Here is a 288,358-nt window from a genome sequence, read left to right on the forward strand (position 1 = left end):
ATCCAGTAAAAATGGAAGGAAAGAAAGAGAAAGGAAAAGAAAGAAAGGAAAGAATGGAAGGGAAGGGAAGGGAAGGGAAGGGAAGGGATGGGAAGGGAAGGGAAGGGAAGGGAGGGAAGGAAAGGAAAGGAAAGGAAAGGAAAGGAAAGGAAAGGAAAGGAAAGGAAGGAAAGGAAAGGAAAGGAATGGAAAGGAGAAGGAAAGGAAAGGAAAGGAAAGGAAAGGAAAGGAAAGGAAAAGGAAAGGAAAGGAAAGGAAAGGAAAGGAAAGGAAAGGAAAGGAAAGGAAAGGAAAAACAAACATAAGAGGAGCCATGTTGGATCAGGCCAGTGGACTATCTAGTCCAAAATTCCCTCATACCAGAATGGTCCACCAGTGGGGCCAGGGCACTAGAAGCCCTCCCACTGTTGCTTCCCCCCCCCCTCCCAGCACCAAGAATACAGACAGAGTATCCTTTGCAGGGAAAGAAAGAAAGAAAGAGAGAGAGAGAGAGAGAGAGAGAGAGTGAGAGAGAGGGAGGGAGGGAGGGAGAAAGCCTCCCTAATCATTCGATGACCCAGCCAGCAGAAATTCTGCCCAGGGTTCGTTTGATTAAAAAAAATAGCTACTTGGAATGCCCACTCCCTGCACCTCCTGGCTGAAAAAAAGACGCACACCCTTCTTTGCCATCCAGGCCTCCCAGGAAAATCTTCCCAAAAGAACATACTGCAAGGCACATGAAAGCTCATACCTTGAAGAACACTTCATAGGTCTAAAGTGCCAGTGGATGCTAGCTTTTCTCTCAAACACTGGGAGCGGGGGAGAAGGAAGGAGAGGCAGCCCAGCTCCTCTCTGCACAACACAGAGATGGGGCGGGGCTAGCTTTGCTGGGGGCGGGGGCTGGCTTTGGCCTTTCTTGTGACCCGGTAGTGAGGCTTCCGTGACTCTGAAGAATAATGGGGAAACACTGTCCTAGGGAATAATGGGGAATTGATCTAACAAGTCCCCAAGAGTCTTATATGTGTGCCTGACTGCCTCTGCTCCTTCAGGTCAGCCACCTACACAAAAGACACACAAAAAACAATCAGAAACCCTCTCCAGCAGGCACCCAGCACTCACACAGTTCCCTCCAGAGCAACCCTAGGTAATGCTCCCAGCAGTTTTAGAAAAGCAAATCAACACTCACCTTACCAGCAATTCTGTCCCAGCGCCAAGCACCTTCCTCTAATGCAGCTGAGCCACTTCTGCCACTTATCAATTGTCTTCTCTTAGACACTCATGGAGTCAGTTGTACCTTACTGATCCTATCTCTCATGGCTGTAAAAGATTTTGATAGATGTTAGCATCTCTGGCTCTTCCAGGGGTATGGCAGCATTACCTCAATGCAGCATGAATGGGATGTTAGAATTCTCATTCAAATACAAGGAAAATACATTTCTTTGGAAACAGGTATATTAGGTGGATGGATGTGAGGAGATATTCTCTCGGTTTTACTCAGCAGGTGAGTACGTTTTCTGCGGAAGCCAAACTAGAAGTCATTTCCAAAATATGATATGGTGTAGGTGCTGAAAAGTGTGTGCTGCAGCCCATAAAATCTTGCTTTAGTCACAAGCTAAGTGGGTGGCTCTAAGGAAGTCACTGTGCCTCACCAGACTAATACTGCTACCCTAACTTACAAGAGTGGTACTTGTATAAAAACAATCACAAATGTATGAAACAATTTAAAATCTGAAGAGCAATGTAAATTCTCAAAGGATTACTACAGATAGCAAATGCCACTCCAAGAACTCCATGGATTAGTGGGTAGCTAGTGCTAAGTCTACCTATGCTGGCACTGCTCATACATCTGTATTTTAATTATTTGTTAAAATATTTATACTGCACCTTTCCCAAGACAGCTTACAAAAAAACAACTGTAAGCTAAACACTATATAAACAATATCAGGGCAAGGTAGAAAAAGCCTTATATACAATTTTCCCATAGCCATCCAGATGCAAAACATCAGTTGCTGTCAAAGTCCCTTTTAAAGAGAGCGGCCTTGCAATGCTTCTGAAACCATGTCTAGATGGCACATCCTCCTGACCTCTTCTGGGAGTCTTTGCCAGAGAACTCTTGTTAACACATTGCTGGGGAGGAGGGGTGGTAGTACAACAGCAGTTACATGAACTTAGCTTTTGGGCTTGCATGTCGTCTCTTACATCCCAATGTCACCACTGCACAGTCATAAATTCTCTACTACTATGTTTAAATCTATTCTCAAAAATAGATTTGTTGTCCTCCTTAATGAAGTCTAACTATAGCCAACCAGCATGGTTTTATTGCTTACAAAGCTGTTTTTGCAAAGAAGCTCAGCAGAGCAGTTACCATAAAACCAGGAATGGATTTAGAAGAACAAGGAAACAGGCATAATATATATGGTCTTTGCAATGATGCTGGGTCTTTCATCTGAATAAACTTGCTTAAAGATTGACTTGGAGGCCAAAACACCCCTGGAAGGAAGAACCTCCAACCCACAACAGCTGGCCATGATAAATCTATCACAGGACTTCAGAGACATACTCAACACATTCAGCTCCACTGCTACTTATGGGGGGATCAGCAATAAGATACCTCACACAGGCAACTGGGGGGTTTGGGGACCACCCACAAGCAGAAGGAGTGCTTCGAAGCAAGACTCCTACATCTCCTATTAACTGAGTGCTAGCTGAACAAGCTTCCTTCCATTCAATATTAGTGGTAGGATTTCTCACACAAGATACATTTTGTGGCAAGAAGAACCTTGTTCGACTTGAGCCCTCAAAATACACTGGTGATAGGTCCAGGGAGCTTGAGATATTGTATTAGAAGTATTAGAAGTGCTAGCTAAGTATGATTCCTTTTCCCTTCAGGATCACAGTCAAGGTAAAGAGGAAGCTACACAGTAATCAGAAACAAAAACTGCATAGTATGGATGAGTAGTAGTATCAGAATGACTATATTATCTAATACCAACATGAGAATGAAAGCCACTAAATTTGACATTGGGGACACCACCAATGGATTGAAATAACTATAGGTGGGCACTAGGATCTCAGAAAGTGAATGTTTTAATGCAGGGGTCCCCAACCCCTGGGCCGTGGACTGGTACTGGTCCGTGGCCTGTTAGTAACCACGCCGTGAAGCTGAGACCCTGCACTGCACCTTTCGCCCACACGGGACCTGGGCAGATGAAAAAGGCAGCAAAGTCTCGGAATGAGGCAGAACAGCCCTGCTACCCCTTCCACCTGCCTGGGTTCCAGGCAGATGAAAAGAGGCAAAGCGGCCCCCTCACTCCGAAGCACCACCTCTTTTATCCGCCTGGGTCCCCAGGCAGATGGAAGGGGCAGTGTGGCAGTGACCTTCACCTACCCCTCATTTAAAGACCTCCACAGGGTGCAGGGACGGGGCATGGGCAGCCTGAGGCAACAAACCCCCACCCCCCCCCATACACACACTAGTCTGTGGAAAAACTGTCCTCCATGAAACTGGTCCCTGGTGCCAAAAAGGCTGGGAGCCACTGTTTTATTGGGTTTCCACACGTACATTTCTATTGGGGTTTTATCATTGAACTGCCTAAGTTTGTGGTTGTATTTTGCTGTTTACTGAAGTTATTTTACTTTTTTTTTTTTTTGCTATTCTGTATCTTGGTTAGGACAACAAAGTTGCCCTCTGTTTGAACATCTGTCTCTCCTTTATTCATTCTCCCCTGGAGTCATATTAAACCTTGCCTACAGCTGTGCATACATAGACTTAAAATGTCATCTGGGAACTAATGTTTAGGTCTGGAAACAAGTGTCTAGTGCATACACTGACACAGGGGGGTCATTTGGGTTGCACAATTCCTTACTATTTTTCCTGCTATCAAAAGGAAACTAAGCACTGTCTCGATAACTGCAGAGGCAAAGGCTCCTACTCAGAATACAACGCAAGTGACTACATCAGGAGCTGCTTCCCTGTCAGGTTTCTACCCATTCATAATATTGAAGATGTTTTGGGACCATCTGTTGGTATGTTATTTTAGCTCTTGGATTTTTTGAAATTATTTTAGTTTCTCATTTGCTGCATAGTACATAGAATCATGATTACCTTCATAGATGTGCATTTTTCTGACTGAAACAGAACTGAATGTTGGGCAATACTATCGTGGTTTTCTAGCAGCCCCCAAAATAGGTTTATAGAAAGATCTGTCTTGTCTGCTCATGGTTCCAGTCTTCAGATTTTTGTATCCATGGATTTGGTCATGTTCAGAATTAGTTACATTGATTAGCTTAGTTTGTATTAGTGAGAACGTAATTGCCTTGGTTTTAGTTAGGAGGCCTACCCCTTGCTTGGCTCTGGTGAGGGAGTGACAATGATTCTGGAGCCCCCATCCTGCACTTTCCCGTAGGGCCTCAGAATCACCTGGTAAATTGTGAACTGAGTGTTTGTTTTAAGCATTTTTCCCACCACTTGAATGGTAATATTTCTGTCAAAGTTGTTAGTATGTTCAGAAGAAAAAACATCTACAAATACATTCTGAGTAGCGAGAAACCATAGCACTGACACATTTCTGAAGTTCTGTAACATCTTTATGCAGCATGCTAAATTTTGACTATTATTTTTAGAATTTTTAAATACTTTTTTTATTTTGAAACAAGTGTTACAATTTTTTTTACATGTATAAATACAAAAATATAAATGAAATACATAACAAGCAAAGCTAAATTACAGTAGAACAACACATTCTGTATTGTATAACATACATGTTTACTTGTTAAGTTCAGCTAAGTTCAACAGAATGCAAAATTTACCGTATTTTTCGCAGCATAAGACACACTTAGAGTGTGTGCGTTTTATGGAGCGAAGGTACATACCTTCCTCCGGGGGGGGGGGATCCGCTGCCTCCGCCTCTGATCCCGGCGTTTCCCCCGCGCCTGCCTGCTTGGCTCCAGCTCTGACGCTTACAGCAAGCGTCAGGATCGCTCCCTCCAGCCTCCGATCCCAGTGCTTGCTTTAAGTATCAGAGCTGAAGCCAGGCAGACAGGCACGGAGAAAGCATGCCGCCCCCTCCACAGCCGGCGCTCGCAAAGCGCTGGGTTTGCGGAGGGGGCGGGTGCTTCCTCTGTTCCTGTCTGCCTGGCTTCAGCTGATGCTTAAAGCAAGCACTGGGATTGGAGGGCGGAGGGAGCAATCCTGGCGCTTGCTGTAAGCATCAGCCAAAGCCAGGCAGACAGGCACGAAGGAAGCACCCGCCCCCCCTCCGCAAACCCAGCGCTTCGCGAGCGCCGGCTGTAGAGGGGGTGGCGTGCTTTCTCTGTGCCTGTCTGCTGCCTGCTTCAGCTGATGCTTACAGCAAGATGCCAGGATGGCTTCCCTCCACCCTCCGATCCCAGCGCTTGCTTTAAGCATCAGGTGAAGCCAGGCAGACAGGCACGGAGGAAGCTTTGCAAGCGCCGGCTGTGAGCAGGTGGCGTGCTTCCCCCGCACCTGCGTGCCTGGCTGGGAGACAAGCGGCGAGATCGCTCCCTGCGAAGTGCTGGGTTTGCAGTGGGGGCGGAGGAGCGATCTCGCCGCTTGTCTCCCAGCCAGGCACCTGTGTCTAATGGTCCGGAGTGTCTAATGGACCAAAAAATACGTACATCTTTTTCAGCAAGGTATAAATTTCACTAGGGTTAGGGGGATATAAATTCAAAAAAGGTAAACCATTTATCAATAAAGTCATTGTTCTTAGGTTGTTTCAGCAATGATCAGTTGTGTAGCTAATTTGTCCATCACTGCCATGTCCTATATTTTTGAAAACCACTGTGAATTTTATTGGATTTCCATTTGTTGTGCTATCAAGAATTTTGCAGCAGTCAAGAATACTGAAGCAAGTTCAGATATGTATTTGGTAGGGCTGGTATTGGTGAGCAGTTTAACAATATGGATTCAGGAGTGTTGGCTATTTTCAACCAAGGTCTGTTCTATGGTTGTGATTATAGTTTCCCAAAAGTTGTAAATACTAGGCACTTCCACAAGCAGCGCAGATATGTACCAATATTTCCACAACCCTCCCAATAATTAGCATTGTTCTTATATTTACAATAAAAAACTTTCAGAGGAGTCATGTATCATCTAGTGTATATTTCATAGTTCAAGAGTCTTATATTAGAAGATCTGGTTGAGAAAGAATAAGATGGCCACCTATCAGACCATTGACTGTCTGCAAATATGATTTTGCAGTGATTATGCCATGAATGTTGTTGGGAGGACAATGGTTCCAGGTTTTCTGCTTTATAATTTGATACAACCTGATTATTTTGCCCTTAGAATTTAGTTTTCCATTTTTAAAATTGGCATTTCAAACAGGATAAGGGATATATTTAGTTTTGATGGAGTCGTTTAACATGTGGTGAATTTGAAAATTTTGGTATCGTGAAGGTTTAAAGTTGTTGAACAGACCACAGTTTACCTTTACTACAGATGTCATTCAGTCTATATAGCCCTATTCCCCTCCAGTTTTTGTAAATAGTTTGTCTTCCAGGTGGGAACCAACAGTAGCCCAGAAATGCTGGTAAGGGTGAAATACTGGGTGCTAAAAATGGCTATGTTCATCTCAGTGGTCAAGAGTAAGTTTTAAAAACTAAAAATATTTGTGGAATAAATTCCATAAATAATCTGGTAGTAGATAAGATCTTTCTGTTTGAACTGACACTGTTGTGACATTAGGCGATGCATAAAGTAAGATATACTTTAATTGTGCAGCTTGGTAATATTATTCCGAATTGGGTAATACCAACTGGCCAATTTTTTATTTAAATACTTTTATTTAAGAGTGAATGTTTTATTTGAGGTTTTGAATTATTCCAAATATATTTAGACAATAGTGAGTGCCAGTCTTGAAAGTCCTAAGTTGATATGTGTATAGGAAAGTTTTGGAAATGAAAAAGAAATTCAGGGAGGATAAATGTTTTAATCAAATAATTTTTTTCCAATAATGATAAATTGAATTCCATCCAGTCTGCTAAAGCAGATTTTTTAAGTTTTAAAGGTCAGCTAAGTTTAGTGGAATGTGTATGCTTAAATGCCTTCAGGATTTAGTTATCCACCTAAATGGAAATCATTTGATTATTGAGTCTTTGTCTATTGGTAAGATGTATATGAGACATAATTCTGATTTAGAGTAATTTATAGTGAATCCAGAGATTAGGCTCAATTGGCTTATTATGGGCCAGTAGCAGCACAATCCTGAGGGGGGGGGAGTGCTCTGGGAGACAACTTACTTCCACATTGGCATAAGTTCCGGTTACATTAGTGTAAGTCCAATTACGTTGGTGTAAATGGCACTTATGATGGTGCAGGGCTGCTACAGTGCCCTGTTGCTTGAGGGCACTGGAGATGAGGTGCAGCAACCAGCCATCAGCATGACAGAGGCATAGGCCTCTACACTGGCGGTGTTGGGGGCAGTGTTGGAGGCATGGCGTGAGTTAGCTCCCTGAAGCCTTTCAGCCTGGGAATGCCCCCTGTAAGAGGCAGAAAATTATGCAATGAAAAACATGGCATAACGCATAGGCTCCCATGGATGGTGAAAATCATGATGCTGAATCTCTCCCCAGGGCAACCAAGCCCCCTCCCCAGTGCCCAGTTTTGGCCCTCTCCATCCTACAAAAACATCTGCAAGGACTTTGTACAGATCAGTGTTTAGGGCGTGTGGGATGGGACTCTGTCTGAACTCCCTGCTGTGCAGACTTAGAGCGAGGGGTGAGGCATTTTGGTGGTGGGAGACGCACAGAGAGGGCACTCAGCACTATAGGGTGAGCACTTTGACATCCAAGGAGGACAGCAGAGGTCTGTACTATGTGCTAACCTCTCCCATTTCAGAACCCTAACAGGTACCCCCCCCTTCAGAGGCTCAGCTCACAGGGGCACCCTTACACTGACAGGTAAGCACGAGCAGGCATACCAAACGTGCTCCCCCTCCCTCTGCTTGAGGTGAGGTGCCATGACGGTGTCTCCTGCACTCAAGCCCAGCATTGGCATGGGAAAGTGCAAGCCAGTGCCGCATAGTATCATGGCCCCAGTCATGCCAAGGGAATACTCCCTTGGACAGTTTGCCATGATATTCAGCAGGGTATAGGGTGAGCCTTTGGTTGGGGGGAAGGGCCTGGCAGCTGCCCTGCTGCTTGGGATGCATATGCTTGGTGATTGTCCCTTTAAATCATTTTCTTGCTAATTCACAGCTTTCAGCTGATACCCCTATGGGGGAAGGATTGCAAGCTATCCAGGAGCACCTCAACACAGGACAGGTGACTGTGTGTTGGCAGGTTCCATAATGCAGGGGGGTTTGTGGTGAGCTCCCCCCCCCCCTCAAGCATGCAAGTCAAGACATCCATGGCTAAGGCTGCCATGGAACTCACACCCAGTTGCCATGGCTCTGTTTCATTATCTTACAGGTGGAGATTCAACAGAGAGGCTTGTGAGTGTGTCAAGTCCCCCCCCCCCCCCATGCACTCAGCTCAGTCAGCTGTTTCAGCCCTCCTCATGCAGTGAAGCTTCACACCCAGCATGTCTTTCCAAGTTCTACCTGGGATGTCATCCCATTTTGGCTCATGCCAAACTTGCACACCCTCAGTCCCAGCATGGAAGTGGACGAAGTCATCACCCATTGTCATGGATCACAGTGCAATATAGTCTTTGTTGCAGCCCAACTCTGTTTTCTGCTGCTTGGTTTCTGCTACATAACCAGCGCTCCCTTCCCCACACCCTTCCCACCCTGCTCCCTTCCTTCCTGAGGGAATGTCTAAGAGGGTGGGCTCGCTCACCTTGCAGGCTTCCAAGTGCTGAGGGGAGGTGCCAGAGGGTGGTATGGGTGAATGAGCTGTCTCATCACACTGGCTGGAGCATGAGGCTGGACTGGGGAGTCCCAGAGTCCATTCCCCATTTGTAACATGGAAGCAAGGTGGGTGGCCTTGGGCCAGATGCACAGTCTCAGCCTGACAAACCTAATGAGGTTGCTGTGAGCATGGAGCAGAGAAGAGGGTAATGATACAACTTATGAGGGGGAAGTCACCAATGGAATGAGTGAATGGATGAGGCTGTACTCTGGCACCCAGGGGAGAAGGCATCTGTGCATATAGCACCGGGGGGAGGGCACTGGGTCACAGTGTTTTCCTGCATCAGTGGTAGAAGGAGCACCTTTAGTGGGTGGACACAAAATACTCATGAGGACGTGCCTATGGAACATGCTGAGGAGAGGAGGACGAGGCTCCCCCAAGCTGCATGAGTCTCTGTCAGGGGCGGGGTGAGAGGAGGATTGGGCTCTCCTGAGCTGCCTTTCCCTGCCCCCAACTACCACATTAAAAATGGCATCTGCCCTGGGACTGGCCACTCCTGTTGACCCTACGTGCCCTCCCCTCTGCCACCCCCACCTCAACGGTACATTCTGAGAGGCGTGCTGCAGCAGAATCACCATGGAAATGACCTTGCAAGCAGCGTATCTTGGCCCTTTGGGAACCAACTAGTGGTGCCTGACTTACACAGCGGCTGGCTGCTCAGGCGTGGTGTAACTCAGGATTCTTCTGTAGATGAGATAACAAATTATAAGGATCAGAGAGATAAAAAACTCCAGTATCATTGGCAAATAAACTTAATTTAATTGCTTGTGAATTAATGTGTATCCCTTTAATATTGTAGTCTTGCCTAATAGCATAGACTAAGGATTCTAAAGAAATAGCAAATAGCATTGGTGACAAGGGGCAACCCTGTCATGTTCCTCTATTTAGTTTTAAATTGTCTGATCTATAATTGCTTATACTAACCTGGGCAATGGGGTCTTTAAAAAAAGCTTCTATTGATCTCAAAAATTGATGGCCGAAACCCATATGCAGGAAAGGGATTTCCACCTTATAAAATACTTTCTCAACATCAAGTGACAATAGGACTGAAGTAGTAGAGTTGGTTTTACAAAAATTAATAAGATTCAATGTCTTCCTTATATTATCTGTAATTGATCTGCCTCTTATAAAACCAGCTTCATCCTGATGTATATATGTAGCTATTATTTTGTTTAAACATGTTGCCAAAATCATAGAAAAAAGTTTAAAGTCATGATTAAGGATATAGGTAGTTTGTCCTTTCCACTTTTAGGGACGACAATAACCTTGACCCTCTCCATGATTTTGGAACTGTCCCATTATTAATGACATAATTGCAAATTTGTATTAGTTGGTTTACTAAATGTGATTTAATTTTTTTTTAACTCCATAGGAATTCCATCCCTACCAGGGGTTTTGTTATTTTTAGCTTTCATCAATTCATCTGTTATTTCTGATGGAGTGATGGGCTGATCCGTCAATGCTAGATGTTCCTCTGATAGCTTGACACTATAGTTTATAGACATGGGTGTCAAATGTCTAGCCTGTGGACCAGAACTGGCCTTCCCAGGGCTTTAATCTGGCCCACAGAGCTCTTCCCCCCCCTACTTCCCCTCCTGTCTTCATTCTTTGAAGCGCTGAGGCTGCTGAAGTTCCCAGTAGGGGTGTGCAAAAAAAGAAAAATTCAGATTTACACAGATTAGGAAATACACGGGGCCAAAAAATTCTGAATACCGTGTATTTCCGAATACCGGTACTCGGAATAGCCGCACATACAGTAGATGCGCGGCTATTTTCGAATATACGGCCCCATTATACCCTATGGCCATTGAAATCAATTGCAAAATAGGGTATATTGGAATCCCCCTGGAGGGGAGGGGGTTTGAGGGAGAGCTCCCAAATTTGCAGGGGACCTGCAGGGGACTCTCCCCTACAAACCCCCAAGTCCCAAAAAGATTGGGTCAGGGGGTCCCATTCCAGGGGCACCCAAAGAGGGTGCCCCTATCCCACCATTATACCTTATGGGCCATTGAAATCAATGGCAACATAGGGCATAATTAAAGGCTACTGGAGGGGAGGGGGTTTGAGGGAGAGCCTCCAAAACTGCAGGGAAACCTGCAGGGGACTCTCCCCTACAAAACACCCAAGTCCCAAAAAGATTGGGCCGGGGGTCCAATTTCTGAGGCACCCAAAGCAAAACCTAACTTCACACCAGAGAATCTCTGTAGGCTCCAAATGCACTACATCCATCTATCTACTCTATGAACCCTGCAGACCTGGAACCAATATAAACCCAGTTGCCAATGCCAACATCATTGCCACACAAAACACAATCTGCTCAAGGTCTGCTCTGTAGATCTGGCTGCAGCAAACCCAGATGCCAGCTCTCCAGCCCTGCCCCAAACAACGCGGGGAGAGCTGGCCAAGCACAACAAGCCTGCTGGTTCTGGGTCTCTCACCCAGGTGCCAGCTTCCCTGCCACAGAACACACAATCTACAGATGCCAGCTCTCCAGCCCTGCCCCAAACAACACAACTCTCAAACAAGAGAAGTGGTGGACCACACCTAGCTCCACATCATTCTGTATCTGACACAAAGTAAGAAGCATTTAGACTTACCTTGAGTGATGGAAGGTTGGCTGGTCCAGGCTCTTTTGCGTTACCCAGGGTGCACCACAAGGAGGTGAGGCAGAATTGCACCCCAAATGAGGAAGATCACTGGGAGGGCCTCAGATTGTGTGAGAGGAAGGCAACCATTCCTTCACTCTCAACTCAGCAGCAACACACCAGCTATCACTGTCCCATTAGAGGGACTTCAGCATTGGTATGGCTGCTGGCTGCCTGTCATCATCACTGGCACCTCCCTCTTTCTTCCTCCTGCCCCTGAAAAAAAAAACTGGGTTATCCGGGCTGGGCCTGTGGGTGCTGTTGGTTACAGTTGGGGGCTGCAATGAAAGAATGTCTGTACGGCCTTGAGCTGGCACTAGAAATGAGGCCAGTTCCTCACAGGCCATGTGGACGACCAGTGTGATGCTCGCCATGTCAGACAAGAGCATTTCTGTGTGGGTCTTGAAGGGCCCAAAAACCTCCACAGTCTGAAAAATGACCACCCAATCCTCTTGGGTGAGACGGGTCTCATCCCGAAAGACCCTCGTCTCAAAGACAAAGGCATTCAGGGTTGCTCTCTGCTCTAACATGGCACAGGTGGAGTTCCAGCATGTGCTGACGTCACCGATCAGGCGGTGCCCTGGCACGCCTGTCAGTGTCTGTTTCTCACGCAGCCAATATGAGTCCATATTGCTGCATGAGAAGTGACCCGTGATGTACCGACATTTCTGGAGCAGAAGTTGGTACTCATGGGTTGCAGCTAGATACTGACGATCCTGGCTTTTGGTCTGGCCCAATGAATCCTTAACCACGAGGTGGAGAAGGTGGGCCATGCAAGGAAGGCGTTTTAGGCCCTGACGCTGGACAGCCGCCTTGATGTTGGAGCCACCGTCAGTCACCACGAAGCCCATGGCGACGTCCCTGCCTACCCAGCCCTCTAACTGCCATGAGAGGATGGCTCTGAGAGTGTCCGCCATGTGTGGCGCGTCGACTACTTCAGCGTGCAGCAAGGCCCAGTGATAGCCGGCCCTGACCCTGCCTGTTGCTACCACCACCCCCACCCTGCAGCTCTCTGGGTTGCCGCCAATGCGCAGTCAGGGAGAGACACCCCTCAAACGCATGTTGGGAGCTCCAGATGTCTGAGGTGAAATGAACAGTCCCCCTGGCAGCACAGGACAAATGCTCCTTCACCACAGATCCGGTCGCCCTGAAAACAGCTGGCACAATGGTCCTGCTAATGGTGGTTCTTGCAGGAACTTTGTACCAGGGCGTCAGGTACTCGAGCAACCCTAGCACCCCAGGATTCTCAATCACCTCGTGTGTCTCCATCTCTTCCCCCCACCCCATGCGGCCTCCACTCCTGGTCATCCCCTGAAGGACTGCTGGTGCCTGAAGAAACCGAAGAAGGGGACTGGTCCTCCTCAACCAGCTTCTCCTCCAGCTCCTGCATGACACTCTGCACTCTCCTTGTGGTGATCGTTTTGGACAGAAAACGGTCCCCAAAGCTCATCTCCAAGGAAGGCTGCTCTTGCTGCCCCTCCTCCGGCTGCTGAGGCTGAGCGACATCAGCTGGAGGAGAGACTGCCCGAGCAGCAGACCCCTGCTCAGTGCCAACACTTACTGGCACCTCTGCTGAGGGCGCCCCAGCAGCAGCCTCGATGAAGGGCCCAAGGCAGGCCTTCTTCTTCATCACACTCCGGCCAGAGGTCGGAGTGCTGGAAGGCGGCTGTGGAGTGGCCCCACACACAGGTGGGGGGAGACCTGGGTCCTCCCCCTCCCCTCCACCCCTCTAGTCTTCTCCTTGGCCTTGCCCCCAGGGCCCCTCTTCTGCTGCCTGTCACTCATGTCACCCTTGGCCAGTCTCACACAACCTGAACCGAGAGTGGGTTTTTTTTACAAATCTAACTCACTGCACTGTACCCTGAACCAACAGGTGCCCTGACTTCTTTTGATGGAACCCTCCCACCAAATTTTTTTTTTTGGTCCCTAATCTATCCCTCTTTGTGTTGGGGTAGTAGTAGTCTGGTAAAGTTTAGGAGACTAGGTGATTCTGCCTCTACCTGGCTACAGCTTTTAAAAGGCTACCTTGAGATGAAGGCAATCCTTGTTATATCCTCCTAGTTAAATTTCTCCTAACTAGATCCTGGGACAAACCGGATTTCCTTGAAAACTAGAAATCAGGTGTCCCCTATAACTTGAGAGAAGCTGTGGTTTACCCTACGGAAATCTAAGGATGCACCAGCTTTCAGTGGCTGAAAGCAAGATGCACTGCAACCCTAGTCTCTTTAAAGGGAGCCTGATGTGGTCTAGTAGTCACGCTGCCTTTTATGAGAAACCTAAAATCTTTTTATATCACCCCTATCTGGCCTACTTGAATTTTGAAAGGAGATAAAGCCCTAAACTGGATTATTTTTTTTTTAATTTCAAAAAACCACAATCCCTAAAAACACCCTTATTAGTGGGGTAGCCTATTTAGTGGTCCTAGCCAAACCGAAAGCACACTCAGACTCCAAAAATAACTCTACAAAAACATGAAAGTGACCCAGCCCACACACACCCTCACCAACCCCCACACCAACCAGAGGTAATTAAAAAAACCCAAACGTGACAGAAAGAAACTTAGCTTTTAACCCCCCCACCCCTCCCAAAAAAACCCCAGCACTATCAGAAAAGGCCAAGCAACTCAACTGTTTAAAAAGTGGCCTTTTCACCAATAGGAAACCTCAGGCGAAATCAGTCAACAACACCCCCCCCCCTCTAAAACCAGAACCAGGAAAAGAGGGACAACAGGACAGGAGGATGCAAAACCTGCAGCAATAGAGAATAGATCCAAACAGAAGGCCAACACAAACTCAACTGATAAAAAAGTGGCCTTTTAAACAATGAAAATTAGGCCAAACAGCACCCCCTCCCCCAAGAACCAGAACCAGAAGAGAAAAGGAACAACAGCAGCACAACACATCAGCAACAAATCAAACACAGAATCCTTTTAAAACAGTAAAAAACTTAACTTTTAACAATACAGGAACTTTACCAAGTTCTGAGCCTGCTTCGGCGGGGAGGGCGGGATATCAATAAAATGTGAATGAGTGAATGAACCAACCCCTCCCCCCAAAAAAAACTTTCACTCTAACCCCAAGAAATCCAAGCCACCCAAATCAGGAAAAGTGAAAGGACACTGCACTTTTAAAAGTCCTCTCACTAAAGTAAGATATGGGCAAATTGGAAAAAAAACCCACCCCAGGCCCCTTCCCCCAGCAGAACCCCCTAACCCTAACCCCAAATAAGCTAGTACCCTCCACTCAAATCTGGATAAGTAAAGGGACTCTGAGTCTTAAAAAGTTCTTTTATCAACTAAAATATAAACAAGAACCCCAAGACTGTCTTACCTTAGACGTCTTCTCTACTTCAGGCAAGTCTGGTAAGGCTGAGAGAGCAGCAGCAGCTGAGGCCAAGGGCCAGCACAGCACAATCTCTCTCTCACACCAACACACACCAACACAGCAGCAATGGAGGAGTCCAGCCAGGCAGACTCCTTAAAAAGGTTCTCTGGCCCTACAGAGAGCAGTTTCAAAAAATAGCACTGCTCTGTGATTGGCCAGACAACAGTGCTTACTTGGATACCCAAGTAAGCAAAAGATCAAAAGAACAACAATGTTGCTGATGGCTGGGGGATCAGCTACACAACAACCCTGCAAAGCATGCATTTGCAATTCATTTCGCAAATGCATGCTTTGGATTGGCTGCTGGGGCTCCTCTTCCCCCTCCCTGATCCCAGGGAGGCTATGGGAGAGGCGGGAAAAGGCTACCAAAGGCAGGAAAGGAGGCAAGCAGCTCCCCTGATGAAAAAGGCAAAAAAAATTGTTTGATGGCAATGAAAACTAGGGGAGGGATGGTGGCTCAGTGGCAGAGCATCTGCTTGAGAAGCAGAAGGTCCCAGGTTCAATCCCCGGCATCTCCAAAAAAGGGTCCAGGCAAATAGGTGTGAAAAACCTCAGCTTGAGACCCTGGAGAAGACAATACTGACTTTGATGGACCAAGGGTCTGATTCAGTATAAGGCAGCTTCATATGTTCATATGTTCATGTTCAAAAGGTACATTTTTATATCAATACTGCCACCCCTCTGGCTGAAAGTCTGTGACTGGTCCAAAATCACGCAGTCCAAAATCACGCAGTCAGCTTCCACAGCAAGAACCTGGGTCTGACAGACCCCACTCTGAAGCCCTAACTCCTATGCCATACTGGCTGTCATAGGGGAGCTGCTGCTGAACAGTAGCAAGCAGCCAGGCGTAGGGTAGTCAAGCCCAGGTGGAGCCTGAAGATCTCCTGGGATCACAACTGAGCACCACACAATAGATTTCTCTCTCCATCCTGAAGAAAATAACTGCTTTGGAGGGTGGGCCGTATGCCATTTATTCACCTGATGCCTCTCCCTTTACTGACAAAAGTAGCCTGGGTTGCCTAGCAACAGCCTCTGGCTAGTACTTCCCAGGCAGCAGTCATGGCTTCTAAAAACACTTCCAGCGGGCCCTGGCCTCCCTAACTATTTCTGTGGCCTTTGGAGAATACATGTGCTGGGAGGCTTTTTGTGAGGCCACAGTAGCTCTGAAGTCCTTTCTGAGGTTGGTTAATAGAGAGGACACAAAGAAGAGTTGGAGATGTGGTTGTCTCTGAGGTAATGCTGCTTTTGGCAGTTTGTTCAGCATGCCTGGGCCTACAGTGAGAGAGAAGAGTCAGCCAATGTGAGGCCAGAGGGGGTGACAGACGTGAGATGACCCAATAGCTGATGCCCCACCCAGTCCCAACCAATCAGGCTGCTTGATTTTGCCACCACAACATGGATTTTATTGCTAAAGTATTTAATAATTTTCTGTTAAATGAAATGTAGGAATTGATAATGATTGGTGTTATAATCTAGATTATAGAATTAATAAAGTAGGATTAAAGATTAAACTTTAATATTAAAAGTGCTACATATGGTCTTATATGAGAAAACAGCATAACCATCTTTGTCCTAAAACCACTATTTAAATTAATAATAGATTGAAAATAGTTAAAATTAATTAAAATTAAGCAGCTCACTAATAATCCAGTTTTTATGTTTTTAATAACTTAATAACCAAAATAAATTGAATAGTTAAAAATGCAAATTGAAAATACAAGAAGGAAAAAATTAAAAAAGTATATATAGACCTTAACTATCAGGCTCCTGTCTCAAAGCAAAAAGTATATTATAAATTGTTATTTAAAATTATGCAGTTTTCTAATAATCTAGTTTTTAATCTTATAATAAAATTTTAACCAAACTGATTTTAAAGAGTTAAAAATACAAATAAAAAAAGAAAATAATTTTTAAAAGTAAACAGGTCTTTATTATCAGGCTCTTATCACAAGGCAAACAAAATACTATATTAAAAATATCTGTCCATCTATATTTAACCAAGAAACATTGCTAACACCTATTATGTTTTAGCTATAATAAATCTGGTGGTGGTGGTGGTGGTAGTAGTAGTAGTAGTAGATTTATTGTATGTTGCTATTGGCTGTCACAATACAAAGTTAAATACAGTATATTGGACTTCCTAATAATTTTGTAAACATATAACAATGCATATCTTTAAGTATAATATATAATGCAACAAATAGTAATATTTTCTGTAGTAAACAGGTTGATACTCATTCCCACTCATGATTAAAAAATAAAAAACCTCTACAGTTAACAGAAGTTTTGGAGATCAGCAACTGGAATTACTCTCCTCCAGTGCAGTCATGGTTGGTAGGCCTTATAATAGTGATTCTTTGTCCTCCAGCAACAGTTTCAATTGGAGAGAGGTAAGTATGGATCTCCCTGTGTCTGTATCAGAAGCCTGGAGTAGGAAGGGCTGGTCATAGGGCACATGGCGCCCCAAGCAGACTCGCTGCCCCTCTGCCACCCCCTCCCTCCCCTTCTACGGCACGCAGCTAGAATTGGCCCTACCTGCTTAGACTCGGCCTTGGCCTCTCAGCGCTCTCACTTCTAGCAGAAGTGAGGGAGGAGTGAAGACTCATGCAGTGCTCTCTTAAGAGAGAGTACTGAGAGATCCAGGCTGAGTCTAAGTGGGTATGGCCAATTCTAGCCGCGCTCCTCTGAGCGCACCGGGGGGGGGGGGGTGGCGGTGGAGAGAGATGCCGCAGATGGAAAGGGACGGGGTGGCAGCAGCATTTTACCTGCCAATCAGCTAATTGGTGGAGGGCTTTAAAGAGGTTGGGAAGCGTGGTGCTCCACCGCCCCTTCCTGGGTGGTGCAGAAGGGAAGGGGGGAGTGAGGAGGAGGTGAGGTGATGGTCGGGGGGAGGTGAACTAGGCATTTGCCTTGGGTACAGGGAGGTGGAGAGCCCAATTCGCCCCCCTCCCGGTGCCCTGACCAAATGCCAAGTTTTGGGAGCAGGGTGCCATTTTTATAGACCAAAGTATTAGATATAGAGCGCCACTGGAATTTTATGTTGGCCTCATATAACTTTTGAGGAAAGAGGTTCAGATGATGTAATTTTCTACAGTATCTGGAAAAAGATTCAGCAAGACCAGAATCTTTTTTTTGTTAATGTATAAGAAGCCTCTTTGGTGAGCTCTTTTAGGATCCTGTCTCTTGATCTTGTCTCTTGCCCCATGGCCCAGAGTGATAAAGCAGCAGTACTGCAATACTGTGGTATGAACTCTCTGCTCACAACCTGAGTTCGATTCCGGCGGAAGCTGGATTCAGGTAGCTGGCCCAAGGTTGACTCAGCCTTCCATCCTTCCGAGGTCAGTAAAATGAGTACTCAGCTTGCTGTGGGGGAAAGTGTAAAAGACTGAGGAAGGCAATGGCAAACTACCCCGTAAAAAAGTCTGCCGTGAAAACGTTGTGAAAGCAACGTCACCCCAGAGTTGGAAACGACTGGTGCTTGCACAAGGGACCTTTCCTTTCTTTTCTTTCCTCTTGATCTTGGGTAAACAAATTGTGCTAAGATGTCCTTTGGGCAGCCTTGGTGCACTAGTGCAAGGAGTTCCAATCTGACTGCTCAAGCAATTGTGGGAGCTACTCTCTTGCCTACATTTCGGGATTTTTGTGAGCCATGAAGAAATAAAGGTTGCGAGGTTTGAGTTTCCTTCTGTGCCCTCTTCTATTCCACAGAACTTCAGGTTGTGGATTTGCCAGTGGTTCTCCAGGGCAAATATTCTCTCACTTTTCAGCTTGTTTGATTCTTCTTGTGCTCTGACTTCTTCCTGGAGGGTTGTGCCCATTTCAGTTGAATTTTCTGCTCGTTTAAAGGTTGCTTTCAATTCTTTAGCCATGTTGTTAAGTTTAAAATTAACTGAATGTAGTAAACCATCCATAGAAGCTTTGCTAAAGTGATGTAGGTCTTCCTTGAGGTCGATTAGGCCTTTCGTAAAAAGAGGAATATTGTCATTCATTTTGTTGAGTTTTGGTGTTTTGGGGTTAGGGTTATGTTTTTGGGTTGGGCGCCATTTTGGGCTGAAGGGTTTAGATGCCTTGTTTGGAGAGGGAAAAGCTCTGACTGAGGTCAGCTCTGTTGAATTCATGTTGGGTTTTAATCTGTAGGATTTATCCATACTTTAATATTGATTTGTGAGGTCTGTGTCGTTGTGGAGTAGTAGGAAAGAGGATGTCGGTTGTCTGCCATCTTGTAGCAATGCTCTACCCCCTTGGAATTTTTTTTTAGCCATACATGTTCACCTGGATTAAAATTTAATTCTGCTGGTGTAATTGGCTGTATGCTCTTCTGCTGTTCTTATTTTTTTTTGTTTGCATGGCTTGTTGTATCACGGCTCTTTTTCTAGCAGGAGTTCCTCTGCATGTTAGGCCATGCCCCCCTGATGTAGCCAATCCTCCTGGAGCTTACAGTAGGTCCTGTACTAAGAGCCCACTAAGCTCTTCAAGGATTGACTACATCAGGAGGCGTGGCCTAATATGAAGAGGAGCTCCTGCTAGAAAAAGAACCCTGATTAAGACAATAAAAACAACAAGCCATGCAAACAAAAGATATTTTATTTTATTTATTTTATTTCATTCGATTTATATCCCGCCCTACCCCACCGAAGCTCAGTTTATTCAGTTTACAGCGGTGAAAATTGGGTTAATTTTATCCTGTCAAAAGTCCTTTGAAGTAGTTAGGCTGAGAAATGGTGGCTTCTATGAGCCACTATTTGAAAAGCTCATGGTGTAATTTACACCAAGCTTTGGCTGCCCCTTCCCAATGTTTCTCATAAGACCTCCCAGTAAGATTTTGCCTTCACACAACTATATGAAAAAGTGAGCTGTGAGGCATGGTAGCTTACATTGAAATAAATGGTGTTAGTCTACAACTGGGTTGTCAAATGTGTGGCCCGTGGGCCAAACCGGCCCCTGGAGAGCTTCAATCAGGCCCGCGGGGTTCTCTTCTCCCCCCTCCCCCTCCTGTCTCCCCCTGCAAAGCTTGGAGGCTTCTGACAATCCCAGCTCCTTCTGTCTTCTCTTTGCAAAGGCTAAAGCAGAAGCGAAGCTGCAACGAAAATGTGGAATGGGTTTTCCACTCAGGCCTATAGGCCCATAGGCAGAGCAGACTGGAATGGAAAATCCACTCCACCTTCTGCTTGTAACTTTGTTTCAATTGAGAGGTTTAACTTCCCAGTGTTCCTATGATCAGCTGAAGCTTCCTGGAGTTGCGTTGTTGCAAATCAAGTGTGAAAGCTTTGAGGTCAAATGGAGTAAGAACTAGTGCCTAGTGAGAATTCTAGCTTGGGAACCCACAGCCAAAGGGGGATATTACACCGGAGAACCATTGCTAATCTGAGTAGACCCTGAGGGAGGGGGTAAGCTTGCAATGCCTGAGAGCATTTTAATTTTTTAGTTTTCTGCTATGTGATCCTTTTCCTTGATGTTTCATTTTTAAAATTGCATTGCAAAATCCCACTATTCCCCTACCTTTCCATTTTAAACAAAATTTTGTAAGAGTTTTAAGCATGTTTGTATATTAAATATATATATATATATATCTTTAATTGTTTTTGCCTGTATTTATTTATTTATTTACCGTAAATTTGTATGCCCCCTACTCCACACACGGACTCTGTATAGTGTACATCTCCTCTCTCTGGCATTACATTTTAGGACATGCATGGCTCACCCCACAAAGTCCCATTTATGTCAGATCCAACCCTCCTAACAAATGAGTTTGACACCCTTGGTCTATAAGGTGCCACTGGGTGTTTGCTTTATTTGGCTTACATAATGGTGCTTGGTGTATTTTGTGTTAGAATGGGGATCTGAACCAGGTCCCAGCATGCTAACCCATCCACTACCTCACATAGGCTCAAGGAAAGAAAGTGCAAAAAAGACAGAAAGTTCACAGAGTTCACAGAATACATCAGATGAGTATTCATTCTACACAATATGGGGTTTACAGTAGAATTAAAGATGAAAGGGTGGGATTATTAAAACATCATGCGTGAACATGAACTTAGAAGCTCTAAGTAATGTCTCTCTGATAGCCAACATCTTCAAGTTGTCATTTCAGACATATTAGTGTGTTCCTTTCCCATTTCCTCAATGTTCATCCCACTTTGACATGTAACTGGACTAAATTATAGGTAGGGCATTATAGGGCACATAGTGTGCAATCCTAAATCTATTGAAGTCAATGTGATTAGAGCCATGACCTTCAGTTTGCAAGACCAGATCAAGGTTGTCAATGATAGCATATTGGTTAATTGATAGAGTCACCATAAGTCCGAAGTGACTCGATAGGCCATACACATAACTCTGTTTAGGACTGCACTGCAAACACAGCAAAGAACTTAAAAATCCCCCAGCATTTCCTTTTCTGTAAATGTTGTTTTAAAATCTTTCATAATTCCAGTTTCTCTTGAGGTGGTTTAGGAAATGATTAATATTCTGTTTAGTCTCTATTTGTTTTGCAACATATTTCGACAATAAATATGAATTTTATGTTCACAGTAGTTCTAAAGGTTATCTGTATGTTGTTATTTATATGTGTAGGTATCAATACATGTTCTCAGGAATGTGTGAACACGTAATGTAATTATGTTCAAAATTGTTTATACTTATGACAACACCCATTAACACATTTGTTAATGTGTTATTAATACATTATACATTTATTTAACTTTTACCCCACTTTTCTTTGCTTTGGGAACCCAAAGTGGCTTACAATATTCTCCCTTTCTCTCCTGGCAACTACCCTGTAAAATAGGTTAGGCTGAGCATGTGCAACTGGCTCAAACCAGTTACCCATCAAGATTCCATTTATTTAAAACATTTATTAGCTGCCTTTCTACTTTGTGAAACTCAAGATGGCTTACAATATATATATATACTGCTAATAAATAAAGACCAAATTGATCAAATGCAGCAGGGATGGATTAACAATTAGGCCAAGTAGGCACTGGTCTATGGACCCCCACACCTTTAGGGGCCCCAGGCTGGCTCCCCACCTGGTTTCCCCTCTGCTTGCAGTCCTCCCAGCCTGCATGCGCAGCCAGCAACTGAGCCGCTCTTTGCCCAACTTGTCTGGTGTGGCTGCTGCTGGCATCATTGCCAAGTTTGCCTCTCTCTGTCTCTCCCCGGCAGTTTTGTCAAGAGGGCTTTTGGGAAAGCACCTGCAGGCTGCAGCGGGAGCCACAGGCAGCAGGGCAGGTGGTCCAACTCTGAGGTTATTCGCAAGGGGGCCCCCAAGATCTTGACTTCTTGGGGGCCTCCATAGAGTTTAATACGGCACTGATTAATGCCGTTCTAAATAACACTATTTTCAACTGCCCCCTGAAGACTGAAAGGGAGGGGCCAGGCACACCTCTCTGGGGTGGTTGTTCCATAATCATGGCATTGCCATCAAAAAGGCCCTCTTGTGTGCCCACCGAATGAGCTTCTTTGAAGGCCTCTTCTTGTGATCTCACTCTTCATCCAGAAATGTATGGGAGAAGTATGGTCCTTTAGATACCCTGGCCCCAAGCCATGTGGGGCTTTGAAGAACAAAACCAACAACTTGAATTGGGTTTTGGAGCAGATCAGTAGCCAGTGTAATTGCTGTAAATATTGGGAACACATATTCCTGGTGACTGGCCCCAACCAGCAGTCTAGCCTCAGCATTCTGCACTAAGGTGCAGCTTCTAAACACTCTTCAAGGGGTAGCCCAAAGCAGAGCACATTGTGGTAGTCCAGTCATGATGTAACTGAGGCATGGATCACTATGTCTAGATCTGACTGAACCAGTAATGGGTGCTGCTGATATACCAGCTTAAACTGGGCAAAAGCACTCAGAGTCACCACAACTACCTGTTTTTTAAGGTTACTTGCACTGTCAAGCAATACTCCCAAACTGTGAACTGTGAAACTTTTCAAGAGGAGTATAACCCCATTCAAGCCAGAAGAGATCTTGAGTCCCTGGTCTGCCTTACTAATCCTGATAACCTCTGTCAGAATTAAATTGTTCTCCCTCATCCAGCCCATGGGAGAGCTGGAATTTGAACTTGGATTGATCAGGTCTAGTGTAACTACCACATATACTAAGAAATTTCATTATTCCAAAGAAGATACAAACATGAGCTCTTTGGGATTTATTGTATTCAATACAGCTACAATATTATGGAAAAATTACATTTACAAAAAATGTCATCTCTTTGTTGGAAGTCTAGAAAAACAACAACATGGAGATGGCGACTGCTGGACAGAAATGAACTTGCCCCTCCACATGGACCCGGCAGGGTTGTGCCCCGTCCTATAAGGGTCGCAATCTTTCCCCTCCCCTGAAGCCATGGCAACCGGGAAACTATTAAACGTGTGACTGCAGTAGTGAGTAAAGGGGCAAAGTGACACGTGTTTTCAAAAAACCCTTTATAATAGAAGCTTGGAATAAATGAGGGCGGCGTCATGAATAACAGAGCTGTTTATAAAAGTTACAACCATTTCATATTTAAACGGGACCGTACAGGACGAGCTTTATGCGTTCATGGAAATCGCGGAATACCCAAACGCCGGAAAGTGAACGGAACCGCCACTTCCTCCAGTGAAAGTCCCTTACCAGTTTCATTAACAATGAAGAAAAGGAGGCAAGATGGGGATTCTCACTTCTAGGAGTAAATACGTACCTTGAGGGAGAAGAATACTGGATTAACCCAGAAAGTTTGCATATCCTTTAAAACTCCCGTCCCTCCCTCCCTTTTTTCGAACTCCTTCCTCTTGCGGAATTGCATGAAAATACAGCTGGATATATGTATCTTTCCTAATTTTTTTTCTCCCAGTACCCCAATTTAGGTAAATAGCAAGAGATTAAATCAAAATTAACCCCCCCCCCCCCAAGTTTACTGTTTAATCACCTGGCAGAGTTTGTCCAAGTCTGGATCTCTGTTGGTTCTTTAATGTTGTTTAATGATACCGATTGCGTCCTTACCTCCTCCTTTACCATTTTTACGATCGCCTTTTAATCCTCCCTAGTACGGGAGATCGTGGTGGTCGGCGAGAGATTTCAGATAACAATTTTGGAAGCTACTGTAATTTAAAAAAAAAAAAAAAATACTCTCGCTAACCTCCGCCTCCATGCCAGTTCGGCGGCTGTCTTTCAGTTCTACACCATATCCCTCGCTGATCGTTTGTAGTTTTTAAAAATCTCCCTCCTTCAGTCGTCTCAACTTTGCACGCCTCCCTGTTTATTTTCGAGCCCTGAGACTGGTTGTCTTCTCTCCCCCCCACCCCTTAAAATATTTTGCACGCTGCCAAGGTTGGGAGTTTTCACAGATTCGCCTCCCCTTTTCTGCAGCCTCCCTCCCCAGCCCCATCAGAGGAAATATTACAATGTTGCAAGCTGACGTAAGGACATTACAAGGAAAGGGCTACATTTCGGAGTGTTTATGAAAAGCCTCGGTACTGTACTGTCACCAGGGGGCATGCAATAGAATGCATTTCGCCCAACATTTGGAATAATGATCATTTAGCAACCACCACCACCACCACCAAAAAAAAAAAAAAAGCTTCCAGTGCGCTTTGGAACCCGCGCGAGCCAGAGGAGCCATGCAGCCAAACTTTCGGGAACCATTGGTTATTTTTTTGACATTGCAAGCTCGCCCTTGAGGATCGCTTATTGAATTCTCCGGTTTTTGTTTTGTGTGTGCGTGTGCGGTTTCCACCTCTGCCTCCGGGCCTTGCAGATTTTTTTTTTTTTTTTTGCTTTTCTTTTTCAAAAGGGGGAGAGAATCAGACAAGCCGACCTAGCGGCAAGGAAGCCGCAGTCAAGAAGCCCTGCCTGCTTGCTTTGCCTCCGCTCTCTCTCTCTCTCTGCTCGCTTGCCTTGGGAGTCCAGTGTTGTTTTGAAGGGAGCTAACATGGCGACGGTGCCCGTCTATTGCATCTGTAGGCTGCCCTACGACGTAACCCGCTTCATGATCGAGTGCGACGCCTGCAAGGACTGGTTTCACGGCAGGTAACACAAAGCGATCGGGCCTTTCCCCCTGCTCTGGGGCAGAGATCCCCCTCCTCTCGCTCGGGGCCTTTCGCCTCTTTTGCTCGCTAGGGCACAGAGCGAGCGAGCGAGCGAGATGGTGGGCTTGGAGCGGCGGCTGCTGCTGCTGCTCTGTGCAGTTTTCCAACAGGCCTTTTTGGAGAAGAGGAGGAGGAGGAGCCACTCGCCCTGTCTCCCTCTCTTGTATTTTTTGTTTTGTTTTGTAAATTGTCGAGCCGGACACACAATGGACTCCCCCCCACAACTGGGGGTCTAGTGTCATGGGGCTGCGGGGGGTGGGGGGGAAAGCTATTGTCCTTTCCTCAGGGAGGGGAGGGTTGACTGGGCGGCTGGTTGGCTGGGTTGTGCCGAGGGGGCTTTAATATATTTTTAAAGCTTCTGCTTTTGTATCCCCCCCTCCGCTAAGTTGCTGCTCTGTGTGTGTGTGGGAGGAGGGTTCTGACTGCGTGGTTGTGGGGGACAAGATAAGGATGGAAGGTTAGGCGCCCCCCCCCTTCACTTTCTTCAAGAGAAAGCATGGTGAAGGCTTGAGAAGGCGGAGGGGGGAGCGGTTCCACAATGTCTGGAAGCTGGGCAAGGGTCCCCGCGGGGCTGGGGACAGCCACTGCCACATTCCGGCTCCAGAGCGGGGAGCCCGGCTGGTGAAGAGCCCTCTCCCGCGCTCTGCGGGCAGCAGCCACTCTCCTGGCGTCTCCCTAGGGGAGGGGGCGACTGGGGGGGTGTTTCCTCGTCTGATAGGCACACGCTGGGCGGGCAAATGGAAGGGTCCCGAATGAGGCTAAAAAGGACAAGGCTGGGGCAGCGTTTGAGCAGAGAGACCCTGGGCTGGGCAGGGTTTTCTCCCCGACAGAGAAGACTGCGGCGGCTGCAGGGGAATCCCCCCCTGTATTGGTCACGATAGCCCGGACCTGGCGCCACTTCGGCTTGGGCGGTGTGGAGGAGAAGCCTCCGAGCCAGGCAAGCGACCGACTCAAGGGCTTGGGAGGAGAGGAGTCTCCTGCAGCTGCTCCTCGGCGCCGTTGAGGTAGCAGCCCTGTGCTGTTGTTGTAGGCACGGACAGAGCGCGCCACGTCCTCCTCCAGTACTTTTGAGATCGCCTCTGTAAAACACACACACAAAAAGGGACCATTTACTCCCCTGAGGAAAGCCATTAGCTCCTGGAGAGACTCTCAGTTCGTTCATTCCGGTGAGGGTGATAGTGGTCGCGGTGGTAGGTGTCTCCATGTCTTCTAAGCAGCAGCTGTAGCTGCAAGACTGTTTAACTCGCTCTGTCCTCAGTCGCCTACGAATCCGAGACAATGTGAGGCTCAGGGGCTGGAAATTCCCCTGGCCGCACGCTCAACCTCGCTTTTGATTTGTATGGCAGGACAGCTCTCGCCCCACCGCCCCGCCCGTCGTGCTTCTTGGCTATAATTGTCACTCCACCCCAGCTTGTCTTCTTGCAGAGTCCCGAGAGATGATTCTGATCTTTGTCTCTCTTCGTTGAGGGGTTGGTTGTGTTGCATGCGGAAGGCAGGCATGTCGTTCATAAAATATTGGAACTGCAAGGAAGAGGAGGAGCGGGAGACAGACTTCAGCTAGATTTCCTAGTAGGTCAATCTTGGGCAGATTGCTGTTGTGGGAGCCTAAGGACCTCAGACGGAAGCAAATGCCAGTGGAATAGAGACTGACTTCCAGGCCTTTCCTATGAGCTGCCAAGTTAAGCATTTTATGACCCATTGATTTGTTCCTGTGTGCTGTGTGTGTTTCTCTTTCTCTCCCACATACAAATTAATAGGCCTTCAAAGTGTTTAATTTTGTCTGGATGATTGTACCCAGTGTGTTTAAGGCTCTGGGTATTCTCTCTCTCTCTCTCTCTCTGTGTGTGTGTGTGTGTAGAGGCTTTTCTTCTGAATTATTTCCCTCTGACTCATTGCTTCAGCAAATGTGTAAGGTTGAACTTGTTTGCAACCTGGTTTCTGACTACATCTGAGAAAGGTATCAAAGATTGGCTGGTCCTTCTATAACTCAGACCAAAAGCTGCAAAGATGATTGGTAGCTTCAGTTTAAACTAACTTTAACTACAGTTTTATGTTTACTTTCTTGCTTTTAATTATTTTTTAAAAAAAATCTCAGTAGTAATTTGTGTTATCCACCTCTTTGTGCTATGGAACTGTGAAAATACCTGTGTGTTTTAAAAGAAAATGAAGTAGCACCAGAATATTGCTAATAACACTGAAGGTTCAATTTGAAACTGTTGGAATTAATATTAAATTTATTTGGAGTCTAAGGAAGTTACTGGGATGTAAGATAAGAGGAAATAGTAAATAGTGAGGAATAAGAAGAAATTTAGGGCATAAGAGCCCAGTGGATCAGACAGTGGGATGTGGGATGTTTTCAGCAAAGGCCAATAAGGTGTCTCTGGGAAGACACCTTACTCAGAAGAGTGTGTGAATAGCTCTCCTTTGCTGAATACCAGCAGCTGCCGTCTGGTATACAAAGATATATTACTTTGTAACATGGAAGTTTTATCTAACCATCAGGGTGGATAACTGTTAATAGATGTCCTTCCATTAATGTATCGCATTCTCTTTTAAAGATCTGAGGCAGGGTCCATTTTCATGTTCTATGGCCGTGAATCGCATACATGATTTATGCATTGTGGTACACAAGAAGCACTTTCTTTTGTTTCTTTGAGTCTACTGTCTGTCAGTTTATTTAAATCTGTTAGGAAATGGTGTCATTTTAAAAGGTTAAAGATTTAATCCATATGCTGCAGTTTGTGGTAGAATGTGCTCAGCCTGACAGGATCAAACTGTAGTTAGTCAAAGAACAGGAATCAGACATGGCAGGTGATGTTTTCCCTCCTACCCTTCACATGAAAATGGTATTACTTTTAAAGATGGGACTGTATGGTAACTGACCATTGCTACCGGCAAATTTAGTATGGGAAATAATATTTTGTGGTATCAGTGATTCCCCCACCCTATCAGTTTATTTATTTGAGATTCACAGTTCCCCTTTGTATCCTCAAGGAAATCGAGGAGGCAACAATAAGGAGACAGCAACTGTACAATAAAGTACAATTAAAAACAAATCTAGATTTCTGAAGAAATCTGTATAGGATACTAACAATGCAATCCTAAGCAAAATTATATGTTTCTAAGCCCACTGACTTTAATGGATGAAGGAAGTCATAGTTCTGCTTAGGATGGCAATATCAAGGATATTTCCTGGAAGCCACTACATATTAAGATTTTTAGCAGGTGTGAAAGCCTCCAGTTACTGAGGCATACACCTGCTGAAAATTTTAATAAACAGTGGTCTCCAAGATCTACGGTTCTCCCCTATAAACTGTGTGCACAATTAATGTGTGATGCATAGCATCATCTGTATGTATACACACTCAGTTCTCATGATCTTTCTGCCTTTATTTGAGCAGTATGGGTCAGAAGGTTGCAAAAAGGAACACCTCTTCCAGTCCCTTGCGGCAACGTTGTTCTTCAGACCTGTGTCTGCTTGCTCCCTCACCACAGCTACTTGCTGGATATTTTTACTGATGGTTGCCCACAGGACTTCTTTTGTAGAAAAAGTCCAGCAGGAACTCATTTGCATATTAGTCCACACCTTCTGGTGTCATCATTGTTTTGCAAGGCAGGAACTCATTTGCATATTAGGCCACACCCCTGACACCAAGCCAGCCGGAACTGTGTTCCTGTGCACTCCTGCTAAAAAAAAAAAGGCCTTGGTTGCCCACCTGGTGAAATAGCCTTCCTGAGTATGTCACTTGTTTTGTTGAAATCTACAAATAATATAACACAGAACTGTTCAAGAGAGCAAATAATATATAACAGAACTGTTCAAGAGAGCATCTGCGATGCACAGCTAACCTTTCTTGGGTTTGTTACAGTTTGGCATGATTGTGTTTTTATGATTTTATGTGCATATATCAAAGAAAGGCCACTAGGTAAATAAACAGATATGCAAATATAGTTGGAAAATTGCTTGGTAAAACAAGACAGAGTAAGGTATGCACATATATTACATATATTGCACATATGTGTGTATGTATATAAAACATTTGCAATTTTATCATTTTCTGCATAAAATTATAAAATTGTGAATGTAATTTATTTTCTTTGAAAACAATGTGGAAATGATAACAGTGATGAGATAGTGTTGAAATGTTCCACAGGTCTTTTAAATGATTGCAAGAACCTGTCAGGTAATCATGCCTCCCCATTCACAAAGTTGTGAAATAATTAAGAGAGAAAAGAGGTCAGCCTGAGAAAATAACGTTCTGCTGTTCAATGGCTGTTCATTAATTAACAAGGAAGTTATTTGAAAGTATCATTGGTTACAGGTTTTGAAAACTACACTTCTTCAGCCAATAGTGCCTGCCCAAATCTGGAAATCAACCCAATATTCACATTTAGTTCTGAAAAGTAAACAGGATAGTATTTTTTTAAGCTTCTGATGGCAGTTGATATGTATGCATATCAGATTTGATGGTTTAAAACTAATACACTGAATATAAGTTCAGTCACTAATACTGTGTTCACAAAACAGGAACAAATTAGGACTATGACAGTACACTGATAGTGGTCTAGATGGGTAGCCGTATTAGTCTGCTTGTGGCAGTAGAAAAGAGCAAGAGTCCAGTAGAAACTTCAAGACTAACAAAATCTGAGGCAGAGTATGAGCTTTTGTGAGTCACTGAAAAGGCAAGAACCACAGTTTAAGTTTCTGGTTTTAAAAAGTTTAAAAAGAGAAAAGCATTGGCCATTATAATTTGTGAGTATGGAGTGATATTGCTTTAGCGTTTGGCATTTATACATTGTACTGAAAGTTAGAGATTCAAGTGGATTACAGTAGATAGCCAGTTCAGTTTTAGCCTAAAAGAGTCAATACAAAATGTAACACCATAAATGTAGTCCTTTTTTCATCCTCACCACTGCGATTATTCTCAAGAGACTATATTGTGCATGAGTTTGATTGTCCTTAATAATTTCACTTTTTTGGTTATTAAGGGCCATGTTCCACTGAATGAAAAAATATGAGAAGAATTGGACATCTGCAGTGAAAAAAGAAGTTAAGCATGACTCATGTGACTCATATTTTTTTCACAAACCAACCCTTGAAAGGTTTATCCAGTAAAATCAATACAAAATACAAAGCTTGATTTATTTGGAAAAAGCAATTATTATATTCTTCCTATTTAAAACTGTCAGTATTGTCCTGATCAGAGGAAAACTAAATATCGAACACTGTCTATTTTGCATTTTGTTCTTTCAGAAATTACCTGTGTTTATATAACAATATGTATTTATTTTGTAATTTATGTCATTGCCACGGCAGACATCCAGAACAATGCTATTAAGAAAATGGCAGTTTTGGGTCTACACAGTTTTGTAATAACCTGAAATGATACGGTAGACTATCCAGAGGCAGTGATCCTGCCCCTACCCTTACCTGTGTAGGGGAAGACAGGGTAGCCTCTGAGTGCAGAGAAGGGAGACAGAATCCAAGAAGAAGTGAGGGGCTGGCAATGCCTCAAGACAAGATGCTGCCCCCATCGATGACAGGTTGCCTATCTTGGGGTCCCCTCAGTCCATGGTGGAAAGGCTGATGTCTACAATAGAGAGGAGGTGGCAGGCCAGCACAGCAGCACAGGAACAAGGCCAGGAGAAGGCCAGCAGCCCCACTTCCCATGAGCCCCACCAACACTGTAAGGGTAAGGGGGAGATGGAGCGGTGGTGTCTCACAAGATGCAGAAGATGCCCATCACATGGGTCTCATCTAGGAAGACAGGGGATTGGCAGGTGTGGTGGTGTCCCACCCCAGGGCAGGGGATCTAAGCAGTGGGCATATGGCAGCCCAAGAAGGGACAGTGCAGGTGAGGTCCCCCAGGAACAGGGAGGGAGGGCAGATCTGTAGTTGTAGTATAATTAACAAAAAACGTTTTCTCTTCTACAACAGAAATCCTCCACTGGATCTAGTCCTACATCTAGAGTACATGATTGCTTAATTCTTAGCTGATACAGATTTCTAACCATAGTGTACTTTGAAAATTAAGGGATCCCATGAGTAAACTACCTGTTGCCTTTGGAATGGTCTTTCTTTTTACTAAATAGCATTAATTTGGCCCTGCTGCTGTAATAACTGTATTTTAGAGTTCAATTTGTTGCATTTTATGAATTATAAACAGATAGAAAAAAGCCCTAACAACTGCACAGAAAAGTCATATGTTCATGCAGACCATGCAGTTCAGAGGCCATGATGAGATAATAGATACCCAAGCTCTTAGTACTTGGTGCAAATTGATTTACTTGTTGAAGAGGTTGTCTTTTTCATCAGAAGGGGGAAGAAACAGAGACCCAAAGGAAGCAGAGATTAAAACACATGGGTAAGATGGGTAACTTGCTGATTTATTGAAACCAAAACAACCAACTCATGGCACCTTAAAATTCTAATTAATTTATTTTGGCAAAAGCTTTAATAATCTCACTTCATCAGATGTATTAATATACTGTACATACTTTATTATTTTGGAATTCTGATTATCAGTAATTAATGTATTATGAGCGGTTATAACGGATGGTATCTAAGAATGTTATAGAAAAACAATCCAGGTAAATTACCATCATTACAAATCTAACCTGGATCACCAAGGAGAAATAATACTTTCCATATAAAGTAACAATCTCAAATCATTCCAGTAAGAGTTATATAGCATATTACCAGTGCATTTGTTAAAAAGGAAAATTGCATTATCATATCTTCCTGAAGTAGCATCAGCATTTAGAGTCCCAATATTTAGTGAATGTTCTAGTTCCCCAGAATGTTTTCTAGAACATCTTATAAGATAATCACTGGTATCAGTACGATGAAATGAAATGCATTATGTGATTAACTTCTGTAAACCGTGATCAGGTATGGGCTCTTCAGAAGAATAAACATTTCACAAGCTTTGTGGAGTTATAGACGTATTATTAAGATTTGGAATTTTTATTGTTTTAAAACTAACTGTTGTTTTAACCTGCATATTGTTTTTATCTGATGTACATCACTCAGACCCTGGCCTCAGCTGGGATGGGATGATCAATCAAATCTAATAAATAATAATAATTTTTATTATTATGTAATAGGATACATAATAAGATAAAGTAGGATTTCTAGCAATTGTGAAGGAAGTAAATCACTTAAGGTGTTATGAAGACAAATAGAAAATATTTTGGAAGGATGATAGCCAGGGCTTTTTTGGCAGAAAAATCCCAGCAGGAACTCATTTACATATTAGGCCACACCCCTGATGTCACCATTGTTTTATGCAGTGCTGTTTGAAGAAAAAGCCCAGGAGAAACTCATTTGCATATTAGGCCACACACCCTGACACCAAGCCAGCTGGAACTGCGTTCCTGTGCGTTCCTGCTCAAAAAAAAGCCCTGATGATAGCTAAAGTTGTTGGTATGACCAGGGCTTTTTTTGTAGCAAGAACTCCTTTGCATATTAGGCCACACACCCCAGATATAGCCAATCCTCCAAGAGCTCTTAGTACAGGGCCTACTTAAATCTCTAGGAGGATTGGCTACATCAGTGGTGTGTGGCCTAATATGGAAAGGAGTTCCTGCTACAAAAAAAGCCCTGAGTATGACACAGTTATGACCTAGATTGTGGAGGCCTGTAATAAGCTGGTTCTGTCTTATGGTAGAGTACATTGCCTCATCATCTGTACCAGTTTCATGATTTCATTGGTTAAGGAGGTGTCTGGGCCTGGCTGAGCTATAAGGAAGAAAATACGGAGTTGTAAACCTTTCAGTTCTTTTGGTGGACTCTGAAATAATTGTTTGCTGTTACTGTAACAAAATCACAGTCCATTCTAACAATCATTACACATGACTGAAGTAAAAATAAATGTGTGGTTATACCTAGTAATGTCATAGGAAACAGGGGGGAAAACCCCACCTTAAAATCTGTTTCTTAGGGAGGTACATGAGAGTGAAAATTACGTTGAGTGACTGGATAGCCATATCCAGGGCTTTTTTTTTTGCAGAAAAAGCCCAGCAGGAACTCATTTGCATATTAGACCATACCCATTGACATCACCACTGTTTCACAAGGGGCTTTTTTGTAGAAAATCCCAGCAGGAAATAATTTGCATATCAAGTCACACCCTCTGACACCAAGCCAGCTGGAACTGCGTTCCTGTGCATTCCTGCTCAAAAAAAAGCCCTGTCCATATCACTGATGCAATATCATTGATCCATATCAATGATCCAGTCAAAGATAAGTTAAACATTGTTGAAAGTCTAAATACTTTTGTTTGGAAGCTCTTCCTTGTTTGTCACTTCTTTATTGCTGTGTGTTCCAGTTCTAAATAGTGACTCTATATGGCTCAAACTGCAATTAACTCATCCAGGCCATATTAAAAACCATGATCTCGCTTTTCCTGGGAGGCTCTGGTTAGAGGAGGCTGGAAATGGGTTGTCTGGTGTGTCAAAATGTATCATGTAGATTCCCTGCCCCTTACTCTTTGCTGTCTGGTGGCTGCTACATCTAGGCTGCCGTGGGCTTAGCTATTTTCCCCAACACCTTCAACATGTCTCCACAGAAATGTCTAGGACATGTCTGATGGCTGGGGCCAATGGGAGTTGTAGGCAAAAAACATCTGGAGAGCTACCGTTGGCCACCTCTGATCTAGGATATAAAATATAACTGTAATATAATGTAACAAGCAGCAGTGTGGACAGCTTTTGTACATTGTTCTGTGTATATAGAAATCTGAATTGTTTCTTAAAGTATCACTTACTAATTTTGTGGCAAAGTCTAGGGACATATTCCAGTACAATATGGGTGTATCATCAGAACTGATTTCCCATAAGGTTGTCTCATCCCCACTCCTCTCCAGAGCATATTGTCTGAACATATGTATAAACCAGAGAGGGAGTACTCTATATATCTATGACTATGGAGGCACTGTTACGCCCTTAGTATACAGTTGATTGCTATTGAGCGTGCAGTTTATGTTGCCATTTAGATAAACAGAGAATGCCCTATATATTGTAATGTTTTGCAGGTTATCCACTGGTTATTCAGTGTCAGCATAAAAGGTGTGGTTTGGGATTCAACAGTGAATTCTGTTCTGGGTTCTGGTGGACTTCTGAACAAATAGTTAATAAGAGTTTTCTCTCATTTCATCTATTGTTGATCCAGATCAATTGTATAAAACCATACCTTGTCTTAACCAAATATCAAGCAGACCCAGTGTTTAGAAAGTAACAGCTTTAAACATTATTATCTTGCAAATGTGGTTGCTCCAATACCCACTTGACTCTCCCAAGCCTTCAAGGCTTTCTGCTTTGCTTCAAAGAGGCTCTTGGCAACAATTTCACTTTCTTGAACAGCCTCCTCTACTACACTGAAGAGACTTGTTGCACAAGAGCTTCAGGAACCACATGTATGCATGTGGTAAGGCTGGACTGGGCAATAAATATGCATGTACCAGTGGGTAACGTTAAATACTGTCCTTTGCAGAGTTCCTTAGCTCTTGTTAGAATATTGAGAAATGCAGTCCATACTCCCCTTTCCCCTTTAAAAGCATTTTTCTAAGAACAGTGGAACTGAGGCTGAAACTGTAACAATAATAAAATATCACAATAAGTAAAACAAAGCTCATTTTAGTTCAACTTTTCTTGATTTAAGATTTTTTTAAAAAAACCTGAATTCAGAGTTTACAACTTAGTGTTAGCTACTGAAAATGCTGTCACAGAGTAAATGCAATGTACCTAACAAGTCTATTTTGTCACCGTTGTGTCTTTGACACACACACAACATATACACATTACTGTAGTCCTGTGTCAGTGGATTGATTTTCAGCATTTATTTTCTATTCACAAGAGCAAGGAACAAACTGCTTAAAAAATAAAGGTGAAGGAATTCAATTTTTGGTACTATAACAAGAGTATGTGTTCCAGGTAAAGGAATATTCAGTAACTAGGAACAAGGCCTAATGGGTTAATAAATACAATGGGTTCCAGAAAGAGGCTCTGAATATTTCAGCCTTGGGGACTCAGGGTCAGTTAGCTGTGGTGTCATAGCATGACGACAATCACACAGACACTGAAGCTCAGCATTCCTTTCATCTGCAGTGCGTTGCTGCCTTTTTCTGACATATTCATCCTTGCAGCATTTAGTGTCAGCATGTGCTTGTGGCATGATCTGTATGTTTTGGCTTGGCTTGGTTGTGTTATGGTATACCATACAGTATGCACCTCAACGTGGATGTTTTCTGTAGGGCAATTGATCTGATTTCCACTTTCCATCTCCTCCCCCCTTCCTGCAGCCTCTACCTAGAAAAAGTACAGTCTTTCTCCACAGTGTGGACCAAAGCAGGAGGGAAGAGACCTTAACAGGGTCTACCCTGGAAAGCAGCCATTTTTTCCAGGGGAAGTGATCTCAGCCATATGGAGAGCAGCTGTAATTCTGAGTGATCTCCAGCCCTCACCTGAACATTGGCAACAATCCTTCCCCAGGAGGAAATGGCTGGTTTGGAGAAGAAGAAGAGATTGGATTTATACCCTGCCCTTCACTATCCAAAGGAGTCTAAGAATGGCTTATAATCTCCTTTCCCTTCCCCTCTCCAGAATAGATACCCTATGACAGTGGCTCCCATTCTTTTTGGCACGAGAGACCGGTTTTGTGGAAAACAATTTTCCCTCGAACCAGTGGTGGTGGTGCTGCTGGAGTTTTTGCTACCTCAGGCTGCCCCAGTACCCCATCCCTGCCTCACATGGGAGTCTTTAAATGGGAAGAGTGAGACTGGGGTTGTTTCTGCCACCTCCCCGCTAGGTGGCCAGGCAGCAGAGGCCAATCCCCCTCCCATTTAAAGACCTCAGTTGATCAGCTGATTGGGTTCTGGGCAGGCAGAAGGGGCAGTTGGGTTGCTCTATCTCACTTTGAGGCTGCCTCCCTGTCTCAGAGCAAGGCCACGTTGCCTCTTTCATTTGCCTGGGTCCTGGGCAGGTAAAAGCAGTGCGATGCCTCTGCCTCCTCTGCGGCATGGTGGTTGGGGACCCCTGCCCTATGAGGTAGGAGGAGCTGAGAGAGTTCTGAGAGAAACTTCTTTTGAGAAGAACAGCTCTGCGAGAACTTGTGAGTGACTCAAGGTCATATCAGCAGGTGCATGTGGAGGAGTGGGGAATCAAACCCAGTTCTCCCAGATAAGAGTCCATGCACATAACCACTACACCAACCTGGAGATTGGAATCTATGGCATTGTACTTGTCTGAGGTCACATGCCTCCTCAAACCCCACCCTCTCCAGGCTCCACTTCTCAAATTTCCAGGAATTTCCCAATCTGGAATTGGCAACCATGTCTCCTGTCCAGCCAATCATCAGTCTACCTTTATGAGCCCATCTGACTTCAGCTTTCCATTTCTTCCCTGCTCCCTGCAGCCTCTACCTAGGAAAAGTACAGTCTTTCTCCATAGTAGGGACCAAATCAGCTTACATCAGTTTCCTCTCTCCCTTTTGATCTGTATAACAACCCTGTGAGGTAGGTTAGACTGAAAGTCTGTGACTGGTCCAAAATTACCTAGTCAGTTTTCACAGCAAGAACCTGGATTTTTCAGACCTTGCTCTGAAGCACTAACTGCTATGCCATACTAGCTGTTATAGGGGGACTGCTGCTGAACAGTAGCAAGCAGGCAGGCCTTGTTAAGTCATGCCAGTCAGGTGGCATCAAGTCACCAGAGAGTGCTGCCAGGTCTAGGACAGCCAATCTCCAGGTGGAGCCTGAAGAGCACCTGATATTACAACTCAACTCCAGACAAAAGATGTCTCTCCCCCAGGAGAAAATAACTGCTTTGGAGTATGGACTCTATGGCATTATATGCAACTGAGGCCTCTTCCCTTCCCAAACTCTGACTTTCTCAATTCACCACAAAATCTCCAGGAATATTCCAACCTGGAGCTGGTGACCTTAGTCAGGACTGTCCCCAATTAGTTCTCCTTCAAAGGCCAAAACAGGCCTGGAAAGGGCCTCCCCCCCAGCTTTTACTGACAGAACCAAGCTTTTGGAATACTATGGTTGCCTAGCAACAGTCACTGAGGGAAAAATTGGTGAAGGCAGCTTCCTCAGTGGCCCAATCCTCATCTGTCCTGGGGCTGGAGGGTGGGGTTACTCTCCGTCAAGTGAGCAACACATGGCTGAGCCAACAGACTGCGAGGTGAGATGCTGGCAACACAGCTTGCCTTTTATATATGGAAAGATGCCTCTCTATAGACATTTTGGAAGGCTCCCATTGTGAGTATGTCTCTTCATATCTTTTTGCTAACAGATTGCTTAACTATTCTGTTGTCAGAATTTTGGTTTCCATACGAATGGCGCACTTCTGAGTTTTAAAATTAAATAATTTCTGTCAGAACATTTACAATTAACAATAGCATTTAAATTCTTTGTGAGTTTTATGTAAAATCCCAACATTTATAAATAAATTGCACAATATTTTTATCATATATTCCCAACAAATGCAGTAAGCTAAAGTCTACAACTTTAGTTGATATGTTTTTCTGTCCTTTTAATAATCTGAAAGGCTTTTAAATGTTTAAATTTATACTCCACTTTTCTATCATCAGGCCCACCAAGAGGGCTAACAGATTAAAAATGTATGTAACAACAACACATCTCATAATCCATTAAAACCAAACAAAAACATGTAACACAATTAAAACCAAGTTAAAATACACATCAAGTACAATAAAATACACATACATTAAGTACAATTTTTAAAATGGCAGGTTGAAGGGATCACTGAGGGAACAGCAAGCAAAACAAGTCTTCACTGACTGGTAGACAATTGCAAGAGGACAGGCAAGTGCCCAGATGTTTTTGAGATTTAAAGTTTTATTAGTTTCCAAAGGTAAAGGGAAAAGGGGACATGGGAACAGAAAATTAAAGTTTAGCAATACAGTTATAGTTCATTCTGCATGATAGTAATCTTTCCAAATAACATAACATTAGAATATTATTGTCCATTTTACATTATTTCATAGTCTATATAAAATATTATACAGATTGTAAGCCTACACTAAAACTATCTGTTTAATTATATTGCATTACTCTTTTAGTATGAATCTTAAGAGCTAAAATGATAATGTAAGTTTACACCATGGTATCTTAAGTATCTAACCACACATATAACTTCTCCAAGTGTTTCTTTGCATCTTCCTTAGATTTCCCAGCCATCAGCTGGGAGCACAGATGTTTTCTGAAAACAAAAGGCTGCAACTGTGTAACTAGTTGAAGCAAGTAAAAGGCACTTCTGGCTACAGCTGCCACTTGCTATTCTAATTGCAGGCCTGGGTCCAAGAGCACCCCCAAACTATGGACCTGTTTTTCAAGATGAGCGCAACCCCATTCAGAATGGATGACACCTTCAATCCCTGGTCATACTGCCTGCTCATCAATAGCACTTGTGTTGTGCCAGTTTATTAACCTGTATCCACTCCAAAACTTCCTCTAGGCATTGGTTAAGATTTTTATATCTTTCCTGAGTAGGGTTGTCAGGTCTGTGTTGGAAAATACCCGGAGACTTTGGGAGTGGATCTGGAAAAGGCCAGAGTTTGGGGAGGGGAAGGGTACAATGCCATGGAGTCCACCCTTCAAAGCAGCCATTTCTCCAGGGTGGAAACTCTGTCAGGCTTCAGTGTAAATGATAATGGAAACAGAAACACCGAAAAGCAATACAAAATGTGTAATATATCAAGTGACATATCGTCTAACCTTTAATAAAAACAAACAATTAGTAAATACATGAATCACAATAGCCAGATTCCCAGGGTTCTGTATAGACAATGTCTCTTTTAAGTCCTCCTCCTGCGAAGCTCCTTTAGAGTCAGTTTCAATGTGCTTCACCTGAAGCTCATAACAGTCAATAGATATCCAGAGTCATCAGTTTAGGAAAATATATCAGAAGCCCGAATAAAGGGAGAAAGAGAACTCATCCTTTCCAGAGTTTCAAGACCAAGGCCAGAGGTGACAACCTGGAACAGGTCTGATGGTCTACACTGTATTGATGCAATGGTGCTGGAAAAATATTTTTTTTGCCACTTGTTGTATTCAATTTGAGTCTTCCTTCACTTTAGTTGTCTCCCTTGTCTTTTCATTACCCATAGCACCTCAATAAATCAAGGTGCTACTTAGGCTGTAACACTGGAGAGAGGTAGAAGAAGTTGGTTTTTATACCGTTTTTCTCTACCCTGAGGAGTCTCAAAGTGGCTTACAGTTGCCTTCCCTTCTTCTCACCACAACAGTCACCCTGTGAGGTAGATGAGGCTGAGGGAGCTCTGAGAGAACTGCTCTTGAGAGAACAGCTCTGGTCACCCGGCAGACTTCATGTTGAGGAATGGGGAATCAAACCTGGTTGTCCAGATTAGAGCTGCTGCTCTTAACCACTACACCAAGCTGACTCTCAGGATGTTTTGTATGTTCTTAAGAAGGGCTTTTTTTGTAGAAAAAGCCCAGCAGGACTCATTTGTATATTAAGTGATACTCCCTGATATCACCATTGTTTCACACAGGGTTTTTTTTATAGAAAAAGCCCAGCAGGAACTCATACTAGGCGACCCCTGGGAACTAACCCCTATAGGAGGCCTGGAGGATATACAGCGCGGCGGCAGAATAAAAACCTGCCACCACCTTCCCGACCCTGGTGTTCAAAGGAGGTGCCCGAGACCATCGACTCACCTTCTAAAATCCAACAGACTAAGCCCTCCCGGGCCATCCAGGCAGGGCAGACCCTCAGCCTGGATACTAGGCCACACCCACTGATGCTAAGCCAGCCAGAACTGTGTTCTTGTGTGTTCCTACTCAGAAAAGCTGTTTTTAATATTACCTGATGAAAATATGTGCTTAGTATTTCAAACGCTTATGTAAAAATGTGAAATGGATACAGAAAACTTGGTATTGTGCAGTTAGACTGGATTATTGTTTGTGTTCAACAGAGACTATTATTGCATAGCAGAAGGGAATGTTTCAGGAACATTTGCTGCCTCTGCTGCTAGCGAACTACTAAATCCTCCCCCCTCTCCTGTTTCTATTCATAACAAAAAAAAATTAAAATGTTTTTGAAAGTTCTGTATGTGTGAGAGAGATTCCATTTTTATATTACATATCTGTTTGGGTTGGATTGAATTATACAGCAAAACTAACTTCCAGGGTTGTCTGGAGAACAGAATAGCCCTCCTAGAATTTGGCCTTCCCAGCAGATCATACCTCTTGCTTACTAAATGAGATAGGATTGGATCCTACAGCTCTGTTCTGCTAGCAGTTGAACATTCCACTGTCGCATAAGGGGCCTGTTCAGATGCACAGTTTAATCAGTTGTCGCTGCTGTTTCCTACCGGATTAAAAGCGACTGATCAGACAGCAACATCTGCCTCCCAGTAGTCAATCGTTATCGCCCCCCCCCCAGTCCTTTTCCAAACCGGGTTATTTTGTTACCTGCTCCTTTGCAGTGTTTTTTGAGTTGTCAGGTTTCACTTCATAGTTTTCTCCATCTGGATAGTTCTGCTGCGATATTACCCAACTTCCAAATGTCTGAAGGCTGTCCCAGAGCAAAAGGAGCCTCAGACATCCAATTTACAGTTGCCTTAAAAAAAAAAATTACTTCGAGATATGCGCACAACAGCATAACCACATAATTTTTTCTGACCAATGCTTATGCGCATTATGTGCTTATGTGCATTATGTGCTTATGCACATAATAGTGAGGGAAACAAACAAAAAAAAAGGACTGCATGGTGCTGTTGTGTGGACAGCAAAAGATGGTTTCACTGCAGAGTGATTCGAATTGCAGTATGGCAGTCTGATCAATAATATCCGGAACAAAGATATTCGGAACAGAATCGGGTTAGTTTAACACAGACTCAACATGCTGTGTGAACAGAGCCAAGGAGTCTTGTGCTTGGTGGAGCACAGCTTTTGAGGTGGTGCAAGATTCTTTGCATCGCACCAGTGGAAGGTTCTACCATGAGCAAAATAAGTATTGGTATTCAGCCTGGAGTATTTTACTTTCACAGTCTAACGGGCCTCTATCACATGCAATAAAACTATTGCTAAAGCCTTAATGGCACCTAATTTATACCAAGTGGTGGTCAGAGCTCTTTACATTGGAGACTTCATGTGGCCTTAAAATAGGACTATAATTGAAAAAGTACAGTTGTGTATCTCCTGTCACATGGCTGAAGTGACTAATAGTAGCATTCACATTATAAAGGTAAAGGTAGTCCCCTGTGCAAGTACCAGTCGTTTCTGACTCTGGGGTGATGTTGCTTTCACAATTTTTTCACAGCAGACTTTTTTACGGGGTGGTTTGCCATTGCCTTCCCCAGTTATCTACACTTTTCCCCCAGCAAGCTGGATATTCATTTTACCGACCTCAGAAGGATGGAAGGCTGAGCCAACCTGGAGCCGGCTACCTGAACCAGCTTTCGCTGGGATCAAACTCTGGTCATGAGCAGAGGGCTTTGACTGCAGTACTGCAGCTTTACCACTCTGCAGTCCAGCCATTATGATAGAGATGAGATAAATAAATAGTATAAATGAAAACTATAGGCAACTTCTAGCTATTAGCCTGGGATGGTGCATCAATCCAATATATCACAATGACATCTGCCTATTTGGACTTGGGGGAAAGTGAATCTTAAAACTCACTACTAAACAGCTGGCAATCCAGGCATGCTTTGGATTCTAGTGTGATATCTATGGCCAAATATGTGCATCAGGGCTGGCCTTTCTTCTCATATATATACCTACAAATGAAGTTCATTTGTCATTTTGACAGCAGGTTCCGTCATAATAGCATAGTGAATAGGATACCATAAAGTGGGAAAGGCAATTACTTACACCTGAAGTGTAAACAACCCAGACAGGGACAAGCTGTATTTTGTGAGGAATTCTCAGAAGTACAAGTACAGCAAATGACTTAAAGGCCAGTTTTAATGCTACATTTTTGCACTTTTTCTGGTTTCTATTTCAGATGGTTGGCTAGATCCTTGGATCATACTTATCTCTGAAAGTGAAAAATATATCTATTTCCATGTTTTAGGCTTTTAAAAAGACATTGTTGTCATATATGATTTGTGTAGATTCATATTTTAAAATGCAAATTTAGTGTTTTGATTATATTTGGTTCTATTATATAATTTAGTTGACCCCCCTCATTGCAGAAAACTGAATGTATATTTAGTACTTCCAAAACATGGTATTTTTGTAGGAGACTTTCAGTACAGTCCTAATACAAATTACATCATTCTAAATATTTTGGAATAAAGTGGCTTAGAAGGGTGTAACTCTGTGTTGAATTGCACTGCTGAACACTGAAAGTACTGTACTTCTGTGCAGCTTGGCAGGCACAGATTTAGAAGAGTTGTTAAGTAAGAAGCTGGTGTGATCTTATAAGCATGCGTCAGAAATGCATGCCTTGTTATTGGGGCTGTGCAAACTTTATTTTCATTTATGCTTGTTCATCATTGCACATATGTTAGTTTTTGTTATTGCAGGCATTTCAGTGGGAAACACATTTCTGTTTCTGACTTTTGCATTTCCCATCCAATTCGGATGAAATTATCATGAATTGTACACTTGCCAGATTTCAGGTAGACAAATCCATTCTAGATTAACAGGAAGTTAAATGCAAAACACATTTGCACATGCAACATGTCATTTATTTATTTATACACCCTTTTATTCCCATGGGGACTAGGGTTGCCAGGTCTCCTCAGAACACTGGTTGGAAATGGGGGTGGTGGTGTTTGAGTTTCCAGAGCTATGTTGAGAAACTCCTGGAGATTTGGGAATGGAGGCTGGGGATGACAGGGACTTCAGTGGAATACAATGCCATAGAGTCCACCCTCCAAAGCATTGATTTTCTCCAGGGAAACTGATCACTGTAGTCTTGAAGATGGGCTGTAATTCTGGGGGATCCTCAGGTCCCACCTGGAGGCCAGCATCCCTAATGGTGGCCCATGCAGCTTTTCCCAGTTGTTCTCATTTTATCTTCATGGCAACAACTGTCTTCTAATTTGTTCAGGGATTGTACTACATGGTCGAGGGATAATCTCTGCCAAACTATAGGTAGATAGGAGAAGGGGTTCTAGTTGGCATGGAGGCAGGCTTTTAGCAACTCATGAAACCAAGGATAGGTTTAATAAAAGTATCACATGATACCTAAAGAAGGCAGATATGAAGGTAGAACTGCCTAAGAGGTGGGCATTTTGATGAATTAATCTCTAGATGTGCAAAAAAAGTGGTAGAAGAACCTTTGAACTAGCAGTCTCTAAAAGAAGAAGTACTTGCACATATGAAAAGAAATGGTGGCCTTACTGCTACATATAAAATCTAGAAAGCCCTACCCAGCCCTTTGACAGAAATTTGTCAGTGCAATACTTTTTGATGTCAAGATTAATAATTCTACTGGTTGAAAAACTTTATTGTTATCCCCTTCTACCCATCCCATTGACCTATTAAAATCAACTGAAATAGTGAGGCACCAACATGTCAAATATTAAAGATCTCTCTCCCCCCACCCCGCATTAGTATTATGTATAATATATTTGTAGGTATTAAAGAATGGAGTGTTTTCTGTTCATTTTTTGTTTAATGTGCATATTTATATTGTTACTTGACATTTAGAAGATAATTGGATTTATATCCCGCCCTCCATGCCAAATCTCAGAGTCTAAGAGCGGCTCACAATCTCCAATCTCCTTTGTCTTCCTCCCCCACAACAGACACTCTGTGAGGTGGGTGGAGCTGAGAGAGCTCTCACAGCAGCTGCCCTTTCAAGGACAATTCTTGTGAGCGCTGTGGCTGACCCAAGGCCATTCCAGCAGATGTAAGTGGAGGAGTAGGGAATCAAACTTGGTCCTCCCAGATAAGAGTCTGCACACTTAACCACTACACCAAACTGGCTGTCATTTATTCTATCAGAATCACAAAATTCAGTTAAAATATGCTTTGTTTTGGATATCATTATTTATTATATTTTTCCAGTTAATTTCTTAGGGTTTTAAAAAATGCTGTGTTCTTGTTAACAATTCACTCATTTAAAAAGACATTTTTTTCCACCTCATTTCTCTTCCAATGATGGTCTTGAAATGCAGATAAAGCAAGTAAGCTTAATTTAGTTGACCATTTTATAGATCTGCTGATTTAAAGAATCAAAGGATCTTGAATTTCTGTCCTGCATATTTATTTCAAATATTTTTTTGGGAGGGTGAAAGTTGTTTATCTTTGATATAAATGCCAATTGATGTGTGTGAATTATAAAAAGAGCAGAAAATAAGTTTGAAAATTCTGGCTCTAAAAAACAAAAAGATGGCAAGTTTCTGGTATAATTTGCTATGTAATTCTTGAGCCCATTGAGGGAATGGCAGGTTATAAATTGAAATAAATACATAAATAAATAAATCTTTCAAAAATGTATTGTGGTATTTAATGTATCAGGCAGAGCATTATGTTGCTTACTTGTTCTGCAAACAGTTTCTGCCTTAAACATAGGCTTGTATATGGGATTTTACAGGAGATTGTGCAAGAAATAATCTTGGGGACTGGATGGAATTCTTCCACATATTCATTTTTAAGATGTCATCAAAGTACTTTTGTAGTTAACTTCTCCTCCCTGCTCATTATCCTCTGTTCCCCATTCATTCATTGTCTACCTTTTTCTTCAAGGGATAATAAATAAATTTTTCTCCAAGGGAGAAAAAGAGTTCTGTTACAAATACGTCTGGTAATCTGGAAGAGTTGGGTAAATCGAGTCCAGTAGCATCCCAGTAATGCTAGGTGTTAGCCTTAAACATGTAGGAGAAAGGGTTTCAATGCCATGTCTATTCTTCTTCTGGCCCAGAAAAGTGAACTTTGGTACTATCATGTGACTGATCCTGGTGACTTTTCTGGATTTAAAGTGCCAGGGAATGTGTGAAGGTGTGAGAAAATTCTACTGTTTCGTTCCCACTACTCAGGTGAGTGGAAATGTTAATGTAATGACCAAGAGGAAATGAAATTGCTTGCCTCTTTGTCTTGACATTTAATTTATTCATTCCAGTGAGTTAGCACCAAATTATTTCATTAAAAACATTTCTGTACTATGTTTCTACTCAAATAGGGCTCCCAAGGCAACACACATAAAACATTTAAAAAATTTAACATTAAAGCATCAAGACATTAAAATAGCATTTAAAATGCACATAAAACAATTAAACAATTCAATAAGACATAAACACACATAACAACAGCAATCAGGGAGGAGGGCCCAATAACAGCTAGTGAGGGAATACAAAAAAAAAAAGTGTTCACCTATTGGTGGAAGACAGTGTTAGAGGGATAAAAACAAATCTCCCTGGGGAGGAAGCTCCAGAGTTTTGGTGTTAAAACCAAGAAGGCCCTTTCTGGCTTGCCACCTCTCTAGGTTCAGATATCAGGGGCAACTGAAGCATGGCCTCCAAAGATGCCTGGAGTGGATGGGTAGGTTCATATGGGAATAGGCATTCTTGTCCCATGCTATATAGGGCTTTAAGGGTCAATACCATCACCTTTAATTGTGAGCCAGTGTGGATGGATTGGAGTGATATGGTTTCTGTGACCCCTTCCAGTCAACATTCTGATCTCAGCATTCTGTGTCAACTGTAGCTTCCCCATGTAGATCACATGACAGTAAGTCTAATCTATGAACTTTTTCACACAGCCTATGTATTCCGGTATGGAAGCTGGTCAGTTACTGAACAGTAACGGGTTTCTGCTGGCATTTCAGACAGACCCGACTCAGTAACTGGCTGCTACCGGAATACTGTCACCTTTTCACACAGTCCCGCAGCTGTCCTGGTAGTGAGGCATGCCTGAGTCGTTACTAACAAAGAGCAGCTTCTTCCAGTTTTCAACCCCTCCTTCTGGGTTAAAATCGGTATGGGGCGCTGTGTGAAATGTCCAGTATCTAACCAGTAGCAGTTTTCGCGCCCTTTTTCGCCCACCTGTACGCGATCTCCGGCTTTTTTTTTTTAATGTCGGGCTAAGATCGCTATAGTGATGTATCACAACAGCATCACCATAGGGATGCCTGGGTTCCATTAAGATGCCAGAGATTGCTGCTGCTGAAACTTGGTAACTTATCTCAATGGAGCCTAGCCATCTCTATGGTGGTGCTGTTGTGATACGTCGCTATAGTGCTATAGCGATCTTTGCCCGAGGTTCCAAAAAAAAAAAAAAAGCCGGAGATCACGCACTGGCAGACGAAAACGGCTGGTGCTGGTGGAAGCGAGATAAAAGCAGAACAGTGTGAAATGGCTTGCTTCAATCATGGAACCCTTCCGGGAAAAAAAACATGTGTCTGAAAACTCCCATCCCTGTCTCGGATTACTGCAAGGCGGCACAATACCGACTCCCTTCCAGTTTCCACCGGTAAGTGTGAAAAGGCCCTAGATGTTACCAGGGCAAGCACCACAATGGTAATATCTTTCCTGTTCAGGAAGGGTCCAAGCTAGTGAAAGGCACTTCTGGTCACTGCTGCCACCTGTTTATATACCAGGAGGCTCAGGTCCAGTAGTGCCCCCAAACTATGAAGCTGATTCTTTAGAACCAGTAGCATGTTTCAGTTTGCTAGCCCTCATCCATCCCAAAATCACCTCCAGGCCACTGATAATGGTTTCCACACATTCCCTGGGAACTGTTGAAAGTGGGAACTAGAGCTGAGTGCTGTCTGGATATTGGCAGCAACTCAGCCCAAATCTCCAGATGACCTTTCCCCAGGTCCGGCGTGTGCGGTTCTGTCACCCGAGGCAGAACCCCAATGCACACCCTCCAGTAGATTTCTCTCTCTCACGCGGCATGATGATGTCACCAAGATGTAATGTCATCGTACCAGGCACTCAGCATGTCCCCTCTGCAGTGCTCAGCAGGCGCTAGAGAGAAAGCATCTGTTTTGGCCTGCTTTTGGCTCAGCAGGCGCTACAGAGAGGATGCCCCTTTTTTGGCTTTAAGGGGTTGGTGGAGCTCCTTTGACCCCTTAAAACCAAGAAAAAAACCCAGTCAATTTCCCTCTGCAGTGCTTGCCAAGTTCAGTGGGCACTGTAGAGGAAAAGCCCCATTTTTTCTTGGCTTTAAGGGGTCGGTGGAGCTCCTCTGTTGGGAGCTGGCGCCCTAGGCATTTGCCAGCCCTGTCTTTCCTGACAGCTTCATGTAGATATTGAAAAGCATGAGAGATAAGATGGAGCACTGCAGGACCCCAGAGGCCAGAGCAACAGTACCCCAACACCACACTCATAAGACCTGTAGAGCAGTGCCTGCCAGTCTCAAAAGGAGATCCAGAAGGATACCCTGGTTGATGGTATTGAAAGCTGCCAAGAGGTCCAGGAGAATTAACAGTCTTGTACTCTCTCTGTCCATCTTCCGGCACGTCATTCACTTTTGTTGTTCAGTCGCACAGTTGAGTCTGACTCTTTGCAACCCCATTGACCACATCACACCAGGCCCTTCTATCTTGCACCGCCCTCCTAAGTTCACTCAAATTCATGTTTGTTGCATTGGTAACACTGTCTAACCATCTCATCCTTTGCCATCCCCTTCTTCTTTTACCTTCAATCTTTCCCAGCATCAGGGTCTTATCCAGTGAATGCTCCCTTCTCATTTGGTGGCCAAAGTATTTGAGCTTCAGTTTCAGTATCTGACCTTCCAGGGAACTGCCAGGGAAGACCAAAGCTGTTTCAGTCCCATAAAGAAGCCTGAAACCAAACTGGAATGGATCTAAACAATCTGCTTCTTTCAGGAATTCCTGAAGCTGGCTATCCACCACTCACTCAGTCACACTTTGCTCAAGAATGGTACATTTGTGATTGGATGGTAGTTATTCAACTTTCCTGGATCCAGAGTAGATAATCTCCAGAGGTAATAATATGAGAACTGCATTTGGAAGCATATGTATTTGAGAATTCACATGTGTGTGTTTTCATAATTTTCGAAGTGAAAGTTTTACATCAGAGCTAAGTTAAAGTGTGGGTGGTTAGTGTTGAGCTTGCCTTTTCATTTTTCTGAATGGTAGAGACATTTTACACTCCACTTCTACAGAAAAAGCAGAATGATGAATGATCCTCTTTAAATGCCAGTAATCGAATACAGAACTAAGAGGGAATGTATTGCTTCCCATGTTATAACTCAATAGCTTTGCAGATATAAAGACCTGTCTGCCTGCAGTTTTTCATCCTTCTCTAGTCTGGGGGGAAAAAATCTACCATTTTCACTCAGTGTTTCTTAAAATATTGCTGTAATGTAGGCACTTCTTAAAAAATCTACCTAAGAACAAAGCAGCAAAATATTTCACTGGAGGATTGGTGGAAAACCCACCCCCACATAGTGGGACAATTTTTTAAACACCTCTCCTGGCTGGTAAGGTGTTGCTTGCTGTGCTTTCAGGGACTGGACCATAAGCTAGAGCTGAGCTTTTCTGGGGGCACCTGCTTTGGGGGGCTATACTTGGGCATGCCACAGTTCAGTTTATGGTATGAAGCATTATAAATTGGTTTATTCCAGATGTAGAAATAAACAAACCTTCTGTGATGTTTTTCTGAGACATTAGCATGTATGGCTCAGTAAAGTTTGGAGTGCTTTCATATGTTGCTCAGCTGAATTGGTAGCCCATGTGTCATTTGAGCTATGTCTAGAACATGTAACATGATTATGTTTTTGTAGAGATTGTTGCAGTAAATATTGTGAGGTTATAGGCTTCTGAAACAGTTGGTGCAAAGAGCAATTTACTTCAGGATGGGCCAACATCTCAAAGGCATCATTCACTCATTAAAGACAATGCAAGTTACTAGACAGCTTGAATCCCATTTCCTTCAGCGTGCTTATTGCAGTTTAGAGTAATGTCTCATTAAGAAATATTTACAGAGTTGCATGTCAGTTTGAAGCAAATGAATACTGCAGACATGAGTAGCAATCTATAAAGATAAGTAGATTTAAAAGTATGCAAAGAAAGAAAGCTCAGACTACATTATATAATCAGGTTATATACCTTTACTATTAATACATTTTAGAGAAAGTAAAAAATAAGATTAAAATTTTATACTTAAGTAATGGATAGGGTTCTGTTCTAATGCATTCATGGATCCATGTGTGTTCCACTATACATTTGAAGCTCCTTTATGGGTAGGATTCCCCATTCTCTTCAATAGAGGAAACACCTCCATGAAGTCAAAAGGACATATTACTTTTGGATATATATTACTCTCCATTAAACTGAACAGGGAATCCTATGTTGAGCATGCAAGGTGATTTGTCGATGCCAAGGTGATAGGAAACAAAATGTTCTCTTTTGCATTAGGAACATTGTGATAGTTTTGCTAAACAGGATATAAAGAGAGGGATCCACAGAGAGTCTCGGGGAGAGAAAACATGTTCTCCTTCAAGCCACTGCTTCTGTTGCTCCAATTTTGCTTTCCCTGCCTCTATTCCTCCACTGTGGCTCCTCTTTCACTACTCATTTGCCTTCCTAATCTGCTTGCCTGCCTGCTCCACAGGCTGCCCACTCTCCCAGTCTTCCTATCTACCCAGTGATGTTTTCTACTGGTTGCTTGCCCTCTCATCTGGTCTGCCTGCTTGCCTGTTCTCTGTCTTCATTACCTTCTCTGGTTGTTTGTTCAATGATGCAGTGAAGCTTGAGTAGGAACAATCATGCCAGGGAAGCTAACTGTAGCTGACTGTAGCTTCTTTGCACTTACTTGTAGTGGGTGTCACCATTGCATTTTAATGAGGCATCTAGGGTTGCTACACCAGTCCAACATACTGCCTGAACTTTCTGTTTTCATTTTTGCCTGTTGGGGATTTTTTAAACCACCCAAATATCTTTATTATCAAACTATTTTTCTGCAAACCTTAGGTTTCTACTGGGTTTTTAGAAAACTAAATTCTAACCCTATATGGTTTCATGTGTAGATTTTTTTGATCTCCATCAAGGAACCACACTTAACTTTTACATAGGTAGATAAATAGCAGGTGGATGCCTGGAATTTTATAGTCACTTTTTGGATTTGGCTCATTTCAGGTTTCATTGGATGTCTCTTGCTTGAATGATTTAACCCTTCAGGTTACAAGTTGTGAGACAAAAATGAAAACAATTTGGTAAATGGTACATAATTTTGTGTATATTTACCAGGGATGGGCATGAACTGAGAAATGAACTGTGGTTTGAGCACAAACCAGGCTGGTTGGTGGTTTGTTTCAAACCAGTTCATATAGTTGTGTAATTTCCAAACAAAAAAATGAACCGTATTTTTCCATGGTGGTTCATTTTTGTGGTTTGTTGTTCAGACAGCCTGGTACCAATTATATCAATTCCTAGGTAACGGTGGGGGTGGACTTGTGAAGAGTCCTAGAAACAACCAGAGTAGTTGTCCATAGCTTGATTGGCAACACTGGGAGACAATCATGGGGCTCCCATTCTGCTCTATGGGAGCAGATTATATTCCAGTATAATACCATACCCTGACTCAGCTGTTTTCGCTTTGCAGCACGAACAGCGAAGCGTTAGTTCAGTTGCTGTTTGCTGCATGGCTGATTTAGGGGAGGTTTTGAGGAACTCCTTTCTCCCCCACATAGTGGGACAATTTTTTAAACACCTCTCCTGGCTGGTAAGGTGTTGCTTGCTGTGCTTTCAGGGACTGGACCAGAAGCTAGAGCTGAGCTTTCCTGGGGCACCTGCTTTGGGGGGGCTATACTTGGACATCTCAAATCCAATCTTTGCCAAACTGAAGGGCTGGTAGAGGAGACCCTGCTAAAGACTTCTTGTGGGTTTGGCATCTCTAACTCACGGGGGCTGTTCTACCACCTCCTGAAGCAAACAAGCCAAACAAACCACGAACTGGTTTGGGAAATCAAATGAACATGAAGCAACACAAACACTGGTTTAAATAATCAAATGAACCACGAACCAACATGAACCACAATTTTCCCAGTTCATTCCCATTCCTAATATTTACTTCATTTATAGTCTTACTTGTACAAATGCCAAATGAATTTGGTTGATACCATGCATTTGGATAAAAATTTGAAATGATATATTAAATTTTCAGAACTAGAATTCTGCAGGGTAGTCCACATGTACTTTAAGGATTCATATTGTTTCCCATACAGATATGTTAAAGGATATTAATACAACACAATACAAATTTACACTGGTTCCGGATCTAATGATGATAAAGAAGTGTTAGAAACTGAAGATCTTTACATTGATAATTAAGTGATTTGTGGACTAATCTTGGAAATTTTCTTTGAGGCAAGTCTGCTGTTCAAAACAGATATGCCAGGTAAACAAGAAGCCTGAGGGGCTGAGCCTGGGCGGGGGGGGGGGGCGCATATAGTTATATGCCACCTGTTATATATTTTTAAGAGTTATTAGGAATCTTGCATATGCTAAGTCAACTATTGTCAGGTGGTCAATTTGGTATTACCACTAGGCCTATAAGCAAAGACACTTAAATCCATCTCAGCTTTGCCCTCCCAGATGGAAGGAAGAGACGGACACAAGGGTTTGGGTAACTAAAGGGCCACTTTCTTTCTTTATTACATTAACATAAGAGCTATAAACATAACCAGCAGCACGGCAGGGCCAGGGGACGAAATACCCCTCCCCTGCCGCATAATGGGTGAGCCACCCTGCCCCTAGGTATAGCCAAAAATGCATGGCTTGTACCTGGCCGGCCTAGCAAAGGTTATGCCCTGGAGTTCCAACCCCCAGCTGCACGGCTAATGGGCGAATCAATCCATGCAAACCCAAGGCAGTCTGCTTCCTCACTCAACCGGCCCGCATGGTCCAGGAATGATTTAGCGAGACCCCGTGCCCCAAAACTGGGGTGCTACATGTGCTCACCAAGATGCATAATGAAAGTTTAGGCCAAAACCCAGCCACCGCGATGCCAAGCCCCTGCTTAGGCAGCTGTGCCCACTAAACGCCCAACACTTCCTTAAGCCCCAGTTTCAAGTCCTCTAAAAAGGTGTCATTACCCTTGTCCGAAAGATGTACGCCATCGTTCCTGTATAAATCCACGCAATCAGCCCGGATCCCAGGGTGAGGAAGAAAGTGGCCCAAACCCCCCTCGAGGGCTTTTTAAAGTTCTAAATTGGCTTTGCGGCAAGCTCTCTCAATCGCCCATGGGTTCCATGCCACATACCATATCTGGTGTGGGATCATGGTTGACCACACGATCAAAGCCTGTGGCCAATGCCTCTTGATGACTCTATATCATCTTTGGCCTGCAACACAAAGGCTTTTTCCTTGAGCAGACCTAAATCTTTACCACCCAGATGTATCACCACAACATGTGGCGGCAAAACGTGAACATCTTCAAACAATAGGGGCAACAGGCATGACCAATGGAGACCCCACCCTCCACACCATTCAATGGTGGCCCACTTGCTGAGCCCCAGCTGTGACCTGGCCGAAGTCCTCCTGGCCCGATGGGCAGCCCAAAACATGAAGCTGTGTCCACATATGAGGATGTGTCGTCTCTCTCCACGGACCACAGCACCTGAGAAAAGAAGAAACAATGAATAACATAGCCCCCTAATAACGTGATGCCAGTTACTGCAGTGCAAGACACGCACACCTGGCCCCAAACCGATCGTAAACCCCTAAGAACTGCAGGGGAAATCTGTTGCCTAGGATCCCGACTGATCCTAACTTCTCTAGACCAACCTTCCAACATTTTCCTAATGCGGAAGTCAGTGGTATTCTCCCGGAAACCCAAAACCTTACTGGCAAAGGCCAGCGCAGACAACTGGCCCCAAATAGATCGGACTACTAATCCCCTTAAAGATACAGTATAGTGGAGTAATTGCTCCACTGGAAGAGGCCATCCCCTTTGGTAACCAAATATGCTCCTAAAACTTTCGAACTGGCATACTGCCCTGTTGTACGATTTTCTGGTACTAGGAGCAATGGCGAGACATTGCTCTGCCGGCCTTGACCCGCCAATCATCCATATCCCGGGGGGCATCCTTGTTGGGAGAAGATCTGCATCTGGGGCCAGTTGGCGAAACCTCTGCATCTGTTTGCGGGAGAGAGCATCAGCCACCCCACATGCCTGGCGAAAAATAAAATATTGAGCCTCAGGCAACGGAGAGCGAAGGCCCACACCAGCCTCATAACCCTGGGGGATTTGGAAGTGAAGGAATTGATAGCATGCACCACGGCTAAGTTGTCGCACCAAAAGTGGACTGTGTGGTCTGCCAACTCATTCCCCCACAACCAAATGGCTACCAAGATCGAGAAAAACTCCAAGAAAGTCAAATCTCTGTTCCACCCTGTATCTACCCATTCCTGGGGCCATTCCTCTGCGCACCAATGTCCGCGAAAGTAGATGCCAAACCCAAGGGACCCCGCTGCGTCTGATGTAATTTGCAGCTCAGCTTCCAGCTATAACTCAGCCTTCCAAAAGGAGACACCATTAAAGGAGGTTAAAAACTCCTTCCATAGTTAAAGGTCCTCCTGCATGCGGCATGAAATCCTGATTTAGTGATGTGGCTGGCATAATCCAGCCATTGCATCACACAACCTCCTCAAAAAGGGGCGACCAGGAGCTACCACCTTACACGCAAAATTTAGGTGACCCACCAACTGCTGCAGCTCCCTCAAGGTCGCCTTTCGCTGCAGCAATAACTGAGCAACCATTTCCTGCAGACCTAGAATTTTGTCCCTTGGGAGGTGTTAAATTTGTTGGAATGAATCAAGTTCAACCCCCAGGAACATCAGTCGCTGTGTAGGGCCTTCTATGTTCTCATGGGCTAGAGGAACACCCAGCTCCGCTGACTGCGCTGCAAAGGCCGCCATCAAATGGGCACACTGGCCGGAGCCTAAATGGGTTGCAAACAGAAAGTCATCCAGATAATGTACCACATTGCTCAAACGAGACCAGTGGCACACCACCCATTCTAAAAAGAAGCTAAAGCGCTCGAAGGTCACACAAGAAACGGAGCACCCCATGGGCAGGGCCCTGTCCATATAAAACTGCCCTTCAAAATGAAAACCTAGCAATTCAAAATCCAAAGGGTGAACCGGTAGGAGGCGAAAGGCAGACTTTATGTTGCACTTTGCCAACTCAGCCCCTACCCTACAACGCCTTACCATCTGCACCGCTTGGTCAAAAGATGTGTACAGCACAGAACACAAAATTTCTGGTATGGCATCATTCACCGATTCCCCATGGGGGTAAGATAAATGATGAAAAACTGAATTCTCCTGGGGCCTTTTTAGGCACCAGGCCCAACGGGGAGACCCTCAAGGTACTCACAGGGGGATGTGGAAAATGGGCCAATCACCCTACCCTTGGCTAATTCCTTCACAATCTTCTGACGAACTATGTGCTCCATCCCTATAACTGACTTCAAATTATTGGCCATAAACGGCTTTCTGGGGCCCTAAAAAGGAATTCTAAACCTGAACTTAAAACGATTTAAGAAATAAAGCTGATCTTCATCCCTTGGATAATCACGGAGCCATGCCTCAAGCACTGTCACCCTTATTGAGCTGGGACCCTTTACCAAATGGCTTATCTGCACCGCCTGGGCCCTGCTTGCGCTATTTCCGCCTGAATCTACCCCTGGAACAATTCATGAAGGAATGAGACCCCCCCGCAAAGAGGGCACTCATGTTTGATTGGGCAGTTCTTTTTACCACACACCCCCTGGGACCCAAACTCCCAACAAAGCAGGCGGGGTTGAACCACCTGCCCCGCAGTGCTGCGGGCACCAAAAGCAGTGGCTGTGCGCTGCACAACATGTACACTATCTGACCTATCACCCAGGTTAGGTCGTGCTGGAGACATAACCTGCAGCCACAGCTGTGGTTGAATCGGATCCCATTGAAGGGCCGGGTTCAAAGCTGCCCTCATTCTGAACTCCTCATCATATTGAAGCCGGGCCGGTAAAGCTAGTGTACCTTTTGTAAATGATGTCGAAATACTGAAAATACTGAAAAAGGGAAGTGACCCTCCATGGCTGTGACCTGGCAATAATTCCGGCGTAAATAATGAACCCGGGCACCCAGTTCGCTCATGTCCTGTCAACTTTCTGCTTCTTTTCTCCTTTTCCCTATCATCCAAATCCTCTTTATCCTTTTTTTTCCAGTTCCCTATAGAGCATAAGAACATAAGAGAAGCCATGTTGGATCAGGCCAATGGCCCATCCAGTCCAACACTCTGTATCACACAGTGGCCAAAAATTTACACACACACACACACACACACACACACACACACACTGTGGCTAATAGCCACTGATGGATCTCTGCTCCATATTTTTATCTAACCCCCGCTTGAAGCTGGCTATGCTTGTGGCCGCCACCACCTCCTGTGGCAGTGAATTCCACGTGTTAATCACCCTTTGGGTGAAAAAGTACCTCCTTTTATCCATTCTAACCTGACTGCTCAGCAATGTCATTGAATGCCCATGAGTTCTTGTATTGTGAGAAAGGGAGAAAAGTACTTCTTTCTCTACCTTCTCCATCCCATGCATAATCTTGTAAACCTCTATCATGTCACCCCACAGTCGACGTTTCTCCAAGCTAAAGGTCCACGAATTCCCCTTTCAGTATCTTATCCTTGATGGCTGGCAGCAAGTGATCCCCAAGAGGTAAAGCCAGATCACCAAAAGGTAAAGCCTTAGCTGGCACAGCAGAGTATGATGGATCCCAAGGATAAGCAACACCCCAGCCACCATAGGGTGCCATGGACGCTCCCGGAAACTGGCTGGGCAGGCCTCCCCAAGGACCCCAAGGGTTAGCCAGGTTAAAGCTCCAAGCCCAAGGCTGGGAATTATTAAAAGCTATAGGCCACTCTTTTCCACGGCAACAGGGAGGAAGAATCCCAATAAAAGGGCTGTCCTTGAAATGGCCACCCCAAGCTATCCACAAAATGGCCGCTCTTCTCCCCGGCAACAGCAAGGAAGAATCCCAATAAAAAGGCTGTCTTTGAAATGGCTGCCCCGAGCTATCCACAAAATGGCCATTCTTTCCCCCCGCAACAGGGAGGAAGAATCCAACAGCTCCAATAAAATGGCCACCCAATTAAACCCCACGATTAGCAAAGGCCTCCTTCCAAACTGCAGTGTCTGGAAGAACAGCCCCGCACACTGTGAAGTAAACCATTCACTCCCCCAGAAGTTTATATAAATGGAAGGTGGGGGGGGGGTTGGTTCCTCAGCCGACTTAACAAAGACAAGCAAGGGGGTGGAAAGGGGGGGGCCGAACAGCTCCCATAAAAAACTGCGGCCGAAAAACCAATGCCAATTCGACTCAAAGGGGAGAGGCACCGCAAGATACCCTAAAACAAAAAGGAAGGGGAAGCACAAAAACACCGGGCACACAAAAACGCCGCAGCCAGCGACAAACGGCTTCGTCAAAGACGCTCCTGAAGATGCTCCTGGACTCCTGATGAGACTCCTCTTTAATACCACCGTGGCTCGCTACAAGCAGCCACGGTAAAGCTGACGCGCCAACCACCGCGGCCCGAAAAGTCACAGTGACTGGCAACAGGTCTCGTGCAGGGAAAGAGCACACAGGCTGAACTCTGCCTTCCCCGAGCACTAGGTGAAGAATGAGAGGAGGGAGTGGAGCCCGCTGTTAGCGTGTGCCTGCTTCGCCCCCACCCCTGATGATGCTATGCCCGCTCCTCCTCCTTGCGAGGAGGCAAAATGGCCCCCAGACGCAAGGCTGTGCAGCCTGCCTCTGGATGGGAGCCGCATAATCTTAGTCATGTTCACCATCTGGTTTAAAAGCAAGCAAACAAACAAAGCCCTGACAATTCACAATAGTTTAATGCACTCTGAACAGAAGTCATTGTTTTACTTCAGATTATTAAATTCACTTCAGATTATTCACTTCAGATTATTAAATTCACTTTCTGTAGTGTTTCTTAGGTTCTTCATTTCATTTTCATCAAACTGCTGTTAGACAAATTTCTTTCTCCCTGTACACGTGTACATTTCTGTGTTTCTTTTGGGACTTTCATGCCTGTGTATACATGGGTCAAACTTGGTAGCATATTTCTAAAAATAGAAGGAAGCAAAGAACATTTAAACAATACACTTTTATTTGGAATACAGCATGGCAGCATAAAGACAAGTGGGATGATAGAGCCAATTCAAAACTAAGCAATTGGTCCAGCAGAATATCATATATATCCTGCGTAACCTGGTACACAATCCAATCCTATGTAAAGATAATCTTGAGGTGGTGATATTGCTGCCTGAATGGGGAATAAAAGTGCATATGTAAAAGATACTTTACCTGTTTGATAAGGGGGGTAATCTGGTCTAGGATTCCTTGAAGATCATGGGGATGAGCCAGAGTCTTTGTCTGGTTCTAAGTTAATGTCTGAGTCCCAAAGTTAGTCAAATCCAAATTGGGATCTGTTAAACCATTGGGGTTTGAATTTGAGTGCAGAAAAATCCAATTTTTGGTAGCACTACAAGGGACGTCTGAGTGGGTGGTAGGGTGTAGGGGAACTTGACAATTCAAATGAAAAGCCAAATGACTAGCTTGAGTGCTGGTAAAAACTGACCTAATGTCCTGCTGCTCTGGGCAAGGCAGGATACCTGCTTTCATTCTGGGTGTGATTGATTAGATTACTGCTCTAGGAGGGATTGCAGCATTCACAGGTATCAGCTTTATTGGTAAATAATTACCAGGCATCCAAGGGGTCAGGGAGCAATCCTGGGGTTGGTTGGCATTTTATTTTCCCTATATGTATGGCTAGTTTTAAAGTTGTCTTTAATGGCAAAAAATGCATTCCAAAATGGGGAAGGGATCTTAGTGGCCATTTTCCTTTTTCTAATACATCCAAAGGTGGGGGCCTCTAAGTAGTTTATCTCCAGGGGCAGTGCCTCTTGGGCATACTACTTATTATATTTATTCTCCTCATTGTACAGATATATTGTATCAGACAAAAACTAATAGCATCAGTTAATCAAGAGGAAGAACAATAATAGATCCAGATGTTATTGATTTCAAAAATGTATGTTGCTTTTCTTATTTAGTATTGCTCAGGAGTCAGGACAATGTATATAATTTCATTAATATAACTCATATCTACATTTCAGATGTACATTTTCAGAAATAATGCCTTGGATCCACTTGCTGGCATAAGGTTTTTGCTCTGCTATAATAATAAGATGTTCATCACTGTACTCCAAATAATATTTTTTTTCAGATCATATTTATTCCTTTGCAAAATGCAACAATATTAATTTACTGCCCTTCCATTCTGAACTTTCCAGCGATCTGATCTCAGCAGGCAAGTAGGGGATAACTATATGATGGCCGACAAAGGAAGGAAGGAAGTCACTCAGTGCACTGTTGAACAGCTATGCGATCACCCAGCAACACAACACTAATAATTAGTTTCTCATAATTGCAACAGCCTTGCTTTCTAAAACTAGGTTTTATTTGGCTGTGTGCTAAAATAAATAAATTAAAAATAAATAACCTTCTCTAACAACTGAACATCAGAATATATTTTCAGGCAGAATGTTAAACATGGTATTTGTACTCAAAGTTGCATAGACAGACTTCAAAATGAATAAAAGCCAAATATGTAGTACCACATTCTTGAACATTAGCATCAATTCCATCCTTCTGCAGTGCTGACACTGTACCCTGATAGCCGCTGTGTAATAGCGTAGCTTCTTGTCACTGTGCAGTGCTGCAATTGCCATTGACATCCAAAGTGCTGATCTGCTGATGTAGAATATTTTGAGACTAGTTTGTCAGTCCGGTTGACCTCTGTTCAAGCTGGTTTTAATCCAATTTTAGAACTGTATATTTGGCTTTAGTGTTGTAAACACTTCTTATGTGAAGAAGGGTTGGTAGGAGATATCTGTTGTCTGATTTTGGTGGGAGATATCTGCTTTCTGATTTTTAGCAACCTTTCTCGGGACTTGTATATCAAGATACCTGTCTTGATGATTTAGTGGTCCAAGCATAAAGTCCCTCAACATGATTTTTCTGTAATGGGGGAAGTGTGCATGTGGCCATTGACATGGCTCCTCTGAGCCCAGGATGAGGACTAGTCACATCATGTTTTGCACAAGTGATTACTTGGGTAACCATACAACAGTGGTGCTATACTAAGCTAGCAGAACAGTTGTTTACACTTCCTTGCCCACTTCCATTGGGAATCATCTGTCTGGGCAGTTAGGGAGGACTCCTCTTTGCTTATCTTTCTCTACAGTTATGGTAGAAAGCATGTTCCAAAGATCCCTTGCAGTTTATTTCTTCCTTTTTTTTGCTCTAGAAGATAACTAAAGGTAAAGCAAAGAGCCTCATAAATAGCCATATTTCCCAAGTGATAGATATGTCCCCATAGTTTGAAGCCTTCAACATTATGCTGACAAAGTTCCTTTTCCCTGTATAATTGTTGGTGAAAAATCATGGAGCCCTGCAAAGAAATTTGCATAAATAAATATTTTGCAATGAATTTGGTGACTTCATCCCAGAAGCTTCAATGTTATATGCAAATTAGATACATTTGCTCTGCTTCTGGCTGTAGCTCACTCAGAATGAAGAACTCAGCCAGTGGCATTACCAGGAGCTTGTGGGATGGAAAATGGAGGGGAAAGAGGAAGCTGGGTAAGGAAAGAATTTTATTGACTCTCTCCACATATTTCAGTTTACTGAGAAAGCATCAGAGTCAACATTTTAAAATGAAATTGCCATTACTTACTAATTGGTTAAGTTGCCTTTAAAATATGTTCTGTAAGTGATTGGGAGTTAGCAAATGAGGGTGTAGCAAAGAAAAAAAAAGGAGCCCCCCCCCTTTTCTTCTGGAGAGAAGGGCTCTTGGGTCTCAGTTTCTGCTCAGAGGTAGCCTGCTTTTGGTTTATTAAGTATGTGGAGAAAAAAGGGAGTCCAATTATTGAGAGGTTAGGGAAGGGCAGTATTTACTTATTCAGAAATACCTGTATTTCAGTATTCAGACCTGGTTTTTAAAAACTCCTAGACTAAGCCCGAGTGAAGTCTTTGTACAAATTAATTTCCTAGGGGGTAGCAACACAAAATGTGTGCCATTTTAAAAATTATCAGATTTATCTTTTTCTGTGTTCTAGGGCATCTTGAGGTACTAGGTGACTATAGCAGATCTGGATGAAACAGTATGGTGGGTTCTGGATGTAGAACTGTGGCTGTAACTATGGTTTGTCAATCAAACATCATCACAATTAGTACAACAGAGTTTTGGAAACACACTCCAGGTTCCGAGTTTCAGCTCCTCGAGCTCGGTGGTGGTCCACGGAGCTTGTTTCCAATGACCCCCCCCCCCGAATCAGGCGGGAAGAGGGGTGCCGCATCCGTAGCATCTCGAGGGGGACCCTGGAGGGGTCTTCTGACAACAAGGAGTTTTACAGGAGCTAGGAAAACAACGGCGGTTGTTCTCTGTTCTTTCTGTCTGCTCCGGTGCTTTGCTGCCATGGTCGCCATTATGGCAGCAAGAGGTGAATGCCCGACTGCTTTCCTCTCTTAACAAGCTTTGATGCATCATTCTTCTACCTTAATCACTGAAATTCTACCATGCAGGTAAGTCTGCTTTCTACCACTACTGACTAATGGATCTTTTAACAACACCAATTGGGACTGTTCAAAAAGAAAGGAGAAGAGGAGGATAATCCCCCCTCCTTTCTCCGCGAGGGGGTCTTCAAAAAGACAAAAAACAAACTTGAGAATTTTCAATAGCTTAAATTGGACTGGACATAGATATTCAAACTGATAGATTAATTCAAACTGAATTAAACAAGTTATAATAGGATCATCACTTGATTACAATATGGTCTGAATAAAAACGGGATATACCTTTAAGAGAAATGTATGTGATGCTTGATCGGGACTGAAATGATTACAATTGAAATGCAGGAGAAAAGCACATGGCTGGAGGAGATTTAGAAAGATAGACTAACTGGGACTTTGAGCTACTTTTAAACTTTGATTATCAGTTATTCTCCGGAGAAAATGGCGTTGCAAATTGAAGCGTTTGATAAAAAAGATGTTATGACTACCATAATCTCCTTAAAGAAGGAAATAGATCTGTTAACAGAGTTGATACAAAAGCAGATGGAAACCTTTTTTCTGAAATAGAGTGAAACTGAAAATTTATATGAGCAAAGTGGTAAAGAGACCCCAGTGATGTCTGCTAAGTGGAGAAAAATGGATAAAGATTCGTTCGGAAAGGTGCCGAAGGAAATCAAAATGGAGACAACTTGCGCAGTTACAAAGAAGAGGCGGAAATCAAGACCGATCAAAGTTTTCACAGGAGAAAGTGACAGCGTGGGGCCCTTATCACTTTCAGCAAAATGGATGAATGTGCCAAGGTGAGAAGAGGCAGATTTCAGCAAGAAGATCAAGACTTGGAAAACTTACAAGAAGAGATCATAAACTGTTTTTTTCTGCATGTTATCGGTTAACATTGAATCAATAAAAGGGAACTGGCATGTGATTTTGAAATGGCAAGCGAGGCTTTCAGAATCTGGATGTTTCTCTTCTGTATGTTATTTTCATTTATGAAAGCTAAATAGAGCAATGTAATAGAGAGTGGGCTATGGAGATTGTGTGATTTTTTCTCTAGGTAAAAATAAACAAGTGTGGGAGATGAGGCAGTTACTGCATATCAGACTTGTGCTTCTTAGAGTGAAAATAGGAGTTATAGTCTCCAGAAGTTTTTAAAAGAGTTTTAAACATTCAAAGTAGACAAACAATTAAATTGGGTCAATTTGTAATAAGGCAGACAACACAAATATTTTGTCATTTTAAAGATTTGCTCTTGATATTTCTGACTGGAGAAACCATTTATATTGAAATAGACAAAGTGTTGTGTTTTTTGTTATTCTTTTCTTTCCTCTGCTAGAAACAAGTAAGTTAGTATTAAGGATAAAAAAACTATATATTTTTTATGCTTATGTTAATTGTTAATACTATTAAATTAATTAGTTAGCTCTTATTTTTAATATTGCTAAATTAAACCAGTTAGCTCTGTTTTGTGGCTGCCTTTCTGCTTTTCTCACTTGTTTGTATTGAAGACGAATAGTTTAGATCAGGGGTGGCCAACGATAGCTCTCCAGATGTTTTTTGCCTATAACTCCCATCAGCCCCAGCCAGCATGGCCAATGGCTGGGGTTGATGGGAGTTGTAGGCAAAAAACATCTGGAGAGCTACCATTGGCCACACCTTGTTTAGATTTATATCATAAGCAATAGAATAGTTAAAAGTATATAATGAAATAATAAGACTGTAGAATTCAATGGTTACAATGGGTAAAAATTTAAAGACTTGCAGGTAGAAGGAATTTGGTATTATGCTTTGAGGTAGAAATGTAACAGATATATTTGCTGCTTTTCTCTGTTCTTTTTTTTGTTTCTCTATCTTGTATCTCCCCCCTTTATTGTTGTTTCTGTAACCCTGCATTCTTCTTCTTTTTTATATCCAAACTTAATAAAAATTTGAAATGTTGGAAACATACTCCAAACCATTGTTTTGGATCCTACAATAGCAGATCTTTCTTACATTCTGCCCCACCCCCATGATCAGAAAGGACCAATGGGGAAAGAGAGCATAGTTATGGATCTTTCCCATCAGCACCTTTTGCTGTCTGATCAAGAGATCCAAACCATTGTTTCTGATTCATGGTTAAGCTCAGGGCTTTTTTTGGAGAAAAAGGCTGAACAGGAACTCATTTGCATATTAGGCCACACCCACTAACATCACCATTATTTCAGAGAGCTTTTTTGCAGAGAAAGCTTAGCACAAACTTCTTTGCATATTAGGCCAGATCCCTTGATGCCAAGCCAGCTGGAACTGCGTTCCTGCTCAGAAAAAGCCCTGGTTAAGCTTCTTTAATCATAATTTGAAGTGAGACATAATTGCTGTTGATCTTGCCTGCCTTGGCTTGCGGAATTTATCCATGCAAATTTGTGTTAATACACAAGGGAAAACTAGAACTTGTGAAGCTATATCTTGCATCCTCATTTGTCTTGATGTTGCAAAGTATAAAGAAGCAAGCTGCCAAAGCTTTGCTAGAATTAATGACATCAAGAAACATGGAAAAACTAACTTTAGAGTCAGAGAAGTAATTGACAGCAGGAGCCAGGGTATATAAACTGCTAGTATTATAATTGAGATCAGAAATCAATAAAAGGATTGAGCATCACGCTTTACCATCACATGCAACCCATAGATCAGGTTACCTGTTTAATTTTACATTTTTACAAAAGATTTTTGTTGATGCTGTAGGCTCTGTTCTCATCATCATTCATGTCAAATCAACCAGCCAGCTCTGTTCTTAAGCAAGCAGTTTCATTCCCACCCACCCCCCACCTCCCATTTGTACTGAAGTCTGTGGGAGCTTTTTATAAAGAATTGTCACTCGATTAAAAAAGAAAAAAAGGTGGCTGCCTAATCCAAATGGCGAAAAGCATCGCTTCTGCAAGGGGAGATTTGTGTTTGGATCCAAAGTATTATGGAAGTAACATACTGATCTCAGTGGGGTGACAGTACTTGCCCAGGCTCTTGAGCAATTTCTTCTGCTTGGTGAACAGAATGGAACTGACAGGCTGCAGTGAAGAGTCACTGCAATGGGGAACATTTGCCGAAGATGGCGTATGCTACCATACACCTGCAGTAGGTCTGTATGTGAGTGTCGCACTCTTCCTGAGAAGAGTAATGTGGCTAGGGATTGAAACAGGAGGAATTTCCTACGCACAAAACACACAGAACTCATGGCACTGAACTTTATTTTAATTTTCCTTTCCCTTAACTGCATTCCCTTCAGTTTTTCTTATGCAAAGTTGGATATTTTGCATTTTAAACTTGGGGAAAAATCATTTAAAGAAACAAAAAAGGCAAACAATGTATTTAGGAATCCAATAATAGTCTCTTTAAGGTTGCTCTTTTATCCTGGCTCCTGGGAGCAATTATGCAAAATTTTAAATAAACACTCTTCCCCCTTGTGCTGTTTTTTTTTTTTGGTAAGTGTGATTTTGAATGTTCATTTCAATATTTGTATAATGTTATTGTATGAATAAGATTAGCATTTCCATCTTATATATTTTAAGAGAGCTGAGGTCTTTACATGCACAAATATTAAGAAATGTGTTGTGCAATCTAGTAATTGCACAATTAGGTATGCTGATGCCAGACTGAGTAAAAAATTATACTTTTGGTTAAAAAGTCTGTAATTCTGAGAGATCCAGGTTGAGTATTTCCTCACTGCTTAGGGAGGAAACACTTTCATAAATACTTTTGCATACACATACAACAGCCTTTTGCTATAAAAAATGCCTCTAATCTCAAGTGTTTATGAGAGGAATATTTGATTTTTTGTTGACTCTAGCTCACATAATGGGTTCATATGGATCTGTTACTGTGAACTGGCCCTCATGTGTTGGTGTGTGCTGCTGATAGGATTGCCAGTCCTCCTGGTGGAATTAGGGGTCCCCTGCCACCAGACCCTGCCCCTGCTGCCAATCAGCTGGCTGGCGGGGAGGTCTTACCAGGAGAAAGAGGAAAGTCTAAGCAATGTCATTGATGATGCAGCGATGTCACTTTTGGTGCACATAGGAAATGGTATCATCACGTCAGTGATGTCCGGACAACCCTCTGATATTTGGACAAAAATTCTATGGTAGAAGCCATTTTTGCAATAGAGTAATGACATGATGGTCCAGCATATTGACATCACTTCTGGTGCATGCCAGGAATAACATAGCTATGTTGCCTAGGCATCCCTCCCATCTTCTGGTTGCCGAGAGGGACATGTCAACCCTAACTGCTGATAGTTCTGAAAGATCTGCAGGTGATTTCAATGTAATGTACACAGATGTAAATTGGGAATGAGAGACAGAGGGAACAAACCATGCTGACCACCAAATAGACATAAAAAAGGTTTGCTGCTTAAGAGCCAAACAGTCTAGATAATTTTAATGTCTCAAGTACTCTACATACATAGAAAGACTCAACCCAAGCTATTGAATATTCTTGGAGAATGTTTATTGTTCAGGAATTTATCAGATAAGCATGTGTTGAATCACTATGTATCCCACATCAGGTATTCTTTCAGTTACTGGGTATAGGGTACTAGAAGAACAATAGTACCGTTTGTAAAAGGGCAGAGACAAAACACAGCTATGTGTACTTGCTGTTTTATTTATTTATACACAGGAGCTGAAAAATGTCATCAGTCCTCTGTGCCCATGGATATGGTGTTCCCCAAAACTCATGGCTCTTGATGACCAGTTGCTGAGGGTAGTGGGAAGTGGGAATCCTGGTGCAAACAAGCAACTTCATGTGGACATGGAAAGTTGTATTATGTAAAATAATATAGTTTGGATCAATTTTTAAAGTATCATTTGTATCAAGATGGGTCAGAACAGCTTTGGAGAGCTTTGTGGGTATGTTTTATTATTTATTATTTATTTTTGTTTAGAACATTGTTATGCTGTCTTTCCACACGATTAGGGTCCTCAAGGCAGCAAACATAACAAATATTTAAACAATTGAAATACAGTTTAAAAATTTAAAATTCAGTTAAGAACACTTAAACAAGACTAGAACAAGGGCCAATATAACTGTTATTGGGGGCATGTGAGACAAAAAAAAAAGCCTTCACCTAATGGTGAAACACCAATAGAGGGAGAGGTACTGATGCTGCTTTAAGGTTAATACTCCCTTTTTCTACTCCTGTTTGCTTTCCAGCAGCTCAGCTTGTAAATTTGCACCATGCTGTAAATAAACAGCATGCTATGAACTTTTATAACTTATTTTTCAGCATAAAACAGGCTCGGAGTGATTTGCAAGATGTTAAGCAATAAAATCTACAGTGTAATTAAACTGAGGGTAAACAATCATTAGCTGTCAATCATAATCAAGGTGTATATTAACTACCATAAAGTGAAAATAATCATCAGGGTATATATTAACTACCATAGTCTTGGATGAACAAATGGGACTTGAAGGCCCTTTTGAACACAGTGGTATCTGAAATCCCACATCAGTATCCCATGAGAACCGTGGTTTATGGAGCATATTGCAGTTTTTTGGGCAGACATTGACCGTTTATAGATCTGATGCAGGTTCATCCTTCAGCTTTCATGCCTTAGTTGGGATGTGAAGTAAAGTGCAGGCAACTGTTTCAGTGAGTGTCATATGGTTAATGGACTAGGCCAGTGATGGTGAACCTTTTAGAGCCGCCCTGAGCCCGCCTCGGTGGGGTAGGGGGGGATATAAATCAAATCAAATAAATAAAAATAAAATAAATACAGACCAAGTGCCCAAATTGCAACCCAAAACCCACTTATTTATCGCAAAGTGCCAACACGGCAATTTAACCTGAATACTGAAGTTTTAGTTTAGAAAAAACAACTCATAATGAAATTAACAAACTGAAAGAACATTTGGTCCGAATAGCATCTGCTTAGGAAACCAACAAAATAGTAATATGTCAGAATGGGCGAATGATGGTGAGAGTGTCATAAGGCAATAAATGGAGGCTGTTCATTGCTCTGCTGCTTGCAGGTCTGGGTTAAACTGAAAACATGCTTTTCCCAGAGGTGTTCCTGTCCACCTAATTTACTTTTGAACATGTAACATACATTATAAACATCATTCTAGTTTACCATTAGGAAAAAAGAATACATTAAAATATAGTGTGTTTAGCAGGAGCTGGTGGTTAAGGTGTCCAAATCAGATCTGGGAGGTCCTGATTCATATGCCTACTCTGCCCTGGCAGCTTGCTCGGAAACCTTGGACCAGTAATATACTCCGAATTAACCCACCTCATAGGTTCATTGTGAGGATAAAAGAGAAGGGAAGAGTGTGTCAAACCACTTCAGTGTCCTTTTGGGGGAGGAAGGCAGGAGATACATGATGTTAGTTAATAAATTAAGTTGATGAAAGGAGTCCACTGATTTATATGGCTAAATCTGAGTCCAGCGCACCTTATAGAACAAGATTTTTGAGAGTCAAAGCTCCTTTTATCTAATTGAAGGAGCTCTAATGCTGGGAAGTTGTGCCCCCTCCCCCAAATCTTGTTGGTCTCTAAGGTGCTCCTGGGCTCAAATCTAGTTGTTCTACTACGGACCAGCACGGCTACCCTTGGAAACTTCAGGGATAGTCTGAATTGTATTAACTAGAAAGTCTGATGTGAGAAAGGAGGGCCAGTTTGGTGTAAAGGTTAAGTGCATGGAATCTTATCTGGGAGAACTGGGTTTGATTCCCCACTCCTCCACTTTCAGCTGCTGGAATGGCCTTGGGTCAGCCATAGTTATCACAGAGCTGTCCTTGAAAGGGCAGCTTCTGGAAGAGCTTCTTTCAGCCCCACCTACCTCACAGGGTGTCTGTTGTGGGGGAGGAAGATAAAGGAGATTGTGAGCTGCTCTGAGACCCTGAGATTCAGAGTGAAGGGCGGGATATAAATCCAATACCTTCTTTCTTTAAACTAAAACTGCAATCCTGTGCATGTGTAGAGAGTAGGTGCCACAGTGCTCACTGTAGATTACTTCCGAGTAACCATGGAGAGCAATCCCAATGAGGAAAGGCTAAGGGACTTGGGGGTATTCAGTCTGGAGAAGAGGAGGTTGAGGGGGGAGACATGATTGCTGTTTTGAAGTATTAGAAGGGCTGCCACTTACAGGAGGTCAGGGAGCTGTTCCTGCTGGCAGCAGAGGAGAGGACTGGCATAGGAAAAACTTTTTAACAGTAAGTGTTGTTCAGTAGTGCAGTTGACCCCCTCACTGGCAGTCTTTAAGCAGTGGCTGGAGAAACACTTGTCAGGGATGCTCTGGAAAACCAGAACATCAATGCAACAGTTCAGAAACAGCTTATCAACAATTTGCCTTATGGTCCCTGTAGCTTGAAAGAGCTCTGCTTAGATACTGCTATCAGAAGCATCATATTTGAAAGCAAGGAAGCCTGCAGTTCCTCCCTTTCCACTCCTAAACCAGAGGCAATCCCGGCCGCTGTTTCTTCTAGATTAGTGGGATCCAACATTTCCTGTAATAAACCCACATCTCTTCAAAAAAACGTGCTTGATTCAAGGTCTTGATCTCTCCTCCCCCCCATCCCCACACACCCATGCTCTCTTCTTCCCTTTGGCTTGGACCGTGCCACAACAGTTTTGAAATATGAAATGCAACCACGTCTTGGCCACATGAAAATGTGAAGCTGCCTTATACCCATCTCTCTAGTGCAGGGGTGGTCAAACTGTGGCTTGGGAGCCACATGTGGCTCTTTCACACACATCTTGTAGCTCTTGAAGCCCCCACCAGAGAAGGCATTTGTCTCTTTAAACCACTTCTTCAAGCCAAGCCAACCAGTGGCTTGGAGAATGCATTTAAAGTTCAAGTTGCTTTCTTTCTACTTCTCTCTCTCCTTCCCCACCTATTTTCCTTCCTTCCTTCCTTCCTTCCTTCCTTCCTTCCTTCCTTCCTTCCTTCCTTCCTTCCTTCCTTCCTTCCTTCCTTCCTTCCTTCCTTCCTTCCTTCCTTCCTTCCTTCCTTCCTTCCTTCCTTCCTTCCTTCCTTCCTTCCTTCCTTCCTTCCTTCTCTCAGACATCTGACGTTGGTTTCTGGTGGCTCTCACACATCTGACATTTATTCTATGTGGTTCTTATGTTAAGCAAGTTTGGCCACCCCTGCCCTAGTGGGTCCCATCTAACCCCCTCCCTAAAACTGCAGGAACACCTGCAAAGAATTTTCCTCTGTGTGTTGTGCTTGGGGGCTGCATTGTGGTTGCACCCCCCCCAGTGTCAGAATTCCAAAGGTACCCATGAGCTCAAAAAGTTGGAGTGCCCTGTTGTCTCTCTGAAGGAGGCCCAGTTAGGGTTGCCAGGTTTGGGTTGGGAAATACCTGAAGATTTGGGGGAAAGAGCCTGAGTTTGGGGAGAGGAGGAGATTCAATGAGATATGTCTCCAGAGCTTTGTGCGTGGGGGGGGGGAGTGCGCGCGCCCACAGAGAGGGCTCCGAGTGCCGCCTCTGGCACCCGTGTCATAGCTTCGCCACCACTGGACTAGGCTGTGTGCTTCTCTGTGTCCATGCTAGACTCACCAAGTCCACTCCCAACATACAGCTGGTTGCCACCAAAGCCCTCAAAAAAAATTACCACTGGGTACTGTGTCACACCCAAGCATCATGTAAAAAGCAAAATATATGACTTTTCTGGCTTCATGGGCCCCCAGGATTTTGTATGCATAGTTCTTCTCTCTTCAAAGTGAGTTTCTTGCCCATCCCATTTGTATCATTTAAGACCACTCACTGCATCATGTGTCATCTCTTAGTAACTTGTCCTTTCTTTGTTGGTATCTGTCAGTCCTGTGAAACTATATCACATGGTCAATCACATTTTTGCAAATGTGAAATTCTTCAAGTGGAGCCAGTCTTTATGATGAATGCAATATGTCTGTTGAGCCTTTTGTCTTTTAAATACCTTGATTTTCCTATATATGCATATAATAACTATTATAAAGATATCATTGAATTAACAAGAAATTATATTGAAATACACAGAAAAGAAAGGAAAAATGCACACTTCTTTTCTTTGGACCTCTTCCTCCAGGATAACTATGAGTAGTGTTCACCAAGCTATTCATTTGGAGAAATAAATTTTCCTATGAAGAAGAGCATCTTGCTGAAGCACAGTTGTGAAGTATTTCTGAGTGAAATTACTGGGTATTTAATTTTTTTCTCTCCCATAGATAAAACACCCAGCATATTTGAAGAATTTTGTTAATGATTACCTGCTTTGCCCTTTGTAAATGACCGTAAATCATTTTCTAGAAGTGGATTTCATATCAGTGTTTAAATAGTTAATAATGAGATAGCTTGAGTCTGTTAAGTTAGTATGTTGGCAAGTGTGGCCTTTGCCAGTAGGTACACTTTCAGTTATGCATTTGCTCCTGTTGTTCTTAGTTAATATCTGGTCTTGGATGGCAAGAATGAGCCATCTGTTTAGGCAGAAAGTTTTTCTTCCCAGCTTGAAAAACCATTTGGATAACTTTTGAAGTAAACATCCCATCCAGTGGCACAGTTTTGCAGAAAATGGCTGCTAACCCTCAGGAGGTATTTGGAGTTTTCCCGGAATTACAACTGATCTCCAGACTACCAAGATAATGGAGAAAATTACAGTTTCAGATGGTGGACTATATGGCATAACACTGCTGCTGAGGTCCCTCTGTCCCCCTCCCCCAAACCTCCTGGAATTTCCCAACTTGGAGTTGGCTACCCTATTTCTTGCTGCTTGCAGGGACTAGGGGGACAGGGATAATCAAATCATAGCTGAGCTTTCACCCCCATGTGTCATGCATAACAAATCTCTGCCCCATCATAGTTTTAGTTACTGAACTGTATGGTAAATGAATGAAAATTCATTCTTCTTTCACACTTTGTTGTGAGTATGTGTGATTGAATAACAGGACTTATTTCTGAGTAGACTTCTTTAGAATTGCTTCTAGTGACTAACAGTGCAATCCTAAAGAGTGTTACACTAGTCTAAGCCTATTCATTACACCAGTCTAAGCTAGGCTTCCCAACCCTCCCGCCCTGGCGGGGGACCCCAGAATTTCCAGCCTCTTCCCCCGCTCCCCAAAAAAATAGAAGCAGGGGGAGGGGGCGAAACGGAACCAAGGAGCATGGCGAGCCACCCCATCTCGGAGTGGGCGACGCCGCTGCATTGCTGCCGCCCCTTCTCCACTTCACCGTGGCTGCTCCTCCGAGATGGGCTCAGGCTGGGCCCATCTTGGAGGAGCAGATGGGATGGGGCAGGGAGGGGGCGGCGGCAGCGTGGTGGCTTCTCCCGCTCCGCCTCTGAGGTGGAGTCAGGGGTGGGGGCAGCCCAGGAGCGTGGCGGGCCGCGAGTCTGGGTCCTTCTAGGACCCGGACTTGTGGCTCGCCGTGCTCCTGGCCTGCCTCCACCCTCCCCTCCCCTTCTCTGGTTTCGCCTCGGCTGCTCCGTGGCTGCTCCTCCGAGATAGGCTCAGGCTGGGCCCATCTCGGAGGAGCAGCTGGGATGGGGCGGGAAGGGGGCGGCGCGGCGGCATCGCCCGCTCCACCTCTGAGGTGGAGTCAGGGGGGGGGCGGGCCAGGAGCATGGTGGGCCGCGAGTCTGGGTTCTTCTAGGACCCAGACTTGCGGCTCGCCATGCTCCTGGCCTGCCTCCACCCCCCCTCCCCTTCTCTGGTTTCACCTCGGCTGCTTCGTGGCTGCTCCTCCGAGATGGGCTCAGACTGGGTCCATCTCGGAGGAGCGGCTGCGGTGGGGTGGGGAAGAGGCGGCAGCAGCGCGGTGTCGTCGCCCGCTCTGCTCCACCTCTGGGGTGGAATCGGAGAAGGGGAGGGTGGAGGGAAGGAGTTCAATTGTGCTTGTCACACCCTTGCTCCTAGCTCCACCCCAGTGTCTCCTGGCTCCACCCCCAAAGTCCCCAGATATTTCTGGAATTGGACTTGGCAACCCTAGTCTAAGCCTATTCTGAGGGAATAGTTTATGCTTTCTTCGTCACACTGCACCCTTTGGGATTGATAATCCAGTCTACAAACATGTTTCACCATTCTGAAGAAAGAAGGCTCTTTATCCTAACAGAGGAAATAGCCTTACATCTTTTTTTCTTTGTAGTAAGTGAATTTTGATTGGTTTCAGAGGCAGAGCTGTATGCCTTTTTCTGTAAACTGTGCTCCTAACATTCAGTGTCTTTTCCCCTACTAAGGAACTTGCAATATAACTTTGTTTCGTAGAAGGTAATGTAGTACTGGTGGTGTTATAAACTTTTTCCAAGTGTTTTCTTGTTCGGAACTGGATCACAGAAATCAATCAGAATCAGATTTTTTTTATCAGATTATTTAAAACAAGCATTGCACTGTTGTCTCAGGCAACTTGAAAGAATGAAAGACAGCCCAAAAGCCCAGCACGGGATTTATTTTTCCAGAGTATGCTACATAGTGGATGTGTGTGTGTGTAATGTTTCAAAAACTGTTTTTATTTATACTGTACTTTCAGTTTGCAGATTACTTTTGTCCTGTACTGTATGATCACAAAACCCTGGTTTTTGGTTAGCATACAGATTCTGATTTTTTCTAAACTTTATCTGTTTACTAATTTTATATATGCCCTTATCCCTGATGGGTCCCCAGGCGGATTGCATAATTTTTCACTCCACCATTTTATCCTTACAACAATTCTGTGTGGTAGAATAGTCTAAAAGTAATGGGGGTTTGTGGAAAAAGTACGGACTGATAATTAAATTCTGCAAATTAATTCAGATGCACATTTGGGAAAGCAACTGATACTCCTGAACGATCCTTATTTGATTGTTGTTGTTTTTAGTTATTCAAATCCTTTGACCAACAACTTAGAAAATGGTTTTGGCTCAACTTGGATTTCGTATGTTTTCTCAGGATGTGATGAATACTGATTTTGTCACATTTATATAACATGTCAAAGCATTCAAATAGACCAGTCCTTTATCCCATTACCATGGCAGATTGTTCATCTGAACTCTTCCTTTAACATAGGTAGAAAAAAATTACTTAAAACTAGTACAAGTGAAAGACTTCAGTGAAAGTTTTGATCAAAACTTCTTCTGTAGGGCGATTTCTTAAGATGCCTACAAACAAACGTCTTATTTTTCAAAATAAGGCAGCTCCTGGGCAATTTTGTACTGTGACCTGTATGCTTGCAACAGCCAACGCTGTAAATATGTAGTCAATCAGATAAATGCAGCTCTTGCATCCCTGTTTCAAAGAGCAGAAAAGAACATCGAAGTTTAACCAAGACTATATTCACAGTTCTGGCTACTGGATTAGGAAGCATGTGGAATTCACCACACAGCTGTTGTCTCATCCAAGTGGCATCTATTGCAGGGATGTTAAATATGCAGCCCAAGGGCCAAATCAGACCCACAGAGGGCTCCTATCAGCCCCCCAAGCAACTGGCTGTCATCTGCTTCCTTCTCCCTCTCTCTTGCTTCCTTCTGCATCACAGCTTGCTTTGCTAGGCTTGCTCAATTGCACAGGAGCTACAGAGCAAAACCTCTGTTTTCTCCAATGGCTGAGGCTCCTCCATTGGGGAAGAAGGGGGAAGGACTAGCTTGCTTTGCCAGGCTCTCTCAATTGCACAGAAGAGCTACTGAGCCATGCTTCTCTTCCTTCTGTTGGCTGAGGCTCCTCCCCCTCCTGGTCCCCTGGGAAAGGAAGAAAAGAGCCAGAGCTTCCTTTGCTTAGTTCCCTGGCTTGCACAGGAGAGATACAAAGAAAGCACCTTTAAGACCAACGAGTGCTAATGTTTTAAGAGGTTTTTTTTAAAAAAAATCTTTGTGGGCATTTTTGCACTGACTTTACTCCGGAGCGACGTCCCTCTTCACCGCGCAGCGCCTGTGCGGATTTCACACCAATTGCTCTGCAGAACCCGGAAGAGCCGCAAAGTCCCGCAGCTTTTGCGTCGCAAATGTAAACTGGTTTTTGGTGGTTTACATTTGCGACGCAAAAGCTGCGGGACTTTGCGGCTCTTCCGGTTTCTGCGGAGCAATTGGTGCGAAATCCGCGCAGACGCTGTGCGGTGAAGAGGGATGTCGCTCCGTAGTAAGGTCAGTGCGAAAACGCCCATGTGTTTGTCTGTGTTCTTTATAAAGTTTATATCTCTGCTTCTTGGCATTACATTTTATGACACACACGGCCTAGCCTGCCAAAGTCTCATTTGTGTCAGATTTGGCCCTCATAACAAATGAATTCGACACCCCTGATCTATTGGGATTGGAGTGCTGTGATTAGATAACAGTGCAACTGGTGAGTGGCTTTAAACAATTGCAACCCAGTTTCTTCCAACAACTCCAGCTGAAGGAAGAAATTATGGGACCTGGGATTGTTAATGAAGAGGGAGTGTCAAGAAGAAACAGGAGGAATGGCCAGTGGGCAAATAAAGAAGAAAAAATTCAAACACAATTTCCAGACCTTTCAATCACCTATAACCAAACAAAAGTAGAACTTAAAATAGTAGGGTTTAATTCCATAAAGAAGTGTTGGCAATGAAACTTGGGTACGCATATACAAACTCAGACAATGCAACTGCAAGTTGAATCTAAAACAGCTTAGATTCTTTTACTATCTCTGTATGTCAAAGTTTCTCATACTTTGCTGTGGCTTGGCTGCTGGTGCTGGCTTTTTGTGTTGCTGATCTTTGGTGGCTGCAGCTCTCTTGAAGCTCCTTCTCAGGTCACTTTGTTCTCTGCCTCTGTGACTCTAAGGGCTTCTGTCTCTTCTTTTCTCTTCAGAGATCACATTTTCCCCCAGGACTCCCTTTTCCCTCAGGATTGTCCTCTTCCTCAGCCCTATTCTACAGCTCCCCCAAAGGGACAAAATATCTTTTAACCTCTAGAGTTACACAATTATTGTGCAAAATTCTGTAGAGGCATTTATGAACCTTAACTGGCCCATTGAAATCAATGAGCTTAGAAGGGTGTAATTCTCCTTGGACTTGCACTGCTTAATAGTTCCTTTGTGATATACTTGGAGTGGAATCTACCCTTGAATGGCCCTGCACTGGGGATGATCTGGAGTTGACTTTGGTTAGCAATCTGTAGGTGCCCAATAAATAAACTATGCCCCTTCCCAAAAGAGCATCAGGTGTGTGTCATTAAGCAGCTTTTAAAAAAATGTGGCCAGGTTTATGTCTGAGGAAAGCAGCTGTTTATTTTACAGAAGAGCACATCTTAATGTCTAGCCAAGAGGCAGCATTTTTGTTAGTTGCAGCTGCAGCTGTTTGTCTGCTTTCCCTGAGTCAATGAAATGAGGTGGTTTTCCTGTTGCTGAGATCTGAGGTGAGGAATGGGGGAAAAAAGGAAAATGATAATACACCAGAGGGAGTGTGCATTTATTTACATTTATGTATGGATGGTCCTTAGGCTCAATACATGAGGTGTACACATTTCCGTATAATACATGTCTATGTGGGCCCCTGAAAGTGATGCAGATTGCATCCACCCATCTTTTTATCTGGCATTTCTCATTCAACCTGTTTAATGCCAGTTATGCTGGTTGCTTAATCCCATCTCATTCTGAGTTCAGTTCAAGGTGCTGGTTCTGACCTCTCCGACCCTTGACATCCTGAGATCTACCTACCTGCAGGAGTGCCGCTCCCCAGCTGAACTCATATGCCCAACTGGTTCTGCTGCCATTCTGAAAGATAAGAACAGGGGCACAAGAACTGAGGATCCACACAATTGTCTTGAAAGAGCTTTCAGTGCTATCTTAAACAGAATTTCACCCTTCTAAATACATTGAAACCCAGAAGAGTGGAACTCTGCTTATAACTGCTCTGGTCTGCTATATTTCCCATCAGGCATTTGATACAGTGGCCAGCATGGCTGCGGCTGATGGGAGTTGTAGGCAAAAACATCTGGAGAGCTACCATTGGCCACCCCTGTATGTTTTAAGAAAATACCAGTATGAAGTGTTCTGTATCCTGTGGGGTTTTTTAAATTGATTCACTGGTTGTTTCTATGGATTTTGAATATTACTTTAAGACTTAGTAAATTCCAAAGCTAGGGTACAATCCCTGCACATTTCTCCTTTGCATCTTTATCTTCCTATGAATGGCCAGAGTTTCTTCTTCCTTACAACCATAATTTGTCCTTTCTCATAAACACTGGCATTATGAAAACACTGTATATTTACATAAAAGTTTAAAATATTTATGTGCTACTTTTTGATCAGATCTATAAAGAATACATTATCTAAGAAGGTATCAACGTTTTGTTGTTGTTCAGTTGTACAAGTCGCCTTCTGAATAAAGATCAGAAGGTTAAGACTGTTGACAGTTGTTGACATGTGAATCAGGAGAATCTTAACAATTATTTTTGCACAATAGGCTACACTGAGCAAATTAATCTAAAAAGGAAGTTGAACATGAATAGAAGATCATAATAACATTGAATAATCTATTTTATGTTCATTAATCTCTTCTGACATCCTCATGGCCACCATTATTTTTTAATAACCATGGTCCACAATTTGGGCATCTCAGCTACACACTAAGAGTGTAGTTCTATCTTGAAAGTCTATTCATATCTGTGGACTAAGAAGTAACTCTACATGCATGAAAACTCATGAAACTGCCTTATACTGAATCACAGCATAGGCCTATCAGGGTCAAGTTTTGTCTTGGCAGCAGCTCTCCAGGGTCTCAGGCAGAGGTCTTTCACATCATATACTTTTACATCCTTTTAACTGAAGATGCTGGAGACTGAACCTGGAACTTTTGCATACAAATCAGATGCTCTACCACTGAGCCACAACCACTTCCTAGCTTACGGCTGCACTGAAAGAAGATTAATGGCAAAACTGCCAATCTTGAAAGGGGTGTGTGTGGTTTTTCTTGCAGATAATGATAATACTGACCGCTTACAGCTAATTAAAGAAATTTGAATTGATCAGCTGCCTTGTATTTAAATATATTTGCATTTGATTTTCCCCAAACCTCAGTATATTTGTGTTTTTGAGATACTGAGGGGAATGTAAGATGATGTACAATTGAACAAAAGTTATCATTCAGGACCAAACAAGACTTGAACAGGGAAACCACAATGAAGCTCTACTGTGTGTGTCAGTTTAATGTGATATGTACTAAGTTCACAATACAACAGCAAAACAGGATTAATACTTTCTCTGCTATTTTCTTAATCTCAAAAGCTTTCTATTCTTCTCCAAAGCAGTAATTTCCCTCATAGGGTGAGCCGTAGATTAACCACACAAGTTTCCCCCCTGCAAAGCAACTCCAGAGGATGGGGAAATTTGCTGTGGAAAAATTGAATAGGGGATATAGTTAATTATCCTTCTCCAGTGCCATAGCCACAATCTGGATCCCTTCACCTGCTTTTATAGCATTTTAAAAATGTAGGAGATCATGATCACAGATCTCTTGGATCCTGTCTTGTTTGGCCATCACTCTTCCTTCAACTTTTTCCCAACTTTTTTCCTTCAGCATTTTCTTCATTGACATTTTTTCTTTTGTATTTGCTATTATAGTAAAACTCCAGAAACAAAATAGTCTTTAACTCATAGCTCCACCTGTTAAAATTTGCTCTTATCAATAAAAATAGCTTTAAAAATTTTTTTCTAAAGCTTTCAGGCTTTATTTCCTTGCTGCTTTTTGCTCAGCTACATGGCATTCCCTTTAGAAAATTTGCCAGCCTTGCAGAATTACTGGAAAGTTGGTCTGTGGCATGTTTGCCTATCCTTGAACAAAGTACCATAACAAGTCATTTAGGGATGTAGCCAAAGAGTCTTTTAAAAAGATGTATGAAGACATTAGAGGCTGTGATTTCCATATTTTGCCTGGGGAAGAATGTGTGTGTGTCCTGAAGAGCTAGCACTGAGGAAAGAAACAAAATGTTAACTTGATCACTGGTGAAACTGGTATTCCTGGAAGTGATTCACTATTATTATGCAGCTGTACCATGTAGTTGTTTTGCATGATTTAGGGTGGATGGTGCCACTGTTATAGGAAGCAGCATTACACTGTCTCATTCTGCCATTAATGGGTAGATTATAAAATGCAGAATCACTAACCAACCTATCAAAATTGCAGTAGTAGTTTTATAATATTCCTATGTTATGGACAGCTATAGTATTCTAGGAGCTTCATGTGACTGTTTTAATATGTCTCTTTTACTGTGTGTAAAGTACTGGGGTCGACGCAGTAAGAGACCAGAGTCGGAAAGTGATTTCAGCAAGCTTTACTTCAGGAACACAAACACAGACTGAGCTCTATTCAAACCTCCCGCTCCTTTATACAATTCTTGCCCCCTTCTGATTGGTCCTTAACTATGTACATGGATTGGCTATTTACAGGGGCCTAAGGGCCTATCAGGGTACAGTATGAGCCTAGATGTTGATTGGCTACTTATGTTTCAATCCTTCCGCTGATTGGGCACGCTTAGGCCTTCTCTGGAACCCTGGTGTGGAGTGCAAGCTTTGGCTTGTTCAGCTTCCCTCCAAAAGTAACAGTTCCCTCCAAAAGTAACAGTTCTCCCATTTGAGCCTAGGACTCAACACTGTGGGAATGAAAGCCTAATGGAATGGGTGCACTAGCGATAAATTTACAATGACTGTGGTTTCTGCTACAGTTTGTTCTGCTACTAAGACCTTCTTGCGGACTTAGTAGTAGGTGGCTTAAGATTCAAGATGGCTGCTGTGGCATGGTTACCACTTTCACACAGTCAGGTTTCCATACTGCAGAGTTAATGCCAACGATTGGAAATATCAATATAGTGGATTTAGACTAAATATTCCAGTGGCAGTATGGAACTTTCCTGCCTGCTCTCCTCGCACTGATGTCCACAGAATGCTACCCCAGAGGGATAGGGGACCCTGAGGAATCCCCCAAATCTCCAAGATTTCCCAGCCTGTATCTAGCAACACTTCCAGGAACTTTGGCTGCTTTCACATGGTTAAAAGACCACAGCATCTTCTGTCTGTTGAGGTTCAAGAGCTAGCACAAACCTCCACCTCCCATTCAAGTGTCCATTTTTAGTATGTGACATGGAAAACTGAAACACCAAGATCTTGATCTGCTTATGGCTGTTTGTAGCTCAGGCCTAGTCCTGGCTCAATCTGTGTCTCATTTATTTGCAAGACACAGATCCCTTTGAAGTTACAACATTATGTGTGATTTCATGTTTGTGAGGTGAAACTGATAAATGGGGTCAATAGCTGGACTTACTGTAAGTTGCAAGGAAGGAAGAAAAAAATTTTCCCAGTTAGGTCAGAAATACAGCACTGCATATCCCAGAGTAGGGACTGGATGATTTGTTCCATTATAAATAAAATATTTGTCAGTTTCTGTCTGGTTGACAAGATAATTCCTGTGCTTCTGCATAATTTAAAAATAAATACCTCACAAGATACTAACCCAGTCCTTCAAAACTGTGACCTTCTGCAGCAGGGAGTAAAGTACTTTTGCTATTACTGATTTGGGGATTCTGATGTTTGGCTCTTGGAAAACCCTTATTTTTCTTCTTAAATCTCTGGAGTACATTCGTTTTAAACAGAGCACTTAGCAATGGCAACAGACAAACAAAAATGATAGTATAGCAACTTTAAATTGCTCTGATTTAGCAGCTGTATGTATTTTGTGTCTTTTCGTACCCATACCATGTAATATTTCATTTAGAAAACAACCTCATCTTTGTTTCTGTAAAAGGAAGAAACGATATCAGCAGCACAGCAAGAAACATTTTTCTTCAGTAATTCTGACAAGCAGTGATGTAAAAAGCCCCAACAACAATCTTGCTTAATGCACATGTGCTTAATGCACATCTTACTGAGCATCATTGCAGAAAGGAAAAATGATTTCATTTTAGCACATAGTTGATATGGCTCTTTCTCCAATGCAATCTTTGAAATATGTTATAAGGTTGGGGTTTTTTTGTCTTTTAAAAAGAAAAATAATTAGATTTTAAAATAGCTCAAATATTGGGACTAAAGCTAGGTTTCATGGCCTGATCCACTAATAGGGATTTTATGCCATTGATTGAGATTTAATGTAGTTTTGGAGGCTAAATTCACTCTTTAATGTCAACATGCTATTTTGATATTTTTCATTGAAATCATTTTCTGCTTTGCTTTCCACAGATGCTTGTGGTTTTGACAATGCAACTGCAGTGGTATGCAGAGCACAGAGAAATTAACATAACCTCAGAACTCAAACTGGGATTATGATGAATTATTTTTGGAGCTTGATGTTTATATGCATCTGTATAGTCTACTGAAGTAGTATCTGCTGTGGGAGTCAGCAGAAAGTTGTTCAAGTGAGCCACAGAGCAGTGATTCCCAACAAGTCTCAGGGAACCACAGAAATTTACAAATGCATTTTCAAGCTGCTGATACTGAGAACTAGAGACAGCATAGAAGAGGTGACAAAAACAAAACTGGTCAATCAACATAATTCAGAAGCTGATGTGCTTCAGTTACAAACCATAACTGTGCATCATGAGCAACTGCTAAGCCACACTATGTCCACAACATGTCTATCTGTGTCTCTCAAAGCTCTCAAATGATTGTTTCTGGTGCAGGGATTCCACCAAGTGAATGAGTTGAAGGTGCTCATTTGGATGTACTATTTATAACCATCAGCACATACAGTTTGAGGCTATACAGTCACTGGTGTTTTGCATTATTATGTCAGTCCTTTTCCAAAGCAGTGCTCATATGTTACACCTGTTCCTGCACCTCCAATCTGCTCCCCCTGCCCCCTGCAATGGAGCATCAGTTCATACAAATCAGCAGAAACAGAATCAGTTCATACAAATCAGCAGAAACATTTCCTGGCAGTCAGTCCAATAGCATCTCTGCATGCTCTCAGGGCTCCACCAGGTATGGTATACATCTGGTGTTTTAGCTGCGATGATCAAGCCTTACCAGGTTAATATTCTAATTAATAATCATAAACTTGCATCTGAAAAAATAACCTTCACAACCATACAAGAACATGCACAGATTCCTTTCCTCTGTATTGACTATTACTGAGTGATTCTTTTCCCAGTTATAACCTGATATATATTTTCAAGGATCAAAAAAGATTTGGTCTAAGAGGAGAAGGAGATTGGATTTATACCCCATCCTTCACTACCTGAATCTCCTTCCCCTCCTCACAACAGACACTGGCTGTAAGGTAGGTGGGACTCAGAAAGGGGAGGGATGGTGGCTCAGTGGTAGAAGGTAAGCAGAAGGTCCCAGGTTCAATCCCTGGCCACTCCAACTAAAAAGGGTCCAGGCAAATAGGTGTGAAAAACCTCAGCTTGAGACCCTGGAGAGCCGCTGCCAGTCTGAGTAGACAATACTGACTTTGATGGTTCGAGGGTCTGATTCAGTATAAGGCAGCTTCATATGTTCATAATTGGACAGAAGCTGTTCTTGATAGGAACAGCTCTGCAAGAACTTGTGACTGACTCAAGGTCATATCAGCAGCTGCATGTGGAGAATGGAGAATCAAACCTGGTTCTCCCAGATAAGAGTCTGCACTCTTAACCACTGCACCAAACTGGCTCTCAAGAAGAGAACTAAGATAAGATTCATATACATGCTTTATAAAGCATGAAGTTATTAAGCATGCATTAATTTGTGTGTTATATAAGTCACACAGAGAGTTTATAGTTCCATCAGTTACATCCTTAAGTACAGGTCTAACACATCAGAAGCTGAATACAAACTGAGACATAATTTTAAAGTATATTTATTTATATTATGTTCCCATAAATTTTAGATTTAAGTACTCACACTTTTGACTTTGGCTTCCATCTTAATCTTAGAGGCAACACTTCCCCTATCGGTATCGTATTATATATCTCACCATTTTCTGAGAAATTTGGGTGGCATAAATATTTTTCCCTCCTCTATTTTTGCTTTATAACAATTGTATAAAGTAGATTAAACAGAGAGAATGGCTGGACCAAGGTCACCAAATGAGTTTCATGGCAAAAAGGTTTTGTGCCTGTTGGAGAGGCAACAGCATGTTAATGTATATATTGATACTGGGCCTGTTTTAGTTCATTTGAATGTAGAGGAAGCTATAGTGTATACTCTCTCTTTTTTCCAGGGTGCTGCTGTTGTAGTTTATTTTGCCTCTGATGTTTTATTCTGCTTGTAAGGGCCAGTGCTTGTATTCTGATGCCACTTTCAGGTGGCATTGGGCCCCACTCCTAGTGCATCTGCGTCATCCATAAGTGATATAAGTGTGTTGCTGATGTGCTTGTGTCACTTGCGCAGGGGACATGGTTTGATGCAGTAACGTATGTTGGGGTGACGTATGTTGGGGGCCATGGATGACGTGGGCATGCTGGAAGCAGGGCCTGATGCCACCCACACCAGTTCAGTTGGAGTGTGTTTTTTTGTTTGAGGATTCAGGGTTTGGTCCAGGGTTGCCCGGTTTGTCAGCCCTGGACGAAACCAGGCTTCCCTGGTCTGTGTCCACCCTTATGATGGATTACAAAACTTTTCGGAGGTATTTTATCAGTGTTGTAGTAATAATATAAAATGTGTCATTGCCAGTGTTAAAATATGGTATTTTCAGTCCTTTGAAGGCCAAGTTTACATACAACATCTACTTCTGGATAGTAAACAAGAACCAGCATGATATAATGACTGTAAGACTCGGACCTGGAAGACTGGGGTTGTCTAGTCTGAGTTGATAATACCTGGAGATTTTGGGGTGGAGCTAGAGAGGGTAAGGTTTGGGGAAGGGAGGGACATCATCATGCTACAGTGTCATGGAGTCCACCCTCTAACACATTTTCTCCAGGGGAACTGTAGTCTGAATATCAGTTGTAAAAGTGGGAGATCTCAAGGACCTACCTGGAGGCTGGCAACTCTGTGGAGACCCATGTTTAAATCCCACAGTGCCCTTGAAGTTTGCTGGGTGACTTATATCACATGGTTTTATGAGGCAGGGTTGCCAACCTCCAGGTGAACTCCAACCCCCCCCCCCCCATCCTGGATGTTGGCAACTCTATATGTTTTTTTCCAAATAATATGTGATATACGCATCCATTTTGTGCTGCCTTTACAAAACTTGAAGATCTTACACTGAGCTGCAGAATATAAATCTTATAAAGAATGTTATATAGAAATGGTTTTGGAGGGCAGTTTTACAGATACTGTGGATCACCAAAAAGATAAGTGGGTCCAAATCAAGGCTGAATTCTCCCTAGAAGCTAAAATGACCAAACTAAGGCTATTGTACTTTGGTCACATTTTGAGAAAACAATATTCACTGGCAGGGTTTTTTTTTTTTTTTTTTTTTTTTTTGGGAGCAGGAACGCACAGGAACGCAGTTCCGGCTGGCTTGGTTTCAGGGGGTGTGGCCTAATATGTAAATGAATTCCTGCTGGGTTTTTTTCTACAAAAAAGCCCTATGTGAAACAATGATGATATCAGGGTGTGTGCCAATGAGTTCCTGCTGGGCTTTTTCTTCCAAAAAAGCCGTACTCACTGGAAAATACAGCAATGGTAGGAAAAGTTGAAGGCAACAGGAAAAGAAGAATACCCAACATGAGATGGACCAACTCAATAAAGAAAGCCACAGTCCTCAGTTTGCAAGGCCTGAGCAAGGCTATTAACGATGGGTTGTTCTGGAGGACATTAATTCATAGTCATAAATTAGAAGTGATAACACTTAACCCACACACACTTTACAGGCAATGACCTTGGTTTACTGAATGCTGTCACTTTAGCACAACTAAGAAGAAATCACTATTTGTTAAAATTATATTTATTTACCAAGGAGATGAATGAAGATGAAGATTATTATTAGCTTCAGATAAAAACCTTTTTTAAACTTTTTTTTTGCAAGGGTTAATCAAATTAAATGATCTCAAAGAAATGCATAGAAATAAATCAATGGTGTGCAAATAAATAATGCAGAATGATCCGGGGTTTGTAAATCTGTTACATGTTACCTGTTCTAAAATATTTTTAAGTGTTCATTACTGTAATAAAGTAAAATATTAAATATTTTGAAGTTTAAGGGAAGAATATTTAAATAGGATAAATACTATAATTTTGGGTTAATGGAAACCAGTACTACCTTAGTGTAGAAAATTTCAGTGTGAATTGAACCAATTAGATAAGTATGGAAATGTTCATTTTATAAGGCATTATGAAAATAAACTTGTTCCATTAGTAAAACAATTAAGCATATGGTTCAATAAGGAGCAAGTGTTCTGGTTGCTAGGTGGTGATTTATCAGCTATGATATATGTTCCATTTTGTTTTCATGCTCATCAAGCAAAAGAAAAGTCTATAATTATATAGATATATCTGGCTTTTATTTTTGACTAATTATTGTGCACGTCATTCTGTGCAGGAATTTTGTAAGATTTGCTAAAATGTATTTAAATGTGTATGTATTTTTTATTTAGTTAAAGTTGGGAGTAAAATAAAGGAAATAGTAGTGGCTACGGGTAGTTTTTATATAGTACATCTCATTGTGCCCTTTATACAGAGTAGTGATCTATTCCCCAGTGTCACCATTAATTTATAAACTCATGAAACTATTAGGGCAGTGTACACCTCTAAAAGCAGTTCAGAAGTTGCTGTCCATCTGAAATGTGATGGTTCATCTCCAAATACATGTAAATAACAGAGTGCACATAACATTGATACTTTGCCAGCTCAAATGATTGCTGGTTAGTTTCTGAGCTCAGTTCAAAGTGTTTTGTTATCACCTGTAAAGACCTACATGGTCGTAGCCTTTCAAGGGTCTTTTTCTGTAACAGTTTCCATTCACATTATGTAAATTAATCTGGATAAATTGAAGTTTGAGAATTCCAAAGACTCATCTCTGTTACAGCCTCACAATTTTTCAGTTCTTTTAATTTTTAGGAGGAAGATAAGGACCACCTTCTTCTTATGTGGTTTTGAATGACTTTCTTATGATTCTATTTTTAGACTGATTCTGTAGAGTGATGTATGTATAATAAACAATTCCCTATATATGTATTATACATATTTTGATTCTTCATTTGGAAGGGAAAGTAGTATAAAATTCTACGAATAAAATAATTAAAATATTTGGAAATTCTAACTTATATGTTTAGATATGTTACTACTTTCTCTGCATACAATCTGACCCAAATATGAGTACAGAAATGTAGGTATTCCTATCCTTGTAGCATGGCTATTGGCTATTGTGCCTTTCAACAAGTTGTGCAATCGGTTTTAAATTATTCTGTTAACTTGTTTTAACTATTCTATTAATGTATTTTTACGTTGTGCTGCAAATGGCCTAACATTTATTGTGATTTGTCTTGATCATGTCTGTTGGGAGGCCAGAATACAAATTTGATAAACAAACAGACTTAGGGGTAACTGGACTGGCCAGAACAGGATTAAATGTAGTAGGAGCGTACACAGATCTTCAAGCTCCAAACTGTAACACTTACTTAAAGCTATACTACTATCATTACTGTTACTGAAGATGTGGGGGCCCTTGCCCCTCTCTTGCCTATCAGTGGACTGGTGGGAAGACTTACCAGGAGCAGGAGGAGACCCAGGTTATGTTGCTGGCAATGTAGTGAAGCCATTTCTGGTATGTATCAGAAGTGAAGTCATCATGTTGGTGAACGCTCTGGTATTTGGGCAAAAACATGGTAGAAGACATTTCTACCATAAAGTTTTTTCCCCAAGTGCCAGAGCATTGATGGGACATCCTAGCATGATGATGTCACTTCCAGTATGTGCTGGAGGTGACATTACCACATCACCAGCGACATAGCCTGGGACTTCCTCCCTCTCTTGGTAAGTCCCCCCCATCCCTCACCTGTTGCCAGGAGAGACCAGGGAACTGGGCAAAGGAAGCTCTGCTCTGTCCTTCCTTCCCCAAACAACCGGGGGGGGGAGCCTCAGCCAATAGAAGGAAGAGAGGCTTGGCTCAGTAGCTCTGCTGTGCAATTGAGAGAGTCTAGCAAAGCAAGCTAGTCCTTACCCCTTCCTCCCCAACAGAGGAGCCTCAGCCATTGGAGAAAACAGAGGTTTTACTCTAGCTCCTGTGCGATTGAGCAAGCTTTGCAACACAAGCTGTGATGTAGAACAGGGATAGCCAACGGTAGCTCTCCAGATGTTTTTTGCCTACAACTCCCAATAGCCCCAGCCATGGCCATGCTGGAGAGCTACCATTGGCCACCCCGATGCAGAAGGAAGCAAGAGAGAGGGAGAAGGAAGCAGATGACAGCCAGTTGCTTGGGGGCCTGATAGAAGCCCTCTGGGGGCCTGATTTGGCCCCCAGGCTTCATGTTTGACAACCCTTTTTTAAATCCTACATATTTTTACATAAATTCTACATATTTTCTAAATTCTTAGAATTTATATCCATTAACACAAAGTAAGCACTATTTTTCACTAATCATCGCCACCATCTGTTTACTATTAGTGACATGTGGTCCCCATCCGTGGAGATTTAAATCTGTGGATTGGTGCCACATGGACACTAAATAGATTTTTCAGTAAACTTGGGGGACTCCTCAAGTTCACAAAAAAAAATCTTAAAACAAAACTAGTATATATAGGGACTTTAAATTCCCTCAAATACATTTGCATTGTCTGTGCATTCACCTGATCAAAATGGAGCCCAGCCTAGTGGTAGATGCTGACAGCCTCTTCAGGTCTGGCCTCAGAGTCAAAGGACAGCAGTGGCAGAGGGGGAGACCAGCAGCTGTGGCAGGCCCAGCAGTAATGGATGCTGGCAGCCATGCTGGTCTCTAGCATCTGTGCTGAGACATGTTGGAGGAGGATTCTGTCAGCTGCACTGGGCCAACTGTAGCAGAGGATGCCAGCAGCCATGTGGCTATAACAAAAGAAATGAATAATTGCAGAAAATAACTAAAACACACTTATTCAACACTTATATTCTTCCCATATATGTCCTTTCAGATAATATGCCCACAATCAATTTAATATGGTCACAAAAGTCCTTCAAAAAGTCTAGTCTCCACACCACTCAAGGGGGAATAAAGTGCTTGTATCCAGTCTCTGCCTCATTCAAGAGGAAATGAAGTGCTTACATTGGTTCTTTCAAGAAAGTGCTCATGCTATATAGAATGTCTCTTGTTCATAATTTTAAAAATGCAACAGATGTTTTCATACAATTCTCAATGCAATATGGATGCTTCTGTTCTTCCTCTGACAGCAAGTGTTAACCTCTGGAAAGCCATTTCTTCATTGAAGGATATTTGTTCAAGCACTGTATTTGAAACTAACATGAAGGACATTGAGGCAGGTGTAAAGGAGTTTAAGAGCAAGGTTAAAGAGCTAAAAATGAAGAAACTCAACCGTGACCTGAGAGATTATTCCCAAGGAAGAATATATAGTTGGTGGTCATCAAGTAAGAAAAGGGTTACTTGGGCAGACCAGTTCTATAATGCTTCAGATCTTGACACAATAGATGGAGAGGAGTCAGGCACAACATTGGGGGAAGAGTCAGGTAACTATCATAATAGACATGAGAGGAGATTAAAAATCATTCTAAAAGGTCTAAGGATCCTTTTTTTATGGAAGGGACCATGACAACAAAAGGTTGCAAGACCTAGTGGATTATTTATCGTTCATACCCTTGTCTCCAGTAGAAGAACATGTGTTGAGTTAGGACTAGGATTTGTATCCATGCCCAATTACAATCCCTTTAAGACTCAGATATCGACTTCCGGTATCCGGCGGAGCGACGCGGCAGGGTTTTCAGCTGCTAGCGAAGACCTGCCGATTTTCTGCCTTGCTGGGGGATCGTGACGGGTCCGCACGACTCTGTTGTGGAGTTTAGGTGCATAGGAGGGGCGAGGGGAAGGGGTGAGAGTGCCCAGCCCCCCCAAGAAGCTGCCCTCAGCCCTCAAATCCCGGAGGCAGAAGGCGTCTTTGGGCGTTACAGCTCCAGCCACCGGACCACAGAGGGTGGTGAGTTGAAGACGGTGAGAGACAGCAACCTTAATCCAGCTTTTTTTTCTGGGCACGGGACGTTGGCACACGCTTTTGTTTTTCTCGTTTTCCTTGGTTTTTCTTGGTTTGCTACGGATAGTTTGGACTTTCGGAGATAGAGCCTCCCCCCCCCCCTAGCGTATAGGGTGGGAGGAGGTGAAGAGAAGGAGAAGAGGAGCCGTAAACGGCACAGGCATTGTTAATGAGAGGCAGCTGCAGCGACGGGACAAGTTTCTTTCTATGTTCTCTGTTTACCTGCTCGTATATGGATTGTGGTCTGCCGATGAAGACTGAAGGCCGTCAAACACAAAATTGAGAGAAACACAAGCCTCTATTGGTGTGTATTAAGGACGGACTACAGTGAAAGGGTGCGGTTTGGACGGTGGCCGGGAAGCCTTTCTGACCAGCCAGAGGCATTGCAGAAGGAGAAGGTGGATAGAGGGAAGTTTTGAAAGCAGATAAGTGCTCAGCTTCAAGTAAGACTCTGTAGGGTACTGTATGCTGTATAATGCTTAGAATTTAGACTGCGGAATTTGACTCAGCTTTTGGGAGTGACTTCAAACAGCATCATAAACAAAGAAATAGACGCGAGGACATTGGACTACTAGTTCTGTGGGAAGCGAAGATATTATATGGAAAGTCAAAAGAGAGAGGCAAAGAGACAAAGAGCTCTTTCGGAGTGTTGAATAGGTTAAAAAAAAAAAAAAGTTTAAAGTTAAAGTTAAAGGCTGTTTATGTTATGTCTGCTCCTTAAACTAGGAATATAATCTATTGTGGTGGGAAATATTTACCTTAAGATTTGGTCTTTGATTTAGTGCTCGACTTTATTATGTCTCAACAAGCGAAATTTAGGGCGTCACCTGGACAACCTAAAACTGTAGCAGCTTCTATATCTCAAGAGGGCGTTAAAGAATTACAGTCAAGTTTTATGGAAGCGTTAAATCAAATGAAGAGTGAACTTTCTAGCCAGATGGATGGTCTAGCAGTCAAATTAGAAAATGTAGATAGTAAACTTAAAGATACTAGGAAGGACTTGACTGAAGTGGTGAAAATTAGTAAGTCAATAGAGACCAAATTAAAACTGACTGAAAGAAGGGTTGATGAGATAGAACAAAAACAGGTGCAACAAAATGATAAAATAGCACAAATGGAAATGGAGCAGGCCGATTATGTCCTCAGGTTTCTCAACATACCGGAGGAAAAGAATGAACCCTTATTGAAAACAATGGTGGTTGCTTTAAAAGATATATTAGGACTGGAAACTGAAGAAATAGAAAAAGAAATAGATGGTATTTACAGGGTTAATACCCTGTACGCAAAGAAAAATGACCTCCCTAGGGAGGTACATGTAAAATTTGTACGGAGAGTAATGAAACAAAGGTTATGGATGGAAACTAGAGATAAACAACTAACAATTGGAGGTAATAGAATTAAGATAGTGAAAGAAGTTCCATGGTCAATAAGGAGTAGAAGAAGAGAATATTCGAAATTGGCGGAGAAATTGCGGGAGAAGGGTATTTTATATAAATGGCTAATCCCTGAAGGAATGTTATTCACATATGCGAATACTAGATATAGAATTGATTCAATGGTTAAATTAGATGACTTTATGAAGGCTCATGGGGAGAATTGGCAAAGAAAAGAGAGACTAAAGAAATCAGATCAGAGAGGAGATAAATCACCACAAACAGAGTTTAAGGGTTTAGTGGACCCTTCAAGATTAAGTGAACAGGAGGAGGAGGAAGCATTACAAGCGGAGGAGAACTTATATAGAGAAACAAGACTTCAGAAAAGAAAGAAAGCTCAGTTGGTAGAGTGATAGATAGATTGAGAAGCAAAGATGATAAATAAATTGAAGATTATTTCTTTAAACATTAACGGATTGAACTCGCCACAAAAAAGAAAACGGGCATTCCTTCAACTCAAAAAATTAAGGGCAGACATTATCTGTATACAAGAAACCCACATGAGAAAGAGAGATGAACATCTTTTAGTTAATAAAGGTTTAGGAAGGGCCATAATAACGTCGGAAGAGAAAAAGAAAAAAAGGGGATTAGTAACATATATTAGAGAAGGGATTCAGGCAAAACTAATTTTTGAAGCCAAGGATGCACGATACCAGGGAATAGAAATTGTTAAAGAACAACAGAAAATTCTATTTGTGAATGTCTATGCTCCTAATGCTAACCAGGGAGTTTTCTACAAGGATTTATGTAGCAAGGTGACCAGTTATAAATATGAAAGTTTTTGCATAATCGGTGATTTCAATGCAGTGAATTTTAAAGATTTAGATAGAAGTACTAAAATGAATAATAAAAAAAATGAAAAAAAAAGTACGGGAAGTAATGTGTTGCCGAAGATTTTTGGAGAAATGGTGGAAGAATTAGCTTTAGTGGATATATGGCGAATATTAAACCCAGGTAGCAGAGATTATACTTTTTTTTCTAGTCGGCACAAATCATGGTCAAGAATAGACATGATGTGGATATCGACTACTTTGATGAAAATAGTTCAGGAAGCAGATATTTTACCATCAATCATAGCAGATCATTGCCCTATTTCTCTGGTGTTGAAGGGTAGTAAGAAGAAATCAAGCTGGAGAATGTATCCGGGCTTGACTAAAAATAAGAAGTTTGTAGACTATATAAATAAGGAGATGACTTTCTTTTTTCAATCTAACCTGCAAAAAGATACATCAATGACGACAGTATGGGAAACAAGTAAGGCCTATTTTAGAGGTTTAGTTATTAACTTTATGGCACATAAGAGGCGAGAAGACAATAAAATGATGACAGAATTAACGGATTTAATAAGACAAAAAGAAGCTCAATTAAAAAGAAACCCCCTACAAAAGGAAACTAAAGATGAACTTAGGAACTTACAGCATAAGCTGCATTTAGTAGCATTGGAGGAAATGGAGAGGAAAATAGCATACTCCAGACAGCATTATTTTGACCACGCTAATAAAGCAGGAAAATGGTTAGCCTATAAAATAAGAAAGGAAAAGGAAAAAAAAATAATAAAGGCACTAAGAGATAATGAAGGGAATTATAAGTCACGAATTGAAGATTTAAAGAAAATTGTTAAAGAATTTTATACAAATTTGTATAGAAAAGGGGAGATAAATAAGGAGAAACAGAATGAATATCTGGCTAATAGACTTTTGGTAAAATTAACAGAAGACAAGAAAAAGATACTAAATGAACCGATTACGGCATTTGAAATAGAAGAAGCCTGGTCCAAATTAAAGAAAAATAAAGCAGCAGGTCCGGATGGCATACCGGCAGAATATTATATCACATTTAAGGACAACCTGATAGATTATTTTAAAAATTTAGTAGAAGAAGTTTGGAATACTGCTAGGTTGCCGGACTCATGGAGATACAGTAATATCAGTCTTATCCCCAAAGTAGGCGCGGAAACGGAAGATGTTAGATCTTACCGCCCAATATCTCTACTAAATGTTGACTATAAAATATATTCTTTAATTTTGTCTAATAGATTAAAAAAAATATTGTCTACCTTAATACATACAGACCAAGCCGGCTTCTTACCTAGGAGATTTATGAGAACCAATATACGTATGCTCTTAAATGCCATGGAATACTATGAAAGTAATCGAGATAAGCAAGTGGCCTTTGTATTTATAGATGCAGAGAAGGCATTTGACAACGTAGACTGGAATTTTATGTTTCAAATTTTGGAGCGAATGGATTTTGGGCAAGATTTTATTAATAACATTCAGGCAATTTATGACAGACAAGTTGCTAAGATAATAGTAAACGGAGAACAAACAGATGATATAATATTAGCTAAAGGGACTAGACAGGGCTGTCCACTCTCCCCTCTACTATTTATCTTATATTTAGAAGTCCTGAATAACGTTATACGTGATAACAAGAAAATAACTGGTCTTAAAACAAGAGGAGAAGAATATAAGATATTGTCCTATGCGGACGATATGGTGCTAATTTTACAAGACCCAATGCTAGCAATAGAAGAGGTTTTAAAAGAATTAAGTGATTTTGGTGAGTTGTCAGGCCTAAAAGTTAATAAACAAAAAACAAAAATTCTAACGAAAAATATGACTCAACAAGAAACTTTAGATATAGGCAGAAGAACGGGTTTCAAAGTTGAAAAAAAAGTTAAGTACCTAGGCATAATAATGACTAATAGATGCAGCTCCATTTATGAAAATAATTATAGTCCTTTACTTAAAGAGGTAGAGTTGTTGGTTAAAAAATGGGGTAATTTAGGACTGTCCTTCATGGGGAGGGCAGAATTGATTAAAATGGGGCTGCTGCCAAAGGCTTTATTTCTTTTACAAATGATTGGTTTTGCGATGAAGAAACCCTTTTCTATCAAACTTAATCAACAATTTAGAGTCTTTCTTTGGCGGGGGAAAAAACCCAGAATTAAGTGGAAAATATTAACTGATGGAAAACAGAATGGTGGCCTAGCCCTGCCTGATATAGAAGTATATCATTTGGCATGTTTGACTGTATGGATAAAGGATTGGGTAACCTTAGAAGACAGACGTATTTTAGCACTAGAAGGATTTGACCTGCAAACGGGTTGGCATTCCAATCTATGGTATGTTAAAAAGCCACAGACATACTTTAAAAATCATCTGATTAGAAAGGCCTTGTATGAAGGCTGGAATAAAATTAAGAATAAGATATATGGGGACAAGACACCAAGATGGATTGCACCTGAAGAGGCTGCAATCTTACCACAACTTTGGCAATCAGCAAAAGTGATGAGATACAATGATTTATTGGACGACAAGGACAAATTGAGGGAAAAAGAGGAATTAGAGACCCGAGGGGTCAAGATAGATTGGTGGAGCATGCTTCAGATCACATCTAAATATAACAAAGATAAAATACTAGGCTTTACGAAACAGAATTTTGATTTTGATAAGATTTTAATGGGTGGAAAACATAAAATAATTAGGAAGGTATATAATTATTTTTTGCAAATTAAATTAGAAGATGAAATAATTAAAGAAACAATGCTAAAATGGGCTAAGAATTTGAAGAGATCTGTTACGTTAGAGCAATGGGGTCTATTTTGGAGAAACAGCTATAAAATCATCAAACCGATAAATTTCAGAGAAAATGCTTTTAAACTTTTTCATAGATGGTATGTCACACCGATACAATTGAACAAAATAAACCCCTCCATCCCTCCAGAATGTTGGAAATGTAATTCAGGGACAGGTTCCTTCTTCCATCTGTGGTGGAGTTGTGAGCAGGCCAGAAGATATTGGATTGAGGTACATAAACTGTTAATAGAAGTTTTAAAGAAGAATATTAGATTTAAACCAGAGATAATGTTACTGTCGATGGTTCGAAATGAAGTACCACATGAGGATGAATATATTGTAATATACATGGTAACGGCGGCGAGAATTTTGTATGCCTCAGTTTGGAGACAAAAAATAATTCCACGGCGTGATGAGTTAATACAAAAGATTCTGAATGTAGCAGAAATGGATATCCTCTCAAATATGGTAAGAGGGAGATCAAAATGTGAGGCCATTAAGATTTGGGAAAAATTTTATTTAAGGACAGGAAATATGATTGCTTTTGAAGATAAATAGTTGAATATATAGAATTATTGATTAAATATAATAGAGTTTAATGAATGGTTGAATCATGTAACTCAATTCACTCTCTAACTAGATATATGCTTAGTTCTGTATTATTCATGTGTCTTCTTTATATAACAAGTTCTAAAATTTACAATAAATAAACTCTGGAAAAAAAAAAAAGACTCAGATATCATAAAGATCTCTTAACCTCCTCCTTTTCTGTCTGTGGTCCTGATAGTGGGGGAGGGTGCCTCAGTGGGTCTGCTGGGAGCTGTGGAAGGCTCACTGCTGAGAATGGTGATGGTGGGACAGATAGAAGCTTTAGCAAGCCCACCAGGAGCCTTTAAAGGAGGACTCACTGGGGCCAAGCCTAGTAACAACCACTGGGTGTCTCGATGCAACCCCATTTATGTGATTTCCTTAGGCCTGGATACTTACTATTGCTCTACACTATGAAAGCAAGCCACTCTATGAAAGCAAGGGTAATTAACAATTATACTCTAATTGCTATAATTATTAGAGCTTCAGAGTAGAATCTGGGAGACTTAGTTTTGATTGCTTCAGCTGTGGAAGCTCGCTGGGTGCTGTTGGGTCAGTCACATACTTTCAGCCTGAATTACCTCACAAGAGCGCTGTGAGGATAAAAAGGAGGAGAGGAGAATGATATAAGCTGCTTTGGTCCCCACTGTGGAGGAAGGTGGTATATATATGAATGAATAAATAAAAATATAGCTCAAGATGGAATACAGATAAAAGGTGAGAAGTTTAGAACGAGGAAGATTAAGGAGAGAGTATCTGGGGGCTGCCAGGAGCAGGGATGGTGGAATAGTGTGGGAAAGGGAATACAGGGTAAAGTGATATACCCCTCCACAAGTCTTTGAGGTTTACCTACTGTGCAGTTGGGCCTCGCCCAGTACTAGGTTTGCCAGGTCTAACTCAGATAATATCTGGGAACTTTGGGAGTGGGGCTGGGAGACTTTGGGGGTGGAACCAGGAGACTTTAGCTATAATAAATAAAAACTCAGCAGTGCAGTTCCCCTGAATACAGTCTTCATTTCCTCACCCAGGCAGCTGCAAATCATCTCTCTCTCTCTCTCTCTCTCTCTCACACACACACACACACACACAAGCAAAAATAAAACAGTTTGCAATCCCACACTAGTGTAGTCTCACTGGGGCAATTTACTCACAAGTTGCTGAACTTCCAATAACATCGGGAAACCAAAGGTTTAAGTTTACCCTTTACTTTGCAAATGACCTCTGAAAAGCTTGTACAACAAATACAGGGTCTGGACTGCTTTCACAACTACTGGGAGCAGCCATGTTGTTCTGACTGCTCACCCTGCCCCCATTCAGCCTTAAAGACACAGACTCACCATCCAAAAAGGAAGCCTTTGCAAACTTTCTCCTAATGTTCTGAAGGGGAAAGGCACATGGTAGCTGTGGGGGCGGAGCTTCCCCTGCTGGCCAGCTGACTGGGGGCGGGAAGGAGCCTGGGAAAGTGGGTACCCAGTACCCAGCAACCCTCACTTGGGACATAGTTTTCCTAGGAAGAGGTTGCTGTGGGGAGTCACTGTCATTATTATCAGAACTGCATATTGTCAGACATTCCTGTTTTGAAAGCTGTGATCAGACCTTGGCGATTCTTTATAATTGGGTATACACAGTGAGATTGGGTATGATGCCCATTAAGTAACACTACATTTCAAAATCAATTCATTATTTTTCTACATCCATAAATGAATAGCTTGCATTGAAATTGATAAAAATGTATTGATTGCATCTATTTGCATTTTTTATAATTCAGATATAGTGCCAAAAATACATTACATGTTGGTGTTATCATTTTTGAATGCAACTAGATATTTGGCATAAAGGAACCAATCTCAGATTGAATCAGATCATTGGTCCATCCAGGGGTAGAATTCTAGCAGGAGCTCCTTTGCATATTAGTCACACACCCCTGATGTAGCCAGTCTTCCAAGAGCTTACAAGGCTGTTTTTTATAAGCTCTTGGAGGACTGGCTACATCAGGGGTGTATGGCTAATATGCAAAGGAACTCCTGCTAGAATTCTACCCCTGGGTCCATCTAGCCCAGTGTTATTTTTTCTACTGACAACAGTTCTCCAAAATTTCCTTTCTTTGTTACTTGAAAACTTTTAACTACAGGTGTCATGAATAAAATCTGTGAATTTATACATCTGAAATATCCTGTGTTCTGCTTCTAGGTGATAATTCTTTCAACTTATTCTTATGACCAGTTACAACACAGTTTTCATAGCAGATATTCCTGCCCTATTTAATTACATGTTAGTCCAAAACAATTTAAAAAAATACACTGCATTATTAAATGTGCTAAAATTCATCGAAATATAATTTAATTGCTTCTAACCAATTACTTATTTGCAATTTAAGAATATTTTCTATTTATTCTGTGCCTTCTTATTCAGCATATTTATTTGCTTGACTTTGAAAGGCAGAAAAATTAGGAAATTAATGCTAAACAGAGAAGACAGGCTTGTCTGCCAAGTATAGCCAGAGTGTCCAGGCGAGTTCATAGCAATGAATCTTTGGAATGTTGTCCATATCTGGTAACACCCAGCTGAAACTAGGTGTCATCATGGATGCTTGGCTTTGAGAACAACCTGTTGACCCATCTAACTCAGTGTTATTTTTTCTGACTGGTAACAGATCTCCAAAATATCATTTATTTGTTAACTTGAAAATTTTTAACCAGAAGTGTCATTGAATACATGGACCAAAATGTTGCTTGTGTTTATTTGAGTATTTATGTGTACCAGGTTAAAGCTTGAAAGTAGCTGATACTAGTGATATTAGTGCCAGTATTGATACTAATATTGTTATCAATACTAGTGTTGGTGTTTCGATTGATCTATAAATAATTTACCAATAATTGATTGATTAAAATGATTGATTTTACTGGTCTACAAATAATTGATCAGTCAGTGAAACAGTCAAGTATTGGACAGATAGCATCAAATAACTGCCAAGCATTTAAAACATCAGATTGATAGAATTGTAATAGTGGACTGCAGTCAATGGACAGAGAATTTCAGTTTCAGAGTGCTGTAATCAGACATTTATAGCTAAGAAACACAAGTATATGACGTAGAAGAAAGCATTTCTTAACTTTTATTGTGGAATCCAGTAGCTGCCCACTCATTCTCTTTTATGAAATTAAATACAAACAGCAACTAGGTATCTCATTGTGGTTAGAATTACAATATGCAACTTCATAAATGAAGAGTCAAGTGTTTATATACATCTCAACGCTTTTAAGACTGGAGGCAGGAGATTTTAAAGCTATTAGATGACACCGTGGTTCACTTTTAAAAAGGTGTTTTTTGTGCAGATAATTGCAGAAAGTCTACGGAATGGGACCCAATCACCAAAAGCACACAGAGGTTTCTTTTTGACACTGCCTTTGTCAGTTGACTGATTGTTAGATCAGCAACCTGAACGCTGCTTTTGTATTTAAAGGGTGCACGGTAGCCAGCAAGGAACACAAAGGGTGATAGTAAAAGGCTGCCACCGCCAACATCATATCTGAGGGGGAAAAACAGCTCTGCCTCTGTACTAAGTGAGAAACAAGGTAGGAACTGAGGCACGCAAGAGCTCTGTCAGTACCATGTAGGCCCATATGGTATGATTAATTTAATTATAAGTTATTATTATTCTTAGGCTTATCTTGTGCTGCAACATTTCAGTTTACTTTCTTGAATCAACTGTTCAGGAATTCAGTTTATAATGCATTCACTACTTAGTATGCGTTTGTTTCCCTTGCTTTTTTCAAAAGAACTCCCACTGGCTTCTGAACAGTACACACTGAAGGACCTGAGCACTGTCTCCTACTTGTAATTATAGTAACTGAGAAGAAAACTACTGCACAATGAATCTGGGGGGAAAAATCAGCAGGAGTTAGTCATCCTGTAATGCATATGATTCTGGCTCACTCATTATATCAGTGAACTCATATTTCAGAGAATAATTATATACATTTTAAACTAAGCTGTAAGTCTTCATTCAAATTGCATCTTAATAGGAATAGGAACATCTTGGATAGCACAGTCTTTGAATCAGATGTACTGTCTTTGAAATAAGTGTCCTAATTATAGCAGTCATCACTTAACATTAATTTAATGAACATCCTCATTTGTAAGGAAAATGTTGCCAAAGAGAATTTAACGCTGTTAAAGCCACAAATCTCCTAAAACTGGGGGGGGGGGGGGGTGTTTGAGCAGAAGGATCAAAACGATCTGTGAAGGAAAGCTACCTAGCAAGTGGAAATACTAATTTGCTTATGTTTCTATACATGGTACAGAACACATGCTAAAAGGGAGAATAAATGAACAGAGTGTGAGATGGTAGATTCATGCTGGGTTAAGTGATCTGCAGATCTCAATTCACTTTATATGAGGTTTCCACACCCCAGAATAAAAGTCAAGTATGACTCTAATTGCTGATTTTATTAACAATTTGAATGTTAGCTTAGAAGGCCAAGCAGAAGTAGCTGAATTTTGCAAATGGTAGATTTTCTGTAAAACTGAGCAAATTAGCTACTTCTGTGTCTTTTACTTTACTTGTCGTATTGTCACAAGGCTTCAGGCCTGAGGGCCACTAATTTAGCTTCTTTGTGAGTATAAAATATATAACATATGCCTAAAAGTACAGAATTTTATTATATTACTGGACATTATGTTATATCTCCCCCCACCTCCCTGGATATGCTACTTTGAGCAGTAAGGGATTATTTGTCAGTGTTTCCTTGACTCAGTTCCCTAATTCAAAGTTGATCCTGGTAAGAGAGCTGGAAATTGGTGGATGGGTGGGCGGGGGAAGCTGAGTTAAAATGTAACTGATTGGCCTATTCTCAGCCGACTCCAGAGGCTGGTGGGCCCAGTTAGTGGACTGGTGTTCATTACAGTTCTCACTTTGCATGGAGAATGCTAGAAGGTCAGTGACAGTGTGAGATTCATTATTGCATATCCTTAATCTTACAGGTTAAAGGAGCCCACTGCTTCTAACTCTGGGTTGGGAAATTCCTGCAGATTTGAAGATAGAACCTGGGGAGGGACCTCAGTGGGGTATTGTACAATAGAACTGACTCTCCAAAACAGCCATTTTCTCCCAGGGAACTGATTTATGTAGTCTGGAGATTAGTTGTAATTCCTTGTGATCTTCAGGCCCCACCTGAGGGCTGCAATCTTAGTTTTTACACACACACACCGACACTGGTCCTATTTGTGGTTTCTCAAATGAAGTCAGGTTCTCTTCCAAACCCAACCTTAAAAAAATGTGATGTCTAGAACTCCCTTTCTGCTGGCTCCACCCCCAATATCCCCAGATATTTCTTGAGTTGGACGTGTCAACCCTATGCACAAAGGAAATGAGAACTATTCTTGTTCATTAGGGTTGCCAAGTCCAATTCAAGAAATATCTGGGGACTTTGGGGGTGGAGCCAGGAGACTTTGGGGGTGGAGCCAGGAGACATTGGGGCGGAGCCAGGAACAAGGGTGTGACAAGCATAACTGAACTCCAAGGGAGTTCTGGCCATCACATTTAAAGAGACAGCACACTTTTAAAAATGTCTTCCTTCCATAGGAAATAATGAAGGATAGGGGCACCTTCTTTTGGGGCTCATAGAATTGGACCCCCTGGTCCAATCGTTTTGAAACTTGGGGGGGTACTTTGGGGAGAGGCACTAGATACTATATTGAAAATATGGTGCCTCTACCTCAAAAAATAGCTCCCCCAGAGCCCCCCAAACATCCAAATCAATTCCCCATTATACCCTATGAGAAACGATTTCCATAGGGAATAATGAAGACATTTCCCTCTCCACACACACACACACACACACACACACACACACACCCCTTCTCGCAAATCTGATGTAGGGAATTGCCCTCTCTACTCACCAGCCAGCTCATTTCAGCAACAGACACAGATACAGAAAGTTGAAGCCTTTCACTACCTCCGGAGGTGCAAAGGCACATAGTCCTTTGGGGCGGGGCAGGAAGCAGCCTGGGAAACCTCCGGCTGCTGCGATAGAGCTGGGTGGGAAGGGGAGGGGTAAAGAGAAGCTGCTGCAATCGAGGTGAGAAGGGAAGGGAAGGGAGGAGGAGGAGAAGCATTGGGGATCGGTGAGAACGGGAGAGGAGAAGCTGCTGGGATCGGGGCTGGGTGGGAAGGGCTGCCATTCCCCCCGCTTTCTGAATTTTTGGTCAGTGGGGGGAGGAGGCTCCAAATCGGGGGTCCCCCGCCCAGGCGGGGGATTTGGGAAGCCTATTGTTCATCCTGAAGTTGCTTATTATAATTTGATGATTATTATTTCGGCAAAAGCTGTCAAAAAGCTTTTTGTCATCCCAAACTGGTTTTTTACATATCAGAAATTTGTTTTAGCACAGCATAGATATAGTGAAATTGTGTGCAATATTTTGAATTCCTTTAAAATTTTGCGTTTCTCAGGATTCTGTATTTCAGGTTAGCTCAACAGTAGATTCCATTCTCTGCAAGTCCTGTGCTGACATTATGAACATATGAAGCTGCCTTATACTGAATCAGACCTTTGGTCCATCAAAGTCAGTATTGTCTTCTCAGACTGGCAGTGGCTCTCCAGGGTCTCAAGCTGAGGCTTTTCACACCTATTTGCCTGGACCCTTTTTTGGAGATGCCAGGGATTGAACCTGGGACCTTCTGCTTCCCAAGCAGATGCTCTACCACTGAGCCACCGTCCCAACATCATTATCACATGATGACCTGCCAGAAGAGAATCTGTGGCTGATAACAGACAGGCATTTTGGGGCAGTTGGGAGGCATCCCAAATTGGGATTTATTGATTGATTTATTTATTTGTTTGATTTATATCCCACCTACTCCACCAAGGCGGGCTCAGGGCGGCTTACAATACAGAATGCTAACAATAAATCAGTTTAAAATACATTAATGATTATACAATAAAATACATAAAAATACATAAAACTCACATCAATATACTATGCTACCTCTTCCTTAAATCAATTCTTCAAGTATTCCAGTGTTCAATATTCTGATGTTCATAAGTTTAAATATTCAGGCATCCCGGTATCAATCAGTTGTATGCCAACCGGAAGAGGGCTGTTTTACAGGCCCTGCAGAACTGTTCAAGGTTCCGCAGGGCCCTCACTTCCTCCAGGAGCTGGTTCCACCAACAGGGGGCTGCAATCGAAAAGGCCCTGTCTCTGGTTGCTTTCACACGGGCCTCCTTTGGCCCAGGGATTATAAGGAGGTTCTGAGACCCCGATCTCAGCACTCTCTGGGGAACATGTGGGGAGAGAAGGTCCCTAAGGTTGGTAGGTCCCAGGCCATAAAGGGCTTTAAAGGTCATAACCAGCACCTTGTACCGAACTCGGTATGTTATCGGCAGCCAATGCAGTCCCCGGAGCCCCGGCTAAATGTGCTCCCGTCTAGGGAGCCCTAACAACAGCCGGGCAGCGGCATTCTGCACTAGCTGCAACTTCCGGGTTCGGCACAGGGGCAGCCCCATGTAGAGGGCACTGCAGTAGTCCAGCCTCAAGGTGACCATTGCATGGATCACTGTTGCCAGATCGCCGTTCTCCAGGAAAGGGGCCAACTGCCTTGCCCGCCTAAGATGAAAAAATGCGGACTTGGCAGTGGCTGCTATCTGGGCCTCCATGGTTAGAGTAGGCTCCAATAGCACCCCCAGGCTCCTAACCCTGTGTGCCGCTGTCAGAGGCACACCATCGATACCTACGCTCCCTCTGGCAGGATTTAATAAGCCAGGAGGGGCAAGGGTCCGAATTGCAAGTTGTAGGGCGTGCAGACAAGAGGATCCTGTCAACTTCCTCCAGGCTGAGAGCACTGAAACCATCCAGGACACAATCTGAAGACAGGCAAGGAGCCTCGGGTTCGCATACTGTCTCCAATATGGCAGGGGCGTCGCGGCGGAGCGACGCGACTTTATCTGCAAAAAATTTCGCAAAAGCCTCACAGCTGATTTCCAATTGACTAGCGTTTGGGCTGTCCTGTGGCAGCGTTATAAGAGTCCGAATTGTGTTAAACAGTTGTGCCAGGCGCGAAGTTGCAGATGCAATCCTAGCCGCAAAGTATGTTTTCTTTGCGGCTTTGACTGCCATCTCATAGGACTTCATACACTCTCTATAAGATGCTCTAGTCGCTTCGTCTCGAGTACACCGCCATTGCCTCTCTAGTTGTCTGAGTCCTCGCTTTAATTGCCGCAACTCCTGGTTATACCAGGGTGCTAGCTTTCGGCGAGGGCGCAGAGGACGTCTAGGTGCAATCTCGTCGATGGCCCTCTAAAAGAGCCATCCTGAAGCCTCCACACACTGCCCTGCAAGCCATCCCCATCCCATCCATGGGGTGACATGGGCATGTTCAGACGGCCATTGTGCACCATTCCTGTTCCCATACATTTTCAGTAGTTACCATACATATTCAGTAGTCACCTATCCCCATACATTTTCAGTAGTCACGTGCATGCATACATAAGCACGCATTCGCATATGTTTCACACTGCCAAGGTGCCTTGCTTGTGCCCTTCCATTCCAGATGCCAAGGAGATGACTGGCATGTGGCTCAACATTTTGCTACCTCTTTAGAAGTGGTAGCTTTTTCAGTAGCGGAGGCTGAAGGACGGGGTGAGTACGGGATGAGGATGGGCAGCAGATGTTTGCGTATGGAGGGATTTTTTGGGTCGATTTCAGAGGCGTCTCTGAGTCGGCCCAAAGTGCTGGTCTGTTAGCTGCCTGTATGTGTCTTTTTAGGATCTAAACTTAAGACAAAGAACTAAACATACATGCTAAGGCTGAACTGTGGTGATGGTGGTTTTAACATACATCCTCAGTTCTGCAAACAAATGCTTCAGAATACTGCGCAGTCAATCCACTTGAATCAGACTTTAGAACGCATGTGTATCTTCACCTAGTTAAACAATTTCTATATGCTCTGTAGGCTTTTGATTATCAAGTTGTGGAATCCCCCAAGGCTTTTTGTAGCAGGAACTCCTTTGCATATTAGTCTAGGCAACACCCTTCTGTTGCAGTCAGTCCTCCAAGAGCTTACAGTAGGCCCTGTAAGAACAGCCCTGTAAGCTCTTGGAGGATTGGCTACATCAGGGGTGTGTGGCCTAATATGCTACAAAAGCAGAGCTACAAATATGTGATGGTGGCCTCTCTGAGAAACTTCTTACAGAGAGAGAACAATTTTGAAGTATACATTTTATTTTACACACAGTTTTCACACAAGTATTGACATACTTCAGGATAGATCTCCATTACAGACCTGTTGATTGTTTTTGGCTAAATATTTTAGAGCAAATTCTCATATGACAGAACTGGGATGCCATGCCACAACTGTTGTTGTGTTCTTTATGTAACATTGGTGACAGAGTGTTGATTCTGCTCTGATATTGTGTTGAAATGTATAATATAGAATGACAGTTCAGTTTACAGAGGCAACAACAGCAACAAAAACCTTATCAAAATCTTAGTAGGTTGTTATTGACTGAAGGTGAATAAAAATGGCTCCAGAAGAGATCTCACATTTTGGCTTGTATGTGTGCAAGCTGAACAGGACTTTGGGATTTAGGGTTGTCAGCTTTGGATTGGGACATTGCTGGAGATTTTGAAGGTGGAGCCAGGGGAGAGTAAGCTTTGGTGTGGGGACGGATCTCAGTGGATTATAATTAGATACAATTGCAACCCCCCCCAAACCTGTGGTATTTTTTGGGTTTGGGTATGTTGAACCCCCCGCCAACAGGCATTTCCCAATAGTCCTGAATCACAATTCCAGTATTCAGGATTGCCATTTTTTCCCAGCTCCATTATATTCATTGGGGACCATTATAGTCAATGGTCCCCATAGAGTATAATGGAGAAGCTATCTGGGGCTTGGTGGAGGCTATATTTTGAGGCAGAGGCACCAGATTTGCAGCATAGCTGCCAGTGACTCATCTCAGCCCCGCCCCTCCAGTTACAAAAAGATTGGACCAGGGGGTCTGATTCTGTGGGACTTAGAAGAATGTGCCCCATTCTCCATTGTTTCCAATGAAGGGGGGAAGGCATTTAAAGATAATGCAGTCTCTTTAAATGTCATTTTTTCAAGCCACGGCTGAACTTCTGCTCGGATAAATTGAATTCACACCCCTAGTTATAGTGCCATAGAATCCACCCTCCAAAGCAGCCATTTTCTCCAGGGAAGAAGAAAAAGATATTGGATTTATATCCTGCCCTATACTCTGAAAGAACCCCGTGGCGCAGAGTGTTAAAGCTGCGGTGGAAGCTGGGATCTTCTTCGTGGTCTCTGTGCATCACATCCTTGGGATTCCAGGCACCTGCGCTGGCTCCAACCGGTACTGAAAAGCTCTAGAATAGATCTTTATGTCCCAACCACTGGGCATGCCCACGGTAACAACCACGCATGCCCAGTAGGCCGGGCAGCAAGATCCCGCCAGTTTTTTTCTGACCACCGCACTGTTTGGACCTACCTTCGGCTCTCCGGTTGCTGTTAGAGTTATTAGCTCCTTCATCGTTCCTCATCGTGTTCCAGTTCCTCTTTTCCATCTTCTCTTCATTGTGTTCTAAAAAATAAGAAGTCTTCCTCCTGTCTTCATGAGTCCGGGCTTCAGCCCCCCCCTTCTTTCCTGCTGGCAGGCATTCAGCCTCCGGTCAATAGGACTTACGTCTATGTTGGGGTTTTTCAAGAGGTGTCTCAAGTGTGGTAGAAAGCTTGCCCCAACCAATGGTCACTACCTTTGCCTGCTTTGTTTGGGAGAGGGGCACCAAACTGATTCCTGTGGTCACTGCTTAAAATTTAGTAAGCAAACCAGGAAAAACCGAGTTGCGAGGCTCCGGGTGGCATTGCTTCAATCGCCTCTAGCTCCTCAGCCGAAGGAGCCCGTCTCGGCACCGGGGTCTTCGGACCAATCGACATTGATTTCCACCCTGATGATGGCCGAGATGCTGCCTACACAGAAAGCCAATCTGACATCGACTCCGAAGAAAAAATTGCACTCGAAAACTTCGACCGCTTTGCCTAAACGCAAGTGTGAAAAGAAGCACAAGTCTTTGAAGAAGCAGAAGTCATCTGCGGTGAGAGAGCACACCTCCCCGACTCCTTCGGAGGCCTCCCTCGAAAGTGTTTGACTGATGTTGTCAGCAACGCTTCCTGATCTTTTGCCACCGAGATTGGCCCTGCCCAAGATCATCGCTTCTCCACGCCGAAGGGATCCCACGCCCCGTAGATCCCCTTCGCCATTGGCTCACGTCTCCAACTCCGATGTGGAGCAGATCAATCTTACACAGCGCTCATCGGGATCGACACGCAGGAACAAGGATGTTTCCCCGTCTCAACCCCGAAGGTTCCTCTTGTCCATTTGTCGAGAGAAACCAAGCTCTCCAGATTGAAGAGATCGTCCCAGGTGTGATGACAAGAGGTACCAATGGTGTTTGGGATTGGTGTTCGGCTTACTATTCTGCTGAGCGACGCTGGGAGGACCCTAAACCATCTAAACCAATATTGGCATCGATATCGAAACGCCCGGCCACACTGATTCTTCCTCAGCCCAACCTGTCTGAGCCAGAATCCTCTGACGCCGAGAAGTCGGCTGGCTTGATCAACATCATTCCAAGCCCATGCCATCGACGCCAGTGACGGACAATGCTCCGATCATCGGAAGACCTGAAATCTTATGGAGACTTAGTTAAATGCATGGCAACCTCCTTAGGTCTGTCAGTTCAATAACCCCAGCCAGAGGTTGATGACCTGGTTTTCGACATCATGCAGCGTGATGTGTCTACCATCGTTGCCCTTCCCCTTACCAACGTCTTGTTGCAAACTGTCAAAGGACCCTGGGAAAAACCAGCCTCCCTTGCAGCTTCCACTAAATGTCTAGACCACATGCATAAAATTCAAGAAAAGGGAGCAGAATTCTTATTTAATCATCCTCCCTGGTGGTCACATCGTTGTCCAAGGGCAAGCATTGTGCATCCTTTCCTCCTGACAAAGAGGGAAAGAAGATAGACGCATTTGGTAGGCAATTCTACGCCACTGCATCCTTAAGAATCAAATCTACCAATTATCTCGCTTGCTTGGGTCATTATTAGTTTGCTTTATGGGATCAGATATCTACTATTCTCCAGCATCTTCCGGAAGACATCGCCGTTCCCTGTAGAAGATACAGAAGGAAGGCATGTTGTTAGCAAAGCAGCAGCTCAACTCCTCGAAGCATGCAGCTGACACCTTTGGCAAAACATTGTCATCTGCTGTCGCCCTCCATAGACATGCATGGCTTAGGTCTACCACTTTCAATCATGACACGAGGTCTGCCATTGAAGACCTTCCGTTCGACAGTTTGAGCCTGTTCCATTCCTCAACCGATACCACCTTACAGGACCTTGATAAGAGCATAAAGGCTTCTCGTACCTTGAGTGCTTCTTCCTCCACATTTTCCTTTCGGCAGAAGCCATACTCCCGTCCATGGTCCCACAGATCTCAGAGCCATTCCTCCTCTGATCAACCCTGGTGGAATAGATCCCATTCTCAACAGGGAAAGTCGTTCCCAGCGAAACAGAAATTTCAAGGTCAATTTCAACAATCCTGTGCAAAACAACCTATTGTATTGTCTTTGACTCCCCTGTTGTTGCCCTACCGGACTTTCCTGCACTCACTGCCGCCCCTGGAGGCACTCAGTTATCCCCCTTTCTCCACGCATGGGAGAATATCACAACGGACTCCTGGGTTCTTACAATTATTGCTTGAGGGTACGCAATCAAGTTCCAAGAGTCACCCCCAGGACCAGATGGATTTACATCAAAATTTTACAAAACTCTTAAAGATGAGATAACACCCAAACTGTTGAAATTGTTAAATACGATAAGAGAAGAAGGGATAATTCCAAATACTTGGAGGGAAGCTGTAATTTCTTTGATTCCTAAAGAAGATAAAGATATCACAAATGTAAAGAACTATAGACCAATTTCATTGTTGAATAATGACTATAAGATCTATACAAGAATTTTAGCGGAGCGATTGAAGCAATATTTGATCAACTTTATAAACAAAGACCAAGCCGGATTTCTTCCTAAAAGACAAATAAGAGACAATGTAAGAGCTGTTATTAATGTTGTGGAATACTATGAGAAGCATCCAGAAAAGGAAGCGGCCTTATTTTTTGTGGATGCAGAAAAAGCCTTTGACAACTTGAATTGGGACTTTATGTTTGCGGTAATGGAAAAAATAAACTTGGGGGAACAATTTATAAAAATGATAAGAGCAATATATATGGATCAACAAGCAAAATTGTGCATAAATGCAGATCTTACCAAAGAACTGAAAGTAAGTAAAGGAACAAGACAAGGATGTCCGTTATCACCATTGTTGTTCATAATGACCCTTGAGATTTTGTTACAACAAATACAAAAAGATAAAGAAATAGAAGGACTAAAAATTAGAAGATTCTCTTATAAATATAAAGCTTTTGCAGATGATATAGTGTTCATATTGGAGAATCCGATTCAAGTCTCACCATTGTTGCTAGCTAAGATAAAAGAGTATGGTGAGTTAGCAGGACTATATATAAACAAAGAGAAATCGAAATTCTTATGTAAAAACATGCAACCAAAGTTCCAAGAGTCACCACTCATCCCACATGTCATCGTCACACCGCTCTTGGAGGCTCTAAAGACCGAAGTCCAATCTCTTCTGGAGAAGGGGGCTATTGAACCTGTCCCTCAAGCTCTTTAAGGACATGGGTTCTACTCCTGTTATTTCATTGTTCCAAAGAAGGATGGGGGCCTTCGGCCTATTATGGACCTCCGGGGCTTGAACACTTGTATCGCCTACAAAAAATTCAGGATGACTACCTTGTTCCAAATCCTTCCGCTGTTGGAGGAGAGCCAGTTTGGTGTAATGGTTAAGTGTGCGGTTAAGTGTGGTTAAGTGTAGTGGTTAAGTGTGCGGACTCTTATCTGGAAGAACCAGGTTTGATTCCCCACTCCTCCACTTGCACCTGCTGGCCTGGCCTTGGGTCAGCCATAGCTCTGGCAGAGGTTGTCCTTGAAAGGGCAGCTGCTGTGAGAGTCTTCTCAGCCCCACCCACCTCACAGGGTGTCTGTTGTGGGGGAGGGAGATAAAGGAGATTGTGAGCTGCTCTGAGACTCTTGAGCAGAGGACGGAATATAAATCCAATCTCGTCTTCTTCTTCTTGGATGGCTACCATCGACCTCAAGGACACATATTTCCATCTGTCCATACGTCAGGGGCACCATCAATACCTCCGTTTTGCAGTGGGTGCAGACCACTACCAATATACCACCCTTCCGTTTGGCCTGTCCACAGCCCCCAGAGTTTTTACCAAGGTCATGGTAGTAGTTGCGGCTCATCTTCGCCTGCTAGGGGTTACTGTTTTCCCCTATATAGATTGGCTGTTGGTGGCCAATTCCAGCTCCCTGCTGTCACATCACATCGAAATAATGCTACAGAGATTAGCATCGCTGGGCCTCTGTGTAAACCTCCCGAAATCCAATCTGGTTCCATGCCAAGGAGTCCCTTTCATCGGGGCCCTTATCGACTCCACTGTCTGCAGAGCATTCCTCCCGGGTGCGAGGGCATGGACTTTATCAACTATGGCATGCAGCATTAGGGCCTTGAGAAGAGTCTCCGCCTATTCCATTCATAGGCTATTGTGGCTGATGGCAACTACGACTGTGGTTATATCGCTGGCAAAGCTGCGTATGAGACCACTCCAGTTATGGTTTCTCGGAGTGTTCAAACTGTCTCGTCACCCGCCCACATGCGTGCTCACTCTGCCACAGTCAGTCAGAAACTCCCTCATCTGGTGGGAGAATCTTTCCAGTCTTCTAGAAGGCGCTCCTTTTCACCTCCCTCATCCTATGGAGACGTTGATGACCGATGCCTCCCTCCTGGGCTGGGGAGCCCACCTCAGAGGCCTAACCGCAAATGTCATCGCTTTTGTGCTCCGGGGGAGGGGGTCTGGACCCTTTATCGGAGGGCGACGGCCTCCTTCTCGATTGGTCTCATGACTTCCTGTACATGTTCCCACCCATCCCTCTGTTATCCAGGGTGCTGGTCAAGATGAAGAGGGAACAGCCCAGTTGCATTTTGATAGCTCCATGGTGGTCCTGGCAGTTGTGGTTTCCAGTTCTCCTTCATTTATCCCGAAGACGGGGTTATCATCTCCCAAAGGAGCTGGATCTCCTCTTCATCAACAGGGGACGGACGTACCATCACAATATCCCTCACTTGAAACTGATGGCTTGGCTCATCACCTAGCTTCTGTTTCTGATAGATTTGTTTCTGATTGACTTTGTTTTGTTAAATAGCAGAAAGCCTTCCACCAGGAAGTCCTACAGCCTGAAATGGAAACGTTTCGTTTCATTCCTTGTTTCTTCTCAAACCCATTTCTCCCAGATTAGAATCCATGCTTTGACCACTCACAAACATGTCATAACCAAAACTACTTTTTCACTGCTACTGAGGGTGTGATGGATGAGGGAAAAATTAGGGAACATCCTGACATCACTATATAGTATATAATGTACAGCGTATGGTATATAGTATTCACTTTAAAATATAGCTTAAAAAAACTGCACCCCTTTCCTGGGCTGGGGGAAAATATAACCCATGTTATACATTACATGAACTTTTGAAGCATTGCAGGATGAACATCTGAATTTAATTTTTAAAAATAAAAAAAATGGATTTCCAATTTATTGGAAAATTTTAAATATAAAGTTCTGAAATGCTTCAGCCCTTCACTATGAATGCCAATTTTTTCTGAAGTACAGTACTCCAAGGAATTGTGGATTCCAGTGGCTTTCTGCTGGCTTCTGAAGTTTTTATGCTCACAAGTTTGCAGCTGGCAGTGTGGGTGACTCCAACGAAAGTGGTATGATAGCTTACACTGTAATTTCCCTGCACCCAGGGTTTCTCTCCCACCCCCCTCTTATGAATTGCTAGCATGTGACTTAAATTAGAAGGTTTTATTGTTTAGTTATGAATTGTTGTCACCTGTTCTGAGATGTTTCTGGGACAGCGGATTAGAAATTAAATGAAATAAATAAATAAATTAGCTTCCAAGGTTTTTTTTTTTTTTAATGTAATTGGTGAACCACTACAGCCAGTTATTGACTGGCTTGATCAAGAAAGTAAAAAAATTGTCCCTACAGAAAAATGATGTAACCAATTACTGCCAAGTCTTTGATTTGTCCTTTCTGGGCAAAGTGACTGAGAGCAGTCTTCTTGGAGAACTCATCTGCTCTAGACCCTTTTCAGTCTGTCTTTAAGCCAAGCCTTGGCACAGAGACAGCCGTCTCAGCTTTAGTTCATGACCTCTGTCTGAATATAGAGAAAGGCCATGCCTCTTTGAAAGATACTTGGGACTGTGTTCTGTACTGCTGTGTATTGTTCGTATTGTCTATTGCTGTAAGTACAATCCTACTATGTAATTTTTGCATTGTTTAATGTGTCATCTTGATACTTATGTTTTGCTTAAGTTCTGTTTCAGATTTCTGGTTGGTTCTAGATTTCTACAATCCAAATCTTATTGCATTGTTTATCGGATATCCCATCCTGCAGATTGTATTAATTTTACTTTGTGTTGAATTCCCAGTGAGAAAGGTGGGCTTTAGATAATATAAACAAATAAATAAAATTCTGTGCTTTAAGAGTTAATAAAAATTTTCCCATCACCAAGGTACATTAACAGTTGGACCATATGAGGGATATCTGGCTGTCCTCAATAAGAGCTGGGGCATTTTTTCTCTTGGCCCCAATCTCTCTGCCAGATAATGTCCAGGCCCTGCAGGATGTGAAGTAGTTCTGCAGGGCCTGTAAGGCAGAGATGTTCTACCAGGCATTTGTTTGAGGACAGCGATGGCTGTATACTTTGGCACTCCCATCCCCTCTCCCCATACAATTGGACTTTTAATCACCATCTTGGACTTTCTTGGACTTTTAATCACCATCTTTTAGCAGTTACTGACTTTATGGTTTTAAATCATATTATAATTATATTGTATCAATTTTATGTTGTACTTTGCTCTGAGACCTGTCTTAGTGGGGGAGGGTGGTCTAAAATTTAATGATTGATTGAATGAATACTGTTAAGAAACTGGTTTTGTCTAGTTTTTTCTTGGCCTCCTTTCAAACGTTAGTCCAGGTTTTTGGGCCTAGTCAAGTTTCTAAAGACTCTTCTCTCTGGGAAATTAATGTTGCACTGACCTTCAGTTTCTAGAGAGGGAGAGAAAGGATGAGATGGAATCTGACACCTGTGCAGGTGAGACCATGGGCCTGAGAGCTTCAAGGCCAGAGACCAAAAGGGAGTTTTATACTCACATTCCATCTTCATTAGCAGATGGAAACCTGGGCATGTGAAAGTTGCTTGATTGTGAGTATGTGTCAGTTGCGGAAGTACATGATTACATGTCTTAGAAATACACCTGATTGGCCAAACAGGTTCAGGCCAACTGTGGGCAGACTGGCATAAAGCAAGACCATTCATTCTAGTTCAGTGCTTCTAGCCATCCTTCTGACTGTAAAGTGGACCTTGTACAACTGGAACACCTGATTCTAGGAATTTGGACTTTGGAGTTCTGTCTGGGCTTTGTATCTTCATTGTGGTCAGGTAACAACAGAGCCAGAGCTCAAATAAGTATTCTAGGTTAGCTATTTAGTTTTATTATTTTCTTTGCTGTTTTGCACTGCTTCTATATTTGTATAGTTTTGCACATTTTATGGGGTTATGTAGATTTTGGGGCTTCAATCTAAACCCAGTACCTTGGCCTATTCTGGATACAGCTACCAAAGTAATTGTTTTTGGAATGCAACTTGGAAGTGTCCTGCCTTGCTGGACTAATTTCTTGATCAACACATAGTTGGGATGGAGACTGCTTAAGCTGCAGTAGTTAAGTTTGAACGAGTCTGATGTTGTTAATTGCAGCAGTAGCTAAGAATTGGCCAGAGGCTGGCAGAAGACTTCCTTCTTTCCCCAAAATTTGGTTACTGGAACTTGCCCCAACAATAAACTGTGATGGGAGCATTTTCATTAAGATTGTTAGGCTTTTGATCAGGCTTCAATGCATAAAAAGGAGGGTAGATAATTAGATTAGGAACATACTTCCATAATGAATCATCAGTTAAACTATGTAATTATGGGAGAGGATATTGTTATATTTTACATAATGGAGAAGATATTGTCCTACAAGAGGAGGTGGTCTATCACTGCAGCACTGGAATGGGAGAAGAATCGCAAGGGGTGGAATTTTCCCTTAGTACAACTCTAACTTATAAAAAGACCCTCTCAGGTTGAGGAGTGGGCTTCCCTGTTACAGCAGTAAGCATGCCACTTTTTGTACTCTTTATATTCAGGAGTAAATTTTCTGATTTCCCCCTTAAAAAAAAATAATGGGGAGACATTATCATCATTCTCTTTCACTCAGCTGCATAGGCTGTAAGAGCTAGTACAGGATGGTGACAAAGAGTTTGCACTCAGCTACAAACTCTCTAGGTGACCTTGGGATTCAAAACGATATTCTCTAACCCTCATTCCCACATCTATAATATGAGGATGGTAATAATGCTTGCCTGCTTTGAAGGGTTTTGTGCAACTAACATATGAGATGTATCAAAGAATTCAGGTTTTCACAGCTGGTAACATCATTAGGGTTTGTAGAATCTTTCGGGATCAAGTGCCGTGTTCTACTGGAGAAAGTTTTCCTTCCAGACGTACTTATGAGATGTACTTTGAACATTCAGGGAAAGCACTGAATGGTTTGGGAATTGCCAAAGCTAAGTAGGAATGAAACTGACTAGTAACTAGGATGGGAAGCTGCATGTCAGAATAGAATGCAGACAGAATAAATATAATTGTTCATCTCTCTTCAATGTACAGAGGGCCCCTGGTTGAACACAATCATGTTCTGCTACAATTCTTGAGTTAAAGTAGGTGTCTCATCAATTCCCTTTTCAATAATTGCACTTTCATGCTGTATTCAAATGTCATACATTTTAGTAGTTAAGGAAAAATGCACACGAACCTGACTTTTTGCTAAGCTCATGTTCATATCTTCTTTCTCTCCCCTCCCTTTTCACACTATTTCTATTCCTGTCCTATCTGAGGTTGCCAAAGCAGGCAACCTCCTACCCTAGGTGTGTGTGTGTGGGGGGGAGAATGGCATCCCATGACATCACTTCAGGTTGCACAACCAAAACTGACACTGCTATGTCATAGGGTGCTCCAGGATTCCCCCAGAACTCTTTGGTATTTACAATACAGTTTTGTCAGATTCTTAGAGTCAACTTATATATGACAGAGAACTTGTGGCCACCACAAGTTTGCCATCACCTTTTAAAAGTGAATTTTAAGTGCCACAACATGGGCCCATGGCATGAAGCTCCCCACCCCATAGCCATGGGGGTATATAGGAGAAAATATAAAGGAGTATAAAGGACACAGGGATATAAAGAAGAAGAGTCATGACTGTGGTTTTTTTCTGGCCTGGAGGAAGAGTGCTGGCTGGGGTTCTGTTAGAGTCTGAAGGCCTCAAGAGAAGCCGCTCAGTAGTGTTCCAGGGTTGGGAATAAGAGTGCTGCCATAATATTATGGTTTCCTGAAGGATTCCTCTTTGTCTTAAGGACTACAGAGGTCAGGCATGGAAGAGTGACAGTACTAGAAGGAGCCATGAGAGTAACTAATTGCACCTCTGCAATTTTGCTGAAGGTGATACAGCAGAATACCAATCAGTGAAATTCTTCTTCCAAGATTATCCTTAGTCAGACATGACTCCCTAAATTGTTGGAGAAGGCACACGAAATCACAGATATTAACATGAAATCCAGTTGAGCTCCTAATTATTATTAGCTCTCTGTACACCTTCAATGTATAAAAGGTTCACAAATGTTCAGTCTGTCCTATCAACAGCTTCTTGTTTGACTAAGGGGGAAAAAAATAAAAGAACTCAGCTCTTGCAATTTTTTAATTTAACTTAAACCAAATGAAGTGTAGTTGTGATGTACATGTTTGCAGGGCTTTTTAGTAGAAAAAGTCCAGCAGGGACTCATTTGCATATTAGGCCACACCCCCTGATGTCACCATTGTTTCACATAGGGCTTTTTGTAGAAAAAGGCCAGCAGGAATTCATTTACATCTTAGGCCACACCCCCTGGCACCAAGCCAGCCGGAACTGCATTCCTGTGCATCATGCTCAAAAAAAGCCCTGCATGTTTGTATAGCATTGAGTGACCCCTCAAGAATGTTCTGTTTTCCCCTCAAGTCTTGTATAGGAGGGTGGTCTCACTTTGGTTGTGGTTTGTGTTGAGATTAGGGTAACTCAATATACATTAGAAATCTCCAGTAGCAAGTGATCTTTCCTAGCTGGAAACAAATGCCATATAGAGCAAGGGTAAAAGGTAAACTGCAGTAGCGGATAAGCTTACCCTGCTCCCCATGCCTCAAAGGATACAACAGTAGTCAATGACTTTCATATCTTTACTGCATTTGGGAGTCTTCTGTGTGCATTAAAAATTGCTTACATGCATAGAGAGAAGTAAGACCATACCCACCAACCCTGACCTCAATATCTGCAAGCAAATTGCATGCAGGATAGGTTCTTTTTTTGTACATGACTCTAAGTTGAATTAATGGGGGAAAGGGCCATTGATTTAGATTTGCTGAGGACATTTTGTTAGCCGAAATGCCCTCAAAACGAGGTTGGGGAATTAGTTAGGTGGACACCCGGCTTAATAGGAATCTTTTTACCAAATGTATACCAGGCTCAACCATCCAGATAGTAAATGCTCAATAAAAGGACTCTAATTTAGTAAAATCAATTGTAATTTATTTAGAATAATAGTTCTTTCACACAAGGATAAAAATACAAAACACTCACACATTCACACAGGTCTAGGAAACACAGATAGATTGATAGGGGAACATATATGGATAAACAGACAGGGCGATATTTACCATCGTAGTCTTCCAGGAAGGTTTCCAATGGTGACTTAAGAGGACAGGGGAAATGGACCCAAAACTGTGGCCAGAATTGGGGATGGATCTAGACAGCGGAACTGGGATACTGTTAGATGCACACATGAGTGGAGTTGGGTCAGAGGTTGAATAGACTCTCTTAGACCCCTTAGGTGCTGGGAGGTCTTGGGGAGGAGCAGGGGGAGGCTCTGTGATGACCAAGGAGGCTGGACATTAGCAGAGCCAATGGTGAGTTCTTTGGTGACATCCAATTGGATGCCAGTTTTGACCAATGAACTTCACCTTAGTCCTGTGAACCTGGAAATTTCCAAGCTGCAATGCTGCCTGGGGCGGCTCCAAGGTATTAGACTGGAGTAAGAATGGGAATGGCTGGGTACTTAAGTTTAAATGGGATTATCTGGGAAGGTGACAATAGGGAATCAAATACTGGCCTAGGTATCACCCGGGTAAGACAAAAAGACTTGATGAAGACAGGAGATGTTCTTCCTCTTATCTCATCTTCTGCTGGGCAAGAGTTATTGTTCTGGTATTGCTGAGCAATTAGGATCAACAGTGGAGCTGTTAATCCATTCATGAGGCAAATGGGTTGCTTGCAGGCTCAGGGTGTGTACGTGTGACTTTCCCACTAAGAAGGAATGAGTCCAGCCTGGCAGGGTATGCTTGGATCAGGAAAGCAAGATGGATTCTAGTGGTGTTAAGCCTTTGGTTCATGGAGACAGGCTGGAAACATGGTGGCCTGGCTTCTTCCACTGCAGCGGCCAAGACTGGGCACACAAGGAGCAGCTGGAGCATGTCTGTAGTTCTGGCTAACACCCTTCAGAGATGTAGACTGCAAAGCTGCCACATAAGCCTTAGAAACTGTAAGCAAAGTCCACTTCTTAGAGCAGATGTGTGAGAGTGAAATCTCCAGGCACCCTGGCAACCATACTGGTGATCACGATGTCCATATGTATGAAAAGTAGGGGGCTTTTTCCTCACAATTTGAAGAGCTTCTTTACAGTAACTGTGTTTGTCTATATTTTATGGGACACATTTTAGATACTACTTTTCATCAGGACACCTGGAATTCCTGTTGGACTAGTCTGCATGGTGTTAACAAAAAGCTTACTGTAAACTCTCAAAGCATGTATGTAAATTTGTCAATGTGTTTGGAAGCAATTTCAGGTGCAAAATGAGTGAATTTCACACTTCTTAAGAACAGGAATAAATCCTTACATGTTTCTGTATTAGAAATCCATTATTTGTTTTATCAGACTGCAAAGTTGTTATTGCAGAATTACTTTTGTATAAGGCAATGCATAGTTAGCTGTGATATGAATTTCTCGTGCGTCACAGTGTGTTGTGCCAGTTATGAAACACTTTTAGGACAGGGGTGTCAAATGTGTGGGCCAAGGGCTGGATCAGGCCCCTGGAGGACTCTCATCAGGCCCTTGAGCCACTCACTGTCATCTTCTTCCTTCTCTCTCTCTCTTGTTTCTTTCTGCATCCCAGCTTGCTTTGCCAGGCTTTTCTCCATTGGCTGACCAGCACATGAAGCAACATACACAAAAGCTTGTAATGTCCAGCTATTTCATGTTTTCCTCTGGGTTTTAGGCTCAGAGCATTGACCATGAGATTTCTGTAATTAATATCAATAAATCAAAAGTAGGTTTGCAACTTACAGATACACACCTGAACAGCACCTGAACAGCTACTCAAGATTGCTGCAGCACAGACATTGTCTCCAGCTTTTGATGCAATAATTCAGAGCAAGAGGTGTCAGTTATCAGAAACTGTTAAATAAACAAAATATTGCAAGAGTGCTAATCTTTTAAAAATAATTTAAGTTTTTAAAACAATCTTTAATTTTGTTTGTCTGTGTCCTTTATAAAGTTTACATATCCACTACCTGGCATTAAATTTTATGACACACATGGCCCGGCCCAACAAGGTCTCAGTTCTTTCAGGTCTGGCCCTCATAACAAATTAGTTCAACATTCCTGCTTTGGGATATGGTGTAAGGTTAATCTGGGAAATAACACTGTAGTTTTCCAGTGGGAATGTATGATCATCCCATGAATGTGCCTGTCCTCAAGCCTAGTTGTTACCAGAAATGCTGGGGGGGGGGTCTCCTCTTTTTATGGGGGAATTAACAGAGGCAGACTTAGGTAGAACTCATTAGTAACAGGATTCCCACGAAGTGTATACCAGTAATAACCACACACACACATGCACAGAGAAATGACCAAACCAATTGTAATTAAAAAGAGAAGTAAATAATAAAAATACACACATGCAATTAAACTAACACACACAAGAATCACCAGAAAACAATTTTTCAGCGAAGTGGATGGGGATAAGAATTGTGGGGTGAAAAAAGTTTTATAGCTACATGTCCAATGAGTAGAAGTCCACAGAGAAGGACAGCAGAACGACCAGCACACCACTGCAGAGGTACCCAAACTGAGTTTGGCAGTGCAAGTTTGAAGGCACCAAGACTGAACACATTGAGCCTTTCCAGAGTGCCTCCTTAGATAGGCAAAAACATATCATGAGGCAGAGGAGGTCAAGATGTTCCTTAGAACTATGTAAGATTGGATTGTGAAGTTGTGCGACAATGTGCGCAGGAGCACATTGATGGGTTTTTCTGAGATCAAAGTTCTCAAGAAACCATGATGATGGGTGCAGCTAATAGGTGTTGATAGCCCATTGCTAAAAAGGTGGGGTAAGAAGAATTGAAACTAGGTAGGGTGATTAGATTATTTGAAGGGGGCAGAAGAGCAATTAATATCTGAGGTGGTGCAGAAGAATCGGGAGTCGAAGACAGGGTGTTGGCAGAAAATATTGATATAGATACACCTGGAGGTGTTATTAACAGAAGACAAAAGTTTGATAAGAGGACAGAGGTTCAAGTGAAAATACTTTGTCTATGCCAGGGATGGCCAAACTGCAGCTTGGGAGCCACATATGGCTCTTTCACACATATTATGTGGCTCTTGAAGCCCCCACCGCCCTGTCAACCGGCTTAGAGAAAACATTTTTCTCTTTAAATCATTTTTTCAAGCCAAGCCAGCTGGCAGCTTGGAGAATGCATTTAAAATTAAAGTTGCTTTCTTTCTACCTCCCCTTCCTCCCCCAGATATTTGACTTCCTTCCTGCCTACCTGTTTTTCTGCCTACCTGTTTACCTGCCTACCTACATCTGACATTTATTTTATGGGTAGAATCAAAAAAGAAATTTGGTACGGCAGTATCCCAGTTTTGAAAAAGCTTGTGTTCTTTGATGCATGCTGCGGCATTCACACAGTGCCTGCACTGCTGCTGGGAGAGGCACTGGCCACGCACATGCAAGAGGAGCATTCAGACTACTTATGCACATGTGGGGCATGTACCTTGCATGCCCCAGCCATTCAGACAGCTGGGAAACATGTCCTACATATGCTTTAGAGATTAATCCAGTCCCAGCCCGTCCTAAAATGAGGTAAGGATGGGCTGGACTTGGAGGGCAAATGTGCATATGTGATTGTGCACATTAAATCTGGATGGGAGGCATAGCTAGGTCCAGCCAAATCTTGCATGTAATTGCACCCTGAGTGGTTCTTAACATTAAGCAAGTTTGGCCACTCAAATCTATGCACTTCCTGGAGGCTGAGAGGATGATTAGTTTAGCTAGATGTTTGCTTTTTCCTGAGCCCAGGGACCACACCTTATCCAGAGATAAAGATATGGAGGCATACTTATCTGCATTGCTAAAGGCTTGTATGTGCTGAGCCCAGTGGTCACTGTGTGTTTGGAGTGGGGGCAAGTTGACCATAATGTTGGCAGACTCCATTTTGTGTGCCTAGTCTGGCACAAGGTTTCCAGAATGCACCAATGTCACAAGTGCCCAGTGTTATTGAGGGTTGCTCAAGCTGCGCTACAGCCTGATTATGCCCTCCACAAAGGATGTGTGTGAACACGGCATATGCGGGGGGGGGGGGCGGTAATATAGTCACTGCTTAGTGAGAATGCTGAAACTGATCTTTGTCTTTCTGACTCTTGCTTGTTATGTTTCAATTAATCCACTAGATTAAGTGTGTGCTTAATGCCAAGCCTTTAAGCGTGCTTGCTGAAACAATGGAATTTTTCATTTACCTAAAACTCTACAATTGTTTAAGAACCATTATTTCCTTTCCTTTCCTTTCCTTTCCTTTCCTTTTCTTTTCTTTTCTTTTCTTTTCTTTTCTTTTCTTTTCTTTTCTTTTTAGCTCTTCACATGATTTGCCTCCATTATCTTATCTAACATATGGTTATTGCATTTCCAGATGTCATAATTTGATCATAGGAGGCACCAACTCATACATATAATTTTAGAGACCCATCTGCTATTACAGTTTTTCACCATGCATTTGCTTCTAGATAATACTGTCACAATATTTTCATTATGCTCTGCTCTCCAAATGGCAGAACCTTAGTAAAATGGTTTGTAGTCCTTCCTTGTTCAATCATGATTATGATTGGCAGGACTTTTTTTGTAGCAGGAACTCCCTTGCATATTAGGCCACATCCCTCTTATGTAGCCAATCTTCCAAGAGCTTACAGGGCTCTTAGTACAGGACCTATTATAAGCTCTTGGAGGATTGGCTACATTAGGAGTGTGTGTGCTTAATATGCAAAGGCAGGCTCCAAAGAGTGCAGGTGCACCCTGTCCCACCGCTTTCACCTTTAATAAGGTGAAAGCAGTGGCACAGGTCCTGCACTATTTGGTGCTTGCCTTCCCTTGCAAGGAAAGTTAGGTTCTGAAGAGCGCAGGCATGCCCCACTCTGCCACTTTTGCCTTCCTGAAGCCTCTGCTCTTTGGAGCCTGCCTTCCGAAAAGCATAAGCATGCTCCATCACACTGTGGCAGGGCAGCAAGTGTGCTTGAAGCAAGCAAACACTCTGGGGAGGGAGCACTCAGTAGGCCATGTGGTACCCTAGGTGGCTGCCTACCTGGCCTACTCCTATATGCCGGCCATGTGTGGGACCTTGGACTAGTTTTTTTTTAACATTTTAATAAAGTTTATTGATAGAAAATATGATACAAAAACACCATAAATACAATGAAAAATAAACAAAGACAATAGTATTAATTTCAGTATCAACCATACATGGCATAGTTTATCATAAAAAACAGTATAGCTTAATTTCCAAAGTATTACTCATTATAATATAAACTGGATTATTCTCAATACAAGTACCATTTATTAACTAAATTTGAGATTTCACCCTGAGAAATTAAATGTTCCAGTATCGAAAACCAAATAGCTTCAGAATTTGTAAGATTCACATTATTAGTTAAAAAATTTACATTTGCTGTTATCTTGCTCATTGTATGTAAGTTCCATAATCGTTCCCCCCCCATAATTTTTTTGTACCAGAGGTCTATTGTAGGTTTTCTTTTATTTTTCCAAAGTAGCACAAACGTAGCTTTTGTCGCATAGAATAACGTTGCTATAGTTTTCCCCCCCACTAAGTTGGGAATCGAGGATTGTTAAGACCTCTTGCATTTAACGAATAGATTTTAGATTATTGGACCATTTTGATTAATGATAAAATCTATTGTACAATTGACAGAATGAATTGGTATTACTATTAGAACAAATATAAAACAAGATTTAACTTATTGCACTTTAAATTACACCTATATATGTTAGCAATTCTTTTGGTACACCAAAAACATTTATACAAATCTCTAAGTAACTAAGAATAGAAATAAAATGTTTTCCTTATCACACAGTTAAATTATAGTTACTCTTTGTTAAAACTATCTAATCTATTATATCTAGGCTATGCCTATTGACTATCCTTATGAATTATAGTACTATCCTATCACTAAATTTATCCTATAAATAACAATCTAATCTATCCCTAATTCTAATCTAATATCTATCAATCTTAACTAATCTAATGCTTATATTCTATTTTAAACTTTAGTTCTAACCTATTTTAAACTTTAGTTCTAACCAAGTCTGTTCTAACTCAAACTAGTTCTAAACCTATGGCTCCTGTTAACTCACAGGAGTGTAAAAGCTAAGCTCTTACTACCAACTCTGGGTTTAGTTAAAAATAAGTGGAGGGCTTTCAATTATACAAAAATAGAATGAAATCCTTACTTCCGACTTAAAAAGATATATAAAATCTCTCTGAAAGTACAGTTTACGATATGCAGTACATTTACTTATTAGTGTCCTTTTTCAAGTCACAGTTACTCATTTAGTGTCCTTTTCAAGTTGCAACTTCTTTTGGAGATGTAAGTACTGCAATTCTGCTGGTCTTGAGTTTTGGTGGTGTAGTAAATTGCAGCCTTTTCCTTTTAGGATTCTTCTTAGAGATGTCCATAGGTTCAGATGCTTAATTTCTTTAACAACATTAGTCCAGAATCAACATCTGATGCTTGGAGTCTGGTATTATTGTGGATTACTTGCAATGTGGCCGGTCCAGTCAATTTGTACCTTTGCTGCACTTTTTGAAGCTGTTGGATAATAGATTTTAATTCTCTCCTTTTGGTGATGGCATCCAGGGGAAGATCTGGAAATGCTTCAATTTTAAGATGATGATATTGGAATGTCTTTCTTCGTCTTGCCTCTTGTAGGACACGTTTTTTTACTCTATAATCAAGGAATGAAACTATTATGTCCCGTGGTCCTTTTCTTTTAGGATTGACTGGAGGTCCTAGCCAGTATGCCTTAGTTATAGTAGATATAGTGTCCTCTTCTAAATGGAATTCTTTCACAATCCAGTGCACCATGAAAGATTGTAAGTCTGCCATTTCTGGCAAGTTTTCAGTAAAGCCTCTAAATTTTAAGTTATTCTGACGAACTTCAGTTTCTAGCACTAATATTTCAGAGGCCATTTGTTCATGATCCTTTTTAATCATTTGATTCTCCTCTTGAATAGTTTCAGCGAGGGTCATTGCATTTTTTGCTGTTTTGCTGACTTCTAAGAGGCCAGTTTTGATTTTTGCCAATTGGATCTGCATTGGCTCAAATAACACTTTTATTTTTGCAAAAAGATTATTTTCCAGTTGATTTAAGTCTGTTTTATTTAGTGGGGAAGGCTCATCTTGCACATCCATCATCCCATCTGCCATTTTGTTTTCTCTACTTTTCCAGACCACCGCTTTTTTTTCAAGAGTATTTTTACAAAAATGATCGCTTACCAGCCACGATTTTCAACTTGCACCCGCTCTGGACTGCAGTCTTTCAAGTCCGATAGTCTTTTTTTCCATTCGTGTGCTCGGAGAATGCTTTTTGGTGGATTGTTATTGGGTTCAGGAGTGCACAATTTCTTTAGGCATCCATCTTGTTGGCCTCGACGCCACGCCCCCCTATTCACACCACTTTTCTTGGTCATTTAGTTTCTTTACAGTTTAGTTTCTTGCTATTTTAGGATGGGGTGTTCTGCCTTCAAACTTTGACACAGGCTACCTACAGCCTACATTTTATTGCTACACATTGTATATGCATCCTAAGCTTCTGTGTGATACCTTTTCTTAAGGCAATCAAAAAGTGCTGTGAGATGTATGTCCTCTTCCTTCTTCTCTGTGTGCAGCAGTAGTTCTCAATTTTGGCATCAAAATACCTTGAACAGACCAGTTAGCACAAAGGTCTATGATGAGAATAAATCCACATTTTGTGCGTAGAAAGGATCACGCTGGGTCACTGAGTTATGTTCAGACTGATGCTTAAAATCTATCTGCTACAATCCTTTAAGATTCCAGATTTTAAATCTGCAAGGATATTATATAAATTAGTCTTATTTGCATACATATGCATTGTATTGCTTGTTCTAATTGCTTGGTTTTTAATGTACTTTTATTGCTGTTTTGGGATGGCTAACAGTTGAGGCATATGGGAAGACAGCAGATACTTAAAGGATAAGCATTCTACAAAGCCTTCAGAATTCTGTGTTAATTCTTAGCCATGCTGTAGATTACCAGTGCCACCACCTCCAAGCCTTAATGATCATTTATATTGAATAGAGAACTAAGTAACATGGTATTTATGAAGAGAGAACCAAAAATAGTGGTGAAGGTGAGCTGAGTAACTGACCATTCGTCTTTGTCAAATGGCATTCATTTTGGCAGTTTAAAAAAAAAATCAAATTAAGTCAGCAGCATGAATTGCAGGGCCTTTAATGAATTGCAGAAAACTTTGCCTAAATGAAAATGGTGTGTAACCTTGGTGTTATTTTTATTTTTAATGATTAACCCGTCTGTTCTGTAGCAGCAGAGTAATGGTAAAAGACACCAGCAGTACCTTCACATTATGTGCTCATGACCCAGCTCCAGATGACCTAAGCTGTAATTGGACACAATAGCTTGAGGGAGATATATAAAAATGGTGTTCTCCCATTAGGTCAGACAATGAATCAAAATGGCTCCAGCTGACTTAGGCCATACAGCAGTGTAACAGAGCAGCCAAAGACTCAGGTCATGGACTAGCAGTGTCATCCTAAGCAAACTTGCAGCCGAGTCCTTTAATTTTGATGTATTTAGAAGAGTTTTATTCTGCTTAGGGTGGCAGTATAAGGATGTTCTTTAGTACAAAAGCATCTCTGAAATCCTTGATCACATATTTATGTCTTTCTGAAATATTCCTGATTTCTTTTTCTCTTGTTTCTTTCAGTTGTGTTGGTGTAGAAGAAGATGAGGCACCAGATATTGACATCTACCATTGTCCAAATTGTGAAAAAACTCATGGAAAATCTACTTGTAAGTATAACTCTTTGATTTATTCTTAGTCATGCTGTGATTTCTTCCAGTTTACCTACCATTAGGTACTATTAAAAAGGAAGATTCAGGTGGGTAGCCAGGTTGGTTTGAAGCAGCAGAACAAAGCAGCAGAACAAGTCCAGTGGCACCTTTAAGGCCAACAAAGTTTTATTCAGTGTATAAGCTTTTGTGTGCATGCACATTTCTTTAGATACAGTGAAACAAGACATCTTCAACCATAACATATAGGTAAATAAAGGGTGTGGGGGTTAGTTGCCAGGAAGGGCTAGTTAGAGTCAAGATGCATAAGGAACTAGGCATTTATAATTGGATTAAAGTGGTTGGTAAGGTCTGTGAATAGTACTAAATTATCATGCAAATGCAAGAATTAACAAACAAATATGAGAACTGTGTTTGACTCCAGTGGCATCTCCAAGATAAATAAAGTTCAATTCTGCGTATAAGCAAGAACTGAGAGACTTAACAATCAAATGTGAAAACTGAGTTTGAGTCCAGTGGCACCTCCAAGACATATAAATTTCAATTCTGGGTATAAGCAAGAACTGAGAGACTTCACATTCTTAGATACATTGAAACAGATTTCCTCAAATGTTACATATAGTAGGGGGTAGTTGCCAGGAAGGGCTACTTAGAGTCAAGATAATTAAGTAATAAATACAGTCAAGATTGGAATAATGCATTTGGTAAGACCTATGTATAGCATCAAATTGGCATACAGATAAAGAGTTAACAACAGATGTGAGAACTAAGTTTGAGTTCAGTGGCACCTTTAAGACCAATATCATTTAATTCTGGGTATAAGCAAGAACTGAGTGACTTAGTATGTGTATAGATTCAGGTGGGTAGCTGTGTTGGTCTGACGCAAAAGAAGGAAGTTTGAGTCTAATGGTACGTTTAAAACCAACTAAGTTTTATTCAAGTTATTTGAAGAAGTATGCATGCACATGGAAGGTTATACCTTGAATAAAACTTAGCATGTGTAGAGAGATAAGAAACCAATATTTCTATTAAGCCCTGAGTGTTCCATTGTCCTGAGTGTTGTAATAATTTGTAATTCAGCAATCTCCTGTTCCAGTCTGCTTCTGAAATTCCTTTGCTATAAAACAGCTACCACCTAATGAAGTCAAGAAACAGATCAACAAAGCCAGAATGGTACCCAAAGAAGAACTGTTGCAATACAGGCCAGAAATAGACAATAACAGAACACCACTAGTGATCACATACAGCTCTCAACTCAAAACAGTTCAACACATCATCAGCAACAAACAACTTTTTCCTTATATGACAGTTCCCTTCCACAAGTACTGGGGGGGGGGGGACCTTTTCTTGCATACAGACAGTCCCCCAATTGAAAACAACTCCTCACCCACACTAATGGAACACCTAATTTGAACATGGACACTGGTACCAGAGGTTGCAATAAACCCAGATGCCAACTTTGTTGCCACATACACCCAACCAACACAATCACTGGACCTAGCAACATCAACTACACCATCTCAGGCTCATTTACTTGCTCATTTTTAAACACTGTATATGCCATTAAGTGCCAACAGTGCCTGTTGGTTCTGTACATACATCAAACATCATAAACACTATGCCAAAGAATAAATGGACATAAATCTGACATCAGGGATCACAAAACTGAGAAACATGTAGGAGAACATTTATGTGCATGCACACAAAAGCTTATACCTTGAATAAAACTTTGTTGGTCTTAAAGATACCACTGGACTTAAACTTTGTTCTATTAAAAAGGAGATTTAACTGAAATAAATGGGATTCTGGAGAGGTGGAATATCATTTTTAAGAAATGTATAAAACAGTACTTGATTAAAACCCATTTCATTACAAATTTTCAACTTAAGAACTGATTCAAACATACATGTCCGTTGTTTGATGACTGTAATATCAAGTGATGAAACAATAGGTCACAACAGGTGTAACATTGCACAAAAGAACTGAATTCAGTTGTCAGTGTTTTTCAATGGAATCAGTTTATACATTCAACAACTAGTAATCTGGTGTGCAGCAGTAGAGTGATTTGCATTCATGTTTGAAACTCTGTATGCAGTGGCTTGGGACTGAGCACCACTGGACTCAGTAAATATACCTAGGATTAAACTAAAATCCAAAGCACATTAACTCAGAATCAGTGGGATGTGTTTTTAAGTAAACATAGTTTGGATCATGGTTGGAAATGTAGCAGAGAAAAGCTTACATTGCCATAAGGCAAGAGGCTATGCTAAGACAAACAATACAAATATGATGAAAGGTCTACATATTCACCTTCCTGGAGGTGCATTTAGAGCCAAAAACATTAGTCTCTTAGAGAAAAATGCACATTGGGAATGGGTCACATAAGTCATATATAAACGGAACAATTTTCCAATTGAATAACTTATCTGAAAGAGGAGCAACGTAGCAGAAAATAATCTTTGTCAGTAATGACCTCCCTGTAGGAGATAAAATGTTAATTTCTTTGTGGTCCTTGGCTGAGATTCTTCTATAAAAACTCAGCAAATGTATTATGATATTTAATTTCTCATAGTTCAGAAATTAAAGCTCATTGGAATTAATGACTTAAAATACGAATGGACAGTTATAGCAGAAATTCATTAGCAGGATGCAAACTTAAAATCTAAGGTGTCACCACATCAGATTTTTTTTTCTGGGGAGTGGGAGTCTATTATTTTAGTGTAAGAGTTGAGGTGCTACTTGTCCACAAAATATTGATGAGGTGTGGCAGGAGAAAATTTGCAGCATGTTTTAGAACTTTGGAATCAGTCACATTCAGAAGAATGCTATTTTGGTAACTCAGTAAAGACCCCCTTCCCCCTTAAAAATGGAGGGAACATTTTGGTGCTCAGAAACAGAAAGGATAAACTTTATTAAGACGATGACAAGTATAACATACCAATTATTATGGCAAATATGTTTTGGGGGGAAATCCAATATTGAATGCCTTAAGCACATTTTGGCTTCCCATTCCTCAACAAAATCTGGCTGCAACAATATGTTGCACAAAGTCAGTTATCTTCCAGGATTGTAGATCAAGAAAAAAAGGGAAAGGGATTTTTATGCTGAAAAATCCACAATAATAGTCATATAAATAATGTCATAAATATTAGTGAGATCTTGCCTTAATCATATAGCATACTTGCAGTCTCATTGGCTTTTTCATGCAACATCCTATCAGAAATACAAATCTATAGACAATTTTTAAAAAGTATGAGCCTATTCAAGATTGCCCATATCCATGAACTTGATATATCATGTGTTACTAAGAGGCTTTAAAATGTAACAAGGGGAAAACTTGCATCCCTGTTGCACTGTAGTTGACCCAGTGCTAAGCTAGATGTACAAATTTTTAAAGAGCTGGGTTCTCAGCCCCAGCTCATGTTCCCTGCAGGCACACAGCAAATGTGGGGAATGGCTTTTACAAAATAAAGGAGAGCCCGTTCAGAACACTACTGCAGAGGACAAAAAAGTCCCCTGCTTTCCCTTCCAAGCCATATTTTTGCCGCTTCATGTGCTCCATGTGGAACAGCAGAAATGGAGAAATAATCCCCCTCAGTGATATTTTGGCATTGGAAAATGGCTTGGCATGTGTGGGGGAGGTAGGATCCCTTCGTCACCTTGTGGTGGTGTTCTGAGCCCAAACAGGCCCTTCCCCACAGCTGCTGAGATTGTTGATGCTGTTGTGATTGCTCAGAATAGTTATAACTAGGGATGGGCACAAATTGAGGAAATGTTGGTTTGTGTTAGTTCATGATTCGTATGATTGCCTGAACTGGTTTGTGGCAATAAGAAGAGATACATCTTTGCCAAATATTAGTTGTTATTACATGTATCACTCTTCCTTCATTTGGCATGTTAGTTGTAAAACTCAATGGGAGCCTTCATCAGGCTCTCCTGCACCCACCCTCCAAGTTTGCCGAATATTGGATTTGGAATGTCCAAGTTATACTGCCCAAAGCAGGTGCCCCCAGGAAAGCTCAGCTTCAGCTCTCACAGCAACTAACTGTTCATGCAGCAAACTGAAAGCAGCAGAGTTTATTCCCACAGAGCAGAATGAGAGCTCTGTGATTGGCACCCAGAGCTGCCAATCAAGCTATGGACAACTGCTATGAGTATTTCTAGGCTCCCAGAAGCCCATCCCCACATTGCCTAGAAATTGGTTGAAACAGTGTCAGGCTGTCGGGAAAAATGAGCTACAAAAATGAACCAAACCAATCACCAAGGGCCAAAACGGTTCAAAATGAACCACAAATTGGCTTGATTCGTGCATGAATCATGATTTGTGGACCAGTTTGTGCCCATCCCTAGTTGTAATTTCTTGCCAGGAACAGAGTGTGATGGGTTTGCACAGGGTGTGATAAGATTGTACATTCTGGAGGCTCTCTGACTGCTCTAACCAGTTACAGTTGCTGTGGAGGTTGTTGTATGGGCTGTATCAGAGATATCTACAGCTCCGAATCATGGGTTTTATACCGTCATCACCTGCGACTCCTTGAGCGCTTTCATCAGCGCTGCCTTCGCACCATCCTCAACATCCAGTGGAGTGACTTTGTGACCAACACTGAAGTCCTCAAGCGGGCGGAGGTTACAAGCATCGAGGCACTGCTGTTGAAGACGCAGCTGCGCTGGGCAGGGCATATTTCCAGGATGGAAAACCACCGCCTTCCCAAGATTGCTCTGTATGGCGAACTTTCCACCGGCCATCGAAATAGAGGGGCACCAAAGAAAAGGTACAAGGACTCCTTGAAGAAATCCCTTGGCACCTGTCGCATCAACCATCACCAGTGGTCTGACCTAGCCTCAGATCGCAAAGCATGGAGGCACACCATCCACCAGGCTGTCTCTTCCTTTGAGAACGCATGCATAGCTGGTCTTGAGGACAAAAGGAGATTGAGGAAGAATCGCACTGCTACAGCACCAACCCCAAATCAGACTTTTCCCTGCAGCCACTGTGGCCGGATCTGCCTGTCCCGCATTGGTCTTGTCAGCCACCAGCGAGCCTGCAGCAGACGTGGACTACTGCACCCTTCTTAAATCTTCGTTCACGAAGTCAAGCCGAGAGAGAGAGAGATCAGAGATATGTATTAACAACTAATAAAATCTGGCAAACATGTTTCTCTCCTTATTGCCATTATGATATAGAAAACCAAATTCTGTGGGAACTCAGAAGCATCAGCTTGTATCACATGACTCCACTCATTGTTGCTGGCTTGAGAAGGGCTTTCTGGATTTTATATGCACAGCATCCATCTCCAGCATCTTCCTGCATCTCATTGCTGAAGCAAATTCTGTTATCTTTGAGTCTTCACATTCTCATTGCCACCAGCATTGCTATTATACTACTGTAACTGACTTGCATGTGAACAAGTGCAATGAATCTGCAAGCTTGCTCATTTTTAGCTAGTGTGTGTGTTTTTCCCTGTTCCCCTCTCTTTTAGTAGTAGTTCTAATTTTGTATTGCCTGTTAGTGTCACTGTCTTGTGTTACAATGGTTATTTGGGGATATACACAAGTACTCAAGAAATGTGACTATTCGGTGCCAGTGTGAGTGTGGTGGCAAGTGTGTCAGAGGAAATTTGGGTTTAAATCCCCACACTGCCTTGGAAGCTTGCTGGGTGACCTTGAGTCAGTCACACACACTCTGCCAAGGTTGTTGTGAGGATAAAATGAGGAATGATGTGAGCCACTTTGGGTTCCCAAAGGGGAGAAAGCTAAGTATAAAATAAATAATAAATAAATACTCATATTTAATGTATATACATTAATAGTTTGCTTCTCTGTAAATCTAAGCAAAGAACTTAAATTTGTTTCCACCAATGTCCCAGCGTTTGTATATACTTATTTGTCTGGGGGTATGTATCTAAGACAAAGGCAGGGGTGCTGTTCCCTTCATCTGTTCTTCAGCATTGTGGTAGGAAGCAGTCTTGCTGGTGTATGTGTTTAAAGCACATGTGTAACTTTCTGTCAATTCACAGCCAACTTATGATGACCCTAGGCAAAAATCATTCAGAGGTGGTTTCCCATTGCCTGTCTTTGTATGGCAGCCCTTGACTTCCTTGGTGGTCTCCCCACAAGTACTGACTAGCTTCTGAGATCTAACAAGATCAGGCTAACCTGAGCTATCCAGGTCAGGGCATTGATGCTGGTACCCTAGTTAAAAGCCTACTCTCCCAAGATCAAGTTCAGTAGCAGGGAAGGTCCCTATAAAATGTAGAAGGAGCCCTGCTCTGAGTTATTCCAGCCAGGGCTGACTGCTCTGTAATGCTGTCTGCCTTCTGTGTTTGAAGTGAGAGGTAAAGTCTCTGAAATTTTTAATCCTAGTTTATTATTTATTTTTATTTTTCAAAATTTATATCCCACATTTCTGCTCTTACAAGGGTCACCAAGGCAGCTAGCAAACAAACATACATCATAAAATCAAATTTAAAAACCATTAAAACCCACCTTCCAAAAGCACACATCATTAAAACAATTTAGACAGCTAAAATACACACAAAGACCTAAAAGTAGCAATTAAAACATTGGTCAGGGCGAGGATCCCAGTGGAATTCCAAAAACAAAATAAAACAAAAAAGTCTTCACTTGCTGACAGGAGAGGGCACCAGAATGGGATAGAAAAATGGAAAACAAAGATATTAAAGGCACAAATGATTTCTTTCTTTTGAGTTATGTGTATGGAATTAGATAGACAGGATCCCTGACTGAAAATTCAGTCTTAATAAAATAGAATACAAGGAAGCTACAGCATTTCTGCATTTTCCATTGAAATGTGTTTCCCATTTAAACCAATGAAAAGCAGATGGCATGGGTCCTATAGAACATTTCCACCAATTGAAGTAATTTCTGTTAGGGGAACTGACTTTCTTTCCCTCACCTCCTCCTGCAGCCCAAATTGGCCCCCTGCAGTGCTTCCTCTGGAGTAGGGTTACCAGTCCCCCTGGCAGGATTGGGGGGGGGGGCAGGGTTGTCACATCCAGGTTGGGAAACTCCTGGAGATTTGGGGATGGACACTGGGGACGAGAGGGACCTCAGTAGGGTACAGTGCTATTGAGTCAGTCCTTTAAAGTAACCATTTTCTCCAGGAGAACCAATCTCTGTAGTCTGGTGAACTGTAATTACAGGGGATACACATGCCCCACCAGGAGGCTGACATCCCTATCCTGGAGGATGTGAGACCTCTTTTCATGAGATCTAGTCCTGTAACCCTAATAATGACTGAAATAAAAATGCATTTAACAAAAAATGAAATGAAATCCAAATCTCAGTTAGACATCCCTGATATTTGTATGGGCCTTGTTGGAGTCATGAAAATGTTCACCACCTTAGGGATCCTGCAGTGAGTGGAAAAGTGGCATAGAAATATTTTAATTAAATAAAAAAAATGAACTCAGCATATTAGACCATGTGTGGTCTAATATGTAGTTGATCCCCCAGCCATCAGCAACATTGTTGTTCTTTTGATCTTTTGCTTACTTGGGGTATCCAAGTAAGCACTGTTGTCTGGCCAATCACAGAGCAGTGCTATTTTTTGAAACTGCTCTCTGTAGGGCCAGAGATCCTTTTTAAGGAGTCTGCCTGGCTGGACTCCTCCATTGCTGCTGTGTTGGTGTGTGTTGGTGTGAGAGAGAGATTGTGCTGTGCTGGCCCTTGGCCTCAGCTGCTGCTGCTCTGTCTCAGCCTTACCAGACTTGCCTGGAGTAGAGAAAACGTCTAAGGTAAGACAGTCTTGGGGTTCTTGTTTTTATTTTAGTTGGTTAAAGGACTTTTTAAGACTCAGAGTCCCTTTACTTATCCAGATTTGGGTGGTGGGTAGCTTATTTGGGGTTAGGGGGTTCTGCTGGGGGAGGGGGCCTGGGGTGGGTTTTTTTTCCAATTTGCCCATATCTTACTTTAGTGAGGACTTTTAAAAAGTGCAGTGTCCTTTTACTTTTCATGATTTGGGTGGCTTGGATTTCTTGGGGTTAGGATGAAGGGTTTTTTTGGGGGGGGAGGGGTTCCTGTATTGTTCCTGTATTGTTAAAAGTTAAGTTTTTTACTGTTTTACAAGGATTCTGTGTTTGATTTGTTGCTGCTGTGTTGTGCTGCTGTTGTTCCTTTTCTCTTCTGGTTCTTGTGGGGGGGGGGGGCTGATTGGCCTAATTTTCATTGCTTAAAAGGCCACCTTTTTAACAGTTGAGTTTCTTGGCCTTTTCCTGTTGTCCCTTTTCCTGGCTCTGGTTTTGGGAGGGGGGAGCTGGCACCTGGGTGAGAGACCCAGAACCAGCAGGCTTGTTGTGCTTGGCCAGCTCTCCCCATGTTGTTTGGGGCAGGGCTAGAGAGCTGGCATCTGTAGATTGTGTGTTCTGTGGCAGGGAAACTGGCACCTGGGTGAGAGACCCAGAACCAACAGTCTTGTTGTGCTTGGCCAGCTCTCCCCGTGTTGTTTGGGGCAGGGCTGGAGAGCTGGCATCTGTGGATTGTGTGTTCTGTGGCAGGGAAGCTGGCACCTGGGTGAGGGCCGTATATTCGGAAATAGCCACGCATCTACCGTATTTGTGGCTATTCTGACTACGGAATTCAGAAGTATACGGGATTCTGTATTTTTCCCCCCGTATATTTCCGAATCCGTGTACAACCGAATTTTTTTTTTCACATCCATAGTCCCAGCCTCCCAGTCCAAGCAGGAGATTTGCCGACTTAGGGAGGGCTTCTTCGCTGCCGGCCAGCTGGCCAGTGGGGAAAAATCCCACTGCAAAATAGGTTTTTCAGGCCACTTTCAATAAAACCAGAAATGGCCCCAAAACCCAGAAATGCCTTCTTGGAGCAGCCATTTTAGTGGGGAAGCAAAAAGTGACCACTCACTTTCCCTAGGGGAAACGAAAGGGATCCCTCAAGTGGCTGCAAGCCTTCTCTGACCCTTAGGCTAACAGGCTAACAGCCTAACCTGGCTGCAAGCCGTTTCAGTGATCAGTTTTGCCTTCTCCTGCCAATTAGAAGCAGGGATGGGGGGAAGCAAAACTGGCCACGAAATGTCTGGTAGCCATTTGAGTGGCCCTTTCTGCTTCTCCCTAGGAACCACTCAAATGGCTGCAGATCCTGTTTTGGACCACTTCCGGTTTATTGATCCAAAACATCATTTGGGGTGGGACATCCCGACCCACTCCCCAGAACACCGCCTAAAGACCCCTGTCGGTAAGGTAAGGGGGCCTAGCAAATGTAGTATTTTACCTCTGTAATATATTTTTTTTTAATTATGGTATGTTATACATTAAACAGTCCCCCCCCTATAATCCTAGCCCTACTGCATTGTTTATTGGATTTTTTAATGCTGTTTGGTTGAATTGTTCTTTTATATATTGTAATCTGCCTTGAGTCTCTGAATGAAAGGTGGACTATAAATGAAGAAATCAATCAATCAGTATATTAATTTTCTAAGTTATAAATAATATTGCAAAAGTGGGACAGCCAGGAAACAATTCATATTGACATCGCATCAGACTGAAATTGACACAAACTGTGGTTTACAAAACTATTATAAACCATGGTTAGTGATACAGATTTGCTATTTGATAATAAAGCATGTGTTTTACTCCCAATTAAAATATCAGTCATAGGCTTGAATCTGACCCAAAATTACCACTGATGAGGGGTTTCTGGCAAGAGAGCATGACATTCTTACTTCCTTCTTCCTGCTGCAGCCCCAAATGTCCTACAAAATGCTGCTCCCGTGGGATGGCGATCACCCAAGAATAGCATGAAGGAAAGTTGGAAGTCTTCAGTGGGTTGTGGAACTGGTAAAAATCATCCCCCATTTTGTCTACAGAAATGTTAGGTGGGATCCATTCCATTGTGCTTCTTTATAAATAGAATTTTGTATGATGTTTGAACAAAGCTATTGGATTATTTTTTCAAGTGCTGAGCACAGTGTTTTACTAACACTGAACATCTGCTTGATAGGGATAGATATAGGAATGTATTAACTCTTCATAAATAAGATTGTCCAGCTGCATTCAGATGTCACATCAAGCCAACATTAAAATTTAATGCACAAAACCCCAGCTTGTTCAAGCATATGATTTGCTTCTTCCCTTTCCTTCTTTCCATGGACTGTGATTAAGAAATCTTGGTTTAATGCTGAGTCCAACTTTGTATGACATAGGCAGGCAGGGTTAACTGGAATTTGTTTCCTGATACAGAGGGACTTAAACTTGGATAGCAGCTTAGTTTGTGGAGGAGAAACTAACTTGGATTACCCCTAAAGATGTGAAGACTCAATGGAAGGGTTTTTTTTCCCAGAGTACTTTTTTTAAAAAAGTTCTCTGTGGAAAAATTGAAAATTTTGGGAAACACTCAAAAATTCCTCTAAAATATTTTATTTTTTGGAATCAGTAAAGTTATATTTAATGTAAAGTTTTACTCAGAATATGCAAAACAAAGATGTGCTTGAAATGTAAGATGATCTACATTATAATATAATGATAATTCTTGGGTTTACTGTAGACATGGGTGGGATTTTAGCAGAAGCTCCTTTGCATATTAGGCCACACATCCCTGATGTAGCCAATCCTCTAAGAGCTTACGAGGAGGATTGGCTACATCACGGGTGTGTGGCCTAATATGCAAAGGAGCTCCTGCTTGAATTCCACCCCTGACTGTCGATATATGTAGTAGTTTTAAGGACATATGCACTATTTACCTTTGACTAATTTTACTTTGTATTCTGATAATATACTGTTGAAGTAAAACGATTAAGTGTTACAAAATTTAACTCAATATCCAAATAAGCAGCTGGTCATATTAGGACTGTATGAGACTGTTTCTGTCAAAATAATGTTTGTTCTGTTTACTCCAACATTTTGTGTTGTTTTTAAAATTTACTTTTTTTTTCCTGCCTCAGAGATTATAAAAATCCTAAAATACATGTGCTAATAAGATATATGGTGCAGCTAGGCTTGCCAGGTCCTGGTGGGGGAAAAGAGTAAATGAAAACTGTATTCTGGGAAACTACACTGCTGTATTTTTATTTATTTATTTGGAATGGGGAAGCCTCCTAGCCCCACCCCCAAAGTCTCCAGATATTCCCCTGAGTTGGACCTGGCAACCCCAGGTACAGCAATTCGCTATTCTCTTTCTTTAGTACTGAGTAGGTATATGTATTTTTTTTTCTTGTAGAAAACTCCCCAATGGAAAGTAGAGTTATTGCATCTATTGCATCTATTGACGCCACTGGTCTTAAAAGAGTATAACTCTGCTTAAGATTGCAGTATAAGGCATTAATACTTTTAAATTTCATAAATATGTGAAATAGAAAAAATAAGAAACTGATCAATTTGTATATTTAAATTTGCCCCAAATTTCCATTTTACTTTGAAACTACAAACAAAAACCTTTAAAAAATGACTTCAGAATTTCCAGAAATGTTATATTTTTTAGCTAACCTTCATGCCTGAATTCATATATCACTGATAACAGGAGTTAGTTTTAAAAAGGTGAATCCATGTGAAAAGGGTACGGGAGGTATGAAGCTCATGCATGAGCATGGTAAAACGCTGCCCTCCTCCTGCACATGGCAGGCTTAATGTTGCTTGAATGTGATGTAGAATGCAGCCTTAATTAGAAAGTGTAATTTTCTTGTACTAAATTAGGTGTCCTCCATTATCTGGCAACTTGTTTACATACTGCATGATTTTCCAGACAAATAAATGTGCAGTTCTTATTATACAACATGTAGGAGGAGTTTCTTTTTTTTGTAGAAAAAAGGATACTGGTACACACATTCCATGATGGATGCTTTCCAGATGTCAAATATAAAAGCAATTCTCTTTTTTACCTTTATGCATTTCCAATTTTATCCTGTTGACTATATTTTAGAACAATTGCTTCCTCTTTTATGACATTCAGAATACTTTTGATGTAATGAAATTTGGGGAAACTACTTATGAAGAAGGAATACTCATTGGTTAAGAATGTATTTCTTGGATCGTTTGGGGAGAGGAAGGTTGTCCCTTGGAGACATTATTAAGTCTGTAGATTTGTGAATCGTTTGCTGATAACAGTCTTCAAGGAGCTGTCAGCAGATAAAGTCTGTAAATCCTTACATTGAATGATATTGTATTATGGCTTGCATCCTGTAACATTGTACTCTTGGAAGAAGCTCTTTTGTGGTTTCCTTTCATCCAGCAACACCATCCCCATTAATAACCAGGTGCTGGTGTGTGTGCCATGGAAAAAACTGGAAAAATCCCAAGCAACACATGGGAGCTGTAATGAAGAGGGGGACTGCATGCCAGAATTTATTCCAGCATAAGCTTTTGTGAGGCAGAGCTCACTTTCAGTTGCTATGAATGTATCCTCCATGCTTCTCAAAAACTGAGCTCTGACTTGTGAAAATTTATGCTGGAATACAAGTCTTAAAGGTGCCCCTGGACCTTTGTTTCGTTCAACAGACTAACATGGCTGCCCCTCTGGAATTAGGTTGTAAGTACTTTACTAGTGGTATGGACATAGTGTACACTCCCCAACTGCAGATTGAACTATTGTAATTCACTCTATGCAGACCTACCCTTGCACTTGACTCGGAAGTTACAGCTGGTGCAGAACAAAGCAGCATGCCTGCTGATGATGGCACCTTTATGGGCTCATATCCGGCTAGTTCTCTGTGGATTGCATTGGGTGCCAGTAGAGTTCTGATTCAGGTTCAAGGTCTTGGTTTTGCCCTTTAAGGCCCTGAATGGCCAGGGACCAACATACCTGTGGGACCTCCCCTCCCCATATGTCCCTTGCAGAGCCTTAAGATCGGCCAATCAGTGACTGAATTTCACAGAAAAGCCTGAAGGAAGAGTTCCATCTTACAGGCCCTGTGGAAACTGCAATAGATCCCACAGGGCCCTGAGCTCATTCCATCAGATAGGTGCCACAGCCAAAAAGGCCCTGGCCCTAGTAGAAACTAGACAGGCATCTTTTAAACCAGGGGCTGCCATTTGCCCATCTGCTGTATATTGACCTGGCTTTGCTGCTTATTGTTTCGAACATCTGTGATATCAACCGTTATCAGAAAAATTGAGCAGAGTTATGGAATATTGTCATCTTGTGTTAATGTTAAATTGTAATTTATTATTTGATGGTTTAGGATTTTAATGGATTAATATATATGTTTTTTAATGTTGTTACCCACCCTGAGCTTTCCTTGGTGGGATGGGCAAGATAGAAGTCCCATCAATAAAATAAATAAATATACCGTCGTGGAAGCTCACTATGTGACCTTGGAGAAGTTTCTATCTCTCCCAACCTAACCTACCTCATAAAATTGTTGTGAAGATAGCACGGAGGAAGGGAGAACAATCTAAACAGCTCGGGGTCCCTGCTGGGGAGAGAAGTGGGTAAACATTTTCCAATAAGTAACCAAAAAATCCTTCGGATTGGTAGTCCTGGAAATCTGAGACCAAGCAATTTGCTCATTTTATAGGTGAATCAATTTTGTAAACTGATTGGTTTATACCCTAAAAATAAATTGCCTGATACAATTTTTGAAAGAGCTCATTTTAATGAATGCATTATTCCCTCTACCCTCAAATTTTCTTCCATTTGATAAGTGTCAGAAAGTGTTTATCCAAACTAAAGTCACTCATTGTGTTGTTAGGCCTGATTTAAACAAGGTCCTGGTGGGACAGAATAATTTACAATGGAAAGTTTGTTCAGGTCCACCATCTCGTATAAACCGTGCTGCTACCCTAGCAAAGGAGTTATGTATGCTTTGCCTTCCATCTCAACATTCAAGTACTAAGCATGCGTAGTATTAACAGTGTACTAACTAAGCACCTTGTAGCTGGTTTGCATTGATTGAAGCCCAGTTCAAATGAGATCCTGGACCCATGCAAAGTCTGTGCTGCGGGTAAATTCTTCTGCCCCTCTAACAGCACATTTAAATCAGGCCACATACAAATACAATAAAGAGGCAATTCCATTACAAAATAAAAGTCAAAATTTTGGCACTTTCCATGCTACATAACTGTGATGGCATAAACTGTACGCGTGGGTTCTAATTTTAGTCTTGTTATTCCACTTCTTGAAAGGGATTGTACTGTGTCCTTTTGTTATAGCTATATTTTCCTTTGACACATCTGAAAATTGATGTTAGAAGCTAAATGAGGACACAGTCTCTAGTCTGTTGCACACACGAATACCATCACATATTGTCCCCTATGAATTCTGTAAGACACATGAATAGTGATTAATGGTAGTTGATCAATGAACAAACTTTACCACCTCTTCACCACCAGCTTGCTGAATACACAGAATAAGTGGCAAGCATCCTTATTATCAGCATTTTAAGAAATCATGTATGTATATTTCATGCAGCCCTATCATTCCACGTTTACTATGCAATAAGACTTACTGAGAAAAGACTACTTGAGATACTGGTAGATCTGGGATCACACCCTGCCAGCATTTTAAAAAATGCCAGTAGAAACTATGTGGAGACCCAGTTCAAATCAGAGCTGCATGGAAGGGATAAAACTTCATGCAATATCCCACTACCATCTGATGCAGTTAAGGTTGCCAACTCTAGGTTGGGGAATCTCTTCCTTTTATTATTAAGCTTTTATGACCAAAGGTCTTGAACATAAAACCAATACATATGGACATGTTAAAAAAACAAAACCAATGTTACAAAGCATGATGGAACAGGCAACAGGCAAAATATGGAACAGTAAAATACATGCATCTCACAAAATTCTAAAATATGTTGGATAAAACGTGGACCTATACAACAGTGGAATTAAAAGACGTTTGCTCCTTGGGAGGACGCTATGGCGAACCTGGGCAGTATAATAAAGTAGAGACATCACCCTGCCAACAAAAGTCCGTATAGTCAAAGCAATTGTATTCCTAGTAGTTATGTATGTCTGTGAGAGTTGGACCATAAGGAAGGCCAAGCGCAGAAGGATAGATGCTTTTGAGCTGTGGTGCTGGAGAAGAATCTTGAGAGTCCCTTGGACTGCAAGAAGATCAAATCAGTCAGTCCTAAGGGAAATCAACCCAGACTGTGCCCTGGAAGGTCAGATGCTGAAGCTGAAGCTCAAATACTTTGGCCACCAAATGAGAAGGGAGCACTCACTGGAGAAGATCCTGATGCTAGGAAAGACAGAAGGCAAAAGAAGAAGGGGATGGCAAAAGATGAGATGGCTGGACAGCGTTCCTGATGAATTGCTCCTTGGGAGGACGGCTATGGCGAACCTGGGCAGTATAATAAAAAGTAGAGGCATCACCCTGCCAACAAAAGTCCATGTAGTCAAACATGAATTTGAGCTGACTTTGGAGGATGGTGGAAGACAGGAGGGCCTGGAGTGACTTTGTCCTTGGGGTCGCAAAGAGTCGGACTTGACTGTGCAACTGAACAACAACAAATGAAACAGTGGACCTATACAACTTCTCACAAGGTCGTCAGGATAATACTAGTTTTAGTAGCATTTTAAGAAGTTCATTATTGTAAAATATTTTGCAACATATCAAGTTATTTTTGGATCAAAGTATGCTAACAATAGGGATAGCACCCAGGACTCAACAGGAAGCTGATATCTGGACAGAATAGAAGTAATCAAAATTGCCCTGGAGAGAGTCTGTTGATCACAAAAGAACAGACTCTGATGCACTGGATACATGGCCACAGAAATGATCTGAAAATGGGATTTTAGCAAATTGTCAATTCAGTTCTCCAGTCAGCAAAACATTCAATCTGGCAAGCATAAAAGCATGCCTGTGGTTTGGGATTGTAAGAAGTTTCAAATATGAAAGGAGGGTCATAGAGGGAGGCAGGAACACACAGGAATGCAGTTCCAGCTGACTTGGAGTTGGGGGTGTGGCCTAATATGCAAATGAGCTCATGCTGGGCTTCTTCCATAAAAAGCCCTGTGTGAGACAATGGTGATGTCACTAGCCGCCCTGAGCCACTTGGATATAAATCATAAAATAAATAAAAAAAATAAATGTCAGGGGTGTGTGGCCTAATATGCAAATGAGTTTTTCCTGGGCTTTTTCTGCAAAAAAAAAAAGCCCCGGAAGGAGGGATCCCTAGTGCAGAAGTGGAGCATATACACTTTGCATGAATTAGTGTACTGGAATGGACAATGTCAGTCACCTTGTTCTGATCAGCTTTGATGCTTCCTAATAATCCATATTCCTGAGCATTATGAAGGAAAGGCCAAGCCATTCAAGCTTATTATCTACACACCTTTCCCAGGAACTTCTGAAATTGTCTTCCTTGGGCCCTCCTTGCGCATGGGGTATTGAAAAAAGGATCTTCAGCTTAAAGGCAGCAATCCAAGCCCTGGACTCAAATTAGCACTGTGCAAACTCTGTTCTAAGGTAGTTCCTTTGACAGAGCTAGGCAGTCTTGTCAATTGGTGCAGAAAGTGAAAAAGTATAATCCAGAGACTCAGAAACTTCATTTATCCAAATGCCTGTCCCAAACAAAATGTGAGAAATTATTTTAGCCTTAAAAGCCTTAATGGCTTCAGAGACATATCAATCTCCTTTTAATTACCATCCCCCCCCCCCGAGTTTGTATTGGTCCTAGCAATTTCAGTTTCTTAGTGGGCATGGGCTTTCCAGGTTCTGGCTGGCTTGGCATCAGGGGTTGTGGCCTAATACGTAAGTGAATTCCTGCTGGGCTTTTTTGCAGAAAAACAATGTGTGAAACAATGTGTGAAACAATGTGTGAAACAATGGTGACATCAGGGGTTGTGGCCTAATATCAATGCAGCTCCCACCGGAGGCAGGCTGAACAGCCATGCCGATGGGGGCCGTTTTGCCTCCTCGTGAGGAGGAAAAGCGGACAGGGCATGATGGGAGTCAGGGGCGGAGCTATACGCCCTAACGGCTAGCTCTGCTCCTGCTCCTTCAGTCTTCGCCTTGTGCTCTGATGGAGAGGATTCAATGCTGCCTCTTCCTTCCAGCCAGGACCTTTGGTGCTCATTGAGGGGGCGGGGCTTATTGCCGCGGTTGCAGAGGCTTATTGCCGCGGTTGCAGAGGCTTATTGCCTTCAGTGCAGCTTGGCGTCGTCCGAGGCCTCATGTATTGGCTGGTGTCGTCCGGGAGCAGCGATTTTGTCACCTCAGGAGTGTGGCTGCTGCAGCGGTGGCTGGTAACGCCACTGCTGGTGGAAGCTTCGCAAGGTTCCTGGTGGTGGTGGACTTCGACTGCAGCCGCCGCAGCGTTAGGGGAGCGGCGAGGAGCAGCTGAGTGCCTGGTGGTTTGCAGCTGGCCGCCTTGCTAGCATGGCCGGCATGGGTGCCCTTCCCTCCCCAATTTTTGGCTAACTTTTGTTATGCAGCTCGGTGAGCACCATTAGCACTCCAGTTTTGGGGCATGGGGTTTAGCTAAATCATTCCTGGGCCATGCGGACTGGTTGAGTGATGAAGCAGACTGCCTTGGGTTTGCCTGGATTGATCCGCCCTCCAGCCGTGAAGCTGGGGTTGGAACTCCAGGGCATGACCTTTGCTGTGCTGGCTGGGTACGAGCCATTCATTTGGCTATACCTAGGGGTGGGGTGGCTCGCCCGTCATGCAGCAGGGGAGGGATGTTTTGTCCCCTGGCCCTACCATGCTGCTTGTTATGTTTATAACTCTTGCTGTTATATTAATAAATAAATGAAGTGGCCCTTTAGTTACCCAAACCCTTGTGTCCATCTCTTTCTTCCGTCTATGGAGGCAATGCGGCTCCCACTGGAGGCAGGCTGAACAGCCATGCCGACGGGGCCATTTTGCCTCCTCGTGAGGAGGAAGAGCGGGCAGGGCATGATGGGAGTTGGGGAAGGAGCTATACGCCCAAACAGCTAGCTCCGCTCCTGCTCCTTCAATCTTCGCCTTGTGTTCGGTCCACCCTCCCGCCCTTGGTGCAGTGGGGGCGACAGCTGGTTGCTCTTATTATGTGGGACGGGGTAGGAATTTTTTCATATCTTCCTGTTTGGCTATGGTAAGATGTGTTTTTTGCCTACCTCACACTACTGACAGAAGGGATTGTGGAATTGGCTGGGGTGCAGCTGGTTAAGTAGGTTGGTCACTTTTAGGTTGGCTGGGTTTTTGCCTAACTTCCGTTATGCAGCTTGGTGAGCTCCATTAGCACCCCAGTTTTTGTGGCATGGGGTCCAGTTAAATCATTCCTGGGCCGTGCGGACTGGTTGAGTGATGAAGCGGACTGCCTTGGGTTTGCCTGGATTGATCCACCCTCCAACCGTGCAGCTGGGGTTGGAACTCCAGAGCATGACCTTTGCTATGCCAGCTGGGTACGAACCATTCATTTGGCTATACCTAGGGGCAGGGTGGCTCGCCCGTCATGCAGCAGGGGAGCAGTATTTTGTCCCCTGGCCCTGCCGTGCTGCCTATTATGTTTATAGCCCTTGCTGTTATATTAATAAAGAAAGAAAGTGGCCCTTTAGTTACCCAAACCCTTGTGTCTCTTTCTTCCGTCTGTGGGGGCAAATGAGTCTCTTCTGGGCTTTTTCTCCTAAAAAAGCCCTGGATTCTTATATAATTTAAAAATCATCCAGGTAAGCCTCTATTGATGTTTTAGCCAGTTTAGCCCAAAGATGACATTTTGGGACTGAATTGAATGAAGCTCTAAGATCCATAAATGCTGCATAGAAACAGCCTCCTGGGAGAGAAGAATATTTGTCAGCTAAATGATACAGTATGAGACAATGATCAAAGGTTGAAGCACCCCTTCTAAATTGTGCTTGTTCAGGGTGCAATATAGATTTTGACTCTACACAAATCAGAAGCTTAAAATAAAGAAAGGCTGCATATACCTTGCATATTGTTCACAGCAAGCTAATAGGTCAGTAAGTTGTAGGTTCATTCTTTGCCCCATATGGAACTATTACTGCATGTTTCCAAGCTACAGGAATAATTCCTAGGACATTTGGGTAAAAAGGGGGGACAGGAGGTTGTTCCACTATAGCAAATTGGCTTTCAGAAGATCAACTGTATTAAGTCAGGCCCAAAGGACTTGCCTGATCACATTTGCTTAATTGGAGAGAATATGGTCTCTGGGAGAACTGGTGCCATAAGTTGGTCTCAGAGGGCTCAACCAGAGTCAGATCCAGGGACCTTTGCAAATATAGAGGTAAAATGATGTTTCCCGGCCCCAGGAGCAATACATAGTGTAATACCTGTTTACTTGAGGGACTATCTGTCCCCACACATTCCCCAGAGAGTACTAGGATCTGGATCTCAACATCTCCTAGTGATCCCTGGGCTGAAAGAGGCGAGACTGTCGACCACCAGGGATTGGGTCTTTTCAGTGGCATCCCCCTCCTGGCATCCCCCTTGCCAGAAGAGGTAGGGCCTTGTGGGGCCTTGCTCAGTTCTGCAAGACCTGTAAGACTGCTCTCTTCTGGCAAGCCTTCAGTTGACTGTCGGAGAATTCTGGAACAACTGTCGCCCTGAGAATATGAGTAACATCTGATTTGTTAGCACCAACTGTAGATTGCTTTAACTTGTACTGTTTAATGGTTTTATTGATTTTATGACTGCAATCATAGTTTACTATGATTTGATGTAAGCCGCCCTGAGCCCATCTCGGCGGGGAGGGCGGGATATAAATCGAATTAAACATAAACATACTGGACACTATAGAAAGGCTATTATTAGCCATGTTCCAGAAAGTCCATGTCTCATTATTATCAATAGGAGAGATAAGAATCTTCCATTCTTTACATAAAGCAAGTGACTTTTAATGCTTTATCAAAGTTCTAAAAGCATGTGTTGGTTACACAATATCTGATAAATAAGCATGTAAGTTAGTGCATTTAAAAAGATGAAATTTTGCTCTAATTCTTCTTTTGTGTTTAAACAATTTTATTGATAACATATGGTAACAATTTCCGTTAATAACTTCTTTTCATCCATCCCATATGCTTCTTTCTAATCACCCGTCCCTCCGTTACTTGACCCCCACCAGTGTTATTTACTCAAAATACTAACATTAAAAGGTACCCTTAATTACTAAGAACTAAAATTAATATTCTTTTTTCTTCTAAAGTTTAATCATTATCAAAAATTGTCCAAAGTCCTTTTACTTTCCACTCGTCTTCTACATAACTTCTAAATTTTTTCCACTCCGTTTTAAAATCTTCTAAATCATAGTCTCTTAAAGTTCTTGTTAATTTGTCCATCTCACTCCATGTCATAACATTTACAATCCAATCCCATTTTTCTGGTATTTTTTCTTGCTTCCATAACTGCGCATATAATGTCCTAGCAGCTGAAAGCAAGTACCAAATTATAGTTCTATCTTCTTTTGGAAATTTTTCCATTTGTAATCCCAACAGAAAAGTCTCTGCAGCTTTCTTGAATTCATATCCCAAGATCCTAGAAATTTCTTGTTGGATCATCTGCCAATACTTTTTCGCTCTTTCACAAGTCCACCACATTTGGTAGAAAGAACCTTTGTGTTTTTTGCATTTCCAACATCTGTCTGGCATCTTGTTATTCATCTTTGCTATTTTTTTAGGAGTTATATACCATCTATACATCATTTTAAACAGTTCTCTTTAATACTCTGACATGTTGAAAGTTTCATAGAGTTCTTCCATAAATATTCCCATGTATCCATCTGTATTTCTTTATTTACATTTATTGCCTATTTAATCATTTGAGATTTCACTACTTCATCTTCTGTAGACCATTTTAAAGTAACTTATAAGTTTTTGAAATTAATTTTTCATTATCTCCAAGCAGAACCTTTTCCATTTCTGTTTGCTCTCGTCTTATTCCTTCAGTTTTAATATCATTTTCCACCAAACTCTTTATTTGTTGCATTTGAAACCAATCATATTTGTTATTCAACTCCAAAGCAGTTTTCAATTCTATTTTGCCACTTTGTATTTTTAATAGTTGGTTGTATGACAGCCATTTTCCTCACCTGTCTCAGCTGTTATTTTTATCACTTCTGCTGGCACTATCCATAATGGTTTTCTTTCATCACCATATTTCTTATATTTCATCCAGGTATTCAACAAATTATTTCTTATATAATGGTGAGAGAAAAAACTATCCATCTTTTTCTTCCCATAATACATATAAGCGTGCCAGCCGAATTTATTTCCATGACCTTCCAACACTAAAAGTTTTTTATTCAACAGCGTCACCCATTCTTTATCCACACTAGACAAACTGCTTCATGATATAATCTTAAATCTGGTAATTGGAATCCTCTTCTTTCTTTAACATCTATTAAAACTTTCATTTTAATCCTTGGTTTCTTCCCAACCCATACAAATTCCAAGATCTTCCTTTGAATTTCCTCCTGCCCCCTTCCCCCCCATTGCAGCCTGAAATCCCCTGTTGAAATGCTGCTGCTAGAAGCAGAAGGAACCACAGCAGCAGTGAAGTAGGAGCTAAAAGGCTGCTACAGCATGGGGGAAATCAACAAGAAGTCACCCTCTCCCCCACTCCCCACACATATGGAATTTTTGATATGAGCCATGATCTCAGCAAAAAATCACACACACATACCCTTGCAGAGACATAACTTTTGGTATGACCAGAGATCTCAGTAATTTACCATAACAATTATCCTCTGTGCTGTTTGTATTTTATGTCTGTTTCTGGTGTGGTGCTTTAAATCCCACCCCCCCCCCCCCCACAAACATGGAGCAACTTTAGAAATCTGAATAATTTTAATATTACAGATTGGAACAGTTTGCCTTGATCACAGAGTCTAAGAGATATTTTCCATATTCTGCAGAATATGTGATATAGCCCTCTTGGGAATGTACCGCTTCAGAAGTGAAGGCTCAAATACCTGAATGTGCTCTCTCTCTCTCATACCCTTTCTGTATATAATTCTGACATCTGGAAGAAAACTAGGCTAACATGTTCCATATATTCTATCTTTCCATGGATAAGGAGTTTTTGAGTGTGGTGGGTGTGTTTAAACTACCAGCGCTTCCCCCTTCTCTCATATGCTAAATATTTCATTCCTGTGAACAATTATATCATGCAGGTTTTTTTAAAAAATATAGCTGAGAAATGAGCTGACATGGTTGATCTTGATCTATTTTTCATTTCCCCCCAAATGTTCCAAACACTGTTTGTGTTAATGTGTGCGTTTGGGCTGGGATTGGGCATTGTTCTCTGATTCATCAATTAATCTGGTATATACTTGAACATGTGGGCATATGAAGCTGGTTTATGCAGAATCAGACCATTGGTCCATCAAAGTCACTATTGTCCATTCAGACTGCCAGCAGCTCTCCAGGCAGAGATCTTTCACATCACCTACTACATGATCCTAAAGTGAAGATGCCAGAAATTGAACCTGGAGTCCTCTGCATGCTAAGCAAATGCTCCACCACTGAGGCACAGCATCTCCCCAATTTAAACCAGCAGAAATAAGACAATCTTCAAAAATAAGTCAACATGATGGTATAATTCCATTAACTGGTGGCTGATTTTCTTTGTTTGTATATGGTTCACAGTATCAAACTGCTTTTGTTTTATGTGTTAGACTAATTTGTGAGATGAACCATGTTCATAATTGTTTCACATGACAAACTGAATTGCTGCTTTAAAGTGGAGATTAAGCATGTAGTTTGTAACCCTGAATTCTAGTCAGCAGTTAACTGTATTTAGAACCTTAACACTTATCCTTTTCCAATTTTTTTGCAGTGAAAAAGAAAAGGAATTGGCACAAGCATGATACTGGTCAAACCACAGAAGTTAAACCTGTACAAAATGGAAGTCAGGTCTTCATAAAGGAGCTTCGAAGTCGAACATTCCCCAGGTAGGTTGCGCAATAATATCTGTGTTTGTATAATAACATTTAGTCTGTGGGCTGAACTGAGAAAATGCATCTGTAAAGTGATGTTGGCTCTACCAGTGAGTTTTTCTCCATACATATATGTTGCCAATAATTCCACAGACCTGTTTGCACAATTTCCTGTAAGAGTTTATATTTTCCAAATTGAAGAGTTTGGGGCTACAACTTTCAAACTGGAAACAAGCAGTACTTTCGGTGAGGTTTTTAGAATGATTAAGTACCGTTAAGACAAGCAGTAGAAAGATACATAAGGTGCTACACTTTGCAACCTGGCCTGCTTATTTGATTCATACATTTTTTAAAAAATCTCTGTTGTTTTATCACCAGACAGCCTTAAAAAGGTAAAGCTAATCCCCTGTGCAAGCACCAGTCGTTTCCGACTCTGGAGTGACATTGCTTTCACAACGTTTTCATGGCAGACTTTTTACGGGGTGGTTTACCGGCCTTCCCCAGTCATTTACACTTTACCCCTAGCAAGCTGGGTACTCATTTTACCGACCTCGGAAGAATGGAAGGCTCAGTCAACCATGAGCTGGTTACCAGACAGCCTGGGATATCCTCAAAATGAGATGTAATTACAAAGAAGCACGGGAGAGGGCAGTCATGTATTAGCTATTAGACAGATGCCTTTATTTGGAGGTCTATGTTGTTTGACAACAAATATCCTTTATTGCAGATAGATCCAAGTGTGCAGCCGTGTTGGTCTGTTTTATCCTTTATTGCAGACTCTGTTCCTTTAAAGTCCTCACAGTTCCATTCTGCACACACTAGCTCATGGCATTTAGGATAGCTGCTTGTTGTTCAGAATCACACATGACAAACCTAGGTTGTCAATCAAATTGCCACAGCGTTTCAAGTCAATAAAAGCATGCATGTTATGAACAGAGTATTAGCATACCTATCTAAACAGGTGCTATTGTCACTATGTACTTGGGCACAGTCTGTAAACTGTAAACATTCAAATGTAAATTCTTGTCTCTTTAAAATACTTAGAAACATTATCTCTAGTTTAAAATGTTATATAATATGAACCAGCAGCCTTCGTACTTTTTAAAAATAAGTCTTTATCATGGTCATTTTCTAAGGACTTCATTTCATGCAATTTCTCACTTCTCAGTGGGTGACTATTAAATAGCACTTTTAGTTTTGGCAATTTTATACCTTTAGCACCTGTCATTTTAAAATTTGAAGCTTTTCAGGAGTTTTGTAGTCTACAAGTGTTTTGTGCTCATTTGGCACAATTACTAAGAACAAATATATATGATAATTTTGTACTCAGGAACCAATTCCCAAGAACAAAATATGTGTGCATAATGTCAGTTGGATGTCTTTTGCCTACAAATATGCCAGGAGTGTGTTTTTGGAATGGCGGAGGAATTATTCCAGTTACGCATCAATATTTTGCAAGCAAAAGTCACAGCTCACAAACTGTGCATATATTTTATATGTGGAAACAGCTCCTAAGTAAAACAATGGAGAAAATTTAATACAGTTATCTCAAATTGTAGTAATAATTAGTGTAAAGTGATTATAAAGTTAATCTGCTCAAATTAATGGATTCATCTTTAGTAAAGCAGAAATATAATTTGGTTTAATAAAACATTTTGAGATAAAAATGAAAAACAGAGGCCGTTTTCCCACTCACGTTTTACTGGCGCCACGACCATCCTGACGCCGGCGAATCTGCCTGGATTTCGCATCAGAAGCTCCGGCGCTCCCAGAAGCGCCGGCTACTTCCGTCGCTAAGCCAGCGCAAACGGAAATCGCAAAGATGCAGGAAAGCGCCGGCGCCTTCTGGGAGCGCCGGCGCTTCTGTTGCGAAATCCAGGCAGATTCGCCGGCGTCAGGATGGTCGTGGCGCCAGTAAAACGTGAGTGGGAAAACGGCCAGAATCAACAAATAAATAGCAAAAGTATCAGTAATATGGTGAATTTTAAACAATTGTTTTGAACATGGTTTACTGTAAATCGTATTCATAACTCATCATGCCAAAAAGCTATTGTTTTTATTACATAATTTAATTTCTAACCTATATATCTTCATTGTAGGGTTCCATCCTAGAGAAAGTGAGTTGCATGAATGTCCTGCTAAAAACAGCAACCTTTTTAGTTCATTGGTGGTGGAAAGTGTCATTGGGTTATAACAGATGGGCATTTAAGGGCAGATGGGAGGCATTCCAATTTGGGCCAGCTCAAAAAGAACCGTCCCAAACCCTCCATTTGCTCCCCCGCAAGCCATCCCCATCCCATCCAAGGGGCAACACGGGCACGATCAAATGGCTGTTCACACCATTCCTGTTGCTCAGGTTGGTTTTTCCCCATACCTTTTTAGTGGTCATGCGCATGCACGTGCACATGCACTAATGCACACACACTAATGTGTACCTGCGCTAATACACACATGTGCTGTGACTATTTTTTTTGTAAAAAAAGTCAGATGCGACTTGGGGCGGCTTGGTGGTTTCATACTGCTTGTGCCCTTCTGCTTCTAGACGGCAAGGAGGCAACTGGCATGCGGCTCAAAAATTTGCTACCACTTTGAAAGTGGTAGCTTTTTGAGCCACTCTCAGGATGCCAGAAGATGGGGTGAGTACAGGATAGGGACGGGCAGCAGATGTTTGTGTTTGGAAGGATTGTTCTAGTTGATTTCTGAGCATCTCTGAGTCGGCCAAAAGTGCCCATCTGCAATAATCCATCAGGTCACAGCCAATTTATGGCAACACTGTACAGCTTTCAAGGCAAGAGACAAACAGAGGTGGTTTGCCATTGGCTGCCTCTGAGTAGCAGTCTTGGACTTCCCTGGTGGTCTCTCATCCAAGGACTAACTTGGGCTGACCCTGCATAGCTTCTGAGATCTGATGAGATCAAGCCAGCCTGGGCCATCCAGGTCAGGGCATTAGTTCATTAGGTTATTCTGTTGCTTTCAGTTGATCCTTATATGCACAAGACTTTTATAAACCAGGGGAAATCAGAACATAGACTACAATGGTATATGCAGAAATGATTCCAGTGGTGTTCCACTGCAGTGGAGTATTTGGTGGTGGAGCAGGTTTGCAGGCCATACTATATGTATAGGACTTCTTGCACTTGTGGTCTATGGAATATCCTCAAGTCATCCTTAGCCAGTTAGCCTAGAAAATTGTACACCACAAAACTGCTTACTGGTCATTGTGTGCTCAGAAGTTTTGTTAATATTCCAAGCTGGAGAAAGAAGGACACATATCCTCAAACTAGCCCATACACCACTGAAATCAAACGTCTTATCTGGCTGCCTGATTAAAGAAACAAAGGATTGCGTCTTAATGTAGAGAATGGTATATTGTTCTGCATGTTGTCTCATCAGTAATAAAGCAAGAGAAAATACTGACTTTGGGTGTGAAAGTATTTTTTTAAATTAGACCTCAAAATGTCTTTGTATTTCTAGTGCTGAAGATGTGGTAGTAAAAGTTAGTGGAAGCCAACTAACAGTTGAATACTTGGAAGAAAATGGATTCACAGAACCAATCCTCATTCCAAAGAAGGATGGCTTGGGATTATCAGTACCTGCACCAACATTTTATGTTAGTGATGTTGAAAACTATGTTGGTATGTATTTTTGAGGGCCTGATTAAGCTATACATAGAAGAATATGTAGAAGGGATTTATGCCAAATCAATCATATTTCCTTAATGGCAGTACGGCTTTACAGAACCAGTGACTTGGATGGCAAAATGACTAGGGCTCTCTTCCCTTCAGCCCTTTCAAAACTACTTGCATCCCATCTTCCCAATCCAAACCTTTAGATTTGCAATAGTAGCCACATTCTTTGCTTCATTTACTTACATAGCCCTCTCTCTTAATTCAAGCTACACATGATAGTAACAAGCCCATTTAAGTCTGGCTTACCCCAAGTCATGTTTAAAGAGGAGCTTGTGGAATTTTTTTAAATAGAAAAAGAGTTGTGCAGGTATGGATGCTAAATGTTTCCTCTGACTGTGGTTCATCTCCAGAAGTACCATCTGAGTTGCTTTCCTTTCTACTGGATCCCTTCTACTTGATGTGTGAATGGCTAGGACATAGGGGTCTGGAGAGAATGGCTACAGAATGAAAACTGGGAAGATTCAGCTCTTCTTTTCCCTTGAAAAAGGACCCCCCCCCCATGTTTTATATATGATTGGGAGGGACAGACCTGGGGCCTGGGTTTTAAGACACAAGTTTCCATTGTATCAGTTTGTTTCTGTTCCTTTGCCTCTTTCACATTACACCTCATTTTCATGCTTATCCTTTTTCTTGCTAGACATGATCTCAAGGCATTTCCTATGTCTTTAAGGGTTGGAGGACAGGACGGTGTCCTGCAGGTGCCTCTCTTCCTCTTACAGTGTTGCAACAGGGAGAGAAGCTGCAGCTGCTACGTGTGCCCTTGAGATGCAGCTATTTAAAGAACTGGATGGTTTGTTCCCTTGGGGTTGGCTGCCCTTCTTCTCATGGCAGCCAGTGTTTTGCTCCCATGGCTTCATCTGGCAGCACAGCTTCTTTCATGTGCTGTATTGATTCCTGATCTCTATGAGTGAGAATTATTCCAGCTTTCTCCACTGCCATTCATTGATTAATCCCCTGAAATACATGCTTCAGATTCTTCATTGTGTGTTAGTTTGTGTTCCCTATCTAGATACTTGCATAGTTGCCCACTATTACTCTTCTGAACTTCTATCCTGCATCACCAAATTTGCATGTTAGGAGTTATGTAAATACTGATGTAGTGAAATAACATTTTGCAGCAGTTCCCAACCTCTAAAATAACCTGACAGCCCTTTTCAACTGATCTTCTAATGAGAATGTATTTTTGCTTCTAATGAGAATGTCCATCTGCTGTCCCTTAGCGGATTTCATTGCATGACCTGAGTGCTCCTTGACATCTGCTGGCTCCATCTCTGCCTTGCAGCTGAAATAATCCCCTACTTCCCAGGAGTGCTCTAATCAAGAGTGAAACAGAAAAGCAAACTGATTATCTGATATACTAAACAACACACAGTCCCAAGCCCTGCTAATTGCCTCTAACCAGGGAGGCATAGAGTTTAGGGAGGGATGTGACATAACTTCTGGATCAGACTTTGATGTACAGTGAAGTTGAAGACATTTCCAGCAAATAAGTTATACTGTACTGGAATACAGTCTATTGTTTTTAAAGGCCCTCCTTAAAAGCTAAGAAGATACGGTCAAAAAATAGCAAAGAAAACCATGACTGGTAAAAATTAAAATGACCAGGAAGTTACTAGGTTTGTATCCAGTACTAGAAATCTGATTTTCCCACAACGATTTTAGTTATCACATGTAAAGGTTATCTTGCCCTGTATGCTCTGCTTTTACATAATGGCTAGACTGCCTCATGCAGTTGTGTGTTGAGCTGAAAGGAAGATGAATTATACATTCTAGACTGTGGAGTTTAGAATTATTTGAGAAAGTTAATAAGAATTTGGTGATAACACTGTGTGGCTTTTTCTGTATTTGTACATTTCATAGAGTCTTTTGAAAGAAAAATATATTATTTTGTAATTATCACATTTTGCCCATTTTTTTTCTATGCAGAAATGTGTGTAACATACTTGATTCTCACCCTCCTGCATTTTATCCATTTGACTACCCCTTAATGTAAGCTAAGCTAAGAGGAAAAAAATGGTTCAAGATCACTGAGTAAGATTAATAGCTGAGTGAGGATTTGAACCCCAGTCTTCTCAGGTGTAGTCCAACACTCTATGACTATACTACATGAGTTCTCTTATAATTTTATCCTACCCTTCCTTCCACAAGCTCAGAGCAACATACACAATTCTCCTTTCCCCTATTTATGAATAGAATATAAATCAAACAAAATATTTAGAATAGGGGACAGTGTAAACACATAACCCAATTGTATAACTAAACACATAACCCAATTGTATAACTAAAGTAATGAGATGAAGGAAAGACTGTGCTTAAACAGTAAGAATATGCTTTCTTAATGCTAGCTGGTTCTTAATGCTAGCATCAAATTAATACTGAAGAACTAAATCATTTTGGAATGTAGGAATTATTTCTGAGCTGCTGAGGCCAAGGCATTCAGGGTGCTTCACCTGGCAGTGGACCTTGAGAAAAAGGTCACCAGTATAGACTGGTTTCCAGGGATGCTTCCCACTGCAGTGCCAAATTACCGCTGTCTAATCTATACTGTAAAACCTTTATGTAGCTTCAGGGATGTGCTAGGTTTATTAATAAATAGGCCAGATGAAGAGCATTGGTTTCTGTGCTTGGATCTAAAAAAAGCTGCATTTCTTTAGATTCATGTTGTACCATTTTCAGCTCAGTTCCAACAATGGCTTGACATGTAGCAAAGAGGAGGGTTAGTGTTGGAGAAATGCTACTCCTATGCCCCTTGTGTTATTCTTTGGATGTTATGATACTCATGATTAGCTGCTCCTATAAAGCAACCCTTAGTCATCCCCTTTGGCCTGTGCAAGCATAGTGCCTGGACAGTTTTAAATATGTCCTGAATACACTCTTTCCTTAGTGCAAGACTACTGCTTTGTATGTCATTGTTTCATAGTGCATGAATAAAGTGAATCACTCTTCCTAAGACAATGCCTAGTGATGGCAAGTTACAACGCAAACAGTATCACATACTCTATGGTGGCCTGTAACTCATTTTAGATCCAATTTCACATTCCCTTTTTCCTTTATTTTTTAGGACCAGAAAGGAGCGTTGATGTCACTGATGTCACAAAACAAAAAGATTGCAAGATGAAGCTAAAGGAGTTTGTTGATTACTATTACAGCACTAACAGAAAAAGAGTACTCAATGTAACTAACCTGGAATTTTCAGATACCAGGTAAAAAGAAATAATGAGTTTGGCTGACCCCCATAGAGTTTGAAATATCTGATAGCCTAAAGTAGCAACAAATTTCAAGAAGTGCTTTTGGGGGAGAGGGATAAAGAATTTGCCTCTTTAACCATTTTATTTGCCCTCCCTTAGCTATAATGTTAACATTTTTTTAAAAATGCGCCTGTTTCATATTTCTCCACCAGTTTTTAATATTGACCAAAAGTGCTTCCAACTTATCTAAACTGAGATTCAGTTTATTGGTCCACATAGAGACTGTTACTGCCTTTAACCTTTGACCCAGAACAGCTCTTGCCTAACCTGGCACATTTGAAAAAGAATAATAAATCTGAGTGACGATGTAGTCCATAGCCATGGACAGTCTTTGGACAGTGGTTTCATGGACATTTTTAAGTGCACAGGGGACAAAATGGAACCCTGTGAAATAACTTTGTACAGATTTCATGACATTGAACAGTTGTCCCCCTAGCACCATTTCCTGAGATACAGAATTAGAACTATTAGTATGCAGTCATCCCACTTCTCATGTCAGACAGATGAACCAAAAGGATACCATAGTTGATGGCATCAAAGGCCACTGAGAGGTCCAGGACAATCAACAGGGTCACATGCCTTCTGTCTCTCTCTGGTAAAGATTGAAAATCAGGGTAACTAAGGCAGTTAAATAAATTTAATAAAAAGGTAAAGGTAGTCCCCTGTGCAAGCACCAGTCATTTCCGACTCTGTGGTAACGTTGCTTTCACAACATTTTCACGGCAGACTTTTTGTGGGGTGGTTTGCCATTGCCTTTCCCAGTCATCTACACTTTCCCCCCAGCAAGCTGGGTACTCATTTTACCGACCTCAGAAGGATGGAAGGCTGAGTCAACCTGAGCCAGCTACCTAAAACCAGCTTCCGCTGGGATCGAACTCAGGTCATGATAGTATAGTTCAAAGGCTTAGATCCAGTGATGCACAAATATAAACATAAATAAGCGTATCGCAATAAATAAACTTATCACAATTCCACTTGGGCTAGATTTTGTGCAACACCTGTCATTTTCCTCCCTCTGTATTGGTTGTACATCATCTTGCACAAGCATAAATGCAAGAGGGGATACAATAAGTAGGACTTAGCACAAGAGCGAGCCCACCATGGTTCCCTCCCCCTTGTATTTCCATTTGTGGAAGATCTTTTGTGCAAGTGAAAATATTGTGCTAAATCCAACCCAAAGAGATGGGGAATTTTCCCATTCCCCATCAGATTTAGCATTAGTTTGTAGAGTAATAGCAGTAAGAGCTCCCCAGTTCAACAGAATGAATTGTCTGACATTGCTCTACCATATGTGAAACAATTTGCCCCCACAGACTGAAGGAAGAGACAGACACAAGGGTTTGGGTAACTAAGGGCCAATTTATTTATTATTAAATTAACAACAAGGGCTATAAACATAACAGGCAGCACGGCAGGGCCTGGGGATGAAATACCCCTCCCCTGCCGCATGACGGGCGAGCCACCCTGCCCCTAGGTATAGCCAAAATGCATGGCTGGTACCTGGCCGGCTTAGCAAAGGTTATGCCCTGGAGTTCCAGCCCCCATCCACATGGCTGAAGGGTGGATCAATCCATGCAAACCTGAGGCAGTCCACTTCATCAGTCAACTAGTCCGCACGGGCCAGGAATGATTTAGCTAGACCCTGTGCCCCAAAACTAAGGTGCTATTGGTGCTCACCGAGCTGCATAACAGAAGTTAGGCAAAAAACCCAGCCACCGCGAGGCCAAGCCTCTGCTTAGGCAGCTGCATCCACTAAACGCCTAGCACTTCCCGAAGCCCAAGTTTTAAGTCATCCAAAAAAAGTCGTTTCTCTTATTGGAAAGATGGATGCCATCAATCCTGTATAAATCGGTGCAATCAGCATGGATCCCAGGATGAGGGAGAAAGTGGCCCAACCCCCCCTCAAGGGCTTTTTAAATTTGTAAATTGGCTTTGTGGCGAGCTCTCTCAATTGTTCATGAATCCCATGCCCCACACCATACCTGGCACAGGATCATGGCTGACCACACAATCAAAACCTGAGACCAACGACTCCTAATGACTCGAAAGTCATCCTTGGCCTGCAGTACAAGGGCTTTACCCTTGAGCAAGCCTAGATCATTTCTTCCCAAATGTATCACCACAACTTGTGGCGGCAAAACATGAATGTTTTCAAAAAGCAAGGGCAACAGGCCTGACCAATGTAGACCCTGCCGTCCACGCCACTCTATGGTAGTCCATTTGCTGAGCCCCAGCTGTGACCTGGCCAAAGTCCTCCTGGAAGGCGAGAAGTTGCTGCAAGGAATCTAGTTCAACACCTAAGAATGTCAATTGCTGGGTGGGACCCTCTGTCTTCTCATGGGCTAGGGGGATGCTCAACTCCTCAGACTGCGCTGTAAAGGCCGCCAGCAAGAGGGCACACTGGCCGGAGCCCAAGGGGCCGGCAAACAAAAGTCATCACATTGCTTAAACCAGCCCTACAGCACACATCCCATTCTAAAAAAGAGCTAAAGTGCTTGAACGCAGCACAAGAAACAGAGCACCCCATGGGCAAGGCCCTATCCATGTAAAACTGCCCATCAAATTGGAAACCCAGCAATTCAGAATCCAAAGGATGAACAGGGAGAAGGCGAAAGGCAGACTTTATATCACATTATGCCAACTCAGCACCTCACCATGTGAACCGCTGCATCAAAAGATGTGTACCGCACGGTACACAATATCTCAGGTATGGCATTGTTCACCGACTCCCCACGAAGGTAAGATAAATGGTGGATCCATCTAAACTCCCCTGGGGTCTTTTTAGGCACAATACCCAAAGGAGAGACCTGCAGAGAACTCACAGGAGGTGCAGGAAATGGACCAATTACCCTGCCCTCAGCCAATTCTTTCCCTATTTTTTGTCGAACTATATGCTCCATACCTGTAACTGACTTCAGGTTATTGGCCATAAATGACCTTCCGGGTCCCTGACAAGGAATTGTGAAACCGAATTTAAAACCATTGAACAAGTAAAGTCTATCCTCAACCTTAGGATAATTACGGAGCCAGGCCTCAAGTACTGTAACCCTTATTGGGCTGGGGCGCTTTTTCAAAAAACTTACTTGTCCCACCAGAGCCCTGCCTGTGCAACCCCCTCCTGGGTTTACCCCGGGAACAATTTATAAAGGAGTGAGATCCTCTGCACAGAGGGCACTCTTGCTAAAATGGGCAGTTTTTCCTTCCACACACCCCCTGCAACCCAGACTCCCAGCAGAGCAAGTGGGGTTTAACCACCTGTCCCGCATTACCGCAGGAACCAGAAGCAGCGGCTGTGTGCTGCATAACATGTCCGCTGTCTGACCTATCTCCGAGATTAGGTCTCACTGGAGACATAACCTGCAGCCACAACTGTGGCTGAATTTGATCTCATTGAAGGGATGGGTTCAAGGCAGCCCTGATCCTGAATTCCTTGTGTTGCTGGAGCCAGGCAGAGCCACTAAAGCTGGTGTAGCTCTTGTATATGATATCAAAATACTGGAAAAGGGAAGTGGCCCTCCATGGATGAGACCTGGAAATTATTCCGGCGTAAATAATGAAACCGGGCACCCAGGTCCTATCAACTTTACGCCGTTTGATCTTCTCCTTTTCCCTATCATCAAGGTCCTCCTTATCCTTTTTCTCAAGCTCCCTGTAGAGCAGAGAAAAAAGGTCCACCAATTCTTCCTTTAATATTTTATCCTTGGTGTCTGGCAACAAGTGATTCCCTAAGGGAAGAGCCAGAACACCAAAAGATAAGGCCTTAGAAGGCACTGAAGAGTAAGATGGGCCCCAGGGATAAGGGAAACCCCAGCCACCGCAAAGGGCCGAGGATAGTCCAGGAAACTGGCCAGGCAGGCCACCCCAAGACGCTAGAGGGTTAGCTGAATTAAAACCCTAAGCCCAAGGTTGAGGATTAGTAAACACTGCAGATTGGCTTTTGGCCAGAGTCCCAAATGTATCTGAATGCCCCCATGGCCCCCAGGGCCAAGCTACATTAGTGTGTTGTACAGACTCGCCCCTACCAAACTGCACATCTTGCCAGGCATCCAAGTAATAAGCAGCGAAAATGGCAGCCCCCTCGCCCAGCAACAGGGGAGTAATAAGCAGGGAAAATGGCCACTGCCCTGCCTAGCAACAGTGCAGACCACCCCAATAATAGGACGGGGGGGATGAAGAGGGCCCCAAAACTAGACCCGATATTCCCAGCTACAGAGGGGGAACAACCCACGGGAAAAGGCAGAGAAAAAACGCTGGCTGAGCTAAAGAACCCAGCCAGCAGCAAATTACTGTGCCCAAAAGTGCTCCCGCTACCTCCATGCAGCCTCCATGCAGTCAAAAATTGGGTGCTATCTGTCCCTTGACACCCAAAAGTGGCTGCAGCCACCAGGTAACTGCCACCACTGAGCTACAGGCCCCTCCTCTGAAGCTCAGCCGAGGGATCGCTGCCGCAGCTTGCCACAGCATGTAAACCAACGTGCCAAAAGGCCCTGTGTCGGGCAGGACAGGAGGAGCTCGTCCAAGCTCTTCGCTCCCCGAGCACGAGGTGAAGACTGCAAGGCAAAAGCAGAGACAACCGTTAAGGTGTGCCCACTCCGCCCTCACCTCCCATAATGCCCTGCCCACTCCTCCTCTTTCGAAGGGGCAAAACGGCCCCTGGAGACAAGGCTGTGCAGCCTGCCTCCGGTTGGGAGCCACATTCTAGACAAACTATTCATTTCTGCTCTTCATTCTGAGGAAGTTTTGTTCTGTGTACATCATTGGTGAGGAAGGGATGAATTTATGATTTGCTGAACCATGTAATTTAAACTTTTTCTTCCTTTTAGGACTTTGGGATAATCTATATAGCCATAAAAAGATTATTATAGGGCAAGATAATGGTTCTTTATAAAATGATGAGCTTTGGCAAAAATAAAATAAACCATGGTTGTTTGAGAATTCCATCTCATTGAAGAGGAGAAAGAAGTGATAATTAATGCAGATTACAGAAAGGCTGAACGATAATTGCAAGATCATTTCTTTTGTAGTATCCATAGCTCTCTAGGCTGTATTTATTGTTTTAATAATGTAACCCCCTTCCTTGAGCACAAAGGATCAAAAGCAGTTTCAAAGCTCTGTGATTATAGGTATTTTTCAATAGTTGTTTTACAGCTTTTTCTCTATCTGCAGACAATAATGATGGGATGCGTTTTATTCTTGGGGGTTATAGGAATGATTACTCATGCTCCTGATTTAATCATTGGCTAGCAGATATTGTATTTCTCAACAAGAACATGACACTTTAAGAGGATCTAAAGCTCCATTGTGACATGCAGCATGAAAACACAGTGTATTTAGAAAGAATATTTTTGGAGTGAATCTCTCATGGAAGAGGTGTTTAAAAATGAAAACAAATTGTATACAGCCATATCTACTGAAATAACTCATCAAGCAGTTAAACATATATTTATACAAACGTTCAGAAAATTGGAAAGGTTCTTTGCTGTTATATTGAATGCATTTAATATACATGGAAGGCTGTCTATGCATTCATTTGGCTAGAGTTAGTGAAGAGTCAATTTTTGATTCTTTTTGTTATTATTGTTTATTGCGATTGTGCTCCTATACAGTTGCTCTGCAAGAAAATCCCTTAGGTTTGATTGATTAGCAGCACAATCCGGGGTGGGGGGGAGGGGAGTCTTTTGGGAACAGACGAGCTGCTACGTGGGCGCAGGAAGGGTTTGAACCAACGTATGACCGGCGCCACCACAGCTGGGGGGAGTTATGTGGGCGGGGGGCCACCCGAGGGCAGTGGTGCCTGAGGGCTGCGCATGAGCGTGGGCGGAAGTGAGGCGGAGCGCAGCATTCAGGCGGAGGAGGGGGTGGAGTTGGGGGCACGGCCAGGCTTAGGCAGCTTCCTGAGCAGTTTGGCCCATGGCAGCCCCCCCCCCTCGAGAGGCGCAACTTTACTCTGGCAAAAATAGCGACATGTCCCATAGGCACTCATTGAAACCAAAACCAAAGGTTGCCTCCATCGCTGCGGAAGCTCTCAAACCCCTTAGGGAGCGGCGTGATTGCCTCGCCAATCCCCTTGCACCTCGGGCTAATGAGCCCCCTTCCCAGCACCCAATCACGGTCTCCCCCCCCCCCGAAATACTTCTGCTCTGGCCTCGCACAGCTCAGTTGTTAGCGAGAGGAGCGTGTGTCGGGAAGCTCTGTCGGCGTGCTCCCAGCCGTACAGACTTAGAGTGAGGGACAGGTAGGCACGTTGGTGACGGGTTTTGCACCACGCGGTTGCTTTGACAGTATCTTTGACTTGTGAGGGGGAGAGAGAGGTCTCTCCCCTGGGGCTAACTGCTCTTGTTTCCAGGTCTCCACAGGTTCTGGGCTCCCGGAGGTTCTGCATGCGAGGAATGTTGCCCATGGCTGGTAAGTTCCACTGTCCCTCTTCTCAGCCTCCCCCTCCCTTCGCTCTCGGCCGCTTGCTGTGTGAGCGTCTCTGGCACTTGAAGCAGGTAGTGGGCTCCAGCAGGGGTCATTTGCTGACCCCACTCCCCTGTGCAGCCGCCTGCTCCCTTCCCTTGGTCTGCCCTCTGTTCTGTTCCCAACCCCTGGCAGGGCATGCGGTGTGTGTGTGTGGCAGCTGCCCCATTGCGGGGAGGTGGGTCAGAGACTGTCCCTTTAAGAGAGTGCCTGGCTGAAACACAGCCTGCTCTTCCAGTTGCCGCCCCTGCAGGTGCTCTTGATCTCTATCTCCATTTTGCAGGTGAGACTCCAACACAGAGACTTCTGATTGTGTCACTCCACCGCCCCTCACTCCCTCAGCTGTTTCTGCCTGCCACTCGGAATGGAGCCCCAGCCATGGCGAGACTGCCCAGCGCGCGCCAGGGACACTGTTGCACTCTGTTCCGGAAAAATAAAGTCTGATTTATGCCCTCTGTTGTCTCTCCTGCTTGGCATCTGCTGCACATTCCCTGGGCAACCCCCCCCCTCCTCTGTCAGTGGCCTCTCCGAGGGAATGCCTGGGAGGGTGGGCAGACTTGGTTTGGGGGGGGGGGAATGGTCTATGAGCCGCTATGCTGCCCCTGCGTGGGTGGATGGGAGGGGAGTGCTGCCCCTCAGCCTGCCTGGGCTGACAGCCTACCTGACCCCACAGGGCTGTTGTGCGCAGGACACTAGGGAGGAGCTGATGAAGTGAACTCAGAGTTCTGCAGTTGATGCACTCGCACTCTGAGTTCTGCAGCCCCCGGGGGAGGTGTTCCGTGCACATGGCAGGGGGCGTCAGGGTAACACAGGGTGGGGGGTGTCTCTGGGTGGGGGGTGTCTGCTGCTGGGCTGCTCACTCCCAGACACACATTCTAGCCACTGTCTATGACAGCGAACTCCTGCACTTGGTACTTCCTGCTTGTCTGCCTGCCATTGGCAGAGTCTCTGACAGTAGGAGGCTGTGAGGGGATTGACAGCTTCTCCGTGGTTCCATGCGGCCCTGTCTCACCCCCACCCTCGCCTCGCCACCAAGCCAGGCTTCTTGTGCGTGCATGCCCAGCCTCATTTGTGTTCCCTCCCCGTGTTGGTGGGACATCTCTCCTTTGCCTGTGATGGTCTGCTCATCATTGGCTCCATTCTCTGATTGGGGGCAGGTTGGGGATGGCTATCAGCCTCTCTGGGGCCACCTCTCCCTATCCCTGACTGTCATGAGCTGTGGCGCATGCGCCAGGACTGGGCAATGGGGGGTGGGTGGGCTGGCCCTCCCCTCCGGCTGCCTCCGCCTCTCTTGTGCCTACTCCAGCGGCATTGCCATGGTGACCGTCTCCCTCACAGCAAGCTTTGCCTCTCCCCTCCCCACGCTCAGGAAGTCTACTAGTGGCACGGCAGCTACACAGCGACCGGCCACCACTTATTTCTGGATTGGACTGCCCGGCTCTGCAGACATTTTATCCAGTACGTGCTTTCTCCAGCGCACTTAAAGACTAATTGAGAATTTGCCCAGAAATAGCATCTTCACTGATGTTAGATCCAATGTTGTATTTCATACTAACTCAAATTTTATTTCTTTTTATGATTAAAACAGAATGTCCAATTTTGTAGAGTCTCCTGATATAGTGAAAAAACTTTCTTGGGTAGAAAATCATTGGCCTGATGATGCTTTGCTTGCAAAACCTAAAGTGACCAAATATTGCCTGATATGCGTGAAGGATAGCTACACAGATTTTCACATAGAGTCTGGTGGAGCCTCTGCCTGGTACCATGTCCTGAAAGTAAGACTCTTATTATTTTGCCATATTTAATACCAAACCATGTCCTAGAATTATTACGGGGATCATCTTAAAAGCTAAGATAAAGAATTGAATTACAGACAGCCATTTTGCTTTTCTGAACATCTCATATAAAGCAGTAATATCATTCCTTGAGGAAAAGTAGGCAGGCTGCCTCTCATGGGGGTGGGGAGGGAAAAAAGACAGTGGCTTTCTGGCTGCTCTCTTCAAATGGAATATCATTCCTTTCCACTTAAAAATAAAAGCTTTGCCTCTTTCCCCAAATATATTAGGTCTTTGGGGGAAAGCCCTATTCTTTCCCTAACTTGTCTTCTGTCATACTGTCCAAGGCTGAAAGCAAGGCATTTGCTTCTTCCTACTGTTTGGTTCATACTTATTACCATTATGAATCAGAGAGGCATCATCCAGTTATATAGAATGAGAGCCCTTCCCAAGTCAGTGATTCAGCAGTGTGATTGGAGGAAATGCTGTGCAGAAAAATTCAAATTAGAACAATTCTGTTTGGCAGGAACATAGACTGATTGACAGATGTGTCAGGTATATATGTGAGTGTTGAATATATTTTGTTCTCATGTCCTGTGAGACAGTTTAATGACAGAAATGAGCAATGAGAACTGAAAGCAGTCAGCAACACTTACCGCAACACTACCAGAAAAATGGCCGGAACTGAAACTATTTGTGTGTAAAATTTCATTTGTATTAGTTATGAGATTAACCAATATGAGGCATGCTCAGATTGGGTTTTGATTACTTACCTTCTAAATGCACACCACTGTCTGGTATAACCAAAACAGACTGTTTAAAATATATGTGATTCTACAGACTTGTTATGTGGTTTTAATTCCTTTGAATAATCAAAGCACTTGTTCTTTTTTAGGGTGAAAAAATATTTTATCTCATCAAGCCGACCTCTGCAAACATTTCTTTATATGAGCGCTGGCAGTCCGCAGCAAATAACAGTGAGATGTTTTTTGCTGACCAAGTGGATAAATGTTACAAATGCACAGTTAAACAAGGACAAACACTTTTTATCCCCTCAGGTGAGCTACTGATGAAATGCAAGACATTTACATTCAACACACCTGTTGCTCTGAATCTGCAAAGCGTGTGTTAGAGTTGAAGTGAGATAATATTAAACTGTACAATTTAAATCTCTGTCCTATAGAATTATAAGCTGATAACCTTAAAATTATTACTTGATTGGCAGCATACTAACCTGTGGTCTGTTTACAGTTTGAATACAGGAAACTTCTATCAGGGCAAGCAAAAGCAGCATAACTGTATAGTAGAAAGTTCTTAGCAGGACAGGTTTCCCAACCCATCGTTTCCCTTTGTAAGCCAGAACAGGAACAGGTTGGACTGCCATTTTGTTCCATTTAATTTACTTAAAATTTGTACTCCCCAAGTGCTCCATCATGAGGAGACAGCTGACATGAGGAAGTTGATGTGTAAGCAAGGTCAGATCTAAGAATATTCCTGAGCTCTTTACTGAATCTGTGCAATATCATTCCATGTGTCATAGGCAATGGGATTTCCCTCCAAGACACTCATTTTACCACCCAGCATCACTTTCATCTTATCTAACTTCAACTTCAGATTGTTCATTCCCAGACAGTTGACCACAGTCTCAAGAGTGTGATCAGCAACCAAGATGGCAGCATCTGAAAGGAACAGCTAAATAAATAGCTGGTTGTCATAAACATATTGATGAAACCCAAAACAATGAATGATCTCTTCCAACAGTGTTACATAAACAGTTATCAACAGAGGGGAAACAGCAGATTCCTGGGGTGCTCCACATATTGCCTTCCAGGGAGAAGTCTCTGCATCTCCTATTTCTACTCCATATCCCATCATACACTTTTTAAAATCTCTTGTTCCAACCTAGTATTCAAGTAACACAGTAGAATAGAATGGCCTAATTATTAAACACTAACAATACATTTTATTTTATTTTCATTTATATTCCTCCTTTCTCATGTGGAATTAAGGTGGATTTACCAGTACAATACAATGATTCAGTGAATCAGTAAACCAGTTGAAAAAATGTGATGTTTCAGTGATAATGTTTGTATTGAATTGCAAAGATTTCTAGTAAAACAATCAGTAATAGAAGCCTGGGGACCTTAATAGCCTCAGAGAGGCTGATCCATAATGGGGATCATGAACGGGCAATTGCCGATTTTATCTGTTTTCCAGGGTACAACTTCAGAAGGCTTTGCTTTGATGAGTGATCACAGCAGAATATATCCAGGAGAGGTGGTTTTGCAAGCACATGGGTTCTGTAGCTGATCAGTCTATTGCAGACCCAGAGCTCAGCCTGAAGCCAGGCTGAAATTTGATTTGTAGAGGGGGAAGTGGTAGGGGAAGGGCTACACTAGCCAGTTTTTCACTGCAACTGTCATCCGTTTTCTGCCATTTGGCCTGATGATGCTTCTGGCTCCTGCAGTGAAAATCTAGCTATGAAGCTAACTGTGTGTCTCTGGGCAAGTAACTCAAATTATCTGGCAGCCTTGTTTGGTGTGAAACCAAAATGTTGCTTCAACCTCCTTAAAAGAAGGGCAGGAATCACATATAATAACTGTAATGTAAAAACTAAACTTGCACTTCTAAAGGACAAGTCAGTTTTGCTTTTGCTAATTCTCCTGGGGCATATAATATATAAAGAGGAAATACTGAACAAGCAGCAGACCATACACAGTTAAGAGGTTCAGTGTTTTAAAGACATCACTGTTTTTTTGGTGTTATACAGGGTGGATTTATGCAACATTAACTCCTGTCGACTGTCTAGCCTTTGCAGGACACTTTCTACATAGTCTAAGTGTTGAAATGCAGATGAGGTAAGCTGTTTGTTCCAATCTTTGTTGGAGGATATTTAACCAGATTCTATTCTATATGTTTTAGGACAACTACATATTTTGGGACAATTGTACATTGTGTTGGGGCCCAAATATAGAGGCTGAGATAATGGTTTAGTTAGAAAACATTTTTTTTTAACCTGTGAAGAATAGAAAATTTCAGCAATTGTAATGTTAAGCTATATGCCTGACATTGCTGCCAGGTTCTTCCCTTACAATGAGTAAAAATATGCTCTATTGTCCATGAAGAAAGGAGTTTGTCCATTTACATTGTACTAATCTCCCAATTTCTTAATTTATCATTCCTAGTCCCCAGTGTTATTTGATTTATGTTGAAATTGTGCATTTTGATACATCTTAAAATGAGTATACATGTTTGAGCAATCTGGTAGCTTGCTAATTTATGTTATAATGAACAGTGTGGTGTGTTTTGATACATTTTCTTAAGTTCTGTTTTCATGAACACTTGTCATTTTCATAGAAGTTTAGGATTTATCACAGTTTAGTTGATTAAAAACACCTGGAAAGCAAAGCCACACAGCTGTTATGTTACTGAGTGATAATGGGAAATACACTCCTTGGGGTTTTTAGAGCTGCATGTGATCTCCGTGACTGAAATTTTTTTTAAACTGTATTACAGAGCATATGAAGTTGAAAGACGATTAAAAATTGTCAGCTTAACCCAGTTTCCAAACTTTGAAACGGCTTGTTGGTATACAGGAAAACACCTGCTAGAATCATTTAAAGGTAAACAAACTCTTTAGTAGGTATCGTGTTTTTACGCTTTGATAGTGCTGTACCACATTATTTTCTCCTAACGTTTAAGGTAGTTGCACCACTCTCTCCACTACCTGCTATGTTTGGATAAAGCAATTTTTAAATTAGGTACTAGAATCAAACCTTAATTAATTATATTATTAAATGAGTTGCTGCAGTAATGGTCACACGACTCAGAGATGAGGTTCACGCACCAGTCTGTCCATGCTGCTTGCGTTGCTATGACAGTGGTTGCGTTGCTTTATTTTATACATTCTTTCTTACACAATCATTGAGTAGCAACATGCAGAATAAAACAACCAATGTTTACATAAGCTTGTAACCCCAAATGTGGATTCCAGGAAGGAGGTGAAAGGGCAGCACATTCCGAGACCCTCAGCATTCTTGCATAGGTCAAGGTACATGAAGGCTTTAATGCTGCCTTCTGAGTCTTAAGATGGAGGCAGAACAAGGTTGGCCAGGCCATTGTCCTTCCTTCATCTCACTCTTTTTTGGTTTTTGTTAAAAGGTGTCTGTCCCCTTACCGTCACTCTCTGGAATCGATTGTATTAAAGGGGTGTATCGTTCCAATTGCTTTGCTAATACATATGCATGATTGGCTTGCAAGGTATATTCTTCTCTTGACGGTTTACATATTTTTGTACACAAGACACATAAGGAAGGCAAGCATTGTACAAAGCAACGCTGTAAACAAGACACATAATCAGTCTGAGATAATAATGCGATATCAGAACAATCACAGGTAGAGTCTAAGAGTCTAAGCATTTTTCTGCTAATGCGTGAGGTAGAGGATTCCATAAGCCAGGATATTTGAGGCAACACCACAGCAAGGTGACTTAAACAACATACAGAAAGAGATATATTAGCAGGAATACAACTAAAAGTTCAATGGAAGCAAGAGGAAAACCAATCAGGTGATAAAGGAGTATAGCCATAATTACTGGTTACATTAATTGTTATATTACATTTCCACAAAGGGGCATCTGTTTGCAGGCAACCATGCAATGGCTTATGGTGGGAATGCCAGTTGGGTAAAGTTGCATAAGAGATTTGGGATGCATTTAAACATTTACCAAGAGCTGTATCAGTTCCTGGAGCCTTGCAAACGGGAATGACATATGTAAATCAGTGTGTTGTGTTAATAAAAAATGTGAAACATTGTTAGTGTTAGCTAAATGTTCCCAAATATTAAACTGAAGACTATCTCCAAAACTAATAGCCTTGAGAGGAGACAAAATATATAAACATAAACAACAAAGTTTGTTAGCTGTGCAAATACATCAGCCACCAAGTCCTCTGGAGATGGCTTTTGCCCAGCCTCTTCCAACGTTTGTTGAGCTGGATTAGTTAGACGCTTCACATCCCCCTCATGTGGTATCACGAACTGTCTGGGTCTGCAGGCGTTACACAATCTTTCGTTTGAGGCTGAGATTGAAATTGGGAAGTGGATTTAGGAGATCCTGATGCCATGCCATCTTTAGCCAGGTGAACACAATGTGCCAGAACCCACAAAGGACCTGTAAGAGAAAACACAGCAGCATGCCGGCACCCCCAGTTAATTAGGGGCACTGAACCATGCCAAGTTAATAAGGCCAAATACAATTGTTCAATTGCATTTGGGTAGGAACCTCCATTTTTACTCCTTTTAATTGTTTTTGAAGAGTGGTTTTCAATGTCTGATTAGCATGTTCCACAATAGCTTGACCTGTGGAATTATACAGAATACCATGACTGAGACAGATGTCCCATTGTATATAAAATTCATGGAAACCAGCAGAACAGTAGGCAGGGCTATTGTCTTTCTTGAGTTTTTTAGGTTTGCCCAGGACAGTGATGGCAGCAATTAAATGAGCAATAACATGCGTGGCAGACTCCCCTCTTTGAGGAGTGGCCCATAAGACACCTGAATAGGTGTCTACAGACACATGAACAAATTTCCAAGGAGCCAATGAAGGAACATGTGTGACATCCATTTGCCACAGTTTGTTAGAGAACACTTTCCCTGTGCAGAAAGGTTAAAACACTTGGGGCTCTTTGGCTTGGAGAAACATTGACTGCAGGGTGACATGATAAGAGGTTAACAAGATTGTGCATGGGATGGAGAAAGTAGAGAAAGAAGTACTTTTCTCCCTTTCTCACAATACAAAAACTTGTGGGCATTCAATGAAATTGCCGAGCAGTCAGGTTAAAACAGATAAAAGGAAGTACTTCTTCACTCAAAGGCTGATTACCATGTGGAATTCACTGCTACAGGAGGTGGTGGCAGCTACAAGCATAGCAAGCCCCAAGAGGGGACTGGATAAAAATATAGAGCAGAGGTCCCAGTTACTATTAACCACAGTATATATATATACACACACACATATGTGTGTGTGTGTGTGTAGAAGACATTGGATTTACATTCTGCCCTCCATTCAAGAGCTGCAGAGCGGCCCACAATTTCCTCCATCTCCCTCCCCCACAACAGACACCCTGTGAGGTATGTGGGACTGAGAGGATTCTCACAGCAGCTGCCCTTTCAAGGACAACCTCTGCCAGAGTTATGACTGACCCAAAGCCATTCAAGCAGTTACAAGTGGAGGAGTGGAGAATCAAACCTGGCTCTCCCAGATAAGAGTTTGCACACTTAACCACTACACTAAACTGATACATATATTGGTCACTGTATGACACAGAGTGCTGGACTGGGTGGACCATTGTCCTGATCAAAATTTAATGAAAACTGTTTGACAAATGCTTTGGTATTCTGGTGAAAATAGCTGTGACTGAGACAGGAAAAGTAAATAGCGATGTAACACCTTTTAAACCTTATCAGCAAAGGCACTGTCTTGAGCAATCAAGCCAGGAAGATTAGAATGACTTGGAATTGTGGCAATGAAAAAAGTTAACTTACAGCCAGAAATTAAAAACTGCAAGATTAAAAATATAGCCAATCAAATTTAATGCATACAAGTGTCAACTATTAAGTTGAAAGACCCTTGTAAATAGAGTTTTTCTAGCAACAACTTCAGCCTGTTGCACTGAGCGCTGTTGCAAAATAAAGTTTGTCTTTCACACTTCCCCCCCCCCCCAGCAAACTGGGTACTCATTTGACCAATCCTAGGAAGGATAGAAGGCTGAATAACCTTGAGGCAGCTTCCTGAACCCAGCTTCCGCCAGGATCAAACTCAGGCCGTAAGCAGAGCTCAAGACTGCAATACCACAGCTTTAACACCCTGCACCACGGGGCTCTTTCTGAATCCAAATTAGCATTTCCCTTAGCCAATTTCAGCATCAATTCTCCTGCTGTGTCAGGGTTATCAACCTGTCTTTTGATTGCTGCCTGAAGACAATTGGTAAGGTCTAAACAGAGCTCTTGTGGCAAGTTGCAAAACTATGGGCTAGTCTCCCTTCTATAGGGACTTTGGCAAAGGCCTGTAAAGCACATTCAGATATTATAGCAAGGGTTGCAACAGGGAGCACTTGTGCTTCAATAGTACGGAACTGTCCAGATCCATATATTTGTTCAACAGTATAAGTCCCATTGGAGCCACTCCCTTGAACATCAGCCAAATTATGATATTCACTGTCCCATACCACATACTGTCCAGGAGTTAACATCATACCCACCATATTTTTCCAATCTTGAGAAATCAATGTATCCATTAGAGAGTCCTTTTAAAAGACTCTGCACATCGGTTCCCCTTATTCCCGTGTCTCTGATAGCCTTTTGAATTCCACTCAAAACAGAGTGCGGCAACACAGTACAGTTAACAATCTGTTGCTCGTTCTCATTCTGCGCATAGGTTACTGGGCATACCGATAAACGGTCAGGCAACTCTTCCCCTGTCAACTGTTCAGGGCAAATAGGCAACATTTCTGCCAACTCTGGGACATTTTCCAATTTATCCTGATCAAGTTCCTTCTCCAAAACTTCACAGACCATGTGTCCTGGGGCATTAGATAGTGAGCCCATGGGTGGATCTGTTGGTGGAGGAGGAGGAGAAGGAGGAGGAAGAAGAGGAGGGAGAAAAGGGGCAGGGGGGACAAGTTGGACACCAGTGCATTTTAGGGGACAATCTTTGGAGAGCTGGCTTGTGCTAGAAACAGGCATAAATTTCTCTACTGCATGCCTACATTGATGCCAGGCTTGAAGCAGTTCAACAGAGGCTCGAGGCTCTGTGTGAAAGGTCTTCCCTATCTTCTCCCAGTCCCGAAGTTTAAGAGAACCTCCCTCCGGATACCAGGGGCACTGCTTACTGACCTCTTGTAAGAGAGTCTGAAGTTGCCCAGAAGTCACGGACCTGCCATACTTCTGAAGGAGGAACCGCAGCTCCTCCAAATGTTTCTGCTGGATTTGCGAGACCTGCCCTCCCATACTCACAAATGAAGGGGTCGTTTAGAACGATGAAGTGCACTTCCGAGGGGTTTGTTCCAGAAGTTTGTGAAAGGGGTCCCTGTTCACTGCACCACATGTAGTAATGGTCACATGACTCAGAGATGGGGTTCACGCACCAGTCTGTCCATGCTGCTTGCGTTGCTGTGATAGTGGTTGCGTTGCTTTATTTTATACATTCTTTCTTACACAATCATTGACTATCAACGTGCAGAATGAAACAACCAAATGTTTACATAAGCTTGTAACCCAAAATGTGGATTCCAGGAAGGAGGTGAAAGGGCAGCATTCTTGCATAGGTCAAGGTACATGAAGGCTTTAATGCTGCCTTCTGAGTCTTAAGATGGAGGCAGAACAAGGTTGGCCAGGCCATTGTCCTTCCTTCAAGTTGCATTTGACACTGAAACTAGAACAGTTTTTAAAAAGTTGGTATTTCTAGTACAAGGTTAAAACTACATTTAGAAGATATCTGTTATCAGCAATGTCCTCATCTTAGCGGTATCAGTAAATTGTCACACTGTATTCAAAACATCCTTAGGATCAAAATGGTTCCATGTTTGAAAAATATAGAAAAGATATATAGCTTTGTAACATTACACTAAGATATTAAAATTGTATATTAAAATTATATAAAAATTATATAAAATTATATAAAGAAGACACATCATATAAAAGATAAACTCAAAAGATTAATGATGTCAAGTCAAAGATACATCCATAGATCGTACTAACGATAAAGCCTTTAGATATTACTATCCTGGAGATGACTGTTCTTTTGATGCCATTCTTGTAGAGGTAATACCTTTCTCTTTCTTATGGAGGTATCAAATTTCTGGAATGTCCATCTACCTTTTTACCACATTTTGTTGGAACTGACCTTCTGCTCCTCATTTTGATAATCTGAGAGGTGATATTTCTAAGGTCAGAAGTGACCTTGGACCCCTGTTTTGATCATGCTCTCTTGGAAGTGACCATCCTTATTTGTCTTAAGTCACATGTTGCAATTCAAAGTAGTCATATTCTGATGTCTCTTCCCAAGCACTGGAAAAAAAAATTCAGAATGGAATTTACATTGGCCTTGAAAAAAAAGCAGAGCAAAATCAAAGATGGCTCGTGGGTTATGATACTATTTACTACATAATTCAAACAAATAGGTAATACGCAACCACTAGTGCTGAGTATTGGGAGCATGATGATGTAATGACATCAAGTGTATGTGTTAGGAGGGAAGGAGGAGATTCAACAGGAGAGACCTGAAGGAACTGTAATAAAATTTTGCACAACACTTTAAATTGGACAAATGCCACAAATGTGGAATTAGCACATTTAAATACCATGACTTAGAGCTATGTGCTCATGGAAGCAGACCTTTTCCACTTTCCGTTTTCCCCAAATGCCATCTTTATTCATGGAATGCCAATTCTGAGGGTTAAGAAATCCTCATGAACAAAATATTGTGTATCACAGGGGGGTGCATTGAGGAAGGATGAAGATTTTATAATGAATAAGCAAAATTCAATTTGAAAATATCTATTGAACATTGAAACTTAGTATTTTGAAGTGAGACTTTAGATTCCTGACTTTGTTCCTGACTCAAAATACAGCTCCATTGGTAGATCCCTTTAGTAACTAATATGGAACTGCTTATTAACACTTCAGAAATTTTAGTCTTATAATGCCATCCATTGAGCTCAAAGGGGGCTTATTTAGAATTACACTATTACTCTGTTTTCAGACTACCCATGTACTGTCAGCATGCTCTATCATAAAAAAGTTTGTTTCTTTCATTTTGAAAATCTACATATATTTGTAAACAGTCACTGAATGGCATACATTCTTTTCTTTGCTTATAGGATTACATAAAGCTGGAAAGCAGCCTCCATCTCATTTCGTCCAGGGAGCAAAAATTCTAAATGGCGCTTTCAGATCTTGGACTAAAAAGCAGGTTGGTCTTTCCACTTTACTGGTTTGGCTGACTGCAGGGTGTAAGGGGGGCAGAAAATGTCTGGAGAGCAGAACTGATAGTCCTAAAAATTCTAATTATAGAAGAGCTACAAGGAATTGTTTCAGAGCTCAAGTTCTCAGTGGAACTTGTTTACACATCCTGAGTTATAAAGGAAAAGGCATTAAGTTTTAGTTAAAGAAATTCTTGAGCAACTACATACCAGCTTGATATGTACATGTGGCTGGCCAAGAGACAGGTGATTGCTAATAACTTTTTAAAATAAATGGCAATTGTTTATCAGTACTGTAGGAAAACAGAATGCAGTCTTTGTGCTCCAGTGAGAACCCTGAATCGTTTGGTATTCTATATTTTAACTTAATTAGTAATCTGTAGTGCATTGTACTTTGTGCTATGATAGCTTTATATAGTATTGTGTTTTCTATTTATTTGTAGTTTATCCTCCTCCTTATTGTATTTGAATTGCTTTGTATTTAATCCCTGTTGTTCTTTAAACAATAAAAAAGCTCAATGAAAAGTAAAGCAAAACAAAGTAACCCCCCCCCCCCCGCAGATATCTGTATTAGGAACTGGAGAGTGCAAATCATTTTCAAGTTTTACATGCTCTTATTTTTAAGTCACCATTTTATTGGCTATAAACCAAAGAACATAGATACAAATGTTTCCTTTTCCAAAATAAGCCAAGCCCTGTTTATTATTTTTATTAATGTTTATTCTTTACACTGGAAAACTAAATTCCTCCTATCCAAATCTAGATTGTTGTTTCCATCATCAGTTACATGAATTTTTATACAGATTGTTGCTTTGTTTACACTTTGTCATCTAGCTGCTGTTCTTTTATAGATATCATAGCATCTGAATTTAGTAAAAAAGTGTAGATGACTGTGGAAGGCAATGGCAAACCACCCTGTAAAAAGTCTGCCATGAAATGTGAAAGCAAGGTCACCCCAGAGTCGGAAACGACTGGTGCTTGCACAGGGGACTACCTTTACCTTTTTTTAAATACTGTCCTAGTTATGAGCTAATCTAAAATAGGATAAAAATGTATTTGTCTTCCCTTTGAATTGCTTACTTTTATATGATTTTAATAGAAATAACTGATAATACCACTTGTTACACATAAGCTTTTGTGTTTGGCTTTGTTCTGTTATAGGCTTTAGTGGACCATGAAGATGAACTCCCAGAACACTTTAAACCAGCACAACTTATTAAGGACCTTGCCAAAGAAATAAGATTAAGTGAGGTTGGTATCTTTCCTCTGATATGAACGTCTTACAATTTCCTAAATACTGTCAAAAAGTCTTCTCTTTCCCTCCCTCTCTCCTCTCCTTCTTCCTTCTTTCTAAAGGATGGATTTGTTAACAGAAATTTCAAGCCAATAGATCTCTGCCTGGTCTGCAACATTTCTCTAGCTAGAAAATACATCCTCCACAGATAAATGGTACATTTTTTAAGTCTTTCAAAAGAAAGAAATGGCTTTATGCATTTTAGTTCAAAGGTATCGTTCCAACATAAGACTGATCTTTATCCAGTACTTCATATCTACAATACATATTGTCCAGCCTTTGCAGGAACTGCTAAATGTGCAAGCCCAGGTGTCATGGCTACTATCAGATACAAATGATTGTGTAACCCTTTTAGTGGCAAGATTCACGGGTGCAGTAATCAAATATAAGAGAAACAATACTGAGTAAGATATTTTAAAATAATTTTTGTTCTAACTTCTTAAGCTGCCAGCCATCTGGACGGACAGACAGACAGACAGACAGACAGACAGACAGACAGACAGACAGACAGACAGACAGACAGACAGACAGATAGATAGATAGATAGATAGATAGATAGATAGATAGATAGATAGATAGATAGATAGATAGATAGATAGATATTGTCAGGTAATTTCACATGCCCAGAGTCCTATAGATGAGACACAAGTAAGTCAAATCTCCCCAACCAGATGGGGCTCTCATTCAGATAAAGGCTACATAAACAGAGAGAAGGGGGTTTAACTGTTCCACACAACAGTTCTAGCGTATGCTGACGACGTGCTTATACTATCCAGGACGCAGATTGGTATGTGAAGGGCCTTTCGCCATCTAACCCAGACCAGTCTGCAGGAAAAGCTGGAAATTAATCTAGATAAAACCAAGGTTTTAGTTTTCACCAAACGTTTCAAGGCTCATTGTTGGTTTCTAAATGGCAAACCCATTGAGCAAGTAAAAATTATTAAATACCTGGGGGTGATTTTTCATTATCAGGGAAAGCGTTTGGCACATAAGAACTATGTTGCACAATCTGCGCAAAGAACAGCTGATGCCATCTACCGTTTTTACATCTCCAAAGGGGCCAAATTCTTGTCTGCAGCACTAAGGCTGCATACTGCAAAGACCAGGGTCCAGTTGCTCTATGGCGCTGAAATTGCCCCTTATTCAACCACCAAGCCGTTGGAGATAGTACAAACTAAACTCTTGCGCAAGCTTCTGTCTGTTCCCAGTTGTGTGCCAAACACTGCCATCAGGTTGGAATCTGGCGTCCCAAGCATCGAGACGTCTATGTGGTTAAACACCCTTTGTTACTTTTTGAGGGTTCTCTCAAAGCCAGGTGGCCTTCCCCATCTGATTTTTTTCGACTCTTTTGTGGGAACTTGGGAGAAAAGGTGTCTAGATCATTTTAGACTCTGTGATCTCTCCCCTGAGTCCCTAGCAATGATGAAACTGAGGGATGCGAAAGAACTTTTGCACCTGAGGTTGGTTGAGCTTGAACTGAGATCTGCTAGAGCTAGTCTTTCTGCGCACATTTTCTTAGGGAAGCAAGCCAAAGTACTGTCCCCAGCCAGGTATCTTTTCAACATCACTATCCCAAAATATCGGATAGCTTTCTCAAAAGCACGACTTAACGCACTTTTCTCTTCGGTGCTTTTGGGACGTTACGCTGGGTACCCATATCTGGGAAGATTGTGCCCCTGTAATTGCAATGAGGTCGAAACAACTCTCCACATTGTTTTGCGGTGCCCTAATTACAATGACTTGAGGGCAAGATTAATCTCTCCAATTCTCGGGTCCTTGGCGGGCAGGCCGGAGGATGAGCAGATTGCCTTCCTCCTGTCTGACGCTCATTCTGATGTTTCATCTAAGATTGCCCGTTTCTGTTATGTTGCTCAGTTGGAAAGGAGGGAAATTGAGAGTGTAAATCTTGGTTATGAGTTTTAACAATATGTGCAATAGTTGGCGTCAGGAATTTTGTGTAAGAGGTGATGGGTTTGTTTTTATGATTTTGTTTTTGTTTGTATTAAGCTGGTCGGATGACCATGAATAAAGTACTACTACTACACACACAACACATGGTTTTGCTAATCAACACGAACTCACCTGCTGTTATTAGCCATTTAATTAGCAAAATCTAGTGGGGTGTAAACCTTTCCTCCTGTGATGCTCTGATCCAAATGTGGATCCCTCAGTCCTTCTGTTTCATTTTAAAAAAACATGGGGGGAAATTCAATCACAGATCCCTCGGCATCTTATCTGGTTTAGACCTGAATCTCACACATATGAGATGAATAAGCTCAACTGGACAGCCCCTCTTTACTCAACAGTTGTTTTCACATTGGGCTATTGAGATAAGCACTTTTCCAATTAACACTAAATTACAGTATTTGGGACAGATTTGGCAGACTATGTAAGCAATAAAGAACACTGCAACTGATTTTCCAGGGAAAACATAAATATATGGATTTCAGAGCAAGAGGAAGCTAGGGATATTTCATTCTCTTAGAAATCAGTGGAATTAAAATGTGTTTGACATGAAAGGGAGCCATGCGATCAGGTAATAAAAGATCAGACCTCTTTATTTTAGCTGTCCTCCCCCCCCCCATTGAGTTGAATGGAATCATGAGTGGCGTTGAACGTTCTCTTTGTTTTTTACAACTTGCTTATCAAATTTGCATTTCAGTGAATATTAAAATGACAATATAATTGTTACATTTTTTTCTGCTCCTTTTACCTTGGGGGTGTATTAATGCTTTTTTGTTCAATGCAGATTAATTTGAAATTTGTAGTCTTACAATTTATTAGCATTTAAAACATTTATTCCCTCATTGTTTTATTAATGTATTTTTTTTAAAAAAGAGTAAAAAAGAAAAAGACTAAGAGAACTTTTTAGCATTTGAAAAATGTAAAACAAGTGAACAAACCAAGCAAATAGTAATTCATTATATTATACATTTATGATTAGGTAGTGAAAAGAGTTTCTAAATTATGGATGTATGTGACTAACAGGCTTTGACAGAGCACGTGCTTGGTGCTCCCCCTTATGCTTTGCAACACAGATCTATGAAAATCATACTATACATTTGTGAGTCCCACCCCTCTTGACCCTGACCCGCAGGGAGTCCATGGCTGGGCAAGGGGAGGCAAAAGGGGCACTTGTGGCCTCAGAAAATAGAGGGGGGGGCATTTCTTCATGCCACCGGCACCTCTGTGGAGTCAGGCACTCTCACTCTCTCTCTCTGCGTCTGCCTGTAACTTCCCCGCATTCTCTCCTCCTCGGCCGTCAGCGCTACTCCCCTTTTTATCCCCCTCACACCTCCATGCCCCAACTCTCCACCCCTTCCAGCCCTGTGTTTCTCCATTGGCCAGTGCCTCCCTCCAGCTGGGCTCCCCCCGCCCCTTCCTGAGTGGCCCTGGGTGGAGCCCACCCTTTGGGGAAGTCGTGGGGTGGAGCACACCTGCCCTAGTGGGCGCATTCATCTCAACAGCCTTCCTAAGCTTGCCCACTGCCCCCTGAATCACCAGCAGCTCTGGGGCTTCCAGTCCAGTCCGGCCCTGCTGTGGCCGTGCCGTTTGGGCAGGACGATTGACTGGGGGCAGCTCCATGGTGGGGACTCAGGCCCCCGATGAGCGGTGTTTGCAACTGACTCTCAAGTCGCCTAGCAGTAGCAGCTAAGGTAGGCGGGCTTGGGGGCCCCAGGGGTCAAGCCACCGCCTGTCCAGCCACGCCATGGCCACTCCCTATCGCTGGTGCTGGAGCAGGGTGAGGCCGAGCCGCTGTGGGCCCCGGCGAGGGCGGGATGTGGCGACCTAGACAATATTCAAGAAAGTAAATATGCAAAGTGCAGCACAGTTATATTTTACAATTGATACAGCAGGATTAGGAATAGTGGTTATTCTTGCCTACAAATCTATTATCTGACAGAGCTTTACGCCAGCACTACAGTAAAAATATCATGTGGCATGAATGGCAAGTATGTCCCAATGGTGGAAGTTATTTATATAGATTGGTCTTTTGTGAGATTTCCCTCTGAGTTTTTAGCAGAAACTGGTCAGATCCAAGAAAGTTAGTTACCCTGTGTTTAGGAATGGGAGAAAAGCTTTCACATATTACTAAATCTCTACACCTGTCCAGGGAAGAGATCTTTTGGGTGGACTGTGTGATCTTTAAACATAGCTTTTGCCACTTATTTATATGTTACAAGAATAATATAATTCTGTTCCCCTTTTACACAAAGCAGCAATTTAGAAACTCATCTGAAGGGGAAGATCTGTGGAAAAACCATATACAGAGTTACTCCAGTTTAAATCCATCAATTTCATAGGATTGCACTGAAAAATTAGATCATAATTTCATCTGATCTTACCCATCTCACTACATTTAATTATTTCCAGAGCAGCAACTGTAGTGTTTCAGTCATGCTAATCAAGCCCCAGACCAACACTAGGTCTATCTTTATTTTTGTTTTCATACTCACAGCTGTAGCTTTTACTTCTTCGGGAACATTTTTTTTTAACAAATCCCTATGTAAATCAGCTACTGAAAGATGGTTCTGTTCACCTTCAGAATGCTTTGAAAGTCAGCAAGCCTGAAGTGAGTGCCAACGTGAATGTTGAGGAGGTCAGTCCTATTGAGAAAGAGGAAATACCATCGCCTGCACCACGGACACCACCTCCACCATCTGCACCACCTTCGCCACCTCCTCCTCCACCACCAGTTGAAAAAGTTTCTAAGAAAAAGACCCCAAAAGCAATGAAAGCACCCAAACCTTCCAAAGTACCCAAGCCTCCCAAGCCACCCAAACCCCCCAAGCCACCTAAACCTCCCAAGACACCAAAAGTCAAGGGGGAAGGGAAGAAAAAAAACAAAAATGCAAAGGAAGCTCCTCCACCTGCCATTCCTAACTTAGATCTTCTTGAAGCTCATACAAAAGAGGCCCTAACAAAGATTGAAACACCAAAGAAGGGAAAGGTGAGCATAGTTCTTCTTGCCATTGTTTAGCCTGTATGTGTGATAAGATTTTGTGAAGAAGTATTCCAAGAGTTTAGCATCTTAGCTAAAGTATATTACCTAAATATTTCTGAATGTTGGATCAGAAGTGATATTTGGAGTATCCTCCTCCCACGTCAGGGGGCGGGCAGAGACACATTGCTCTCTTGGAGGGTTTTTTGTTTGTTTTGTCAATTAGTCATGGGCAACCTTCCTATACCTCGCCTTGGAGAGCCTTTGGATTTTCAAAAAATTCTAAGAGTTTCTAAGATAAAATTGCAAAACCAAATATGAGAACAAAATCCACAGTCCACTACACTAGTTCTTCCAGGTCTCTGTAAACTTTGATTAGGATACATAAGAATCTACAAATCTGATAAATCTTAATAGGAAATAACTCTTTCAAACATGTTCTTGAGTCAGGCTCCACCAGGAGTGAGCCCCCACTCCAGGCCTTCCCCTAACCTTTTGCTTAGGATGAGAACTAGCTGGCTGGTTAGTAGCGCTAGTTCCATCAGGAGCATGAATTCAGAAGTGTCCAGTTGGTAATGTAGTGAACATTTTAGTTAAAATTACCTCCATTACTTGTGTTAGTTGATATCCTTGCAAATAGCTTGAAATAAGAGTAATAGTTTGGTACTACAATAAAATAACATGCTAATAGCATGTTTGCAGTCCTGGATTGTACCTTGGAAAATTGCTGTCATCCATTATATCATGCCTCAGGAATGCTATAAGTGAAATTTGTAATGTACTTTGTAGATGCAAAGTGCAAGAGATATTAGCGCAAATAATATTTTTCTTTCCCTGTAAAATAGCATCTTTAAAATTACCAAAATTGTAAGATTTTCATAAACCAGTTTTAAAAGATTCTGGAAACAGTAAGAGGTTAATTTTGTGATTTCCAAGTGAGTCTTGTGCCATTACTAGTGCATGTGCTAGAGAATAAATATCATCTGATAAACCTGTGACATAAATATGGCATGTGGAACATTGTTTTAAATATATTGATCTTGGCAATATATTCTGGGGTGGGGAAGAGAATGATACTTTGACAGCCTGTTCAGCATGAATGCTACGTATAATTTAGATGCTGTTCACACCTGAGCATGCTTTCATATAGTAATTAACGTAAGCCAAACATGTCTCATAGTCATTGTACATTAGATAATAAGCTCATTTGGTTGCTCGAATCAGGCTGCCAAGAATGCTTTGAGTGCCCCTAATAAAGAGCCCACTGAGAAGCAAAATGAAGTAGAAAAGTTTGAAATTCGGGAGCAGAATAAGACCAAAACAGAGGCAAAATGGAAATATAAGGTATGGTTTCTCTTATCTAGTGATTCTACTGTAGACTTGATGGAATGCTGGGCCGTAAGAAGGAGGGATGTACTGGATATTCACAAATAAACATTTCCAGTGAGCTATGGTTGATCTTGGGGTGGGGTGGGAGAGGAAACACTGATTTTCATAGAATTTACTTGACTGTTTATTGCACATGCAAATTTTAACATGAAAAGTAAAAATTCATTTCAGCTTTAATCTAACTATTTGTTTGCATCTCAATTTCTGATATGCAAAATAGCAATTTACAAATTTATCTATAGCATGTAACCCAATAGAATAACTAACTACATGACTAGATTCAGCAGTTCAAATTGGTGAACACAAGTTAATACAAATGTTTGTTAAGTGGAAATCAGACCACTTGAAATCCAAACTTAAAAGGGTAATATTTCTATTAAGTAACTCCCTACTCAATAGGGATACATAGCTGCTTGATATACACATGCCTTCTAGAGCAATAAAATAAAATAAAGATCTAACCATCCTATGCCATCACCTGATATCCAAACAAACAAGAAAACAAGAACAGAAGTTTATACTCCAGGAGAAAGCTTAATGGATCCAAATCAAAGTAAACCAACAGGAAGAATCTTCAAGATTTCTAAATGACTATCACTCTCTTGTGGCATGGGTAATTTATGTTCTTCAAGACCATGGGGCCATTGAGGATTTGGTTACACAAGAATTGTGGATCCAGCCCACATATTGGACTATCAGACTGGATAATAAGATCTGGTGTATGTGCTATGCTGTTTCTGTTGTACAAATGTATTCTCTGTGTTAGAAGCATTTATTAAGTAAGAGTTTGCCATTAGTTCAGACATTTGTTGTTTTGTTGTTACATTGGAAAATATTTCATTTTCAGAACAGTAAACCTGATTCATTACTGAAAATGGAAGAGGAGCACAAATTGGAAAAGACCCCATTGTCAGGAAATAAGGACAACAAATTTATGTTTTCCTTCTCCAACAAGAAGCTATTGGGGTAGGTAGTGTTTTTTCTTCGCAGTATCACCAATGACTATTTTAAAACTTTGTCATATTGAATTTTCAATATGCACTGTTATACAAACTGTAGGCTCACTACTTTACATTGTAGCCAAGTGTCATTTCTTCAGTGTTGTCACATGAAAAGATATACTGACAGACCGCCTCACCGATGTGGGGATACAGGGATCTGCCTTGCAGTGGCTGACTTCCTTTCTCCAAGATCGGGGACAAAGGGTGGTGATAGGGGAGGAAGCATCCCAGAGGCACTCCCTTAGTTGCGGGGTGCCGCAGGGAGCGGTCCTATCCCCGATGCTATTTAATATCTATATGTGCCCCCTTGCCCAGATTGTCAGGAGGTATGGACTGGGTTGCCATCAATATGCGGATGACACCCAGCTCTACCTAATGATGGGTGTACCCTGGAAAATCTAGACCTTGCATTACAAGCCGTGGCCTCTTGGCTCAGACTGAGTCGGCTGAAATTGAATCCGACGAAGACGGAGGTTCTCTACCTGGGTCGGGGCGGTCCAGGGAGAGAGATCCAGCTGCCGGCCCTTGATGGGGTGCCACTGGTACCGGTCCCCAAGGTCAAGAGCTTAGGCGTGCTCCTTGAGTCCTCCCTTACAATGGAGGCTCAGGTGGCAGCCACTGTTAGATCTGCCTTTTTCCATCTTCGGCAAGCACGGCAGCTGGCCCCTTACCTGGAGCTCAGTGACCTAGCGACGGTAATCCATGCTACGGTCACCTCAAGAATAGATCACTGTAATGCTCTCTACATGGGGCTACCCCTGACGCTAACCCGGAGACTACAACTGGTGCAGAACGCTGCAGCACGGCTGTTAATGGGGCTACCACGACGGGAGCACATTCGGCCAGTGCTGAGAGAGCTGCACTGGTTGCCTGTTGTGTTCCGAGTTCGCTTCAAGGTGTTGGTACTAACCTTTAAAGCCCTTTATGGTCAGGGACCTGCCTATCTACGGGACCGCCTTTCCCCACATATCCCCCAGAGAGCACTGCGATCAGGGACAAAAAATCTGCTGTCTGCCCCTGGCCCAAAAGAAGCCAGGCTATGCGCAACAAGATCTAGGGCTTTCTCGGTGGCAGCACCAGAACTTTGGAACACCCTCCCAGAAGCTATAAGGGCCCTGTGGGATTTGTCAGCGTTCCGCAGGGCCTGTAAGACCGAACTGTTCAGACAGGCTTTTCTGGTTGACTGAAAATGGGCTGCCACCGGACATCCTGCAGAAGCTGGCGATCATAGTCAGAACCCACTACCGCCAGACTAGATTGAGACAGCGCAAATAGTTTTAAACTGATAAGTGTATTATGGTTTTATATGTTTTATGGAATTGATTGTTTTTATGATATTGTAAGCCGCCCTGAGTCCGCTTGCGGAGAGGGCGGGATATAAATGTAAAGTAATAAATAAATAAATACATAAATATTTACAAAATGTGAGGGGGTGTACTCACTTCTGTGACATACTCTGTGTGTATGTATGTATGTATATGTATGTGTGTGTGTGTGTGTGTGTATATATATATATATATTTAAATTAGCCATACTCTGAATGCCATCTGTACTGTATTTGGTGTGAACACTGTCGGCCTCTCAATGTCTCCCACTGAGAAGGGAACAGTTTTCTAACATTTAACTACATTGGCAGAACCTAAATTGATTCATACTGACAATACAGGAGTTTGCTTGATAGTCATGCCATTTTTCTCTCATTTCAGATTCCCTCCCCCCACCACACATAATTTGTATTTGATGCAGAAACTGTATTGGCTACTTATATAAAATGCATGCTATTCAAAGGTTTTTTGTATGACTGGGTATGAGCAATTAGATTGAGAGAATATTAAATTGGTTTAACTTAGCTAAAGACCATTTCAGGCTTTCAAAGTCAATAGAGATCTGTCAGTCAGATCACAGTAGCTGAACAGCTTGTACTGTCAGATCAGGTTTCAGATAAGATATATATACTCAAAATCGCATTCACACATTAGTGTTCATGGCTCAGTGTTCTAGAAGAAATGAAGGTATTATTTATACCTCTTAGTTTTCATAGGACTTCTCACTAAGATGAACAATTTTATGTATCCCAAGGGCACAAATTTTTCTGCACATGCCCTATGGAAGTGCTTTTGCACAAATCACATTTGTTTCAATGGAGCTTGTGCACAACAACTTTTCCTTAAGTTTTTCTCTAGAAAGTTGGTCCCCTGTGTATTGAAATATTGTATAAATAATTATCACAAATTATCATATTGGCATTAAGTAGTGTCAAATTTACCTTAAATGAATAGAATAGAACAGAATAAGCAGGAAACATACAAGGACTTGTAGGAGGCATTTATTATTCCTTCCTTCATCATTTCCTCTTTCCCTTTCCTGAAAGTTCCGTTGTCTCTTGCTTTTCCTGCTTTATTCTTCTTCCAACCCACCTTTTTTCTCCAGCCAGCCTCCTGTCCAATGTTCGGTTTTCCCTCCTTTCCTGGCAAAAGTCCTTTCAGTTTCCCCTCCTTCCTTCCTCAGCCCTTCCCTGGGAAAAGTCTCACTGAGTTATGCAATGCTGCCTGTCACACCAGACCCAGTTGCGCAGTAGGAAACCTGCAAGGACTTGTGAAGGACACCTCCATTTCTTCTTTATCCCATTCCCCTTAGTACTTCCTCCGTTGCAGCCCCCAAAGTTTCACAGTTTCCTGCTTCCTTCTCTCCTTCCAACCCATCAACCAACCTAGATTTTATCTGCACTCCATCTTGAGGTATATTTATTACTTACTATATATCTTTCTTCACGATGTGGACCCAAAGCAGCTTATATCATTTTATCTTCACAAACACACTGTGAGGTACATTAGGCTAACAATGTGTGACTGACCTGAGGTCACCCAACAATTCCATGGTAGGAGTGAGGATTTGAACCTGTGTCTCCCAAATCCTAGACTGAAACTCTAGCTGTACACAACACTGGCTTTCACACAGTGACTACTGTTGAACAACAGTGAGCACCCAGTTCTAGGTGAGTCATGGAACTCACATGGTATTGATTCACTTAGGGTTGCTGCCAGGCCTGGACCCAATGAATTCTCCCATAAAGGCCAAAACAGCCCTAAAAAGGGCTCTGCCCCTTCTTTCTTCCTCTTAGTGACAAAAACCAAGCCTTCAACTGGCAATACTATTGCAGTTGCCTAACAACAGCCACAGAGAAGATTTGTGTCTTAAAGCTATAGGCTCTGCTTCCATTATTAATCCCTCAGTGAGTTTTTTAAAAAAGATTATTTTTCCTGAAAAACTGGGGCTTTTCTCAAGTTTGTAGAAAATTCTGTCTTGTTTGTCCTTGGCCTCAATCTCTGCATTTGAAGTATCCTAAGATTTGGTTATGTTGAATAGAATTTTTAGGACTTAAGAATTTTGTGTATGTACACACAAGAAGTTTCACTGTAGTGTATCTTTATCTCTGTGTTTCTTCATAAATGTGTACTATTCTATGAAAGTCCTGAAAGTTCTATTGATTACTGACATTGTTCAGATGATGGTTAACAGGCACATGAATGTTCTGAATCCTCTCAAAATGGGGGGGGGGGGGCAGACCCTGACTTTCACACAGGAATATCAGCAATTTTTGTTAAATGTTCCCTATTTTATTTTGGGTTTGGGTCAGTGTCAGCATTCAAACATGATGGTTGATAATATCATGCAAATTTGATTGATGCTTCAAATACGAAAATATAAGAATTTCTGACTGAACTGTTCATCTGGAATTGTCAGGATGCGCATGTAAATTCAAACATTTAACTAGTGTTTCATAAGCAACAAAAACCTGTAGTTTAAGAAGCCTTTAAAACTGGGTATTAACCATTAACTTGGCAAAATAAGTCTCTGTAATACTATACAGGTTTTTATTATGATGCATATAAAAATGCTGCATTCAGAATTTTCACCTTTTCTACTACAAAAGGAGTTTAATTTCTCTGTTTCTTAGTGTCTTTTGTACTGGTTAATTAGCTATATATTAATTAACAAGCTCCTCTTCTGGCATACAGGAATTTCATTATTACTTAAAGGAATAGCTTAACATTGGGCTATAAGCAATTCTGGTTTTGCCCATTTTGTGCTGCACATCTGACTATCTGATCTTATGGCTAGGCCTTGACAAATTTTCTTTGGATCTTGGATAGGGTTGCCAAGTTTCTCTGTTGCTGCAGGTCACACTGAAAACACTCTAGGGTTCATGGTAAAACTCTATGGTACCATAGAGTTTTTAATACGAGTCCTAGAGCGTCCTTCCAGGTGATGTCATCACACCAGGGATGGCATGCGCCGACTGGGCTCTTCTGGGGCGGGGATCCCCCTGCCGGCCTGCTCCCTGCTGGTGGGTTGGGGTCCTCTCTGGCAGGGGATCCCATGCCCCCAGCAGTAGCTTGGCAGCTCTAATCTTCGATCTGACTCAGAAATTTAGAAGCCAGGTTTATCTGTAACAAGTACAATATTTTCATTGTAATGTGAGCTACCTTGAGCAGGCCTCTGAAGAGACCTGAAGCATTAGCCAGTTCCATATTTAGAAACTCAATGAGGGCACTTTCACACACCTTAAATAACACACCTCCAATCCACTTTCAGTGCACTTTGCAACTGGATTTTACTGTGTCAAATGTAGGGTTGCCAGGTCCCCATGACTCACCAGTGGAGGGTTGTAGGGAGTGTTCTAGGAGTGGGCAGGGCTCCATCCCAAACAGTGACATTCCTGACATGATGATGTCATGTGGAAGTGATGTCATCACATTGGGGACATCACACAGCAATGTTCTAGTTTGAAGGCAAAACTCTATGGTAAAATTGCCTTCAAACTGTACAGTTTTGTCTTCAAACCAGACTGTCCCCACACATTCCCAATGTAATGACAGAACTTACATGTGATGTCATCATGTCTAAGACATTGCTGCTTGGAGGTGGAGTTTATCCTTATTTAAAAGAACAGAAACATACTCTTCTGTTTTTCTGACTGTGATTGTGAGGGGAAATAATAGGGAGGGGAGGTTGTGATTTCGCTCATGAATTTGTTCCAGGGCTAATAGTTAACTTATAAAAAAAACAAAATGGAAATTTAGTGGCAACTTGAAGACTAACAACATGAGCTTTCATGAGTCATCTTAGATAGTGATGTTCAAGGCTGAAATCCTCTCACCATTATATAGGAATGAGCCCCATAGGGTGGGATTTCCTTCTGAAGAAATATGCTTATGATCAGAATGGTCATGTCCCACAATTTTGGTATTGAACAAATTGGTCCTTGATGCTACTGAGACAAACTCCATTAGAGAGAGGTGGGAGAGGCTTTGCTGTCTGGAAACTGGGCTTTCCCAAATCATCTATCACAAGAAAGTTGTAAAACTGCCACTTGGCAGCCTCCATTGCAACATGGCATCTTGGGTTTGTTTAGTCCTGTGTAATGCTATGATATTGTGAGTGGGATTCATCTTCTTGCTTTTGTAAATAAACCTCAATTGGTTGTACACACCTGTCATTTTTTGTACACAAATGAACTCTGCAATTTGGAAACACTATAATACACATTCTTACTCATTTCATATTCTTTATTTAAAAGTTCCAAAGGAGTGAAGACTCAGCTGAATCCAGGTGTATTCGGATCATTGCAAAATTTCAAAGAAGATAAAACAAAACCTGTGAAAGATGAATATGAGTATGTCTCAGATGACGGAGAACTAAAAATTGATGAATTTCCAATTAGAAGAAAGAAGAACACAACCAAACGAGATTTGCCCTGTAAGACTGTTTCTTCATTTGTAAAAGCAATTATCTTGTGAATTCCTGCTTTCCCCTTTCACCAAGCAGAGCACATTCTTTGTTCTGGAAATATTCTTGGAGAGGTGGGAGGGCTTTACAAAAATGCAACGCAGCAAAGTGCACTGTGTACTGTGTCAATGAAGAGAAATTGGGTAATATCAAGCAATATTGCTTCCTTTTTCCTCTGGTTGTGGCTTGTATCAGCAAATGAGAGAAAGTGGTGTTTACACCAAATACCTTCTCTGTGGTACACTTAAGGCCGGCACTAGGGCGCATGGCACCCCAGGCAGCCTTGCTGCCTGCCACCCTCCATGCCCCGCTACTCCCCCCACCCCCCTCCACAGCGTCTTGTCCTCCTCTTTCCCTCACAATTTTAATGCCCGGGAACGGGCAGTGAAGTAATACGCTTCCAGGGCTCTTTAAAGGCCACCCCTCACCTCCACTGATCAGCTGATCTGCAGGTAAAGCAGCATGGATGCCTGCAGCTCCTATGTCAGCCTTCTGGCACACTCAGGACAATCAGCACTGGATTGCATGGGAAGGAAGTGGCGGTGTGGCTTACTCATACTTCCCACTGCTACTGCCCCAGCTCTGATTGTCCTGAGCGCACCGGAAGGCCAGCATAGTAGCTGCTGGCCTCTGTGCTGCTTTTCAGCTGATCAGCAGGGGGGGGGGGCGACCTTTAAAGAGACCCAGGAGCATGGCACTTCACTGCCCATTCCCAGGCATTAAAATTGTGAGGGAGGGAGGGGGAGGCAAATAGGGATTTGCCTACGGGGCGGGGGCAAGGGCCAATTTCGGCACCTTGCCCTGCCAGCACCCTAGGCAAATGCCTAGTTCACCTAGTTGGCAGACCGGCCTGTACACTTCTAAGTTATCAAGGGAATTTTCAAAGAAAACAGCAGGCGGCTTGGGGAAGGTGGGGAAAAGATTCACTGTACTAATCCGTTCTGTGAATATTTTTACTGGATCCAACCCATTTCTGTTTATATAATTTGTGTGTCATTTCTGGAATTATTAAAAGCAAACTCTGTTTTTAATTTCTTTCTAGTTTTATCAGATAAAAAGGAAACTGCACAACATATACCAATTAAGAAGCCAAAGGTGGAATCAGTATTGTACAAGGTATTCAATTGTTGTTGTTATTCTCTTTCCTAATAGGAGCTTGCATAGCAAAACTACCATTGTAAAAGCATATTCTCAAAATAGCAGAGTAATAAACTGTCCCCTAGTATAGAAGGCCTTATATTTTCTGGCTACATACTGCCTGTGTGTGGTGAATATGATAAATCAACCAATGCAGGGTAAGAGAAACAGAATTGTTTGCCTCATTGATAATCTCTTTGGCTAATTTCAGTGCAATTATGGCTTGGATAAATTAAACTATTTCACAGTGACTTTTTGCAGTGATACACTGGTGGTGATCCAAGCATTACTGCATAAAGCCCATACTATGTTGGTCTACCTATTAGCATTGGATACCCCTGTCATTGGATATCGTGCCACAGGAAAACCTGGGGGTTGAATAATTACCATAGTGCAGTGGACCCCACATAGTATGAAATATGGACCATACAAAGCATAAGCTATTTGCTTTAAAATATTTATTTCCCCCTGACTTTTGCAGAGTGATGACTCGTCCGATGAAGATTCTCTTCATATTGACACAGATGCTAAGCCAGGGCGCAATTCCAAAGTGAAGAAAGAGACTGGAAGTTCAGCAGGAATTCTTGATCTTTTACAGGCAAGCAAGGAGGTTGGCGGTTTAGAATATAACACCAACAGGTAGGCAGCAGTGGATGCTGATACCTCCTCTTTCAGTCATCTGATGTTGATATTTCATATATATACACCAGCCATGATTTCCCATTACAATAACATTTTTCTAGGTAGTAAACTCGAGAGGGGTGGGATGTTTCATACCCTGAAGGCAGGCAGTTGCAGTCTGTTCAATTACAAATCAGTGACATTATTTGCCAAAGATGCTGACAATCCACTGAAGTGAATAAAGAACATTATTTATTTAAAAATAAATGCCTCAATTAAGAGAAAATGAGAACAATTTTCATTTATGCAACAAAATGTTTTTTGCTCATTTCCCTACTTATTGGCTCTTCAGAGGCAAGATGAGAGGAAAATGGCTTCAGAATCTCAGAAAAAACAGCAAATGTTTTTGAAAACTAATTTCTCCAAAAAGCAACAATAACAAAAAAATGTGGTAGCTATAGTGGTGGGGGTGGGGTTCTGAGGCAACTGCCTTCTGGACTGAATAAGGCCCAGTTTCCTACTTTGGCCTTATAGGTTCTTTAAACCCTTGACCTTTGAACCCACAATCAAATAAAAGGGGGGACCCAAACTTTGAGAATTGGATTGGTAGTGTATAAGCTACATTCTTTCTAAAGGTCTCATTTGGAAACCTGTTAGACTAAGACTGTAATTATTTGTGTGGTAAATAGTGATCATGTCTTCTTAGATATTTGACTTGATGGACAAGACACAGATGGAGATGAACAACAAAGATTTGTTTAACAGAAAAGAAAGACAATATGGTTATCATTGAGCAGCTGGAGAAGGGTCCTGTGCTTGCTGGCTGTGTTGGCATCAGAGCCTGGAAGCTGCTGGGAGGCCCAGCCATGCCTACTCCAGGCCTGGCCATGGCAGAGCTCCACAACTTCTTTGGGCTTAGAGCGGCCCCTGGACACCACTGCCACAGTAGCTGGGCTCCCAGGGAGTCATACTAGATGGCAATGTGGGGGGGGGGGGAGTGGGATTCCCTGGGGCCTCGTGAGTTTTGCAGACCCCCAACTTGCAGTTGAATATTGAGTTAAATTTATAACAAGGATAACATAAAACTATTCAATGGTGTATATTCATCACACTCAACACAGCTTATTAACAGTGGAGAAAATTAGTTGCGTTTAAAAATTAAATATATGCTTTAAAATGTCTACTATATACCTAGAATTATAATTTTCAAATTTCTTCCATAAAAATCTTTATATTACCCACTCTAAGTGAATATGACTTTTTCTTAAATACCAAAGAGGAAATATTTTATAGGAACTATTTTCATTGCCTCCCAAAATCCCAGTTTATCGGTTTGTTTATTTTGTTTTTTATCATTTCAGTTTTCCCCAAGCATTCACATCTTTCCCTACTGCTGTTATAAGTATGTTCTTTGTAAAATAAATGTTCCTTCCCAGTTTAAAGCTGCCATTCAGTGAGAGAATCAGTATTTATGCTATAAAATAGTTGGCATAAACCACATACACTTCATCTAAAGATGCTCTCATTTGTAATTTTAAGTTAACAAAGAGTTTGCTTTCATTTTTTTTTTAAAAAATAGCAATAATCATTAAAGTTGCAGAAACGGGATGTGACTTAGTAGACCTTAATAATTGCTTCCTGTTTCATATTTCACTTTGAGCAGATCCAGAATTACTAAACTGAAAATGTGCCTAATGAAAAACACATTGGATACAATCCAGTGTAAATGTCTCCTGTACAAACCTCACTAGAATGAAAATGGTCGCAGAATATTGTTAGAGGCAAAGTGGCATGGCCCTTAATCAAAGACAGAATCCAAGAGAAACCTCGTCTGCACAAGTTCCATTTAAAAGAATGGAGTCTGCTGAGCAGTGGCTAGCAGGAGATTTTGCCTTAATGTTTTGTCACTTCAGGAGCTTGTGAAACATGCTTCTAGTTTGTGGCTCGACTTGTTCAGAGCCACTGGTTTTGATCAGATCCCACAATTTATTTGCTAACCTTGTCTTGCTTTAGGCACTTCCTCTCTAATTTGCCTATTTACAAGGCAGTTTTTGATGGTCCATTTCCACTGTATCTTGGGTTCAAGGTTTTAAGAAAAAGTTGGGAGAAAGGCAAATCTGTCATAGAGTCAATAGTTGCTAAAACTGAGTTAGCTGGTTTTTAGTATGTAATGATGAGTTGGACTCTCCACTGAAAACTTGTTGAGTATATTTTATATTGCTGCACCAGCAATACCAAGCGTTGCAAGAATGGGGTGCTTTCATTCAGAAAGAACAGATGTGCTACCCTGTTCTCACAGTGTCAAAAGGAAAGGTTTAAATCAGGATAAGGCTGTGTCTGCACCAGTCTTCCATTTTGAAGCTGTTTCCATAGTAAAAAGGATCAAATGTTCAAACCTCCCCCCCTTTTCTTACTAAATGAAGGCGTTTAGGGAAAATATTTCAAGACCTATCCAAAAGCAAGTCAGGAGTCCCTTACAGGTAATGAGTTCATGTGAATAAACACTTTAACCTGCCATTTGAAAACACCTATGCCTGTCTTGAGGACCTTAGAAGAAAATTCCCATTGCGGAAAATTCCTGCCTCTGCTTAACATGGTAGGTTGGAACCCTTCCTTAGAAACCTAAGTTTCAAATACTGCAGTCTTCGTCTATGCAGTTACACTGCTAAGAGAAAAAATGGGAAAGACCAGAGTCATGGAGCAGCTGACAAGGAAGGAGTCCAACCCTGGAATCTAAGAAAAGCTTCAGTCAGCTTTCTGCTGGAAATGGCATAGTAGTATGCTTGTCCATGTGCTGGGCTAGGTGAGCCTGTTCTCACAGACAGGCTGTGTAGACCTTTCACAGGGTCCACCTTTGAGCATCTTTCCTGAGTTATGGTGGCCAGAACTGGAACCAGCGTTCCAGCAAGCTCTTTGCCACTGTTATCCAGAGTGGTGGTACCATGTTTCTGCTGGTACAGCCAAATATACTGTTTGCTTTTTGAGCCACAATATTAAATTGTTGATTCATGTTAAATTTGTTATTCACTACAACTTCTGCATTTTCCCATGAGATGGCAGTGACTCTCTAATTATCCTGCTTGTTCATAGTGGTTATTTCTTTTCCCCAGGACTGAGGTTTGACCTTGATGGATTTTTCTGTGCCTAGCTGTCCTGTATTTTAATTTTCCATTTATTGCCTGTCCTCCATCATGTTTTCAGTCCTTCCCACTTGATTATTTTCTAGAACCAATTCATTTTCCTAAATGAAATGTTATAATAAAATATTTTCAGTAACCTTATGCAAAACAAGGAAATATCTGTACTTGTCACATTCTGTGAGTTAGTTGAATAGCTGTGATATGTGTGGAATGCTCACAATTTTTCAAATTTCTCAAACAGCATGGTAGCAATAGATTCTGACAAACCCTGAAGTTTCTATATAAAACTGAAAGGTTTCCTTGACTGTTTTATACAATTTACAGGCTTTAGAAATACATAGAAGAGCCAGAGGTGTAAGGCAAAAGCTTGATTCTGATAAAGGTTACAAATTGTTTTTTATGAATAGACATAATCCATAAATTCTAAAAAGCTAGCTGTGTTATTGTGTTGCAACAAAAGCAAGAGCAAAGTGACATCTTAAAAGCTAACCAGTTGGCTGCCGCATAACAAAGTTTGTTTGAAGATAACCTGTTGTAGACAAGAACCTATTCTATCATGAAATGGAAAAGATACTGAATACACACACATAGACACACACACGCAATTTGAGGTAGAGTGGAAAGGGATCTGAAAGCAAGTTAACAGGGGGAGTTATGAAGATAATGGGCATTCATAGAGTAGCATCCTGATAGCTGGCATATGACACCAGAATACAATACATAATAGAAATGTAATCTGAAGTAGCTAAAGCTTCAAAGCCTGACTTGCTCTCCCATCAGGACCACTGAACTACAAGTTGCTATGACATCAGACAGCAGACAATTTAACCAAGAGATATGGTTCTGTATGTTTTCAGTTTGTTAATGTTTTCAGGTCTGTAAGTTTTTTGTTCTAATCCCACCACAATCTTTTTTTATTTAAATATACGTATCTCAAGGCCCTGGATTAGATGCCTGAGATAACTGAAATGTTTCACCTGATTTCTCTGCATTTCCACTTAGATCCTGTTTTGAGTCCTTTCAGATGTACTTGTGTGAGTAGCCAAAGAGTATCACTGGCAATTGATGACACCAATGACCTTTTTTAAAAAGTCTGAATTGAAAGCTCTTTTTTCCCTCCCCCCTTCAGTCAGCCACCTGCATCTCCCAGCACCCAGGAAGCTATCCAAGGAATGCTGTCAATGGCAAACCTGCAGTCTTCAGATTCCTGCCTACAGCCTTCATGGGGCACCAACCAAGCTAAGAATAATTCCCTTTCGGCCCCAAATTCCAAAAAATTGGGAAGCAGCAACAACAAAAATGCTGGCAAGAGGTTGCCAAAGAAGAGTGCAAAAAACAACATCGATATTGAAGATTACGATGAGGATCAGGATCACCTAGATGCCTGCTTTAAAGATTCTGATTATGGTATGGGGGGGATTTATTTTGGGGGGGAGTTTTTTACTGTTTTTTTCTGTTCATAAGCAAACTTCCAGTGATGTGTATACATTTAGAAATGCTTCACTAAAAAGTGCCGAGACCAGGAGATTTGGGGGCAGGCTATTGCGAGTCAGAATAGATTTGGGGTGGGGTGGGGTCTGTATTGTTTTCTGTATGCAAAGTGAGGCAGGTGACTGGCACAGCAGCTTCACAACTTGGATTCCATTTTGCAATTTCTTTGTGTCTGACAGAAATACGGTAGTGTGTTTGTTCACCTTATTTTATTTACTTCGTTTATCGCCTGCCTTTCTCACTGAGTCACAAGGTGGATTACAAAATATAAAAATTAGTAAGGCATAAAACTTCCAATAAGCAATGCAATGACAATATTACAAAACAGTGCAAACTGAAAACTGTGGTCTAATAGTCAATCAGAAGCCTTGCTGGGCAAAAAAGCCTGACCTGGTCTTGCGCACTTCCAAAAACACTTGGCAGGCCCCAGAAAAGGTTTCAGTGGGTGCCTATGTTGGGCAAGTTGAGCTAGGCGCTTTATATTGCTGATGAACTGTGTAGTCTTAGTGCTTAGTGCTGCCATGACAGCATTGTTTGGAGAGCCAGTTTGGTGTAGTGGTTAAGTGTGCGGACTCTTATCTGGGAGAACCAGGTTTGATTCCCCACTCCTCCACTTGCACCTGCTGGAATGGCCTTGGGTCAGCCATAGCTCTGGCAGAGGTTGTCCTTGAAAGGGCAGCTGCTGTGAGAGCCCTCTCCAGCCCCACCCACCTCACAGGGTGTCTGTTGTGGGGGAGGAAGGTAAAGGAGATTGTGAGCCGCTCTGAGACTCTTCGGAGTGGAGGGCGGGATATAAATCCAATATCTTCTTCTTCTTCTATCTGAGCAAGGTCTTCTGCAGGTGCGAACCTGCAAATCGGCAAAATCAACAACTGTCTGTACACGTGCTTTCTCCATTGTGGCTCCTGTCTTATGCAATGGCGTGCCTGAGGAGTTCAAGAAGGTTGCCACTCTACTGGCTTTTGCAAACTATGCAAAACTAAATTATTCAAAACAGCTTTTCTACACAGGCAATAGAGTTGCACAGCACTGAATGATTCATAAAGTTACTTAGATAAATTGTTAGGGACTATGAGCTATGATACTTTGTTTAGCTTACTGAAACAAGGATCCTACTATGTAATTTTTGCATCATTTAATGTGCCATGTTAAAACTTATCCTTAGCTTCAGTTCTGTTTTTAGATTTCTGATTGGTTCAACAACTCTAATCTTATGGTATTGTTTATTGAACCCCCCAATCCTGTCGATTGTGTTGATCCATTCTGTAATCCACCTTGAATCCAAGTGAGAAAGGTGGACTATAAATGATGCAAACAAACACATAAATATGTACTCTTTAAACCTGCTTTGGCTTTTGAAGGCAAATGGATTTTTAAAGGCTTTGCACGCTTAAAAGATAAAGCAAAACAACAACAGCAACAAAAATGAACTGAAACATGTTTTGGCAAACTCAGATTAAAGGTCCAGTGATAATAGGAGGAGAGCATTTTACCCTTAAGGTGTATGAAACCAATCTGACAAGAGTGCCCCTGCAAGGGATCTTAGTTGGCCAAGCAAAGATGGTCCTCAGAGGCAGCCTGCTTTCCTGTGTAGCATCCAAAGATGTTTTGCCCAAAAACATTGTGTCTGAGTTTTTGGATAGCAAGGTTGTCAGGGGATTTCTGGGGAAAGAACCAAATTGCTGAGCATTGCTTACCAACACATAGTACAACTTCAGCTGCTGCCACTGATAGTTGATTTAAGCAGATTCAAAGCACTGGGCTTGCAATAGTCCAAGAGCCAAGAGCTGAGTTTAGGTATATAAAAGCTTCCTTTAGAAATATTATATTGTCTTCACCTTATTTTATCTGCCAAACAAACAAAAACACAGGATGAAAAAAATGTGGGTGGTTCAATGGTTATGGTGAAACTTCCTCCCTTTCTCCCCCCCCCCTCCACCCCCCACTGCCTGTCAATGCTGATCCCATCAGCCCTTCAGGAGCAAAGAGCAGCTTGCATACTGTGTGTTTGAAAAGAAAGGAAAAGGCTCTGAAAGCAAGTCAGTCATTTAAGTGAGTGATTGTAGTTATTAAAGGTGCTAAGGTTATATTTCACCTGCCATTTATACTATTAGTGAAACTTTGTTCCATTCAGCCAGTCTGAACCAATAGTATACAGCAAAATGTTCCTTAAGACTGAAAGAAGACTTCCTAATAGTTTAGCTCCAAAATATAAAACATATTTAGCAATATATGTAAAAATGTTGGGTTTTTTTTTAATGATGGTCTTTGGCTATGGCCCTTTAAAAACATGTAATTTCTTTCCACTTTCAACATTTGTTGCTCTGAATATTAACACACACATCGAAACCTTCTGAAGTTCAATGAAAACAAGGCTCTCTTTTTCAAAACACTGAACATGTTTGACACACCATAAGTCCAGCCTGGCATTGCAGTACCTGTAGGTGTATCATTCAAGTTAAATTATTTTTAGAATTGGGTGAAGATATAATATTTAGGCATGATTTAAATGAGACAGTTTGAAAGAAGAGAAGGTTGCATTAGGAGAACCAACATTCTTGCTAATTATACATTTATGCTACCATTTAATAGGTTTGCTTTGTTGCAAGATGGTTGGGTTTGCTAAGGCTCCATCTGTCCTACATCTGGTTAGCAGATTTTCAGTTCAGTGGCTAAGTTAATGCAGTTACTTTAAAATCCTGTGTTGTCATACCAAAGGAAGATGGAAATTAAAGCCACATTCTAGATAGCTTCATTTAGGTGTCAAAAATAGATAAATAATAGAGCTGCCATTCAGCTTAGGAACTGGGAATTCAAAGTGGTTAAAATGAATGGAGCTGGGTCTCCGAGACCACATATGAGGTTACTATTTTTTTTTAAACCTGCATGGCTGTCTCTGCACTCAGCAGTTCCCCATATGATTTAGATAAGCTTTGACTGGGCTAGAACTTCAGAATTAACTACCAGATACCTTCCTAACCATACCATATGACTTCCATAGAAGTAAAGACCATGTTCAGTCCCTATAATCAGGTACTGGTGTTCTTCTCTTATATTTTTATTATTAGATCAGTGGCTGAAATTTCCTTTTTTATCTTTCTTTCTTGTAAGGTTTACATTAATAATCAAATTTTACTGGAGGAATGATGTGACAACTCAGGGTGGAAAACAGTGGGAAAGTGTGTGTGTGTGTGTGTAAATCAAATACTGCTGTAGAACATCCCCAGAGAGTTGATTAAGTTTCCATTGATTATATCCTCTCATGCTTTTCCTAAAGGGTCGCCAGTTTTCTAAGAGCTTCACTTCAGTGTGAGCATTTGGGACTGCAGTGGGGGAGAGGAGCAAAGGAAGTCACAATTTATTGATGGAAATCCCTTCCATCTGCAGAAATTGCCAGTGAATCCAATCCGATGTTGAATTATAAGATTTATCAGAGATGTCATTCTGAGTATTTAGTGTAGATTTCTCTCAGATGGGATTCACCCCTAGGCTATTTCAGACCTGTGACTTTCTTACTCCATAGTTTACATGACTTTTGTTCATTAACACTTCAGAATCTCTTATGGTATTTCCCTCCCTTCATATAGTATATCCCTCCCTTGAATCAGATGAAGATAATCCAGTATTCAAGTCCCGATCAAAGAAAAGGAAAAGTTCTGATGATGCTCCATATAGCCCAACAGGTAACATTTTTGTATTCCAAATCCAAAAGTATATAGAAACATACAGTAAAAATAATTTAATTCACAATTTACATATACATATTTTCTGCAGTGATCTAAAGAAACCACAAAATAAATTACATCTACTTAATAGGTGCCAGTAATGGATGAACATAACATTGAATGTACATGATTGTTGCAATATAAATATACTTTGGAGATTAGTGCATCTTGGCATGGTATCACTTCCACCAGGTGTTCTTGATTTAATTTTTTAATTTAATTTTAATTTTTTTATTTATACCCCACCCTATTCCACAAGCAGGCTCAGGGCGGCTTACATCATGTAAGCTCCGGCTGGCTTACACGATGTACCAAATGTCAATGTATCAGAAGAAGTGTGCGTGCCCGTGAAATCTTATAGCTTGAATAAAACTCTGATGGTCATAAAGATGCCACTGGACTCAAACTTTTTCTTGGATTATATATGACAGTGAAATGCTAAAAACTATTCCCTGGGAGTAAGCTCTCACTGAATAGACCTGAGTAGGATTCTGAGTAGACATACTTAGGGTGACATTGTTAGTATATATACTACAATAACTTAACATTGCATTCTGTCCAATATTAATTTTTTGCTTTTGCATTTAGCAAGAGTTGGCCCATCAGTACCTCGACAAGACAGACCTGTCCGAGAAGGTACAAGAGTTGCCTCTATTGAAACTGGACTTGCAGCAGCTGCTGCCAAATTATCCCAGCAGGTGAGTTTATCATTATTTCTGAACTATTCCCTAGAAACTGCTGCTTTTCAGAAACTGCATTTTAAAATACTTTTAGATTGTATGAACACATTTATCGCAAGAACTTCTCTTATAAATAATAATGTCTTGTCACATAATCACTACAATAAGTAGGGAAATAGCAGTGGTTTCTAGGAATGGGTTCCCAAAGCACACTCTGATTTACAGAAACTTGGGTTTGAGCTGCAAAATCATGTTTCAGATTAAGAGGAATTTTGGAATGGATGGAGAATCAAGATTTCATCTATTGAAAAGTATCATAGGTGGAGTTAGAAGTCTCTTGCTAAAACTTCCTTGAAAGATTACACAGGACTTGGCATCACAAATGGCTTTGCTGTGTGCTGGAAAGTAATTCCTAAGGTTTCTTACTGCAGAGACAGTTTTAAATTCAAGGGCATTAAGACAGACTCTAAGGTCCAGATTTTCAGAGATGCTAGGACTTTATTTTCATAAAGAGCCTATTGGCAATTTGCAAGCCCTAAACATTTTTAAAGTTACAGAGGTCAATTCTTTGACCTTATTAATATCTACACAATGCATACATTTACACAGATACACCTACAAAGTTCTAGGAAGGATTTTTTTTTTTAAAAAAAGCTAGCTTAAGCAAAATTGATAAATAGTATTCCTTGGAAGCCTCCCATCCAAATACTAGCCAAGGCTGACCCTACTTAGTTTCCAAGAGCAGACTAGCCAGAGTTATTCCTGATTCTACTAGTGGTATAATTTCCCTTTTTCAGTTATTCTGTAATTGTTTTTGATAATTGAATTATGATTTTATTGCATGGCTCAAGTCAAGATCTGCAGTCGAAGGAGCAAGGGCCAGACCTAGACAGTTTGGCACCCTAGGCAAGGCTAACTATTTGCATGCCCCCTCCCCACACTGATAACCAATTCTATCCTGTGGGCTATAGAATAGAATGCAGAGATTAGGCTGCAGCTGCAGCGCAACCCCAGAGAAGCGGTTTAAAGTTTAAAACCCCTGCTCTAGTGTCACACCGCAGTGGTGGCCCATTCTCTTCATGTTGTCTTATGGGCCCATAGGATAAAATGGAGAGGTCAGGCCACGGCTGTGGCATGACCCCACAGAAGGGGTTTAAAGTTTAAAACCTCTTCTTTAGCAACGTGCTGCAGTGGCATCCTGATCTCTCCATTTTGACCTATGGGCCCATAGAATAGAATAGACTCCAGTCTATCGTATGAGCCCATAGGATAGAATAGAGAAATCAGGCTGTCACTGTGGCTCGATCCCAGAGAAAGGGTTGCCCTGCCAGCCCACAACTCTTGGAGATTCCGAGAGGTATGTGGGGGAGATCTTTTTCCTGCTTTTCCATCCCAGGGTACAAAAGCAGTGAGGAAGCCCCACTGCCCACACCTCTTGGAAACTCTGAGAAGCACGAAGGGGAGATCTTTTACCTGGTTTTGAAACCCCAGGGTGCAAATGCAGGAAGAAAACCTGCCGCCTGCACCTCTTGGAGATTCTGAGAGACACAGGAGAAAAAACCATCTTCATCGTGCTCTCTGTGCAGGCCCATACATGGGTTATCCGCCAGGATCGATCCCGACCTCAGAGAATTCAAAGCAATCTTGGAGCATTAATTTTGGCGTGCACTTCCTCTCGTCCTGGGGAGGAGGCATCCACTGCGCATGCCTAGACAAGAGGGAGGCGCTTCACCCACACAGTTTCTTCTTTACCACCGTCCGGGATACACCTACCTTGCCGAGTCTCCTCTATTCACTGCGATCTTCATCTGTTTTCTTGCACTTTCCCCTCACTGTTTGTCTTCGTCTCCTTCTTCAACTTCACCGGTATCATTAAAAAAAAGTTATTATCTTTCTACCCTCTTTCTACCTTCGCCCCTTTCCTTCCCCCTCCCCTGGGCGGATGGAAGGGAAAGACAAAATCACTTTCAAGAAGTGTGTTCGGTACACCTCAAAAATCCCATCCACAGAAGGACATTCTTTATGCCTTTTTTGTCTGGGTGAGGCCCATCGTACCGACACTTGCCTGCATTGTAGTCAATTTGGAAAGCAAGCAAGAAAAAACCACGCGGCTAGACTCAGAAGTCATTTGTTAGAGTTGTCACTGCGCCCCACTATGTCCCATACTTCAGGATCCCAAACCTCGGCATCTTCCCTATCTACTCAAAAGGGAGTGGCTCGACCGGCAGCTTCCGTGGCTTCGGTTCCCAGCAAGCTTAAGTCTGGGAAGCACTCAATAAAGTCTGACGATTCTAGAAAGAAACATCGCACAGAATCAACTTCTAAAGATCCTTTGATTTCGACATCACCGAAAACCAAATCTAAGACAGGCCATAGGTCCTCGGATTTGAAGTCTCCCACCATGACTTCTACATCGCACCCGACAGTCAACACCGTGGCCTCGGTACAGACAACACCAACTTCATCAGAGGTCTCGGCGCCCGTCAATACCGTACCTCTCGAGGTCGTACATATCCATTCTCGGTCCCCATCACTTCGGGTCTTTGCCAGAAAATATCCTCGACACCGAATCTCCAGATTCACTCAGAAGTCAGTGTGCTAACCTTCTCGGCACACACTCCTTCTGGGAAGTTTCGATGCCTAGTAGACAGACGTCTAGCAAACAACAGATAATGACACCCGCATCTCCACTTGTAAGAGAACCCTCGACACTGAGAGAGCCATCCACTCGAGTCCAAGCCGAGAGATCTCGATGTCGTCATAGGGAACGCTATTACTATTATAGCCCATCATAGTCCAGTTCACCATCTACTCGTAGGTACCAACGATATTACAGATCACCTCCCTTGGATTCCCACCGGTATTGGTACCGTGAGGACTCTTGATACTGTGAGGTGCTTTATCATCCACATCGGGAGCACGTATACCGTGAGGATCGTCCTCAGTACTGTGAGGACGTGTGTTATCGACCCCGTGAGAGTCCCTATCGACGCCCTAAGCATTACACTATGGTATCAAAACCATTGTCTCCAGCTAGATCGAATTCAGTGTGCTCGGTCTCCCCTAAACAACAGACGGAACAGCCTCCTCTGCTGACCAAACAAATATGCCAAGCCCATTGATACACCCATTGAAACTCAGGAAGAATCTGAAGCAGAACAATCGGATTCCTCCTTCACCAGCCTCCGACATCATCAAACCTGCTGACCTATCACCCTCAGAGGTTCTAAATCTTACCTAGATTTGCTGTTCAACATGGCAAATTCACAATATTAAACTGACTACTGACGCACCTAGAGTTTCAGATGTAGTTCACAATTTAGTACACGCAGACCTACCGGCAGGCTCTTTTCTCCTGATGCTTCCAGTTCACTTGGAAGCCTTGAAAGAGGCATGGGACAAACCCGCTTCAGTGCCACCGACATCTAAACGAGTTGAATCCCTCTACAAAATTCATGCTCTTGAATCAAAATTTCTCTTCAATCATCCAGCACCAAACTCCATGATCGTGCATTCGTCCTCAAAATCCAAACAAACACGACACCCGGTTCCACCTGAAAAGGAAGGGAAGAAATTGGACACATTAGGAAGAAAGATCTATTCTCTTACCACTGTTACTTCCAAAATTCACAATTATTTGGCCTATTTTTTGGCATATACTTTCAATCTGACCTCCCAACTTACCACCTTGGTCCCCTCCCTTCCAGATGCAGCACAGAAGCAGGCTTCGCACATCCTTCAGGAACTCTCTCGTGTCAGTACGTCATGCTGTGGCATGCTCATCTAGGACTATGGCGACGATAGAACTACAAGATGCTTACTTCCATCTCACCATCAATCACCATCACAGAAGATTCCTCAGGTTTGCTATCAGAGATCAACATTATCAATTCCGCGCTCTCCCCTTCGGTCTTTCAACAGCACTGAGAGTTTTCACGAAATGTATGGCAGTGGTGGCAGTCGTACTCCGGCAACAACAGATCTCCATTTACCCTTATATAGATGATTGGCTGGTTGTATCTCAAAAGAACAACTTCAGAAGGACATCTCGTCTACTCTGTCCCTCCTGTCTGCGCTAGGTCTTCAGGTCAATCATGCAAAATCCAACCTGAATCCCACTCAGAACATACAATTTATAAGGGCACGTCTGTCGACGATATCACACAAGGCCTACCTTCCAGCTGACAGAGTGCATCATATCCAGTCCTTGGCCAATACCATAATCATGCACCGAACCCAAACAGCCTTCATTTTCCAGCAGATGTTAGGTCTCATTGCGGCTGCCACTGCCGTCCTCTGTTTTGCAAGACTTCATATGTGCCCTCTGCAACTGTGGTTTGTCCGGACATTTCATCTACACCGGCAACACCAAATGACCTTACTTACGGTCCCATCTCACATTATCCCATCTCTAAAATGGTGGGCGATGGATTGTCATCTCCTGGCAGGAATGCCGTTCGTACAAACACCACCCTCTGTGATTGTCACGACTGACGCCTCCAAGTGGGGATGGGGAGCCCACTTGGGAACGTTGACAGTTCAGGGACAGTGGACTGAGTATGAGAGATCCTTTTACATCAATTGCCTAGAGCTCCTGGCGGTCCACAGAGCTCTGAGATCTTTTCTACCATCTCTTCACCATCGCCACATTCAGGTCACCTCTGACAATGCAGCCACTGTTTTCTACATCAATTGGCAGGGAGGCACAGCCTCTGTTCACTTGTGCAAATGAGCCCTATCCTTATGGCACTGGAGTTATCGTTCATGGCATTTTCCTGACAGCGGTGCATCTACCAGGAGTCCAAAACATCTAAGCAGACACACTGAGTCATCATCTAGTCAACGACCACGAATGGGCCCTCAACCGTTACCTGCACACAGTGTTCAAGACTTTCGGAGTTCCAAAAATAGATGTATTTGCATCTCCAGACAACGCCCAATGTCCGCACTTTTACTCCCGGGGTCCTCCATCTCCACTGTCTGTGGGGGACGCCTTCCTCCATCAATGGTCCGGGACACTACATTATCTATTTCCACCAATCCCTCTCATCATGAGAGTATTGCAAAAGATAAAGCTAGATCGGACCAATTGCATCCTGATTACACCATGGTGGCCCCGTCAACCCTGGTTCACCACTCTTCTCCTCCTCTCGGACAACATGTTCCTCCAACTTCCTCAAGTTCAGGACTTGATTTCCCAACAAGAAGGCAAGGTTCTGCACCACAATCCGGGACTTCTACAACTGACTGCCTGGAAAATCAGTTTCTGAATTTTCCTTCGGACGATTGTCATGTCCTACTCAATGCCAAAAAACCTGCCACCAGAAAATCTTATTCTTTAAAGTGGAAATGTTTTTCGGCGTATGCTGTTCTACATAATTTCAAGCCTGAACTCTCCACTATAGCTCAGATCCTGACCTACACCTTATCCCTTTCTAACTCAGGACTGTCATACTCTTCTCTGAAGGTCCACTTAGCGGCCATCTCTGCATTCCATCCACACATCGAAGGGTGCACTGTTTTCTCCCACTATGCTACCAAAGCCTTCATGAAGGGGATCCTCCACCTTCATCCTCCAATCCAACAGCTTCACCCCACCTGGAGTTTGTCTCTTGTGCTGAGCCAATTAATGAAGCCACCTTTTGAGCCCATGGCATCCATTCCTATGCATCTCCTGTCCTGGAAGACAGCTTTGCTGGTAGTGCTTACTTCTAGCAGAAGAGCCAGCGACATCTGCGCTTTCAGAGCAGACCCGCCATACACTATTTTCCATCATGACAGAGCTATTTTACGGCTTGACCCTTCCCTTTTACCCAAGGTAGTCTCACCATTTCATCTAGGAAAGTCGTCTACTTTACCTGCTTTTTTTCAACACCCTGCCAACGCAGGTCAACGAACTTTACACAACCTGGATGTACATAGGGCCCTTGCATTTTACATTGAGAGGACACGTCCATTTCGAAAAGACACTAGACTCTTTGTAGCATATGCAACCCACAACCAAGGCACTAAAATCTCAACACAGAGATTTTCAAAATGGATTGTGGCTGCTATTACTTTATGCTATCAACTGGCTAAACAGCCTATACCTGAACATTTACTAGCTCATTCTACCAGAGCCGTTGCTGCTTCATCAGCCTTCTGTAAGGGTGTTCCGATGGAAGACATCTGTGCTGCTGCGGTCTGGTCGTCTCCATCTACGTTTGCCTCGCACTACGCTTTGGACGTCCGTGCTTGGCGTGACGCATCCTTCGGGCACGCTGTGCTACGATCCATTTTCGACTGATGTCTCCAGTCGACTACACTGTAAGTACAATATTGCTGCTTATATGCATAACTAACTTTGTCCTTTGGTTACAGATCCAGCACCCACCTCCAGACGATTAGCTTGCCAGTCACCCATGTGTGGGACTGCACAGAGACCACAATGAAGATAAACAGGTTTCTTACCTGTAACTGATGATCTTCGAGTGGTCATCTGTGCAGTCACACACGCCCGCCCAACCTTTCCTGCTGCTGGTTCCTTGTTCCTAATTCAAAAATTTTCCTCCTATACGGCGGCAGGAAGAAACTGGTGGGTGAAGTGCCTCCCTCTCATCTAGGCATGCACAGTGGATGCCTCCTCTCCGAGACGAGAGAAAGTGCACGCCAAAATTAATGCTCCAAGATTGCTTTGAATTCTCCGAGGTCGGGATTGATCCTGGCGGATAACCCATGTGTGTGACTGCACAGATGACCACTCGAAGATCATCAGTTGCAGGTAAGAAACCTGTTTTTTTTTCCTGGTTTTGCACCCCAGGGTGCAAAAGCAGGAAGAAAGCCCCACCAACCCAGATGTCTAATTCAATGCCCCTGGACCAGCAGCACCCTAGGTGATTGCCTAAGTTGCCTAGTGGGAGGTCTGGCCCTGGAAGGAAGGATAAATCCTATTGTACATACTTGCTTATATCAGAAGCTACTGTTGCTATATCAGAATCTATTGTACACATTTGCCTGTATCAGAACCTACTGTTTCTTGTTTTTTTGCTAAGGCGGTGTGTGTGTGGAAATGAAATGAACAAATAAAGTTATTACTGAAATATAATAGGGCTAATGACTAACTTATTTTTAAATGTGTGTTTATATGGCAAAGAATCTATAATGAAACTTCCAGTGAGCACTAATATTACTACATGTTTGAAGCATATAAAAATGCTTTGATTCTAACAGTGCTTTTGAAACTGTATTAAAAGAAAGTGAGATCTTTCTAAAGCCAGACTTTGCAGCATATGTTTATATTTTTTCAGTTGTGTAATCAGTTGCTCCTTTCATGTTTGAAAAGCCAATAGAGGATTGTAAAAATGTGCTATAAAGTATGGTTTTTATTCATCTGAATTGCCAGCACACCACCTTGCAAAGTTAAGCATTTAAAAGTCTCAATGATTTTAATTGGGAAATTAAACTATGAATATAAACTGTTAGACATTTTGTGAATTGTCTGTGTTGATTATTGTTTCTAAGATGTTAAAGCAACAGGGGCAGGTCTCCTCCTCTCCTCCCTATAACGTTTAGCAATGCAAAGTGTATGATGTAATGCCATCAGTTTGTGAGCTCCCCCTCTCTTCTCCCTCACTTGAACTTAATTGGCTACCTCTTGCAAAGGCAGGGAAACTTGCAGTCTGGTGACATCGTGTGATTTTTTTTTTTTTTTTTTGCATTTCAAAACATTACCAAGGATATTAGGAGGGAAATGCAGAGCAGCTACTATCAGTGGTAACCATCTGGTAACTATAAAGACTAGCATTAGATGTATGTTGTTTTGAAATAGTTAAGAAAAAACATTAAGCATGTGCTTACTGCTTTCATTTAATAAACGGGACTTTATTATTAATCAGATGTACAATAACCAAACAACGAAATATAAACCAAATATCTTGACAGATAATCAAAATCCCCCAGTTGCCAAATTATAGAATACACCATCAAATAAGATCCAAATGTGCCTTGCAGGTAATAACTTATTAGCCAGATCCTTAAATATACTGTAACATTGTCTGTTTTATTTCAAGATCGGTAGCCCTGTTAGATAGGAAGAAGTCAGCAATGAGAGGATTGTGAGGAACTCCAAAGGGATCTGTTGAGGCTGGGTGAGTGGGCGTCAACGTGGCAGATGCGGTTCAATGTGGCCAAGTGCAAAGTAATGCACATTGGGGCCAAGAATCCCAGCTACAAATACAAGTTGATGGGGTGTGAACTGGCAGAGACAGACCAAGAGAGAGATCTTGGGGTCATGGTAGATAATTCACTGAAAATGTCAAGACAGTGTGCGTTTGCAATAAAAAAGGCCAACGCCATGCTGGGAATTATTAGGAAGGGAATTGAAAACAAATCAGCCAGTATCATAATGCCTCTGTATAAATCGATGGTGCGGTCTCATTTGGAGTACTGTGTGCAGTTCTGGTCGCCGCACCTCAAAAAGGATATTATAGCATTGGAGAAAGTTCAGAAAAGGGCAACTAAAATGATTAAAGGGCTGGAACACCTTCCCTATGAAGAAAGGTTGAAACGCTTAGGGCTCTTTAGCTTGGAGAAACGTCGACTGAGGGGTGACATGATAGAAGTTTACAAGATAATGCATGGGATGGAGAAAGTAGAGAAAGAAGTACTTTTCTCCCTTTCTCACAATACAAGAACTCGTGGGCATTCGATGAAATTGCTGAGCAGACAGGTTAAAACGGATAGAAGGAAGTACTTCTTCACCCAAAGGGTGATTAACATGTGGAATTCACTGCCACAGGAGGTGGTGGCGTCCACAAGCATAGCCACCTTCAAGAAGGGGTTAGATAAAAATATGGAGCAGAGGTCCATCAGTGGCTATTAGCCACAGTGTGTGTGTGTGTGTGTGTGTGTATACACATATATTTGGCCGCTGTGTGACACAGAATGTTGGACTGGATGGGCCATTGGCCTGATCTAACATGGCTTCTCTTATGTTCTTATGTTATGTTCTTATGACTCATGAAACCTGATGCCCTGCCACAAATTTTGTTAGTCTTTTAAGTACTACTGGACTCTTGCTCTTTTCTACTATTTTATTTCAGTTGGTTAAGAAATGTTTCCAGCAACCTGTAAATCCTTCCATCCCATAATCTTTTATAAACCATAATTTTCTCCATAATCATGACAAACTTTTCTAAGCAACCTCTTTGCCTTTGGCAGCTTAGTTTGCCTTTAGTATTGTGCTACCAGTATCCTTGCTGTAACTGATAATTTACAGTGCAATCCTAAAGCCACTTTCCTGGGAGTAAGTCCCATTGAATACACCTGAGAAGAATTCAGAAAAGACCTGATTAGGATTGTTCTCTTAATGCTTCTTCTAAACTTTTGGCCAGCTCATGGACTTCTGTTAGCATTTTAGCATTTGACTAGGCTGCTGTGCAGAAACAGTGGCTCTCCAGATGTTTTTTGCCTACAACTCCCATCCGCCCCAACCAGCATGGCCAATGGCTGGGGCCGATGGGAGTTATAGGCAAAAAACATCTGGAAAGCCACTGTTCCCTACCCCTGTGCTAGACCATTGTAAACAAGGCAAAGCCAGAAGCAACTGATTCCTTATTCATGCATTCAAATTCTCTGTAGACAATACAAGACCTATTCACTGGTGGAGGGTGTGCCATATAGCTCATAGTGGCTTCTCTATTGTTCTTTTAAAAAAAATTGGAGCTGAAATAGGATATCAAAGGTAATTTTATCAATTCCTTTGATCTATGCTGCAGCCATTTTAGATCTATTTAACTGCATGGTGCACTTCACTACCACAAATATTGAACAGTGACTTGGGAGTACTTCATGCACTGAAGTGTAAAGTTTGTGACTATTAGGGTGGCCATAATATCTGCAGGCCAGCCAGGGACACCTTGAGGGGGAATGAATGTGTGTGTGCGCTCGCGAAGCGCGTGCTGCCGCAAATAGGAAGTGACGTCACTTCTGGTGACGTCATGCCACCGCCGGAAACAGGAAGTGACATCACTTCCTGTGACATCGTTTCCCCGTGCCACCAGCCAGAAGCAGGAAGTGACATCACTTCCTGTGACATCATTTCCCCCAAATGCCACTGCCGGAAATAGGAAGTGATTCCCCGGGAATCAAACCCAGTTCTCCCAGTTAAGAGTCCGCACACTTAACCACTACACCAAACTGGATCCAAACTGTAGCTACTTAGGGTTTGCACTCTTGGATGCCAAAGTGAAGGCAGGGCCAGCCATAATGATCTCAGAGTGGCCTACAATCTTCTACAATCTTCTTTACCTTCCTCCCCCACAACAGACACCGTGTGAGGTGAGTGGGGCCAAGAGAGCTCTCGCAGCGGTTGTCCTTGAAAGGGCTGACCCAAGGCCATTCCAGCAGCTGCAAGTGGAGGAGTGGGGAATCAAACCCGGTTCTCCCAGATAAGATGGTGTGTGTGTGTGTGTGTGGGGAGGGTTCTTCGGCGTCATTCTGGGGTAAAGGCCGTGTTGCAGAGCAGCCCTTCCATGACCCCCAGGAAAAAAGGAAAGTGCAGCGCCAGAAAAAGGGCTCTTCTGCCCTTGCCATAGCCAAGCCCCCGAAGGGAGGGCTGTGGCCACCAACTTGGGTCCTCATCTCTTACACATTTTCACTGTGTTGTGTGCTAATCCACTGCTCACCCTCTTCCTATAGATATGGACTGCTAGCCTCCATTTCAATGAATCTGAAGAAGTGTGCTCAGCTCGAACGTGACCCTCTATAACTGGCATTTCCTGCCACCAAACTACACAAAATTGTGCTTGATGCCTAAAAGGAGCCCCTAAAACCACTGCTTCTTGTTGTTGGAAGTGCCTGTATTCAAATAGAAAGCTTCACTACTTTCCACCAATTCCCCTCTCAAGACTTGGCAGAACTCCCACCAACAGGTGCCGGTTCTCAGTACCCACAAATACTGCCACAAAAAAGGGGGGGCAGGAGCCCTAAAGCTGCTTGCAAGTACAAACAATGAGGTAAGGAGGATGACCCCCCCACACACATGAAAATAGTCATTGTAATACCACCCAAGCCCCTGAAAGCAGAGAATCCTAGAGTTGGAAGGGACCTCTGGGGTCATCTAGTCCAGCCCCCTGCACAATGCAGGGAACTCACAAGCCCCTCCCCCTCCATCCACAGGACCCTCATTGCTGTCAGGGGGACAGGCAGCCTCTGTTGGAAAACATCCCAGGAAGGAGACCCCAGTTAAAGCACAGAATCTTAGAGCTGGAAGGGCCCTCCAGGGTCATCTAGTCCAGCCCCCTGCACAATGCAGGGAACTCACAAGCCCCTCCCCTCCATCCACAGGACCCTCATTGCTGTCAGGGGGCCCCACAGCCTCTCTTGAAACCCCTCCCAGGAAGGAGAGGCGGGTCCTTCCCTGCAGGCTTCCAGAGCCCTCTCTGCTTGCCAAGGCCTCCCGCCTGCCCGTGCATTGAGCGAGCGGGGCTGCCTTCGGGGAGCCAGAGCCGGCGTGCAACAGCAGCTCCTCCGCCCCGGCCCCAGCAGCAGGAGGGGGCTGCAAGACTCACCAGTCCGCGGGCTCCGTTCCCCCAGGGCCTCCGGGTGCAGCAGCCACAGCATGCCGGCCTCGCCGGAAAACCCTCCCCGGCCCCTGGATTCCGTGCCCCAACAGTTCTGGCCTCCCCGCCCCCTGCCTGGCCCAGCGGCACCGGCCTCCCTTCCTCTCTCCCGGGGACTCCCTTACTTCCTTCCTCCTTTCCCTCCTCCCTTCCCTCTTTCCTTCTTCCTTTCTTCCCTCCTGCCTGCCAGTCCGCTTGCTCCATTCCCCGAAGGCCTCCGAGTGCAGCAGCCACAGCACGCCGGCCTCGCTGGGAAACCCTCCCTGGCCCCTGGGTTCCGCGCCCCAACAGTTCCGGCCTCCCCGCCCCCTGCCTGGCCCAGCGGCACCGGCCTCCCTCCCTCTCTCCCGGGGACTCCCTTCCTTCCTTCCTCCTTTCCCTCCTCCCTTCCCTCTTTCCTTCTTCCTTTCTTCCCTCCTGCTGCAGGAGGGAAGAAAGGAAGAAGGAAAGAGGGAAGGGAGGAGGGAAAGGGGGAAGGAAGGGAGTCCTGCCTGCCAGTCCGCTTGCTCCATTCCCCGAAGGCCTCCGGGTGAAGCAGCCACAGCACGCCGGCCTCGCCGGGAAACCGCTCCCCAGCTACTTGTTTCCGCGCCCCAAGAGTTCTGCCTCCCTCCCTCCCGGGGGCTCCCTTCCTTCCTCCCTCCCTCTTTCCCTCCTGCTTCCTTCCTTGCAAGTGGGCAGGGGACTCCTTCCTCTGCCCCCTCCCCGAGCCGCGTCCACTGCTGCCTCCGGCGCTGGAGTCTACCCCACCACGCCTTCCTCCCCTCTCCACCCTCTCAAGCGCCTCCGAGCTGCCGCCGCCTGGGCTCCGCCTCCTCTCCCCTGGAGGTTCCTCCGACATGCCGCCTTGCTTTTGGGATGCTGCTGCGAACTTTTGGCCAGGCGCGCGAAGCAACGGAAGAGGCGAGCCCGGGCAGGCAGCAGGACGCGCGCGCGGAGCCTCCCCGGCGCTCCAAAACAACTTTGCGCCAAGCAGCCAGCCTGCCCAGCAGCACAAGAGGCACTTGGAGTTTCCGGTCCGGGAGGAGGAGGAGGAGAAACTCGCCACCGAGAAGGGAAGCAACGACTCAACCCCCCTTTCCTTTCCTTTCCTTCCTTCCTTCTGCAGCAAGCCCGGGTGGGAGCAAGATCTGGGCTGCAGCAGCCCGGCATCACGAAAGGAAAGGTCCCCCGTGCAAGCACCAGTCGTTTCCGACTCTGGGGTGACGTTGCTTTTCACTACGTTTTCACGGCAGACTTTTTACGGGGTGGTTTGCCATTGCCTTCCCCAGTCTTTTACACTCCCCCCCCCCACGCCCAGGCATCTGCTGTTGGTCTTCGGAGGAAGCTGAGCCGCGCTTCCAAACCCGACGGGCCTCTGAGATTTTGGCTGGGAAGAGTGGCAAAGGCTCCGGCAAGCACGCTGGCATTGCTCCCCGGGGATTTTGGCGAACCCGGGATTTGACTGGGCCAACCCGTGAGGTGGGAATTTGGGGGCAGGGGTGGGACTTTCCCGGGTGGGCGGGACGATCTGGCCACCCTATAGGAGCAACTGCTGTCAATTCTGGGAGGCAAAAACATGAATTTCATTTCAGGCCCTTTGCTCATGCATGAGCTTGCATGTCATAAGTTAACAAAATGCGACATGGGCTGAATTTTTGCAAGTTTCACTTCTGCAATAAGAACATAAACATAAGAACATAAGAGAAGCCATGTTGGATCAGGCCAATGGCCTATCCAGTCCAACACTCTGTGTCACACAGTGGCCAAAAAAACCCAAGTGCCATCAGGAGGTTCACAAGTGGGCCTAGAAGCCCTTCAACTTTGCCCCCCCCCCAAAGAAGCAAGAATACAGAGCATCACTGCCCCAGACAGTTCAAATAATATACTGTGGCTAGTAGCCACTGATGGACCTTTGCTCCATATTTTTATCCAATCCCCTCTTGAAGCTGGCTATGCTTGTAGCCGCTGCCACCTCCTGTGGAAGTGAATTCCACATGTTAATCACCCTTTGGGTGAAGAAGTACTAACCTGACTGCTCATAGTGGGCACTGTGATTTTTCATCCTGTTTTCATCTGTGAAGTAGACTTTCTAATGACATGCCTCATATTGTTATGTGAGGATGAATGAAATCTTAGTAACATCCATGGGGAACCTTCAGTCACTCTGTCAGCCTCACCTACCTAAAATTGTTGTGAGAATAAAATGGAGATTTGGCGGGGGTGGGGGGATGCACAAAAAGAAGTTTACCAATAGCTTACATTAGAACTTAATAATAATGAAGCAATATATTCACTAATTCTAAACAATATAAACAGCAGTAAAAGACATAACTATAAAGAAAGATCATTAATTATATTAGGGATTGTTTCCTGTGAAATGAGATATTCTAGAACAGGAAACCAGACAGCTCAGAAGTTAGAGTGAGAATGATTAACATTGTCAGGCCATTATGTAGGCACTCCATAACTTTTTATGCCAGTGGTTTACCTCAGGAGTAGCAGTACTCTTAATTTGCTCTGTAAGCACCATTCCTTCTGAACATAGTACAGATCCCCTGCCTGTGTTCTGAATTTGAGACCCTGTCAGAGCTGGAAAATAAGCTCTTTGCATTCATTTTGCTATGGGTCACAATCTGGGACACATTGCATAGCTTGGATAACTTGCAAAAAGTAAGAACTTGGCCGTTTTCCCACTTACCTTACCCCGGAGCGATGTCCCTCTTCACCGCGCTGCATCTGCGCGGATTTCGCACAAACTGCTGCACAGCACCAGGAAGAGCCGTGTAGTCCCGGGGCTTTTGCGTCGCAAATGTAAACCGCCAAAAAGCAGTTTACATTTGGACGCAAAAGCCCCGGGACTATGCGGCTCTTCCTGGTGCTGCGCAGCAGTTTGTGCGAAATCCACGCAGACGCAGCGCGGTGAAGAGGGACGTCGTTCCGGGGTAAGGTAAGTGGGAAAATGGCCCTTGTTTAATAAAATATGAGCATCACTTTTATGCTGATAAAATTATTTGATATGGGGTGGTTTTGATATTCAAGCTCTCTCTTGGACTTGAGAAATAAAATACTCCTGCTGTGCAGCTTCTTAACAGGACTCTTTTTGTGTATGTGTAGCTTAACACTTGCAGCATTTATCTGATATAAAATGGCAAAATGTTCCACTGTTTATTAGTAGCCATTATTCTGCAGCCAGTAACAACTTTGTTATTTGTTGGAAGGAGGAGCAAAAGGGCAAGAAGAAAAAGAACACCAAAAAGAAGTTATCACCCAATAACGCAAATAAACTCCCTCAAGAAAGCAGCTCTCCTGAACCCAAGCTGGAGTCCCACAGCAGTAGTCTAGCAGACCACGAATACACAGCTGGTGGAAGCACGTTTGGAGTTGCCCAAGTAAACAGAGGCTCTCAACCCATGGCTCCTGGAGTTTTCCTCACACAAAGGAGGCCCTCATCACAGTATAATGCAGCTGCCAAAGGTAGTGTTCTTGATCAGTTAACTAGTTTGTTTCTTTGGCAGGACAGAATTGTTGCACTTTACTTTTGGTAAATTATATGTAGCCTCAGCTCAGACCATCGCTAAACTATAGTTTATTTTAAGCATTGTTAGTTTGTGAAACCAGGATTGGGCATACAGATTATCATTCAGTTCCTGGTTTGCCTCAGCAAATGCTGCCTTTATCAGCATTTTACATCACAATTTATACATCACAAATCTTAGGTAAAACCAATAGCAGATGATGAAGCAACCTCAAATGATTGTTCCAAATGATTGGCTTAATGGACCATCACTAACCAGTGGGATGGATCCAGCATGAAGACTGCGCAAGGACTGTCAATCCTCATGGTTTTCTCCTTCTCCCAGGAGTCGTTTCCAACTTTTGGGAAAGTATATTTCCAGGGTCTCGGAATGTATATGGAGTAATAGATACTGTGAGGTACTTTATGGCCATGTAGATCCCATAACCCTGTGAATAAACTTTCCAGGGATCAAAAAGGACTGTGTGAAGGAGTGGGGATTAGTAACTGTCAATGATATCCAGTCCACAGTTACCAGAGTGGCCCATATTTAGACAATCACCCTAATCATAGTTAGTTTAATTAAAACATGGGTTTTTGTGTGACATCTGAACTGAGCCATAGCAGTGAAGCTTTTCCTCTTTCTAAAAAACCTGGAAGAAACAGAGTGCTTTGAAGCATCACTTTTAATAGAATTTTTTTTTAAATACCTATATAAATTTGCTGAATAAGATCAACTGAAACTGTGAAGTTGGATGTCATCAATGCAGTGATGACACCCAGCCATGTATTACATTAAATAAGCTTCCAGAAGCAGCCATTTCTGTGCTAGGTCAGTGTATAGAGGCAGGAAGAAAATCTGAAGATTAATCCTCATACAACGAAAATGATGCTGGTTGGGTAGACTGAATTCCTGGCTGGGGTGGTTTTGCCTGTTTTGCTTGGGATGAACCAGTCTTTGTCATCCTCAGTTAATAACCTAGGGGTCCTCTACACTTTGCTCTTTAATTGCAGAAACAATTGAATCTGGTGACAGGGGATGTCATTTTCAGGTGCATTTGGCAAAGAAAATATCCCCTTTTCAGCACCTAGGTGACCTGGCCGTGCTAATTCATGCTACAGTGATCTCAGGACTAGGTTATTGTAACACACAATCTACATAGGGCCTTCTGTTGAAGACAATGCAGAAGCTACAACTAGTTGAAAACATGGCACCACAATTATTACAATGGTAATAAAGTGTTATCTGATCTTTACATTGACTACCCATTTGCTTCTGTGTTCAAATCAAAGTTTAAAGCATGTCAGGACATGAAACTTTTATACCTTAGAAGGGTATGCCTTTCTCTATATGCACCTGTGCAGAAACCTTTGTCATCTTCCAGATCTTCTTCGTGGTCTCTGTGCATCACACCAATGGGAGAGGCGCCGGCGCCAACCCTGATCGGTAAACTTCAAAAGCTGCGGATTTCCGCGCCTTCGTCACAGCGCGCATGCGCAGACCCCCCCCCACTGTGCATGCTCGCCAGGATGGGAGCGGACATCCCGCCAGTTGTCTTCTGACCGCCGCGCTGATCGGTTGATCTTTTTGCTATGGTCGGTGAACTTCGTTGGACTTCGTCCTAACTTGTTAGAAATAGTTAGTGTTAGTTGTTTAGTTAGATAGCGTTAGGTTTGTTTGTCTGGAGCGTGGGGTGAGTTTTTTTGCCCTTCAGGGCGCCCCCCTGTGCTCTCGGGCCTTCCACCCATTTTTCCTACCCCTCGTATGGAAAAGCGGTGGGGTTTCTTCCGTTGCTGCTCGAAGTGCAGAAGCAAAATTGCGCCGCCGGACGGCCATTCTCTGTGCTTGCTGTGCCTGGGAGAGCAGCACAAGCATTCATTGCGCCAAGTTCTCGAAGCAAACGCGGAAGAACAGGGCGGCGCGGCTGGCGGCAGCGCTCATGGAGAAAGCACTATCACCACGTGCGCTCTTCACCGATCAAGGGCAACCTTCGGCTGATCTGTCGACACCAAAATCGGTCAACGCCGAAAAAGGTACCTCCGACGCCGATCGCCCCCGCAAGCGCTCGGGCTCGGCAGCTGCATCGTAGTCCTCGGTGCCGGCAAAGAAGCACAAGGAGGACAAGGGGTCACATGCTGAAAAGTCGAAGAAGCACAAGAAGGCCGATAAGCCTAAGCACAAGCCTGCTTCGCAATCTTCGCCTGCATTGCTTTCCGAGTCTTTGACACCGGTCGTCCCGCCGCTGAAGCTCTTCGCCTCACCCGTTCGTCGGTCGAGCCTGCCACCGCTTACCTCGATGTCGACTCAGCTGGTCATCTCCGACTCCCACTCCGAGATTGATTCAGCACAGCGCGTCGATACCGACAGAAGCCCATCGGGTCGGCTCACGCCAAGGCAAGAGACCCCACGTTCTCGTAGCCCTCCCCGGGATCGACGTCGGGACTCGCACCGGGATCGATCTTCGAGCAGCCGCTCTCCTCGCTACCAGAAGAAGGATCCGTCTCCTCATTGGCCAGTGTCGCAGATTTCTTGGGATCAGAGGCAGTGGCAGTACCTCTACGGTGCTTACCCGATGCAACCCCCGTTCCCTTGGTTGCCTCCGTGGCAGATGGACTGGGATCAGGCTTCGGAGTCTTCCTATCGCTCCCGGATGTCCTGTAGAACCCCTCGACATGCGCCTTCCACCATGGTATCGAAGCCGCCCAAGGTCGAGCATCCGGATCGGCATCGAGAGCCAGAGCGGCATGCCTCCCCGGAGAAGCCAAAGACAACACCGATGGTTCGGACATTACCGCCTCGGCGTCAGCCGTCTGAGCAGTCGAAATCGCCTGAAGCATCTCCCAGGTCCTTGAGGGAGTCGTCACCGGAAGAACAAGGGGCCTCCTCTACAGGTGAACCTTCTCCACCAGAAAAGACCACGGAGGATCATCCCATCTCTCCCTCCGAAGACCTTAAGTCCTATGGGGACTTGATTAGAAGGATGGCGCAGGCGCTGTCTTTACCAACAGTTCAGCCTCAGCCTGTGGTCACGGACAGTGTTTTTGATATTGTCCAAAGGGACACATCGACGGCAGTTGCTCTACCCATCACCAATGTGATGCTTCACACGGCTAAGTCGTCCTGGGACAAGCCTGCGTCCACGCCGGTGTCATCACGCCGGCTGGACCACATGTATTGCCTGCAAGAAAATACAGCAGAGTTCCTGTATATGCATCCTAAGCCCAACTCAGTTGTGGTATCATCTTCGTCCAAAGGAAAGAAGACGCATTCAACTCCCCCTGATAAGGAGGGGCGGAAGCTGGACGCTATGGGGCGGCGATTATACTCCACTGGGTCACTTGGGGTGAAAATTGCGAACTATTCGGCATGTATGGGCAGGTATCAATATAACTTGTGGGATCAGATCTCGCCCGTCCTGAACACTCTGCCGGAACAGAGTAGATCGATCCTGAAGAAGTTGCAGAAGGAGGGGATGGCCTTGGCAAAGCAGCAGCTGAATTCCGCAAAGCATTCAGGTGATGCTTGTGCCAAAACTCTCACGTAGGCACTCCTGGCTACGCTCCACCGCCCTGCAACCTGATACGCAGGCGTATATTGAAGATCTCCCGTTCGATGGCATGGGTCTCTTTAGCGCCACCACGGACTCGGTCCTCCAGGAGATGGACAAGAGTATAAAGACGTCCAAGAACCTGGGGGTCTCAACTTCTCGACCGCAGGCGAAGCGGCAGTGGCCGTGACAGTGGCAGAAGAAGCCTTATGCCAAGTCTCCTGAGCAGCAGTGGCGTCCTAAGTCAGCGACCACCTTTTCACGGCCTCAGTACCAGCCAAAGCAAAAGTACTCGCCGTCCTCTGCACAGGCTTCAAGGCAGAAGGGTGCAAAGCAGCACAAACAGGGCCTTTGACTCCCCACTTCCTGCTCGTCCCCATGGGGACACGGACTCTATCCGTGTGTCTCGTTTTCTTCCAGCCTGGTCCCGTATCACCTCAGACCAGTGGGTCTTATCTGTAATCCAATGGGGGTACGAGATAGAATTTTTCCAACATCCCCCTACCCCGACTTTCGCCTACACTGCACCCTCCCCTACTCTCCTGGAAGAGGTTCAGTCCCTCCTCCTCAAGCAGGCCATCGAGGAGGTCCCGAAGGATCAATGTGGCCGTGGGTTCTACTCCCGCTATTTTGCTGTCCCGAAGAAGGACGGGGGCCTATGCCCGATTATGGACCTTCGGGGTCTCAACGAGTTCATCCGTTACAACAAGTTTCGGATGACCTCCCTGCCCTGCATCCTCCCGCTGCTGGATCACGGGGAATGGATGGCCACTTTAGACCTGAAAGACGCTTACTTTCATGTTTCCATTCACCCCCGGCACCGCAAGTTCCTGCGCTTTACGATCGGCAACGCCCACTTCCAGTACAGGGCCCTGCCCTTTGGTCTGTCGATGGCCCCGAGAGTGTTTACAAAAACGATGGTCGTCATTGCCGCCCACCTAAGGCTCCAAGGGATCTCCCTGTTCCCGTACATAGACGACTGGCTGATAGTGGTGGGGTCAAGGAAGGCTCTGCTTCAGCACATCGACGTCACTCTCGCTCTGTTGTCAGGCCTGGGGCTCCAGGTCAACTGGAAGAAATCACACCTCCAACCATCGCAGAGGGTGCAGTTCATCGGCGCGGTGCTGGACACTGTAGCATGCAAGGCGTTTTCCCCAGTGGATCGAGCGGAGGCCATTGTTCAGGCAGTTCGCTCCCTACACCGCAATCCATCGGTTCCTGTGTGCCGGATTCAGCGCCTGCTGGGGCTCATGGCAGCCACCACTTCGGTCGTGCCGAATGCAAGGCTTCGCATGCGGCCACTCCAGCTGTAGTTCCTCCAGGAGTTCCGGTGCAACTTCGACTCCCCGAATCGGTGCCTGACTGTTCCTCCAGAAGTGTTAGCGGATATCAATTGGTGGGGGCAGGACCGCATCTTGACGGAAGGGGCGCCCATCCACAGACCACAGCCGTCCGTGATGATCACGACAGATGCGTCCCTTTGGGGATGGGGCGCGCATGCGCTGGGCCTGTGCGTCGGAGACCGGTGGCCTGCCCATCAATCTCTTCAGCACATCAATTACCTGGAACTGTTGGCCATTTTCCACGCTGTTCAGTCGTTCCAGACGCTCATCAGGGGACGGGCGGTGGCAGTCCTCACGGACAATACGACCGCCATGGCCTACATAAATCGTCAAGGGGGCACAGTGTCCCGCAGACTCTGCCGGCTGGCGATGACAATTTGGGAGGCATGCATAGCCCTAGGGATATCGTTGCTTGCAACCCACCTTCCAGGTGTTCAGAATGCCCGGGCGGACTTTCTCAGCAGGGGGGGAGCATCGCTCCACGAATGGGAGCTCAACTGGAAGTTCCTAGAGCCCATGTTTCATCTGTGGGGAGCGCCCACGCTGAACGCCTTTGTGACTCGGGACAACAGAAAATGCGAGTCGTTCTGCACCAGGGGTGGTGTGGATCCGATGTCCCTCGGGGACGGGCTCCTGGTCCCTTGGGTGCACCACAGGGTGTATCTCTTCCCCCCTTTTCCGCTGATCACCAGGGTGGTGCAGAAGCTTCTGCGGGAGAAGCCGGTGGGCATCTTGGTGACGCCATGGTGGCCGAGGCAGCAATGGTTCCTGTTAGTCCTCCATCTTGCCCGCGGGACGTTCCACCACCTCCCACAGGTTCTGGACCTGCTGCTGTCGCACCAGGGAAGGGTGGTGCACCACGATGTGCCCCACCTGAAGTTGACGGCCTGGCATCTGGACGCTCGCAGCTATCAGAGAGAGCTCGGTTCGTGATTTTGAGCAGCCGGAAGCCTTCGACTCGACGCTCGTACGCCTACAAGTGGTTGAAGTTCGTTCAGTTCTCTACGAGCAAGTGGCTGGAGCCGTGGGCAGCGGTCCTCTCTGCAGTCTTTGACTTCTTGCTGTCCCTGCTGGACCGCGATCTGGCAGCTTCCTCGGTGAGGGTGTACCTGGCGGCCATCTCAAGTGAGCACGTGCAGATTGACGGGCATTCGGTCTTTGCCCATCCGGAGACTAAGAGGTTCCTCAAGGGAGTCGCCTGTCTGTATCCGTCGGTGCGGGTGCCCGCGCCGTCCTGGGACTTGCCCTTGGTGCTCAAAGCTCTTATGGGCAAACTGTTTGAGCCTATGGCTACCTGTTCGCACCAGCTGCTGGAGTGGAAGACAGCGTTCCTGGTTGCAGTCACGTCAGCGAGGCGAGTGGGCGAGCTGATGGCATTGAGGTGTGACAAGCCCTACCTTTGCTTCTCCCTGGAAGGGGTGGTGCTGCGCCCTGACATCACGTTCCTACCCAAGGTGGTCTCCGCATTTCACTTGAATGCAGAGATCGACTTACCCGTGTTCTTCCCGAACCCGTCGTCGGAGGTCGAGCGGCGTCTGCACGCCCTCAACGTGAAACGGGCATTGACATTCTACTTACACCGTACGAAGCCCTTCTGACGAGATTCCCGGCTCTTTTTCTCTTATGTGGCTCCTTCTTTGGGCCGGAGGATCTCTTCCCAGAGACTATCCAAATGGATTACTGGCACTATCAGACTGTGCTATCTTCTCCGTAAGACGCCGCTTCCCGGGCCAGTGCGGGCCCACTCTATGCGTGCGGTGGCAACCTCAGCAGCATTCATGAAGGGTGTTCCGCTGCAGGACATTTGCAAGGCTGCCACCTGGGCATTGGCGCATACCTTCGTGGCGCACTACGCGCTGGATATGAGGCGGCGCCAGGACTCGGCGGTGGGCCGTGCTGTGCTACAGACTGTCTCTTGTTGACGGACCATTGCGCCCTCCTCCAGGTATGTCCTTTGCTTGCTAGTCTCCCATTGGTGTGATGCACAGAGACCACGAAGAAGATAAACAGGTTTCCTACCTGTAACTGATGATCTTCGAGTGGTCATCTGTGCAGTCACACTACCCTCCCTCCTTCTCCTCCGCTGTCGGTCCATCCTGTGTGGTCTTACGCAGCGGTCAGAAGGAACTGGCGGGATGTCCGCTCCCGTCCTGGCGAGCATGCACAGTGGGGGGGGGGGTCTACGCATGCGCGCTGGGACGGAGGTGCGGAAATCCGCAGCTTTTGAAGTTTACCGATCAGGGTTGGTGCCGGCACCTCTCCCATTGGTGTGACTGCACAGATGACCACTCGAAGATCATCAGTTACAGGTAGGAAACCTGTTTTTTTATTAGCAGCACCTTCATGTAAATCAATGAGATCTGCTTCAGTCCATCCTTGGACCTTTTCTGTTGCTGCTCTGGCACTTGGAGATAGTTTGCTGGATCAAGTGAGGAAGATTTCTAACTTAGAGCAATCCAGAGAATTGCCCCCCCCCCCAGGTTGAAATAAAGAGTCAGATGCAATAATTGGATTAAACCACTTTATTTAATTTATTAATAAATGGCAAGGGCTAAACAGAACCTGTGGCCCGGTCAGGGCCAGGGGTCTCAACAGACACCTCCCCTGCCATTTAACTGGTGAGCAACCCAGCCCCTGGCTAGAGCTGTACAGCACAGCTCAGATCAGGCCAGCTCAGCAAATAGGCAACAAACCGGGAAGGTCCAACCATGAGCCTGGCAACTCAATGAAAGGAACCTTCCAAGTAAGCCCCTAAGGATGGTCTGCATTCTCCCACCCCGGGCTGGCAAACCCAAAGGTCGATCCTGACAGACCCCTAACCCCACAAAAGGGGGATGCTTTCTGGTCCTCACCTAACCATATAAGCTCATTATCCACAGAAACCTGCCACAACCAAAGTGACCAACCTATTTAACAGCACTTCCCTACAACCAAATTCCCAGTCCACTGATATGCTATGTTGGGTAGGCAAAAAAGCACCCCAGCAGTTCCGCCAATCAGCTGGGGATCAAAAAATGCCTACCCAGCCCCCCTAATAAGAGGCAACCAGCAAATGCCTACATACCAATCAGGGTGGGAGGGAGGGCCGATTGCCAGATGGAGACTGGCATGAGCAGGGAAGGCGCGCTGCTGCTGCAGCCAGCCCAGCCCCCAAGCACAAGCCCATTGGGCTGTCAATCTTCCTCTCATCCCCCAAGGGTGGCAAATGTGTCCCTCCGCCCTTACAGCGAGGCTGCAGGCGGTTGGGATGAATTCTGCAGAACTCGTCACCTTTGACTATTAAGAGTTGATGCACAGGACTGGTTCTCAAGGATGGGTATCCTTTTGTTTTCATTTGGATGGAATGTGCTAAATTTTTATATGTAAGCTGCTTTGAGCTAGCCTTTGAAGAAAAGCTGGATAGAAATATTTTAAATAAGAAATTACAGGATCTTTTGCATTGAAATTTCTATGATTTATAACAATGAGACTAAATCATATTGGGTAATAATAAAACAAACTTGTTTACTCAAAATTTTCAAACAAAGAGTGTTCACTTGTTGTATTATGCAGCAACTCATGCATCTAAGATCTTAGCCACACCTTAGTTTTTTTGAGAAACCACAGGAAAGAAACATATCAAGGAGTAAATGTCGCTGGTGTAAATAACTAACACCTGCTACTTTAGCATGAGCAGATTTCAACTATTGATTTTTAACAGTTGGTTTCCACAAGTATGAAGTTTTCCCCTACTTTCAGAAATGCATTCTTTAGTTCATCATAAATATTTAGAAATACTTATGACTGAGGGCCAACACATTTGTTTACTGATTCTCCAAAATGTCTCTGAAGCAGATTTCAACAAAATCAATAAAACAATTGAAATACTTTAGGACTGATTCCAGATGGGCAGTTTAAGCTGCCCCAGGGATGGTAGGTGAGTGGACTAAAAAAGTGTGTCCAAACGCACACATCTGCCTGCTGTCCAGCAAACCCTTAAAAACTGGACTTAATTTGTGGTTGCACTGATATGGTAATCTTTCAGATATCCTGGCCCTGGCTTGTTTAGAGCTTCAACGATAAGAACTAAAACTATTACTCCAAATTGTGCTTCTGTGCACATCTTCTAAAAATATGTGGATTTTCTAAAAATATAACTTATGTGAGCCAATAACCTAAATTTTGAACGATTTGAAGTTACTGAACAGAATTCAAAGGCAGTGCCATATAAAACACATTTGAATTACTTAAACTTGATATGCTGATAACCATGACCAAATTTTGCCTCTTAAGGAAAGCCTGCAGGTGATGCACCAACTGAAGCTGGTAAACTGAAGACAGCTGAACCTTCTTCTGTAGGTATGGATCTAATAGCTCCCTCAAACTATGATACTGTTCCTTCAGCCGGAATGCAGCTCCATCTAGAACAGATTGATTTTCCAACCCCAATCATCCCACTCACTTACCACCAACACCTCAATCTTGTCTGAATTGAGCTTCAGTTTACTGGTCCTCATCCAGCCCATTACCACCTCCAGACACTCATTCAGAATGTCCATCACTCACCTCTGTTGTTAAAAGAGACATAAAGCTGCATATCAATGATTTCATACTCCAGATTTTTGATGACATGTTTCAATGGTTTCTTGTAGCATGGGAGATAGAACTAAATCCTGTGTGATGGGAAGGAGCTGAGTAACAGTTTCTCAACATTTACTGCTTCTGAAAATAATCAGCCAGATAGGAGTTGGTTTCTCCTAGCAAAGGCTGTTCATTAGGGAAACAATGTAGGTTCAATACAAAAGTAGATTGGAAGCCTGTCTCTAAGGTTGAGAGACAATAGCCAGTCATGGTCATAGAATGGTTTAAAGACTGAGTGGGAATCAGATCTCTGCAGAACAACCCACTAGTATAAAGCAAAGTTCACCGTTTCAGGTGATATGAAAATTATATCTGTGATGTTTGATCTATGATGACTGATTTACACAGATAAAATTTGCTATTGCTGTAACAGTGATGAATATTTTTTGGTGGTCTGGTGTTGCATAGTAGCTAAGATGTGGCTTGTGAAGTCCTCAGTTCAAGTTTCACCACAGCCACAAAGATCATCACAGCTAATCTCTCAGCATTAGCAATGATCTGAAGTATAGACTGGTGGAAAGAGAAAATTACCAATGTTCTGATTACACCCACTCATTTAACTGGGTGTTGAAAGAACACGTTATCATAACTTCCACATGGGATACATGTGCCTATATATAATGCATGGAATGCTTTTTAGCACATGTCATTGACTGAAAGGTTCTCTGGGCTTTTCATGGAATAAATTTCAGTGTTTCTGAAATTTCACAGGAAATTCCAGGAACAACTAATTATTTTTCTGAAGTTTTCAATAATGTTGAGAAATACCACCATTTCACAGGTTCACTCAAAATAATAGACATTTATACAGCATAGAAGAATCTAATATTTCCAGAGCCTGGGAAATAGAGTCTCTCAGTGCTTCTCAGCTCAAGCCATTGGAAGTCTTTTTTCCATGTTCCCCAGTGGCAATCTTGAACATTCTGGGAATGTAACAGAGTCTATGTCTTAAACATTCTCCTTGGATGCTAGTAGAAGCCTCCTCCACACCAGCCTTAGTACTGATGCCACATTAAAAGCTGGATTCAAACTTCAGAAGGGTTTAAGAACTAGCTTATAATTTTGCATGTCATTTTTGAATTTTGATCTCATTTCTGGAATGGACAAATTTATTGATGTCTATTCAGTTATCCCTCACCTGGATAGCCCAGGCTAGCCCACTCTCAGCAGATCTTGGAAACTATGCAGGGTCAGCACCAGTTAGCATTTGGGTGGGAGACCACCAAGAAATACCAGGATCACTACGCAGAAGCAGGCAATGACAAACTAGCTCTGAATGTCTCTTACCTTGAAAACCCCATTAAGTCGGCTGTGACTTGACAAAAAAAGAAAAGAAACCTATCTATTACGTTTGCTTCACCACCACACCCCCTTACAAACTTCTAGTTTCTTTGTAAATATAGTTTTGTGACTCAGCATGTCTTCTTTCTTTCAACTCCAGGGAAACGTACAAAAAAAGGTATGGCCACAGCTAAGCAAAGGCTTGGGAAGATTTTGAAGATTCATCGGAATGGGAAACTTCTCCTCTAAAATTTAGCCACAACTGGGACTATCAAAGTTCAGAGTGTCCTGAGCTTACACAAACTCTTCAACTCTTGAAGGACTTCAGTAGTATTGTGCAACATCCTAGGGACAATACCAGTTAACTTTTTGCCACCACTTTAATAAATTCTTTTTAACTTTCAGCAGTTAAAACATGTACAGAATACTGCTATAAATATTTTTTAATATAGATGTCCTTTCTCAAATTGCTGAGAGTGACTAGTTCGCAAAAAGTTAATAATCCAAGACACTGAGGATCATTCCAGTTTTAGGAAAGTATCCGTTTAACTTGTTTATAAGTGAAGAGGTTGTTTTAACAGTATGCACATTAATTTCAATTACACTTCTGTACCAATTTTAAAGAGGTATCTGATTAAGCGGCAAAAGATCTGAGTTTTAAAAAATTTACATTTGCTCAAATTAACTTAGATTGAGAGATGAGATTTATGCCTTTATAATATGTGCAGGATATTAAATGCACCCTGGAAAATTTCATTTTTCTTACCTGGATCATGATAAATCAATTGTTTAGCAGAAGAGTTGAAATTGCACTTCAGCCTACTATAGGCCTTTCCTGTAAGCAGATGTCTGATGGCCATGGGTGAATGAATTTGTTTTATGAGCTGTTCAAGGTGGCTTTCAGAATATAGTCTGGTACAACAGGGTTCATGATAAATATACATTTGTTAATCCAGTTATTTGAAATTCAGTGGGAGTGGTGCCATTAACTTCAATTAACACTGGATTACAGCTCTTGAATTTTCTTCTCCCCGCATAAACATCTGTAATACTTTTTAAAAAATCAAATATTAGCACATTGTTCACCCTCACTTTCCTTGTTTTCATCACTTCAAATCAGTGTCTGATAGGAGTCTTGACTTCAGAGCCATTTATCTAAAATTTCATGGACATATGCCCAGAATTGGGGAAAACTTACAAAACTAATTAGTGCCTCAGAGGTAAGAGGTGAAAGTGATAACTCTGGAAGCAATTCTAAGTACATCTACTTAGAAGTAAATCTCATTTTATTTTTTAAACTCCCAAGATGTTTTGTGAAGGGAAATAAGGGAAATAAGACCATTTCCTTTTCCCAGTGTTGTTTAGTTCAGAGTTGCTCTTTTGAAATGACATCCTTGGTTTAAAAATTTAGAGAATTCTACCTTTTTAAAAACTGCTTCTTACACTAACCTTGGTCCCCTTAGAATGGGCTTTTTAAACACTTTGGCTTAAGGCTTCTGAAGGCAAATTGGTTTTTTAAAAGGTTTTCACACCTAAAGGATAAAGCATAAAAATCCTGGATCAAATCAGGCTTTGGAAAACTCAAATTAAAGCTTCATTAACTGCAGGAGGACAATGTTTTATCCTTAAGTCAAAGTGGGTTAGAGCTCTTACGAAAGGGACTTTGTGTCCTTGTTTGGAACTCCTGTGAGGATGAGTTCCCATATTGCCCTGATAATATTAAAGTTGAACACTGTACAGACAACATGATTCCAACACCAGTGTTGCCAGCCCATGGGCAAATGATGCAGTAGAGTGGGAAATAACCATGTCATCTGCTATCATAACATGGACTCCTTGTCTCAGATGTTATCAGTGCAGTATGAGCCAGTAGAAATAGCAACCATGTCTTAAAGATGATGTTAAGTTTAGCTCTTAAGTACATTTTGCTTACTTTCTTTTATGAGCTTGCGGTGAATTTTAAACTCCATTGGAGACCTATGATCACATCTGTCCTCCTATTGATTACTTAAATCAGTTAGATCCTGACTTGTTAATTGATCCTAAAAAGCACCAGCAGATGAACATTTAAATCTATCTTGCCTAGTGCCATGACCCTAACCTGATTAACCTCCTTCCAGGTATGTTTTAGGTATGAAAGCATGTTGGGAGATTAGGATTGCCAACTTCAAGATGGTGCCTGGAGATCTCCCAAAATTATAACTAATCTCCAGGTGCCATCAGAGTTCAGTTCTCCTGGAGAAAATGGCTGGCTGAATTTGTGGCATTGTACCCCACTGAGGTCTTGCCCTTCCCCAAACCCCTCCATCCCCACCCCAGGCTCCAACCCCCCAAATCCCCAGGTATTTCCCAACCCAGAGTTGGAAACCCTATGGGAGAACCAATTACAGGTATCCAGTATTTCATGTAATTTGACCCTTAATCCAAGACAAAACAGATGAAGCACAGGGAACTTGTTGACCAGGGTTTCTTTTTCCTTGCTTTCAACTCTTTTGTTTAACCCATGAACCATGTACATGAATCAGACCAATAAATGAGTTAAAGACATCTTTAAACAAGCACTTACGTGCCACCCCCATTGTCCAGTCCTGTCCCATTTTCCTACTTTAGGAAAAAGAAACGGGAAGAAGAAAAAGTGCCAGAGGATAAATATTAACAAAATGTATCTCATGTGCAAGGCCTTTGTATTTTTCTTTATGCCTGTGAGCCCATTAAGTAACTCCTGGCATGTTGGTGTAATTGCCTGGATTTGCGTATACCTGGATACTGAAACATGCAGTGAGGTTTGCAGTCATGATGGTGTTGTACACAAGGCTTCTGACATTCATATCAAAGCACTTCCTATCAGATCACTTGTCTGAATGAGGACTTTGTGCACATCCAGGTGTCTGATAACAGGAAAGCCAAGCTTATTGACAGTTTAACTGGATACTTATTGTCTTTTAACTCTCTTAGTGTTTGGTGTAGAGTGCATTATTTTACATTAAACTTGCTTGTCTGCATATAAACACTTGAGGGGTTAAATTTGTTTCTCAGGCAATCCCATATTTTCATTTACAGATATGTTTCCTAAAGCATATTTTTTCATAGAATGTAGCTTGTAAATAGCTTTTTAAATAACTTCTTTTTTATAAGAGCAAAGTATCTTTAGACATTTCTTTCTATAGAATACTTCATTAACCTTTATACAAGTTTTTTGCCGAGTATTATCAACAGTTGTATTTTAGATTGTTAATTCTAAGAGGGGAATTTTGTTTTGTGTCTTTTTTTGTTTGTTTTGTTCTCTTCTAGTTTTTTTTTGTTCTTTTTGTTCTCTTTTTTTCCTTTTGGCATTGCCTGAAAAACAAGTAAAACTTTGTGCAGCCTTATATGGAATCAAATAATAGTACAAAAATGATCTATTTAAGACACATTATGAAGAATAATCTTCAACTTTCTAATACCAGCTCCTTGTTTCAATTCTTGTATTATGAGGGGGGGATACAATTATTTTATTAGCACCTTGTGAAGTGTTTCTGTGTTTTGTGATGATGTAATTTATTAATGTTTGTAGCTTTTTATATTTGTACATTTCTTATGAGCTTTGTTTATATACACATTACCTGGATGTGATGTCCATGAGGAAAAAAAAACAGCTACAGAAAACAACTGAGGCCTTATTAACTAACCTTTCTACAGAGATTGTGGGAGAACAGAGGATTGACATGCTAGGAGTTGTTAGTTGAATAGGGCCCCAGGATTATGCCGAGCAAGTTTTTTAGAGCTTCCCTAGTATACTGTTCTTGTCAAGCATTTATATAATATATCGCAGACATCATGCTGGTTTTTTTATTATTATTGTTATTATTATTATTTTCGCAACATGTACATTTCTAACAAAGTTTATTGTGGCTATCTATTACAGTGTTTTATTTACCGATTCATATCAAATGCTCTTGTATCAAGTCCATGAAATCTAAGTAAACTTAGATCAAAATTTTAAAAGTAAAATATTTCAGGTTTTGTATAGAATTGGTGTTTGTTTGTTCATTTTCAAACTTAATCATGCGCATGGCCAGAGATCCTGTTGTGCTATGCTTACTGGCATGCTACTCTTCTCAGCACAGTAGGTCCCTGAAACAACTTAAGCAGGACCAAATGGTGTCCAAGGTAGTTAAGATCTGACCATTGTCTTTGATTGGGATTGGAAGGCAGCTTCATTCCAGATGTTCCTCAATGAAAGCACAGCTGATATGCAGAACCAGCAGGATCACCAGTATCATTCGAGGCTCTGGATCTTAAAAGAGTAGAAACAATTATGTAGACTCATTGGATCTAGAATTCCTGAGGACATTGCACATTGGATCTAGAATTTCTCAGGGCACCCAGGGTGAACTTGGGGTACCTGTTAATACTGGCTTTCCCATTCACTTCAGGTTTGTCCATTGGGATCTGCCTCCTTCATTGCTTTAAATTAAGAAACCTTTGCATGGACAAGAGCTGTCCTGAGCAGCAGAATTTTCATGTACTGGATCAGAAAGATTGTTTTATCTCTAGGGTGGGGTACCAAGATGTAATTGCTCTGTTTACTGCCAGAACCCCATGGCGCAGAGTGGTAAAGCTGCAGTACTGCAGTCTGAGTTCCCTGCTCATCATGATCTGAGTTCGATTCCGGTGGAAGCTGGGTTCAAGTAGCCGGCTCCAGGTTGACTCAGCCTTTCATCCTTCTGAGGTCGGTAAAATGAGTACCCAGCTTGCTGGGGGGAAAGTGTAGATGACTGGGGAAGGAAATGGCAAACCACCTCATAAAAAGTCTGCCGTGAAAACGTTGTGAAAGCAACATCACCCCAGAGTCGGAAATGACTGGTGCTTGCACAGGGGACTACCTTTTTTTAAATATCAGAATAAAAACTGGACGTGATTCTCTAAAAGTAAATGGAATATAGGGCATGAGGGGATTTGGCACACTTCCAGGATGGGTATTTCAGCTATCAAGTTTCTGCTGAAGGTGTGGGTGAACTAGAACAGCATGGAGTATTTACCATATGATTATTTGATTCTTTGCCTCATATTCTGTAATAGTAGCTTTTACAATAAACCATGATGATGGCAAGAGATGCTTTTTTGAGCAGCAGAATGTATTTCCAGTGATTAAAATAATCTCAATATGTGTCCAGCCTGCGCTGTTGATAGTGCTGAATCTGATGACAAATCTGAGGTGTATTTGTTTCCATCAAGATTGCCCCTGCAGGCTGTGAATTCTAGTTGTCTTATTGTAGGATCTGAATTTGCTATGAGCTTTTTCACGGTCCCTCGGAAAATCAGTAGTTAATGGCCTGAGCAATAATAGAGGAGGCTTATTTCTGTGGAACAAGCTTGAACAAGTCCTGGCTGAGCCACAGAAACTGCTGTTTATTCTAGATCATAAATGGAAGTGTCATAGAGTAAATAACATTTATAAATGAATAACCTAATTGATGTATTTACACATGCAAACAAATTGCCGTAGCTGAGCAGAATTATGAAAGGTGGATATATTCTTGAAAAATCCAGTCCCCCATCTTCTTAGAAAAATGTGCCAGCATGTTGGTGGGGGGGGGGGGGTTGGCAGGATGAAACCTTGTGGTGATACGGAAAAGAATATTGGATTATCCCATTTATCATCACATGACCACTATTCAAAACTGAGCACTGCAGAACAGCTATGAGAGAAAAACTACAAGCAGTATAGTAGAACTGTAATCCTGTGTATTTTTGCCTAGGAGTAAAATGCTGCACACTGAGACTGATATGTAAACATTCATAGGATCAGACTGCATGTTGACAAGAGGTAAAATAAGAGACTTTAAAGTAAATTAATATAAAGAGCCTAACATTGTGCTTTCCAGTATTGTTCTCCTGCTGGTAAGTGTTCTTTCATTTCTTCAGAGCAGCAGGTTGCAAAGTGATGATTTCTCAGCTGTAAACTCTTCAGTCATCTGCATAGCTCATTTTCCTGTCCTAGGGAAACCCAATTATCTAAATCTTGCAATGTCATTTTGGGATATTTCCACATAGATTTAATTCTCTTTAACTGTTTGTTTTTGAACCTCTTACTATTCAAAGCATAGATTTAAGCAAGGGAAGCAAGCTGGCCAGTGGGATATACTTATCACCAAACCCTTAGCTCCTTATCACCAAATCCTCAGTCCACTAGGTGGAGCTCCTTTTCTGCATTAGAGACAACACCCAAATGTATGGTTCTCTTTTACACAAGTAAACATACAGGGACCAGAAACTCAAACTCAGAATGTCAGTAAACCTTTGTTCCCTCTGAGGTAAGGTGCTTTTATTCCCTCTGTGGCTTCTCAGTTAAATGCAGAAACACTGATCCAAGTGTTAAGATGTTTACCATGTTAAGATGTTTCTCATGTGTATATGTCACCAAAATCTGATTCCCCTTAAATTGGAAAGATTGTCTAGATAATGTGATGCAAGAAGAGACCAGATGAATCTGAACAAGAACAGTGAATTGCATTTGCTGTTCATCTTGCCATTCAACCAGCTTAGCCGTTTTTTGTTTTTTGTAATATTTTAAAGTCTACTAGGGCTTCTACAACCCTTAAGAAACAATTGGCCATAAACTTTGCTACTTTACTGTTTAATCCTAACTCCGAATTGTTATGCAATAGGCCCAAACTCAACATGATGCAGGGTTTTATGTATCTCCCCCTATGTTTTTAAAGCACCAGAAGCTGTGAGTTTAAAGCAGGAACTTGATGGTTGAAGTAAGATTGGCTTCAACCAAAAAGGCTGAGAATATTTCCACACAGCTTTAAATTAAGATGTTCTTTCTTTTTATGGTCAAATACTTACTGCCTATCCTAGCTCACCTTTACTTTCTCTTTATAGTAGCAATAACATAGCTAGAAGATTACCCTATGAATACTAAGTACTGATCTGCCTTCCATTAGTGGAACAGCAGGTTAGACAGTTTACAAAGCAGGGCAGGATGGGGAAAGCAGGGTACTGTGCCAGGAAAGAGATTTGAAGATCAATGCCCAGGTGCCCAGCAGGGTTATATCTGCTAATTACAACAGAGGACAGGACTGGTTCCTCGAAGCCCTGGGAGCTGATCTGTTCATGCCTTTCAATCGCTTTGTGCCATATCTCAGAATGCAGAAGGGTAGTGAGATAGTTTAATATGCAAAATCTCCCTATAAATAGAAAACTAGCCTGTGAGAGAGAAGAGTTTTAGCCCAGCTTTCTTCCTGGTGTGCTCACTTTTGACATTTAGTTATTTAGGCATCTTTATTCCACTCCCCCCCCCCCAAAAAAGAGACCCAAAACAGCTTTAAAAAACTGCCTCCCCAAAGTTTAAATTAACAATCAACCCCCCCAACAGTGTTAATAACCCCCCTCCCTAAGAATATGCTAAATCACATGCTGTGTGTTGGTATTCAATTGACTTGGCTAGCCCAAGTCAAGCCAAAAACCAAGTACCCTTTGGTCCTTGCCTTTGACTCATGCCAAAAAGCTTGCACCTCTGGATACTCCTGCAAAGATGAGAAAAGCAAAATCACACCATTTATTGTGCAGTTGTTAAATAGTGAGCTTGTTCCACAGGGTAGCATTCTATCATGCAATTGTTCTTTTGTCAATAATAAATGTTGTACAATCTCCAGAGTGCTATAAATAAACTTTTTCTGAACCAAAACAGAAAAAGTTCCTAAAGCTATAGGAGACTGGAGCTAGCCTTTTCAGAGCTAGCTCTGAAATAAAGCTAGTTCTGTCAAATAAAGGCTCCACATAGGTGTTTCTGCCCTTACCATCTTCCAAAGTTAGTTATGATTTTCAGCTTTCTGCCTTTAAACCCTCTCATGTTTCAAAAACACAGACATTAAGGGTTGATGTACTGATGTTAACAGCAATAGAATACTAGACCCAAGATTTCTCTTCAGTCTAGAAATGGATTTAAAATGTTTTCTTTCTGAAATATAGAAAATATTAATTTTTCTTTATTAAATGTTTAAATAGTTCCTGCCTACCTTTTTAAGATGACACTGAAGCAAAACAATGATGAGCAAGGTAGTGCTGCAAAAATTTCCATGGGGTGGATGAGAAATCTGATGAGATTCACAGCACTGCAATAGAAAAGCTTAACATGAGGAACTGATTAGGGGATATTTTTCTAAATTAACCTTATGAACATTTCCACATCACTAATTGCAAGTGAGGAGAACTTTTGCAATTGGTTGAATAAGGGATATACCCTGCCAGTTTAGCTTTCATGTCTTTGAAATTTCTACCAAGAAAATAGCCTTAGCTTAGTATTGGGGAAAGTACATAATTCAATGTTTTTCAATAGCAAAAAAAAAAAAAAAAGTTAACTAGGTATGCTCTCTGAAAAGGCTCTAGTAATTGTCACTGGTCAGCAACTGCAGGGCAAATGTGGCCATTAGCTTTGCACTAAAGGACACTCTGGGACACTGAAGGCCTTTTTCATGAATTTAGAGAATCTGGAAACATGAGGCATGCCATTTACATTGCTGTGGATAAGCCTAAAGAGGGACTAAGAAGTCTAGAAGACTTACCTGCTGGACATTGTTAATATTTGAGATGAATATTCACAAATATTTAGGATGCCAACAATTCTTCTAAGTTCCTTTTTATGTTCACTGGAATAAGATATATTGAAAGCTAGGTAAAAGAGAATAAAATGGCAATGTTCCCTGAAAAAATGGGAGCATTTCCATTGTGTTCAGAGCTGTTAACATGAATGTGCAGTGACTATTGGTAGGCCTCTCCTTCTGTTCTGGTTTTGGACAGCATTATTTATTTATTTATTATTGCACTTGTATCCCACCCTCCCCAAACAGGCTTCAGGTGGCTAACAACAGTCACAATTCAATGACAGATTCACATAACAATAAACCATTATTAAAATATTAAAACAGTTTAAATACAGTTCAGATGGTGTTCTGTCTGTTTTGAATTAATTTGTAATGATACTGTGGGGTAGATAGAACACCCCCCCCCCCCCGGTAGATGTTAAAAGTTCCTCCATTTATTAGGGTTTGTAGAATCTTTCGGGCTCAAATGCCGTGTTCTACCGGAGAAAGTTTTTCTTCCAGACTTTTTCCTTCCTCCATTTAGTTATTAAAAATTATTTAGTTATTAAAAGTTTAGTTATTCCAGAAAGTTTTTCTTCCTCCATTTAGTTATTAAAAGCCTACCTGAATAGATACTGTATGTCTTACAGGCCCTGCGGAATTGTGATAAATCCCGCTGGGCCCTAGTCTTCTCAGGGAGGGCATTCCAGAGGGCAGGCGCAACCTGTCATGAGCCCTTGCTTCTAGCCCCATCACCCCTACTCACTGACTACCAGGGCTTTCTGGATCATATTGCGGTAGCCTTTGCTAACCCCCAGCTAGCAGCCACTGCCAATCGGAAGATCCAGACCCCGAAGCAGGGTAGGGACTCGATTTCCCAGTACTCCACCGAGTTCAAGCTTCTGGCCCAAGACCTGGCCTGGAATGATTCTGGAATGAGACTACCCTCATGGACCAGTATACAGAGGGGCTGGCTGACAAAGTCCTTGATGAGCTGGCATGAGTAGATCGACCACACTGCAAGGCCTAATCACGCTGTGTCTCCACACTGATGGCCACCTTTGCGCCAAGCGCAAAGCAACACCCGTCCCTCTCAGCTGCCCTGCTGCCCTGTGCCCCGATGCACACCTGTCCTGAGACTGATGACCCCGAGCCCATGCAACTTGGGGCTGCACGGCCGCAGCTCACCCCCAAGGAAAAAGCACAGCGCTGCTCACAGAATCTCTGCCTGTACTGTGGAGGGGCGGGGCACTTCTCCGGCTGCCCTGCCAAGTGCACCCAGTCCAGTACCATGCCACCACCACCAGTAAAAAATCAGCCCAAGTCTGAGTGGACCCCCTGATTTGGGGCACCTAGCTGGGTCCCCTGAACCCTACATTACCGGCCATGGCCCGTTCCTCGGACCAGTCACACTCGGCTTACCAGACGGGCACTGGCTGTTCGTCTATGCCATAGTCAACTCCGGGGCCACCTGCTGCTTCATTGACGTGGCCTTTGTGAAGCAACACCAGATCCCGCTGCAGGACAATGACACCCCAACCCTGGTCGAAGTCATCGACGAGTGCCTCCTTCGCTCCAGTCCAGGGACCAAGAGACCCACCTGGTCACACTCCAGATCCAACACCATCACGAGCAAGTATAATTCGATGTTGCTCACATGCCCCACTTTCCCCTCATTCTGGGACTCTCCTGGCTTGTAAAGCACAACCCCCTCATGGACTGGGCACAGGGAAAGCTGAGCTTCAAGGACCCTTGTCCTCACCAGACCTGGTCAGCCACCCTGGCCGCTGCCGTACCAGCTGCTGGTCCTCTACTTCCCCTGGCCTACACAGACTTTGCTAATGTCTTTGAAAAAAAGGGGGCTGACCAGCTCCCCCCACACTGGCCTTATGACTGTGCCATCAATTGGTACCATGGGCACCCCTGCCTATGGGACGGCTCAACCCCATGTTCAAACCGGAGCTAGCAGCCCTGTGGAACTTCCTTGCCAAAAACCTGGAACGGCATTTCATCTGGTCATCCATGTCCCCACTGTCCACCCCTGTTCTCTTTGTCAAGAAGAAAGGCGGCGAGCTCCAGCCCTGCAATGACTACCAGGCCCTGAACAAAATCACCATCCGGGACCGCTACCCTTTGCCACTGATCCCAGAACTACTGGATTGCCTTAAGGGGACCCAGGTCTATACCAAGCTGGACCTCCGGGGCACATACAACTTGGTGCGGATCCACACAGGAGACGAATGGAAGACAGCTTTCGGGCCAATACGAGTATCTTGTGATGCCCTTCGGCCTGACCAACACCCCCACTGTCTTCCAAAGGCTGATGAACAACATCTTCCATGACCTGCTCGACTGCTTTGTGATCATTTATTTAGATGACATTTTAATTTACTCCCAAAGCCCTGCCCAGTACGCAGGGCACGTCCGCCAGGTCCTGCAACACCTGCGCAAGCATGGTCTCTACGCCAAGCTAGAGAAGTGTGCCTTCGACTTAACAGCAGTCGAGTTCCTTGGCCACATCATTGCACCCCATGGGACTCGGATGGACCCGAACAAAGTCAAGGCGGTCCTGACAAGGCAGACACTGTGAAACCACAAGGACGTACAGCGGTTCCTTGGCTTTTCCAATCATTACCACCAGTTCATCCCTGCCTATGCCGACATAACCACACCTCTGACCCAGATCCTCCAGCCCAAAGAGCCTTTTCACTGGACTCCAGAAACAGGCCATGCCTTCACCACCCTGAAAACCTGCTTCAACAGCGAGCCACTCTTGCATTACCCAGACCCGCAGCTGCCATTCACAATAGAGACTGACACCTCCAGCATAGCCCTCGGCGCAGTGCTATCCCAGCAGGAGGACTCCTCCCAGCCGCTACAACCCTGCACATACTACTCTTGGCAGCATATACCCGCAGAGCGCAACAACACCATCTGGGAGCGGGAACTCCTGGCCATCAAGACCTCCTTCAAGATTTGGAGGCATCTCCTTGAAGGGGCCCGCCACCCCGTCCAGGTCCTGACTGACCACCGGAACCTGGAGCATCTACAGACTGCTCGACGCCTCACCCAGCATCAGATCCGGTGGTCCCTCTTCTTTTCCTGGTTTGACTTCCAGATCACCTACATACCGCAGAACCAGAACTGGAAAGCAGACGCCCTCTCCCGAAAACCGGAGTACATTGTGCCTCTAATGGAGGAGACCCCAACTGGGATCATCCTTGCACCCTCAGTCTTCACTGCCACCACGACTTGCCTGACCTTGGCTGCAGACATCAAGGGCAGCCAGGCCCAAGACCCCTGGGCTCAGCAACGCCTCCTGGAAGTGCAAGATGGCCCAGCCGGGGACCTCTCTACCCGCCAAGGTCTCCTCCTGCACCGTGGGTGCTTATATGTGTCTCTGGGGCCCCTCTGGGCTGATGTGCTCCAGCTCCTGTGGGGCACTATGGCCAACACAAGACCCTGCACCTGCTCACACGGGAGTTCTGGTGGCCTCGCATCCAAGCCAATCTGGCCCGCTATGTCAGTTCTTGTGAGGTCTGCTGGCGGGTCAAGGATGTACTGGTCAAGCCCCCAGGGCTTTTGCATCCTCTACCCACACCTTTAGGACCCTGGGACACCATCTCCTTGGACTTTATTACCGAGCTCCCCAGCTACCAGCAGGATGACTGGGCCGCCTTGCTACCCCTGGTCGAGTTTGCCTACTACAACGCCATACATGCATCCACACAACAGACCCCATTTGCTGCCACCTATGGGTACCACCCTCGCTTCTTCCCCACAGTCCTTTCCCCCACAGCAGCCCCTGCTGATGATGCATACCTGCAGGAACTCCAGGCTCTCCAGGACGTGCTCCGAGAGCAGCTCCAACAGGCTAAAGAAGCCTACAAAACAGCCGCCGATCGAAAGCAACAGGTGGGGCCCCCACTGAAGCCCGGGGACCACATCTGGCTCTCCACCCATTACCTGTGTCGGCCTGGCCAGTCTCGCAAGCTGGATTGTCGCTTTGTGGGGCCTTACCTGATCATGGACCAAATCAACCCTGTTGCTTTCCAGCTACAGCTGCCGGCCACCCTCCGCATCCACCCGGTCTTCCACCGGTCCCTCCTTGTTCCTGCTACACCACTGGATCCCACCTGACCACCACCTCCAGCGCCGCCTCCTCCTGTCCTGGTCAATGATGAGGTACCTCCAGTACCTCATGGACTGGGAAGGCTATGGCCTTGAGGGCCGTTCATGGGAACCCGTGGACAACCTACATGCCCCTGACCTCGTGCAGCAGTTCCACACGGTCTACCCTGACCGGCCTGGCCTGTCCGTGGGGGGGGGGGGGTCCTGCGGGGGGATAGTGTTATGAGCCCTGATGAGGAGGAGCTGGAAGGGTTAACAGACCTGGAAGAGTTGCCAGCCAGGTTCTCTGCTGAACAAACAGCAGCTGGCCCATCAATCACTCTCCAGGCACCAGTGTCAGCTGTTGATGATCAATCTCCTCCAAGCTCTCCTCCTCCCATCTCAAGAGTTCAAAGCAGGCTCTGGAAGGAACTTTCAGAGTGAAGACATGAGGCAAGCGATGCTTCCGATCTCTCAGCCCTGAGTTCTAGCAGAGTCACTGCCACCCAGGGAGCAGGCTGATTGAGACTCCCATATAGCTCCCACCCAGGACCTGGTAACCTTGTGGAAGTAACAAGTCTATTCTCTGGCTTGCATCCATGCTCCTTTCCAATTCCTGATCCTGACCTGCTTGATTTCCTTGGCACCCTGACCTTTTGGCTTTTGGACATTGACTTCTGATTCTGGTTTGTGATTCTGCATTGGTGACTTGACTCCTGCTTGACTTCCTGGACTTTGACCTTGGACTAGCTTTGGACTACTGCCTGCCTGCACCCTGAGAACGTGATACAGCCACGGAGAAGGCTCTTGCCCTTGTAGTGGTCAAACCGGCATCCTTTAGCCCGGGGATCTTTAACAGATTTAAAGAGCTTGATCGTAGTGCTCTCTGGAGCTCATGCGGGGAAAGGTGGTCCCAAAGGTAGACAAGTCCCAAGCCATATAGGGCTATAAAGGTCATAACCAGCACTTTGAACCGGGCTTGGAACACTATAGGCAACCAGTGCAGCATCTCCAGTGCAGGCTGGATGTGCACCCATAAAGGCAGTTCCAAGACCAACCTGGCCGCAGCATTCTGCACCAGTTGCAGCTTCCGGGTCCGAGTAAAGGCAGCCCCATGTAGAGGGCGTTACAGTAGTCTATTCTCGAAATGACCTTTGCATGAATTACTGTAGTCAAGTCACTGCATTCCAGGTATGGAGCCAACTGTCTTATCTGCCTAAGATTATAGAATGCAGATATGGCAGTGGCTACCATCTGGGCCTCCATAGTTAATGAAGGCTCCAGGAGAACCCCTAAACTCTTGACCCTCGAAGCTGGCACTAAAGGCACCCCATCGAAGGTCAGTAAAAGGATCTCTCTTCCCAGGCCACCTCAGCTTAGGGACAGAACCTCCATCTTTGCTGGATTCAATATCAGTTGACTTTATCTGAGCCATTTCACAGCAGCTTGTAATGCCCAATCCAGTTTATCTGGGATGGAGTCAGCCTGGCCACCCATCAGGAGGTAGAGCTGGGTGTCATCCATATATTGGTGACATCCCAGCCCATAGCTCCGGACAATCTGGGCAAGGGGGCGCATGTAGATGTTAAATAGTGTTGGGGAACCACTCCCTGAGGCACCCCACACACTAGTGGATGTCTCCAAGACAACATCTCCCCCACTGCCACCCTATGTCTCTGATCTTGGAGAAAAGAGGTAAGCCATTGGAGGGCAGACCCCTGAATCCCCATGTCGGCAAGGCAGTGTGACAGCAGCTGGTGGTCGACTATATCAAAGGCAGCCGACAGATCTAATAACAGCAACACTGCCGATCCGCCTTGATCCAGATGTCTTTGGAGATCGTCCAAGAGGGCGACCAGCATTGTCTCTGACCCATGTCCCAGGTGAAAGCCAGACTGAAATGGGTCTATTGTGGAAGTGTCATTCAAAAACCCCCGTAGCTGTGCTGCCACTGCCCTCTCAATTACTTTGCCCAAAAAGGGCAAGTTTGAGACCAGTTGATAGTTGGTCAATTTGGCCAAGTCTAAGGATGGTTTTTTAAGAAGTGGATGAACCACTGCTTCCTTGAGGGGCATAGGGAAGGTCCCTTCTGTCAAGGACCTATTAATGATCTGTTGAAGTGGCACTAATAATTCCGTCCAGCACTCCCTTATCAGCCAGGACAGACATGGGTCCAGATCACAAGTAGTCGGACGCACAGAACAGAGGACCTTGTTGACTTCCCTCAGACCAAGTGGAGTGAAATATGCTCATCGCCTAGACAGGGTTGTGGAGACACGGCCATATGGGCCTTTAGGGCATAGTGGTCCAACCATGGCACTGCTGAAGCAGTAATTCGGTCCACTGTAACTCCCGCTGCAAAGATCAAATCCAGTGTGTGCCCAGCCTGATGGGTAGTAATTGTAACATATTGGGAGAGCCCTAGTGTCGCCATGGATGACACTAGGTCCGTTGCCTTGATGGCGTCTGCATCATCGATGTGGACGTTGAAGTCACCCAGGACTATAAGTTGTGGGTACTCCAGCATCCATCCTGCTACAGCTTCCATCAGGGCCAGTAGGGCACTGGCTGGTGTGCTAGGCGGTTGGTACACCAGCCAGATAGCCAATTTTTCTCCCCCATCCCATAACAGGCCAACACACTCAATGCCAGAGATAGTTGGAGGCGGAAGTACCCGAAAGGAGTAAACCTCCCGTATCAGCAGTGCCACCCCTCCCCCCCACCCGCTAGTCCATGACTGGTGCAGGACTGAGTACCCGGGAGGGGTCATTTGGGAGAGAGCATCTGTCCTTATTCAAATGATTGTCAACAAATCCTTATTCTTCCCCAAGTACGTTGGCTGGCAATTTCTTATATTTTCATAGAAAATACCTTCTACATTCTGAAAAGAAGCAGGATCAAAGTGCAGCCAGCCTCAATTAAAAAAAAATGCTGACCTGCGTTGTGCATACAGGTGATTGACTAATCTCTCATTGGTTCCATATCTCTGGCAAAGGGGCACAGTGGCCTCATTGATTCCCAGAGAGGTATGAAAAAAGCAACAGAAAGGTGATAAAGATCCTAGTAGGAGATGTGAGGTAAATACATGCTTATGCACAGGCATATGACCTTCAGTATTAAAGTATTAAAATGAGCACCTTAATAATTTTCATTTGCTGTGTAGGCAAAGAGATGCTTCCCTTATCCTGATGTAACTGGTTGTATTATAAACAACTATTTCACAAATATAGTGCTGCCCAGGGCTTTTTTTTGTAGCAGGAACTCCTTTGCATATTAGGCCACACACCCCTGATGTAGCCAATCCTCCAAGAGCTTACAGGGCTCTTAGTACAGGGCCTATTGTAAGCTCCAGGAGGATTGGCTACATCAGGGGGTGCGGCCTAATATGCAAAGGAGTCCCTGCTACAAAAAAAGCCCTGGTGCTGCCTAAGATGGGCAATCATGCCACTGAACAGTTAATCCTGAGACTTTACTGGTACTTAGTATTAGTATAGTACTTTCATTATTCAGGTGCTTCACATACATTATCTCAGTAATCCTTATAATGGGTCTGTAAGGTAAACCACTGTTATAATCCCCAAATGACAGTTGAGAGACAGTGATTTGCCTAAAGCCCTATAGAGAATTTTTAATGAGTGGAGTTGAACTGGGCATTTTCTGAACTGCATCTCATCCTGTTTGCTACTACCCTACCTCAAATGCAGGCAGCCTTTTCCCCCTTTCCCCATTTTCCCAGAACACTTGACTTTTCCTATTGCTGCTTTTATAACAAATATATGTACAGCCTCAAAAGCTGGGAACAGTGCTGGAGAAATCCCCATCCATACACACTATTCCTCAACTAATTTAGGATATATCCACAGGGCCTACTTTCACATAGAATCACAGAGTTGGAAGGGACTTTACAGTTGTTATATCCAATCTCCAGGTTAATGAAGGAAATCAAAATTTAACATGAGGCATAGCTGGATTAGGGATCATGTATTTAAAAAAGGTCCTCTATAGTAGCTGCACAATTCCTCTCCATATCAGTTCATTAGATTATACCTTTTTCCTGAGCAAGGGGATTTTAGTCCTGTTTTTGTGTGGAGGAAAAACTGATAGTAATATCTGTTCTTAAGACATTTTTTTTGGGGGGGGGGATCCTGTCCACCAATACCTGTGTGCAAGCACTACTGAACATAATGGAACTTATTTCTGAGTAGATAAACATAGGATTTTGCTATTAGCATTGCAGAACCTGTTAAAAAATTATGGTTGTGTGTGTGTATGTGCACTACAAAGACCATCTCCTTTTAATTAGAGGCTTTTCCTTACCCCTTTCCCTTTAAAAATGTTTCTCTACACTGAGAGCTAAAAATATGGGGGGGGGGGCTCAGTTGCTCAAGGGAATGGTAACAGGACACCCTATAGTGCTGTTTCACCTCTAGGTCACCAATTTGAATACAGAGCAGGTCAGTGAGGGAAAGTTGTTACCATCTGCTGTCTAGCTAGTGGATGTGAAGCAAACTTGAATAGACTGCCAGTTGGCCAATACTGAAACTGTGGAGGAATTCTTAAAACCTGGGTGGCAGGGTAACACAGATCACAGACATGCCAAAGAGTCCCAGAATGCACTGGGAACATCTTCTGTGTTGTATATAGGACAGGCTACGCCAACAGAATGAAAAATTGTGGTCCCTTGGCACAGCTTGCTGGGATGGCAGTGTTTAAAGGAAGCCTGTCAGCACGTCCAGCATGAAGCTGTGCACCACTGATGTACCATATTGTTCATTAAATAAGGGTTTTACATTCTCTTATACCATGATTAAAGCAAATAAACTGAAGCTCCTGATTGTGTATATATCAAACATGGTGAATTAAGAAATACGGCTGTAAACAAAAACATGTAAAATAAGCCAGTATATATATATTTAAAAGATCCTGTCCATTTGTCAGATAGTTGCATGGCATCTATTCCTGGGGGTTTTGTCTTTGTTGGTATGAGATAGACTCCCTGGGTTTAATAAAGCTCATATAGCAGTCATTGTATTGAGGGAGCTGAAAGACTCAAATCAGTATGCAATTTGCCTCCCAAGGTCTTTTGCCTGGTTTATTGTAACTGACAGGTCAGGCAGCACTTTGAGGTAGGAAACCCACACATGTTTGGCACACGTTTTCCTGCAGGAGTTTCCTCAAAGCAGTGATCGACATTACTAAATAGCTTCAGACTCAAATGTACTGTATTTGCTCCCCTGAATTCTCACCAGAAAACTGTTGTGATGGACAATTTGCTATTGCTGCAGGGCAACCTCACAGTGTATCTCAGCCCATCTGGGTGGCAAAGGCCCCTCTACCATAAAAGGTAAGCTTCATGAGGCATTTGATGGATGGCCACACCTAAACTCCACATGCGTATACTTATCCTGTGGTAAGAAAAAGGCACTTTTTGCATGTTGAAAACATTTTTTCAACATCCTGTTGATAAATCCAATTTGATTACAATGTTTCTTATATGTCTTATGCTGTTACTGTTCATATTAAATTTGTTATCCTTTTTTAATCTCCGAGAGAAAGACAGATTATTAATGAAGTAAATAAATACATAACCATAGAGAGGTATGACTCCACCATGAGTGTAGGTGGCAATTCACCTATTTCTATTTTTCTAAAACTTCCTTAACATTTCTTGGCTGCCTTTCTCCTAAAAATGACAGAATATTTACACAAAATAATATAAAAGGAAAAGCCTAAAAACATGTAAACAGACATACTGAAAGCAACAGGCTCCTTTACAAGTAAATACTTCAATCACAAATTATGTTTTTGAAATCTAGGTATTGCATAGGTACTGCTACAGTACTCCATGCATAATGAAATTTGTTACCCATCCTTTGAACTGCTGGATCTATCACTGGGCCTACACACCTAGAATGTTCAAATACTTTCCCACATCCTTCCACAATAGCTCTTGAATGCAATATGTGACTTTTCTTCTAAGGAATTATTTTCCTGTTACTTTGCCTACACTCTCCATCCCAAATGGTAGATTCTAGTACAACTTTTCCCCTGAATTACATCCCAGCTTTCATCAAGGTAATAATAAAGACAGTTAAAAATAGTTTCCTTTTAAGCTCCGTTAAAGCTCATAAGTATTGCTAATAGTGTTTAAAAAATCAAAATATTAGTGCATCTCAAAATTTACTATGACTTTCAGAATATTTTATGTATCTCTAACAAAATCTATAAATGAATAAACAGATTTTTTTAAAAAAATGTTTCCTTAACATTATCTTAACAAACTGTGCCAGTTCTATCACACAATCAAACAGAATGGTCACCATTAATGACTGGAGAGATAGCATTTCCAGGAAGAACTAATTGGTTAAAAGTCAAAGCCGATCAATTTGAAAAGCCTCTTTCAAAAGGGATTCTTATCTGTTGTTGCCTGTAGTTTCAACCAAGCTTTCAACACTCACAATACTAATGTCCATTACAAGTGTTTCATCAGGTAATTACATGATGACATCTTTGGTTAAAGTAGGCTAGCTGTTCTCTGTGTTAAAGAGCTGATGGATGTTTGTATACATCTGTAATCTCAGGCGTTTCAGTCTTTTCCGGATAAATTCTGCTCAATGAAGATGTGACAGCAGCCAGAGAGTCTAGTGTGTGTGTTGGGAATGCTAGGCACCAGCAGATTAATAAAAATGAATGGAACAAAACTGAGTTCTCCAGAAAAACAAATATTCAATGAATGCATTGAAATTATTTCCTTACTTTTATTAATCGTGTTTAATATTGATTAATGCAAGAAGAAGAGCAGAGCCAGAATTTGATTTTTTTTAATGATAGCAATTTATAATCTGTATACTGTATTGTTATGGCTTGCAGATATTATAATTTTGATGGTGATTCAACCTATATGATTCGTTTCCTGCAGCTAATTTTCATTTGTGTTGGAAAGTTTCGGTATGGCTTCTCAGAAGACCTATTGTTTCCCTTCAGCTATTTGTTTCAATCTCAAAATATCGTTTTGTTGGTTTAAAAGTATTCACTCCATTTCATGCACCTTCCATATCATTATGTAGCTAAGTGAATATTCTCATCATATTTAATTGCTGTGCTGGTTACTTCCTAAGGATATTTACAATTGATTCAGTCCCTGAAAAGTAAAGATTTCCATGCAGTTTTTGCCTTAAAACAGCAGGAGGCAGCATATAATTCTGTTTAGATGTGAAGTCCAAGGCAGTTTGTAGTTGTTTAGAAGAAAAACATGCATTCCATACAAGGTAAATGTTATTGTTAATGGAGGGTTTAGGACTGCAGTTTTATAAAATTTTGGGGTTATAATAGCTATTCTTTATGAACCTCCCTAAAATTTAGCTTCTACAAAACTGATAATTTTTCAGGAGTAAAATGGGTATTAAAAGTTTATCCCCACCATTCTCAATGATCATTGTTTATCATTTTCTACCTACCATATGTGTATGTGTGTGTGTTAGGGTCACCAGCTCCAGGCTGAAAAATACCTGGATATTTTGGGGTTGGAGCCTGGGAGGGTGGGGTTTGCAGTGGGGAGGGACTTCAAAAGGGTATAATACCACCTTCCAAAGTGGCCATTTTCTCTAGGTGAAATGATCTCTGTCACTTGGAAATCAGCTGTAATGGTGGGAGGTTGGCATTATGTGTGTATGAGAGAGAAAGAGACAGAGGTGCTGTCAAGTTTCAGCCAGCTTATGGCAACCTCAGCAAGGGTAATTCAAGGCCAGTAAGAATTAGAGGTGGTGTGCCATTGCCTTCCTCTCCATCTTCCTCTGTCACAGCAACTTCTGGTGTGTAAGCCTGACAGAAAGAGGCTGATTTGCTCACGGCCATAATCAGGTGGCATTCATAAGAGAATATGAATGAGAATTTGATTTTCTCAATATAGGTCTTATGACTCTATGATGTAGTTGACCACTGAGACCTAAATCTGGTGAAGTGGCTGGTCTACTGAAATATACCTATAAGAGCCTGTGATAGTACATGCCTTTCTAATGAATTCTCAGGACACAAAATTGTTGCAGGTGTCAGATTTAAAAAAGTCATTTATCAACTCTCTACCAGAGTGAAGTTTATCTGCCATTGGCAAACATGTCACCAAATCCTTATCAAAGAGAGTCTATTGCTGTGAACATCTTCTGGTTTACAGTATGTGATTTATACTTAACCATTTTCTCAAACAGCATTTCAGCACAGGGAATTGTTTAAAAATACAGTTGTAAGAGTGTTTGTGCAGACAGAAGGTACGTAACTTTAGATAACTTTAGCGGGATTAGGCCTAGTGAACTGTGACCATCTCCCACGAAGAACAAACAATCAATCCCACTGATTTCAATGAGGCTTAATTAAAAAAAAAAAAAGCCTATTTGAGGTGGATCAGTGTCGTCTTGTTAGAGTGAATTCCTTTCAGAATTTCAAGACATACTAAATATCTAGTGGTGTGACTGAAGCTCTGTGGCCTATGCATATACAGCCTGTTTACATCAGTTTCTCTTTTTTTCTGGGTTCGGTTCAAAAAGTTAAACTTTAAAGCACTTAAGTCCATGTACAAGAAAGACTGGTTCTCTTCAATTATGTTCAGTTGCCATCTTAAAGTAGCAGCTGTAGAAAAAAAATGCAAAAAATGGCTATCAGCCCAATATCATGACATCAGTTTCAGGGAACACCCAGAAGTGATGTCATTTCTCTTTGGAAAACACTGGAAACTACAATTTTACCAACAGCAGCTCCCCATGTCCTCCCTTCCAACACCTGGTTAGGGGATTAATTTCTCTTAAACCTTTTGGAAAATCTGGAAGTCTTTAAAATTTTTCAAATCTTTGCCAGTTTTTTAAAAAATGGCTTTGGCAGTTTCTGACTGTACAGTATTATATGGTGCCCTGCTCATAAGGGACACACTGCTGGAACAAGGAGACAAGGCCAGCCCAAGAGGTTTTGGTGCTCTAGACCAGCCATCCTGCTATACCCACCCCCCCCACACACACACACACACCAGTGAGACTGGCTGCACCAGCCAGTTTGATGTGCTCCCTGTAGCTAGCCAGCTGGTCTGGGCATGCCAGCTGGCCTAGGTGCACTCCAGACTGCCAAATTAGGCACCCCCCCCCCATTAGCCAACTGCACTTTTAGCTGCTAGATGTACCCTGAAGTGTTGGCTTGGCGTAAACACATGCTCCTTATCAGCTGGGTGTGTTTTGAGCTGCCAGGGTGGCCCAAGCACACGCTGCCAGGGGCACCACTGACAAGCTTTCTTTGGTACCCTCTGGCAGCCTAGGCAATTGCCTAGATTTGATCAGCGGGCAGGATGTTCTGCAAGGAGGACACATTTGGATCCTCTTCTGAAGCTTAAGAAGAGGGTCAGGGAGCAAAAGAAGGCTGTAGCATGTGGTAAATTCCTCTTCTCCATGCTGAGACCTCAGGGGCCCCAATAGTGAGGCACTGGAGTATAAGGGCACCCAGGAGCAACCCTCCCACATTGTAGCATTTTGCATAAATTGAGCAAATATATGGAAGATTCAGAGGATATCTAGAAGCTATTAATCCTGGAAATTCAGAAGAGAAACTGGGAGGAAAAATGGATCACTATGATAACTTTTGGTTCTGTCAATGATCAGAATTTTCACTGCCTTTTCGTAGAAGATCAGAACTACATTAAAAGAGTGATAGTCAATTACAAGGGTAGCCAAACTGCAGCTCAGGAGCCACATGTGGCTCTTTCACACATATTCTGTGGCTCTTGAAGCCCCCACCACCCCATCAGCTGAATTGGAAAAGGCATTTCTCTCTTTAAATCACTTTGCTAAGCCAGCCAATAGCTTGGAGAATGCATTCAAAGTTAAAATTGCCTTCTTTCCACCTCTCCCTTTCCATCTATTTTCCTTCCTTCCTTCCTTCTCTCAAACATCTGACATTTATTCTATGTGGCTCTTATGCTAAGTATGTTTGGCCACCCCTGGTCAAGTAACTCAGTAGTATGAAGCATTAGACAGTTCAACTATGCCTGCTGTGAGTTAAACAAATATGCCTTTACTCTACTTGTATGCATTTCTCAACAAATATTATACCCTTGCCTATTTTCACTGTTGGGCAATAATCAAACTGCGTAGGATGGGTTTATCAGTTTAGGGAAGAAATGAAGTATTGACAGGATCTTTTTTTAAAGTCTATTCTTGATTTTATGCTAAATTTAGATGTTTATTGTATTGCCTCCTATTTCCTATTATCTGGATTCTTATCAACAAATGCCCAATAAAGGTTTCAGTATCAGTATCAGCATTTTCTGACATAGCAAGGTGTACTCCATGCCCTGTTAAGGTTTCCTCTCTCCCTCTACTGAAGAGGGTGACTCATTCGTTTTAATAGGGGGGGATCATTCCACTTGCTTGAGCCCTTTGTGCTTTGAAATACCCACTTTTACTCATTGGGGAACATTTTATGCTCAGGAGTTCCACAGGCCCTTGGGCTTCTAGATAAAGGGATGGAATTGGGAATGCTAGTATTAGTTACTCCACACTTTTGTGTTGGGGACTTCCCTAACATAGCATTTAGGGTTTGGTCAATCATGAACCCAATAATTATATTAATTGCTAATTTAGGAGATGCTTCCAAAATTCTTTGGAGTTTGAATATCCTATTGCTTTATTTCCAAAGTTTGGACAAGTCAGTATGCAAGCACAGTCAATACTGCAAAAGAATAATCTCAGCGAGTTTCTGTAGAATTGCATCACGCACTGTGTAAACTGAAACTCTACCAATGAGCAGCAGTGTACTTGTGCACCAGTAAAAAAACTCAGAAGTATTTGGACGAATACTGTGGATGATCATATTGTACAGTTTAATCAATGATGTAAAGGAGGAAGATGCAAAACCATGAAAGGAACTAAAAACTAAACCAAATTTTTCTCAGTTAAAGAAAAATTAAGGCAGGCTTAAATGCAGCACCAAGCAAAATTCTGGAAGAGTAAGCAAATGGAAAAGGGAACACGTGTGATTTCCAAGATTAGCTACACACTTCTTAATTCTTTTGGACATCCTTATATATGAAACTTCTCTTAGTTTTAAGGGCGAAAGGCTGGCAGAGAATAGCAAGAACCCAATGGTGTTACTTGTGCAGAAAAACTCCATTCCCTCTTCCCCCAAGAAGCAACAAACTGGTATGTGTGGTGATATTCCACTTCAAGGAAAGAAGTCATCCTTTAAATACTCAGGGAAATAATTATTCATTAATTATTTGCTAATGTAGAAACTGCAGCATTTGGGGGGAAAATAAGTGCACTTTGCAACTGACTTTTATGGTGACCAGCAACTGGAAACACTTCATAAATCTGCTGCTTTCTAAACAAAGGATGCCATTAGCAAGGAGGTAATTTCTGTGAGGATTATATGTGGTGGAGCTGTCAGTTGCTGCTGATAAATTATCACTAATAAAATTTTTGTTTCTACTGTTTCTCTGTTGAGACCAATGAGAGCCATTCCAAAAATGACACTTGGCACCATCCCACATCAATCTCACAGACATTGCATTCATCTTGGCGGTCCAGCTAAATTAGGAAAAGGATATTTGTTATTTAAAACAATGGCATGTTGCCATCTTTCCATAAAAGTGATGAGGTTTCCATTAGCATCTGACATGGATTTGGAATCTTGAAAAAGCAGATTTCACAGGATTTCAGTAAACAGTTTAAATTTGTTCCCTCTACATTATCTGACAAGCTGCTTCTTTTTGACTCTTAAAGAGTATAATAATAATAATAAATTATATTCCTTTCTGTGTTTCATATGCTGCAAGCATACACTACTGGGCCATATTGTAGCCCTAGTTTATTGCAAGCTTGCAATAATTCTGTTCCTTGTTTTACTACATTCACTAAACATTTACATTCATTAGGAACTGTTCACATAAAACCCTAAAGACAAACTAAGCACAGCTTTTTATTTGTCTATTGTGTCCTGAAAGACAGCATATTGTAAAGACAGAAGCATGCCCATTCTCTTAAAAGAAGGAAGATTCCCCCCTGCTCAAATGTAATCTCTCTCTCTCATGTGACAGAAGTACATTTCATATACAATTTTATATTAGTGTTCTACACATGGAAACAGTAGCAAACAGTCAATTGAAGGATAGAATAGAGTGGGTGCAGAGGAGAGCGGTGAGGATGATCAAGGGCCTGGAGACCAAGCCCTGGCCTATGAGCAAGGCTGGCCCTAGACTATCTAGCACCCTAGTCAAGGCTAACTTCTGGTGCCCCCCCCCCCCGCACTGATAACATCACCAAGTCACATGAGGCACCCAATTCAGCACCCCCAGAAGGCCAGCCCTCGAGGCAATCACTTCGTTTGCCTAGTGGCAGAGCCGGCCCTGCTGATGAGGAAAGCCTGAGGAACTTGGGAATGTTCAGTCTAGAGAATAGGAGGTTGAGGGGGGACATGATTGCTCTCTATAAGTATTTGAAGGGCTGTCACTTTGAGGAGGGCAGGGATAGGACTCACAACAATGGGTTTAAATTAAGGGCAGGAAGGTACTGGCTGGATATTAGGAAAAATGTTTTTACTGTAAGAGTTGTTCAACAGTGGAATCAGCTACCTAGGAAGGTGGTGAGCTCCCCCTCACTGGCAGTTAGAGTTGTCAGTTCCCCAATTTGGAGGCCCTCCCCCTGCTTCAGAGTTATCAGAAAGCGGGGCTGGGGGGGGGGAGGAAATGTCTGCTGAGCACTACTTTATACCCTATGGAGACTGATTCCTATAGGGTATAATGGATAATTGATCCATGGGTATCTGGGGCTCCGTGGGGGGGCTGTTTTTTGAGATAGAGGACCAAATATTCAATATAGTATCCAGTGGCTCTCCTCAAAATACCCCCCAAGTTTCAAAGAGGGGTCCAATTCTATGAGCCCCAAAAGAAGGTGCCCCTATTCTTCATTATTCCAAATGGAGGGAAGGCATTTAAAAGGTATGCAGTCCCTTTAAATGTGATTGCCAGAATTTCCTTTGTAGTTCAATCATACTTGTCATAACCTTGGTCCTGGCTCCACCCCCAAAGTCTCCTGGTTCCACCCCAAAGTCCCCAGATATTTCTTAAGTTGCACCTGGCAACCCTACTGGCAGTCTTTAAGCAATGGCTGGACAAACACTTGTAAGGGATGCTCTAGGCTGATCCTTCATTTAGCAGGGGGTTGGCTGTATGGCCTTTAGGGTTCTCTGGTCTGGGTTGGAAAATACCTGGAGACTGGGGGTGGATCTGGGAGAAGGCAAGGTTTGGGGAGGTGAGAGACCTCAGCATGGTACAATGCCATGGAGTCCAGTCCACCCTTCAAATCAGCCATTTTCACCCAACTGGAGGCTGGCAACCCTTGACCCTTTTCAACTCTGTGAGTATGATTCTAAGGACATTTGATGTGCTACTACATGGGTGGCCAAACTGTGGCTCAGGAGCCACATGTGGCTCTTTCACACATATTGTGAAAGACTGTGTGACACAGAGTGTTGGACTGGATGGGCCATTGGCCTGATCCAACATGGCTTCTCTTATGTTCTTATTATGTGGCTCTTGAAACCTCCACTGCCCTATTGGCCAGCTTGGGGAAGGTATTTTTCTCTTTAAATGCATTCTCCAAGCCAAGCCAGCTGGTGGCTTGGAGAATGCATTCAAAGTTGCTTTCTTTCCATCTCACCCTCCCCAAGGAAGCCTGTTCCACTGAGGAATTGCTCTAACGGTCAGGAAGTTCTTCCTAATGTTGAGCCGGAAACTCTTTTGATTTAATTTCAACCCATTAGTTCTGGTGCTACCTTCCGGGGCCACAGAAAACAATTCCACACCCTCCTCTATATGACAGCCCTTCAAGTACTTGAAGATGGTGATCATATCATCTCTCAGCCGCCTCCTCTCCAGGCTAAACATCCCCAGCTCCTTCAACCTTTCCTCATAGGACTTGGTCTCCAGACCTCTCACCATCTCTGTCGCCCTCCTCTGGACCTGTTCCAGTTTGTCTATATCTTTTTTAAAATGTGGTGCCCAAAACTGAACACAATACTCCAGGTGAGGTCTTACCAGAGTAGAGTAAAGTGATACCATTACATCATGTGATCTGGACACTATACTTCTGTTGATACAGCCCAAATTGCATTTGCCTTTTTAGCCACCACATCACACTGTTGACTCATGTTCAGCGTATAATCCACTAAGACCCCTAGATCCTTTTCGCACATACTACTGCTAAGACAAGTCCCCCCATCCTATAACCATGCATTGGATTTTTCCTACCTAAATGCAGAACTTAACATTTATCCCTGTTAAAATTCATTTTATTGATTCCTTCCTCCCTCCCTGCTCTGATATTTATTCTATGCGGCTCTTACATTAAGCAAGTTTGGCTGCCTCTGTGTTACTAATAAAAGTGATTTGCTGTCCAACTAACAAGGGGCTTGGGGCCCCAGGTTTGTTAGTTTCATGCATGCCTATTCATTATGTATTTGATACATAACAAACTACAAAGCATTTACCACTTCTCTGATTGGTAAGAAGTTCAGAGTCTACTGAGTTGGGCTTCCTTCCATGGACAGAAAGTACTTCAGACTTGTGGTACTGAAAATACATGAGAAGTGCATGCTAGAAGCATACAGACTCTTGTAACAGGTAGCCAACTTGCTGATCCTATATCTGTATGCCTGTATGGCCTTTAGGGTTGTCAGGTCTGGGTTGGAAAATACCTGGAGACTTTGGGGGTGGATCTGGGAGAAGGCGGGGTTTGGGAAGGTGAGACTTTCTAAGCCTTACAACTGCTCAGCAGAGCCAGTTCTTAACTCAAGCTGCCCTAGTCACAGACAAATATGAAATCTTAAAATAACAACAGCAATAATAATAAAAATGAGGAGTTAAAATGCCTCATAATAATACATGCACTTTAAAAAAAAAGAATGTCCACAGTGACTGTTGCTAGTCAACCAGAACAGTATCACCAGCTTTCTACCCTTGGTTTCTGCCATTAAAAAGTAAGGCCCTTTCCAGGGCTGTTTTTGGCTTTTAAGGGAGGAATCACAAGGTTAGGCCTGGGAACAACCACCAGGTGACTTGTTGCTACCCAACTTGCATGACTTACCCAGGCTTTCCACTGTTCAAGAGCAGCCATCCCATGAAAGTCAGTGTGGTGTAGTTATAGTTTTAAAAGAGAGGACTGATTGATGGAGTGGAATGGTCCATCCATAAATGGCCATTAGCCATGGTGCCTAAATAGAACCTCCATGTTCACAGAGATTGAATATAGTTGCAACTTGGGGGAGGGAATGTTGCCCTTACCCCCTGCTGGTAGAGCAAGATGGACAGCCATGTTAGTCTGTCTGTAGCAGTAGAACCTTAAAGACTAACAAAATTTGTGGTAGGGCATGAAATTTTGTGAGTGAAGTCAGTTTCGTTAATGATTTCTTCAACGTGTTTCCAAAACCAAGTATACTTTCAACAATTCTTGTTTGGAATCCAATGTGAATGAGCAAGACTTCAGTAATGTGAACCCAGCCTGCTACTATTCAAAAATGTTATTCTTACCTTTGTGAGAAACCACCTTCAATCTGGAGGGATGCATCTTCAGAGCTATTTTGTCCGTTACATTCAGACCAATTTCTCACTAGCATTGCTTTGCCCCCAAGCTTCTGTTTCTCCTTTGGTGCAAGTGATTGATTTCCCACCAATGGGTCCATGGGTGCATTTTGATATTGGTCTCCCTCCAGTTCCCTGCACAGTTTTGTGATGCTGTTTTTTAAAGATTACAATGCCACACAGGGAATTGGAAGGAGCCCCACGTCAAAATGCGCCCACAAAGCAAATGGTGGGAAATTGATTGCTTGCGCTGGGGGAAAACAGAAGCCTGTGGGTGGAGCAACACTGATGAGAAATTGGTCTGAGCTGGGAAAACTTTTCACTTAATGCATATTCCTTGGCCATGGATGTTGCCTAATTGTGTATGAATGTTTCTATATGATATGTGATGAAAATTACTATATTGTAAAATTCATGTTGGAGACTGACTAACAGAGAGCTATATAATATTTGATGGTATTTTTTATAGCGTCATTTGGCTACTCACACTGAATTTCCCATTAGTGTTTGTATTATTGTTTTTTTTTTAAACTGGCAAGATGTGTATAACTGTACCAATGACTGATACGGTTACTGTGTGCTGAACCAGCTCACTTTCCTAAACCTTCTTCATAGACACTACTGCAATATAACCTGGGCGCAGCTGTGGTGTAAGGCTGATTTACTAATAAAAGTTGGTTCAGAGGCAGTGGCTTGGATCATGCAGTACATCTCCACTAAGAAAAGACATTTCAAAAAGCAGAATGGGACTTCCTTGTATCCCCCCCCCCACTGCAGCCTGAAATTGCCACTCCTGAGGGACAGGGGAATCCCAGGAACAACATGAGGGAGAATTTGGGGTGGAGGGAGTATGCCATGGAGAGCAATTGTTAAAAATAATGTCTCCTTCTGCTCATAGAAATTTATTGTGGGATTCAAGCCATTGTACACAACCTGAAGTCCATACATATTATATTTGCTGCATGATAGCTGGGGGTACTTGCAGTCATATTACTTTTGGACAGAGTTCTGATGAGACGTCGTAGCTGATGTCTTGCTGCAAGTCTCCATAGTGATGATGCGGTAGAAGAAATGTGTAGTTTGGTCCTGAACCTCCATCCATATGCTTACCTTTAATAACTATAGTCTCATTTTAGGTATAATAATAAAATATGGTTTGTTGCTAACAAGGAATAGAGGAGATTTCTTGAAATGTGCAAGAAGTGGGATCTGGAGTGGGAAAACAGAACATGTGAGTCTGAAGCATATTCACCTAGAGAAGAAGAGGAGATTAGATTTATAACCAGCCCTTCTCTTGGAGTCTCAGAGTGGTTTATAATCTCCTTTCCCTTCCCCTCCCCACACAGACACTCTGCGAGGTAGGTGGGGCTGAAAGAGCTCTGAGAGAATTGCTCTTGAAAGAACAGCTGAAAGAACTGTGACTGACCCAGAATCACCCAGCAGCTGCATGTAGAAGAGTGGGGAATCAAACCCTGACCGATTTCCCACTCACCTTGTTTTGGTCTCGTTGCTCCTTTTCCCTTCGGGGCTGCTGCTGGATTCCACACAAGCTGCCCCGAGCCAGTGATTTGCTCCGCCCCAAGTTCCCTCTGTGGCAGGCAGAAACCGGTTTTCAGAGGATCCTGCCTGCTGTGGAGAGAACTTGAAGAGAGGTGGATAACTCGCTGGTTCGGGGCAGTTTGTGTGAAATTCAGCAGCAGCCCTATGGAGAAGAGGAGAGTGAGAGTGGAGTGAATTTAGTGGGAAATCAGTACCAGTTCTCCCAGATGCCTGCTCCTAACCACTACACCAAACTGACCTTAAAAGGCAATACATGTTTCCTTACATATGTATTCAGAGAGTTTGTGAGATGGCATTCATCAAAGAAGTTGGGCATCTTAAATGTCATAGGTGGATAGAAAGAGGTGGTGATAGAGTGGGTTTGCTGTTTCTGATCACATCTCCATAGCCAATGTAACATGTGCTCTTAACATTTACACTATTTTCACTGAAAAATATTGTGCCTGCAGAGAGGTGAGGTGATATGGAAGTAGGGTCTCTGATGTTTGATCTGTGATGGCTAGTTCACACATGTATGTTGCCACTTAATTGTATATACCATCATTTTTATTTGCAACTGTTATGCCATTAAAGGTTTGTTATGGTATGTATATACCATTGAATGATTCCCTTACCAAATGACAATTTTTCTTGTCTTTTCAGTCCAAAGTAGCTGCATTTAATCTTACACAGAAAAAGCCACCAAGAAGAATAAAGATTCCTTGCTAACGAAGCTCAAGCAATTGGAATACCTTTACACCAGGAACCAATTTGTCCCAATCTGCTTGTCAGGAACAATAAAAAACAGACACCACATTCTGCAGCATTAAGCAGATAGTGATTGATTAAAAGAAACAAAATCAGAGCCTAAACTGCCCAGATGCTTTGATATGTAGATCAAAACCAAACATCAGCCTCAAACACTAGATTAATGTTAGTCATTAGGAAATGCTAACATTCACAAGAATGATGGTTTAGGTATAAATAATGATGACAATGACATCAGAAAGGACCTGATCTTTCAAACTCTTAACATGCCTAGCTGGCTTGATTCTAACGAGTCATCCTGTTAAAATCAAGTGAGCTTTCCTGAGAACAAACTACCTCCTACATAAACATATACAACAAATGAAACCTGGATTAGTAAACTAATTTTGTTTATGGGACAAGCTTACTTTATAAGACTGCAGTGTAAAGTTCAACCTAAGTATTCCACTTACCATAACAGAAAAGGATAATGTAATCAGACAATACATTACAAGGATCTGATCCTTCTGAGAGGTCTTTGTGACATACTAGACCAAGATAATGAAATAAGCATTATATCAATGCCAGTGGAATGATTAGATGGCTTAAATTCCTTTTTCCTCTACCATTTCAGTGGTTGAATCACAATGAGCTGAGACGTAAATTGTACAAAAAAACCCACCCTCAATGAAATTAATGTCTTTTTTTTAGTGAATCCTTTTAGGCTGCAGGAAATAATAGCCTCTTTTGTATGATGATTGCACAAGAATGCTGCTTGAAATAAACTTATTTCTTAATGCTGTAAGATTGGCATTTTCAGAAATATTTGTAGTAGCAGATGGACTAAAGAGATCAGTTCTGTTCCTAACTCTTCCCTGGGGCTCCTATGACATGCTCTAACTGTAATGAAATAGCCCCAGTGTTATTTAAACTCGGAAAGAAGCACTTGTTTTACCAATAACCAAAAGAAGGACTAGATATAACCAGTGTTCCCTCTAAGCTGAGTTAGCTTGAGCTAGCTCATAGATATTAGCCTCCAGCTCACATTTGTTTTAGCTCAGGAAGTATGACCCCAGAGCACACTAATTTATGCAGTAGCTCACAACTTCCAGTTTAACAGGCTCTACCTGTTGATGGGTGGCCAGTCCGATTCCACCCTAGAAGATCTGTTCGCAGCATTACAAGCTGTGGCGGGGTGGCTCAGGCTGAGTGGACTGAAATTAAATCCGACGAAGATGGAGGTCCTGTGCCTAAGTCGCCGTAGTCTGGGACCGGAGGTCCATTTACCGACCTTCGATGGGGCACAGTTTATGCCGGCGCCCAAGGTTAAAAGCTTAGTAGTACTCTTGGATGCCTCCTTGTCTTCCTTCAGAATTTGGGAAATGTGATCCAAATAAAGTTTCGAGTGGGCGTATGCTGGCCGTATAGCACCAGTTTCTGAAACAGAAAAGAAATTGTTTCATTTGAATAAGTATTCATTGGTTAAAAGTGAGAAAGAGCATACAGTTGAGTAATAATTGATTAACAACATCTGAGCAAAGGAAAATAAAATACATAACACCCATATTCTTTCACTGTAGGTCTAAAACCTACCCCCTAAGGTAGGAATTTAGGAGGCAGGCAGAATAATTTTAATATTTCCAGACTTGTAATACAGACACTGTTAATGTCTTTACTCCTGCACCCCATCTTGGTGGCCTTCTTCTGTTTTGACCATGTTCTGTGATCTGATCCTATGTATCGGTATGCATTTGAGACAGCCAAGAGATCTCTCTCCATCTTCACCTAGTGAAAAGTCATCAAGCTAAATAAAACAGGCTAAAATGCTCCTGCTACCTGCACCTGCTTCCCAACCCCAGGAGCAGCTGTGTTATTTTCCTGACTAGTGCCATGAAGTTACGAATTGACATCCTGTTACCTTTGCAGATGGAATGCAAGAAGACCAGCAGGAACTCATTTGCATTTTAGGCCACACCTCCTACCACCAAGCCAGCAGGAACTGTGTTCCTGTGCATTCCTGCTCAAAAAAAGCCCTGGTTTTAAGCATGTTATAATGTTAAGGTTTTTAAATATATATATATATTTGTGTTTGTGTTCTTTATAAAGTTTATATTTCTGCTACCTGTCATTACATTTCATGACACACATAGCTTGGCCCAGCAAAGTCTCATTTATGTCAGATCTAGCCCTCATAACAAATGAATTTGACACCCTTGCTTTAAAGTGCAGCAGAGCTCCTCTGGTCACAGTATATGTGTTAGCATGAAAACAAAGTAACACAGAGCCTCATTGTATTTGAAAGCTAATATCGAAATTTATTATACAAAGTCAGTTTTCTAGATGTTTGGGCTGGGTGTCACCAGTATGCTGATGACACACAGCTATATCTGTTGATGGATGGCTGACTGGACACCACCCAAGAGGTTCTGGCCAGGGCACTGGAAGCCATGGCTGGTTGGTTACAGCAGAGCTGCCTCAAACTAAATCCATCTAAGATAGAGATCCTGTGCCAGGGTCATGGAAGGGTGGATTGGAGACCCAGTTCCCAGCCCTTGGTGAGGTGCTGTTGATGCCATTGCCAATGGTGAGGAGCAGAGGTCATTTTGTTGAAAAATAGGTGGTGGAGCTCATCCAGGGATGGTTATGCAGCTGCACATACTATTCAATGGACAAGGAGGTGGAACTCTCAGAAGGAGGAGGTGGAACTCTCAGAAAGGTTCAGGAGCTGCACTCCTGTGAGTTCCCACTGAATTTGATGCCTGGTGAGGAGTATGGGTGTGAACCTGGATGCCTCACTATCTATGGAGGCCCAGGTCATGACCGTTGACAGAACAAGCTTTTATCATCTTCAGCTGGTCAGGCAACTAGTTCTTTATTTCCCTCCCTGTGACTTATCTACAGTGATCCATACAATGGTCACCTTCAGGTTGGATCACTATAACTCACTTTATGCTGGGCTGCCATTGAGGTTGACTTGGAACTCCAGATGGTTCAAAATGCAGTGGCACATGTTCTTACAGGGATGCTGTTACCAGAATTGGGGGGAGGGGTGTCTCCTAATATTTGGGGGGAATATTAGCTCTTAAGGAGACTTTGGCTTGCAAGAGGCAATAACAGGAGGTCTTTACCAAATTATCTACCAGGATTGCTCCTTTGAGGATTCTCAGAATTAACCAATCTGTTGCTTAACCAAGGGAAGTTGTTTTATTAATAAAAAAATAAAAATCCACACATATAGAAAATACATTAACAGTGGAAATGAACACACAAGCTTAACAGAAAATACAGGGGAGAAAGGGATTATAGTTTGGGGGAATTATATCTACCTATCCATATGAGGTCCAGGTGTCCATGAAGCAGAGGATGTGAATATGAAAAGTGACCCAAACAGAGTTTCAGGTACAAGTCTGTAGCAAGACAAGACACAATAAAACACACTCACAATGGGAGGTGCTTTTCTAGATATAGGCTAAAACATTACCTGGGGACATGCTGCCTGTTTAAACAATGCACTGATGAGATAAACTGGGAGTAAAAAAAATATACTGGGGAATGCTGAATGGAGCTCCCAGGAAAAGACAGAGGGCGTTTTCGCACTGACCTTAATCGGCAGCGACGTCCCTCTTCACCGCGCAGGATCTGCGCAGATTTCACACCAATTGCTGCGGAGCACCCGGAAGAGCCGCAAAGTCCCACGGCTTTTGCGGCGCAAATGGAAACTGGTTTTTGGCGGTTTCCATTTGCGCCGCAAAAGCCGCGGGACTTTGCGGCTCTTCCGGGTGCTCCGCAGCAATTGGTGCGAAATCCGCGCAGATCCTGCGCGGTGAAGAGGGACATCGCTGCCGATTAAGGTCAGTGCGAAAACGCCCAGAGGTTGCCATAATTCCATCTTTGTAAGATGGGTTTCTGTGTATAACCAAGAACTGTAAATGTCTCTTGATGTAATTTATCCAAGAAGGTCAGAATGCTAATAATCACTTTTGATCCTAGATAGATGAAGAAAAAAGACTACCCAGTTGTGGGGATAGCCCATTGATTTTGAACAGTTCCGCAGGGCCTGCAAGACTATCCTTTTTCGAATGGCCTTAACCGACTAAAGAGAGAGGCTGCTAAGTAAACTTACCATCTGTACAATAGCACCAGCATATTAATATTAATTTTATCGTTTTAGAATTTTAATAGAATTTTAATTAAATTGTTAATTTAGTCTTGTCATTTACTGTATAATGAATGTATTGATTTGTGTTGTTAGCCGCCCTGAGCCTGCTTCGGTGGGGAGAGCGGGATATAAATAAAACGATGATGATGATGATGACTTGTTTCATAGAAAACTTTCTCAAGGTTGGAAATAGCTAGGACTTTTTTTGTAGAAAAAGCTCAGCATGAACTCATTTGCATATTAAGCCACACACCCTGACATCACCATTGTTTCACATGAGCAGGAACTCATTTGCATATTAGGCAACATACCCCTGACACCAAGCCAGCTGGAACTGCATTCCTGTACATTCCTGCTTAAAAAAAGCCCTGGGAATAGCAATATTATGACAATTCCATATGAATATACAGTAGGCAAAGATTTACAAATGGCATGCACTCTAGTCTGGGAAAACTGAGCACTGTTATGTTACAGATTTTTTTTTAAAGAAAAAATCATCCCTCATAATTAGCATTGCCAGGTTTCCGGGTAGCAACATCTGCTGGAATCCTCCCCCTCAAAAAATATCCCTGCCACCACTCAGTAGGACTGCATGGGGGGAAATAATAATCACTGTTACATTGACAGCATGATGTCATTTCTGGGCTGACCCCAGAAGTGATATCATGCTACTCTAGGACTGAGCAGAAACCTCCTGGAAAAACCTCTTGGCACCCTATGTTTCCCCTCCCCATGTCCCTAGTGCCAGTCACCAGCTGATAACCCTACTCATAACTAAGGCTATGATTTCTCTCAGACAAGCAAATACAACTATTTTACTTCCCACATCTCAAACTTATCTTAAAGGACTTCTTAAAACTATGTAACCAAGAATTAATTAGATGAAAAATGTAATATAATCTGTACCACTTTGTGTGGATTCTGTGAACCAAAAAGAAACTGAAGCACCTTCCCCCTCTCTCGGCCCTCTGGAGAACTGAAAATGCTTTTTTTGTGTAGAGCTCTTGTTAAAGGCATTCCATTACTGTTTCCGTGTTACATCTACCAGCAGTTCTTGATTGTTCTGAAAGAAATCTGTCATGGCTAAAAGTGGACTCTGTCTACTTAAGAGAACATAAACTATAAACAGGCTTGTTATCCTCAAAAAGGTTTTGAACTGAGTCCATTCCCTGGCCACTGTTCAGCATAAGCAGCAATGAAAACTTTTCAGCAGATGCTGGTAAAAGAGTTTTGTGGCTGCAGCCCTTCTATGAGGGAAGGATTATATAGCCAGCAGACTAAGCAACTTTGGAAACAAAGGATAATTTTCTTTCCCCACATCTAAAAACACTGTACTGGCCAAGCAATCACGTTGTTCCAAACTGCTGTCATCAGATCTGTGTTTTGTCCATCATATAGTCTAGAAAATCACTCTGAATTAAAACATTATGGGTTGGATCCTAACTACCACCATTGGAAAGAAAGTGGATCTTTACCATGTTTCTCTATCTTCTGCAGCCTCTTCTGAGGCCTGGGAAGTTGTTTTTGCCAAACTGCCAAGCTTCTGTTAAACTGCCAAAGCCCTCCTTTTTTCTTTCTTTTCAGCACTGGAGAGCAGAACTTAAAACCATCCATCACGGTGTGTGCTCTAGCACATGGTATTGTTGGGAGTGGCTTCTACTGAGTGAGGTGAGTCAGCTGAACTGCTGTTGAACTGCTGGGGGTGGCACCACAGCTTATAGTTGTAACTCATTCATTAGAAGTCAGATCCCTGTAAGAAGGAACACAGCTTTCCTGGGGGTTGCAACTAGGACTGCCAGCTCGATGCTAGGAAATACCTAGAGATTTTGGGGGTGGAGCCTGAGGGCAGGGGTTGGGGAGGGGAGGGACTTTAATGGAGTATTATGCCATAGCTCACCTACCAAAGTGGCCAGGTGAACTGATCTCTGTGGCCTGGAAATCAGTTGTAATTATGGGAGATCTCCAGCCACCACCTGGGGGTTGGCAAACCTAGAACAGGATCTGAATTCAGGACATTAAAACAGGGGATTCAAGCTTGGGAGTTGACCTTGGGAGTTCAAGAGCAAGCAAGAAAATACCTCTGAAGTCAGAGTCTCCCCCCAAAAGAGAATGCACAAGTTCTATGAGTAAGGAGGGCAGTGAACCACATTATCCTTGCTGCTATGGAAGTCTGCATAGAATGAGGAAAGCACCCTATTTCAACCATAAAACATTTAAAATAGAACCAATTATGAAAGTAGAAAGCCATCAGAGGAATGAGGTCTTTCCAACATTTTCAAGGCAGAGCCATATCTATGATTATCTGCCCACTGGGCATATAATGAATATACAGGAATACTGGATATTTACAAGCAAATATCCAGTATTCCTGTATATTCATATATGTTTTGATAACTGATATATCCTGGTTGAGCTTAAGATCTTTGGTCATGGAAGCTAATAAAGAAAAGGAAAGGTATACCTGTAAAATGCATTATTGGTGTTTTGGGGTATACTCAGGCAGGGGCCGTTTTGTAGAAAAATAGGCGATGGAGCTCATCCAGGGATTGTTATACAGCTGCACATACTATTCAATGGGAAAAGAGGTGGAATTTTCCGAAGAAGGAGGTGGTACTATCAGAAAGGTTCAGGAGCTGTGCTCCTGTGAGCTCCAACTGAATCTGAGGCCTGTACTCAGGTATCCAGAGTGGTATTTTGGATTCTTGGAAATACTGTTATTTGTGGTGTCCTATATAGTTACATAAATATTCAGGAATACTGGCACTGACATTCTAAGGATCCCAGATCTGTTTTCTTCTGAGGAGCAGAGAGGGTGGCTCATAGTTAGCGAGAGTCTCACCCAGCCTGGGAAGAGTGGCTTGTGGCCAGTAAGAGGAAGGCAGCTCACTGCCAGCATGATTCTTACACACCTCAAGGAGAACAGGTTGCTGACAGCAAGCATCTCACTTGGCCTGGGAAGTATGGGTTGTTGCTGGTGAGAATCTCACCTAGGATGTGGAGTGTGGCTTGTGGCCAGAATGAGTCTCAGCAGGCCCAGGGAGGGCAGCTCACAGCTTGAGACAGTCTCATCTGGCCCGAGGAGGGAGGTTCTTGGCTGGTGACAGCCACACCTGGCATGGCAGAGCATCATATCTGGCTGGTTCCTTCTCCTTACCTCCCTCCTTAGTGAGGACAAGCTCCTTTTCAATGCTGTTTTTCCCTCACAGTCTGCACACCTACTTATAGGATGGCTGGGGGGGGGGGGTACCTTGTTCAGGGGCCTTGGTCCAATTAGCTTGAAATTTGGGGAGATTATTACTGGATAGGCAGCACTAGTTCTTCTGAAATTTTGCTGTCATTTGGTTGAAAAACAGTCTGCGCATATTCCCTGAAAGGGGTCCCACATAGAGAATAATTCTGGAATCCCAGGAAAATCTAAACTTGGATCCCAAAATGGCACCAGGGAACGTGTAGGAAAATGGAAATTGAGACTGAGCCTCTGTTCTCTCTGGTTCATTCTGTATCAGTCTCTTGTTCCTTTCTTTGGTTCATCTTCCCACAGGGCTTTGCAACCTAGCTGTTCATAGGCAAGAAGAAGAAGAAGAGGAAGAAGATATTGGATTTATATCCCACCCTTCACTCTGAGTCTCAGAGTTTTTACAATCTCCTTTACCTTCCTCCCTAACAACAAACACCTTGTGAGGTAGGTGAGCATAAGAGAGCTCTCGCAGAAGCTGCCTTTTCAAGGACAACCTTGTGAGAGCTATGACGGACCTAAGGCAGTTCCAGCAGCTGCAAGTAGAGGAGTGAGGAATCAAACTTGGTTCTCCCAGATAAGAGTCTGTGCACTTAACCATTATACCAAACTGGCTCTTTGTCTGTGCCCTTTTGCCTAGAAATGTAGCTTACATTCCAAGAAACATGGGTACCAGGCAGAGTCTAAACATACTGATTGCTAGGCTGGGAGGCACCTTAGCCCAACATCCTCAGTGAAAAGCTGTCTGGAGCTTCTTAACTTAACATAGTAAACTAACTTTGAACAAAGTTCATACAGTCAGCATATGTGAGGTTGGGTCTTGACAAGTTCGTCACTTTCTTGATTGACAGTGCAAAAGATATATATTGTCCATGTTATCTTTTGTTCAAGGCTGTTTGCCAAAAACTCTTGTAAGGGTTCTTGGTGAACAGACAGGAATACTCCTTCTATATTAAATATACAGTGCACTATAACAGGTATTAGGTTTTTCTGCATGTTATGGGATTTTCTATATTTCTATACTTTTATTGAGTATTTCTTGTGTATGGATTTAAGAATTAATACATTTTTGTTTAAAGCAACTGGCCTCTCTTCATGTCTCTGGTGGGCTTGGTTCCCTGACCAATCTTCATTCATCCATTGAAAAGAACCCTGAGAGGTATGGGAATCCCAGGCAGGGCCTGGACCTCCAAATTCCCCAACAGAACCCAAATACTATCAAATACTAGAACGTATGCCCTTCTTGAAATCTGAATCCCCCAAATCCTGGGGGGGGATTCAGATGCACATCTCTACTGCCAACTGGTCAGAAATTATGGGTGTGTGCTTGATGCATGTCCCTTCGAGATAGGGTTGCCAAGTCTCCTGCTGGGGGACTTTTCTCATGTGTGTGCCAGTGCGTGCAGCATGATGACATCACCTGGAAATGACATCATCGTGCCGGCGACATCGCACAGCGAACACTCTAGGCGATTCCGGGAAAACTCTATGGGCGTTTTCGCACTTACCTTAAGCTGGAGCGACGTCCCTCTTCACTGCGCAGCGTCTGCACGGTTTTCGCACTAATTGCTGCGGAGCACCTGGAAGAGCCGCAAAGTCCTGCGGCTTTTGCGGTGCAAATGTAAACCACCAAAAACCTGTTTACATTTGCGCCACAAAAGCCGTGGGACTTTGTGGCTCTTCCAGGTGCTCCGCAGCAATTAGTGCGAAAACGGTGCAGACACTGCGCGGTGAAGAGGGACATCGCTCCGGCTTAAGGTAAGTGCAAAAATGCCCTATGTTTTTCCTGGATACTCTAGCCATTTGGAGGGGAAAACTGTTGTACCATAGAGTTTTCCCTCCCAAATGGCTAGAGCGGTCACTGCACAACGTTGCTGGCATGATGACATCACTTCTGGGTGACTTCATCACACCAGCAATATTGGGGGAGGTTCCCCCCACTGTTCCAAAGTGGCCGGGGGCTTGGCAGCCCTACTCAGAGTGCAGCTTCATTCCCTTGAGGCTATGGTTGCCAACTTGGAGAAACTGAAAGGGAGAGAGGTATGTGAACAAGACCTTTAAGGACATATTGAACAGGTCCACTTCTGTTCTGAAAGGTCCTCTTATATCATGGAGACTGAGGGACTTGAGGTGGTAGTGTCAGGCTCTGGAAGAGTGACATGATCTCTTAGATGGGACCCCTTCCTTAGATGACAGACCAATGTATTCTTGTCCCAAGGATAGCACTCTGGATTTGGGGGGAAGTGGGCTTTTGAGAATGGGAGATGCCAGTACTAGGAATATATAGAGTGGGGTCTGTGACAGGTGTTTTGGCCACATGGTGACTTGCCAGCGTGGTGTGAAGGTTATGGATATCATACACCGTCTAAATAGGTTGACAGATAGAGCTGGGGAGGAGTCAGCTGTTATGGTGCATGTTGGCACCAATTACATTGAGAAATGTATTTGTATGATCTTGGAGGAAAAGTTTTATTGGAGGTTATTAGAAAGTTAAAGGTCAGAACTGAGTCAAATTGAAGTGACAAAGAGCCAGTAAGTCTCCTGGTCCTGATGGCATGTATCCAAGGGTTCTTAGGGAAATCAAATGTGAAATTGTTGATGTACTAACCTTTGTATGTAACTTGTTACTAAAATCAGCCACAGTACAAAAGCGCTGGAAAGTAGCAAATGCTACACTATTTTTTAAAAAGGAATTTGGAGGGGAAACAGGGAATTACAGGCCAGTTAGCCAGCAGCAGCTCTAGGGTGCCAATACATGGAATTTTTCAGTTTAGAAAAGACACAACTAAGGGGACATAATACAAGTTTATAACATTATGCACAGGGTAGAGAGAGGGACAGAGAGAGTTTTTTGTCCTCTCAAAATACTAGAACTTGGGAAGATCCAATGAAGTTGTTGGGTGGTAGATTCACAATGGACAAAAGGAAGCACCTCTTTACTCAACAAGTAAACTACACATCTACTTCACTAGAATGTCAGGGAATATTGCCCACCATGCCTCCTTCTCTCATGGATCTTTCCTGAAAAAAAAATCACAACCCATCATATTTGTTCCAAGAATTTTCTAGTTTTGCCATTCCATCTCAGAGGGCAATTATTATTTTGGAGCCTACCTTAAGCTGCAGCTTTCATATTCAGAATTAAGTGGTTTGAGATTTCATCCCACAGCTTTAACTACTAAGAGAATACTTCTAAAGAGGAAAGTCAGTGTGGTTAAAGTTATTCAAAGTATCTTAAACAATCTGAGGAATTATTTTCTGCTGGCCTGAGCATAAATCCTGTTTTGGAAATTCAGGACTAACGCTTCCTAGTTCTATAAATAACTCCTTACTGAAAGTAAAAAATGTTGATCTAGTTGAAATCTGCCACTACTATACATGCTTTAGGTTCATTCTTAGTGCAAGACTATCAGTGGGCCAACTTTTATCATTTTGGAATTGTTTGACTGACTGCTCCACACTTTTGGAGTTGTTCTGGGATTTTTTCCCTAGTCACAATAGCAGCCCACACCCATGATAGGCTTCCCAATCCCCAGGTCCCAGCGGGGGTTCTTCCACTTTCCCAGGCTCCTTCCCACCCCCAGTCAGCTGGTCGGCGGGGAGAAGCCCCGCCCACAGAGGACCATGTGCCTTTCCATCTCTGGAGGCTTCAGTCTCCAGTTGAAAGGCTTCCTCTTGGGATGGTGTGTCTGTGTTACTTTGAAGAAGTTGGCAGCAACTTGTGAGTAGAGAGACCAAGCCCTCACTTCAGAGTCACCAGAAACGGGGTGGGGGAGGGAAACGTCTGCTGTGCACTTCATTATTCCCTATGTGGAGATTGATTCTCATAGGGTATAATGGGGAATTGATCTGGAGGTTTCGGGGGCTCTGGGGGAGCTGTTTTTTGAGGTAGAGGCACCAGTATAGTATCTAGTGCCTCTCCCCAAAGTACCCTGCAAGTTTCAAAATGATTGGACCGGGGGATTCAATTCTATGAGCCCCAAAAGCAGGTGCCCCATCCTTCATTATTTCCTATGGAAGGAAGACATTTAAAAAGGTGTGCTGTCCCTTTAAATGTGATGGCCAGAACTCCCTTGGAGTTCAATTATGCTTGTCACACCCTTGTTCCTGGCTCTGCCCCCAAAGTCTCCTGGCTCCACCCCCAAAGTCCCCAGATATTTCTTGAATTGGACTTGGCAACCCTAACCCATGATGAGAAAGTAGCACAGGTAAATTGTTCCTAGAGGAAGTATGGTAGTCTGTTGCCTCTCCATATTGCTTGCATTTGTGAACTATTTACCGGTAGAAGTGGAGCAGTGTACTCCTTTGTACTGAGCACACCAGTGTTTCAGAGGGGGTGGTAGAGAGTTAACTAGGCTAGATGGGTCAGTTCCCCTATCCTACCCTTTGCCCGCTCTGCTTTTGTCTCAGTTATCCAGAATGCTACTCTTAGGGTTTCCTTCCTACCCGCTAACTCCTTTTGCTTCTTCTTCTGTCTCTAAGAAGCAGGACATGTTCTCTGCAGTCTCTCTCCATCCAGCTTAGCTAGATAGGTAGAACCCTTTTTACTCTACTTTTTTTACCCAGTATGGAGTTCCTTCAAAATAAAGAACTTCCGTTTCTTTTATAAAGCAACAAGTCTTGCCCTTATCCCATAAGCATTAACCCCCTTCTACAGTGCAAACCAAGCTCTATGTGCTAACAATAAGAATCTTGTAAGCACAGAGAAGAGCTCCACTGGTGGCCTCTTCAAGCTGGTACACATACTCAAATTATCTGCATTAGGACTCATGCCATTACATATTATTTTCTAGGACTTTCAGCTTATGCACATTAGCTTAAAATTCTTAAAGAAGGAATGAGTTGATATATTCCCTATTAGACAAAATATGGCACAGAATAAGGTTAGATACTTTTTTATTTTAATAAGACTGTGGAGGAAGAAGATACAATGTGCTTAAAGAGTAGGGATGCCAGCCTCCAGGTGGGATTTGGAGATCCCACAGAATTTCATCTCATCTTTAGACTACAGAAATTAGTTCCCTTAGAGGAAATGGATGCTTTGGAGGGTGGACTCTATGGTCTTGTACCCCACTGAGGTCCCAGTCCTCCCCAGGCTCCATCCCCATATCTCCAGGAATTTCTGAACCTGAATCCAGCAGCACTCATCCTCCATCCTCCACCAGTGGCGAGGGAGGACTTGACAACCCTGTTAGAGTAATGACAACACATGTGGTCGCTAAAGCTAACACAGAGAGACTTTGAAAAGGCTTTCTCATGAATTCAATAAATAATGGTAGCATAATCACAATAAGAACACAATAAGAACTCATTTGCATATTAGGCCACAAACCCTGATGTCACCATGGTTTCACACTGAGTTTTTTTGTAGAAAATGCCCAGCAGGAACTAATTTGCATATTAGGCCACACACCCTGATCCCAAGCCAGCCGGAATGGTGTTCCTGTGCGTTCCTGCTCAAAAAAAAGCCTTGAGAACATTCCTGATGCACACAGTGCTCAGTCTTCCTTTTATATGACAGAATAACCTGTAAACTTTTGACTCTGAAGGAATGGACAATATTCTGCCATAGCCTGCCTAAAACATTTTTTTTCTGGTTTGGATGTCAATCTTTTGTGTTAGGCACAGCGTTCTGCATGAAATCGTTCTTTTTATTTTAAGCATCCTGATCTGTCGAATAAAAATGATGAGAACAACAATAAATCTGTCACTAAAAAGAAAGCAAAGTGGATTTAAAAAAAATCATGGTTAACTAGTAATGTAAAAAGAGCTGATGGACTACATTACTGCCGGTAATGGCAGTGTCTTTTTTCCATTTGTGCAAATGGATATCCTTAGGCATCTCAGCCCTGACTGGAAGCCAAGAATCATTTGCCTCAAATTGTTTATGAGTGCTTATTATCCCTGTAAAGAAAAAGAATGATAATAAAACTTTACCTTCTCACCTTACTTAAGGGAGTGGAACTGGAATTCTACCTTTGGAGGGGAGCGTGCAAACCATTGAATTCAGTCCTTGCCACAATTGTGGATCTTCTGCAGTTAGACACCTAGCCAATGAAGTGATTTATAAAACACCTCACAACCAACAGACCATGTAAAATGTTAGCTTTGTCACATTCCTAGAAACTCAGGCAAACAATGTCAGTCCATTGACTGCTATCTTTAAAAGGGAGTAGTTCATTTATTACATGTAGGTGACTACCAGTGCAATCTTGAGGGGGAGGTGAAAACACTCAGGAAGCTGTCTTCTCACTGCTATGCTGGTGTATCTCCAAGATAAGGTGGCATATAGGGATGGTCAAGAACCACATTTTTGCAATTTAGTTTCTGGCTTAACCATGAACTGAACCATGAACTCGTGCAGACTGGGAGGTTCGTTTGCGAAGTGACCCGGTTTTTATCATTGTGGGCCATGTAAAGTTAAAACTGCTTTCTGCTCCCTGTGAAAAGCCACAGAAAGCAGGGAGTAAGAGGCCATTTAAAGCACTGCTTTCCGCTCCCCACCATCAGCTATTAAACGCCCCCCTGCTTTCTGCTACCCTCAGCTAGTCACAGGGAGCAGAAAGCAATGTCAATAACTGAGTTTTTTGTAAAAAGCAGGAAGCAGGGATTAAACCACTGCTTTCTGCTTTTCACAAGCCTCCATGAACTGCATGAATATTCATGAAAGTTCATGGCATTCTTCAGTTCATGAACACTGCTTCACAAACCATGAACCAGCAACAATTTGTGATGAACTTTAGTTTGCAGCTGGTTCATGCCCATCCCTAATGGCATAATCTGGAGATATGCTGATGCAGATTGCTTGGGCAGAGATATGCTGATGCTGTGCATCTCTTGTGGTGCTGCTGTCATAACTCCCTGGACTGGCAGGGAAGGAGTGGGCTCAGGGATATGGATGTTGGCCATTGGCCATGCTGGCTGGGGCTGATGGGAGTTGTAGGCAAAAAACATCTGGAGAGCTACTGTTGGCCACCCCTGGTCTAGTCCATTGACACCATGGTAGCTTATGAAGGTACCCCCTTGACCAGTGGCCATGCTCCCAGTATCCCAGATATTACAGGATGCTGACAAGTGCCATGCCTAGCACCCACTGGGCCCGGCCTGAACAACAGCCTTCATGACCAACAGTTGTACTTGGGGTCAGTATAAATCAGGTCCATGTGCTGGCAGGACTAACACCAAGTATCACAGTTCAGAGCCATGCCAGTCAGCCCTGTGGCTGTGGGCTTTAGCATCATACAGTATGGGGCAGGTCACTCCCACTCAGGTAAGGGCAGGGCTTTTTTTCTGGAAAAAGAAGTGCCAGAACTCTCAAGATGTAAATGAAGGAGAAACACATGGATGCCCCTCATGAATTTTTGAACATTTTTTGAGAATTTGTTACCACAAAGGGGTTCTGGAACCGTGTTCCACTACGTTCCCCCAGGAAAAGAAGCCCTGGGTAAGGGGCATGCCATGCAGGAGTTCAATCTACAAACAAGGCAGGAAGGTACGGGGAAGCAGCGACTGAGGGTTGGCAACCCCCTTTGGACCGGATAACCCTCAAGGAGGGTGCCATTTTGCAATGCAAGAATACAGATAGCATAGCACTATGTATGGACCAATGCAGGTACAAGATCCATGTAACCACCTGGAACCTCATTTGGCTGCCCCTTCAGGAACCCTCCATGTAACCACCTGGGTAACCACCTGGGTTACCAACTTCTCAGCAGCCCAGACCATCCCTGAACATACAGCAACCCTCTGATGGCAGAGACCACCTACAACATAGAGGATGTCAATCCCCACAGGTGAGCTCCAGGGCCCACCAATCCTCTGCACAGTTATAACTGTGGAACCCATACTATCAGGACTCTGCAGATAGGCAGGGATTGGTTGATAGCTGCACATTTCAGCCACCACACTGCAGTTGGTTGGTTCCAGTTCCTTGCCAGATGGGACTCCTTCAGTGATCCATCGATGTGTCACCCTGCAAATTGTCATCTAGACCTGTCCATGGCAATAGCATGATTGGCACAGACCCCTTTGTAAGACCCTTTCTGCCCAGCACCTAGCTGATCACTAATACAACATATGCTCTAGCCCCCTGGTGGTCAGTGGCTGGCCTAGGCTTATGTAGCTCCAGACCATGCTGCCACAGAGCCCATGTGTGGTCCAGGCAACAGAGGCACATCTTCAACTGGCTGAATGCCTGTTTGACAACCATCATGTCAGACAGTGGGCCTGGTTGTAGTTGTGTGGCCCTAGCATATAGTATCAGCAGGTATGAGAGCAGATGATAGCCTTGGTCACCTGTGGTGGGGAGAAGGACAGGCATCAGCTTCCTGGTCCACACCTACAGCCAAGCAGCTAGTAGGTGGTTGAGAACAGGAGAAGTCAATATCTGTGTATCATGCACACTGCCTGGAGCTTGGCCACAGGGTCCACAAAAATGCCCTGGTAGTTGTAACTGACTTGTATATTCAGAGCTGTGGCTCCTCCCAGCATGAGGTAGATGTAGTTTGTGACCGCAAAACATTCATGGGCCTACGTAGCATGGGCTGAAGCAAATGACTGCTATGTTGCTCTCTATTCATCTCGGACTTCTTTGCCATGACCTTCCCTAACCAGTGTCATATAGAGCACTTTTGTGCCCAGCCACCCTGTCAAGTGCCTATGCCTAGCATAGTTGCTAGGATACCTGTGTGGCCCATCTGCTGGGTTGTTTGTTTGGTCCCCAGCCTCTGGGTATCCCTTTAGGGTTGGCCTAATGGTGTTGCTGCTGTTCCAGTGATGTTGCTGTTGCTCCAGCAGCTGTCTGCCTCTGCCTCAGCAGCCCTCAGATTTTGGTGTAGATGTAATTAACAAATGTAACAGTATAAACCTCTGTTTAAAGAAAAAAAAAATAAAACTCCGCTCATTTGAATCATATGAGCTTCCAGAGGTTGGATGAAAGATAAGCCAGCTGTCAGATATAAAGTCCTTAATGTTTTCCCTTCCTGCTTTAACATAAACCATTATTTTTTGTTTTTAAAAGTTTATAGGCTCTTACAGTTCCCTGTTTAGTCTTGTTCATGAACATTTTTTGCAAAACAAAATTGCCCTAGTTCAGTCATTCATTATCTCTCTCTCTCTTTTGTCCACCCAACAATAGTGAAACATTCAGACTTGGTTATAGATTATTCCTGTCAACAGTGATTTATCTGCATGAGAAAGGAAGAACTTCCTCTGCTAACTCTTTACACTCTGTTTCTAGATGAACAGTTATTTGCCATAATGCTCTTCTCCCCTTTGTACTGTGAATGCCAGGGATCTGAGCACTAGGCAGTTAATCAGGTGGCAGACAGCTATGCCTGGAGCAAGAAGTTCTGCAAGCCAGGCTGGAGGGAGTCTTTTCACTCACTTATAATGAGAAACCCTTTCCCCAACTCATTTAAATAAGATCAGGCTCTTTCCTCTCCTCTAGCCTGATGGTGGCTACAAATAGCTCTCAGATTTAGTAAAATCTAGAACTGATAGTCTATGAATGCTTCCTAAAAGAGACAGGCTCCACTCTTGCCATCTCATAAGAACATAAGAGAAGCCATGTTGGGTCAGGAACCTGTGTTTTGGTCACACAGGTTCCATCAGGAGGTCCACCAGCCAGAACTCCAGAAGCCCTCCCACTGTTGACTGCTAAGCACCAAGAATAAAGAGCATTACTGCCCCATACATGGTGTTCCATCTATACCCTGTGGCTAATAGCGGCTCATGGACCTCTGCTCCACATGTTTATCCAATCCCCTCTTGAAGCTGTTTATGCTTGCAACTGTCACCACTTCTTGTGGCAATTTTGGTGAAGAAGTGCTTCCTTTAATCTGTTCTAAGATTACTGTTAATTAACTTCATTGAATGCCCACGAGTCCTTGTATTGTGAGCAAGAGAGAAAAGTACTTCTTTCTCTACCTTCTCTATCCCACAAATGAAACTAGGCTAAATTGCCTTTTATCTAATAAGAATCCCAGATCACTTATCAAGTAGTTAGATTCTGTGTACTAATACTTAGGTCATGGAAACTATTTTAACTAGGCTCCAGTTTTAACTTTTTATTCTGTATATCTTTGTATACAGAGTACAAGATGGAGTACAATTTTTATAATTATTATAACTGTAAGTATATGGGTGGTCTAATGACCATAATAATAATAAATATCAATCTATATCCAGTTTTAAATGAATGTTTCCAGATTTAATTAGATCTTTGTAGACTAATTTCTAGAGCATTTTTATTTTTTATTTATTTGAGTTGTTGTTGTTTTCATTGGTGCTTTTTGCACAACTTTAGCCAAGGACTAAGAAGGAAATTTCCTCTTAGTAAATCCATTCTCAACAAAGTCCCATATTCTCTTAACATATTCTCTTTGTTTTAGGTACATAATTTAGCCTTTTTTTCCTATTGTGAAATCTGTTGTCCTTAAAGGAACACAGTTTATTAATCTGTGCAGTATTGTGGCCCTCAGAAACAGAAAATATCTTTAAATTTGGCAATGTGGAACTGAAAAGCACATTTGTTGTGTTAATATCCTTCTCCCTTCTGGCTCTAGCACAGGCATGCATCCCTAAATCTTTCTTGATCAATTGCACTTCCATATCAAAGGATTTCCTTGTCATCATTTAGTTGATCACCAAATGCAGATGAATAATTGTGCATTTCGAACAAAGTACATACGTGAGCCATTCACAGTGCTGCCTTCCAACCTCCAGCTCTGCTCATTCATTTTATATAGGTACAGTGGTCCCATGCCTTAGGAGCAGAATGTTAGAAAGTATTCATCTCCATTATTCAAACAGTACCAGTGAAGTGCATGGCACTTAGAGAAACAACAGCAAAGTCCCTGTCTCAATATTCAATAGAGCCAACAGAGGGAAAGAAAGGGGCATGGAGCTCAGTTATAAATATTTAGGTTGAGGATGCAGAGGAAGTCATGCCAAAGTCTTAAATGAAATGATGGGATTTAGAAAGCATTGTCAAGAAGAAAGAGTGAATATGCACTACAGCAATAGAAGCTGAAAACAAACTTTCTGTAAAAAGGTAAAGGTAGTCCCCTGTGCAGGCATCAGTCGTTTTCGACTCTGGGGTGATGTTGTTTTCACGTTTTCATGGCAGACTTTTTACGGGGTGGTTTGCCATTGCCTTCCCCAGTCATCTACACTTCCCCCCCCAGCAAGCTGGGTACTCATTTTACCAACCTCAGAAGGATGGAAGGCTGCGTCAACCTTGAGCCGGCTACCTGAACCAGCTTCCACTGGGATTGAATTCAGGTTGTGAGCAGAGGGCTCCAACTGCAGCACTGCAGCTTTACCACTCTGCACCACGGGGCTTTCTGTAGGGAAGAACAAAAAGACTTCCTTTTTCAGAGAAGCAGTACATTTCCGCAAATCCTCAAGACGATGGGGCACAAACCACCTTTTTGCTGTTTGGTTCATGGTTCATGGCTGAACAATGAACAATGAACTGAACCATGAGCCCATATGAACCAACCTAGTTCGTATCACTTCATGAGCTATTTAAAGTTTAAACCTCTGCTTTCTGCTCCCCATGGCTTTTTATTTGGTTTAAATGCCTCTGAGCTGTTTTTCATGAAGGACAGAAAGCAGGGGTAAACTTCTGCTTTGTTCTTCATAAACCACCATGAACTGCACCAAAATTCATGGAAATTTGTAGCAGTTCTTCAGTTCAGGAACCACAAACTGGCCATAATTTGTGATGAACTTTAGTTGGTCAGCTGGTTTGTGCCTATCCCTACTCAGGCCACCTTCCCATTTAAGCCAGAAACTGTGGAATCTGTGTGGAAAGAACTGGATTTGGGACCCATCTATACTTCTTAAGCACCCTTCATCATGAAAATCATTGCACAGCTTAAAATTTGTGTTATGTTTAGTGTTATAGGTCAGTCAATATTTTGCAAAAACCAATAATCAAAAGGGAAGGGATCTTGCAGTTTTTTCTTGTAGCATAGAATTGTATCTCCCCCATTTCTTGCAGTTTTAGACCCCTCTGCAGCCTTATATGAGCACAACTGTGGCTGTGAAACTAGGAATCCTTCTGACCACTGAATTCGGTCACTAACATAAAGATCTGGCTGAATTAATCCACATACTGTAAAACAGATGCTTAAGTAAGAAAGGTAATTCTTACAGGGAAAGGTATTAGCAAGCAATTGTTTCTTGACTTCATACGCATCCTACCAGGCTTCTCCAATAAGGCAACTCAGAAGTTTTCAGTGATGCCAGAGGGAGGGGAGGCAAATAAGAAAAGTCTGGGGGTTTTGCCTTTAAAAAAGTAGTTTCATTGACTGAAATTGAGACTTTTCAATATAAAACAAATTTTTAAAACTTCGCCTCCTGTTGAAAATCAATGCACTTCTGAGCAAATTCACATTTTTTTAAAAGTCCCAGGCTAGCTTCAAATAGAAACGGATGCAAATCTTCTTGGCTATGCACATCTAAAAGGTGGATTGGGATCAGATGTGCCATGGTCCAGAGACTGTAATTTGGTTAGCTTTATGCTTTTTTTTTTTTTTTTTTTTTAAATGTGTATTCCTTCCATCTGAATTTTATATTCTGGAAAACAGTAACTCAAAAATGTCAAAAGCTCTCTCTGAAGTTTGGTGCTGGGTTGGTGGGAGAGCAAAATACTCATTATCTCTTCACAAGGATGGAGTTCCTGCCAAATAAAAGCTTTAGTCCACAGCATGCTGGCTTCAGTAGGATGCTGTACAGTTTTATTGATTGTATTTATATCCTCAAAAAATAAGTGATACTACAAGCCTAATGGAAAGTGTGACATCTATGATCGGGGGCGGGGGCGGGAATTGCATTTAATATAATGGCCCTGCAATGCTTAAAATGTTCAGAAATGTGAATCCAACAGATCTGGTAGGTTTTTTAAAAGTCTGAGTGTAGAGTTTTATTATTTAAAAGGTTTTTATAAATACGTTCTAAATAGACCATGGAATTGCTATAGCAATTTTGGGAGGTTGGAAATTACTCAGCCATTTGGTTCTTATTTTATAAAATGAACAAGCATTTGAAAACTCATTTGATATGCTTGTTGATGCATCACAAAAAGGAGATATGCTTTGAATTCTCCTTAAAAACCCCATGTAAACATACAGCTTATAGATAATTGCAACAAAATACCATCTCCTTAGAAAGTGCTTTCACATGCAATTTCCTCTTCGACTACTGCATGTAAACATAGTTATTGAATTTGGAGGCACTTGTGGGCTTTAAGTGGAGCAATTGGGATCAATATCTTAACAAATGCAAATTATATTTTAAAATGTCCTTGCCTTGCAACAAAATGCCTGCCTCATAAAAAACACTGAAATAGTAATAGGTATGTTTTAAAACAGGCACACACACACAAGAAGGGCGTCTGGATAATGATTCGGTTCTCTGTTCTGGTTGTTCCATCCTTCAAAATAAGTGTTTGGCGGCATGGAGGTATTATATTGACATAGTGGCCTGGAAATGGTTATGGTATCATAAATGCATTCCACCTTTGCTTGGGGAACCCACAAGTGGAAGACTAGTGGGATACAAAGTTGTAGGTGCAGCAACCACAGTGCAACAATGTATTTCTCTTGGAAATATCATCAGTGATGTAGCAATTGGCTAATTGCTCACTGTGTGTAGGAGAGAAGGAAGTTGCAGGGCTGGACTGGTGTTGATTATAGGGCTGTTGCTGAATTTTTTGACAACTTTGGTTCAGTTTAAAAGTTCACAGTTCTTTTCTTTTATAGTTTCTCTACATGAATAACTACAATCATCCTTTCCCCTGACCATATTAATAACATTTGATAGAATGATTACCATTTAAAGTTATACTTGGACTTGTGTCAATTGTATATTAAAATGGTATATGGAAGGTTGAATACATTTCCCCCACATGCTGCAGATTTCTGATCTTCCCTCCCACGATGTTCCTGGGTATCTGTGTCCTGTAGTTGCAGCTTTTGGTCATCATTTTGGACTGCAACTGGAGGGAGGAGGTGAGGAAGTCCTGTTCCACTGATGGAAATGCCTTCCATCAATGAAGATTTAGGGTGGGATCCAGGCTGCTGTACCAATGGCATAAGATCCATTTTGCTATCACGTTGTTGTGTCTTGCATATCAGTCCCTGAAATTACAGCACAGCATGGCTGCATGTGCTGAGGTGAGCTGCAGGAAACCGCAGGTCACCTGACTGTAAGGGACAGATGTTAACCGCCTATGAAGATTTGTGGCAGGAAATTTAACTGGTCAGGATTGGACCTGACTGGGAAGTGGGTTGTTCTGGGAAATGTATTTAATCGGGGACCCCGACCTGCCATGTTGTCTTTGTGATGTACTTGCCAATAAAGAATGTTTGCTGTTAAATGTCTCCAAACCCACTACATTACACACTTGTTTAATCCTGCCCTTCCTTTAGGGTACTCAAGGTGGTTGCATGGTTCTCCATTCTTCCTTTATATGTTCACATTAATACTGTGATGTAGGTTAGGCATAGAGTGACTGGCTCAAAGTCACTCTGTGGATTTCATGACTGAACAGGGATTTCAACTTGGGTCTTTGTGACCTTAATCTGATACTGGCTGCCATATAATGTTAAAATCATTTTAAGCTTCTGTAAAAAGAAACAAATATGGGAGAGCTACCAAAAATGGGTATTTTCGACCAGGCATAAAAATTAAAAGAAATGGGGTGAAACCCCAAACATATTCATCATCCTTATGCAAGATATCCTTTACTGAGTTAGACTGTGATCTACCAAGCTTGCCCTCAGTGGAAATTTTATGAAACTCTGAACATAGATACATGGTCTAAGAAAATGTGGGCAAAATTAGGAAATGTTTTATTGTTTCATGATGTGCTCAAACTTTTAGATATGTTGCTTCAATACTAGGAAAGCTATTTTCCTGTATTTTAGGTTCGTGGTCTTCTAGTGATGTCTGGATAAAGGATTCACACAGTTACTGTAAACTAATCTGTGCTCTTATATATGGGGTGGATCCAACCATCCTCAAAATAAACTTTCTTCAGCCTAAGGAGCCCTTCCCTCAACTTAAGTGGCTCTTCCTCTAATGGAAAAACTACTTGATTTGGAGGACAGCTCCATGGATTGGAGGAAGACTTCATACTTGAGTCAAAAGGCATGATGCGATATAAACAAACTTTGCTAAGTGGAGTGGCAGGAGAGGGGTAGAATCCACCCCACTATAAAACAGTTATGGGAATAAATCACATTGTCTGACTTTTTTGATTCCAGCATCTAGTAGGGTGTAGTGATGTCAGACTAGGATTGAGATCCAGGTTCACATACCCAAGTTATCACAGAAGCATGCTGGGTGATCTTGGATTACTCTCTCTCTTCCCATGTAATCTACCTGAAATGACTGTTGTGAGCAAGGCTTTTTTTGTAGAAGCAGCCCAGCAGGAACTCATATTAGGCCATACTCCCTGACATCACCATGGTTTCACACAGGCTTTTTTGGTAGAAAAAGCCCAACAAGAACTCATTTGCATATTAGGTCACACCCCCTGACACCAAGACAGCTGGAACTGACACAAAGCTGCTCAAAAAAAGTGTCAAGCAACAATTTTAAATGGTGTTGTTTTGGTGAAGCTATGGGGACTATTGTTGTACCCATACTCCACAAATGGCAGTAACTCCACCCAGTTAGACTGTTGGTAGTTAATATAGCACCGTAAATATTGTTCTAGAAGGGCATTCACTTGCTCCGTCTGTCTGTCCGTCTGGGGGTGATACGCAGAGCTTAGCCCTTGCTCCATGCCTGTCAGTTTGCAAAACTCCCGCCAGAAGTTGGCAACGAACTGTGGCCCACAGTCGCTAATGACCTTGTCCGGGAACAAATGTACATTAACAATGTGCTGAAAGAACAAATAAGCCAGCTTCTTTGCCGTGGGCAATTTTTTGCAGGGGATAAAGTGGGCTTGCTTTGAGAAGGTGTCTACCACTAATAATATCACAGTTCTTCCTTGGGACACCGGTAATTCCACTATGAAGTCCATAGAGACCATTGACCATGGGCGTTCGGCTATGGGGGTTGGCTGGAGGAGACCTGGTGTTTCCCACCCCCCTTTTCTTTGCCATTATGCAAACCGGGCAGGTAGCCACAAACTCTGAAATGTTCTTTTTCATGTGTGGCCACCAAAACTGCCTGTTGACTAAATGCAGGGTTTTCATGTACCCAAAATGACTGGCCAATTTGTTACAGTGGCACTAGAACTGCCTAAACTATTTAGTAAAATTCACCCTGTTTTCCATTGCAGTCTTCTTCGGAAAGATCCGGGGGCTACAAACTAGCATCTCCACCCTCCAGAACCCAAACCTATTGAAGTGAAGTGTCAGAGTCATCATGAGGTCCAGGAAGTGCTGGACACCAAGAAGAAGAGGGGGGTATTATATTACTTAGTCCGTTGGAAATATTTCCCCCCTAGCTGTGATGAATGGGTAAAATCCTCCGATCTGAGGGCCCCCCTCCTTCTCAAAAGATTTTACCTACTGCACCCAGACAAACCCCGAGCAGGAGCTTAGGGGGGGGGCAGTATGTCAAGCAATGTTTTATATTACCATAACTGTCTATGTTTATCAGAATATAACTGCTATACTGTACCTGTTACTAACCATGAAACAAAGCTAAGGCACATCAAAGTAAAATAGTTAGCTGGCGCCTCCTCTCTGCGCCTCTCTCGCTTTTACTAACAAATGCAGGAATTCGCTCTTTGAAGATAAAGCCTCCAGGGACATTTTCCCAGGCCAAGCCTGGACCCAGGAAGTATAAACGCAGGGAGATAAGAGAAAGTACTGTGTGAATTTTCACACGTGAATTCAGGACTGTTTAGTAATTGTAGCTTTGTTGATAGAAGCTTTGATGTGCCATCTTTAAGTATGCACTCTGCCATTACTCTGTATCAGTTCCAATTCTTGGCTCAATAGAAGCACATGGATTATCAATAAACTTATACTTTGTTTCAAATCAAGGACTGGTTACTTTGAGATCCGCTTGCTTGACAAAAAGCCTTGGTTGTGAGGATAAAATGGAGGAGAGAATAGCATGAGCACAATTGAGGAAGAGCGGGATAAACACATGGGCCAAATTAATAAACACCAAATCACCATGCACTTGGGTAACAGGAAAATGGTCTTCATACTGCAGTGCCAGTATGTTAATTGGACCTTTGGGTTTCTCAAACTGCCTACAATCTCAGACTGTACAACTATGTTCAAAATATATGTTAATCAGTCTTCAGGGCAGCCCTGAAACACTGAAATCCCACCATCAGATGAAAGGAAAAGTTAAGGAAAAAACCTCACAGGCAGACAGACAACACATCATTATACTCATACATCATATTCTTAAAACTGTAGATTATTTCTGCCATTTATGAAGATTATTTAAGGAGCTGTAACTATACCAACAATAAGTAGACTAGCACACTCTGCTGAAATGCTTCTTCAGCATTACAGGAAGACAAAATGTAACAAGAATCCAACCGTCTTGCAGTCCTGTATATACACAACTGCCCATTTCTGTGTAAATATGACAAACTCCATTTTACTTTTCTTTTTCTTTCTCAAGTAGACTGCATGGTATTTCTGCTTTTTTATGTTCAATATTTCTTGGAACATCTTCAAAGAATTTCCAAGTCATTACTTCAATTCCTTTCTTAACGCTTGAGGGACATGGATCTTATTCAAGCACATTGAGTTATTTTCTTCTTTCTTCTTTTTTCCAAGTGTAGTCTTTTGTAACCAGCTCATAGTTTCATAGAAGCAGGAGATATAGTTCATTTTATAGTCTTTTGAATAAAAGGTTGTTTTAAGATGTTTTGAGTATAACTTGCTCTGTAGTGGTTTCTTTTGGGGCGAGGAGGATCTACCTTTTCCCTTCAGGTTTGCTGTAGTGTACTTCACACAAGACAATTTTAAACAGTATTTATAAAATCAGTAATATTTTTCCACTATTATTAATCATGTGTTTGTCAGACATACCAATGAAGAGTGTTTCAAATACTGCTGTCCAGTCCATGGGTGACCAAACTGCAGCTCAGGAACCACATGTGGCTCTTTCACATATGTGGTCTGGCTCTCAAAGCCTCCACTGCCCCTGTTGGATGGCTTGGGGAAAGGAGGCATTTTTCTCTTTAAATCACTTCTCCAAGCTAAGCCAACTAGCAGCTTGGAGAATGCATTTAAAGTTAAAGTTCCTTCCTTTCCTTCTCCCTCCTTCCTCTTCTCCATGTATTTGCATTCCTTCTTTCCTTCCTTCCTTCCTTCCTTCCTTGTGGCTCTCAAACATTTGATGTTCATGTCTTGCTTCTCTCAAACATCTGACATTTATTCTATGTGGCTCTTACATTAAGCAAGTTTGACTGCCCCTGCTCCAGTCTAAACCCATTGTTGTGTAGGATTGTACTCCCTTCAGTCATCCTCTAGGGGGCCTCTTGCAAATGCCCAGCCCCAGGATACCTTGGTTAGCTGTCACCAGGGGGAGGTCCTTCTCAGTTGTGGCCCCTACCCTGTGGAATGCACTCTCAGATGACATTCATGCCCTGCCAGACTTGTTTAGTTTCCAGAGGGCATGCAAGGCCAAATTGTTTAGGTTGGTCTTTGGTGTATAATCCACAAATATGGGTTGTTTTTGTTAGTGCTGTGGTGCTCACCACATATTGTAATAGTTTAACATTTAATGATAATATTTTATATATTATCTACATGCATCCCCTTGCCCAGCTGATGCAGAGTTTTGGGCTTGATTGTCATCAGTATGCTGATGACACCCAGCTATGTTATTGGATGTCCACCTGGATAATCTCGCCACAGGCTTGGGGGTTGTGGTTGGATGGCTGAAACAGAGTAGGGTGAAACTGTACCCAACTAAGACAGAGGTTCTGTGGCTACTTTTTTCTTCTTTCAGGAATGGGGCATAGGTTGCCAGCTCTTGATGGAGTGCTATTGAGACCAGCACAATCTGTTGAGTTTGGGAGTGATCTTGGATTTCTCCTTGAACATGGAGGCCCAAGTCATGCATATTGCCAGGCTGGTGTTCTTATATCTGCGCCAGGTTTGGCTATTGGCCCTTTTCCTGTTGCACCCTAACCTAGCCATTATAATCTATGCAATGGTCACCTCCAGGCTAGACTACTGTAACTCTTTCTATACTGGCCTGCCCTTGAGACTGACTCAGAAGCTCCAGCTGGTCCAGAATGCCGCAGCACGAGTCCTGATGAGAGCATTGTGGATGGCACACATACATCCAGCGCTGCACCAGCTACACTGGCTCCCAAGGGAATACTGAGACAAGTTCAAGGTTTAATCTTGACCTATAAGGCCTTGAGAGATCAGAGACCAAGGTATCTATGGGAACATCTCCTCTGTTATGTCCCTGGGAGAGAGTTATGCTCCTCAGACAGCAACTTGCTAGTGGTCTCCAGTCCCAAAGACATCCATCTGTCCTCAAACAGAGCGGGGACCTTTTCAGTCCTGACCTCAACCTGGTGGAATTATCTGCTAAACACCATCAGGGCCCTGCAGGACCTTATGAAATTCTGCAGGGCCTACAAAGCAGAGATGTTACACCAGACTTTTGGTTGAGGACAGCAACAGTTTCCATTTTGTCTGATACCCTCTTCTGCTATTTACATTTGCCTCACCCTTTTCCCCCCTGTCTGTGAAACAGTTGGCAGTCTGAAATAGGATTTATTAGTATTCACCATCTGACTTTTAAAATGTCCTGTAAATGTGATTAAATTGTTTTATCATGTTGATGTTATGAATATTGTACATCACCCAGAGCCCTGCAGTAGCAGGGACTGGGTGATTCATAAACACTACGTGTGTGTATGTATGTGTGTGTTATCTGTTGTATGTTGTTTTTACCTTATTTATATGGTTTAATGTTGTAAGCTGCATGAGACTCTTTAGGTGAGCAGTGACTTTAAAAATCAAATAAATAAATAAATCCAATGGGATGGATAAAGGTGGTTTCTCATGCCTCACTCTTCCATATTCAGCCACAGACTTTAAGCCAAATGTTTAGAATTATGTCATGCATTAGAGCAGGAAAAAGGAAATGCAAAGCTTTTGATTGCAGATGGTGTGAAGCACTTTTTGAATCCCATAAGAGAAAGAGACAAAATACACTCTTTGTTTCACATAGTGCTTTTCTGGAGCACCATGAGTTTCCTACCTGGCACATAAATGGTATTTTGTGAATGTCCTTTTAAATATATCCATGAAATCTAGTGGACTGCGGGGTGGGGAGATTGCTAGAAAAGAGCCCTATCCCCCCAGCCCAACCTGTCCCTGCCCCACCAGAGGATGGAGGAAGAGCCTGCCCAGCAAGCCCCATGTGGCTTGGCTGAGTCATTTTTGTTATGCTTCAGTGGGTACTGTGAGTGAGAGCCCCCTATTTTTGCTTATATATGGACATTGTGATCACCAGTTTGGTTGCCAGGGTGCCTGGAATTTCAACTCACACACATCTGCTCTGAGATGCGGGTTTTAGCTGCCATTTTCTAAAGAACTTGTGTGGATACTAAAAGCCTCAGATTTACAGCAGCACTCTTTATCTCTGAATGGGTGCTAGCCAGGAGTACAGACAAGCTCCCAGCTACTCCGAGCATGCACAGTCTTGGCCATTGCAGTGGAAGAAGTCGCACCGCCATAAGCTGTCCAATCAAGCAGTTTCCAGCCTTTTCCATGAAAGCCATGTTCCAAGGCTAACATCATCAGCGACCATTTTCCTGCCACATATATGGTATTTTCCTGCATAGCCAGACTTCATGATGAAGAAACGAGAGGCTCACGTATCCAACAGCTGCTTCAAACATCTGCTTAAGGCAATCACGCTTATCTTAGACATGGATCCCGCTGGACTACCCAAGCTTTTGTCAAACGGAACTCTAGACAAAGAATGGTGCCAGCCAGAGGAGTAAGAAGAGGAAGACTAGCCTTACCCAAAGCCAGAGCTATTGTGTAGATTGGATGTCACCTTAGGTATCAATTCGGCCCTCTATTGTCACTTTTAGATAAGTTTGTATAGCTTGTTTTAATCCTCTCCACCCATGCCTCCACCCATGCCTTGCCCAAACTGTCACTTTGGAGCCTCTCCCTGTCCCATTGTTACCTGAAGATCCATGCAGGTGACCAGAGTAAGGTCTGCTCATTGGTTTGAGGTGGGCACCCAATCAGGTACCCAGAATCACTGCCCACAGCAAGCCAGCCCCTTTTCTGGGAGGATCTCTTCCCTTCCAAGAGACTATAACAGGAGAGAAAGCTTCATCTCTCTCTCTCTCTCTGCCTGAGCAACATGTAACCAGATTGTTCCCCTCTCCCTACTCTAAGTAAGGAGCATCAGGCATGGCGCATGGCAGTTCATGTCTATGGGTGTTTTCGCAAAGGGCTTACCCCGGAGCGACGTCCCTCTTCACCGCGCAGCATCTGCGTGGATTTCGCACCAACTGCTTCGCAGAGCTGCGAAGAGCCGCAGCTTTTGCGTCGCAAATGTAAACTGGTTTTTGGCAGTTTACATTTGCGATGCAAAAGCTGCGGCACTTCGCGGCTCTTCCTGGTTCTGCGGAGCAGTTGGTGCGAAATCCGCACAGACGCTGCGCGGTGAAGAGGGACATCGCTCCGGGGTAAGCCCTGTGCGAAAATGCCCTATATCTTCTAGTTGTAACTGGACCCTAAGCCCATCAGGACCAGGTAGTATACCCTGTCTATGTTTTACCCTTGTGTGACCCCTGTATTTTTCAAGCTTTATTTCTTAGGCCTGTATGTGTGTTGTGTGATTTTATGCCCATGTATACTTGTCTTTATTTTATAATAAACACCCTTGATTATTAGACAATATCTCCTCATTATTGGATGACTTCCAAAAGAGAAATCTTCTGTATACACAGATTCAAAAGATCTCGCTAAAGCCTAATTGCCCACCCTCCAATTCCCCAATCCTAATTTTAGGGCAATTCAGGTAACAGTACAGTGCACTGGCATGCTGAGTGAGGTGAGGCCAGGTCAACCACATTCTTCACCATGGCAGGTGAGGCAAGGACAGGCTGGCTGCATCCTTTGCTGGTAAGGCAAAGTGAGGCTGGGCTTGCTGCATCTTTGATGTGCTAGGCAACGTTAGGCAACGTGGTTGCATCCTTCACCACACTGTGTAAATCTAGACCATGATATTTTTATTTATTTATTTATTTATTTATGATTTGTATTCCGCCCTTCCCACCAAGGTGGCTCAGGGCAGCTCACAACACATGGAATCCAACAGAACAAAATTAAGTTTAGGTATTTACACAATTAAGACATTTAAAATATAAAAACATTAAAACAAGGCAAAACACAGCATTAAAACAAAGCGAATAGTTCACCTTGCCAGGCAAGATGAGGCCAGGCTGTGCACAACAAGGCTGGGCCAGCTGTGTCCTTTGCTAGATGGGGTGGGGTCCGATGCTTCCTTATGCACTTCTTGTGTCCATGACATACAACACCTTCCCCTCACTTGGAGTTGGTGTGTTCTGAGAACTGAGGGATGGGCTGGAGGGGTCCAGTGTGTGGAGGGATGCCCCCCCAAGCCATCAGCCCTCCAGGAAAAGTCCCAGTAGCTTTCATGGTTAATCCACCTTGGATTTTAAAACAAACAGGGCAGGTGAGAAGCATTTTCAATGATTGCTTCCTGGATCTTGACTTCCTTTTGCCCTATGAAACCCTGAACATCTGGAAATTATGCAAATCTTTTTTTGTTTAGGCTCGTGGCAACAGTAAGCTGGCAATCTGACTATATCTAAAAGTATAGGGTAAGGATCATAACCTCTAGGGCTGCACCCATCCCAGTCAAGATACGTGTACATACTTCTTTATATGGTTCCTACTATTGCAACACTCTTAATATATGAGTGACTTAAATATATTAAAATTGTCAGTGTTCCTTCTAAGCTCCACAGTGTTCTGAGCAGAAATTCTACCTTATGAGCAAAAAAAGTTAGTAAATATGTGAGGGAGTCTACATTTGACTTTCACATGAATTAGTTTTTTTTTTAAGATTATTTCCATAACCTTGTAAAAATCTTGGAATAAATCATTTTAAATTACATTTAAACTATATTTTAAGAATAATTTCAACATTATAAGAGAAAACAGAACCATGTCAAATTTCACCCACTCCTTTCCACTAGATTGGTAGATCTGTCCTCAGGAGTACAGATCTACCCACCCCAGTCCACTATATTGGTAGACCTGTCCTCTGGGGGAAAAAAAAGTCTATGCAACTCTTTCTATTATATTGGTAGACCTGACCTTGGACCATCACCCGGTGCTGAGCCTTAGAAAACATACCTGAACTTGGAGCAAGGAGCAGTCTACTTTTGTTTTGCTTTTAGTGAAATATGACAACTAGCATTACAGGATAAATATAACATAGGAGGAACAGAACCCTTCCTAACTTAACAAACAAGAAGTTGCTTAAATGTTATCAACCTACTTGTTTATTCAAATATTTATATCCCACTCTCCCCTGTGACTCAAGGCAGCTTACAAATCATACTGAAAAGCATAATAGGGGTGTGCAAAAAATCGTTTTTTCTCCTGGCTTCGTTATAGTCAATAAGCTATAATGGAGAATCAATCTGAGGATATCTGAGGCTGGGGCGTGGGGTGATGTTTTTTGAGGCAGAAGCTCCAAATTTGCAGTAAAACCCCAAATACTTCTTTCCCTCTTATTTTTTCAATGTACAGTAAATGCTGAAGATGGAACAAGAAAAATAAGTTGAAATCATATCATTTGCCACAGCTACAATATTCCTCTGTACAAATGGGAATGGTGAGACAGGACAAGTAATGTTAAATGTGGGCCATTTGTTAAATTCATTAATATTAAAATAAAAACTAGTCATATTTAGAAATGTCACAGATTTAATGGTAAACATGTTCAGCAGGTAAATATATCATGTTCAATGGCCACAATCACTCAGAAGCCCAACTAATATTTTCTTTTCCTGTCCACTGTCTGCTTTGAATGATTGGTTGAGGAATCTTACTTCCTTCAGGTAGTAGAGTTTCATTTCCTGGCTGTTTGGGGAGGAGTTTAATCTGTGCAGTAGATGAGAAGCTTCTACATTGGGTTGTGGATGGTGATTAAATGATGCAAGGAAGGAACTGCACCTCCCACAAGGCTTTACATGCATGAAATAATAATATAAAGACTTAGATGAATACGAAATAGTAGAACCTTTTTAAAAAAACAAATAAATACAGCATTTATTTATAATCACTTGCTGAATGATTGACTTGTTCACATTATGATTGTCTGCTCAGCATGCATTGACTACAAGTCTGTTGGGGAAGGGAAAAATAAGATCCTCAATGGGCTGTGTGAAAATGTGCCTGTGAAACATTGCTAATTGCTCTGGACACTTTGAATAGCGAAAAGTAATCTAATGAACAGGCTTGAAGAGTAAAAAAATTGGCTCCCTGTCAGACCATGAACAAAACCATTCAGATCTGAGCATCCTTAGTCATATTTTTCCGGTTCATGTCCACCCTTATTAACTAGTATGCCTGATAATATAAACTAAGATAAGGGAAACCAAATCCTCCTTCATTGAATGAGAGTTGCATCTTCTTTAAAGAAATTCAAGGCAGTAAGTAACTCCACATAAATTTATGGAAAACAAAACCATTAATTTTATTAATATATCTGCAAGGTATGTAGAAAGGTATTGCATATAAAATACAAACAATCCTAGGTATTTTGAGTGTATACCCATAAAGACAAGTTTAACGCTGCCTATCTCTCCAAATCCAAAGATACATGAGCAATTAGCTTGTTAAAATTTATTATAATTATATGTGTAATATCCCTAGGAATCAGTATTCCAAGGTAAGTAATGATTTCTGACCACCTCTGAAAATGTCCATAGGCAAATTCACTCCTTGATACATTGTCTTCCAGTGTCATCAATTCAGATTTAATTCAGGAATGGAAGACTGAGATTTCAAAATAAACAAAAGATCATCTGCATAAAGAATAATTTTAATTCAAAAGAGTTATGTATAAAAGAGTTATGTTAAGTCTTCAAAAGCTTAACATAAGAACATAAGAGAAGCCATGTTAGATCAGGCCAATGGCCCATCCAGTCCAACATTCTGTGTCACACAGTGGCCAAATATATATATATATATACACACACACACACACATACACACTGTGGCTAATAGCCACTGATGGACCTCTGCTCCATATTTTTATCTAACCCCCTCTTGAAGGTGGCCATGCTTGTGGCCGCCACCACCTCCTGTGGCAGTGAATTCCACATGTTAATCACCCTTTGGGTGAAGAAGTACTTCCTTTTATCCGTTTTAACCTGTCTGCTCAGCAATTTCATCGAATGCCCACGAGTTCTCGTATTGTGAGAAAGGGAGAAAAGTACTTCTTTCTCTACTTTCTCCATGGCCGTTTTCGCACTCACGTTTTACTGGCGCCACGACCATCCTGACGCCGGCGAATCTGCATGGCTTTCGCACCAGAAGCTCCGGCGCTCCCAGAAGCGCCGGCTACTTCCGTCGCTAAGCCAGCGCAAACGGAAATCGCAAAGATGCAGGAAAACGTTTGCGCTGGCTTAGCGACGGAAAGCGCCGGCGCTTCTGTTGCGAAATCCATGCAGATTCGCCGGCGTCAGGAGGGTCGTGGCGCCAGTAAAACGTGAGTGCGAAAACACCCTATCCCATGCATTATCTTGTAAACCTCTATCATGTCACCCCGCAGTCGACGTTTCTCCAAGCTAAAGAGCCCTAAGCGTTTCAACCTTTCTTCATAAGGAAGGTGTTCCAGCCCTTTAATCATTCTAGTTGCCCTTTTCTGAACTTTCTCCAATGCTATAATATCCTTTTTGAGGTGCGGCGACCAGAACTGCACACAGTACTCCAAATGAGACCACACCATCGATTTATACAGGGGCATTATGATACTGGCGGATTTGTTTTCAATTCCCTTCCTAATAATTCCCAGCATGGTGTTGGCCTTTTTTATTGCAAACGCACACTGCCTTGACATTTTCAGTGAATTATCTACCACGACCCCAAGATCTCTCTCTTGGTCAGTCTCTGCCAGTTCACACCCCATCAACTTGTATTTGTAGCTGGGATTCTTGGCCCCAATGTGCATTACTTTGCACTTGGCCACATTGAACCGCATCTGCCACGTTGACGCCCACTCACCCAGCCTCAACAGATCCCTTTGGAGTTCCTCACAATCCTCTCTGGTTCTCACCACCCTGAACAATTTAGTGTCATCCGCAAATTTGGCCACTTCACTGCTCACTCCCAACTCTAAATCATTTATGAACAAGTTAAAGAGCATGGGACCCAGTACCGAGCCCTGCGGCACCCCACTGCTTACCGTCCTCCACTGCGAAGACTGCCCATTTATACTCACTCTCTGCTTCCTATTACTCAGCCAGTTTTTGATCCACAAGAGGACCTGTCCTTTTACTCCATGACTCTCAAGCTTTCTAAGGAGCCTTTGATGAGGAACTTTATCAAAAGCTTTCTGGAAGTCAAGGTAAACAACATCTATCGGGTCTCCTTTGTCCACAAGTTTGTTTACCCCCTCAAAGAAATGTAACAGGTTAGTGAGGCAAGATCTTCCCTTACAGAACCCATGCTGAGTCTTCCTCAATAACCTGTGTTCATCAATGTGCCTACTCATTCTGTCCTTGATAATGGTTTCTACCAACTTTCCCGGTATTGAAGTCAGACTGACTGGCGTGTAATTTCCTGGATCTCCTCTGGAACCTTTTTTAAAGATGGGGGTGACATTTGCTACCTTCCAGTCCTCAGGAACGGAGGCAGATTTCAATGAAAGATTACAGATTTTTGTTAGAAGATCCACAAGTTCAACTTTGAGTTCTTTCAGAACTCTCGGATGTATGCCATCCGGACCCGGTGACTTATTAGTTTTTAATTTGTCTATCAGTTGTAGGACCTCCTCTTTTGTCACCTCAATCTGACTCAGGTCTTTCAACACCCCTTCCAATATTAGTGGTTCTGGGGCGGGCAAACACTTCTCATCTTCCACGGTGAAGATGGAGGCAAAAAATGCATTCAGCTTCTCAGCCATTTCCCCATCCTCCTTCAGTAATCCTTTTACCCCATGGTTATCCAAGGGCCCCACTGCTTCCCTGGCTGGTTTCCTACTTCTAATATATTTGAAGAAATTTTTATTGTTGGTCTTTATGTTTTTTGCAATATGCTCCTCATAGTCCCTTTTTGCCTGCCTGATCACAGTCTTGCATTTGATTTGCCACTGCCTGTGTTCCCTTTTATTAATCTCACTTGGACTGGTTTCCCACCGCTTAAAGGAGTCCTTCTTACCTTTTACAGCTTCCATTACTTTGTTTGTTAACCATGCTGGCCTCTTCTTATACCTGTTTGTGCCTTTCCTAACTTGTGGTATGTATTTTATCTGAGCTTCTAGGATTATAGTTTTAAATAGTCTCCAAGCTTCCCCAAGGGTTTTGACCGTATTTACCTTTCCTTTCAGTTTCCTCCTCACATGCCTCCTCATCTCAGAGAATTTACCCCTTTTAAAGTTAAACGTGGTTGTGGCGGTCTTTTTGGGCAACTCCCTATTTATACAAACGGTGAAATCAATAACATTATGGTCACTGTTCCCAAGCGGCGCAATCACTTTTACGTCTCTCACTAAGTCTTGGGCATTACTTAGGACCAGATCCAGGATCGCCCCACCTCTGGTAGGTTCTGAGACCATCTGCTCCATAGCACAGTCATTGAGAGCATCACGAAACTCAATCTCTTTCTCTCGACCAGAACACATATTGACCCAATCAATCTGCGGGTAGTTAAAATCACCTATTACGACACAGTTTTTACGTTTAGCCGCTATCTTTAATCCTTCCATCATATTATAATCATCCTCTCTCTTTTGATTTGGTGGGCGATAACAAACTCCCATAGTTAAATTTCCTTTTGGGTCCTCTATTTCAACCCAAGGCATTTCTAAACATATATATATAACATATACAATGACTGCTAGAAAACTGAAAATGCTGTACAGAAAATGGTCAACTAGCCTGATAAATGTTTGATGGAAATATGACTAACTTTATTAGTTGAATTATGCCTTTGTCTCATACAGATCTGTGGAGTTATTGTCTCTCCTCACCACCCTTTCTGGCTCCTGGGCACCAGAATAAATGTCAAACTAGGTAAGAATTTAAGAGTTTTGCCAGGTCAAATGAGTGGTGCATGTAATCCAGCACCCTATTTCACAAAGTGGCCAACCACTGTGAGAGAAAGCCTCTCACAGAGCCAACAAACAAGGCATAGAAGCCAAGGTGCCTCCAGCACTAACTTTACTGCCTCTGAATGTGGATGTTCTCTTTTGACAACATGGGTGTTATCTATTTGGGAACTTCACTTCCAGGAATCTGTATTGTTCCCATTTTAAAGCCATCTATAGTTGTGACCATCGCCACATCCACTGACAGTATATTCTTCAACTAAGTTACTCATTAGTAATT

At 42.8% G+C, this 288,358-nt stretch overlaps 1 protein-coding gene across 3 annotated transcripts; it reads left to right on the forward strand.

The window, feature by feature from the left end:
* Positions 1-24,218: 24,218 nt before the first annotated feature.
* Positions 24,219-222,781, forward strand: PHF2 (PHD finger protein 2). 3 transcript variants are annotated; one of them, XM_060239818.1, is made up of 23 exons: positions 24,221-24,884; positions 122,686-122,771; positions 145,464-145,578; positions 149,038-149,198; positions 152,314-152,455; positions 160,548-160,734; positions 161,630-161,792; positions 163,505-163,592; positions 164,251-164,357; positions 170,616-170,707; positions 171,879-171,968; positions 176,558-176,962; positions 178,178-178,297; positions 179,190-179,308; positions 184,925-185,103; positions 186,176-186,249; positions 186,752-186,909; positions 191,161-191,438; positions 195,110-195,205; positions 195,836-195,945; positions 210,728-210,986; positions 220,187-220,252; positions 221,976-222,781. In XM_060239818.1, the coding sequence occupies exons 1-23, from the start codon at positions 24,787-24,789 to the stop codon at positions 222,062-222,064; spliced, it is 3,282 nt and encodes a 1,093-aa protein (XP_060095801.1). In that variant the 5' UTR covers positions 24,221-24,786; the 3' UTR covers positions 222,065-222,781. The 3 variants fall into 3 exon arrangements, with proteins under 3 accessions (XP_060095803.1, XP_060095801.1, XP_060095802.1); XM_060239819.1 differs by having other exon boundaries at positions 210,728-210,983; XM_060239820.1 differs by lacking the exon at positions 178,178-178,297 and having other exon boundaries at positions 24,219-24,884.
* The last annotated feature ends 65,577 nt before the right edge of the window (positions 222,782-288,358 follow it).

This window comes from Heteronotia binoei, chromosome 5, assembly GCF_032191835.1.
Source record: "Heteronotia binoei isolate CCM8104 ecotype False Entrance Well chromosome 5, APGP_CSIRO_Hbin_v1, whole genome shotgun sequence".
Taxonomy (NCBI): Eukaryota; Metazoa; Chordata; class Lepidosauria; order Squamata; family Gekkonidae; genus Heteronotia; species Heteronotia binoei.

Bases quoted from the DNA above. Each gene is read 5' to 3' on its own strand.
- PHF2 (XM_060239818.1), top strand. From the start codon at position 24,787: ATGGCGACGGTGCCCGTCTATTGCATCTGTAGGCTGCCCTACGACGTA. The intron at 149,199-152,313 runs GTATGTATTTTT...TTTATTTTTTAG, and splicing joins TGATGTTGAAAACTATGTTG to GACCAGAAAGGAGCGTTGAT. The intron at 185,104-186,175 runs GTAAGACTGTTT...ATTTCTTTCTAG, and splicing joins AACCAAACGAGATTTGCCCT to TTTTATCAGATAAAAAGGAA.